The 288,358-nt window shown below is 45.9% G+C and overlaps 1 protein-coding gene across 3 annotated transcripts; it reads right to left on the reverse strand.

Moving 5' to 3' along the window:
- Window positions 1-35,282: 35,282 nt before the first annotated feature.
- On the reverse strand, window positions 35,283-221,480 carry DCX (doublecortin). 3 transcript variants are annotated; one of them, XM_073641135.1, is made up of 7 exons: window positions 221,316-221,480; window positions 211,797-212,180; window positions 151,602-151,942; window positions 90,417-90,519; window positions 88,491-88,610; window positions 50,914-51,011; window positions 35,283-48,690 (listed from the first exon to the last, which is right to left on the reverse strand). In XM_073641135.1, exons 2-7 carry the CDS (start codon window positions 212,158-212,160, stop codon window positions 48,634-48,636), a joined length of 1,083 nt encoding a protein of 360 aa, XP_073497236.1. In that variant the 5' UTR covers window positions 212,161-212,180; window positions 221,316-221,480; the 3' UTR covers window positions 35,283-48,633. The 3 variants fall into 3 exon arrangements, with proteins under 3 accessions (XP_073497236.1, XP_073497238.1, XP_073497237.1); XM_073641137.1 differs by having other exon boundaries at window positions 50,917-51,011; window positions 221,316-221,479; XM_073641136.1 differs by lacking the exon at window positions 221,316-221,480 and adding an exon at window positions 220,988-221,116.
- Between the last annotated feature and the right edge of the window lie 66,878 nt (window positions 221,481-288,358).

The following is a 288,358-nucleotide window of genomic DNA, read 5'->3' on the forward strand; positions in this document are numbered from 1 at the left end:
TCCTGCCTTGTTTGCCGCTCTGCGGTTTCCGCTCTGCTGCGGCCTTCTTAGCCGCTCTGCGGTTTCCGCTCTGCTCCTGCCTTGTTTACCGCTCTTGCGGTTTCCACTCTGCTCTTGCCTTGCTTGCCGCTCCTGCGGTTTCTGCTCTGCATCTGCTCGCTGCTCCGGCAGTCCTGTCCTGCTCTGCTTCTGCTCGCTGCTCCGGCAGCCCCGTCCTGCTCTGCATCTGCTCGCTGCTCCGGCAGTCCTGTCCTGCTCTGCTTGTGCTCGCTGCTCCGGCAGTCCCGTCCTGCTCTGCTCTTGCCCACCGCTTCGGGCGTTCCCTCTCTGCTGTGTTTGGCTACCGCATCTGCGGTTCTGTTTCTGTGACCCAGTCTGTACTGGGTCTTGTCCTCTCTGTGCTCCAGCCCGTCCTTTCGGCCAGTACCTCCCTGCCTGCATATTCGCCTGTATCCACCCGTCTGCATACCTGCCGTGTTCGCTTATATCCACCAGTCTGTGCCAGCCTAACCTGCCTGTTCCAGTAATCCCTGTGTGGGTCAACCCCCGTGTCCGGAGTTTGACCTGGAGTAGCACCTGGTCCCTCTGCCCGGTTTCTCCCTGGTGCACTGGCGTCGTATGCCGTCGTGCCATCTTGGTCGGATCGGCCAGATACTTAGTCACGCCCCTCCAGGCACTCTCCGGTTCATGGTCCAGTGGAACCACTTCTCCCGCACACACCAGTCAGTCCGGGCGTGTGCATAACAGTGATTACACACAGCCCAGCCTCATCTCATCCCAAAGTGGATTGGGTAACAATGAGGAAGAGGAGGAGGAGGAAGAAGAACAGGAGCTAGTTTCTTGTGCTATAGACGGTACTACCTGCACAACTGTCATACCGTCTGCTCAGTGTGGATGGCCTGAGGACAGGAGGAGGAGGAGGAGAGCATGGTCAGTCATCCTCTTGGTGAGGACACGGAAGTCTTGCCTGTTAGCAGTCTAGCACGCATGGCTGAGTTTATGTTACGCTGCCTTTCCTGTGACCCTCACATTCTCAAAATTTTGGGTGATAGTCATTACTGGTTGCTGACACTTCTAGACCGACGCTATAAGGAGAACTTTATATCTCTTATTCCTGAGGCGGACAGGTCTACAAAAATGGGGCAGTACCAGAAGGCCCTTGTTACAGAACTATTAAAAAATTCCCATTTGAAAACGCTGGCGGCAGAGGTCATAGTTCATTGGACAACCAAGGAGTACAGCCGAGAGAGACACAACTCCAATCCAGCACATGCAGGGAAACACTGTCAAAATTCTGGGAGAGTTGCGGGGTACTCTCACAAGGAGTGCAAAGTTTGGGAAGATGCTGAGAGAGTACCTTGCCGACTGTAGCAACATCTTCCGTGATTCCTCTGTGCCTTATAATTATTGGGTATCCAAGCTGGACACGTGGAATGAACTGGCTCACTATGTCTTGGAGGTCCTGACCTGCCCTGTCGCTAGCGTTTTGTCAGAGCAGGTTTTTAGTGCTGCTGGTGGAATTATAACTGATAAGAGTGACTCGCCCCCTGGGCCATGGGGCACTCGGAACCGGGCAATAGGGAGACGATGGGGGTAGTAGTGGCGACCCGGTCCCGTGGCTCAGGGTGGTCTGACCAGTGGCAGTCTTTTAGATGTTTTAGATAATGTCCGACTACGCCACCCGTGGATTGCGGTTATTAGGAACCGCCGCTGTAGGGCAGACCGCTGGGGCCGATGATGTATGCAGCTGGGATGGTGTGACTCCCCACGGGAAGAGTGCGGCCCCAGGGCAGTGTAGTGGATGGTGGGAGTGATGGTGGTGAGAGCCCCCGTGCCGTTAGTGCTGGAGGAGCGAAAGAGCACACAGACAACGTACTGCAGTCCAATGTCTTTTACTCACAGTTCTGGTGCTCCGGGTCACTTCTGCGCAAGCAGTGACCACCCAAGCCGTGCAGTGTCCACCAGGTGAGGGGCTCGGTCAACCCCCAGGCAATTCATGAGCATGGCACAGGACCCCATTCAATCCTTTCTCTGGCCTGCCTCACCAGTGACCCACTTTTGTCCAGCTGCCGCGGACTAGTGCGGGTAAACATGGGCCCTGTTCTCCGCTGTCCTATATGGTGCCTTCCTAGCAGGTTTGATGAGGTGCTGCACCAATAAATGGTCACAGCCTCTGGTCTTTGGCTGAGGGTTGTTTCTCCTCCACCAACTTGGGATCCGGTACCCTTAATCTGCCTGACCCTGCACCCTGGATTCTCGTGGGTTCTTAGGGTCCCTTCCACCTTCTTGTTCCTGAGCCCTTCTGTTTCTCTGTCTCTTCTTCTCCTTTTCTGTTCTGTCTTCTCCTCCTTCCCTTGGCCTCTTCTCCAGGCCCACTTCTCCTTCTCCTCTCGGGCTCCGGCCATTTCTCTAGGCCTGCCTCTGAGCAGAGCTCCTACAGAGCCTCTGCTCCCTGTCTTCTCTGACTGGACTTCTCTTCTTCTACTGCCAGAACTAAGATGGTGCCCACCATTTATACCTCCCTCTGACCATGAGCCCAGGTGACCAGCAACCAATGGGCTCCTACCTACGCTCAGGAACCAACCCCTATCTGCCCCTACAGCACTGGGTGTTCCACCCCCCTCCCCACTCCAGTCAGAGACATAGTCGGTCGTGCCTGCACTTCTGTCTAGTGGGAGCACCGTTGAGCTGTCCCTCGGAAATGGGGTGTGTGTGCTGTATGCAGCTAACTGAGCCCTGGTCCATACTCCATCCTTACCCGGGAGTGGAATACCACACCTCTGGCAGAGGTGCAATACCCCTGTAGCGGCCAAGCCCTCGGGGCGCTACATTCCCCCCCTGGTAAACCACAGCACGTCCTCGGGCTGGAAAAGAGCAAAACAGTTGACTACAGGACATGCAAAACTTTTTCAGGAAACTGGCAATACGGTTCAATTCCCTTTATGGGAAAAGCTTTTCTTTTCTTGTCACACTATTATAAAACACATACTAATACTTCTGGAACTCTTTTGACATATAAACATTATAGAAACCATTCACAATACTATTTAGCAGCATATAAAACTTATTCATATAAAACATTTGCAAGAAAACATTTTCAAAAACACATTCTTGGATCCTGGCGGCGGTGCAACTTGCGACCAGGTGTGCATTCTTCTTTTAAGTGCAGGAACTTTGGCAAACTTGTAAACATGAGGGAGTTGCTGTCCCGAGGTAGACGTGGTAGTCTTTTTATTAAACCAGTAGGGGGCGCCTTAGGAAGCGCAACTATTTACAGGGGATTGGCCGCTCTCAGTCCTCAGCCAGTTTTGGGGAGGGGAATGGCTGCTCACAGTCCTCAGCCAGGTAGGGGATGAGGGGCACACTGGTAACAGTCTCTTAACAGTAAACAGTTCTCTGTACCCTGATGGGTAACTATGTACACAGGTACGTGGCTACTTACTAGTAGCGGTGTCCTCCATATGCTCCTTCTTCCTCATACTGTTCTTCAGACCCGTCCGGGTCCTCTTGGCTCTCCTCATAGCCGTGGTGTTGTAGTTCTTCCTCAGTGAGCCGATGAACATGGAGGGCGTACGGCCCCTTTGCGCCTACGTGGCGGGTGAAGGTGACCATATCACCAGGGTATAGGTCACGGCCACGGTGTCCCTCAGTTAGATGACTCTCAACGTCCCTGCGGGTCACAAAGACGTCGCCTGCAGTTTCTGGGCCCCTGATAAAGTCCCAGCCATTCTCCAGATGAAACTTGATTATGGTTCCGGTGATGCGGGGACTGCGGGCAGTTCGGGGGTCTTGGCGGGCCTTACGTTTTTGCTCAGCACTTCGGGCCTGGAGCCGCTCCTCCCTGACGCGCCTCTCCTGTCGTTCCCGTTCGAAGGTCGCCAGTTGCTGCTGACAAGCCTCCAGACGACGGACCGCGTCTGCCCGGGTCTCTTGAGTGAACCCCATCAAGTTCTCGCCGGCGGGGTCCCACTCAAATTGGACGTCCTTCAGTGGGGGTAGGGTGACCTCTACGGGCTCTGGAGCCGGTATCAGAGGCTCGCGCGGGGGCTGGGCCTTCCATGGCTGACTGCTGGTCACTTCAGCCGGCCACTCCAGCGGCAGTCCATCCGGACCGGTATGATGTGCAAATAGATCCACGCCCAGCGATGGTATAGTGGGGGGACATGGTCTGGGAGCAGCGCCCGGGGGCACTCGGCCTTGCGACCAGGCCGGGGGTCTTCTGGTCACGCCTGGTGGCAGTCCCGTCCGGGACAGGGGCGCAGGCTTAGCAATGGCGCCCGGGTCATCCACGCCTTGTGACCGGGCCGATGATGCTTCTCGCTTTACGGCGCCCGGGGTCAAGGGGTGTGGCGCCGGGAGGGGCGTGGCCACGGCGCTTGCCGCTTGAGGCCTAGCAGGGAGCAGTGGCGGCGCGGCAACCGGTGTGGTAAGTGGGGCCTCAGGTTCTGCTACGGGAGGCTGGGGCAGGCTTGCAGCTGCTGGGCCTGGGGTGGTGACGTCCCCTGTACCTGCCTCGGTCCTCATAACTTCCTCCGCGCCCCCACCTCTGGCCTTCACTTCTCCTGCTCTGTCCTCAGAGGCAGGTGGACTCCAGGGTGCGGGCGGTACTTGCCGCTGGCGGGTTTCAGCCTGCCGGGCCAGTTCCTCTCTCCATTCGGTGAGCGCACCCCGCTGTGCCCGGACCATCCTCCGCTCCAGGTCCTCCAGTGCAGCTTGCGCACGCTCCGGGCCTCTAGGGAGCTGTGCTAAGACCTCTGCTAGGCTGCAGGGCGGTTCAGCCCGCAGCAGGCTTCGGGCCAGGAGGCTGGTGCTGCTGAAGGCATCCATCCCCGTGTGCGGTCTGTCTGGACTGATCCAGACCGCGTCCTGCCCCACAGTTTTCTTCTCTTCCCACCCCATTGGGGGTGGTCCCGGGGCAACTTGGTGACAATCACTTTCAGGGGCAGCCCCCCCACTTTGATGGACATCTCCACAGCCGCGCTCATGGCTGTTGGGGGCGGGCTCCTTCTTTGGCGCCATTCTGGGACCTGGCCCACGATGGGAGGCGGCCTCCTGTGGTCTTTTGGTGCGCACATTATGGCGCTCGTTCTTCTAGGGCAGGCGCCATTTTTCAACACAGTCAATTTGAATAAAACAGTCTCTTTCTCTTCAGGCGCGCAGTACCCGTTGTTAGCGGGCAGGAGATCCTGCCGACTACGCCAAAGCTGACTCGCCCCCTGGGCCGTGGGGCACTCGGAACCGGGCAATAGGGAGACGATGGGGGTAGTAGTGGCGACCCGGTCCCGTGGCTCAGGGTGGTCTGACCAGTGGCAGTCTTTTAGATGTTTTAGATAATGTCCGACTACGCCACCCGTGGATTGCGGTTATTAGGAACCGCCGCTGCAGGGCAGACCGCTGGGGCCGATGATGTATGCAGCTGGGATGGTGTGACTTCCCACGGGAAGAGTGCGGCCCCAGGGCAGTGTAGTGGATGGTGGGAGTGATGGTGGTGAGAGTCCCCGTGCCGTTAGTGCTGGAAGAGCGAAAGAGCACACAGACAACGTACTGCAGTCCAATGTCTTTTACTCACAGTTCAGGTGCTCCGGGTCACATCTGCGCAAGCAGTGACCACCCAAGCCGTGCAGTGTCCACCAGGTGAGGGGCTCGGTCAACCCCCAGGCAGTTCATGAGCATGGCACAGGACCCCATTCAATCCTTTCTCTGGCCTGCCTCACCAGTGACCCACTTTTGTCCAGCTGCCGCGGACTTGTGCGGGTAAACGTGGGCCCCGTTCTCCGCTGTCCTATATGGTGCCTTCCTAGCAGGTTTGATGAGGTGCTGCACCAATAAATGGTCACAGCCTCTGGTCTTTGGCTGAGGGTTGTTTCTCCTCCACCAACTTGGGATCCGGTACCCTTAATCTGCCTGACCCTGCACCCTGGATTCTCGTGGGTTCTTAGGGTCCCTTCCACCTTCTTGTTCCTGAGCCCTTCTGTTTCTCTGTCTCTTCTTCTCCTTTTCTGTTCTGTCTTCTCCTCCTTCCCTTGGCCTCTTCTCCAGGCCCACTTCTCCTTCTCCTCTCAGGCTCCGGCCTTTTCTCTAGGCCTGCCTCTGAGCAGAGCTCCTACAGAGCCTCTGCTCCCTGTCTTCTCTGACTGGACTTCTCTTCTTCTACTCCCAGAACTAAGATGGTGCCCACCATTTATACCTCCCTCTGACCATGAGCCCAGGTGACCAGCAACCAATGGGCTCCTACCTACGCTCAGGAACCAACCCCTATCTGCCCCTACAGCACTGGGTGTTCCACCCCCCTCCCCATTCCAGTCAGAGACATAGTCGGTCGTGCCTGCACTTCTGTCTAGTGGGAGCACCGTTGAGCTGTCCCTCGGAAATGGGGTGTGTGTGCTGTATGCAGCTAACTGAGCCCTGGTCCATACTCCATCCTTACCCGGGAGTGGAATACCACACCTCTGGCAGAGGTGCAATACCCCTGTAGCGGCCGAGCCCTCGGGGCGCTACAAGAGCATCCGCCCATCAACTGAAAATGCTGACAGGCTGACTCCTATAAAAATGAACAAGGGTTGGATTGGGCCAGACTTCTCAACACCACAGAATGATAGCAGCGTAACAAACTCAAATCCAGTGTCTTTTTTTGGGAGGTGTATTCCCATGCACCTTTTCACACCCACACATGGGTATACCCTTCCTGATTTTGGCTATTTGCTCTTCTCCTCCTCCTTCTCCTCATCCTCATCCTCCACTACCATATCACCAGGGTGGCTGTGGTCCATGATGCAACACCCACATCATTTTTTTAAAGGGTGTTTTTTATACAGACAATTTTTTTATACAGTATGTTCATGTATACCCCCCAGGGGTAAATGTTTGTCAATGTTTGTCATACACATGCAAATGTTTGTCAAATGTTTGTCATGCACTTAGTGCATGGGCATTACAAGTATAGGAGATCCGCTCCTTTCTAATGGGAACATTTTTTTTATGAGGCCCTCCTCCACGTCTTTTCCAAGGTGCATTGGAGTGCCTCCCAATTTTTGGCAGCCCTTGCATTCACTGCATAGGCCAAGACTATGGGAGACCCACTTCCTAATAATGGGAACATTTTTTCTTGAGACCCTCTATGTCTCTTCAAAGGGGCAATAGAGTGTCTCCCAATTTTTGGCAGCCCTTGCATTCACTGCATAGGCCAACACTATGGGAGACCCACTTCTTAATAATGGGAACATTGTTTTCAGAAGGCCCTCTGACCTCCACGTCTCTTCCAAGGGGCATTGGAGTGCCTCCAAATTTTTGGCAACCCTTGCATTCACTGCATAGGCAAACACAATGGGAGACCCACTTGCTAATAATGGGAACATCTTTTTTCAGGAGGCCCTCCTCTAAGTCTCTTCAAAGGAGTATTGGGGTGCATCCAAAGTTTGGGCAGCTCTGCCACTCACTGCATACTCAATAACAGTATAGGAGACCCACTCTTTAGTAATGGGAACAACAAAGCATAGCTGGCTGATGGCTCTCTAAGAACAGTGAGGGCCGACTACTGGCCCTTTAACAATAGTAAAGGCCGCCTGATGGCCCTATAAAAATAGGCTTTGTGACTTTCAGAGTCCCTCCTTCATAAATGAAACAGGATGTGTCTGATCATGTCTCACACACCACATGGCCAGATAAGGTTGTAAAATGTTAAAATGACATCTCCCGGTGAATGCATTTGTCACAGTTGAAAGCAATGCAAAAGTGCAAAAACGCATCAAAAACACTACGTGTGAACATAGCCCAATGTATGGAGGAGTATTCTTGGTTTTGGTTATTTATTTTGCCTTATATACAAGTCATTACCCTGGAAAGGATGTTCCTTAACATATTTCCCAGGAAAATCCATTTTGGTTTTGTTTTTGTATGTTTTATTGTGAGTCCGTAAAAGTGGCGTAATACCTCTGACAACGTTGTTGAAAGCAGTGACCTGGGAGTCAGAAATGCTTCCAGGAGTCTTCGCCATGCTGTTCCCATGTCATTTGAGCACTGTTGCCATTGATTTGGGCAATTTTTAGACCCTCTGCAGACTGCCAGGGGGCCGCCGGAAAAATGCTCACGTTTCCCATAGACTTACATTGGGCTCATTGCTTGGGTCGAGCACCCGAGTATTCCAATGTGCTCGACCCAAGCAACGAGTACCCGAGCATTAAGCACCCGAGCATTTTAGTGCTCGTCCATCACTATTTGTGGGAGCAGCATACTGTGTGTGTGTGTGACTTAGATTTCATCATATTGTGGGGACATTATACTGTGTTGCATCATACCTTGTGGAGGAGGCTGTGCTTCAGGTTAGGGAAGTTGCATAGCATAAAATAAATATCGCCGTTGCAATGTGTCCCTCATTCCTGTCTTTCAAAGTTGGGTGATATGTCTTAAAATGTAGAAATGACTTTTAAATATTTTAAAGCTTCTAGGGAGCAAATTCAGATGCTGGGAGAGCCTCTTCACCATGGTCACCCCAAGATATGATGAACACCGTATCATCTTGTATGGTGATGCGTCTGCATGAATTGACCCAAGTAGCAGCCCATGTCAGCCTCGCAGGTCACTCCTGCTCCACGGTGCCCTTGACAAATGAACCAGCTGCATATTAAGTATGTCCACCCCCTGCATATACTACTATCCTAGTTATATACTGCAGATATAATCCTCCACTATGCGGTGTCTATGTAGCAGTGACCATACAGTGTCCTAACAGCTCATAACACAAAGTATTCTGATAATGGTGCTATACAGTGCCCATGTAATACGGCTAGACAACTAATATCAAGATTCACGGTGGTCACAATCCTTAGGTGACAGGAGATCATTGATGCCCCTTTAAGTACAGACAGATGATGCACTCTGTGTGACCATGTATCATTAATAGGTAAGTTATTCCTTACTGAAAATTGGAATGATTAAATAACTGCATATCATAAACACAGCCAGAATATAAGCGTGCAGATGAATTTTCTGAGAACTATTGTGAGGATTGTGATAATTATAACGATCAGATCTAAGTCGGCAATTTTTTTTTTCAAGGTAATTGTGTAACTTTACATTTAGCCAGTAGATGGCGGCATTGTCCATTTTTCTGTAAACTGCATTGTACAGAGATTTTACACCTATCTGTATAAAAAAAGAATTATATTATCTAAAAAGAGCCAACAAAATGCGTAGTGACTTAAATTTCTGGTATCAAACAAGTAAAATGGCATGTAATCAAATGATGAAGAAGCCGTGAGACAAAAGTAGAGAAGTCCCAAACTATAAGAGCTCACACCATACAGCCTTATTCAGACGTCAGTGATTTTTCACATAAAAAAAGTACATATGTTTTTCACCAGTGTGTGATCAGTTAGTGTTTACCACCAGCGTTTCAACAGTGATATTCACTGATAAAATAAATAAATTGCTAGGATTCTCCTATACATCATTGCAATTTCAATCACAGATTGTAAACTGATGGCATCCGTGTGTTATCCATGATTTTTATAAACCCTTAGGACTTGCTCACAATTGCGAATTTATTGAACGAATGCAACCCGATAAAAAATTGGATTGCATTTGGTCCAATGTTAACCTATGATGGTGCACTCATATGCGTTTTTTTTTCAACTCCGATCGAATCGAGATTGGACTACAAAAAAAAGCAGCATGCAGTGATTGCATGCGAAATTCTGATCGCACACACCCATATAAGTCTATGTGTGCATGTGAAACATCGCACTGCACTCGGATATCGCCCGAGTGCAGGCGATTCCAGCAGACTGCTGCAATGGAGGAGATGGAGAAATTGCTTTCTCTGTCTCCTCTGCAGCTGTGCTGTGTTTCTCTCTGTGCCGGAGGATCGGAGCACAGAGCACTGACACTCGGCTCCCGCTCGCAGCAGAGCAGGATCCGAGTGTCATTAGCATATCGCATCTGATGCTATACGCTTGTGTGACTCCGGCCTCAGACTTATATGGGTGACTTTCATCGCCAATAAAAATGGTCTTGTCTCAGCAATTTTTTGCGCACACAGTCCCATAGACTAAAGTGGGTACATATGTGGAAAATGGACGTCTGAATGAGGCCTAAATAGTATAATTTATTCATTTAATTGAGCATTTTTTTTTATTTTTACAAATGATGAAAAAAACCCTGAGATTCTGTTCATTCCTTATGGGGCTGACGTGTGCTGTGCTGGACTTTTCCGGCAGCTTTATAGAGGGCATCTATTAGATGTGTGGCGCCCCTGCTGCAAAAGGGGTACCGGCCCCCGATATCTGACTTTGTTACCATATGTCGCAGTCGGAGAAGCCCGGAGGCTCAATGGATCCCACCGGGTAACGGAGTGGAGTCGCCACCCGTACCCTTGTTCTGTGCATAGTCCAGAGGGAGACCCAGCCTATCTACACACACGGATAGGTGAGGACTTAGTTTGAAGTCTAGGAACAGTGTGGTGCAGGGTCCTGGCTAAAGCACCTGAATTACTCGGAGGTTGTCGGACCCCCGGTCCTGGTGGCCACAGAGCCCCATGAGGAGCAGGGAGAAGCCTTGCAGCTCCATGTGACGCGCCCCCTGGGCAGTGTGTGCACGTGTGTGGGATACCCAGAGCCGGGTCTCTGGGGGTTCTAGTCTCCGTGGCGGCGACCCGGTCCCGTGGCTCAGGGTGGTCAAACCAGTGGCAGTCCTTATAGGGTTTTTGTGGTTTAATGTCCGACTACGCCACCCGTGGATTGCGGTCAGGGTGTACCGCCGCTGCGAGGCAGTCCGCTGAGGCTGGTGTGGTGTGCGCAGCTAAAGATGGGATAACTCCCCACGGGAAGAGTATGGCCTCAGGGCAGGGAATGTGGATGATGGGAGTGATGGTGCGCGGGCGTCCCAGTACTAGTAGTGCTGTATGCGGTGAGAAAGCAGGAACGACTCAGAGTCTTTGCAGTGCAGTTCAGGGTCTTTACTGATGATATTAAGGCAGACCCTCCCGGGAGTACTGGCTAACATAAGGGGCCTGGTCAGTCTACGAGCAAGCAGGAGTTCCCCTGGCCAGGTAAAGTTGTAGGCCTCCCCGTCTATCTGCACTCTTCCTGGCTACCTTGCTGTAAGCGAGTGGAAGTAGCCCACGTCCCTGAGTATACCGTGTGGTGCTCACCCGTATGGCTGGTGACTTGGGGCCTTCTGATAGCCTCCGCTCCTCGATGGCGGTGCTGGTCCCTTCCTTGTGACTGAGCCTCCGGGCTTCTATGGCCAGAGGACCTGGAATCCCCTGCCGGCTGGGTTCTGCTGCTGGACTTAGAGGTTCTCACAGCCTCGGACTCCGTTGTCCGGTAGTAGTCTCTTCACCCAGGACGAGCAATATATCTGCTTCCAGTCCCTGGCACTCAGCTCCTGCTCCTACAGAGCTCCTAGCTGTTTCTCGCCCTGTGTCTGGAACTTCACTCCAGGCTCTGACTGACTAATCCCGCCCCAGACCCAGTTTATAAGGGCAGATTCCTCCCCTCCCAGGTCTGGGCAGGAGGTGTTGCATGCTTATGGGCTCCTGACCAGGAAACCTCCCACTTGCTCTCAGACATAATATTTCTATTACTGTGGTAACCAGACCCCCTGGGGTGCCACATTCCCCCCTAGTAAATTTTAGTACTCCGGGACTAAACACATTTTTAAGAAAACACAAGTACAGGGTATAAACAATAATACAACAACATATGTACAAGAAGCTTTAGTCTTTAGAGGTCATGGCGTGTCAGTAACCGGGTGTCCATGTCACCGAACAAGGTGAAGTCTTGGAACAGAGTAGGGGACCTGTCCAAAGCAAAGCTCAAACGTTGGCCCTGGGCGTGGCTTCAAGGCTGAGGCTAGCTACTTTGGGCCACAAGGAGGCCACGCCAGACAGGTTTTTCTCTTCCGTGGCCATCTTCGCAAGAGGCACCAAGGTGCAACTATCTACAATTTAGTTCGGTTACTCAGCGTCCATAACCTGTCAGTCCAAATAAACCTGCAGGGTAACTAGAGAAACATAATCAATGAACAGGCAACAAAAACATAAACCTTTTTCAGCATTTACGTATGTACAGGTAAATATATACTTGGCATTAGACTCTCCAGGGAGCGGGCATCTGTCCTCTAGTGCTCCTGGTGGACCTACGTAACCCACTATCTGGTTCTGCACTACAGGGTGTAGAAGGTGTTACGGGGAGGCCTGGCAGCTTTCTGCGCACTCTTTGGCTTACTAGGGGCACAGCAGGCTCACTACTAGCAGTGGGTTGATTCTCCTGGGCTGCTGGTATGGATTCTTCTGCCTCTTGGGCCGGCTGCTCTTCTGACACTACCTGTTCTTCTGTAGGCCCTAGAGGGGCTGGCTGGAGAAAGGTGAGGACGGATACCACGACTGCGTTGTTGATTTGAGTCCAGGACCGGGGAAAGTCTCCGAGCACGGTACTGATCATTTCTTCACTTTCCTCTGCGGGTTGAGGGTTCTCTTGATCTTCATCAGGGCTTTGCAGCTGCTCGGGACACTTTTTCAGGTGGTCTCTGGAGACAATGGCTGTGGTCTCTCCTCCATCCTTACTGATTACACAGACTTTTGGGTTATCATGACTTGAAGGCAGTACTGTGTACGGGTCCTTCTCCCACTGGTCGTCCAACTTGTGGAGCCGCCTTTTTCTCTTCAAGACCTGCTCTCCAGGTACCAGGGGAACAGCGGGAGCATGCTGGTTATAAGTCTTCTCTTGCCTTTCTCTTGCTTGAGACAGACTTCGCTCAACGCTCTCCTGTACTTTCCGATACTGCTGCTGCCATTCTGTATCCCAGTCTGCCTCTGGCGAGGTGTCCTCAGGTGTCAGGACTCCCATATCCAAGTCAATAGGCAGTTTACCAGGTCTTGTTTCATTAGGTAAGCCGGGGTACAGTTGGTGGAACCTACGGGGATGTGATTATATAAGTCCACCAGATCAGGCAGTTTTTCAGGCCAGAGACTGCGTTCTTCCAGGGGCAATGTTTTGAGCAAGTCTATCACCACCTGGTTCATTTTCTCACATAGTCCGTTGGTCTGAGGGTGATAGGGCGTTGTTCTTATCATCCTGCAGCCATACAGATTGCAGAACTCTTGGAAGACCTCCGCTTCGAAGGCTGGCCCTTGGTCCGTCAGCACTTGCTCCGGATACCCGTGTGGATGGCAGAAGTGCTGCTGGAAGGTTCTAGCTGCTGTTTGAGCCGTTAAGTCCTTGACAGGGACCACCACCAGGAACCGGGAGTAGTGATCTACGATTGTGAGGGCGTAGACGTACCCAGATTTGCTTGGAGCCAGTTTCACATGGTCCAGAGCTACCAGCTCCAGTAGCTGCCTGGTGATGATGGGCTGCAGAGGAGTCTTCTGGCTGGCACGGTCCTTCCTTCTTAGGTTGCACGGGCCACAGTCTCTGCACCACCTCTCGATGGCTCCTCTCATGCCTACCCAGTAGAACCGTCCACGCAACAGGAACTCCAGCTTCTTCCATCCGAAGTGTCCTGCTCCGTCGTGGTATGCCTCCAGAACCCTAGCCGCATCTCGTCTTGGGACCACTACCTGCCAGGTCAGCTCATGTGTTCTAGAGTTGACCAGTCTCCGGCACAGCTTCTCCTTGTAAAGAAACAGCTTACTTTTCTCTTTCCACAGTTGCTTGGTCTCCTCCGGAGCGTCTGGGTCAAGATGGGCATCAGCCTGTGTCAGCATTTCCTTCACCAGAAGGACTGCGGGATCACTGTCTTGTGTCTCCGCCCAGCTGTAGTAGGGTAAGGGATTGAACGTAGCAGAGTGCCTGTCCCTTACACTGTGGGAATACAGGGTAATCCCATGACGGTGGAACGCAGGGAGCTCGACTTCTTCCAGTTCTTCTGGATCTTCCCCTACGTCCGGTAAGTTTGGCATTCTGGACAGGGCATTCGCATTGGCATTTGAGCGTCCCGCCCGGTATTTGATGGTGAATTCGTAGTTGGACAGGCGGGCCATCCATCTCTGCTCCAGGGCACCAAGTCTTGCAGTGTCCAGGTGTGTCAACGGATTGTTATCCGTGTACACGGTGAACTTGGAAGAGGCAAGGTAATGCTTGAAACGTTCGGTCACTGCCCACACCACTGCCAGGAACTCTAGCTTGAATGAGCTATAATTCTCAGGGTTTCTCTCTGTGGGCCGTAGTTTTCGGCTGGCGTAAGCGATTACCCATTCTTTCCCCTGCTGGATTTGGGACAGTACGGCTCCTAGCCCGATGTTGCTCGCGTCCGTGTGGAGGATAAAGGGCTGGCTGTAGTCAGGGTACGCCAGGATTTCATCCCCCGTGAGGGCCATCTTCAGCTGGCGGAAGGACTCCTCTTCCAGCTTTTCCCACCTGAAGGGCGGCTTCTGGTTTTTGGCCTTCCTGGATTGACCTATCAGGAGGTCCTGCATAGGAGCTGCCATTTTGGTGAAACCGGGAATGAATCTTCTGTAGTAGCCTACCAACCCGAGGAACTGCCGCACTTCCTTTATGCTGGAGGGTCTTGGCCAGTCTTTAATCACGGTGATCTTATCGGGGTCGGGAGCCACTCCGTCAGCACTCACCATGTGTCCCAGGTACTGTACCTTTGGTTTCAGCAAGTGACACTTGGAGGGTTTCACCTTTAGGCCGTAGCTTGCCAGGGCGTCAAACACTTCTGCCAGGTGTTTCAGATGGTCCTCGTAGGTTTTGGAATAAACGATGACATTGTCCAGGTATAACAGGACCATCTAGAAATTCCGGTGTCCCAGACAGCATTCCATCAACCGCTGGAAGGCATACAGTTGAATTCGCTGAGACCCATCGGGGTGGTGAATGCAGTCTTCTCCTTGTCTGCCTCTGCTACAGGAACCTGCCAGTACCCGCTAGTAAGATCCAAAGTGGAGAAGAAGTTAGCAGATTTTAATGCAGCTAAAGATTCTTCTATTCTAGGTAACGGGTACGCATCTTTGTGTGTGATACGGTTGACCTTTCTGTAGTCCACACACATTCTCATTGTGTTTTCCTTCTTTTTCACTAGAACTAGGGGAGCTGCCCAGGGGCTACAGCTATCCCTGATTACCCCAGCCTCCTTCATGTCCCGCAACATCCCCTTTGCATGCTGATAGTGTGCAGGGGGTACAGGTCGGTATCTTTCCTTTATGGGTGGATGGTCTCCTGTGGGGATGTGATGTTCTACCCCCTTTACTCGCCCGAAGTCTAGCGGGTGTTTACTAAAGACTCTTTCGTACTCCTGAACCACCCGGTAGACTCCCTGTTTTTGATGTGAGGGAGTGGAGTCAGTACCCAAATGCAGTTGCTGACACCAGTCCTCCATTTGTTTCTTAGAGCCGTTACCTTCCTCTGGTTGAGATGGAGGCAAGGGTTCTACGGCCTTTACAGAATTTTGGTTTATGGTGAACAATTTGGCTGGCGTGGCATACCGGGGCAGGTGTACTTCTCTCTCCCCGATATTTACGATGCGGACAGGTACCCTCCCATGACGTACATCGACCACTCCCCGTGCTGTCAAAATGGTGGGCCTACTGTCTGAGTAGATGGGCTCTACCATTGCTTGGTAGTCTCTACCTCTTAGACCAATAGCTGCCCGGCACCATATCATCATCTCACTTTTCGGGGGCATGGCAATAGGGAACGGGTCACACATTCTCACACTACCAATCTCAACACCAGATAATTCCACCTGTTGCCGTTTCATCAGTGCCCGGATCTCTTTTTGGAGGACACGCTGCTGGCTGGAACTGGCGTTCTTGGCAACCTGCTGTAAAATGAGAATCACCTCTGCAAGACAATTTTCAATCACGTTAGTTCCCAAGGTTATTCTAGGGTGACTCTCACGACGGTCAATGTCCACAATAATCAGTCCTTGTGCCGCCAGTTCGACCTTACCAACCTTAATGGTCACCTCTTTGAACCCCACCTGCGGCACGGGCTGACCATTGCTGGCGATGATACTCAGGTCGTCATCTGGGTAGCGGGTTATGTCCGAGTCATTCCAGTACCGCTTAAAGAGCACGTACGGGATGGTAGTCACCTGTGACCCAGTGTCTAGTATGGTGCTCATAGGAATGCCATCCAGTACCACAGGCAAGACCGGACGCCCCCCTACGTATTTATCACGCCAGTTCGATGGGCCTGATGATCTTATGCCTGGGGGTTGGCCCTCTGCCCCAGGTTGTGCCCGTTTAAATGACAGTACCTTGCCATATGTCCAGGTTGATTGCAGCGGCGGGAGATGGGTTGTCCGTCCTCGTTGTATCTGTCGCTGGGTCTTCCTCTGGATGATGGACTGTCTTGGGCCCGCTGCTTGCACCAATAAAATCTCATTTTGATCTCGGCTGAGGTGCGGGTATCAAAAGTGTCCTTCACACGGGTCAAGATCTCCTTTACGGTCTCCTTGTCCCGGACTGACCAGGACTTTACTTCACGCTGGGCTGCGCCGGTTAGCTGGCCTATCAATATGCTTACTTTCTGGCCCTCTGTCAGGGGGTATACTTTAAATAGGCTGTACAGTCTCTCTTTAAAGTCGCTTAGGGTATGCGACTCCCCTGAGTATTGGGGCAGCCAAGCCGCTCCGGGGATGTAAGGCATTGTAAATGGCATTACTGCGGCAGTGGCCGCGCTGGTGGTAGAGGGTCCCTCCGTGTCCGTCATCTTCCTCCCCCCTAGTTAAGTGTGGCCTACCTTCCGACGATCCTCTTCTGTAGGCCGCGGCTCCGCTGGTGCTACTCCGGACGAGGACCTTGCGTCGCGTCCTGGTGACGTCAGTGTCGCTCTCTCTCCCTTCCAGGACCTTGCGCAGCGTCGGTGAGTGGGGCGGAGCTTCAGGTCTCGCGCGCTTTCGGCATCCACGCCGCTCTTCTTCCCGCGTGGCGTCCCGAAGATGGCGTCCGATGGCGGGAAAACGACTGCGGATGGCGGGAAACTTCTGAAGATGGCGGGAGTCGACTGAAGATGGCGGGAAACGGCTCCGGATGGCGGGAAAACTCTTTTTCAGTTAAGTGCAAAGTCTCTTTCAGTCACGCAATACCAGTTTGTGGCGGGTTGGTTTGAATCCTGCCGACTACGCCAAAAGTTGACGCGCCCCCTGGGCCGTGTGTGCACGTGTGTGGGATACCCGGAGCCAGGTCTCTGGGGGTTGTAGTCTCCGTGGCGGCGACCCGGTCCCGTGGCTCAGGGTGGTCAAACCAGTGGCAGTCCTTATAGGGTTTTTGTGGTTTAATGTCCGACTACGCCACCCGTGGATTGCGGTCAGGGTGTACCGCCGCTGCGAGGCAGTCCGCTGAGGCTGGTGTGGTGTGCGCAGCTAAAGATGGGATAACTCCCCACGGGAAGAGTATGGCCTCAGGGCAGGGAATGTGGATGATGGGAGTGATGGTGCGCGGGTGTCCCAGTACTAGTAGTGCTGTATGCGGTGAGAAAGCAGGAACGACTCAGAGTCTTTGCAGTGCAGTTCAGGGTCTTTACTGATGATATTAAGGCAGACCCTCCCGGGTCTATAATAGCGATCATGCTATTATAGAATTTTGGATAACTAGAGGAGGAAGACATGTGAAGACTCAAACTTCAAGGTTAGATTTTAGAAAGGCAGATTTTAAGAGACTCAGAAAGAGAATAGGAGGGATCCAATGGCTGGATGTCCTTAAGGACAAAAATGTCCAGGAAGGATGGGAAATTTTTAAAAATGAGATTCTCAAAGCACAATCGTTAACAATCCCGAAAAGTAGGAAGAATGGGAAGCATTTAAGGAAACCAGGATGGATGAACACAGAACTTAAACACATGCTAAAAAGAAAGAAAGAAATGTTTATTAAATGGAAAGAGGGAGGCATATCTAAAGAAGATTATAATGCAGTCTGCAGATCCTGCAGGGCACGTATCAGGTTAGCTAAAGCTAACAATGAATTAAGGCTTGCAAGAGATGTCAAAAGCAATAAAAAAGGATTTTGGGGGAATGTCAAAAGTAAAAGAAAAGTCAAAGATGCTATAGGATTTTTACAGGATGAAAATGGAGAAATGGTAAGAGAGGATGTTGAGAAGGCCGAACTTTTTAATTCCTATTTTGCATCTGTTTTCTCTCAGAAAGAAAATGTAACATCAACTGATCTTCACTGTCCTTTTAAAGGAATAGAGGAATCCAAGTTATCTGTAAACAGAAAGATTGTGAGGGAATATTTAGCTAACATAAATGAGTTCAAGTCTCCAGGTCCAGATGAATTACACCCCAGAGTACTGAAGGAGATCGTAGAAGAAATTTTAGAACCACTCTCCATAATCTTTGAAAATTCTTGGAGAACAGGAGAAGTCCCAGAAGACTGGAGAAGAGCAAATGTTGTTCCTATCTTCAAAAAGGGGAAGAAGGTGGACCCAGGGAACTATAGGCCGGTGAGTCTGACTTCTATACCAGGAAAGATCTTTGAACAAATTATTAAACAACATATATGTAAGTACATGGATAAGAATGAAGTGATTAACCAGAGTCAGCATGGGTTTGTAACTAACAAGTCATGTCAGACTAACTTAATTTCCTTCTATGACAGAATCACTGACTGGGTGGATCAGGGAAATGCTGTAGATATAGTATATCTTGACTTCAGCAAAGCATTTGACAAAGTATCTCACACCATCCTTATTGAAAAAATGACCAAGTATGCAATGGACCAGGCAACTGTTAGGTGGATTCATAACTGGCTTAGTGATCGGACTCAAAGGGTGGTTGTAAATGGCTTCACATCCAGCTGGATGAATGTCTCAAGTGGGGTACCACAGGGCTCCGTCCTGGGACCTGTATTGTTCAACATCTTTATCAATGATTTAGATGAAGGAATTGAGGGTAAACTGATTAAATTTGCTGATGACACAAAGCTAGGAGGGATAGCTAATACTAGAGAAGAGAGAGAGAGGATTCAAAAAGACCTAAATAAACTGGAGCAGTGGGCAGCAACCAACAGAATGGTTTTTAACAGGGAAAAATGCAAAGTACTACATCTGGGCAATAAAAATAAAAAAAGCATATACAGAATGGGAGGAATAGAGCTAAGCAACAGTACATGTGAAAAAGACTTAGGTATACTAATAGATCATAGACTGAACATGAGTCAACAGTGTGATGCAGCAGCAAAAAAGGCAAATACAATTCTGGGATGTATTAACAGAAGCATACAGTCTAGATCACGTGAAGTCATTATCGGTCTTTACTTCTCTTTGGTCAGACCTCATCTGGAATACTGTGTACAGTTTTGGGCACCACATTTTAAAAAAGACATAGACAAACTGGAGCAAGTTCAGAGAAGAGCGACCAGAATGGTGACTGGTCTGCAAACCATGTCCTATGAGGAACGGTTGCAGGATTTGGGAATGTTTAGCTTGCAAAAAAGAAGACTGAGAGGAGACTTAATAGCTGTCTACAAATATGTCAAGGGCTGTCACATTGTAGAAGGATCATCTTTATTCTCATTTGCACAAGGAAAGACTAGAAGCAATGGGATGAAACTAAATGGGAGGAGACACAGATTAGATATTAGAAAAAACTTTTTGACAGTTAGGGTGATTAATGAGTGGAACAGGCTGCCACGAGAGGTGGTTAGTTCCCCTTCAATGGACGTCTTCAAACAGAGGCTGGACAGACTGTCTGAGATGATCTAGTGAATCCTGCTTTGAGCAGGGGGTTGGAGCAGATGACCCAGGAGGTCCCTTCCAACTCTACCATTCTATGATTCTATGATTCTATGAGTACTGGCTAGCATAAGGGGCCTGGTCAGTCTGCGAGCAAGCAGGAGTTCCCCTGGCCAGGTAGAGTTGTAGGCCTCCCCGTCTATCTGCACTCTTCCTGGCTACCTTGCTGTAAGCGAGTGGAAGTAGCCCACGTCCCTGAGTATACCGTGTGGTGCTCACCCGTATGGCTGGTGACTTGGGGCCTTCTGATAGCCTCTGCTCCTCGATGGCGGTGCTGGTCCCTTCCTTGTGACTGAGCCTCCAGGCTTCTATGGCCAGAGGACCTGGAATCCCCTGCCGGCTGGGTTCTGCTGCTGGACTTAGAGGTTCCCACAGCCTCGGACTCCGTTGTCCGGTAGTAGTCTCTTCAGCCAGGATGAGCAATATATCTGCTTCCAGTCCCTGGCACTCAGCTCCTGCTCCTACAGAGCTCCTAGCTGTTTTTCGCCCTGTGTCTGGAACTTCACTCCAGGCTCTGACTTGCATGCGTAAGGGCTCCTGACCAGGAAACCTCCCACTTGCTCTCAGACGTAATATTTCTATTACTGAGGTAACCAGACCCCTGGGGTGCCACACATGCTCTACTGTGAGTAAAAACCCTGAAAGTCTACCCATATGGCCTCCGGTCTCCTTATTTCTGCACCGCACAGCACAGCACCAGAATTCCTCCACTACAACTCCCTCCATCCGCATCTCTGCCCTGAGGCCCTGCTCCGCCTGTGGGGAGTAGCACCATCTCCTGCTGCCACTACATCCCGCCTCAGAGGACTGCCGCAACGCTGGTGGCGATCACCAGACACCACAGGTGGCGTAGTCGATAATAACCACTCAACCCTGTTAGCCCATTACTTTTATGTGACGGCCCTGGGCACGGAACGGGTCCAGGCCACGACTGCTTCCCCAACATCTGACCCGGCTCCGAGTACCCCATCTCCCAGGGAGGTCTGTGAGCGTCACAGATGAGCCATTTCAGGCACTTTGCCTTACTCTTCCTGATTGCGCCCTGATGCGGTGGCAATCTAGGTAATAGTTTATGGGGTTGATGTCAGCTTTGTATTGTCAGCTGACATCAAGCCCAGGGGTTAGTAATGGAGAGGAGTCTATCAGACACCCCCATTACTAAACCAGTAATCAAAAAAGGAAACACACACACAGTAAAAAAAAGTTTATTTAAAAAAATACTCCCCCACACTTCGTTAACCAATTTATTAAAAAGCAAAAAATAAAAACCATGAAGATCTGACATAATCCACCAAATCTAAACTATTACACCGATTGCCACCGCACCAGAGCTGGGCAAAATGTCCCGGTTGGCGCATCTAATGGATGCGCCAATTCGAAGGCAGCTGCTGGCTGATATTTTTAGGCTGGCAAGGGGCAAATATCCATGGATCTTCCCAGCCTGATAATATAAGCCCATATTTGTCTGCTTTTCCTGGGCTGGTTATCAAAAAATAGGGGGGGCCCCACATCATTTTTTAAACTTATTTATTTATTAGGTTAATACAAGTACACAAGGCACTAATTAATCTCACAAATATCTATCTAGAGTATCTCATATCAATCTATACTTTACAAAACGCATGCATTAAAAACACAATCGCATTTGCTGCATGAAAAAATGCAATTTAGCGCAGGTGTGGAATTCATACGGAAATTCATCTGCATCAAAGCCTGAAAAAAACTGATCGTGTGTACATACCCTAACCATTTTAATCAAAAATTGGACAAAGTATGTACGATAATATCTGTTAATCATAGATATTCAGATTCAAAGGAGACTTGTCTCTATAGTCCGATACTTACAAAGAAATTTTTGATTAAAAGGAGGTGAATTAAAAGATGTAACAAAAGAATTCCATTAATAGCACCCACTTGAGGACTCACACTTCTCTTTTTAGTTTGGGTATTGCTATAGGTAAATGTTATGTATTTTTTATGTGAGATATGCAATTTTTAAATGTTCTAGTTATTGCTGAACAAAAAGAGAAAGAGTATTGTAAAATGCCATACAGGGGGGGAGATTTATCAAGCTACATGTGCCAGAATTTGGGTGCAAATTTGTGCCAAATAACGGACTTTTATATTGTGCGCCATATGTGTTGTAATCTGCACCTTGTCCGACACCAACAGCATGGACTGATGTGTGACACCACAAAATTATGACACACGTTTCTAGCACTAAGGCCCCAAATCATTACAGTGTCTACATCAGAAAACTGGTGAAAATCACTTTGTAGAGTCACAAAGTTTTTATGAACTGTGAAGTTGCAAAGAGATTTAGCGATTTTTGGAGTTTGTTAACTAAATTTTGGCCGCTCCATGAAAGTAGTCAGAGCTGGGAAAGGTCATGACTACTCCCGCCTGTCAAATTAATCAATAGTGGTGCCATTTTTTATGCCAGAAATGTGTGCACAAATAAAGGGTGATAAACTGAAAAAAAGCATTATCAACATGGCAGGACACAATGTAGCATAACAACATGCTAATGGGGACAGAACGGGCCTGTGACAGTCTGTTTCAGCCTTCCTACATGTTGATTATGAAAAAATGGCTGTAGTCTATATGTGATTGCAGACTGTGGAATCTTGACAGTGTGCACTGCGCACACTGACACAATTTCCCTGTATTCTCTGTTGTGGGTGGGTGGTCATGGGATTACTGTGCAAACCAAGCATAGGCGCCGGTGCACCCTTGGTGTGGCAAAACATTTAAGAGCACCTTCCCATCTACTTGTTTCCTTCTATCTCCATCCTTCTCTGGCTCTATAAAGACAGAGCTGTCAATCAAAGAAAGAGGGAGTGGAGATAGAGGGGAAGGTGTAGTTAAATGTTTGTCCAAGTCAAGGGTGCACCAGGCACCTATGCTTGGTCTGAACAGTCATTCTGTGCCAACAGACTCCCCTTTAGCCCACCCTAGAAGATTGTGCCTCTCTCCCAATCTGCCTGACAAATGAGATGGTTATAATGGGATAAATAACTAAATGTACTGCAACGTGATGCCAATGTAATAGGTGTGACACATAAAATCAGGGTTACCTTCTGCAGTAAAATCAATGCTGTCTAGAGCTGTGCCTATCAGAGCATACTAACAGACTGTGTAGCAGGAAAGAAGTGGGGATTTTATAGATTAGTTTTGCACCATTTCAAGCATTTCGCCATGTTGGCAATAAGTAGCTGGAGAATCCATTCGTGATGACTTTTGATGACTGTTCCTCGCACAGGAGGGTTGTCAGAATCATCACCGTCTTGTTCTGCTGTAGCTTTATAATAAATATCCCGCTCAATATGTTATTCCTTGTGAATGGCTGACCTTAACATGATGAATTAAGTGGAAGGCAATGTGTCATGTGCCCTCACCCTGCTCCAGATCATCGGACGCCCGCAGTACAGAAAAAAGGATGAAAATGCTGTTAGCTGAGATAATTGTTATATTGATTCTCATCAGTTCAGCCTGATATCAGTATTAAGGCACAAGAACCCCCACTGCTAGTGACCAATCCAAAACTCCAGAGTGCAGGACCAGTGTTGGTACCATTCAGTATAAAGCAATACTTCTGTTTGGCTCAATATTTTATAGAAAAATAAAGAAATATTGTGTGGAAATAAAAAAAAAAAGAAAAATAGACTATAGTGCCACAACGTCATCCTCTGCAGGGGCTACAAGGAGAGAGACACTAGCGGGGGTGTAGCGCCCCGAGGGCTCGGCCGCTACAGGGGTATTGCACCTCTGCCAAAGGTGTGGTATTCCACTCCCGGGTAAGGATGGAGCATGGACCAGGGCTCAGTTAGCTGCATGCAGCACACACACCCCATTTCCCAGGGACAGCTCAACGGTGCTCCCACTAGACAGAAGTGCAGGCACGACCGACCATGTCCCTGCTGGAGTGGGGAGGGAGGGGTGGAACACCCAGTGCTGTAGGGGCAGATAGGGGGCGGTTTCTGAGCGTAGGTAGGAGCCCATTGGTTGCTGGTCACCTGGGCTCATGGTCAGAGGGAGGTATAAAAGGTGGGCACCATCTTAGTTCTGAGTCAGTTCAGCCAGAGGAGAAGACAGGGAGTAGAGGCTCTGTAGGAGCTCTACTCCAGAAGGGCCTAGTGAGAGGCCGAGGAGGAGGTGAAGGGGAGCTGAGATTCTGGCTCATCTCAGCTCCAAGAGAAAGGAACAGAAAGGAACAGAACAGGAACTGCAAAGAAGGAGAGACAGAGAAACAGAAGGGCTCAGGAACAAGAAGGTGGAAGGGACCCTAAGAACCCACGAGAATCCAGGGTGCAGGGTCAGGCAGATTAAGGGTACCGGATCCCAAGTTGGTGGAGGAGAAACAACCCTCAGCCAAAGACCGGTCGTCGTGATCATCTATTGGTGCGACACCTCATCAAACCTGCTAGGAAGGCACCATATAGGACAGCGGAGGACGGGGCCCACGTTTAACCACACAAGTCCGCGGCAGCTGGACAAAAGTGGGTCACTGGTGAGGCAGGCCAGAGAAAGGATTAAAGGGGGTCCTGTGCCATGCTCCTGAGCTGCCTGGGAGTTGACCGAGCCCCTCACCTGGTGGACGCAGCACGGCTCGGGCGGTCACTGCTGACAGAAGTGACCCGGAACAAACGAACTGTGAGTAAAGACCCTGGACTGTAACTTGTTGTCTGTGTGCTCCTTCGGGCCTCCAGCACTATCAGCACCGGGACTCGCACTACCATCACTCCCACCATCCACTACACTGCCCTGGGGCCGCACTCTTCCCGTGGGGAGTCACACCATCCCAGCTGCACACGTCATCGGCCCCAGCGGACTGCCTTGCAGCGGCGGTTCCTAATAACCGCAATCCACGGGTGGCGTAGTCGGACATTATCTAAAGCACGTAGCAGACTACCATTGGCCTGACCACCCTGAGCCGCGGGACCGGGCCGCCACCACTACTACCCCCAACGTTTCCCTATCGCCCGGTTCCGCCTGCCCCACGGCCCAGGGGGCGAGTCAGCTTTGGCGTAGTCGGCAGGATTTCGTGCCCGCTAACCACGGGTACTGCGCGCCTGAAAAGAGACTGTTTCACGGTACTAAAGATGGCGCCCGCCCCAGAAGAACGAGCGCCATAATGTGCACGCCAAAAGACCACAGGAGGCCGCCTCCCATCGTGGGCCGGGTCCCAGAATGGCGCCAAAGAGGAAGCCCGCCCCCAACAACGATGAGCACTGCTGTGGAAATGTCCGTCAACGTGGGGGGGCTGCCCCTGAGAGTGATTGTCAGCAGAATGCCCCAGGACCACCCCCCATGGGGGCGGATAGGAAAGAAAACTGCGGGGCAGGGGGTGGTCTGGATCAGTCCAGACAGACCGCACCCGGAAATGGACACCCTGAGCAGCACCAGCCTCCTGGCCCGAAGCCTGCTGCAGGCCGAACCGCTCTGCAGCCTAGCAGAAGTCCTAGCGCAGCTCCCCAGAGATCCGGAGCATGCACAAGCTGCACTGGAGGACCTGGAGCGGAGGATGGTCCGGGCGCAGCGGAGTGCACTCACTGAGTGGAGAGAGGAACTGGCCCGGCAGGCTGAGACCCACCAGCGACAGGCTTCAGCCGCACCCCGCGGTTTGCCTGCCTCGGAGGACGGCGCAGGAGGAGAGAGGACCGGAGGCGACGCCGCAGAGGGAGCCACGAGGACTGAGGCAAGTGAAGGGGACGTCACCACCCCAAGCCCAGCACCCGCAAGCCTGCCCCAGCCTCCCGTCGCAGCACCAGAAGCCCCACTCACCGCACCTGTTGCCGCGCCGCCACTGCTCCCGGCTAGGCCTCAAGCGGCGAGCGCCGCGGCCACGCCCCGCCCAGCGCCACGCCCCTTGACCCCGGGTGCCGTAAAGCAGGAAGCATCATCGGCCCGGTCGCAAGGCCTGGATGACCCGGGCGCCATCGCCAAGCCTGCGCCCCTGTCCCGGATGGGACTGCCACCTAGCGCAGCCACAAGACCCCCGGCCTGGTCGCAAGGCCGAGTGCCCCCGGGCGCTGCTCCCAGATCAGGTCCCCCCACTATACCATCGCTGGGCGTGGACCTGTTTGCCCATCACACCGGTCCGGATGGACTGCCGCTGGAGTGGCCGGCTGAAATGACCGGCAATCAGCCATGGAAGGCCCAGCCCCCGCGCGAGCCTCTGATACCGGCTCCTGAACCCGTCGAGGTCACCCTACCCCCACTAGAAGATGTCCAATTTGCGTGGGACTCCACCGGCGAGAACTTGATGGGGTTCTCTCAAGAGACCCGGGCAGACGCGGTCCGTCGTCTGGAGGCCTGTCACCAGCAACTGGCGACCTTTGAGCGGGAGCGACGAGAGAGGCGCGTCAGGGAGGAACGGCTCCAAGCCCAGAGTGCTGAACAAAAGCACAAGGCCCGCCAAGACCTCCAAGCAGCCCGTGGTCCCCGAATCACCGGGACCGTAGTCAAGTTCCACATGGAGAACGGCTGGGGCTTCATCAGGGGCCCAGAAACCGCAGGCGACATCTTTGTGACCCGCAGGGACGTGGAGAGTCATCTACCTGAGGGGCATCGTGGCCGTGACCTGTACCCTGGTGATGTGGTCGCCTTTACCCGCCACGTAGGTGCAAAAGGACCATACGCCCTACACGTCCATCGGCTCACCGAGGAGGAGCTACAATACCGCGGCTATGAGGAGAGCCAAGAGGACCCGGACGGGTCTGAAGAACCATATGAGGAGGAAGAAGGAGCATATGGAGGACACCGCTACTAGTAAGTAGCAAAGTACCCGTGTACATAGTTACCCGTCAGGGTATCAGAACTGTTTTTGGGACTGTTCCCGTCTTGAAAGTGTGGTCCCCGTTGGGACAAATATTGAACTGTTACCTGTGTGCAAGTTAACCCCCTACATCCCCTAATCAGGCTGAGGACTGTGAGCAGCCATTCCCTTCCCAAAACTGGCCGAGGACTGAGAGCGGTCAACCCCTTGTATATAGTTGCGCTTCCTAAAGTGCCCCCTACTGGTTTTATACAAAAACCGCAACGTCTACCTCAAGATTTACTGGACTGTTGCACCTTTACCTGGTTGCAAGTTGCACCGCAGCCAAGAATCCAAGAATGTGCTTTACTTAAAAATGTGTTACATGAGAAAGTTTTATATGCTGCTAGAAAATGTTTTACATAATTTTGAGACCGTTTTATATGATAAGTGACAAAAGAGTTCCAGAGGCATTAGCAAAGTGTTTTGCGGTAGTGGCAAGAGAAGAGGAATGTTTCCCATAAAGGGAATTGAACCATGTTACCTGTTTTCTGATGTGAAAAGTTATTGAAAAAGTTTTTGCATGTCCTGTAATTATCTGTTTTTGCTCTTTTCCAGCCCGAACACGTGCTGTGGTTTACCAGGGGGGAATGTAGCGCCCCGAGGGCTCGGCCGCTACAGGGGTATTGCACCTCTGCCAAAGGTGTGGTATTCCACTCCCGGGTAAGGATGGAGTATGGACCAGGGCTCAGTTAGCTGCATGCAGCACACACACCCCATTTCCCAGGGACAGCTCAACGGTGCTCCCACTAGACAGAAGTGCAGGCACGACCGACCATGTCCCTGCTGGAGTGGGGAGGGAGGGGTGGAACACCCAGTGCTGTAGGGGCAGATAGGGGGCGGTTTCTGAGCGTAGGTAGGAGCCCATTGGTTGCTGGTCACCTGGGCTCATGGTCAGAGGGAGGTATAAAAGGTGGGCACCATCTTAGTTCTGAGTCAGTTCAGCCAGAGGAGAAGACAGGGAGTAGAGGCTCTGTAGGAGCTCTACTCCAGAAGGGCCTAGTGAGAGGCCGAGGAGGAGGTGAAGGGGAGCTGAGATTCTGGCTCATCTCAGCTCCAAGAGAAAGGAACAGAAAGGAACAGAACAGGAACTGCAAAGAAGGAGAGACAGAGAAACAGAAGGGCTCAGGAACAAGAAGGTGGAAGGGACCCTAAGAACCCACGAGAATCCAGGGTGCAGGGTCAGGCAGATTAAGGGTACCGGATCCCAAGTTGGTGGAGGAGAAACAACCCTCAGCCAAAGACCGGTCGTCGTGATCATCTATTGGTGTGACACCTCATCAAACCTGCTAGGAAGGCACCATATAGGACAGCGGAGGACGGGGCCCACGTTTAACCGCACAAGTCCGCGGCAGCTGGACAAAAGTGGGTCACTGGTGAGGCAGGCCAGAGAAAGGATTAAAGGGGGTCCTGTGCCATGCTCCTGAGCTGCCTGGGAGTTGACCGAGCCCCTCACCTGGTGGACGCAGCACGGCTCGGGCGGTCACTGCTGACAGAAGTGACCCGGAACAAACGAACTGTGAGTAAAGACCCTGGACTGTAACTTGTTGTCTGTGTGCTCCTTCGCGCCTCCAGCACTATCAGCACCGGGAATCGCACTACCATCACTCCCACCATCCACTACACTGCCCTGGGGCCGCACTCTTCCCATGGGGAGTCACACCATCCCAGCTGCACACGTCATCGGCCCCAGCGGACTGCCTTGCAGCGGCGGTTCCTAATAACCGCAATCCACGGGTGGCGTAGTCGGACATTATCTAAAGCACGTAGCAGACTACCATTGGCCTGACCACCCTGAGCCACGGGACCGGGCCGCCACCACTACTACCCCCAACGTCTCCCTATCGCCCGGTTCCGCGTGCCCCACGGCCCAGGGGGCGAGTCAGGGGCATACATTGAAGTTTTTGGATCTCAATGCAAAATCTGTGACGGTGTCCAGACCTCGCCTACTAAGTGGGGACCACAGCCAGAACTGTGATACTTCACACAGTCCCACATATACGTCCAAAACTCTGCCCTGTATCTGGCAACAACCTCTCTTTCTCTCTCCCCCAGACTGTGCATTTAAGGATTGATTATCTGTCCCAGACCAGACTGCGAGAGTCCTGTGCACTTCATTGTTCTCTGATATACTGTCCATTAGCCGTCTCACTGTGGAACAATAAGGCCAGTACTCCAGATAGTCCGCTCGTGTTCAGTACCGCACCAGCAAGAAACAACCAGAGCTTGCAGGGAAGCCAGTCCTTTCTCTAGCTATATAATGGCCCTTAAGAAATAGGGGTCAGCCTAAGTCGTCCAACAAGCCCTACACACAGCCTGCCCAGGGTTAAGCACATCACTCTTACCCACCCATTGCTTATCTAACCAAGCCTAAAGCGATTGTCCCCTTTCAGAACATCTTGGCCCCCAGGTGCAATCTTTCGGTCCAATGTTGAGTTTCGGCTACTCCCGGTGTCTGATATTGGCTGCAGCGCTGATGTCATGTTGACAGTGGGGTAGCCAATCAGTGAGTTCAGTGGATCTGTGTGGGGCATTCGTTTTACACAAGCCGGGCTGCTGAGCATACTGACTGGCTGTCGACGTGATGTCAGCTCCGTAGCCAATACTGGACTCCAGAAGCAGCAGCAGAGACCCAGTGCTGGACCTTGGGACAGAAAGTAAAGCCTGGTTTGCTTGTTTTTATAATGAGCTGCCCCCCGGGAACAAGATCTTCTCATAGGGGACAAGCCTTTAAATATTAACACAGCCCAACAGATAGCAGAGCTAACCGCTTCTGGATGACATACACTCAGTTGACTCTTTTTGTATTGGCAGCCCACTCAAAACAGCTATTTATACTTAGACTTTTTGAGCCCCCAGATTGATAGCAGTCACTCGGAGACACAGGCACGGAGGTCCCACTAGGCAAAGTAGTCTATCCAATTCCTTTCTAAAAAGCTCGTTCCCACTCTGTAGGAAACCCTCCTGTGTAGGTGTCGCCAGTCCTTGGTATGCGCTGTCCTCTTAATGGGCCTAGCCAATATTCTATGTGTCTTCTGTGATTGTCACCTGATAGACTCTCACTGCTTGTCCAACCACAACACCAAAGATGTTATGAGGCTGCCGTACACTGTGGCGCTGGCTGATCTGTAACATGAGGCAAAATATACACAGTTTTATACAGTATTCCATATATACAGTGCAACTAACAAAACTATGCAGTCTCTCAATGAGTTCAATCCAGCAATAGGCACCATGCTGTTTACACACTGCAAAGGGCTACCCCCCCCCCACCACCACAACTGAGCCCCCTATTCTCTATACAACTATATCACATTTTTTGTTTTCATTTTTTTTGTTTGTCACTACAGGTAACAAATGCTGGTCAACATCACTGAATAGTCCTCATCACAATATCAAATATACTGGGTTTACGTGCTGCTTTTCACACTTCTACTCGTATTCTGTTCAGTTACGGAATTCCATCCACTCACTGCTTTGCCTATGCAAATGTTATTACTGCAGTTCTATTATTATCAGCTTCCTTACATGTCCTTACATAAAAAGAGAAAAGACAGCACATATTATATTATATTCTGTTGTTTTTTTTTTCAATGTAGAAGGGGATCTGTCACCAGGTTTTCGCTACCTAATCTGAGAGCAGCATAATGGAGGAAAGGAGACCCTGATTCCAGTGATGTTTCACTTAGTTTACTGGGTGATGTATGTAGCATGTAGCAGAGCTCAGAAAGCTGCCCCCGCCCACACAACTGATGAGCATCTTTCTGTGTACACTGTATATTGACAGAAAGCTATTAATCAGTGGTGGGGGCAGAGTTAGACCAGGTTTCACATGGGCACCTAGTCCGGCAGTAGTAATCTCCTGCTGATAAAACACTCATTGTATTGAAACAGCACAAAGCCTAATAAGTGACACATTGCTGAAATCGGTGTCTTAGTCCCTACGTCATGCTCCCCTCAGATTAAATAGCAAAAACCTGCTGACAGATTCCCTTTAAAAATCTACTTATCAGGAAAGATGTACAGGGGATTTCCCATAATCGCAGCTTATCCAGCTTATCATATGTGCACAGGATATGTGATTAGTGCTTCATCTATAGGGTTTAACGGCTGGGACTCCCACAAATCCAAATTTGTGAATGGAGCAGCAGTGCATATTCATGACCATCACTCTATTCACAACCTTTAGACGAGAAGGATACAGCCAAATGGTGCACTTGGCGTTCCCATAGATAGTGACTAGGGTGGTGGTCTCACAGTGGACTCATGGGCATTCTCATGATTGGTGGGCATTTAGACTTGCTTAGAATAAGCATTTCCTTTTTTTCTTTTTTTATGTTTTGATAGATAAATAAGGGCAGATTAGATTGACCTTGTGATCTTTCTCAGTCTTTTATGTTTCTGTTTTCTGTGTATCATGTTCCTTCTCGCTCACCATTTGAAGGCATGACAAGCCTCATGGGAAATTGGTGATAATATTAAATCACAGATAGCGGAGAGACTGTTCCTTCCTGACCCCCAATGAATAATTGAATCATTTTACAGTTTTCATTTTGGATTTGGACATGCCTGAATGATAAATGAACGAATAACCCAAGTGTGCATGTTTATAAGGTACCAGGAGGGATAGTCTGTGAGTCACTGCAACTTCCCTGCTTTCTATGGTACAGCCATAGAGTCATAGGAACACTGTGCAAAACTGATACACTGGGATATGTCACATCAAAAAGATGTGCATGACAGAAAGAGGATCCCGGTGTCACACCTCACCCCATCACGGATTGCACAGGACTAGGAATGGGGTATGATGTCATCTAACACAATTTTCATTCAAAAACAGAAGCAATTGTCATGTCGGCAGTGTCCTCTCATTTATTTTAAGAGATTCTACATTTGTTTCTGAGCATTTGCTAATAACAGAACAGCTGCATTAGTTTATTTATATCACTGTCTTCCAGCAACTGTGTCTGTCTACAGAGTTCCTGTCATAATGCAAGTGTTTGACATATGGGCTACGAAGTTTCATGAATATTTACTAGAACACTTGCCCTAAGGGTCACCTAAAAATGATGGCAGGAATCCTGACATCTCCAATTGTCTTGAAAGCTTGAAATGTTAGTAATCTTGATGTGGTCTGAGCATGCCATTCCTAGATGGATTCTTTAATGATCCCTACGTAATTGAAGAAACACTGTTACAGTTTATACAACATGATCCAAATATATGCTAGTTAACTGCTTTACAGATTTGTTATCAAGAAAAAGGGGCCATCTAAAAAAAAATGGAGATTTCATTAATAAATTACAGATTCCAATGCTTCACATAGTCTCCACGCTTGATTGCTCACTATACTTTTTCCAGTGATGTTGCAGCCCAGGTCTGCAGCACTAAAGGTCCCCATACACATTCGATGGTTGTTGGTCAATGGTTCAGCCGGCAGCCCACTCAACCGACTCTCCCATATACTGCAGTGTTGATCTGCCGAGTGCTCCTGTGTTCTCTATGAGAAAGCCGCTGACTTAAACAAGGCAGGCAACTTCTCTATGGGAGAATAATATGATCGGCAGTCCGATATTAAACCTGCTTGATTAACATCTTTCCCGATGATCAGTTGACTGATGCTCCGATACAGATTACAGTGTAAGCCAAACCCAGCGATATCGGCGTGTTTGGCCATCATTAGTGTATGTGTATGGGGGCCTTTATTTGTTATGTGCTTGTGAGCCTATTCTTTAAGGGTTGATGCCATCATATGATGTAGTGGACATCCTAGCAATTGGAGCTTGTCAGCCACTTGACCTAGGAAGCTGTGAGCACCAGCAGCTAAGGACCCACCTCAGGTCTAGTTACTTACTTACAGATAATAAATTTGTATTATTATTATGCTTGTAAATGGTATGAAATTTGTTTGTAACATAAACGCTTTTAACTATCAACTGACCGCAACCTCTCCTGACATACAGTACATGGGTTCTCTGTGGGGAGCACAGCGAAGGCCACAAACTCACACCTCTAGCAGAGGCTTATCTGGTGTGGGAACAAAGGATCAGGCTTTTAAATTCAAACTGCTTAACCCTTCTCTCCCCCAACATCATCCATCACGGGAGGCCTCCTCGCACATCAGACAAAATCGGTGAATTTGAAGTACTTTATTTCTTTTTCTATATTAATGTGAATTAGTCCAAAAAGTTACCACTAATCATGAGTGGTTGGATTTGAATTATGTCAAGTGGTCTGTTTGATTGTCTGTGGATTTAGTTTGGATGTACAGTGGCATGTAAAAGTTTGGGCACCCCTGGTCAGAATTACTGTTATTGTGAACAGTTAAAGGAGTTGTCCAGTCCTTTTTTCAATTTCCTCAATGCATTTAGCATGTGCCCATAAGTGTTTTTATAATTACCTTTAATTGCATGGCATCACGTGACCCCCGGCTGCATCTGGCTCTGACATTCGCTGATGTCGCATCAAGTTTCGGCTGCAGCCGAGCATGACCCAGTGCTGCGCTCCACAGTGAGTGATGGGCTGTGGGTGGGGTTACCCTGCGCGTCACACCCGGCATCCACCATGTGCGTTCCCTCTCCTCATTCATTGGGAAAGCGTGCGGTGGGTGCTGGGTGTAACGCGCGGGGTAACCCCGAACACAGCCCAGCATCAACCGCGGGGACCGCATCACGTGACATCAGCAGAAGAAAAAGACGGCTGTAGCCGGAGGTCAGGTGTTGTTTGTGAGTGACCAGCGATAGCGCCGCTCACAGGCAATACATACAACTAAAGATAATTACAAAAACACTTATGGGCACATGCTATATACATTGGGGCAATTCAAAAAAGTACTGGACAACTTCTTTAAGGAAATTGAAGATGAAATGATCTCTAAAAGATGACACATTTACTTTGTATTTTAGGCAAAAAAAATAATTTATATTTATTGTCATTTTTTTACATTTTAAAAATTACAAAAAGGAAAATGGGCAGATGGAAAAAGTTTGGGCACCCTGCATGGCTAGTACCTAGTATCACCCACTTTTAAAAGTATCACAGCTTGTAAACTCTTTTTGTAGCCTGACAAGAGTCTTTCAATTCTTGTCTCATGGATCTTCATTGTTCGTTGGAGATTCTTCCAGTTCTGTGAGATTCCTGGGGCGTCTTGTATGGACTGCTATTTTGAGGTCTAGACAACATATTTTTTTTGTGTGCCTAAAATACAAAGGAAATGTATCATCTTTAACTTTAGGCCTTTTAGAGATCATTTTATCTTCAACTTACTTAACTGCTCACAATACAAGTAATTTTGACCAGGGGGTGCCCAAACTTTTACATGCCCCTGTATGGACTCTGAAAGGAACTGGTGAGTTTTGTCTACTGGTTTATGTTTGTAGAATTAAAGCAGATGTGTTGCTAGATTCCACAATACAAACTCCATACATTTATTAAACAGGCCTCTTGGACCTGATGAGGCTGGTGTGTTTACTTTGAAAATTCATGTCAGAATGAATAAATCTTGAAATTACTTTTGAAATAAAAATTAACATTTTATGAGTCCAGCAGCACCTGGACTCATAACAGGTTTATTTTAGTATTAGAAGGGAAAACTTTCAAAAATAATTATATAGCCATTCTGACAAGTATTTTAAATCATGTCTAAGGGCTCTGTGTATTGATGTATGCACTCTGTATTGTGAAATCTGGAAGTAGATCCACTTTAAACATGATTTCGGTGAGGCAAGGTATCTTTGCTTGCTTTTATTTGACTGATTCTCTGGTGCAGCACCCAGGGTCCTTGTTGTTTGGTGGACTTTGACTTTTGTGATTGACAGGGTATTAAGGTGAACATATGGTGCCGGACACTCTCACCTAAACTACTTAGAAAAAAGTAAGTATAGTCTTAGTAGTTGAGTATTAGCAGAACTTTCAGGCTCTTGGTTTGGCTCAGGATGATTATAAGGATTTTTTATCTGTATGTAACATCTATAAGATTTGTATTGTTCAGTTGCTTTTTTCATTCCATGAAAGTTCTGCTAATACCCAACTACTAAGACTATGCTTACTTTTTTATAAGTAGTTTAGGTGACAGTGTCCGGCACCATATGTTCACCTTAATACCCTGTCAATCACAAAATTCAAAGTCCACCAAACAACAAGGACCCTGGGTGCTGCACCAGAGAATCAGTCAAATAAAAGCAAGCAAAGATACCTTGCCTCACCGAAATCATGTTTAAAGTGGATCTACTTCCAGATTTCACAATACAGAGTGCATACATCAATACACAGAGCCCTTAGACATGATTTAAAATACTTGTCAGAATGGCTATATAATTATTTTTGAAAGTTTTCCCTTCTAATACTAAAATAAACCTGTTATGAGTCCAGGTGCTGCTGGACTCATAAAATGTTAATTTTTATTTCAAAAGTAATTTCAAGATTTATTCATTCTGAGTCCAAACTTTTGGTCTGTACTGTATATAGTCTGAGTCTCAGATAACTTATCTGAGTCACAGACACTCATCAATAACCTCACTACTTGCGGCTGCCGTAACACTCCTCAGGAATCAGCATGTTGCTAAATGTAGCATTTAAGGAATAGTTTCTAAATATATTCACAAATGGGAATACTGTAGCATGGCAATTAGAAAAAAACACTTTTCCTAAGATTTGAAAACATAAAAACATTCTGATAAATTGGGCTCAGTGGGAGTTGTGATATGTTTGAGATAAATAATAGTTTAATGAATTAATCATCATAACATCGCTGCTGAATATTAATGAAAGAGTCACCCAGGCACATCTTAAACCAATTTTTATTTATTTTTTTTGTAAATGAGTTTACACACATATTCCAAATTTACATGGCAATGAGAAAAAAAGACAAATACCAATAAAAAAAACTATAAAAAGGAGAAAATGTCCTCATCGATAGCATTGTACAATAAGAAATATTGCGTTAGGTAGAGGAGAGGGCTAGGACATTACAAAGGTGTTTTAAGATAGGGGCTGAACAGTGCTGTTAGTAAGGTCTGTTTAGACACAGGTGATCGTGTTCAATAGAGCTGGGTAGAGAGGTGATGACAGTGTAATATTACAAGTTTAGAATCACAAAACTTCACACTATTTACCAATGGAAGATACCACTTATTTTATATAGAATGATGTAATAAGCAATGGTTGATGTGACCTATAAGACTCTTGGTGCTATTTGTATTTCTTAAACTGAATCTTCACCATCTGCTTTTTTGGTCCAAAATGTCTGCCCTGATTTTTTTTCTAATATATAGAGCTCCATGTCCCATTCATACACATAGATTTCAAATATAAAACTCCAGCTGCCTTCAGCTACCACTAGAGGGAGCTTTATGTGTTGTCAAAAGTTGTCAGCCTTTGGAGACATTGTTATTTTCCTTAAAGGGGTTGTCTAGTACTTTTATATTGATGGTCTATCCTTTGGCTGTGTCATCAATATCAGATCAGTGGCACCACCGCCGATCAGCTGTTCCCGACGCCGGCGCCGGCCGGATGTGATCAGTTGCAAAGTGGAACAGAACAGCTCCGTCAACTGTATAGTGGCCACAACCGGGTACTGCAGATCCTGTACTATTCATTTGAATAGGTGCAGATGGGTTGTACAGTTGATGGAGCTGTGCTGTGTAGCTCCACAACTGATCACATCTGGCCGCCGCCAGCATAGGAAACAGCTGACAGGTGGGAATGTCGGATGTTTCACCCCTACCAATCTGATATTATAAAAGTACTGACCAATCCCTTTAAATCTATGTATTTTTGGCTAAAATAATTTTTGTAATTTGGTTTCATTAAAATCTTTGCACTCTTTGTCTTCTATAGCCTCTGTCTATTTCTGGCTTCAGACTGGGTTAACTGAGAATCCATCAGTGAGCTCCATTGGGAGAGTTTGTAACTCTTCTATCTGTCTTTTTTGGGGCTTCTCTCATTTGATTTATGACCACATTGAATGTTGAATTTGCAAGAAAACAAAGCCTGTAAATGCAAAACCGTGCAAATTATTTAATGAAAGTGAATTACAAAATAGATTTTTAACCATAAATACATGCATTTAAGTGGTTAAAAAAAATTCTGAAGTGGACAACCCTTATTAATCAGCAATCAGCAGGTTTCTAAGCTCCCCCTACTGGCGGCTTCAGACAACCCACTATGTTATTTTTTAAATTGCTGTCTAAGGAAAGGATTTTGCGCCAATAAATGTTAGACCTAAAAATGCTGTGTCATTAAAAGCTGTACATCCACTTTAAGGTTTGATTGTAGTATACCTGGTATGGTCTGTTTGGCAGTACACCAGGTTTCTTGGTCCTAACAATGGTTATAAGCAATCATTACCTCTTATGAAGACGTTAGGAGACATTTAAATTCATAGTAAATCAATGGACTGCTATAAAGAAATAGGTATATCCCACTGGTGATAAGATTATTAGCGGTCTTCTGTAATAAGAACCTTCATTCACACACCTCCATCAGTAACTTTTATGTAAGATCATGCAATGGATAACTACTGTGTCCATTCTTCTCAGGAATAGATAGTACAGCACACTACATTCTGGTGACCTAAGAACAGATAAAGCTTCTAAATGAATTTACTGCTGAAGCAAAACTTACACCCATTATCGGATCAGTCCCCGTAGCCTATTAAGTCACCAGTGTAATACCTGCCCTTCAAGCTGACTTCTTGTAGTCTGTAAATATGCACTTGTGTTCTATGTTTTATGGATTAAGAAATACTTACTATCATGTTACATCTACAAGCCATACAATGCTGCTGTACTACAGGTTAAGTGCACTCAAGAATGATAAAATGCCATGTTATTATAGTACCGACATCACTCCTAATTCCTGCTACTTTCTAGCTGTGACAGACATGCCGTATAACACTCATCGGAGCCATATATATGTAATTACAGAACAGTCCACACTTATTTCTGTGGTTACAATTGTTTTGGATGGATTTAATTTTTTTTTCAAATGTGTCTGCCAAACTCCAGCAATGGGCAAGTCAAATGTATTACACAGACCTGGCGAATTTTTCTTAATACATTTCAATATTTTATGATCAGACCATGATCTTTAAGAAAGTGGCACATAAACAAAGTGATTTCCCCTAAGGATACAGTTTGATAGATTTTCTTTAGACAATCAAACACATCCTAAGCATTTGTAATCTATTGTCTTTGGTGTAGACTTCTGTGGGCCTGATTTATACCATATTTTTTTTACAATGATAGACAATGGATAATTGACCTGTATGCAACTGCGTAGCATATGGTGGTGTATTTCCAGGCCTAAACACCGCACGTAAACCACATGTGTGGTGTGAATAGAATCTTAATGATCAGTAATACCAGTACAGTAGATGATCTAATTTCAACTTGATTGTGTTTGATCTTTTTGGCAACATGTACACCACATTCAACACTGTCTCATTGCTAGTTGTATCATATGAGAAATCATTCTGTCTATAGCCTTCTTAAGGGGAATCTGTCAGCAGGATTTTGCTATGTAATCTGAGGACTGCATGAGATAAAGGTTAAAACACTGAATTCAACGATATGTTACTTATTAGTCTGTGTGCTGTTGCTTAATTACAATGAATGTTTTATCACTAGGAGATTATCATTGCTTTGACTAGCTTCCTCAAACCAAGTCATCCGACCACGCCCCCTCCTGTGATAAGCAGCTCACAGTCAATAGACAATATACATAGAGAGCCTGGTGGGGGCGGGGCTAGCTTTCTCACCTCTGCTGCATTCTAAAGCTAGGAACTCTGATTGTGTCCCAACTGCTGTACCCAGTAAACTAAGTGATACATTGCTGGCATCAGGGTCTCTTTTCCTACATGTTGCTACTCTCAGATAAGGTAGCAAAAACCTGGTGACAGATTCGCTTTAAAGAGAGATCAGCCTGATCAGTTAGGATCTGTTAGCTAATATAATATATTTGGATGGGCATTATTAACTTGAAAAACTATGGGATATTGCTAGAATGCCCCTTTAGGTCAATAATGGTTATTACAGTGAGAATGAGGTTTTATTTTATATTTTTGAGTGCTGTTAACCATCAATAAGAGAATTATGGTTATTAATTCTCATTATTCGCCTTGTATCAGCATTATCATCCAATAGGAGATAGCCAGTCTGATAGTCTGTAATTAGCAATATAACCTTTTCGCCACACATTTGCCTATTAGCCTGATGTCGACCTCAGCCAGAGGTGTAACTTGAAGATCCTGGGCCCTAATGCACAATCTGCAATACAGTGTGCCATCTATTATATTGGCCTTTGGCCACTTCAGAAACTAGGGCTTAAGTGCTACTGCTACCCATACACCCCATATGGCTTTGCCTTGACTGCATCATATTTTTCAGTAGATTGACAGTTCTTTTGACTCTTTGCCTTTCCCCCATGACAAGAGTCTATGATAAATGAGCAACCCTTAGTACCATTTCCCAACTTTTTTTTTTTTTTTAAAGACAATCATGACTTGATCAAGAGAGAACCCCGTCTGTTGCCAGTCATTAAAATATGAAGAAATGCACTGCACATTTTCATGCATGCACCCCAAAAGTCTTGTTAACATTCAAGCTAAAACTTCTAAAAAATTACATCCACTAATCCACTAAATACTTGAATCCTAACTACAGCGATACCTAACTACAGCGATACCTATCATTGTTCTTTTTTTAAACATCAATAAAAAGCTTTTCTGTACATCGTAGATGTAAAACAAATGGTAGCTAAGCCCCATACTTCCATATGGAACCCACAGACCATTGCTCTGCAATGAACGGTGGATTCCATGTAGCAGCTTAAGGGGTTAATATATGCTAGAAAACGCACCACAAATGAGGAATAATTATCAAAGGTCATGCATTTGCTGTATACATTAAGCAAGAAATCATTGGCTTCAAGCTGCGCTATATTACAACATGATACATTGAAACAGTTTGGATCAACCCTTCTGGAATTCACCAGCAATTTAAATATTAGAATCAGTGCCTTTCAATTATGGAATACCTAAGTGGCCAGTACAAAATATATCAACGGGCATTATAGGGAATGTATCAGCAGGTCTTGCTATGTAGTCTGACAGCAGCATGAGATAGGGACAGAGACCCTGATTCCAGCGATGCATCACTTAGTTTACTGGGTGCAGCAGTTATGATAGAATCACAGTTTTCTCTGCTGCAGATCTAGCAGAGCTCAGTTGTTGAGCTGTGTATAACCTGCCCACACCCCTGATTGGCAGCTTTCCATTGTGTAGAGACAGACAGCTACTAATCAGTGGTGGGGGTGTGGATGGATTAGGAGGCATGAGGCCAGTTGTCCTGTCGTGATAATTTCCTGCTGATAAAACACTGATTATATTGAAACAACAAAACATAACCCACTAAGTGACACTGTAATTGGGGTCTCTGCTTTTACGTCATGCTGCTGTCGGATTACATAGCGAAAACCTAGTGACAGATTCCCTTTAAAAAGGAAAGCCAAAAATAATGATCTAGCAAAATTATAATCTAGCCAATATTTAGGAAAGTTAATAAAGATTGCTGCAGGTAGAAATAGTTTGGATTCATGTGGTCACCTGACTAAAAGGGGGTCTTTGCAAAATATGGCACATACAAATGACTTACACCTTACATGGCCTTTTCTATTGCATGCATTATTGTCAATACTATATTTGTATAGCCAATGTCATCAGAATGGACTATAAAATAGGCTATACAAGCAGGAATAATAATAAATAAGTAGATGAGGGTCAATGGAATACAATATTATTCTTGGTATTCATAGTTCTCGAAACCCCTTTCTTTTACAGCCAATGTCCTCAAAACTCCCAGCTGTCATATACTGACCCCTTTAAATACATCCTTGCACATCAAACCTCCAATAAGTGTTAAAGAGCCAAGTCCATCTAAGCATCATTTTATCAAAAGTACAAATCAAAAAGAATCCAAGTATAAAAATGTTCCTGCTAAAAGTCTTTATACATAGGTTAAAAAACAAGAAAGACACAGTCTGGCTCCCTATTCAGGATTTAGAGCGATGTCTAGCTTTCTGTGGCAAGCATTTATTTCAGCCAAGGCTTGTAGAAATTTAATTTCATTTTTTCATCTACTTTCAGTGGGAAATAAAAATGATGCAGAACAGGTCTTAAAGGGGAAGTGCCAGTCGCTTCATGCTACACAAAACTACAGGCAGCAGGAATCAGAGGTGGGCTGCGCAGTTGTTCCTCTCTGAAATGCTTCGGCGTTTCAGAGAAAACATAGTTTGAATCCGGTGGCCTATAGGAATCTACTAGACTAATCTTGTGCCGGACTCGCATTGCTCTAGTTAATTGATGAGTCTCTCTCTATGTTTAAACATATGAGAAACTTTTCAATCACTTGGAGCAAGGAAAATCCGGCCAGGGACGTCATCAGACTAGTCTCGTCTCTACCTACGGTCCCCGGCTGGCTCTTCAAACTATGTTCTCTTTGAAACACCATATCATTTCAGAGAAAAACACACCTAGGTGCAATTGTGCAGCCAACCTCTGATTCCTGCTGACCGGGGTTTGAGCAGCATGAATCAGCTGACAGGTTCCCTTTAAATGTTGTAATTCTGTAGCTCTAAAGCCTTTACATTTTTTTTTTTAGAAATTACCTGTGTGTTAAATATATCAACACCTAAAATTACCTGGCTTTTATTGAGAAACACAATTCTACCTGGGTCCCCATGACAAACACTTGCTACCCCTATAGATCTGACAGCTCAGTGTTGTCATAGGGGTACCAGTCCCCCCCCCCCCTGGAAATAATAGCTAATTGGTTACTTGCATTTTTTTTAAAATACACAGCGTCAAACACCCACCAAAAACTCATTGTGGGAACTTAGCCTTACATGGACCCCCTGGAAATACTTCTTTGAGTACTGCATATAAACAATCCTTTTATAAGGACTGCACATAAACGATCCTTATATACTGCATCTAAATGATCCTTTTTTAACCTTCATATACATTTTTTTGCCTGGACAGTCTTGCAAACCAGCTTGCAAAAGGGTCAAGGCTGCTTTACAAGATCATACCCAAAAGGATCATTTCAGATATTGGCGTGTATACCTTCAAGAACTACTGCTACTTAGAGGGGTATTCCCATCTCCAAGATCCCATCCCAATATGTAGTAGGTGTAGTAATAATAATAAAAATATTAATAGCAAATACCTTCAATAAGAAATGTAGTATAGTTCTTCTGATTCACTATGTCTCTTTGCTCATGTGCAGCCATTGCAGGACCTTAGGTATCCATGGTTACAACAACTAGCTAACTAACTCACTATATCAGTGGTTGTAACCATGGATACCTAAGGTCCTGCAATGCCTGCGCATGAGGAAAGACATAGTGAATCAGAAGAACTATACTGCATGTGTAATCTGAGGTATTTGCTAATAATATTATTATACCTACTACATATTGGGATAGGATCTTGGAGATGTGAATACCACTTTAAGTAAAAGATGTGAACAATGCTTATAAAGCCATGTGTCAATCATTTCACATTTGTTCATATGACAGTACCCAATTATAGCAAATGTGTTTAATATGTGGCAAATAATTACTTGTCACAATGTGGTCACTAAATAGGTTCAAATATTTAAATCCAATTCTCCTGAAATACTCAGACAACAGTAACATTTATTTCCTTAGCATCCTCTAAGGCATTTGTAAACAACCCCCAGCCTAATAAAACGTTATGCTGGGAGTTGTAGTTCATCCACAGGTTGCCTAAACCTGCACCCATGGACTTAATATTGACCCCGCCATACTCCCCATTAAGTCTGTGCAGGTTTCTAGTGCTTACATTCAATTCCCTGTGTCACTTATCTAATGAATGACACCAAATAACTAACAGTGCAATATATCCCCTAAACATTCTTGTAGAGAAGAGACGCAGGACACAACACAAAGTACAATAGCCATGGCACGGTCAAAGCTGAGAATACTCCGGGACAGGATGGGGAATCTCCACTGATTGCTCACTGAACATCTACTAGGACATGACATTAGCCGCTCCTAGCATGCCAAGCATCATCATTTATGAGTCGTCACATTGTATGGATTGGGACAATTTGTATTTATAGGTCATTTTAGCTAGAAGACAACGCATTCGATTAATGTATCAGAGAATATGTGAGTGGTTCTGTGCTTTTCAGGAAAAGAGAATCCTATCATTGGGATGTGTTTTATATTATAATACAGTTTGTGTAAGTCCAGGTTAGAAAGTATCTAGGAACTTTGTGCAGAAAATTGGCATAGTCACATGTAATAACTTTTTATCACTGACACTTGTAATAACTTGTTTTTTCCATCACGTGCCATGTATATAAAGATACATTTTCTGAAAAAAAGGATTGAAGGTCATATTTTAAAGAGGACCTGCTACTGACACAAGCCCCTCTATGTTCACATTGAACTAGAGTGCTAAATTTTGCCTACAGCCTTGTCTTCCAGGATGCCCACTACGTGGCTGGAAAAAAGCAATTGTCATATACAGTGCACCCCTACCCTCCATGATCACTCCCAATTAGTGTTGAACGAGCGTGCTTGGTTAACCCTTTCACCGAGCATGCTTGGGTGCTACTCGAGAATTTTCGGCGTGCTCGACAACTATGTCTGAGCCACCACGGTTGCATGTGTCGCGGCTGTTAGATAGCTGCGACACATGCAGGGATTGCCTAACAAACAGCACCAGAGCGCGCTCGGTGAAAGGGTTAAGCGAGCACGCTCACTCAACAATACTCACAATCATTCAGCAGATCCCTAATGGATGATATTACACCCTTCCCACAGATCTGGCTCAGTAGAAATAATCATGTTTCTTGACATTCAAGATGATCAGAATGACCCTTTAACTAAATAAAACTGCATAGTGTTTATAAAAAAAAAACAAGCAACTTTGCAATTTCCTTATTAATTAGAAACCCTCCATTTTCAAGAATAGAGAGATTTTTATTTCTATTGTTTATTGCTCGTTGCCAAGGTTACCAGAAACTGCTGCAGTATATTAGTGGTGGTTAAACATGCTCTTTACAGTAGTGCTTGTAAATGCTATCCTGAAGCTGGTCAAAATCATTGGAGTGCGCTCTTAGTTTCCGATGTGGACAGCTTCAGTGTCACCACACTCCGCGGCTCACAACATCAGAGTCACTACGCTCCTCTGCTTTCAGCATCAGAGTCACTACGCTCCTCTGCTTTCAGCATCAGAGTCACTATGCTCCTCTGATCACAGCATCAGAGTCACTACACTCTTCTGATCACAGCATCAGAGAGGGGACGATTCAGGCCAGCAATGAAATGATGCCACTGGCCAAACTGTCAATCAAGCAGGAGTGCATCACCCAATGCAAGCAGGAAGCCAAGAGGCTGGGGGGCTGTGTGCTTCTGAAGATAAACAGTGAGACAACCCCTTTAAAGGTCAAGCGCTGTGACTACTTTTGGACCCAAGTTATGACTTTGCCCCCTTTAGGATTTAGTGTGATTCACCTGCAACTAAACTAGCACAATGGCATATCACATATCACAAATGTTTTTGGTTGCGTGAATCATCTGAGTTTAGCTGTTGCATGACCACAGTCGCTGTGTACGGCTAGTCTTAGGCAGCCATTTAATTACAGATTTTTATAGATTTCATAATCTATTCCAGTGACTATAGCCACCTAAACTATATTGATGCTTCCTTTTCTAGAAATACAAAACTGATTACTTCAACTATTTATCTGTAGGTTATTTTACATGGTACATGCCTCATACTAATAACATGCTTATTCATGAGATAAATGACAGGTAGAAATGTGTGTCACTACAGGTCTAGGTCTATTGGCCTTAGCGCTGGATGGAATTTCGGTGGCATGTGGCCAGCCGCACAATCTGGTCCTACCCTGATGGATAAAATTAAAACAGAACTGCTTATGACTTATCATTGATGCTGAAGTGATGGAATAAATAATACTGAAAAGTCAGTGGTTAAAACCATTCCACCAGATAATTAGATCACTATTTAAGACATTCATTAATCAATTCTCCATTGGGACCCTATGAAGACAAGCAATCTAATTACTCAGTAACCTCTTCCATACTGAAATAGTTCCACTAGTAAAAGTACTGGTAGACCAGAGCCGTGGCTGGGACATGTCAGATAATGTTTTTACCATACAGTATGAATAGCGCTGCATGAGTCTATGTGGTACAAGTGTGGCCATGTGCATGAGGCCTTACTGGGTACGCTGACACTGTGGGTCTCTTCTCAAGATGGGTATGGATAGACCCTTCAGCATTGTGCAACTTCTTTCTGCTTTAGAACATCATCCCCAGGTTATTTCCATCCATTGGAATCAGTTGACTTTATTTGGTTTCATCAAATAAACCTATTTGTTAATAGGCCAATTAAAAGCACCATGTACCATTATATAAAATGAAAATAAACCATGAATAGCAGTATAAAATATAACAAGGTTTCAAAAATTGAAAGGAGTTTATCATAAGGTACTATTCGTAAAAGATGTACTGATGCACAGAATGAGCATTGATATTTCTTACAAAGCAAATATCAAAATACTTTAAAATGACCTTTGCAGTTTCACAAATAACGATAAAAGTTTGATAAATTACTGAGTAATAATTAATTTCTCCCCCCCCCCCCCAAGAGAGTCTGCAATAATGAAATACGAGTTTATAAAATGTGTTCCAGATAATCATAAGTCTAATAGGAAATGTTATAAAAAGGTTACAAAAACATTCTGATAGATGAAAAGAGAAAAAAAATCACAGTGTTTTCAGGAGTGACCATGACAAACAGGCAGGTACGATCCATTAGGGATTGTAATACTGCTGATATTAGGTGTATGGTAGGCAAGGACTTGCTCACAGATATTGGTAATGGGATTGTATGACTACAAATACTAAGAAATGCTATTGAAGGTACTGTAGGTCTGGGCTATAAGGCTTGATTTACACATCGCTTACTTGTGGAATTAGTTCAAGAAATCTCATTCACTTGCAACGTAAAAAAAATCCATATTGGATTGTACTCAAGTTGCAGATTTACAAATTCTTTATATGTTCAGAAATGTTGTGGATCACCATAGCAGATTACATTCCTTGTAGTACACCGAATGGCTAAATTCTGCACCAAAATCAACAATGAATGATACATGTGTTACTTTTGCGGATTTTGGTATAGATTTTAAGGCTTTTACTATTGCGTAATTTTTACATGATGTGTAGACCTAGCCTTAGATGACTTCTGCTGTTCTAAAAATATGCCATATTTTGATCAATGCAGCCTATTGTTAGTTTCACATATCCAACATTTATAGCTCGAGTTCGGACCACAATGTCCAAACTGGCTGCTGGTCTCCTGACCCAAACTCAACAGCCTCATACTCCCACCGTGATTGTCTGACATGTGAAACCAGCTGAACACCGAGGTATGCAAGCAAGCACCTCAGGGTGGGTGCAAGGCAAGTTTCAGTAGTTCCTTAACATGATAATAATATCATTAGGTCAACCAAAATGAAGAGGGAGACCTGCCTAGACCTGCAGTTGGTTCTCCTCCTGATTCCGGGGCAGTACTCATCCTATCTCCTGTCTACCAGGCAGCGGCAGGTCGCAGTGTAGCATGGACCTTATTGATGTATACCCTGCATTGATTCTTATGGCAATAAGGCACTTGTAGCAACTTCCACTAAACATAGGAGGTTTAGCACAGGCTACTACTAACCAAATGGCAGGTTTGTTAAAAAGCACCAGGTATACAATATAAATGGAGGTTGTATTTGTTCCAGTGTTATGTATACTATTTTAGTTCCATGGTAAACTAGTGTCCTATAGCCAAAGAAACTTATATGCAGAACACAGATTGTATTACACCTTCAAATTATGGCCATAGGTGGCTTTAAAGTCTATAATATAGATGCAACACATGGTTACATGTCCCCTTTCATGTGATAAGCCAATCTGAAATCTCCAGGTTATACTCAACTATGGTCAACGGACAAACAAGAAGCCAGGATCCTAATGGAGATGTTGGTATATAGTGTTATGTGCATCCAGTCCATAAAATGGGAAATTGCCATCAGCTACTATGTTCATGGCAACATGGGAATTCTATGTATTTCTGTGGCACAGAGCTCCTTTTTGTGTTCCTTGGGATTCCAGTAACATATGTAATGGAGTAAAGCAGTACCTGAGTGCAGGTGGCTATAATATAGTACCTTGCCCTTACTACAGAACTGTTTGGAGTTATCCCATCTCAGCCATTCATAGCCCAGAAGGGAATCGCTGTATAAACTTTGTGCCCACAGGTGGCCAAGATTGTGGAGACTTGCTGAGCGGGCTGAGTAAGGCCTCATTCACACTTCAGGGATTTTCTCGTATGAGACTTCATCTCTTCATCAGTTTTTCATTGATGGGAAAAAGAAATACATTTCTTCTCCTTCTCCAATCCATCAGTCTGTGAAAAACGGGCTGCACATAGATGACATTGCTCGATATTTTTCATGAGCCCATAGACTTTCATTGCAGATTTTGATCTGACACTCAGATCAATATTGGACATGTGTTCACGATTTTGCTACTTAGTCCACAAAAAATCACTGACATGTGAACAGCCCCATAGACTATCACAGGTACTACTGCTATCCGTGATAAACATAGATAGCACTCATACGTGAAAGTATACGAGAGATATACTGCAGAAATTCGGCAGCCACTAAGTGATGTACTGGGGTGTGGTGTCCTCTTCATACATTGCTGACATCTGGCCGCTGATACAACTGATTTCAACGGATCCATCCAATATTAATGACTTCCATAAAGTCCCAGGCAACCCCTCTAAATTACAACCCCTTTTATTTTAAACTAAACAAATATTCTCCGTTTTGGAGTACCTTTTATACAAAATCTGCAGATTTCTGCAGTTTGATGTAGACTGTAGTGCTGTACTGTATATAACTTCTGACTATAGACTTGGATTACCATGAAACATTACTATTGCATAGGGTTTGGTTGTGTTTAGTCTGCTGGAATTGTAAGTTGATTGATCAATATCCCCATAATAACCACTATAAAACTAAAAATGTACAAATGCTTATTAACCAAACTTAAGTGCCCATGTATAAAATCGGTGATTAATAACCCTCAGGTTGGTGTTCTATTATGCTGAGATTTTTGCCATCTGCTGTTGAAAAGGGTTAGTGATCGGTGCTAGACAAGAATGGAGATTGTAATATTATGTGACAAAGGCAAAACCATTGTAAGGAAAAGGCCGGGAATTGCGCTGAGGAAGTAAGGAGGCCATCTGGTGCCTGAGTCAGTCACTCCCTGAAATGAATTAAGAAATATTTTCCGCTTATTAATTTGACTTCCCAAATCTGACATCCGCCAAATATTAAAATGGTAATTGTTCATTATATTCAGTTCATAGACAGGTGAATCTGAAGGAGGGGTCGGCAGTTTTAATCTTTTTTTTTTTTTTTTACTGAAAATTGATTGGAATGCTGATACAAAACAATGACCCAAAATTGGCTACAAATTCCTTGTAATTAAATTGTCTAATTCTTGGTGCTCGGGGTGAATCTTAATATTTAAGAACTAGTCTGGATAAGTAAAAACCCATAAGCTATTGAGTAATCTAATATGAATTCTCATTACAGAATGTAAAAGGGGAATCTTAGTTATTAATATAAAACATACAAAATGATCCACAACACACTCTTGACATTTCCTAGTAAACCGTACAAGTGCCGGGATCGTTACGTCGTCATAGAATGACACCATTAATAAAAGCTGGTGACAGCAGTCGTCTTTTACAGCCCATGTTTAGTACTAGGGTCAACTGAAGAATGACACACATGCATACAGTACATAATTTTGAAGCCTGCTTCATCACTATAAAACAGTTGGTTATCCCTGTCAGGTTGGGTCACATGTAATTCATGATACAAACTATAAATCACATAAAAATAAAAATAACAGTGAAAGCTGTAATTGGATCCTTTAAAAAGCACCATAGTGCCGATCTGATGTGTTCTGCTGTATGATCCTCCTCGTGAGGGGGATGCAATACACTGTTACTCTTTACATGGAGTCTCCAAGAGAATCCGAGTCATCCAGGGACAGGGGAAGGTACAGGTCCTGTAAGGAGAAACAAGAGCGGCATTTGTTAGCTTCAAAGAAAATAAATTAGTAAAATGAGAAGTGACATGTTATCTTCCCACTGATGTCAACTATTATAAACTGCAGAATATAGTTTTCCATCAACATTCCCTCAGTAGGGTATTTGGACTCCAAAGAAAGTTTCATCCCTGCCCTTTTCACCTTGGTTAGAAAGTGGAGTGAACGGGGTTGAGATCACTTTTCCCTCTACAAGTGACTAAAATGAATGTATACCTATTGCTTCCAAGGTAAAGATCCCCACACTAGCTAGAAAAAAAGTTGTCTGACCCTGACGATCTTGACAGAACAAGTTGACCATCTAATGTGGATGAGGAACTTCAATTCTCTCCTGACATGATTTTGGAAATAGAATGGGGTAAGTAGAATTTCAAAACTGATCCTTTTGCTTCCCCATTGAGATAATCAATAGCCTGAGGTATCTGGCAGTGGCTTACTCCCTCCGATATGTCAACACATGTACAGTCCATATGAACGGATCAAGATAGAGCTGTCAGCCGAACGAGCATTCAACCATCTAAGATAGATAGAAGATGGGCCCACTGCTCATGTGGCCTAGCCCAACAGCTAATATTCCACCAAGTCACGTACAGACTCACATACAGTACCAATAAGGTATATGCCCATATAATAATGCCCATATAATAGTTAAACAGTGCCAATATAAAAATATCAAAAATGCCAACAGCCATACAAGAGTATTATAAAACCATAAAGCCATACATTGCCAAGAAGTAGTCCTATACGTTACTAATACAGTAATGTGTACCACATGCCGTAATTCCAATTTAAACGTGGTCCATGTTTTTTGTTATATACAGATTAGGAAAGGTTTTCTCCCCATCCAGATATCCGCTAGTATTGTGTGTGTGAGTTCTATATAATTACACTTAATTGGTTCTAAGTGTAATATCCAATGTGACTAAGTGATTGTTCTCTAAATATAATTTTAGTGATTCATTTTCTAAAAGAAAAAATTTGCATCACTGTTGAGGAACGTTAAATAAAAAATTTTTCTGTAGGTAAATTTTCAGCCTCCTAATTGTTAACAATTCTGTGTATGAAGGCAGGTAGAAGAATTTTTTTTTTATCGTTCTACAGAAAAAAATCACAATGTGCATTTCCCCCTGGTAATCCTGAAGTTGCTATCTTCCTAAATAGTAAATAATAATATTTCTCCTTGATCAGATATATATTCCTGACAAATATTCTCTTTAAAAAGGTATTCAGGTTGGAAGATGTTATCTGAGAATACCAGCATCCAGCTGTCTCCATTAGCTTGGCTGGTTGTCAAAAAAAGGGGGGGACCCCATGCCGTTTTTTAAATTATTTATTTGAATAATTAAAAAAAATGTCGTGGGACCCCTCTATTTTTGATAACCAACCAAAATAACTTGGGGCTGCAGTTCAGGCCCCCCCATTAATTTGAATGGGGTTCGAGTTCGGGTATCATTTTGGTACCCGAACCAAACATTTTTTTAATGTTCAGCCGAACCCGACGGACCCACGGGTCCGCCCATCACTAGTTATCACCTATCCATGTCTACAGGTTAGGTGATGACTTCTAGATTGTCGGGGGTCCAACCACTGGGATCCCTACTGATTGCCAGAACGGCGCACATTTATCCCTGTTAAAATGAAGCAACAATTCTCATGCTTGACTACAGCTCCATTCATTCTTTATAGGGCTTCTGAAGTTGTGTTCTGGCAATTATAGGGGTATGGAGGAGGATTTCAGCGACGGATCCCCATCGATCAGTTGAAAAAAATGTAAACCGAACTTATAGGGAATATGGCACAAGATTTCATAGTACAACTGACATACATTATTAGATAGATCTATTGCAGCTGATGATGCTGATGTACTTACGCCAGTCTCCATCCACCTAGCTTGACAATTGCAGATTGTTCTGGGCAATGTGAGATTTTAGCAGCAGTGAGGAGGTACACTGTAGTGCAGTCAGTCATGCTAGATGGGTAGAGATCGAGTGCAAATTCTGAAAAAGGATTATACAGCCATTCTGATTTCAATTATAAAAGTAAGTGCACCAGCGTCATCAGGTCTAAGAGATTGGTTTAATAATGTATGAGTTCGTATTGGGATATTTAATGACCGATTCACTTTAATGATGTAAACAAGAAATCATTTGCCTTATTAGGGATACAATCGGAGAAGAAACATAATACCTTGTGCTTGCGAAGACTTCCAGGACTGGTTGGGGTAGAGATTGGAGATTGCTTTGATTTAGGTGTGGATAATTGACTGCTTGAAGTTCCATTAGCTGTTAAAAAAGAAACACAAATTTATATTCTGAGTAGGCCCTGGTTATGGCCATGCCATAGAAACTCAGTAGCAGCCCACAATTGTGTTATGGTGGAGGAGGCGATGGATAATATCCCCCTTGGACCAACCACTTATATACCTTGGTTGCTACAGACTGATGTATCTAAAGGGTTAAATTGCTTGATTAAAGTAATTTCCAGTCCCTGTTTCTGCGGCAGTGTAATGTAGCCCCTGTCCTGCTGCTGATCTCACAGGTTCACGGACAGCAACTGCGAGATCATCACAGCAAAGCTGTCCATCCTGGAACAGAAGCAGACAGCTCCCCATGGTGCAAATTTTGGCCTTTAGTGGGCCTGAACATGGTGCTGACCTAAGAGTTCAGTAACACTGACTGGCGGAGTTGCGGCCAGGTTCTGGTGGAGTTGCGGCCAGGTTCTGGCAGAGTTGCGGCCAGGTTCTGGCAGAGTTGCGGCCAGGTTCTGGTGGAGTGGCGGCTGCAATGGGTTGTTCCACAGAGCCCTAACACCACAACATGTCATACAATCACATTACAAATCCGTAGAATAATGCAATGGGGCACACAGTTGCATCTTAATTAAAGGGAAATCTAAAACATGGGGCCTCAAATGATAAACGGTCTTAAAGGAGAACACACAACGAAATGTATTCAAGAATATTCTTTCTCTATGGCACTAGCAGACTTTACTGCTATATGTAATATAGAAATCATTTTATCACTCTGTACCTGTCAAGTCTTTTGTAATCAGCGCACAGAAGCCACAAAAATTTGTCAGGATTTAGGAAGGGCTAACATTTTACTGCAAAGTTTGTGAAGCCTGAGTAAACTCTACTTTCAGAACAAGTCTTACTTTAAGGATCTTTTGCCCTCTGGCATTTGTCACAGGAAATATTTCAAATGTTGATATTCACCATCTATATATTCTCTAGTGCTTTATATTTCACGGTATGTCAAATCTTACAGCAAAACTAAACATATAACGTACCTTGGTATTTACAGAATTGGCTTACTTTGCCCAGGCCTGCTGGAGGCCAGATCTTAGCAACATCACCATACCCTTGACAAGTACAGAACGAGACAGGATGAAAGATACACAGAGGGCAGAAGGAATATGTTTTTTCTACCTTTCTGCTAAATGCAGTATATCTCCAAGATTAACTAGACAGCTGCTGACATTTAAATAAAAGGTAAAAAAATCCAACTCAATAAAAACGTGGTTGAATTGTCCAAAATACAGAAGGTAAATATATAGTTAGGTCTAGAAATATTGGGACTGTTTACCAAAACATATTTAAGATACACTTATATAATCAATATGGGCTTAAAGTGCAGATTCTCAGCTTTAATTAGAGGGTATTCACATCCTAATTGGAGTAATGGTTTAGGAATTACACCTCTTTAATATGTAGCTGCCTATTTTTCAAGAGACCAAAGGTAATTGGACTATTATCTCAAAGACTCTTTAATGGGTTGCATGGTCTTTCCTATCGTTAATCCATCATCAATTAAGCAGGTAAAAGGTCTGGAACTCATTGCAGGTGTGCCATTTGCTTTTGAAAGCTGTTGCTGTGAACCCACAATATGCTGTCAAAGGAGCTCTCAGTGGAAGTGAAACATACCATCATTAGGCTGAAAGAAAAAGAAGAAATCCATCAGAGAGCAGAAATGTTAGGAGTGGCCAAATCAACAGTTTGGTACATTCTGCAAAAAAGAGCGCACTGGTGAGCTTGGGAACACAAAAATGCCTGGATGTCCAAAGAAGACAATAGTAGATCATCGCAGAATCCTTTCCATTGTAAAGAAAAACCCCTTCACAACATCCACCCAAGTGAAGAACACTCTCCAGGAAGTAGGTGTTTTAGTATCTAAGTACACCATAAAGAGAAGAATTAATGACAGAAAATACAGAGGGTTCACCAAAAGGTGCATACCATTAATCAAGCTTAAAAATAGAAAGGGCCAGATTAATCTTTGCCAAACAACATCTAAAGAAGCCAGCCTAGTTTTGGAAAAGTATTCTTTAAACAGAGTAAACTAATATCAACCTGTACCAGAATAATGGGGAGAAGAAAGTATGGGGAAGACTTGGAACGGCTCATGATCCAAAGCACACCACATCCTCTGTAAAACATGGTGGAGGCAGTGTGATGCCATGGGCATGCATGGCTTCCAGTGGCATTGATCAATAGTGTTTAGTGATGTTGTGAAGACAGAAGCAGTCGGATGAGTTCTGAAGTGTACAGGTTGATACTTTCTGCTTAGATTCAACCAAATACAGCAAGGTTGATTGGACAGCGCTTCACAGTACAGATGGACAATGACCCAAAACATACTGTCTCCCAACTTTTGGTTGGCCCACAGATTTCGCATCTCCAGCCAGTATAGTCTGTAGTCACAGTCCACACTCCTCCATACGACAGATAAAACGATAGAAGCACCGGTATCCAGTAGCAATAGTCCTTAAGAAAATTTAAATTCAAACGACAGATCCCACAACTGTAGCACATTTATCCAGCCCAGCCGGTAACTGATCTCCAAAACTCCATAGGCCATTAATCCATTCATGGTTCCAGGATCTCAGCCTAGATCCTATCCCTTCGATGCCAGTCCACCAATTCCTGACTAAATATGTGGCTTCTTTTCTCCCTGAGTGGGCAGAAGTGTTCACATTCCCCACCTTAAATATTTGCTTTTAGCTGAAAGAATGAAGGGTATTCCAGCAGCCCATCACTGGCTTGAGGCTCATGAGATACTAAGAAGATTAAAGCAGTGATGGCTTTCCTTAATTACCAATCTTGGGTCTGGTCTTATGTATGCAAGATCCAGCTTGCATGTCTTCCTCTGCTTACTGTAGCTGAATGGAAGCATGATTCCTGAGGCTGAACTGACAAGCTAACAAATCACTAATAAAACATAACAAGTAAATCACTAATAAAACACAATAATAAGATCGACGGAACCGAGCTTGTTCTGGAAAAAGTCTGCATCCCTTAGAGCCGTGGACTTTGCTCTATGTGCATTGGTTCAATAGTCAAACAAGGCCAGCTCATCATATTATGCAAATGAGCTGTTAAGATCTATGGGCGGGACATAGATCTCCCTGAGAATCTGCCTCCTGGGCTTATTTTAAATGAAAGGGGACGTTGCCAGTGTGAGACATGTAGATCAGAAGAGCAGACTGTCAGTCATTACATGTCTCACAGTGGTAATACCCTCTTTCATTTAATATAGCCACTGGAGACAGATTCTCAGGGAGATCTATGTACGACCCATAGATCTTAACAGCTCATTAAGATATTAAAAAAAATGTAGATTTCTCTGGAATAAGACATCAGATCGCAGATATGAAGGTATCTGATGTATACTGAACTTCAAAATGCAATTTTGATCTGCTTGAGTATAACTTTGGTTTCACAGTGAGATTAACTATCTTTTAAGGGGTTATGTAGTCATATAAATGGTTTGGTTGGGTAGAAGTTTCTGACAAGTTCCCTATAAGTTTAAATATTTCTGAATAATTTTCTGTATTCAATTCTAACTGGCCCTGAGCTATAGAGGGAGTCTGTCAGCCCAAACTAACGGTATAAACTAAGCACATAGCTTTGTAGGGGATATAGCTATTATAAAAATCACATCTTTAGGGTAGGGATAATGTGTCGCACAAGACTGAAATCGCAATATCGCATTGAGACATCGTTCCTAGTAACTAGCTATGGTGTTACATTGCGACTTGTGACCTACCATGATTGCAATATGTGTTATCCGAGCAGGCTCGGCTGTTATCTGAGTACTTTAGGCGTGCCCGGATAATATGTTTGAGTCCTTGCGCCTGCATGTTTTGCGGCTGTTAAACTCTGAACAAACTTTGATCATAGTCTGATCAGAATAATGATTCCGATTTTCTTGTACACAAAAAAACTGATGTCTGAATAAGGCCTAAAGGAAATTACGCATGATTTTCTAATTATTTTAAAAATATAAATCTGAAAATTGAAACATGCATTTGTATTGAGGGCCCTGTAGTCCGATACCCCTAAAGAAAATCCTGATTGACCAATTGCCTCCTGAAGTCAAATAATTTGCAAATTGAGTCCACTGGTGTGTAATTTATTCTTAGTATAACTACAGCTGTTCTGTGAAGGCCTTAGAGGTTTGTTTGAGAACATTGTGGATCAAACAGCATCATAAAACCCAAGGAACACACCAGACAGGTCAAGGATAAAGTTTTGGAGAAGACAAAAGCAGGGTTAGGCTATAAAAAAAAAAAAACACACGCTCTGAACATCTCATGGAGCACTGTTCAATTCATCATCCAAAAATGGAAAGAGTAAGGCACAGCTGCAAACCTACCAATACATGGCCGTCCACCTAAATTGACATCTCAGGTAAGGAAAGCACTAATTAGAGAGGCAGCCAAAAAAAACATGGCTCCCTGGAGGAGCTGCAGAGATCCACTGCTCAGGTGGGAGAATCTGTCCACAGGACAACTGACGCGCCCCCTGGGCCATATTCTTTAGGGGAATATCCGGAGCCGGATCAGATGGGAGTTGTAGTCTTCCGAGTGGCTGTGACCCGGTCCGTGCCCAGGGTGTCAAGCTCAGAGTATGTGGCAGTCCTACAGATGTTATGAAGTTCTTAATGTCGACTACGCCACCCGTTGTATTGCGGTCACTATGGCCGCCGCTGCAGCAGGGTCCGCTGAGGCTGATGGTGTTGGTGCAGCTTTTGGTAGTATAACCCCCAACGGGTGGGGTATAGCCTCAGGGGGTCAGGTGCAGAGGATGGGGGTTGTGGTGGTGCAGCATAGATGTTAAATGAAGACAGAGTCGGGTTGTGCAGTTTAGGGTATTTACTCACTGCTGATGTTCCGGTCACTCTAGCTTCAAGTGACCACCCGAGCCGTGCTGCGTCCACCAGGTCCTGGATTCAGCCAACCCCCAAGCAAGTCCGGAGCGTGACCCTGAGCTCTCCTTCTGTCCTTTCCTCTGGCCGTCCCCACTAGTGATCCACCTAGGTCCAGCTCCCTCGGGCCTTCTGTTGGGAGACCCTTGGCCTTGGGTTCCCTGACCCTCCACGTGGTTTGCCTTCGGGGTGGATGTGGTGGGTGGCCGTGACAGACGCTGCCCACGGCCTCCGGTCTCTGGCTAGGGTGTGCTTTTGCCCCCACCAGTTTGGGATCCGGTACCCTATTGCCGACTCTTCACCCGGGGATTGAATTTGGGTTCTCAGAGTCCTTTCTTTGTCCCCTCTAGGTCTTTCCTTCTCTGCTCCACTCTCTCTCTCTGCAGGCTCATCTGGACCTCTGCTTCCTACTGACTCTGACAGACTGACCCTGTTCTAAGATGGTGCCCACCTTATATACACCCTCTATGTGTGAGCTCAGGTGACCAGCACCCAATGAGCTCCTATCTTTACCCAGGCTGCTCCCCCTATCTGCCCCTACACTACTTGGGATGTACCACCCCCCTCCCACTCCAGCCAGGAACAGACTCGGTCGTACCTGCACATTTCTAAGTGGGAGTACCGTTGGTCTGCTCCTCGGAAATGGGATGTGTGTAGTGCATGCAGCCTACCGAGCTCAGTTCCACACTCCATCCTTACCCGGGAGTGGAATATCACACCTCTGGGTTGAGGTGCAATACCCCTGTAGCAGCCGAATCCTCAGGGTGCTACACAACTATTGTCATATACTCCCCAAATCTGGACTTTATGGAGAAGTGACAAGAAGAAAGACATTTTTGAAAGCAAGCCATAAGAAGTCCCGTTTGCAATTTTCAAAAAGCCATTTAGGGGACACAGAATGTGGAAGAAGGTGCTCTGGTCAGATGAGACCAAAGTAGAACTTTTAGGGCTAAATGCAAAACACTATGTGCGACAAAAAACTAACACTGCACATCACCCTGAAAACACCATCCCACCATCAATCATGGTGGTGGTTGCAGCATCATGCTGTGGGGAGGCTTTTCTTCAGCAGGGACAAGGAAGCAGGTCAGAGTTGATGGGAAGATGGATGGAGGGAAATACAGGGCAATCCTGGAGGAAAACCAGAAATCACATACAATTCCAATAAATTTGTAACGGGTCCTTGTAAGGAAGCGGGTGGCTCCCAGGGAAGATGGGCAAGTAGTCACGGCAAGTGACAGGGACAGACTCTGGGTAGAAGGGCAGGCAGTCACGGCAAGTGACAGGGACAGTCTCTGGGTAGAAGGGCAGGTAGTCACGGTAAGTGACAGGGACAGTCTCTGGGTAGAAGGGCAGGTAGTCACGGCAAGTGACAGGGACAGTCTCTGGGTAGAGGGAAAGCAGGCAGGTGGCTGGTGAGCGCTCCCAGGTGAGCGGGCGAGAGTCTCTGGACAGGCAGGTGGTCACGGCAAGTGACGGCAGAACCTCCAGGTAGACTAGCAGACAGGTAGCAGGTGGACGCTCCCAGGTGAGCGGGCAAGAGTCTCTGGACAGGCAGGTGGTCACGGCAAGTGACGGCAGAGCCTCCAGGTAGGCTAGCAGGCAGGTAGCAGGTGAGCGCTCCCAGGTGAGCGGGCAAGAGTCTCTGGACAGGCAGGTGGTCACGGCAAGTGACGGCAGAGCCTCCAGGTAGGCTAGCAGGCAGGTAGCAGGTGAGCGCTCCCAGGTGAGCGAGCAGGCTGGTCCATAGACAGACTGACAGATGTCGGAAGGCAGACCGTCGGACCGCAGGCATGCAAGCAGGTAAGCGGATATCAGGCAGGTATCAAGCAGGAATCTGGCAGGTGTCTGGCAGGTAACAGGCAGGAATCTGGCAGTTGACTGACAGGTAACAAGCAGGATTCTGGCAGGTGACTGGCAGGTAACTGGTAACGGGACCTGAGGGCTGAAGCAGAGTGAAGGCTTTGCAACAACATTGCTCGGGCACCTCCATTTTGGAGGAGGTGCCTTATATATGGAGAGGTTCTCCGGCCATTGGCCGGGGACTCCTTAGGACGGCGCGCGCGGCCCCTTTAAGAGAGGCCGGGAAGCAGCGCGCGCTGCCAGCAGAGCGGGAGGAAGCCGCCGGGCACGGAGCGGAGAGGTGAGGGGTACGGCGTCCCTGCCTAGCAGGGGGCAGGGACGCCGACGCTACTGTACCCCCCCCTTTAGGCCCCCCTTTTTTAGGCCAGAGAGAAATTTAGCTAGGATGAGAGGGGCATGGATGTTCTCCCGGGGCTCCCATGTTCTCTCCTTAGGACCAAACCCCTTCCAATCTACCAAAAAAAGGTCTTTCCTCTTACCCTCTTAGTGGCCAGAATACTCTCTACCTCAAAGACGTCTTCAGCGGAAACCGGAGCAGGAGGAGTACCTGGATTGTTGGAAAAAGAGTTAAAGACAACGGGTTTGAGGAGAGATATGTGGAAGGAGTTGGGAATCCGTAAGGTGGCCGGGAGTTTTAATTTGTAGACCACTGGATTAATTTGCCTGAGGATTTCGAAAGGACCGATGAAGCGAGGACCTAACTTGTAGGAGGGTATCTTGAGCCGTACATGTTTGGAAGAGAGCCAAACCTTGTCTCCCAGATGGAATTGAGGCGGATCCAGACGTCTCTTATCAGCATATCGCTTCATCCGCTCGGAGGACTGAAGAAGTGCAGACCTAGTACTCTCCCAAATGGTAGAAAACTCGCTGACAAGAGACTGCGCGGCAGGGTTGTCCACAGAGGCGGAGACGGGAAACGGAATCCGGGGGTGCTGGCCATAGACAATAAAGAACGGGGACTTGGAAGAGGATTCGCTCTCGTGGTTATTATAAGAGAACTCGGCCCAAGGAAGGAGGTCCACCCAATCAGAATGGTGAGCATTAACAAAGTGCCGGAGATAGCTGGTAAGGATCTGATTGATCCGCTCCACTTGACCATTGGACTGAGGGTGGTAAGCGGAGGAGAAGTCCAGGGTGACGTCCAGCAGTTTACATGTGGCTCTCCAGAAGCGTGAGGTAAACTGAACCCCTCGATCCGACACGATGTGGAGGGGTAGGCCATGGAGACGGAAGATATGGCGAATAAAGTCCTTAGCCAGCTCAGGTGCAGACGGAAGACCAGGCAGGGGAATGAAGTGGGCCATTTTAGAGAAGCGGTCCGCGACCACCCAAATGACAGTACACCCGGCAGAGACAGGAAGATCGGTAATGAAGTCCATAGCGATGTGTTGCCACGGGGCAACAGGTATGGGAAGCGGCAGGAGATGACCAGCTGGTAAGTGTCTGGGAACTTTGTTGCAGCCACAAGATGAACAGGCAGAGACGAAGTCTACCACATCCTTACGCAGGGTAGACCACCAGTAATGCCGGGAAATGAGTAGGAAGGTCTTCTTTTGGCCGGCATGGCCAGCTAGTTTAGAAGAATGACCCCAGTGAAGAACCCTCTCACGGTCTGGAGGCGCCACGAACGTCTTGCCGGGTGGAAGACGAGTCAAATCCAAGGGGGCCACATTCATCACCTTGGAGGGGTCGACAAGGTGCATAGGCTCCTCCTCTTGATCGGAGGACAGGAAGGATCGGGACAAGGCATCAGCTTTGACATTTTTGTCCGCCGGGCGGAAATGAAGGATGAAATCGAAGCGGGCAAAAAACAAAGACCACCGGGCCTGACGTGGATTAAGTCTCTGGGCATTTTGGAGATATGCCAGGTTCTTGTGATCCGTGTAGATGATCACCGGGTATAGAGCCCCTTCAAGCAGGTAATGCCATTCCTCCAGCGCCAATCTAACGGCAAGCAGTTCTCGGTCTCCTATGGAGTAATTGCGCTCAGAGGAGGAGAAGATTTTAGAGAAAAAGCCGCAGGTTACCATTCTCCCGGAGGAAGACTTTTGGGTGAGCACCGCTCCGGCTCCAGAGGAGGAGGCATCAACCTCCAGGTAGAACTGTTTGTTGCAGTCCGGACGGTGCAACACAGGGTCAGAGGAGAAGGCTTGTTTCAGGGAAAGGAAGGCCTCCTCAGCTTCAGATGACCATACCTTGGGATTTGCTCCCTTACGGGTGAGCGCAGATATGGGAGCAGTCCGTGACGAGAAGTGAGGAATGAAGAGACGATCGTAATTAGCGAAGCCCAGGAATCGCTGTATCGCCTTCAAGCCCTCCGGACGGGGCCACTTTAGGACAGCAGAGAGCTTCTTGGGATCCATTCGCAAGCCTGTCTGGGAGATAACATAGCCCAGGAAAGGAAGAGAGGTCTGCTCAAAAAGGCACTTCACGTATTTAGCATAGAGGTGGTTCTGCCTGAGCCTAAGCAGGACCTGACGAACATCCCTCCGGTGTGTGGGAAGATCCGGAGAGAAGACCAAGATGTCGTCCAGGTATACCACCACGCAGGAGTAAAGAAGGTCACGGAAGATGTCGTTGACCAGTTCTTGGAAGATGGCGGGAGCATTGCAGAGACCAAAGGGCATCACACGGTACTCATAGTGTCCGTCCTGGGTATTAAATGCTGTTTTCCACTCGTCTCCCTGACGGATACGGACCAGGTTATATGCTCCGCGTAGATCCAGCTTGGAGAAGATCCTGGCACCTTTAAGACGATCAAATAACTCAGAGATGAGCGGAAGGGGGTATTTATTTTTAACCGTGATCTGATTGAGTCCTCTATAGTCAATACAGGGGCGAAGCGAGCCATCTTTTTTTTTGACAAAGAAGAATCCGGCTCCAGCCGGGGAAGTAGACTTCCGGATGAATCCCCTGGCCAGATTCTCCTCTATGTACTCAGACATGGCCCGGGTTTCTGCCGCAGACAACGGATAAATACGCCTACGGGGTGGAGTGGCACCGGGTACCAGGTCGATCGGGCAGTCATATGGCCTATGAGGAGGCAATGTCTCATCTTCCTTCTTACCGAAGACGTCAGCATAGGGCCAGTAAGGAGCCGGAAGACCGGGTAAATTAGCTGGGATAGGTGGAGGACGAACTGGACGAACCGGAACCAGGCAGGTCTTATGGCAGGCCGGCCCCCACCGGAGTACTTCACCGGAATGCCAGTTCAACAAGGGTTCATGTGTCTGGAGCCAAGGTAGACCTAGCAATAGGGAGTGGGAGAGTCCGGACAACACATGGAAGGTGATTACCTCAGAGTGCAGCATTCCCACCTGCAGGGTTATGGGTTCCGTGACGAGCAGGATGGTCACCGGAAGGAGTCTTCCATCCACGGAGGCGACTGACAAAGGTTCAGCCAGAGACTTGGTGGGAATACGGTATTTCTGAACCAGGGACTGAGAGATGAGGTTTCCAGTGGATCCAGAGTCCAGGTGGGCGAGTTCAAAGTGACGGTTCTCTCCCCAGGAGATAGATACAGACAAAGTCAGGGCTGGAGAGGACTTATTTTTGTCTAGGGCGACCTCTCCGAGCGGTCCTAGACACTGGAGTTTCCCGGCCTCTCCAGGCAGGAACGAATCAGGTGCTCCTTACTGCCACAATAGAAGCAGCTCCCCTCGGCTCGGCGTGACTCTTGGCGAGATTTGACCAACTTGGTCTGGTCGATCTGCATGGACTCGGGTGAGTGCGCCCGGGGAGTGACAGAAGAGGAGACAGGTTTCTGGAAAGTAGGAGCTAGGCGGGGAAACCTTCTCTCACGGGTGGTCTCTTTAGTACGTTCTTGAAACCGGATGTCAATCCGGGTAGCCAGAGACACCAGGTCATTCAGGGTGGTAGGAATGTCCCGACCGGCGAGCTCATCTTTAATCCGACCGGAAAGACCCTCCCAGAAGACGGACACCAGGGCCTCATTATCCCAGGCAAGCTCAGAAGCAATGGTGCGGAACCGTATGGCATATTGGCCCACGGTGAGACTCCCTTGGCGGAGACGTAGCAAAGAGGAGGCAGATAAGGTCTTTCGTCCCGGTTCATCGAAGACCCGTCGGAAAGCAGTGAGGAAAGAAGACAGGTCGGACACCAGGGGATCCCCTCTCTCCCACAGAGGGTTAAGCCATGCCAGTGCCTCCCCAGTGAGATGGGACATGATGAATGCCACTTTGGCTCGGTCGGAGATAAACTGGTGGGCCAGGAGTTCAAAGTGCAGGGTGCACTGGTTTATGAAGCCCCGAGCTTGAGCGGGGTCGCCTCCGAAGCGAGGAGGTGCAGAAAGCCGGGGACCGGGGCAGGATGCCATGGTATTGGTGGGCAGCGGCGCTGCCGGGTTGCGAGTCATGACACTAGCGGTGGTTGCTGGTGGAGCAGTCACAGTGTCCAGGCGAGAGTTGACATTCCGCAGGTGACTCAGGATGGACTCCTGTTGGGACCTCTGACGGGACAGTTCATGGCATAGGTCCGAGAGCGAGGGAGTTTGGGTGCCACCGGGTTCCATGGCCCGAGCAAACTGTAACGGGTCTGGGAGGTGGAACCTCTGAGCAACTATACAAGGGGGCGGTCCTTGTAAGGAAGCGGGTGGCTCCCAGGGAAGATGGGCAGGTAGTCACGGCAAGTGACAGGGACAGACTCTGGGTAGAAGGGCAGGCAGTCACGGCAAGTGACAGGGACAGTCTCTGGGTAGAAGGGCAGGTAGTCACGGCAAGTGACAGGGACAGTCTCTGGGTAGAAGGGCAGGTAGTCACGGCAAGTGACAGGGACAGTCTCTGGGTAGAGGGACAGCAGGCAGGTGGCTGGTGAGCGCTCCCAGGTGAGCGGGCGAGAGTCTCTGGACAGGCAGGTGATCACGGCAAGTGACGGCAGAACCTCCAGGTAGACTAGCAGACAGGTAGCAGGTGGACGCTCCCAGGTGAGCGGGCAAGAGTCTCTGGACAGGCAGGTGGTCACGGCAAGTGACGGCAGAACCTCCAGGTAGACTAGCAGACAGGTAGCAGGTGGACGCTCCCAGGTGAGCGGGCAAGAGTCTCTGGACAGGCAGGTGGTCACGGCAAGTGACGGCAGAGCCTCCAGGTAGGCTAGCAGGCAGGTAGCAGGTGAGCGCTCCCAGGTGAGCGGGCAAGAGTCTCTGGACAGGCAGGTGGTCACGGCAAGTGACGGCAGAGCCTCCATGTAGGCTAGCAGGCAGGTAGCAGGTGAGCGCTCCCAGGAGAGTGGGCAAGAGTCTCTGGACAGGCAGATGGTCACGGCAAGTGACGGCAGAGCCTCCAGGTAGGCTAGCAGGCAGGTAGCAGGTGAGCGCTCCCAGGTGAGCGAGCAGGCTGGTCCATAGACAGACTGACAGATGTCGGAAGGCAGACCGTCGGACCGCAGGCATGCAAGCAGGTAAGCGGATATCAGGCAGGTATCAAGCAGGAATCTGGCAGGTGTCTGGCAGGTAACAGGCAGGAATCTGGCAGGTGACTGACAGGTAACAAGCAGGATTCTGGCAGGTGACTGGCAGGTAACGGGACCTGAGGGCTGAAGCAGAGTGAAGGCTTTGCAACAACATTGCTCGGGCACCTCCATTTTGGAGGAGGTGCCTTATATATGGAGAGGTCCTCCGGCCATTGGCCAGGGACTCCTTAGGACGGCGCGCGCGGCCCCGTTAAGAGAGGGGGAGCGCGCGCGCCCTAAGCACAGAGGCCGGGAAGCAGCGCGCGCTGCCAGCAGAGCGGGAGGAAGCCGCCGGGCACGGAGCGGAGAGGTGAGGGGAACGGCGTCCCTGCCTAGCAGGGGGCAGGGACGCCGACGCTACAAAAATACATTTAAGTTTATGGATGCAATGTGAAAAAAATGTGGAAAAGTTCACATGGTATGAATACTTTTTCACTGTATTAGCAAAAATATGTTAGCAATATGCTCGGCCTCTGTATATAAAAATTTATGAACTATTAAATACTCATGTGACTCTATTTAAAAAAATGATGAACTTTTCCAATTACATGATTTTCCATTTTGTATTATGTACAGACTGTTACTACTTTTACTAGTCTTCGATATCAAGCGTTCATCCATATAATGTTTTGTAGATTAAAGGAGTTTAATTACATATCATTTCTGACAAAAAAATATTGATTTGTCATGAATGTCTGATTCATGAGATCCAACCACAGGCTGATTTAGCTGTTTCTGTCTTTCACAAAATAAAGCCTCAATTTCTACCAGGAATTGGCAGCCTGACACCTAATTTCTTGGGATATATGGGGTCACAGCTGGAAAATCTTACTCCCTTGTTTTAGAATGTCCAGTCCGCCTAACATGTTCAGTTCTGGTGAGAAGCTGCTTCTTGTGCATTATTTCAGTTCTTCAATGCAAAAAGTGAAACTCATATATTATATAGAGTAATTACAAGCAGAGTGATCTATTTTAAGTGTTTATTTCTGTTAATGTTGATGATTATGGCTTACAGTCAATGAAAACACAAAAGTCATTATCTCAGTAAATTAGAATAATTAACAAAAACACCTGCAAAGGCTTCTTACGCATTTAAAAGGGTCCCTTTTCAGTAGGCTCCACAATCATGGGGAAGAAGGCTAACTTAACAGATGTCCAGAATGCAGTCATTGACACACTCCACAAGGAGGGTAAGCCACAAAAGAAGCTGGTTGTTCAGAGTTCTGTATCAAAGCATGTTAATGGAAATTTGAGTGGAAGGAAAAAGTGTGATAGAAAAAGGTGCACAAGCAACTGGGATAACCGCAGCCTTGAAAGGATTGTTAAGAAAAGTCCATTCAAAAATTTGGGGGAGATTCCCAAGGAGTGGACTACTGCTGGAGTCATTGCTTCAAGAGCCACCACACAAAGACGTATCCAGGACATGGTCTACAAGTGTCGCATTCCTTGTGTCAAGCCACTCATGATCAATAGACGACGCCAGAAGCGTCTTACCTGGGCCACGGAGAAAAAACCTGGACTGTTGCTTAGTGGTCTATGGGGTATTGTCAAGAAAAAGATGAGAGACAACAGACCAAACAATGCAGACGAGCTGAAGGCTGCTATCAAAGCAACCTGGGCTTCCATAACACCTCAGCAGTGCCACAGGCTGATCGCCTCCATGCCATGCCGCATTGATGCAGTAATTGATGCAAAAGGAGTCCTGACTAAGTATTGAGGGCATTTACTGAACATACATTTCAGTAGGCCAACATTTCAGATTTTGAAATCATTTTTCAAGCTGTTGTTATAAAGTATTCTAATTTACTGAAATAATGAATTTGTGTTTTCATTGGCTGTAAGCCATAATCATCAACATTAACAGAAATAAACAATTGAAATAGATCACTCTGTTTGTAATGACTTTAATATATGAGTTTCACTTTTTGTATTGAAGAACTGAAATAAATAAACTTTTTTATGATATTCTAATTTTATGAGAAGCACTTGTACTTAAGTGGCACAACCGCAATGAAAAACTTTGGGGCACTAGAACAAGTTCTCAACAACAACATCTAGACACAGGACCATTTTCTTAATCTAGCAAATACAGTTATATGAAAAAGTTTGGGCACCCCTATTAATCTTAAGCTTAATGTTTTATAAAAATTGGTGTTTTTGCAACCGCTATTTCAGTTTGATATATGTAATAACTGTTGGACACAGTAATGTTTCTGCCTTGAAATGAGGTTTATTGTACTAACAGAAAATGTGCAATCTGCATTCAAACAAAATTTGACAGGTGCATAAGTATGGGCACCTCACCAGAAAAGTGACATTAATATTTAGTAGATCCTCCTTTTGCAAAAATAACAGCCTCTAGTCGCTTCCTGTAGCTTTTAATGAGTTCCTGGATCCTGGATGAAGGTATTTTTGACCATTCCTCTTTACCAAACAATTCCAGTTCAGTAAAGTTTGATGGTCGCCGAGCATGGACAGCCCTCTTCAAATGATCCCACAGATGTTCAATGATATTCAGGTCTGGAGACTGGGATGGCCATTCCAGAACATTGTAATTGTTCCTCTGCATGAATGCCTGAGTAGATTTGGAGCGGTGTTTTGGATCATTGTCTTGCTGAAAGATCCATCCCCTGCGTAACATCAACTTTATCACTGATTCTTGAATATTATTGTCAAGAATCTGCTGATACTGAGTGGAATCCATGCGTCCCTCAACTTTAACAAAATTCCTGGTGCCGGCATTGGCCACACAGCCCCAAAGCATGATGGAACCTCCACCAAATTTTACTGTGGGTAGCAAGTGTTTTTCTTGGAATGCTGTGTTTTTTTGCCGCCATGCATAACGCCTTTTTGTATGACCAAACATCTCAATCTTGGTTTCATCAGTCCACAGGACCTTCTTCCAAAATGAAATTGGCATCTCCAAATGGGCTTTTGCATATCTCAGCCGACTCTGTTTGTGGCGTGCGTGCAGAAACGGCTTCTTTCGCATCACTCTTCCATACAGCTTCTAATTGTGCAAAGTGCGTTGTATAGTTGACCGATGCACAGTGACACCATCTGCAGCAAGTTGATGCTGCAGCTCTCTGGAGGTGGTCTGAGGATTGTCCTTGACTGATCTCACCATTCTTCTTCTCTGCCTTTCTGATGTTTTTCTTGGCCTGCCACTTCTGGCCTTAACAAGAACTGTCCCTGTGTTCTTCCATTTCATTACTATGTTCCTCACAGTGGAAACTGACAGGTTAAATCTCTGAGACAGCTTTTTGTATCATTCCCCTGAACAACTGTGTTGAATAATCTTTGTTTTCAGATCATTTGACAGTTGTTTTGAGGAGCCCATGATGCCACTCTTCAGAGGAGATTCAAACAGGAGAACAACTTGCAAGGGGCCACTTTAAGTAGCTTTTCTCATGATTGCATACACCTGGCTATGAAGTTCAAAGCTCAATGAAGTTACAAAACCAAAAAAAGTGCTTTAGTAAGTCAGTAAAAAGTAGGTAGGAGTATTTAAAACAAGAAAATGATAAGGGTGCCCATACTTATGCACCTGACAAATTTTGTTTGAATGCAGATTGCACATTTTCTGTTAGTACAATAAACCTCATTTCAAGGCAGAAACATTACTGTGTCCAACAGTTATTACGTATATCAAACTGAAATAGCTGTTGCAAAAACACCAATTTTTATAAAACATTAAGCTTAAAATTAATAGGGGTGCCCAAACTTTTTCATATAACTGTAAATGTAATATTTTAGCATGGGACAAAACCTCTTAACAAAGTTCAGGTAATCACCATGAAATGTGGATTTCTTTTCCTGCCTACAGTGTTACTGAAGTGGCTTGAATAAGATCAACGTATCGACAATTTATCAAGTGATTTAAATGCAGATCAAACTTTTAATCCAAATGTAACAGGAATTGTTGCTACTTCCCTTTATCTGTAATTTTGTTTGATCCTCGGCAGTGAGATCATAAGACCTTTTCTCAAAATAATCCGTGGCATTTGCATTATGGACCTATTTGAATGGTTAAGAAAAGGCTTTTCTTTTTGCAACTTTCATGCAACACCTGGGTTCAGCACATGACAAAGTAATATAAGTACAGGGGGACAGATGGACTCCCTTGTATGTCTTAATGATTTGTAAATTGTGATGGCACTTAATAGATCCATCTAGCTATCACCAGATAAGCTTTGTTGTACCTTGCATTGTACATGGTGTCAATGTGGCTGACAATGTAGGTGTTGCTGTTGCTAAAAGTAGAAGGGGCAGATCACTAGGGGATATAGGACAATTCTGACTCCATAACGCGGCTGCAAGTATAGGGCGCTTGAGACAGCATTTCTATGGCTGTCTCTATGTACCAGTACTCACATGAAGAGATATAGTCAGATAGCTTGAACTCGACTGCAGGAGGCACTTATGAAGATTCCAGAAGAAGGTTTATTTTCAAGCTGAATTCTTGTAGTGATGCACAATTACAGTAACAGTAGCTGTAACGGCTGCAGTAGGTAAAAAAGGCTATTCTGAACCAGAGCTGCAGGATATGTTGCTACAAAAGATGGCTGCCAAACTCACAATGAGGATGAAGAAGGGGGGCTGCTGACATCCGAGCTAGGGAGGCAGACAGTGAGAGAGGGAGGATAAACTTCTAAAATGCAAACTTTATTGCATAGCAGCACAACAGCAAAAATACAATACAATACTATAGGATTCCCAAATTGTGGGACATGACAAGGACTCTTTTGCCCAAAACTTAGAACTGGCCCTGCTTCATGCATGAGATATTACTCAACTAGGTTTCCTAGTTATAGTGGTCAAATTCTGGTTGGCACCCGCAGCTCTCAAAATGCTCATTGGTAGGTAGTTGACCCTCAAGACAAAGGCAGCAGAACCATGGCACTCATTAAAGTTTGCAGTTTAAATGTGTTTATTGACTAGTCAGCATAAGACTAAAGCAAGGACAGACAACGTTTTAGGCTATCTACGACCTTGGTTACAGCCTGTGTCTAAATGTTATGCATCTCAGTCTATGCACTAGCTGTTAGATTCTAGACCAACATGCATAATACACACGTGGTCAAAATTGTTGGTACCCCTCGTTTAATGAAAGAAAAACCCACAATGGTCACAGAAATAACTTGAATCTGACAAAAGTAATGATAAATGAAAAATCTATGAAAATGAACAAATGAATGTCAGACATTGCTTTTCATCCCTGCTTCCACAGAATTAAAAAAAAAAAATTAAACTCATGAAATCGGCCTGGACAGAAATGATGGTACTCTTAACTTAATATTTTGTTGAACAACCTTTTGAGGCAATCACTGCAATCAAACGATTCCTGTAACTGTCAATGAGACTTCTGCACCTCTCGACAGGTATTTTGGCCCACTCCTCATGAGCAAACTGCTCCAGTTGTCTCGTGTTTGAAGGTTGCCTTTTCCAGACGGCATGTTTCACCTCTTTCCAAAGATGCTCATTAGGATTTAGGTCAGGGCTCATAGAAGGCCACTTCAGAATAGTCCAATGTTTTCCTCTTAGCCATTCTTGGGTGTTTTTAGCTGTGTGTTTGGGGTCATTATCCTGTTGCAAGACCCATGACCTGCAACTAAGACTAAGCTTTCTGACACTGGGCACCACATTTCTCTCTTGAATCCCTTGACAGTCTTGAGATTTCATTGTACCATGCAGAGATTCAAGACACCCTGTCCCAGATGCAGTAAAGCAGCCACAGAACACAAAAGAGCCTCTTCCATGTTTTACAGTAGGGACAGTGTTCTTTTCTTGATATGTTTCATTTTTCCATCTGTGAACATAGAGCTGATATGCCTTGCCAAAAACTTCCATTTTTGCCTCATCTGTCCATATGACATTCTCCCAGAAGTTTTGTGGCTTGTCAACATGTAGTTTGGCAAATTCCATTCTGGCTTTTTTATGATTTTTTTTCAACAATGGTGTTCTCCTTGGTCGTCTCCGATGAAGTCCACTTTGAATCAAACAACGACGAATGATGCAATCTGACACTGATGTTACTTGAGCTTGAAGTTCACCTCTAATCTGGGCTCTTTTGTTATCATTCGTTTTATCCGTCTCTTTGATTTGTCATTAATTTTGCCACGTCTAGGGAGGTTGGCTACAGTCCCATGGATCTTAAATTTCTGAATAATATGTGCAACTGTAGTCACAGGAACATCAAGCTGCTTGGAGATGGTCTTATTACATTTACCTTTAACATGCTTGTCTATAATTTTCTTTCTAACCTCCTGAGACAACTCTTTCTTTTGCTTCCTCTGGTCCACGTTGAGTGTGGTACACACCATGTCACCAAACAGCACAGTGAGTATCTGTAGCCCTATATACAGGCCCGCTGACTGATTACAAGATTGTGGACACCTGTGATGCTAATTAGTGGACACAACTTGATTTAACATGTCCTTTTTGTCACATTAATTTCAGGGGTACCATCATATCGGTCCAGGCCTATTTCACGAGTTTAATTTTTTTTTTTAATTCTGTGGAAGCCGGGTTGAAAAGCAATGACTGACTTTCATTTGTTCATTTCCATAGATTTTTAATTTTTATTACTTTTGTCAGATTCAAGTTATTTCTGTGACCATTGTGGGTTTTTCTTTCATTAAACGAGGGGTACCAACAATTTTTACCACATGTGTATATGGACACAGGCCATGATGACCAAAGTCTGAAATAGACCCAAATGTTGTTAGTCTTTGCTTTATTCCTATGCTGACTTGTCAATAGACATTAAAGTTTACAGTTCAAGTGTGAGTGTTGTGGTTATTTTCTCTAGTTATGTTGCTCATATTAATCTTTGGGGGTTTGGACCCACATTGGTCACAAAAACAGGTATCCAGTATCCTCCAATTGAATATAGGGATAGTGTAGGTGTGTGCCTATCACTCCATTCACTCTCTATGTAAGGTGTGATCATGCTTGTGTGCTATGCTCCCTTATACGTTAATGGAGCAGTGGTCAATGTACACAACTAATAGACAGAGTGAAGGAACTGTACACCTAAAGGCACTTAGATGCTTCAAATAGGATTTATTGTCAGTATTTAAAATCCATTGGTTACATTGCAGTAAGCACAGTATTAAGTTAACGTTTCGGGTGAAGACCCTTCATCAGATGTATAGGCTATGTTCAATGCATATAGGTCAAAGGGGTCCAGGCTGCGGGGTGGGATTTCCTTAAACAGGGATAACCCGGATCTAGCTGTATAAAGGCCTGCTGTGAACACTGTGCAAAGCTGTCAATGTGCACAAAGGTTCCATTTTCACGGTGGACACGGACCTCCCATTCTCGTAATGAGGCCACTGCCCCACTATCAGTATTTGGTCAGTATTCAGTCAGTATTTTTTCTCAGGAGTGGGAGCCAAAAGCAGGTGAAGAACAATCAGAGAAAAGGTATAATAGAAACAAGTCACCAATTTTGCATTTATCACCCACTCCTGATTTTGGCTCCCACTCCTCAGAAAAAATACTGACCAAATACTGATAGTGGAGCCGTGGCTGTGGTCAGTGTGAATCTGACAGAAAGCAAACCTACAGTTATCCCCTATCCGGAAGAAAAGTGATACATGTTGTCCTTCGGTTAATCTCTTTAATAGACAGCACACATAGAGTGACATAAAATAGCCATTGGCTGCTCCCAAATTTGTAAGAAAGTTGATTTGCAGAAGTTGATTTTTTTTCACGCAATACTGCAAATTATTATAAGAGCATTCCAGCTATATCTACAAAAGTAATATTTGATTAAGGATTTTTTTATTTGTGCAATTACTTAATAGCGTGAAAAACTTGAGACCATTTAGGAGGTGGAGTGATAACATAATATATTCTGACTAAGTTCCAGAGACATCTGTACGGTCTCTCTTTAATAAAACATCTAGTGATTTCTCTTTCTAGCTGTCAGTCTAAATAGTGTGGACATTTATATCTGAGCTTTTTGCGTTTTATACCACAAATGCTGTGTAATTTTATTAGGTTTTGTAACATCCATTTACTGTTAAGCTCCATCACCTAAGAGAATGACATCTGCCGTCACCGTGCTGCTGCCATCTTTAAAAGCCCCAGGGAGCAGAATGTGAAGTCAGGACCTGATTGACACGCTGTATCTCTAGTGCATAATTGCTGCAGCCTTGTGGAAATGCTTTTGTCTCCTCTCCCCAACCCCTCTATTAAGGAAGCATGAAATTAAAGCCCGGAAAACATCCCTTGCTGATTAGATTGTCTTGTTTCAGGGATTAATTTGTAACTATTACAATACCAGGCACCCTGAATTGCTTACTAAGGCAATAATGTAGTGTCTTTACTGTACTTTATTGTGCATTAATTACAGAATAGCTAGACTTAAATGATCATAGAATAAAATCAAAGCGAAAGGCATGAGAGTGCACTGTCTCTAGTGTCTTCTCTGGGAACAATAGATTTGAATAAAAAAAACTGTTGGCACATCAGAATGAAGGCTTATACGGCACCCTCAACCTCGCTCTCGCTAAAAGGGGGTTTCGCCACAACATAAATAGTTAAAATTGCAATGTGCTTATAAAAATAAGCAACTTTGCATTTTATTTATTACTAAAAATAATTGTCTTTCTCAAGAAAGCGTTGGATGGTCTCCTAGGGGGCAGCACAGTGTTTAAAAGCCTTATGCTATAGAGCTTGTAAGCGCTGCTCTAAAGGTGACCGGATCACTCGATCTGTTCAGCTTCATTGCCCCTGCACTCCAGTGATGCAGCAGAGGCAAAGCTTTCTTTGCTTGCAGCAATAGGGGGCATACGTTTGGGCCAGTGGGGCAACCATGTTGGTTGTCTGAACTGTCAATTAATCAGAAGAGAACCACAGATTCACTCCTGTTCAACAACATAAGACAACCCCTTTAAATACCATACATCTACTGGTTGGATGATTTTAATTGTGCTAAAGGGAACCAGTCATGTAAAATAACGCTATTAACCTGCAGATATGGGGTTAATCCTGACATGGTGCAGAGCAGGCACTGAGAGCCCCGTGCCAGAAGGAAATTGACTTTATTCCCCCTGGCAGCGTTAGGCTTCCAGTCATGGGTGCGGCGCTGGCACGGGTTCAGTCACTGCTCTGTGTATGGAGAGCGGCGGCTGTAAACGCACCCCCGGCACTGACTTACAGACGGCCCTAATGCTGAGCTGCTATCAGTCAGGGTCAGGGGTGTAGTTACACCTGCCACTTTCTATACACAGGGCAGTGACTGAAACCGTGCCAGCGCCACCCCTATGACAGAAAACTGAACGCTGCTGGGGGGAATACAGCTCATTTCCTCCTGGCAGCGGGGCTCTCAGTGCTGGCACCGCACGGTATCAGAATGCTATTAACTTGCAGATTAACCCCATATCTGCAGGTTAATAGCGTTATTCTACATGACAGGTTCCCTTTAAGATGGTTATCATGGCCATATTTATCAGCCTCCTGTATTCACTCCTACAATGATGTATCGCCATTTAATTCAGCAACCCATGATATTGCAGAAAGACAAGGAAAAAATATATACAATAAATGACTATGCCAGGCAGGATGGGTAGTTGTAGAGTTACATATTTTATTAGCAGACATATGACAATAACAAACATATGCCAGTATAGCAGGTAGTTTTAATGAATGTGCCTTCATCTCAGGAAGACATTTAGGTGGATATTGACTTTATTGCCCATAGCAACCAATCAGTGCTCAGCTTTCATTTCTAAAACTGCTCTTGTGAAATGAAAGCGGCCCTGTGATTGGTTGCTATGGGCAACAGATATTTTTTCTTTAAGACAGTTTTATTAACTGAAGCCCATTGTCATTTACAATTCAGATTTGAGTAATCCTGTATACGATAGTACTGTGACTGGAAACTTGGTTGTCGAAGTTGTGATATAAATTGCAAAATATACAATAAGACGTTGTTAATTTTAGGAACTCCTTTCATTTTATATAGAAGAATTAGGCTAAGTTCACATGATGAGTATTTCAGGAGTTTTTGATGCTTTGTATTCTTTTGTGTAAAAAAAATGCAGCCTCTTACAGTTCCAGCAAAGTGGATGGGATTTATAGAAATCTCCTGCCCACTGAGTTTTTATTTTCTTATGCTGCAGAAAGTGACATGTGATACAATTTTTGAAATCCGCGATCTCAATTTTTCTTGAGGTAAATATGCTTTTTATTTGAAGATTTTCACCTTGGCCTTGATGGAAATGAGGTAAATCCGCAGATAAAAAAAATGCGTATGCGTTTCTATTCCATTGCCGGAGCAGAAACACAATAAAAATACATATAATTCACACATGACTTTATCAATCAAAGCTACAGTGATGGCCGAAAGTGTTGGCACCCTTGAAATTGTTCCAGAAAAGAAGTATTTCTCCCAGAAAATTTATTTTTAATTACAGATGTTTTGTTACATACATATTTACTTCCTTTGTGTATTGGAACACAAAAAAAGAGAGAAAAAAAGGCAAATTGGACATAATTTCACACAAAACCCCAAAAATGGACCGGACAAAATTGCTCAGCGTGGCACACACAGACACACAATGCAAAGATTGAGTCAACCTCTCCTCTTATCTGGTTTCAGGTGTGATTTCATATTGCCCACATCTGTCACTTGCCACAGGTGAGTTTGAAAGAGCATCACGTGCTTGAAACAAAGTTGTTTCCAACAATTTTGAAAAAGTGCCAACAATTTTGTCTGGACCATTTTTGGCAAACAAATTTGCCATTTGTTCTGTTTTTTTGTGTTGCTCCAATACACACAAAGGAAATATACATGTTTATAACAAAACATGTGTAAGTGCAATAATTTCTGGGTGAAATACTTCATTTTCAGGAACAATTTCAAGGGTGCAAACAATTTTGGCCATGACTAAGTAACAGGAAGCATCTAAAAGAAAGCAGTTCTATTTAAAGCATGACATACCAAAAGACAAAAACAGCAGCTTAAAAAACACGATAAAAGTCAGGTAAAAAAAAACACACTAAAAAGCCTAAAGAACCTAATGTAGCTAATTTTTGCAACTTTGCTTCAGATAATCTGCAATATTAAAAACACACCAAATACTCATCATGGGAACTTAGCCTCATGGTGGTAGTAGAAGATGTCTACGCAAAGCCGCCACCCCAATGTGGTGTTGCTACAGAGGATTGGTTTTACACATATACACATTGTTGCTGCGAGGAATTAATACTTAGCTGCTGCTTCCTCTAATACCAGCTTTTCGCAGGAGATCACTTTGTTAAGTCAGGGTCACACGAGCGCATGTTCTCTCAGTCGAGAGAATCGGCTCGATTATGTTAATGACTCTCGACTCAAACTCTGCTTCGAGTTTGAGCAAAATATCAACTTAGTGTGATCTGATTTTCTCGCATGAAAAAATCGGATCACAGGTGCGGAGAAGCCGGAGAACTTAATTTCTTCATAGTTTCCGTTGTCTGAGTCCGCGGATGCAGTCCGATCTTTCACATGCACCCTTAGACTTGAATGGGTGCACATGATCCGAATTGTGGAGCAACTCGGTCTGTTAAAAAGCACGCAGATCTGCACTTCCCAATAGTATAACATTGGTCTGAGCGCTCTCCGATAAAATATTGGATAGCACTGGTTCGAATTATATGTTCTTGTGAGTGAGCACTTAGGGTCTCACTCAGACTTTTTTTTTCTCATACATGAAAAGTCTTTTTTTTCTGTGTGATGGATCCATTTTTGGTTCGTGTTTCAGTATTTGACCACAAGTGTTTTGTTTTTCATATGAAAAAAAATGAGGGAAAGCTTTGAAAATCTTCTCTATCAACTGCACTTTGGTCACACATGTGTAATAGTGGGGAAGGACGCAGTCTTCCTTTGGCACTGAAGTAGTTAAAGAGGGTGTTCCTGTAGTTAGACCTCTCTGAACTGTTGGTAGGCTAAGCTAAAGGGGTTAGCTTCAGTGGTCCAGTCAGTAGAGTAAAGGGGGAACTTAGTGACCTGACTAAGCCTTGAGAGTTATAGAGCTTGTTCTTGGCATAATTCCTTGTGGGCTGAAGTACCTGGAATAAGCCACAAGATGCCACTGTTCTGGGTGCAGACGTTAGGTTGGGTCTGCTAGTAGTGTTACAGACAGTGATGGGGTTAATGCTGTGTGATGACAGTCCACAGAGGGTGGGCACAATAGGAAAATCTCTGCTTAGTTTCCAGAAGCAGGAAGTGATGAGCAGTAAGAGATAGGATAGTGAACTGTACGGGCAGCCTGACTATATGGTGGCTGCTAGGGTAGACGGAAGCTCCATACCCTCAGACAGTGGGATCACCAGTGTAAAAGTCTCCCTACGCAAGAGTCCTGTTAGCCGGCCGGAGAAACTCAACAGAGGTATTGAGGACCCGGGGCACTTCTAGTCTGCAGGAAGCAGAGGAAGATAAATAGGACTCCAGGCTAAGACGTGGGGGAGATATTGGATCCGGAACACTGTTGGTATTGCAGAAGAGTCTCTTGGGCTAGAGATAGAGTCACAGAGATGCTTCACTCAAAGAGGGAACCAGGGCTGAAGATGTTGCCAGCGCCTGTGAGGGAGATAACAACCTGTCGGGCCTTATCCATTATATCTGCCTGTAAATACTGTACATATTCCTCTTCCCCAAGTAAAGTCCAAGTTATGGTTAAGAATCTCGTGTCCTCTGAATTTATTGCTGCCCTGGTCCCAGAATAGAAATGCCTGGAGACAGCCGCGATCGGATGGTTTGAAGTAAGTGGAGAGCCCCACATACACAGCCACACATCAGAGGGAGGACACGAATTGTCTGTAGGGTGCCAGAGTGAGAGGGGGCTACAGCTCGCCCACGATTACCTCGCTGGGGCACCTTACATTTGGCGTAGTCGGCAGGATGTGAGCTCCTCGCATGAAGACAGCGGGGAAGAGCCAACGCAGAACACTGAGGAGAAAGTGTTGGAAGGCATGCGGCCCAAGATGGCGGCCCGAAGCATGGATTCCAAGATGGTGACAGTGGCGGTAAAATCTAGGAGAAGAACCGCCTATCGTGGGAGTGGACAGCGCTGGAGAGCGCGAAAAGATGTCCAGCCCCTACGAGTTCCGGCCCAAAGAAGGATGGGCCCAGCAGTGAAGATGCGTCCCAGGATGGGACGTCCAGTGAGGAAGAGGGCGCCCAGTGAGTATCAGCACGCACAGAGAAGGGGCGCGCCTGAAGGCGGAGCTGCCAAGAGTGACGAGTGACGCGGCGGTTGCGTCAGAAGGCCGGCTCGGAAACAGGAGGACTTGGACGCGCAGGACGCGCGTCACTGGTAAGCGACCAGCGCCATTTTCTGTCCAGCGCACGAGAGGAAGGAGGTGCTGTAGTGGACACTCTAAGAAGATGGCTGCCGGGGAGGATCGGATGACCTGTCCGGGATGAGCGGTGAGGAGGAAATCCTAAAGCTGATCACCCCAGGGGCCGCAATCGGAAGTCACTCACCCGCGGACGCTGCCCGTGAGTCTTTGCCTTTGCCCCCAGTGGCCGTCCAGTGGTCCACTAGGCCTGACCCGGAGATGGGTCTGCTCATCCATGAACTGCGTGTGTGGAGTTGGAGCCAGATGCCGGAAGATGCTTCCTCCTCGGCGGAGGGTGAAGGACATCCCGGTGGGGCCGAAGCAGCTGCCACAGCATGGCTTGATGAAGGTGAGCGGCCCATACCCCGGTGGCTTGTCCCGCTTGCGGAGCCGCTAATGACAACTTCTGGGGCAGCGGAGGGAGCCCCTAGGCCTGAAGGAGCTGATGCGGGGGCGAGGCCTCCTAGAAGGAAGGCCACACGGGAGAATTTCTGGCAGTTGGCATTGGAGGCCCTAAATGCCCCCTCGGCAAAGCGTTACGCTGAGCTCGGTAGTCTGAAGTGGACTACCCGCAACCCCCCGATGACACCACGAGAACAGCGGCGATGGACTGATACCTTCCTGAGAGGCTGGCTGGAGGGGTCCAACGTGGCACGGAGGGAGTCGGTGGAGGCTTCTCAGACCCGGGGGCGGGTCATAGAGTTCCGTATCCGTGAGGGGTACGGGTTTCTAGAAGAGGAGTGGACCGGGCACGAGGTGTTCGTGGCCCGTGAAGTGATTAAGCGGGACTATCTGCCCGACCGTCTCCACAACCTGCATGTGGGAGACATAGTACACTTTGTAAAGTGTGAATGCTCTAGAGGGTGGTACGCGGCTGCGCTCACCCGACCGTATAAGTGGGAAGATGTCCTTGAGAAGGACGAGGAGGTCTTTCGGTGAAGGGCCAAAAGAGAGGCCCTGCAGCGCTGGGCTAGAGAAGCCCCTAAAGGATTCTTACCCCCTCCCAAGGCCGGCGTCCTGCAGGAGGATGAATCAAGGAAACAGCAGTGGGGAGACATCGTAAGTGAAAAGGAGGAAGACTTCACGAGCTGCAGCAGAACCGACTCTCCCAGTGAGATGCCTGATGCTGATCCAGCAATTAAATACCCAGGAGGGGCTGAGGCAGTTGAGCAGGGAGCTGCCGGAAGATTTCAGGCTGGCGCCAGTAATGTGGTGCAAAATTTTACAGTTACCAGCTATGGCCCTACTCAGGTTGGTTGCGGCAGTGCCACGTCCTCGGATGAGGACCCTGGGCCCAGTAGGTACCCTGATCAGCCCTGGAAGTGGAAAAATCCACCTTCGTCTACTGCATGGGCCGCCTTTATGAAGAAGCGGAAGGAGGCCCGTAAGAAGTGAGCTAGTTGGCTAAAAGGTCCGTTGACCTTCTACTTCTTCCTCTACTAGGATCCACCAGCTGTGGTCCTGTGTCTGGGACTGTTTCCCAATGGCGGCGGAGTGCATCATGTTGAGTTAAGTCAAGAAAAAAATGGAGGACTGTTTCCCTACCTCCCAGGCCAGGAAGGCCCTAAGCAGCACTGAGTTGTGTGCCCAAGAGAGCTGCTCTTTTTGTTTTTACTTTTATTTTTATTCTTGTTGCACATGTTGCGCCTTTTTCTGCTGGAATTTGAAACACTGAGGCACACTGTGAGGAATGACTGTCCTCTAAATCTAAGAGACTTGCGGCCTAGCGGGAAGAACCGGTGATCCCCGCTAGGGCCAAGAAGAAAGTGACTCACGGGATGTTCCCTGTGACCATGTGCCTCAGAATGCAGCCTTCAAAGGAGATTGAGGGCTATTGGTGTGTGACCTGTCTTAAAAATATGGACATGGACACTGTGTTTCCAGGGTCCTTACCAAGAAGGACCGGTACTTTTGAGAAGTTTGAAAGTTGATAATCGACTGTCCTGAATTGCAGTTCCGGGGCCCTTAACTGAGAAGGGCCGGTCTCCCACCCAAGAAGAAGACTTCAGGACCAGTCTTTTACTAAAATGTTTTAGTAAATGTAGTAATGTGATATGATGTTGGAAATGCTGATATGTATTGATTGTTTAGTGTGTTCGGGGACGACCAACATTAAAGTGTGGGGGAATGTAATAGTGGGGAAGGACGCAGCCTTCCTTTGGCACTGAAGTAGTTAAAGAGGGTGTTCCTGTAGTTAGACCTCTCTGAACTGTTGGTAGGCTAAGCTAAAGGGGTTAGCTTCAGTGGTCCAGTCAGTAGAGTAAAGGGGGAACTTAGTGACCTGACCAAGCCTTGAGAGTTATAGAGCTTGTTCTTGGCATAATTCCTTGTGGGCTGCAGTACCTGTAATAAGCCACAAGATGCCACTGTTCTGGGTGCAGACGTTAGGTTGGGTCTGCTAGTAGTGTTACAGACAGTGATGGGGTTAATGCTGTGTAATGACAGTCCACAGAGGGTGGGCACAATAGGAAAATCTCTGCTTAGCTTCCAGAAGCAGGAAGTGATGAGCAGTAAGAGATAGGACAGTGAACTGTACGGGCAGCCTGACTATATGGTGGCTGCTAGGGTAGACGGAAGCTCCATACCCTCAGACAGTGGGATCACCAGTGTAAAAGTCTCCCTACGCAAGAGTCCTGTTAGCCGGCCGGAGAAACTCAACAGAGGTATTGAGGACCCGGGGCACTTCTAGTCTGCAGGAAGCAGAGGAAGATAAATAGGACTCCAGGCTAAGACGTGGGGGAGATATTGGATCCGGAACACTGTTGGTATTGCAGAAGAGTCTCTTGGGCTAGAGATAGAGTCACAGAGATGCTTCACTCAAAGAGGGAACCAGGGCTGAAGATGTTGCCAGCGCCTGTGAGGGAGATAACAACCTGTCGGGCCTTATCCATTATATCTGCCTGTAAATACTGTACATATTCCTCTTCCCCAAGTAAAGTCCAAGTTATGGTTAAGAATCTCGTGTCCTCTGAATTTATTGCTGCCCTGGTCCCAGAAGAGAAATGCCTGGAGACAGCCACGATCGGATGGTTTGAAGTAAGTGGAGAGCCCCACATACACAGCCACACATCAGAGGGAGGACACAAATTGTCTGTAGGGTGCCAGAGTGAGAGGGGGCTACAGCTCGCCCACGATTACCTCGCTGGGGCACCTTACATTTGGCGTAGTCGGCAGGATGCGAGCTCCTCGCATGAAGACAGCGGGGAAGAGCCGACGCAGAACACTGAGGAGAAAGTGTTGGAAGGCATGCGGCCCAAGATGGCGGCCCGAAGCATGGATTCCAAGATGGTGACAGTGGCGGTAAAATCTAGGAGAAGAACCGCCTATCGTGGGAGTGGACAGCGCTGGAGAGCGCGAAAAGATGTCCAGCCCCTACGAGTTCCGGCCCAAAGAAGGATGGGCCCAGCAGTGAAGATGCGTCCCAGGATGGGACGTCCAGTGAGGAAGAGGGCGCCCAGTGAGTATCAGCACGCACAGAGAAGGGGCGCGCCTGAAGGCGGAGCTGCCAAGAGTGACGAGTGACGCGGCGGTTGCGTCAGAAGGCCGGCTCGGAAACAGGAGGACTTGGACGCGCAGGACGCGCGTCACTGGTAAGCGACCAGCGCCATTTTCTGTCCAGCGCACGAGAGGAAGGAGGTGCTGTAGTGGACACTCTAAGAAGATGGCTGCCGGGGAGGATCGGATGACCTGTCCGGGATGAGCGGTGAGGAGGAAATCCTAAAGCTGATCACCCCAGGGGCCGCAATCGGAAGTCACTCACCCGCGGACGCTGCCCGTGAGTCTTTGCCTTTGCCCCCAGTGGCCGTCCAGTGGTCCACTAGGCCTGACCCGGAGATGGGTCTGCTCATCCATGAACTGCGTGTGTGGAGTTGGAGCCAGATGCCGGAAGATGCTTCCTCCTCGGCGGAGGGTGAAGGACATCCCGGTGGGGCCGAAGCAGCTGCCACAGCATGGCTTGATGAAGGTGAGCGGCCCATACCCCGGTGGCTTGTCCCGCTTGCGGAGCCGCTAATGACAACTTCTGGGGCAGCGGAGGGAGCCCCTAGGCCTGAAGGAGCTGATGCGGGGGCGAGGCCTCCTAGAAGGAAGGCCACACGGGAGAATTTCTGGCAGTTGGCATTGGAGGCCCTAAATGCCCCCTCGGCAAAGCGTTACGCTGAGCTCGGTAGTCTGAAGTGGACTACCCGCAACCCCCCGATGACACCACGAGAACAGCGGCGATGGACTGATACCTTCCTGAGAGGCTGGCTGGAGGGGTCCAACGTGGCACGGAGGGAGTCGGTGGAGGCTTCTCAGACCCGGGGGCGGGTCATAGAGTTCCGTATCCGTGAGGGGTACGGGTTTCTAGAAGAGGAGTGGACCGGGCACGAGGTGTTCGTGGCCCGTGAAGTGATTAAGCGGGACTATCTGCCCGACCGTCTCCACAACCTGCATGTGGGAGACATAGTACACTTTGTAAAGTGTGAATGCTCTAGAGGGTGGTACGCGGCTGCGCTCACCCGACCGTATAAGTGGGAAGATGTCCTTGAGAAGGACGAGGAGGTCTTTCGGTGAAGGGCCAAGAGAGAGGCCCTGCAGCGCTGGGCTAGAGAAGCCCCTAAAGGATTCTTACCCCCTCCCAAGGCCGGCGTCCTGCAGGAGGATGAATCAAGGAAACAGCAGTGGGGAGACATCGTAAGTGAAAAGGAGGAAGACTTCACGAGCTGCAGCAGAACCGACTCTCCCAGTGAGATGCCTGATGCTGATCCAGCAATTAAATACCCAGGAGGGGCTGAGGCAGTTGAGCAGGGAGCTGCCGGAAGATTTCAGGCTGGCGCCAGTAATGTGGTGCAAAATTTTACAGTTACCAGCTATGGCCCTACTCAGGTTGGTTGCGGCAGTGCCACGTCCTCGGATGAGGACCCTGGGCCCAGTAGGTACCCTGATCAGCCCTGGAAGTGGAAAAATCCACCTTCGTCTACTGCATGGGCCGCCTTTATGAAGAAGCGGAAGGAGGCCCGTAAGAAGTGAGCTAGTTGGCTAAAAGGTCCGTTGACCTTCTACTTCTTCCTCTACTAGGATCCACCAGCTGTGGTCCTGTGTCTGGGACTGTTTCCCAATGGCGGCGGAGTGCATCATGTTGAGTTAAGTCAAGAAAAAAATGGAGGACTGTTTCCCTACCTCCCAGGCCAGGAAGGCCCTAAGCAGCACTGAGTTGTGTGCCCAAGAGAGCTGCTCTTTTTGTTTTTACTTTTATTTTTATTCTTGTTGCACATGTTGCGCCTTTTTCTGCTGGAATTTGAAACACTGAGGCACACTGTGAGGAATGACTGTCCTCTAAATCTAAGAGACTTGCGGCCTAGCGGGAAGAACCGGTGATCCCCGCTAGGGCCAAGAAGAAAGTGACTCACGGGGTGTTCCCTGTGACCATGTGCCTCAGAATGCAGCCTTCAAAGGAGATTGAGGGCTATTGGTGTGTGACCTGTCTTAAAAATATGGACATGGACACTGTGTTTCCAGGGTCCTTACCAAGAAGGACCGGTACTTTTGAGAAGTTTGAAAGTTGATAATCGACTGTCCTGAATTGCAGTTCCGGGGCCCTTAACTGAGAAGGGCCGGTCTCCCACCCAAGAAGAAGACTTCAGGACCAGTCTTTTACTAAAATGTTTTAGTAAATGTAGTAATGTGATATGATGTTGGAAATGCTGATATGTATTGATTGTTTAGTGTGTTCGGGGACGACCAACATTAAAGTGTGGGGGAATGTAATAGTGGGGAAGGACGCAGCCTTCCTTTGGCACTGAAGTAGTTAAAGAGGGTGTTCCTGTAGTTAGACCTCTCTGAACTGTTGGTAGGCTAAGCTAAAGGGGTTAGCTTCAGTGGTCCAGTCAGTAGAGTAAAGGGGGAACTTAGTGACCTGACCAAGCCTTGAGAGTTATAGAGCTTGTTCTTGGCATAATTCCTTGTGGGCTGCAGTACCTGTAATAAGCCACAAGATGCCACTGTTCTGGGTGCAGACGTTAGGTTGGGTCTGCTAGTAGTGTTACAGACAGTGATGGGGTTAATGCTGTGTAATGACAGTCCACAGAGGGTGGGCACAATAGGAAAATCTCTGCTTAGCTTCCAGAAGCAGGAAGTGATGAGCAGTAAGAGATAGGACAGTGAACTGTACGGGCAGCCTGACTATATGGTGGCTGCTAGGGTAGACGGAAGCTCCATACCCTCAGACAGTGGGATCACCAGTGTAAAAGTCTCCCTACGCAAGAGTCCTGTTAGCCGGCCGGAGAAACTCAACAGAGGTATTGAGGACCCGGGGCACTTCTAGTCTGCAGGAAGCAGAGGAAGATAAATAGGACTCCAGGCTAAGACGTGGGGGAGATATTGGATCCGGAACACTGTTGGTATTGCAGAAGAGTCTCTTGGGCTAGAGATAGAGTCACAGAGATGCTTCACTCAAAGAGGGAACCAGGGCTGAAGATGTTGCCAGCGCCTGTGAGGGAGATAACAACCTGTCGGGCCTTATCCATTATATCTGCCTGTAAATACTGTACATATTCCTCTTCCCCAAGTAAAGTCCAAGTTATGGTTAAGAATCTCGTGTCCTCTGAATTTATTGCTGCCCTGGTCCCAGAAGAGAAATGCCTGGAGACAGCCACGATCGGATGGTTTGAAGTAAGTGGAGAGCCCCACATACACAGCCACACATCAGAGGGAGGACACAAATTGTCTGTAGGGTGCCAGAGTGAGAGGGGGCTACAGCTCGCCCACGATTACCTCGCTGGGGCACCTTACATTTGGCGTAGTCGGCAGGATGCGAGCTCCTCGCATGAAGACAGCGGGGAAGAGCCGACGCAGAACACTGAGGAGAAAGTGTTGGAAGGCATGCGGCCCAAGATGGCGGCCCGAAGCATGGATTCCAAGATGGTGACAGTGGCGGTAAAATCTAGGAGAAGAACCGCCTATCGTGGGAGTGGACAGCGCTGGAGAGCGCGAAAAGATGTCCAGCCCCTACGAGTTCCGGCCCAAAGAAGGATGGGCCCAGCAGTGAAGATGCGTCCCAGGATGGGACGTCCAGTGAGGAAGAGGGCGCCCAGTGAGTATCAGCACGCACAGAGAAGGGGCGCGCCTGAAGGCGGAGCTGCCAAGAGTGACGAGTGACGCGGCGGTTGCGTCAGAAGGCCGGCTCGGAAACAGGAGGACTTGGACGCGCAGGACGCGCGTCACTGGTAAGCGACCAGCGCCATTTTCTGTCCAGCGCACGAGAGGAAGGAGGTGCTGTAGTGGACACTCTAAGAAGATGGCTGCCGGGGAGGATCGGATGACCTGTCCGGGATGAGCGGTGAGGAGGAAATCCTAAAGCTGATCACCCCAGGGGCCGCAATCGGAAGTCACTCACCCGCGGACGCTGCCCGTGAGTCTTTGCCTTTGCCCCCAGTGGCCGTCCAGTGGTCCACTAGGCCTGACCCGGAGATGGGTCTGCTCATCCATGAACTGCGTGTGTGGAGTTGGAGCCAGATGCCGGAAGATGCTTCCTCCTCGGCGGAGGGTGAAGGACATCCCGGTGGGGCCGAAGCAGCTGCCACAGCATGGCTTGATGAAGGTGAGCGGCCCATACCCCGGTGGCTTGTCCCGCTTGCGGAGCCGCTAATGACAACTTCTGGGGCAGCGGAGGGAGCCCCTAGGCCTGAAGGAGCTGATGCGGGGGCGAGGCCTCCTAGAAGGAAGGCCACACGGGAGAATTTCTGGCAGTTGGCATTGGAGGCCCTAAATGCCCCCTCGGCAAAGCGTTACGCTGAGCTCGGTAGTCTGAAGTGGACTACCCGCAACCCCCCGATGACACCACGAGAACAGCGGCGATGGACTGATACCTTCCTGAGAGGCTGGCTGGAGGGGTCCAACGTGGCACGGAGGGAGTCGGTGGAGGCTTCTCAGACCCGGGGGCGGGTCATAGAGTTCCGTATCCGTGAGGGGTACGGGTTTCTAGAAGAGGAGTGGACCGGGCACGAGGTGTTCGTGGCCCGTGAAGTGATTAAGCGGGACTATCTGCCCGACCGTCTCCACAACCTGCATGTGGGAGACATAGTACACTTTGTAAAGTGTGAATGCTCTAGAGGGTGGTACGCGGCTGCGCTCACCCGACCGTATAAGTGGGAAGATGTCCTTGAGAAGGACGAGGAGGTCTTTCGGTGAAGGGCCAAGAGAGAGGCCCTGCAGCGCTGGGCTAGAGAAGCCCCTAAAGGATTCTTACCCCCTCCCAAGGCCGGCGTCCTGCAGGAGGATGAATCAAGGAAACAGCAGTGGGGAGACATCGTAAGTGAAAAGGAGGAAGACTTCACGAGCTGCAGCAGAACCGACTCTCCCAGTGAGATGCCTGATGCTGATCCAGCAATTAAATACCCAGGAGGGGCTGAGGCAGTTGAGCAGGGAGCTGCCGGAAGATTTCAGGCTGGCGCCAGTAATGTGGTGCAAAATTTTACAGTTACCAGCTATGGCCCTACTCAGGTTGGTTGCGGCAGTGCCACGTCCTCGGATGAGGACCCTGGGCCCAGTAGGTACCCTGATCAGCCCTGGAAGTGGAAAAATCCACCTTCGTCTACTGCATGGGCCGCCTTTATGAAGAAGCGGAAGGAGGCCCGTAAGAAGTGAGCTAGTTGGCTAAAAGGTCCGTTGACCTTCTACTTCTTCCTCTACTAGGATCCACCAGCTGTGGTCCTGTGTCTGGGACTGTTTCCCAATGGCGGCGGAGTGCATCATGTTGAGTTAAGTCAAGAAAAAAATGGAGGACTGTTTCCCTACCTCCCAGGCCAGGAAGGCCCTAAGCAGCACTGAGTTGTGTGCCCAAGAGAGCTGCTCTTTTTGTTTTTACTTTTATTTTTATTCTTGTTGCACATGTTGCGCCTTTTTCTGCTGGAATTTGAAACACTGAGGCACACTGTGAGGAATGACTGTCCTCTAAATCTAAGAGACTTGCGGCCTAGCGGGAAGAACCGGTGATCCCCGCTAGGGCCAAGAAGAAAGTGACTCACGGGGTGTTCCCTGTGACCATGTGCCTCAGAATGCAGCCTTCAAAGGAGATTGAGGGCTATTGGTGTGTGACCTGTCTTAAAAATATGGACATGGACACTGTGTTTCCAGGGTCCTTACCAAGAAGGACCGGTACTTTTGAGAAGTTTGAAAGTTGATAATCGACTGTCCTGAATTGCAGTTCCGGGGCCCTTAACCGAGAAGGGCCGGTCTCCCACCCAAGAAGAAGACTTCAGGACCAGTCTTTTACTAAAATGTTTTAGTAAATGTAGTAATGTGATATGATGTTGGAAATGCTGATATGTATTGATTGTTTAGTGTGGTCGGGGACGACCAACATTAAAGTGTGGGGGAATGTAATAGTGGGGAAGGACGCAGCCTTCCTTTGGCACTGAAGTAGTTAAAGAGGGTGTTCCTGTAGTTAGACCTCTCTGAACTGTTGGTAGGCTAAGCTAAAGGGGTTAGCTTCAGTGGTCCAGTCAGTAGAGTAAAGGGGGAACTTAGTGACCTGACCAAGCCTTGAGAGTTATAGAGCTTGTTCTTGGCATAATTCCTTGTGGGCTGCAGTACCTGTAATAAGCCACAAGATGCCACTGTTCTGGGTGCAGACGTTAGGTTGGGTCTGCTAGTAGTGTTACAGACAGTGATGGGGTTAATGCTGTGTAATGACAGTCCACAGAGGGTGGGCACAATAGGAAAATCTCTGCTTAGCTTCCAGAAGCAGGAAGTGATGAGCAGTAAGAGATAGGACAGTGAACTGTACGGGCAGCCTGACTATATGGTGGCTGCTAGGGTAGACGGAAGCTCCATACCCTCAGACAGTGGGATCACCAGTGTAAAAGTCTCCCTACGCAAGAGTCCTGTTAGCCGGCCGGAGAAACTCAACAGAGGTATTGAGGACCCGGGGCACTTCTAGTCTGCAGGAAGCAGAGGAAGATAAATAGGACTCCAGACTAAGACGTCGGGTAGAATTTGGAACTGGAACACTGTTGGTATTGCAGAAGAGTCTCTTGGGCTAGAGATAGAGTCACAGAGATGCTTCACTCAAAGAGGGAACCAGGGCTGAAGATGTTGCCAGCGCCTGTGAGGGAGATAACAACCTGTCGGGCCTTATCCATTATATCTGCCTGTAAATACTGTACATATTCCTCTTCCCCAAGTAAAGTCCAAGTTATGGTTAAGAATCTCGTGTCCTCTGAATTTATTGCTGCCCTGGTCCCAGAAGAGAAATGCCTGGAGACAGCCGCGATCGGATGGTTTGAAGTAAGTGGAGAGCCCCACATACACAGCCACACATCAGAGGGAGGACACGAATTGTCTGTAGGGTGCCAGAGTGAGAGGGGGCTACAGCTCACCCACGACTACCTCGCTGGGGCACCTTACACATGGATGGCATCCGATTGCTATCTATTTTTTTCACAGATCCATTCAGTTGATTGAGTAAATTTGATCCGCAAATCAGATCAAAAACTGATGTCTTCCCAAATGGTTAAATAAATAGCAGATACGTGAACATGCCCATAGACTATAATGGGTGCATGTTCTATCAGTGAAAAACGTGGATGGAAAATGCACAAAGATAATTGATATCTGAATGAGATCTTAGTGAAAACAAATCTAGAATCAGGGTTATTTAAAGTGATTAATCCTTTTTAAATTCCTTCTATTACTACTCCTCTGATCACATTAAAGATGAATACCTCCTAGTGATCAATCAGTTTGTGAGAAGGAGATAGAACAGTCAATGACCAGGTGAGCAATCCACATGGACAGATACTTACAGCACATAAGGCCACACAAATTAATCTAAAGTTGATCAAAACAGACATTTTGGAAATAAGTCGTCCATGTTTTACATTTTTGACTGATAATCATTATTAGTCCAATAATGCAATAATTCCAGATAATATCCCCAAAGATTGTTTTTCCCCCACTCTGCATCATTCATTAAACATGTATGGAAAATCGAAATACTACTGATGTGGCCACAGGTGAGATAGCACTGCAGGGAGGCAAGTATATTTGACTTTCTTTTGTCATTAATAGTAATTTGTGTCTTTATATGAAATTGGCTAAAACTAAATTCTACAAAGAAAAACAACCGCACATGCAACATTTCTTAGTGATGATACATTGAATTCTAGAATGACGAAATGTAATGCAGCTTTTTTCCCATTCAGTTCAAACAATGCAAACTGGTCGCACAAGTGTCTGCTTTTGTTGTTTGCAGAAATCTCTGCACATTCTACACAAAAAAAAACTAATTTCGATAAGTGTAAAAAAAGGAAATAGTTGCAGAAATTTCTTTAAAAAAATGTGTGTATACGCCCAGTAACCCTTTCAGCCAGGGGATTTATTATAGCTATGCAGAATAATGGAAAATGTATATGCCAATAAAGGTAAGTAGGAAATTGGGTGCTTCATAATCCTTCTAAGCTTTGCAATGGTGGCCATAAGAGATGAATGGATCGCTTTGAGCAACCCCGGTCCATGGTCTAGGTCAGTGCTCTCTGGCCAAGGACAGGAGCCGTGTGAATTTCCTGACCTTCTGGGTTCCTCTGTGCTGAGTTTGATTTAACGGCCCGGTGTGACGTTATCTGTGCGCACAGGTGACAATGAGACATGGATCCCGGAAGGTCAGAAAATTTGAGCAGATACTGTCCTCGGTGAGAGCGCATTGATTTGGACGATGGACCAGGTTGAACAAAGCCATCTGCTCATCTCTATTGGCCATTATTGGTTAAGCCATCAATTGTCTAAGATAACTTTTGAAAAGCAGTATTACGAGTTCTATATTATGTATTAAGACTTCACATAAATGAGAATCTTTTTTTTTCTTTTTAATTTATAGGAAAATATGTTTGATATCTTGCCATCAGAACTGTTCCCCACCTGAGTCAGCAGGAGATTTGCTGCGACGTGTTGGTGCCGGGCTCTTGGCAGAACTTTTAGCACTAGAACCAGATTTTGGTGCAGTTTGTGGTGGTGGGGTTCCTTTCATTACACGACACTCTGAAAGGTGAAAATGGAGAATATGACTGGAATATTATGCAAAAGGCTGTTAATCCAAGTACGGCATACACAGTAGAAATTACAGTAGCACAGTAGTAGTTTACAGTAAAAAATTATTGAAACTACAGGAAAAAACAGGAAAAAAATTGCCCTAGGAACAATTATACAGTGTCGTACTAACACATCATTTATTTTAAGAATGAAAATAAATACATTCCAATGTATTCCCCCTCTGGCCCTGGATGTGCCAGACAACAAAATCAGCTAGCTCCTCGATTTCCAGCCGTGGGGTTTGTTGTGAGGTCAGGCGGAATTTATAAAAATCCACACAATGCCAGGTTTTCACACAAGTGTAGAAATGAGATAATACAACGGCAAAGAAATCCGCAACATGTCAGCACGCTCCCCCAAAGCCATGATATGCCTTGCTGCACATTTGTCAAAGAAAACATAGCAAAGTAACACAGTTCTTGTAAGATTTGCTGGAAGGAGAGAAAACTGTCAAATTAGGTTCTCTACAAAATAACTGCTGACTAAGGAGGTCGACAAACCTGCCACTGCCTGTCCAGCTGAGCTTAGGATAGTCCTTCCGAAATGGTGGACCAAAAATAAATAATCACAAGAAATGTAATCTATGTATAATGTGTTACTAATGTGCATTATAACAGAAGCAAAGCTTATATTTCTTTTAATTATTTATTTATAAATCATGTCTTCTGGTATTCTGTAGAACGAGGTTAGCGGTACCTAGAAGACTGCAGCAGAAATCAGGTCATGTTATCTAGTAGGTATGGCAACTGAATAAAGCAGTCAATATATATTATCCCATTGACAGCATGGAATCTGCACATAAAATATAGAATATTTTGCAAATAGTGGTACCCATGAAGAAGAGGGGCTCCTTCTTAGTAAGATGTTTGTGAGGAGCAAACCGTGAAGACAGGTCAAAAGATAATATCAGTGGTGGTCCAAGAGCCTGGTCTTCTGTGTATGCTGGAACCATTAATGTGCCAATACACTGAACACTTCTATCCAAAATCTAAGACACGTCTGTAGCAAAGATGTTTGAGCCCACCTATGGGCATTGTGGCCTCATCATTCAAAGCATTAGTAGATGCGCCATGTCAAGGTTCCCCTGTAGTTCTTGGTGAAAATATACATTTCTTTACAAGGGTTGTTTAGTTTAGGCAACCCCTTCTTAGATTGAAGCTGTCTTAGTGATTAAGTAATTGGTGAGGGTTTGGCTTCTCTAAGGCTAGGTTCACACCTATGTTTTTCCTTCCATTCATCTGCTCAGTTATTGAAGCAGAACAATAAAATTAACGGCAGTACTGGATTAACCAAACCAGTTGCACCAGAGAGAACCTATTCACTATAATGTTGTCCATTCGACTTTACGGTAGGGTGTCTATAATTTTACTGGACAAAATAATACAACATGCTGCGCTACATTGTGCTATACTTTCACTGGAATCTGTGACAGAATCTTTGAATGGAGCCTTTAACGAAGATGTGAACAGGAGCCTAAATAACTGTAAATGACTGAAGCTTAATGAAGACGACCCATAGCTGGGCAGAACACAAGCAGATTTACATTCAAATAAATGGGTAACCAAGCAATAGATGGAGAGAAGGAGTCCACTAAAGGGAGAGTCAACCTTTGACAGCTTTCCACTTAAATGCAGAGGGGGCCAAGTAGTGAACTTCCATCTAAGATGTTCATATACCATAAGAGGGGTTTTCCAAGATTAGATAAGTTAACATCCTCCTTAACCATATTGTTCTTTATATGGTATCTGGACTTACCATTTTCATCCAGGGAGAAGTCATCCTGAGCATATCTAAATTTTTCTGGGCCACAGGCAATAAATACATCATCTTCACCAAAGAAATCATGCAGACAGGTCACCTAGAAAAAGAAGAAATGCTAGTGAGCATGCAGAACATTGTGGACACTGCTTGTTTGGGAATTCTGAAAGATACTACTGTAATAATAAAAATATCAGAAAGGTCATTTCCTTTCCATTTACTGCTGTCCAGTTGTAGATGGTCTGAAGGATCTTTAGAGACAAGGAGCTGTCCAACAATTGGTCTTAGCTGCTAAGGTAGGAGAATAGATAAAAAACACAACTCCCATCCAACACATTAGTGCAGGTGACAATGCTGCACTGCTATGTAAATTGTATCCGCATTCTAATAACCGCACACAGACATTTGTAGTATTGGAATTTATTTCCTAATACATCCACCTGCACTTTTGAAAAAATCGCTGTTTCATCTTCTGCAGATCTACTAGTTCTCAGAATGCTGAGCTCGGTATAACCGCGCCCACACCACTGATTGGCAGCTTTCTGTGTACACTGTGCATAGGCAGAAAGCTGCCAATCTGTCGTAAGGGCGTGGCAGCTTTCTGTGTACACTGTGCATAGGCAGAAAACTGCCAATCTGTCGTAAGGGCGGGGTTATGCAGAGCTCTTGAATATGCAGGACTACATGGCAGCAGGTTTACTAGTCATCTAGTGATAAGTTGTTACTCATTAAAACAGTGTTTTTATCACCACTAGCGCAAGCAGCCCAGCACGTGACACATCACTGGAATCAGGGTCTCTGTCTATACATCATACTACTCTCTGATAAGTTGGCAAAAACCTAGTGACAGACTCCCATCAATGACATTGTAAACTACTATAATTATCGCTATAAGAAATAAGTTATTGTGAATTAATCCAAAAAGGACATGTAAACCCTTCATGCCTCGTCGCTGAGTGTGCTAGTCTGACATTACAGTCTTTTGACCTGCGGTGATGTCAACAGAATATCTAGGGAATTCCTTTCACCTGTCAGCTATGCCATGTATGACTGTTCTTGCATAGCCAATAGTAGTCAGAATCAATTATTTTTATTATTGCATTATTATTAACATTTATTTAGTTTTAAAAAAAAAGTCATCCTACCCTACAGAAAAGGTTTCTGTGCAAGAACCACATGTGGGAACTCTGCTGTCCAATAACAAATTTGTGAAAAGAAAACAATATGCTATTTTCCCTTATGTATCAAGACCTGCCAGTAATTGTAGGTCAATGAAATCATTAACAGTTCCTTACCTACCATCTAGGAGAATGATCATGAATCTATAGGCTCCCTATGCAGCTTCACAATATGCCCTTATTACACTGTTACACTGCATTTGCTGCCATAGCTGGTGTGTTTTACCTGATCTATGATATTACTTTTTTTCTACTAAGTAAAATAGTGCAACATGCTATTCTGCACCTCACATTGCAACGGAGGTGTGAACAAAGCCTAATTTGTATAGGACTTGTTGACCTGAGTAATGTAAGAAACTGTTTGATAGGGTAGCACTGTCTATAGCATACATGTCAAACTCTGGCCTGTGGGCCAAATCTGGCTCGCAGAGTGGTTTTATTTGGCCCGCGACACCAGAACCACCACTTCCCCTACGTGGGGCCCATTATTCTGTATGGGGGACTATGTGGGGCCCATTATACTGTATGGAGGATTATGTGAGGCCCATAATACTGTATGGAGGACTATGTGGGGCCATTATACTGTATGGGGGACTATGTGGGGCCCATTATACTGTATGGGGGATTATGTGAGGTCCATAATACTGTATGGAGGACTATGTGGGGTCCATTATTCTGTATGGAGGACTATGTGGGGCCCATTATACTGTATGGAGGATTATGTGAGGCCCATAATACTGTATGGAGGACTATGTGGGGCCATTATACTGTATGGGGGACTATGTGGGGCCCATTATACTGTATGGGGGATTATGTGAGGCCCATAATACTGTATGGAGGACTATGTGGGGTCCATTATTCTGTATGGAGGACTATGTGGGGCCCATTATTCTGTATGGAGGACTATGTGGTGCCCATAATACTGTATGGAGAATTATGTGAGGCACATAATACTGTATGGAGGACTTTGTGGGGCCCATTATTCTGTATGGAGGACTATGTGGGGCCATTATACTAAATGGAGGACTATGTGGGGTCCATTATTCTGTATGGAGGACTGTGTGGGGCCACTATTCTGTATGGGGGACTATATGGGGCCCATTATTCTGTACGGAGGACTGTGTGGAGCCCATTATTCTGTATGGGGGACTATGTGGTACCCATAATACTGTATGGAGGACTATGTGGGGCCACTATTCTGTATGGGGACTATATAAGGCCCATAATACTGTATGGAGGGCTATGTTGGGCCCATTATTCTGTATGGAGGACTATGTGGGGCCATTATACTGTATGGAGGACAATGTGGGGCCATTATTTTGTATGGGGGACTATATTGTGCCCATAATACTGTATGGAGGACTATGCGGGGCCCATTATTCTGTATGGAGGACTTTGTGGGGCCCATTATTCTGTATGGAGGACTTTCTGGGGCCCATTATTCTGTATGGAGGACTATGTGGGGCCATTATACTGTATAGAGGACTATGTGGGGCCATTATTTTGTATGGGGGACTATATGGTGCCCACAATACTGTATGGAGAACTGTGTGGGGCCCATTATTCTGTATACTAGTTGACCCGTGACTTTGTTCAAGTTTTTCATTTTGGCCCTCTATGTGTTTGAGTTTCACATCCCTGGTCTATAGCAACCAGATTTCATGGTTAGGTAGTGTATCCAAAGCTACCAATGTATTGCAAATGAGTCGGCAGTTCAGTCCACAGCAGGGCTGACTGTGGGCTAAAATAAGGGATGAGAAAAGCAAATTGTCATGAGCAAAACTACACTATTCTCCATCACAATATCCATAGTTAATCAGACTGTTGGAAAGGAAAAAATCTACATATGGATGGAGGACCTGATTACATTAGCATTTGTGTAACTTCATTTTTTAATGAATTTCTGTTGTTGTTTTTTTCAACGTGACACTGCTTGTAGAACAAAATTAGGATGTCAATGAAGTTCTCATGCACAGAGGTCTGCAATTCACCCCAAGTTCCCCCTGTAGTAATCGAGGAGTTAATCATCTTAAATGCTGCCTTGAGCTGCCAGCTCAAAATGTCTTATGGCGCTGGGATGTGATCTGATAACAGATTATTGCTGGTGGAAGCAAGCTACTAATTTGATTCAAATTTCTCCGGCTCATTATACTGTGTATTTATAGCCACGTTTTCCAGAAGCCTAGAGGCAAAGAAGATCTGAAATTGCACATTTTGTCTGAGTTAGGAAAACAAAGAGAGGCTGGATGAGGGACCTCCCATCACAGCGAGGCTGTCACAAACAATGGCAGCTCAGTCATTAATAGCGGCGCTACACCTCCCACATTGTAGTGTTCCCATCTTTGCCCTTCACATCGGTTGGAGTGATGCCAATGATCACCATAATCATGTTTGCAGAATCACAGCCAGACGAGTATACGCAACCCATTCCCTGACCCATGATGTAGACAACGAGGAGTATAATAATTTGATTATTAGTAATTATTAAAAATGTTTATTAATCTCATTTATTCTTGGTCCCATGCTTATCTTAAAGGTACTACTGTATTGTATCTCCTCTATTAGACCAAGTTCAAACAAACCCATCAAAAAATCACCCGATTTTTATCTAGAAAAAAACGACAATTTTCTGTTTGCACTCAGATTTTTTTTTTCACACGGACCGAATGTCATCTGAACAGCCCTATTGAATAACATTAGTCCGATTTTAATACAGACAGATGGCGTACGTATAACACGCTAAAAAAACTTTACAATTCTGACACAAATGCTTTGACTCACTAAGTAGAGTTGTAGCATTTATGACTAATTGATGCTTCATGGGAATCACATCTTATTTTAGCTATTTCAATCTCCGACGTGTACCATATGTAAAGCTACCTTCTATAGAGATGGTCATAAATTGCTAGATGTCTTACCATGATGAATAATCACAAAGACATCAGTCTGTCCCATGGACCTCTGCCATGTCAGCAACACAGCACAACAAGGCAGCAGCACAGCAACATTTTTCTTACCCTGGGGCAAAAAGTAACAAAATACTCTGACATTTTGGCACCCTTTGTCAGGCATCCAGCACATACTCTGCCAAGCCACTTCTACTTTTAGTACCCCTGCAGCAATAGTCATGATTTTCTGATCACTCACGCTTGAGCACTATCATGCACGTGTGATTATACAAATCACCATTTGTGACTAGCTTCAGGCTAAATTCATAGACAGAAAACAAGTGATGACCCCAATTAATGTGCCATCAGAGACGTGTTACAGAAAAATATACCCTCATATTATAATTATTTTCTAATACACTGTCATCATAATCTGTCAATTACATGGTTAAAGAGCTTATCCGGGTTTACAATTCTTGACTTTATGTTAGGATGGGTCATCAAAATTGGATCAGTGGGGTCCGACTCTTGGTAACCCCATCTGATCAGCTGATTGAAGTATTGAAGGCTGTGGTCTCTTCATTCTTTACATTACCCTATACTGTACAATACAGTAGCTTTGTAGAGCCTGTAGTTAGTGTTGCTGTCTTGTCTTAATCAATAAAATGACAAAAGGATTAAAGGGGTTTTCGCACTAAGAAAGTTAATTTTAAAGTTGATTTTAATCAATAGCTTTTGGAATAATAAGTTCCACAATTGGATGTGTTTAAATAAAATGTTCCCCTGCTGTGTTCTGTGTACTGGCTGTGTCTGACCGTGCAGGAACATGGTCTGATTGTACCACATCTCCTGGACAGAGGAGGAAGCAAAAGAGTATACAGACAGGACAGCATGAGATCACAAATGATTCTTTTTGTGAGATAAAGCATTTCTCTTTTTGTTTTTAAACAATGGTATTCCTCAAAGAAATCCTGCGCTGTAATATCTGTATACTCTTTTGCTTCCTCCCCTGCCCTGGAGCTGTGGTATGATCAGACCATGTCCCTGTACGGTCAGACACAGACATTACACAGTATACCAAATCAAAAAATGACATCCCAAAACCAGAATGCAAGGTGGGCTAAAACCATGATCACTACAATTGTTATTAAAATTAATGTTTATTATACAACAAAATTAACAATGTTAAAATACAAAAAGAAAGGTACCTCAGTTATGAGGGACAACAAATAGCTATGCCCTATTAACAATTATAACTCCAGAGATCAAGATACAGCTAAATACATCTAATTGGAAGAGTTCATAAGTTTACTAAATAATAGCTCAAGTGGCATGAATCAACAAAAGACCAATCCAATAATTGACATATATAGATCACTCACATAATCATTTAATACATATGGTAATAACTACTATGAGATCCACGCACTGAATGGAATAAAGTGCAAGGTGCAAACAGTACCAGTATAGGATTGAAAAATTCTCAAAACCAAAAGCAAATGGTACAGCCAAGAAATTTGGACTTTAGTAAAATAGAATGCAGCACTCAGTTCTCTATGGATACCAAGAAATAGCCATAAATTACCTGTAATGTCAGAAGAGCTCTGGATAGGGCATGCATGCGTCCCTCAACCCCGACGTGCGTTTTGTGAACACTTCCTCAGGGGGTGTTCACAAAATGCGCATCAGGGTTGAGGGACGCGTGCATGCCCTGTCTAGAGCTCTTAATAGTTAATAGGGCATAGTTATTTGTTGTCCCTCATAACTGGGGTACCTTGCTTTTTGTATTTTAACATTGCTAATTTTGTTGTATAATAAACATTAATTTTAATAATAATTGTAGTGGTCATGGTTTGATTACCCCACCTTGCATTCTGGTTTTGGGGTGTCATTTTTTGATTTGATATACTGGTTATGACTATATTCATTTTGGACCCATTGATTTACATTACACAGTACACAGCAGGGGCACATTTATAAGATTATCTCAGCACAGGAACATTTTTTTTAAACATTCAATTGTGGAAATTATTATTATTCCAAGACCTATTGATTAAAATGAACTTTGTTTGTGGGAAAACCCTTTTAACTAACAGCAAGCACAGCCAGTACTGTATGTACATCATTGTAAAGTAGCACATTTCTCACTTAAGCATCGAGGCTCCATCAAGTATCTGATTGGCGGGAGAGCAGAGAGTCAAGCCACTGCAAATTTTATAGTGGGAGACTGTCTTAAGAACAGGGGATATGATAAGAAAACTCTGAATAACACCTAAAATACCATAAAAAGCTTATATCTATAAATACCATAGATAGAGCTGTGGGCAAAACAAATAAATAAATAAATAAAAAATATATATATATACTTCTTATATTGAAGTTTCAATGAAGTTTAATAAAGAAGCACAGCAAAGGCACCATGTACCATAAGTATAATGTCTGAACACCACTTTTTTCCTCTTCTACACTTTGCCCACAAATTCTGCTTGTGTGCATGATTAAAAATGACTCAGTGTAACACTTTGTCTCAGTTTTGGCAACATTTTCTCATTTAAATAAACTTATAGCCAACTATTACCAGTTTTGGGCTCTCCTGTATTATTATACTATTTCAACATCTAAATGTCCAACTGGCAATGTACAAGGTTATCTCACATTTTATGTACCAGAATCTGGCTGATATATTTCTATATACCTAGATTCTTTTCCAGGAACATTTATTTTGTTGTTATTTTTTATTGTTATGCTTATGCCAGTATAACACCAATTATTTTATTTGTGGGTATATATTAATATATAGTATGTATGACCCACAAAAAATACAGTCATATGCCCTATTCTTGTGCCCTCGGAAATGTGTGGCAAAGGAACACATTATAAATGTGCCATAAAATGTAATCAGAATCCCTTTTGTAATGAATTGACCTTCAGTTACATGCATTTCCTTTAGATCATTACAATGTGAGGACATATACATGTATGGCTGCACAGACATGGAGAAATTCAAGCAGATGAAATAAACAGCTGTTTTCACAGTACAGGAGGTGTTGCATCTCACCATGTCAGCGCCCTGAGCACAGCCATGCTGCTGAAGGAGTTACCCACCATACACATACTTATCCGCAGCAGAATTAATAATTATACTCAATGCTGTCTGCCCTGCTGTCAGTAATTACTCACTGCCAGAAGGAAAAGCTACAGAAACTGATGTCATAGTTGGCGCAGGGCCGGGTTTTTAAATCCCTTACAAAAAAAATGATTTAGAAAATTCACAATGAATTTCAGAGATTAAAATACTTCCACATCAGCAATTCTGGATATATAGTTGGCGATAAATGGTATAAAAGCACAATCTGCCTGCCTCTTCAGACAATACTTAATTAAAGGGTGTATCTGGGAATAACTTTCCCTCCCATCACCTTACCCAGGTCTAGCATAACACCTCTGCCACCATCTTCTTTTTTTTTAAACAGGCTGTAGTGGTGACATCTCTACTACAGCAAAAATAACCACTGCAGCCAATAACCCTACACCTGCATCACTGCTAAGCCTGGTGGCTGGCTGCATCGGTCATGTGCACTTTAGTAGTGACATCACCAATGCAGACTTTTAGCAAAGACCAGGTGAGGGCAGAGGTGCAACTCTGGACCTGGGGAGGGTTAACTAAGACCTTAGTTTATTATTTTAAGCTAGGAGTAGCTGATGGAGAGGGAAAAGTTGTTTCCAAAAACCACATTTAAACAGGTTATTCAGAACCATTTAATTTTTTTTTACTGCGCCCTAAAGACTATCAGGCAGGTAGTATGTGCCCAGTGCCGATTTCTACTGACACAAAGTGATCACAGACTACTCCTGCTGGCGACTCAGTGGATTCTGGCTTACATCACAACAACAGAGCAGCAACTTCTCTTCCACTCTGCTCTGTTCACATGGTGTGACTGCCAACATCATGCTGATTGACAGCCGGCTCTCCGCTCCCTACCTGCGGGGAGTCAACTGTCAATTAACATGTGATCAGCAGTCACGCCTTGTAGATGTGATGTGTGGCAGCTGAATCGCTGGCAGGAGCGGTTGGTGCTTAGTAGAACAGGCAGGTAGTTGCCATTTTTAGCAACTACCTGCCTGTTAAGTTTTTTAGGCCGATAGTAAAAAATAAAATAGTCCTGGACAACCCCTTTAAGTTACTGTAACACTACAATTTGTTGCATAGGTGATGGAAAGTAGCTGTTTAAAAACCTTCTTTTCTAAGAAAGTATCTCTGTATGTGTAAGGGTGTGACAGAGACTGCCGTATACCTGCCCCTGAAGACAACAATTGTAGTGTGAATATTGACTTGGGTTTTAGGCTATGTGCCCACGATGCAGAAATGCTCCGGATTTTTCCTGAGCGTTTCTGCATCTCCCTGGCAGAAAAAACACATGCGGATTGTACATGGGGATTGTACATGCGTTTTTCCTGCCAGGGACATGCGGAAGTGAAGCATTCTTCACATGCATTTCCACATGCGGATTGTACATGCGGATTGTACATGCGGATTGTACATGGGGATTGTACATGCGTTTTTCCTGCCAGGGACATGCGGAAGTGAAGCGTTCTTCACATGCATTTCCACATGCGGATTGTACATGCGGATTGTACATGCGGATTGTACATGCGGATTGTACATGTGTTTTTCCTGCCAGAGACATGCTGATGTGAAGCTTCTTTCACATGCATTTCCGCATGCGGGTTGTCAAGCGCTTTCCAAGCGATTTTAGCATCACTTGGAAAGTGCTTGTCAACTTGGTCACACTATATAAATCCATGCAACCGGCATGCATTTATATAGTGTGACCGTAAAAGAATGGTAAAAAATAAAAAATAAATATTATACTTACCTTCTGATGGCCCCCGGTGTCCTTATCCGATCCGTCCGGTGTCCCCGGTGTCTAGCGGTGGTCTAAAAGGACCTGCCATGACGTAATTTAGTCATGTGACTGGTCACGCGACCGCCGACATCAGGGGTCGTGTGACCCGTCACATGACTAAATGACGTTATGGCAGGTCCTTTTAGACCATTGCGAGCTGCCGGAGAGCCAGGATGGACCGGGGGCCATCAGAAGGTAAGTATAATGTATATTTTTTAATTTATTGTTTTTTTTTTTTACAGGTACCCGGGTCTGGAGGAGAGTCTCCTCTTCTCCAAACCCGGGTACCATAAGCACATTGAACCGCAAGATATCCGCATGTGCACATGTAGTGATGCGGATATTATGCGATTCAATGCAAGTCAATGGTGGCGAAAACACCGCGATTCCGCAAAATAATTGGTAGTGCTGCGGATTTTTCCGCAATGATAATCCACAGCGGAAATTTCCGCAGCATGTGCACAGCATATGCGGATTATCATTGGGGAACATGGCAGAGCTTCTACCAAGCGTTTTTTAAGCGTTTCTGTAATGGAATTGCCGCTGCGGAAACGCTTAAAAAACGCATAGTGGGCACACAGCCTTAGTGCGTTTTATTGTATGATGTAAAATGTGTAAAATGCATAGAGTTTTATAGGTATTGATGCTACTGGGTGGTTATTATAATGATAATCCCTAAGGAAACCTAGTACATTCAGCTCAGAGGTAGGGAAAGTATAGAACAGTTTAGTGCTTAGTTAGTGATAGAGAGGAACATTATTATAGATAATGCAGTGATGGGCCTTATTAGTGTTCAGTAATAGGAATAGTATAAGATACAGTTAAATGTTTGGGATGAGCCCAGCATGTGAGGAGAAAGACTTCCTGGTTTTAGTTAGTTAGAATGAGTTAGAGAAAATGTGAGGTTCTTGACAAGTGGAAATTCAAGGTGCAGTGGGCTGCAGCCACGTGGAGTACATATCGTTCTGGAAGCATGAGGTCATACCAAGTTTCCTGCGAACCTTCCTGTAATGTCCGAACTAGACACAGCGGAGTGTGCCTTAATGCCTTCGATACAAAGGAATCCAGATGTGGAACCGCCACAGGGAAACATAACGGATCACGGGAGTGCTGTGTGCATCAAGCGTAGGGACAGTCCAAGCTGAACATAAGCAGATGCTTGAAATGTACTGTGTTGATGGACCTGGAACTGGAGGGTAATGTGCCCGATATTGCGTGTTAAAGACTGATGTAACTGAATTGTCCACTAAAGTTGAACTTGTTAGAGCAAACCGGGGGTCCCCTGATATGTGTGTGTGCGGCTGATCCTGGAACCAAGGACACTGATGCAGCAGAGGCCTCCAACCTACAAGTGAGTGCAAAGCAAACTTCACAGCACAACACATATAGACTGGGACAAGGTTTGTTTGTTGGGTGCCAGTGTGTGGAGAAGCAGCAGCTCATCCATGGCTACCACCCTGGGCATCTTACATATGCTTCAGAATTTCTATGCTTTGTGTTTTCATGGATGGTCAATAAAAATAGGCATCTTTGGAAATTGGCAATAAAGTATATTACAGTTAGTATATCCAAATAAATATCAAAGGTCTATTAAAGGGTTATTCCGAATAGGTAGGGTTATCAACTATTCACAAGATATGTGATAACTTGCTGATCAGTGAGGGTCCTACCACTGGGACCCTACCTATTCTAAGAACAGGGTACAAAAATGCCCTATTGGAATGGAGCTGCAACCATGCATGCACAGGACTGGTCCATTCTTTCTCTATGAGATTTCAAAATATGACAGAGTAAAGTTCTCAGCTCTGTCAGATAGTTCACACTAGGATGTCTAAGTATACAATATACAAGTTCAATATTGGCACATTAAATACTTATTTCAACAACTATGCAGCGGACCGCGGGACATCATTTATAGAAAGAGAAGAGGTCCCATCAGCAGTAATGATAGGGTTCATTATATGAGTAGTTGAACAGGAAGATTATCATGGTAAAACAATGTTTAATTAAAAAAAGTTTGAATATTTCTTTTTTTCTCTAGTGATATTCTTAAATATTTTTGCTTTTCCAATTCAAAGTAATGGGAAAGTGCCACTTTTGCTGTAATGGCCTGGATTTGCGCTTGTAGGAAGGTTATTTGCATTTGATGGCTGTTTCAGCATTCATTGAAAATATGATTTAGTTCACATTTTACCACTTGCTGGGTTCCCAGTCACTAACATTGGTCATCTCTAATCCACACTACTGCTGTGATTAGTCCAGACCTCCTTTCAATGCAATTATTTAAGACATGTTTTACTTTGTCCATATATATGGTAACACTTAGCAATATTTTGGTTTATTTATTTTACAAGGTTGCACGAAGGCATCAGTCTTTTTTTTTTTGGACAGATGAACATAATGACCTACATACATTTGGTGGGAAATCCTTTTATGTTTTCTATTAAAGAATTTGTGTAATTGGATTACTAACTCCAGATCGGCTAAACTGGGTGCTTTGTGAATATCCTCTAGTTGGCTAGCAAATAAATACTGTAAAGCTGGGTAGTTGTGGGAAATTCACTTTCGTGCTGCTTCTCTGCAAACCAGCAGCCATAGGCTAGTTTACTACAGGTTCTGGCATTGGATGTACATTCAGGAAAGGGAGCATCATACCAACAACTGAAATTTAGTCCCACTAACTTATTACACTGTTGCTGTCAGAGGTATTCTGTATAAGGCTCTAATCACATAACGTTACTATTATTAATATGAGCTTTGATATGTGTTCTGAATTTATTATAACCAACCTTTTAAAAATACAGAACTCCTTCCCGGAGACTTGTGGAAGAAAGGGAGGCCTCCTGGACTCCAAAAACAAGTGTCCAACCTCCTGCGTGCCATAAGGGAGTGCTGAAGAAACCTGTTTTCTTGCCATAGAGGTGTTCATACTCTGTTATCAGTCTGAGCACTGGTGCAAGAACTTATTGTGGGCAGTACCATGCTAGGATACACATTCTAATATGGAGATGAAATATATTTACTGTACTACACACTGGTTTTGCTAGTCTGAGGTCTGATGATGAAAACCTGTCTGATGGAGATTGGTCTTGGATCTGTATAGATGGGGAGTCTGGGATCTTTAGAGTTGGGCTTGTTCAAGGGTCATGTCATGGGTGTGTTAGGTTTGACAGACAGTCATACGGGGTCCAGCTGCAGAAGGTCGCTGCGTTTGGCCTTGCAAACATCTTCATGATCCCTTTCCCTTTAGGACCCAGCGGTGATCCTCACCTTGCTTGGGGATTCTACCTTTAGGATCCAGCGGTGACCCTCACCTTTTGCTGCTAATTAGCATGTCCTTGCTGAATCCATAAATACACTCAGTTTCTCCAGAGAGTTGCTTGTGATAGAGTGATTCTTATCTATTCAGGCCTGGAATTCTAGAAGTCTGCTAGAATTTTCTTGGAGTTCCTTCATGGATTGTTGCCGTGTGCTCTCAGGTGTCATCTTGAAGCTAGGTGTTTTCCCTTGTCAGTTTCCCTTGTGTGTACTTTAGTTTGCGGGGGGCTGACTAGTGTTCACCCCTCCCTACCTTGGGCCTAGCTTTAGGGTTAGCTAGGGCCAGGTTTCCTGCTCGGCGATAGGTGCAGAACCTATATAGGGTCCATAGGAGAGACAGGACTTGTCGTTTGAGCTATTTAGGGGTCAACACTCGCCCTTTCCCTACTTGTAGGACACCCTTCCCTTTTCATGCCGGTATATGCTGGGTTCTTCCCATACCCCGCATAACAGGTCAGTATAGATAGAAGGCCTGGTCTGGGATCTGTATACATGGTGGACTGGTCTGGGGTCTGTATAGATAGGAGATCTGATTTAGGGTCCATATTTGTTCTTGCGGTCTGGTCTATAGTCTATATTTGCCTAATGATCTATCTACAGCATATTCATTTTGGGGTTTCATATATACTACCTGTTATTTAATGGCCATAGCTTGAGGATATGTCCACATTAAATGGACAGGAAATAAATGTGCTCCAATTTTCAGAAACTCCCTATTGGCCCCCTTCAAAAGTTGGCAAGTATGATTATCATCCATTATGTCATGGATTTTAATGGATTCTGATGGAACCCACCGGTTTACCATTTAAATTTTTGTGGTATCTTAGCAGACAAAGAGCAACAGAAAACTAATTAAAAAATAAGTACGAACATAATTATATATAATACACTGTGATCTTCTGTAGGTTCAGTGAGGATGATGTTTATTAGCAACAATATAGCATGGTTTATTCTCTCTTGCAATGGGCTGCTTCTCAGAAAAAAGGGTGATACCATAGAATATTCACTTGACAATTCATTAAATAACCATCTATTCCCAGTGTGTATAGACAATTCCATCACAATAAATTGTAATATTTTATATTAGTGCAAAAAAAATGTAGTGGAAAATGTTCCTTCTTTTTCTATGTGTACAGTATGTCTATGTCTAATTGTATTCCTTCGTAGTTCTCCAGTATATTCCAAGGCATGCCCGTGCCATTTGTATTCATTGTCAGTAAGCAGTGCCTGTAGTCGAGTGCAATGTGTAATGTTAAAAACAGCAAACTGTATAATTGACTGCAGTGAATTAAAGCTCTTACAGAAAAAAACCTGCTTGACAGTTTTCTCACGTTAGCTGCTGGTTATTCAGCAGGCAGATCTTTCTTGGATAGCATCCAATTCAGCTCCAAGGATTCGGAAGACAGTCATCTCATCTACTATACCTTGTACAAGATGGGAAATACAGGAATGCATGCTAGGAGATTCCTTTGGCATATTGAATCTGCTGTGTGATTCATTACGGTCAACTAAAATACAACTGGATTAAAAGGGGTTAAATCTGAGATGCTATGATGTATCAGGACTGTTTATTATTGGTCGTAATCGCGTTTCATGGTCCACCCCCTATGTAGTACAAGAAGAATCTATTCTATTAACAAAGCTTCTCACCAAAGGCTAAGTATGCCTTGTTTTGTATCTAAATGCCCTCACATAGGCAATGCTGTACATCATGTTAGCCATCCCCTGCCTGCAACCCATTAAAAGTAGCTTCACTGAAAATGGACGTTACATAACCAGTGTACAATCATCCAGACCACCATATGGTTGTTAAAGGGAAGCGGTCATTAGGTTCAACCCTCATAAGCCATCTATCTATATGGACATGAAGGTCATTGGAAGTTGAATAAAATGATACCTTGATATTTGTGATCTGATTTCTTATTCCAGAGAAATCCATGTTCTCATTAATATATAAATGAGCTATTAAGATTTATGGGCCGGGCACAGATCTCCCTGAGAATCTGCCTCCAGAGATTATTGTAAATGAAAGGCATTTTTTTCCAGTGTGAGATGTGTAGATCAGGAGAGCAGACTCTCAGTCATTACATGTCTCACATTGTAATGGCCTCTTTGGTATAATATTTCAAATATTTTTTAAAAAGTCAACAAGTAAAAAATGAGAAGTAACTTATGCTTTCCCCATTAAGCCCTCCATCCATTCACATAAAGAGCACATCATTACTGAAGGACGTAAGCGAAGACCACAGGAGACCACTGAACTGACAGCACTGGAGTATTAAGAGGTGGGTAAAACGTTATTTATTTTATACCATTTATACAAATTTTCCTAAATGAATGGAAAACCTCTTTGTTTGTACTTTATGGCATTTGTGTTTAGTCCATTGCTCCCACATCTAATTGTTACATTTCACTGTCATTCTTTACAGGAGGAAAGCGATGTTACAGTTAAAGGGGTATTCCCATCTCCAAGATCCTATCCCAATATGTAGTAGGTGTAATAATAATAATATTAGCAAATATCTCCAATTAGAAATGTAGTATAGTATTTATGATTCGCTATGACACTTACCTCATGTGCAGGCAATACAGGACCTTAGGTATCCACGGTTACGACCACTAGCAGCTAGCTAACTGTCACTTTATCAGTGGACGTAACCATGGATACCTAAGGTCCTGCGATGCCTGCACATGAGGAAAGAGACATAGCGAATCAAAAATACTATACTACATTTCTAATTGGAGGTATTTGCTAATATTATTATTATTATTATTATTACACCTACTACATATTGGGATAGGATCTTGGAGATGGGAATACCCCTTTAAGCCAATATTATCTGGAATGTAGATGAGCAGTGACCTCATCAACCGTCTCCTGATAAATCTGCATCTTCTGTTTTAGCTGTCTAAATTGTAGAAGATATAAAAGACCTCTGCCATTATTGCCCTACTTATATTGATGGTGAAGTGATAACAGTGTACTTCATTGCCAGCTGTAATATGAGATTCTTGGAATCTGCAGTGCGGCTTGTTCGGCCACCAGATGTCATCACACGAAAAATTGCAATATTTTAGAATTTTCTTTTGCACCACACAAAAAATTAATTAAAAGATCACAAAATATTTTAAAAAGTGTTACTCTGATGACAATGCATATAACCATCAAGAATTCCAAAAGTATTACTTGTATATGTGTCACCCTACCTGGATGCCACAAGTGTAATAAAGCTGTGTCTGAGAGCAAGGGGGAGGTTCTCTGGTCAGGGGAACATTAGCATGCAATGCCTCCTGTCTCAGGCCAGTAGGGGGAGCAGGTTGCCCCTATAAAAGCTGGTACTGGGGACAGGGTTAGAGAGAACTGGATTGCCTGTCTCAGCTTTGAGACGTGTCCCAGAGTGGAGCAGGGACAGAAAGTTGATTGCACCTAAGAGGAAGTGTGGCAGTAGGAGAGAGCCACAAGCCAGAGACAAGAGGCGAAGAGAGCCTGTCTTGGCAGAGAAAGACTTAGCTTTACCAGACTTTGGTGTCTGAGGCTGGAAGGATTCCACATCCCCCAGCAGACAACCAGTCCGCAAGGGACTGTACATTCCTTGGCCTAAGAAGCCTGGAGGCCCTGCCACAACCGAAGGGACCAGTAAAGCCGTACAAGGCTGGGAGCAGAAAGGAACCCACGTCGCAGGCCATACAGGCGAGAAAGCACGGAAAGCTCGGAAACGTGGGCTGTTACCCTATCAGGAGGAGATAGCCAGAAGGAGCGCAGAAAGCACGGTAGGCCTACACCCTCACCCTGACCAGGGCCAATTTTCCCGTTGCTCTCAGACATCCAGGTCCCCTCCTAGCTGGGACTGTTTATGGGTCAGTTTACCTGTTTCAGTAAAGACCCTGGACTGCAACCTGTTGTCTGTGTGCTCCTTGCTCCTCCAGCACTATCAGCACTGGGACTCTCACTACCATCACTCCCACCATCCACTACACTGCCCTGGGGCCGCACTCTTCCCGTGGGGAGTCACACTACCCTAGCTGCACACCTCATCAGCCCCAGCGGTCTGCATGCAGCAGCGGTTCCTAATAGCCGCAATCCACGGGTGGCGTAGTCGGACATTATCAATAACACATAACGGACTACCACTGGCCTGACCACCCTGAGCCACGGAACCGGGTTGCCACTACTACTCCCATCGTTCCCTCTATTGCCCGGATCCGAGTGCCCCACGGCCCAGGGGGCGAGTCATATATATGCGAGCATTATTATTAATATATGTATAACTCGAGGGCATGTTAATTTATTAGCTTCCTAAAATAACTTCCAAACTGGTAATCTCTGTGACAGATGCACATATATATATCTTGTATTTAAAATATGCAGGTCTGCCTTCACACCAAGATATATTGCGGAGCCCTATTCCAATGTACATGTCAACCAAATGGTAATTACAGTCATCCATCAAAAGCAGACACTCAGCTGTTTTCCACACATCTTCTCCTCCTTAATGCAACTGGCAGGGGAAACAAGAAGTCAAAGGGTTCAGTCTTAAAGAATGACAATGGAAAAAATAAATTTGCAAATCAAAACCAGACATTAGCCCATTATACAACAGCCCAAAACGCATCAGGTCTCGTCACTTTAGTATCTCAATAACATCCTTACGTCTTGTTTTGTTTGACAGATGTTTTGACAAGTAAAACAGTGGCTTGGAAATTTCACACTATAAAGCGATGGTGAAGGCTTTACCTCCTCGATAAAAAACAAGCATGTTTAAAAAAGTTTCCTAGAATCTTAAACTTTATGATATTTCAAGTTTTTCACAAGCACATTTATTAAAGAGGAAAAACTTGTAAGTGCTGTCGGCTCCAAGGAACTTAAAAATACAGCAAAAATGTATGTACAATGCTCTAGTGTAGACAAATGACACTGTGTTCAGAAATGGGGTATCATACAGTATTGGGTTACTCTTCAAGACAATTTTTTTCCTCATGATAATATATTTTTGTACTATTTCAATCATTTTTTTGCAAAATATTATCATTTCTTAGCTTAAATATTTTTGTTTGTGCTCTTAGTGATCAACCAGCTTCATGCAGTACAACTGTGAATTCTTTACAGAAACTGCACAAACAGCAAACATTTCTGTTGTGTTTTTGTGTAGATTGGAGTCCCAACATTGATCACCAGACTTTTGCCTCCTGTTCTCTCCACATCGCAGGACTATGACCCACAAGAGTTAAATGGAGTGGCAAAATCCGTCCTACCGCTCGATTCAAGTCTACGGCATTTACAACCAAGGCAAAATGTGCAGTGCGCAGGGAACAAATCTGTCCTACCGCTCGATTCAAGTCTACGGCATTTACAACCAAGGCACAATGTGCAGTGCGCAGCGAACAAATCCATCCTACGGCTCCATTCAAGTCTACGGCATCTACAATCAAGGCAAAATGTGCAGTGCGCAGGGAACAAATCTGTCCTACCGCTCAATTCAAGTCTACAGCATTTACAACCAAGGCAAAATGTGCAGTGCGCAGGGAACAAATCTGTCCTACCGCTCAATTCAAGTCTACAGCATTTACAACCAAGGCAAAATGTGCAGTGCGCAGGGAACAAATCTGTCCTACCGCTCAATTCAAGTCTACAGCATTTACAACCAAGGCAAAATGTGCAGTGCGCAGGGAACAAATCTGTCCTACCGCTCAATTCAAGTCTACAGCATTTACAACCAAGGCAAAATGTGCAGTGCGCAGGGAACAAATCTGTCCTACCGCTCGATTCAAGTCTACGGCATTTACAACCAAGGCAAAATGTGCAGTGCGCAGGGAACAAATCTGTCCTACCGCTCAATTCAAGTCTACAGCATTTACAACCAAGGCAAAATGTGCAGTGCGCAGGGAACAAATCTGTCCTACCGCTCAATTCAAGTCTACAGCATTTACAACCAAGGCAAAATGTGCAGTGCGCAGGGAACAAATCTGTCCTACCGCTCGATTCAAGTCTACGGCATTTACAACCAAGGCACAATGTGCAGTGCGCAGGGAACAAATCTGTCCTACCGCTCAATTCAAGTCTACGGCATTTACAACCAAGGCACAATGTGCAGTGCGCAGGGAACAAATCTGTCCTACCGCTCAATTCAAGTCTACAGCATTTACAACCAAGGCAAAATGTGCAGTGCGCAGGGAACAAATCTGTCCTACCGCTCGATTCAAGTCTACGGCATTTACAACCAAGGCACAATGTGCAGTGCGCAGCGAACAAATCCATCCTACGGCTCCATTCAAGTCTACGGCATCTACAATCAAGGCAAAATGTGCAGTGCGCAGGGAACAAATCTGTCCTACCGCTCAATTCAAGTCTACAGCATTTACAACCAAGGCAAAATGTGCAGTGCGCAGGGAACAAATCTGTCCTACCGCTCGATTCAAGTCTACGGCATTTACAACCAAGGCACAATGTGCAGTGCGCAGGGAACAAATCTGTCCTACCGCTCAATTCAAGTTTACAGCATTTACAACCAAGGCAAAATGTGCAGTGCGCAGGGAACAAATCTGTCCTACCGCTCAATTCAAGTCTACAGCATTTACAACCAAGGCAAAATGTGCAGTGCGCAGGGAACAAATCTGTCCTACCGCTCGATTCAAGTCTACGGCATTTACAACCAAGGCACAATGTGCAGTGCGCAGGGAACAAATCTGTCCTACCGCTCAATTCAAGTCTACGGCATTTACAACCAAGGCACAATGTGCAGTGCGCAGGGAACAAATCTGTCCTACCGCTCAATTCAAGTCTACAGCATTTACGACCAAGGCAAAATGTGCAGTGCGCAGGGAACAAATCCGTCCTACGCTTGATTCAAGTCTATGGCATTTACATCCAAGGCAGAATGTGCAGTGCGCAGGGAACTCAGTACATTGGGCATGGGTCGGATCCCCAATGTCATCGGTGGTGGCCGTGCCCATTGCCTGGTGCACTGATGCAGTGGTGGGCACAAGGTTGTGAATGTACAGGGTGACACTGACAATTACTGTTCCATCATGGCTGGATGGTCAGTGGCGTACCCCGTGATGGTGATTGTAGGGATAAATCAGGAGGATACAGCAGGCATGGTGTTGAAGTAAACTGTACTTAGCAAGTTGATAACAGCAGAATTGTGGAACAAAGGCTTGATGGTTACACATTTTATCATCACACAAACACATTGCTCAGGTTCAAGTGACAGAAGTTGACAGCAGCAGAAACAGGAAAACTGGGAATAAATGTGAATGCAGTAGAGTATGTTCCAGAATAGTCCATAGGAGCTGCTGGTTAACCTGGAAGAGTAAACTAAACACTTATATGCCCTGAATATCTTCCACTCTATATGGGGTTACTACATCCTAGTGAGTCTCCAGATCCCAGTACCTTCTTTTCGTAATTATTACATGTAGGTTCTTGATCAGTTTAATCATCTGCTTCTTGGCCATCCTTGGCCTCTCTGAGTCCAGCACAGTTGGGTGCATCTGTGGACCAGGAGATTCCTCCTATTAATGGGTTAAACAGGAATACTCCACTACATTTCCTTCAGAGAGATCTGCTGTGTTGGCCTACTGGAGAGAGCTCCTCTCCTACATCCTTGCTGTGGCTGCCTCACTGCTACTACTCTATCTAGCAACCATCGTTGTTGCTTTTTTATATTCACTAAACTCCACCCACATAGCTATTTCCTGTCTCTAAGCTAGGTGGTGGGTTAACCTTTTAGAGTGTGCTGAATACTACACATTAAAACAATACATCAATTCAACTATTTAAAAACATATTTCAAGTACAATTCACATTGTAAAAATAGTAATGCCAATCCACAACTTTGGGGCGTTATAAATAAAGAACACAAGTCCACCATTCTGACTATTGGTGGGGATCTACACTAATCTAACAGTTATCACCTATCCAGTGGATTTTGTTATCCTGGAATGTGTTAGTAGTTTCTATACGCTCTGTAGATCCATCATTGACCTAACAGATTGACCCTGGGCCATTGTGATCTGAACTTTCACTGAATACCATGGTAACAAGGGACTAGGAATATGTTTAATTCATCTTTTAGATGTGAGAAGAATCTCAAAATCTGCAGGTAATGTAGTTTTTTAATATCTGAACACGGGTGCATTTTACAAACTGAAATTATTAGGTAGACAACTGTGCCCTTTTGGGTTACGATAAACACCCACTGACATGTCTGAGTATATACTGTATATTGTATTTGTGAGCTCAGTATACAGGGTCCCCAGTGCAGTAAGGAAATGGGGAAAAAATAAAAATGTGGGCACTAGAGCGTCTTAGGAAGTGTAAAAATATTTATTCATACTCTAAAATAACGCATTTCGAGGGATGGCTCCTCTTCAGATCAAGTATAACAATAGCAGACACTTATAGAGTAAAAACAGAACAGGGCAGGAAGGTGTTGGTAGTTCTAAATAAGCAATTTATAATATACATTAATATTCACCATTACAATGTTACAATGTTTCAATCTTTTGTTAATGTTCATGCTATTTAATAACTATAAAATAATGTGAAATCAATGGTATTCTGTATTGTGATCTATGAGAAATATTTTTTTAAGTTGTTCTGTGACCCAAATCTCGCTGTATGACAAATCTGACATTCATGGGAACTAGTATTGAGCTATGCTACTTCCATGGGACACTGTTTTTCACTGTTTTTCATAGTAATGACAGGAATGTTTTGCAGTACCCCCCCTTATCCATGCATTATCTACAGAGTTGCAATGATTTGATTTGAGACAATATTATGAAGTAAAAGCCATATATTTGTAGCTATTTAGTGCATATAGAAAATTACACAACATGGTGAGTGTTAACTATCCCCCCAATATTGCACTGTGGACTTGGGCCACTCATCACTTCCAGAACAAAGTGTCTTGGAATGCGCACTAATATCATTGTCATTGTTCAGAGTTTATAGTGACTGAAAATATCAGAACCATTCTCAGCAAATCATCATTGAAATTTTCTCCAGCTATTAAATTCTTTGAGTGATACCAAACAAGTTTAGATCTTCAATAGTTTTTGAGATCGTCTAAAGTCTGAACCTATGACATCAGTGGGATTTGCTCACATGTATTTATGATTTACTTGAAAATGTATATTGTGTGTAATAAAAGCTACTCCGAACCTTCAAATATATCATAGATACTGTGAGGTGAAGCCTGATCTCAAACACCACTGAATAACGATTTACTGACTCATCTGTAGTGGTGCCCGGTATTCTGATACTAGCTACCACTCCACTGCTGTATTGTGACTCTCTGGCCGCAGGTTGATTGCCTTGTATACTTGACTTTGTTTTCTGTTTGCTGCCCATCCTGACCTCTGGTTAGCGACTGCTTCTATCCACAGATTGTCTGACTATAATTCCTACGTTGGTACACCAGAATCATGTTCTCATTGCTCCTAATCGCCAGCCATTGCTTGATGGAGACTACTGTTGGGGCAATTATTATTAAATTTACACATTGTGCACACTAGCCATTGAATTGAACACTCCTCTTGTGGGTTCATATCCAACAGCTCCTACTGTGACCACCTTGTGAACTGTGGCATCTCAAGTGTCAGCACGTTCTGTTATGCAGCAGCATTAAGACCTAAATACCTCCATATAACCCTCTACAATGCTGAGTACAGCTTCTACAAAAGGCAGGTGTGAACTTGATCAAACAAGATGAAGTCCTGAGGATTCATGGACCGTAAGGATGTCCCAGTGCCTTTTGGAGATTCTAGTGGTTCCTTAAGTTAAGCAGTTTCCCAGGTTGACATTTTTACTGCACTGTGGTAATGGTAAACCTGCTGTGGTTCAGGAGACCAGTGCAATGGAATTGCTTATAGTATCTGAAATTATGCAAAGTCAGTCTTCTTCACTATGATCTCAGAGTTTTGAGGTTTTCTAAAATTAAATAAATGTGTAGTCTCTACTTGAATTTCCTTGAAAACTTTGTCAGTCAGCATGATTATTGAAGGACAAATCCTGCCTGCTTTTTATTAAGAAAAATAAGGTCACTTATATACTCATCCCAATACAAATCCAAAAGACTGAGTTTATTTTACTGGCAGTCCCTAGTTTGTGGGAGTGAAGTAACATCAACTGTGAGCTAGGAAACAGAACTATGGGCGCAATGTTTAGTCTCAGGTTAGGTTCCCATGAATGTTGCCATTCTCTGACTAGTTAGGTCCATAAATTGCAGATATGTCTATGCCTGTGTTCACTCGAACTTGGCCCACAGGAGAATCTCCCATACAGGAATGGGCTCTCCACCTATATGAGAAGTAGTCGGCACAATACATTTGTTTCACTCTGTACAGAAAAAGGGCATCATATGATCATTCATTTAACAAACGACCCCATTTATTATATACAGTACAGACCAAAAGTTTGGACACACCTTCTCATTTAAAGATTTTTCTGTATTTTCATGACTTTGAAAATTGTACATTCACACTGAAGGCATCAAAACTATGAATTAACACATGTGGAATTATATACTTAACAAAAAAGTGTGAAACAACTGAAAATATGTCTTATATTTTAGGTTCTTCAAAGTAGCCACCTTTTCCTTTGATGACTGCTTTGCACACTCTTGGCATTTTCTTGATGAGCTTCAAGAGGTAGTCACCGGAAATGGTCTTCCAACAATCTTGAAGGGGTTCCTAGAGATGTTTTGCACTTGTTGGCCCTTTTGCCTTCACTCTGCGGTCCAGCTCACCCCAAACCATCTCGATTGGGTTCAGGTCTGGTGACTGTGGAGGCCAGGTCATCTGGCGTAGCACCCCATCACTCTCCTTCTTGGTCAAATAGCCCATACACAGCCTGGAGGTGTGTTTGGGGTCATTGTCCTGTTGAAAAATAAATGATGGTCCAACTAAACGCAAACCGGATGGAATAGCATGCCGCTGCAAGATGCTGTGGTAGCCATGCTGGTTCAGTATGCCTTCAATTTTGAATAAATCCCCAACAGTGTCACTTCCTCCTCCATGCTTCACGGTGGGAACCAGGCATGTAGAGTCCATCCGTTCACCTTTTCTGCGTCGCACAAAGACACGGTGGTTTCACCAAAGATCTCAAATTTGGATTCATCAGACCAAAGCACAGATTTCCACTGGTCTAATGTCGATTCCTTGTGTTCTTTAGCCCAAACATGTCTCTTCTGCTTGTTGCCTGTCCTTAGCAGTGGTTTCCTAGCAGCTATTTTACCATGAAGGCCTGTTGCACAAAGTCTCCTCTTAACAGTTGATGTAGAGATGTGTCTGCTGCTAGAACTCTGTGTGGCATTGACCTGGTCTCTAATCTGAGCTGCTGTTAACCTGCGATTTCTGAGGCTGGTGACTCGGATAAACTTATCCTCAGAAGCAGAGGTGACTCTTGGTCTTCCTTTCCTGGGGCTGTCCTCATGTGAGCCAGATTCTTTGTAGCGCCTGATGGTTTTTGCAACTGCACTTGGGGACACTTTCAAAGTTTGCCCAATTTTTCGGACTGACTGACCTTCATTTTTTAAAGTAATGATGGCCACTTGTTTTTCTTTACTTAGCTGCTTTTTTCTTGCCATAATACAAATTCTAACAGTCTATTCAGTAGGACTATCAGCTGTGTATCCACCAGACTTCTGCACAACACAACTGATGGTCCCAACCCCATTTATAAGGCAAGAAATCTCATTTATTAAACCTCACAGGGCACACCTGTGAAGTGAAAACCATTTCCGGTGACTACCTCTTGAAGCTCATCAAGAGAATGCCAAGAGTGTGCAAATCAGTCATCAAAGCAAAAGGTGGCTCCTTTGAAGAACCTAGAATATAAGACATTTTTTCAGTTGTCTCACATTTTTTTGTTAAGTATATAATTCCACATGTGTTAATTCATAGTTTTGATACCTTCAGTGTGAATGTACAATTTTCAAAGTCATGAAAATACAGAAAAATATTTAAATGAGAAGGTGTGTCCAAACTTTTGGTCTGTACTGTATATGTATATATATATATATATATATATATATATATGTATATATACATATAAACCTAGGCAAATATGTGAATGAGAGTAATGTGATATTTGCATGTATATAGCTGAACAGTGGGCCACCAGAGTCAACGTTACTGTCCGGTACTGCCTGTGTGCCTTGCCATGCACTTGTCCATTGGTGCTGCAGGAGCTGCCTGGCATTAAATCAAGCTCTGCCTAGTTTACTTTTTGATTTCTGGGATTTATTTGTTCTACCCAGACCTTAGATATGTATAGTGTATGTACGTACAGTATATACCGTATGTGTAGCACCCTGAGGATTCGGCTGCTACAGGGGTATTGCACCTCAACCCAGAGGTGTGATATTCCACTCCCGGGTAAGGATGGAGTGTGGACCTGAGCTCGGTAGGCTGCATGCACTACACACATCCCATTTCCGGGGAACAGACCAACGGTACTCCCACTTAGAAATGTGCAGGTACGACCGAGTCTGTTCCTGGCTGGAGTGGGAGGGGGGTGGTACATCCCAAGTAGTGTAGGGGCAGATAGGGGGAGCAGCCTGGGTAAAGTTAGGAGCTCATTGGGTGCTGGTCACCTGAGCTCACACATAGAGGGAGTATTTAAGGTGGGCACCATCTAAGAACAGGGTCAGTCTGTGAGAGGTCAGTCTGTGAGAAGTCAGAGGAGAAGAGCAGAGAAGCCTGAGCCAGAGTGAGAGAGGAGAAAAGAGAGAAAGACCCAGAGGGGGAAAAAGAAAAGGACTCTGAGAACCCAAATTCAATCACCGGGTGAAGAGTCGGCAATAGGGTACCGGATCCCAAACTGGTGGAGGCAAAAGCACACCCTAGCCAGAGACCGGAGGCCGTGGGCAGCGTCTGCCACGGCCACCCACCACATCCACCCCGAAGGCAAACCACGTGGAGGGTCAGGGAACCCAAGGCCAAGGGTCTCCCAACAGAAGGCCCGAGGGAGCTGGACCCACCTTAAATACTCCCTCTATGTGTGAGCTCAGGTGACCAGCACCCAATGAGCTCCTAACTTTACCCAGGCTGCTCCCCCTATCTGCCCCTACACTACTTGGGATGTACCACCCCCCTCCCACTCCAGCCAGGAACAGACTCGGTCGTACCTGCACATTTCTAAGTGGGAGTACCGTTGGTCTGTTCCCCGGAAATGGGATGTGTGTAGTGCATGCAGCCTACCGAGCTCAGGTCCACACTCCATCCTTACCCGGGAGTGGAATATCACACCTCTGGGTTGAGGTGCAATACCCCTGTAGCAGCCGAATCCTCAGGGTGCTACACATACGGTATATACTGTACGTACATACACTATACATATCTAAGGTCTGGGTAGAACAAATAAATCCCAGAAATCAAAAAGTAAACTAGGCAGAGCTTGATTTAATGCCAGGCAGCTCCTGCAGCACCAATGGACAAGTGCATGGCAAGGCACACAGGCAGTACCGGACAGTAACGTTGACTCTGGTGGCCCACTGTTCAGCTATATACATGCAAATATCACATTACTCTCATTCACATATTTGCCTAGGTTTATATGTATATATACATATATATATATATATATATATATATATATATATATATATATACATATACAGTACAGACCAAAAGTTTGGACACACCTTCTCATTTAAATATTTTTCTGTATTTTCATGACTTTGAAAATTGTACATTCACACTGAAGGTATCAAAACTATGAATTGGCCTTAGGTGGACCCTTGGCCTTAGGTGGATCACTAGTGGGGACGGCCAGAGGAAAGGACAGAAGGAGAGCTCAGGGTCACGCTCCGGACTTGTTTGGGGGTTTGCTGAATCCAGGACCTGGTGGACGCAGCACGGCTCGGGTGGTCACTTGAAGCTGGAGTGACCAGAACATCAGCAGTGAGTAAATACCCTAAACTGCACAACCCGACTCTGTCTTCACTTAACATCTACGCTGCACCACCACAACCCCCATCCTCTGCACCTGACCCCCTGAGGCTATACCCCACCCGTTGGGGGTTATACTACCAAAAGCTGCACCAACACCATCAGCCTCAGCGGACCCTGCTGCAGCGGCGGCCATAGTGACCGCAATACAACGGGTGGCGTAGTCGACAATAAAGAACTTAATAACATCTGTAGGACTGCCACATACTCTGAGCTTGACACCCTGGGCACGGACCGGGTCACAGCCACTCGGAAGACTACAACCCCCATCTGATCCGGCTCCGGGTATTCCCCTAAAGAATATGGCCCAGGGGGTGCGTCAACTTTGGCGTAGTCGGCAGGATTACGTGCCCGCAACACCCGGGTACTGCGTGCCTGAAGAAAAGTACATCGATACCTTAAAAAGAAGTCTCCTGCCGGTTCCGGAGGGTCCCCGCCATCGGGCCCCATCACAGGTCGTTTCCCGCCGGTTGTCCGCCATTTGCAGCTTTTTCCCGCCATCCATGGAGTTTCCCGCCACTGGGAGACGATTCCCGCCATTTCCGAAGATTTCCCGCCTTGGAAGAGCGGACGCCATTATGGGCGTGCCAGAGGGTGGCAAAAGGCCACCTCCCATCGTGGGCCAGGTCGAAGAATGGCGCCAAAAGCGGAAACCGCGCCCACCAACAGAGACTGTGATGCTGGAAGTGTCCATCAGCGTAAGAGAACTGCCCCTGGAACTGACAATCACTAAGTTGCCCCGGGACCGCCCTCAAAGTGGGAGGACTGAGAAGGAGAGAACAAAGATGGGTGTCGCTTGGAGCAGTCTGGAGAGAGCGCACCCGGAGGCAAGAAGCCTGGAGAAGAGTATCGGAGGAGCTTACCCGGAGATGGCGAGAAAGCAGAGCAGCACCGGCCCGTTGGCCAGGAGCCTGCTAGAAACAGAGGAGGGAGAGCAGAGCAGCACCGGCCCGCTGGCCAGGAGCCTGCTGGAAACAGTGGAAGGAGAGCAGAGCAGCACCGACCCGTTGGTCAGGAGCCTGCTGGAAGCAACGACCCCACTAGGCCTAGTGGAGGTCCTAGCACAGCTCCCCCGAGACCGGGAGTGTGCACAGACCGCTCTGGAGGGCCTCGCAAGGAGGATGGCCCGGGTGCAGCGAGAGACGTTGGCGGAGTGGAGCCGTGAGATGGCCCAGCAGACCGAGACCTGTCAGCGGAGCACGCCACCCAAGACAAGGAGACAGACCGCCTCTGAGGATGGCGCGGGAGGACTGAAGGCCGGAGACGGCGTCGAGAAGGGAGCCGAACGAGTGGAGGCAGGTAAAGGGGACGTCTCTACCCCAAACCGGGAAACCGCGCACCTGCCCCAGCTCCCCGTCGCAGAGCCCGAAGTACCCCCTGCCGTGCCCGTAGCCGCAACGTCACCGCCACAGACTAGGCCTCAACCGGAAGCCGCAGCCGCGACCCCTGTGACGTCACACGCCTCGACCCCGAGCGTGACCAAGCAGGAAGTACCACCAGCCTGGTCGCAAAGCCTAGTACCCCCGGGCGCCGCAATACCAACAGCGCCCCCTACCTCCGCGGAGCCCCCGGCCTGGTCGCAGGGCCAAGTAGCCCAGGGTGCCGCCGTCCTTACGGTGCCCTTCACCTTCCAGATACCCCAGGCCTGGCTGCAAGGCCCGGGCAACCCGGGCGCTAACACCACCGCGCCCATAAGACCAAGAGTGCCGCATCTGGGAGAGGACCTGTTTACCCAACACACGTGCCCGGATGGGCAGCCTTTCATCTGGCCCCAGGAATATCATGAACTGGAACGGCAGAGGAGGGCTGGGGCCATGTGTGCACCCCTGATCCTGGCTCCAAAGCCCGTAAAGAGGATCTCGCCCCCGCTAGAAGAGGCCCAATTTGAGTGGGACCCCACCGGAGAAGATCTCATGGGGTTCACTCAGGAGACTCGGGCAGCTGCAGCGGAGCGTGCAGAGTGCTGCCGCCAACAACTCGAGGTCTTCGAGAGGGAGCGGAGAGAAAGGCGGGTCCGGGAACAGCAAGCTCAAGTAAGGAGCGCGGAGCAGAAGAGCCGGGCCAGGAGAGACCCCCGTGCAGCGCATAGTCCCCGCACCACCGGGACTGTGATCAAGTTTAACATGCAGCATGGGTGGGGCTTCATCCGAGACCACCGCACCCCAGGCGACGTCTTCGTGACCAGGAGAGACGTTGAGTCCCACCTACCGGAGGGACACAGAGGACGTGACCTGTATATAGGGGACGAGGTCACCTTCACCCGGCACAAGTGTGCCAAAGGACCCTACGCCCTCCATGTGCATCGCCTGACGGAGGAAGAGCTGCGGTGTGAGGAGGAAGAACAAGAGGACCCGGACGGGTCTGAAGTTAAAGGTAACCACAAAGAAAGAGCAGGAGGACGTCGTCGTTAAGTACAGCGGAGCAGAAGCTGTATATAGTTGCCCGTCGGGGCACAGTGAACTGTTACTGCTGCTATCATAGTCCCCGTTGGGACCAGCAAGTGTGAACTGTTTACCCGTTTATCCCTTAAATTCCTCCCTAATACCTGGCCGAGGACTGAGAGCGGCCATATCCCTTGTAAATAGTTGCGCTTCCTAAAGCGCCCCCTACCGGTTTTATAGGAAAGCCACGAGTTCCAAAGACTGTCGCACTTTACCCGGTCACACGTTGCACAGTGACCGGAGGAGGAGCTAGAAGCGAGGAAAAGTCTACAAGAATGTTTTATATGAAAAGTTTTATTGATATATATATATATATAATGTTTTGTATGATGTTTTATATGTTTATGCAAAAATTTGTATGTTTTGTGGTGTTTTGTTCTTACAGCCCGAGGGCGTGCTGTGATTTACCAGGGGGGAATGTAGCACCCTGAGGATTCGGCTGCTACAGGGGTATTGCACCTCAACCCAGAGGTGTGATATTCCACTCCCGGGTAAGGATGGAGTGTGGACCTGAGCTCGGTAGGCTGCATGCACTACACACATCCCATTTCCGGGGAACAGACCAACGGTACTCCCACTTAGAAATGTGCAGGTACGACCGAGTCTGTTCCTGGCTGGAGTGGGAGGGGGGTGGTACATCCCAAGTAGTGTAGGGGCAGATAGGGGGAGCAGCCTGGGTAAAGTTAGGAGCTCATTGGGTGCTGGTCACCTGAGCTCACACATAGAGGGAGTATTTAAGGTGGGCACCATCTAAGAACAGGGTCAGTCTGTGAGAGGTCAGTCTGTGAGAAGTCAGAGGAGAAGAGCAGAGAAGCCTGAGCCAGAGTGAGAGAGGAGAAAAGAGAGAAAGACCCAGAGGGGGAAAAAGAAAAGGACTCTGAGAACCCAAATTCAATCACCGGGTGAAGAGTCGGCAATAGGGTACCGGATCCCAAACTGGTGGAGGCAAAAGCACACCCTAGCCAGAGACCGGAGGCCGTGGGCAGCGTCTGCCACGGCCACCCACCACATCCACCCCGAAGGCAAACCACGTGGAGGGTCAGGGAACCCAAGGCCAAGGGTCTCCCAACAGAAGGCCCGAGGGAGCTGGACCTAGGTGGATCACTAGTGGGGACGGCCAGAGGAAAGGACAGAAGGAGAGCTCAGGGTCACGCTCCGGACTTGTTTGGGGGTTTGCTGAATCCAGGACCTGGTGGACGCAGCACGGCTCGGGTGGTCACTTGAAGCTGGAGTGACCGGAACATCAGCAGTGAGTAAATACCCTAAACTGCACAACCCGACTCTGTCTTCACTTAACATCTACGCTGCACCACCACAACCCCCATCCTCTGCACCTGACCCCCTGAGGCTATACCCCACCCGTTGGGGGTTATACTACCAAAAGCTGCACCAACACTATCAGCCTCAGCGGACCCTGCTGCAGCGGCGGCCATAGTGACCGCAATACAACGGGTGGCGTAGTCGACAATAAAGAACTTAATAACATCTGTAGGACTGCCACATACTCTGAGCTTGACACCCTGGGCACGGACCGGGTCACAGCCACTCGGAAGACTACAACCCCCATCTGATCCGGCTCCGGGTATTCCCCTAAAGAATATGGCCCAGGGGGTGCGTCATATGTATTTATAGCAAAATAAACCTTGCTGTTTCAGACTGCCATCTTTTCTACACGGACCTCAAATATATATACTTATTTGTACACACGTGCATACATGCACAGGTCCTGTGTGGAGTTTGTAACTATTATTAATTTGTATGGGAGTAACGGAAAACACATAGCTCAGCTGCTCTCAGTTTCTATATCTCTACCTCTGCGGATCAGAGCCTGGAAGGATGTGGTCCTATTTCAATCAAGAAAGATTGGGATGGGAATAACCCCATTCAGCACTTGCTGGGGTGCATTTGGCAGGATGTGTGCCAGCAGTCAATGACATTTTTATCCTTCCTCTACCATATGTTAGTCACTGTACAAAGTACAGCTTCAGTAGCTACATAATTGCTAATTTTATAAGAAACCATAGAACTCAGATCTAGATGAACATAACCGACCATGAAACACAGTACATGGACCACACAGTAGCCAAAGGCGGCAGAAATTGTAATTAAGAGTTTAATTCCAGCTAATCTTTCTGAACAATAGCGTCTTTGCAATCACACAATGTGATTTCCACACTTTCTATTCAACTGTATTTTCTACAGAGACATGGGATTGGTATGGTTTTCCAGCTAATCATTGTGGCTGTGGAAGGTAAGTGTAATTGTACATAACAGTAACAGTACAAGTAATGATAACTCTTATTGTAGGACGTGTCCTTAAACACATACATAGGGTAGGAAGAAGGCTTTACATATCTTGGATCATGGAAAGTGTGTTTAATAATATAAAACATAAAGGCTTTTGAAGAAAGTTCCTGCATCTTGTAAGATGTTCACAGTTCAGTGAACGGGAAGGAAAGCGTATCCATTAATAATGAATGACTACAGTCCTATAACATATGTCTTCTCCATACTCCATGCTTGATCAAAACTGGACATTTTTTTTCCTTTTAAATCACCAACTTGTTTACATTTGTCTGGAACAGATGAAATACTGAGATTACAGGGAACCAATATTCACAGCAAGTACAACTAAATTATTTTACACATTTTCTTTGACCTTATTTACATCACCTATACTTTTTTATCATGACTTTACAACCACCTAATAGTACCGAGATGTAGGTGGTTAGCTACTCGTGTTTCTCTCTTGTTCACAATATCCCCTATATATTCACCCACCCTTTTGCAAAACTCCCTCCTGGTCTTCCCAATGTATTCAGCGCCACACTCTCATGTAGCCTTATATACCACGCCTTTGGACCAACAATTAATGAAGTGTCTGATGGAATAAACATTCCCTGTGACATTGCTTCTGAATACTTTACAAGGTATAATTGCTTTGTATGCCTTACATCCGTTGCATATGAAACAGCCTTTCATTCCAACGTCAAGCCAAGTTTGGTGCCCTTGTGAATTTTGGGCAAACAATAGAACGTAGCCATTACCGGGTGTTGTGCAACCAAGAAATCCCTCTCATTTTTATCAGTCACCTTTTGCTCGGAGCCCTCATTTACTAGAGATTTTAATTCCTGTAAGAATTGGTTGAGGGGATTATGGGAAAGTTTGATACTCCATATCTTCACTCAACAGGGACTGACGCATGGCCCAATATTTCAAGTTTACCATCAAGTCTATATTGCTGCCTTTATCCGATGGCTTTATAGTGATACTATGGTCCTTTTCCAGTTTACATAGACTTTCCATTTCAACCCTAGAGAGATTGTGGCAACTTTTCTGTTTATTTTCAGCCAGACTTATGAGATCTTTTGAAACTACGTTCAAGAAGACATCAATTGAACAAAGGTCATTTAAGTACAGAGATGTATAGCACCACCCATAAAATTCTACAGGTCCTACTGTTCTATTATATGTTTGCTAGATTATGGGAAATCTCTTCCTTCAAACCAATACTGATTTTAAAAATCTTTGCATAATGTTGTGGCATGGAGGGACACCATGTGGCGGTCTATATCTGTATGAGCTCCATGCATGAGGCCTAAGGATGTACAACATTTGGGTTTTATTGTGCTGCAGTGCTAAGCTTGAATGCCAACAATACCAGATATTTCATATAGAGATCATTTGAATACTGAACACCTCCATAAATTATACAGTTATACAGCTTTAAAAGGAACCTGTCATGAAAAATGAAAAGGCTTTACATGCACACAAAGTGCTAATCTGAAGGTAACTGCTGTTTCACACATATGCAGCAGTCTAGCATGATATTTAGCTGCAGGGAGAAAATGAAATTATATTCACCCTGCAGCTGCTGGGCTTCCAGTCAATTGGGAGGCCCCGGAAGAAGTAAGCAGTCATTGCTCTACAAAGTGACAGAACTGTAATAGTGCCAACTGATCCTTCAGTGACATGCTGTCTAGAGCAGGGGTGGGGAAGCTCAGGCTCCAGGGCTATTTACAGCCCTTGATAACCATTTCTCTGGCCCCCGGGCAGATTCCCAGGGACCGAAGTGCTTGGACCAGCAGCCGTGTTTGACAGTCACTAGCCCTTTAATTTCTTCTTGGTCATGTTAGCACGCGCACACAGCTTTCACTACTGAATGCTGAGCCGCATGCAGTGAAAGATTATGTCCTGACACCAGTGCCAGCGTCAGGCTGTACTTTGTGGGTGGAGTTAGCACGGCATTTGTACGGCCCCCGAAGGATGGTATAAATATCCAAATGGCCCTTAGCAAAAAAAAAACGTTTCCCATCCCTAGTCGAGAGCATTCATATACTGCAGAACAGAAGTCGTAGAATCAGTGGGAACGATTACAGGGTTCTAGTAGTACGATGTTGTCGTACGATGACTGCTTATTGCCGCCAGCATTGTCTAGTTGACTGGAACCAAACGGCTGCATGGGGAAAATACCCTAATTTTTTCCCTATAATTAAACATCATGCTAGACTGTTGCACGTGTGTCGATCAGTATTTACTGATATGCTGCACTGGTGTCTGCTGTGTGAACTTGTGGTTCTTTTTATGAAGAAGTGAGAACACTTCGAAACGTGTTTAGAAAAAAAATGCATAATTTACTCCACAGTCTCCAGTGTTTTCTGACATCTTTATCTGTAGAAACACCAGCAGTGCAGCATATATGCTTCTCCACATCTCTTAATTTCTAAGTTGGATCTACCAACCGGCAGAGCAGTAGCAGCCGGTACTCTTTATTTCTGAGCCCTTCCAAGTGTTGTACTTTCTAGCAAGCTGCAGACAAGTTGTGCAACTTTTCAAATAATTGCCTTAGGCCTCGGCCCCACTATCAGTATTCGGTCAGTATTTTTTCTCAGGAGTGGGAACCAGAACCAGGTGAGGAACAATCAGAGAAAAGGTAGAATAGAAACAAGTCTCCAATTCTGCATTTATCACCCACTCCTGGTTTTGGCTCCCACTCCTGAGAAAAAATAATGACTGAATACTGATAGTGGGGCCCTGGCCTTAATTTTACGATCATCATGGTCATATTGCACACAACCAAAATAGGAAATAAATTTCACTCAAGCATATGAGCACAAATCCTGAAAAGTTGCTAAACTCGATGAAATTATTAAGCTATGCTAATATGGAGGTTTTTTTTAAGGGGGAAAATCATTTTAATTTTTCAAGCGGAATCCCTTTTAGAAAATGCTCTTTTATTCTTTCATTTCTGGAGGTGTTTTTTTCTGGGTAGGATTTGAAGCATGTTTTTTCTACACAGTGTGTTGCAGACTTCTGATTTGACAGTGTCAAGTTTAAAGTGAATTCCATGAGAAATCCACCTTAAAGAAGTTGTGCACTACTTTAGGTTAATGACCCAATATATCCCCCCGACACCTCTAAGCCTTTTTGTAAATAACTTCCCTTGCAGATAATGCCTGTGAGCGGTGCTATCGGTGGCCGCACACAGGCATCATGTGACCCCGCGCTGACGTCACGACAAGTGAGGCGGTCCACCGCGCACTTTCCCAATGAATGGTGAGAGGCAGAGCGCGCGGTAGATGCCGGGTGTGACGCGAGGGGGTAACACCGCCCACAGCCTAGCATCCACCGTGGAACCAGGAAGAAAAGACCCCCGGCTGCTGCCAGCACTTGTCGTGACATCAGCGTATGTCAGAGCTGGCTGCAGCCGGGGGTCACATGATGCCTGTGAGTGGCCAGTGATAGCGCCGCTCACAGGCATTATCTGCAATGGAAGGTATTTACAAAAAGGCTTAGAGGCCCCGGGGGGGATACATTGGGAGTAATCTAAAGTAGTGGACAACCACTTTAAGGAAGTGACATATCACTTCTTTTTTATCTGCTAGGTGTTTTTCAAAACCTCGTCAGAAAAAAGCCTTAAAAAAACTCATATGAACAGATAACTGGATTAAAATAAGTTGGAAGAGTATTTAAAATGTATTCAAAGCGTATTTAATCTTTTATTAAGGAGGATTTTGCAGAGAATCTGCTTTAAAATCTCCCTTCAAAAAACTCTTTGTGAATTGATGCTTTGCCAGGTGTTTGAAACCTCTTTTATATGGAGAGTCACAATACTATTGTAACCGATCGTAAACCTTTTACAACTGTGCCTAATAAAAGGGTAGCTATGAACTCACACTGTCTCTGATTTTAAAGATCCTATACTGATTCATTCACAATTTATTCAGTATCTAATTGTGAAAAATGTATTCTCTCTGATCAAGCATCTGGGGAAGTGACTGCTTCCCTGTTTTCAATGCACATATTGTATATTGTAAAGATATACAGTATAGCGCTTTTAATTTGCACAGGGAATGTAACACTTTCTCAGATATCTTTGTTCTGCCATTGCTAGAAATAATCCCACTGCTCTGAGCAAATCACCCAGAGGTTGGCATGATACGTTTTACTCTCTTCTTGTAGAACTGCAAATCTTCAGATTTAAAGCTCGTGTGTGAGATTATACACTGAGAAAACCCCAGAAGTTTAAAACGCTCTTTTGTCACAGAGTGTCAGAAAACATCAGTTGTCAGAACCTCTCTGGAGCATTTATGTTCTCAGTTAATATTTACACTAGAAAACTGTGTATCCTTCTTTGCACATCTCGCTCAATTCCATGAGAGAAACCAGTCAGTGCTCAAAGGGTTTTACTCACAGACTTACATGAAGATGTCATATTTGGAGCGATAGGACTGGTACCAAACCTTCTCTGAGTAGTATTGCTTCTTAGGGTAGTTTATGTAACACGTTGAGACATGGCACAGACCAGGGGCGTAAGGATCACGGTCGCAGAGGTTGCAACCGTGCTTCCGGGTGTGGGGCCCGCCGACACCAGTGCAATACTCAACTGGGTGTGCGTCCTCGGACGTACATTCAGCTGAAGTGTATTGCGGAGCAGAGACCCGCCAAGTCTGTGCCCTGCAAAACACGCTGCTGGCCAATCAGAGGCCAGCAACTGATGTTGGCGTGCACATGACTGGTGGTGCATGGCAGTGACATCATGCGCTCCAGTCGCTTGCACACTGAAGTCAGCTGCAAGGTTCAGAAGAGGACACCATCTGGCGGAGGAGCAGAGGGAAAGTGAGTAGAGGACAGCGGCAGAATAGGGGATATACATACCAGGATGGGGAACATACACACCAGGAAAAGGGACATATATACCAAGATGGAGGATATATACAGTGGGGGAAATAAATATTTGATCCCATGCTGTTTTTGTAAGTTTGCCCACTGACAAAGACATGAACAGTCTATAATTTTAAGGGTAGGTTAATTTTAACATTGGGAGATAGAATATCCCCCCCAAAAAATCAAGAAAATCACATTGTATAAATTAGATACATTTTTTTGTATTTTGCAGTGAGAAATAAGTATTTACCAGGATGGGGCCCAGTATAAGGGACCTATATACCAGGATTGGGGATGCATATACCAGGATGGGGACTAGGATCTGGGCCACATATACCAGGATAAGGGACATATATACCAAGATGGGGGATATATACAGTTGTGCTCAAAAGTTTACATACCCCGGCAGAATTTTTCCTTTCTTGGCCTTGGTTCAGAGAATATGAATAATAACAAAAATACTTTTTCTCCACTCATGGTTATTGGTTGGGTGAAGCCATTTATTGTCAAACTACTGTGTTTTCTCTTTTTAAATCTTAATGACAATCAAAAACATCCAAGTGACCCTGATAAAAAGTTCACATACCCCAGTTCTTAATACCGTGTATTGCCCCCTCTAACATCAATGACAGCTTGAAGTCTTTTGTGGTAGTTGTGGATGAGGTTCTTTATTTTCTCAGATGGTAAAGCTGCCCATTCTTCTTGGAAAAAAGCCTCCAGTTCCTGCAAATTCCTGGGCGGTCTAGCATGAACTGCATGCTTGAGATCTCCCCAGAATGGCTCAATGATATTCAGGTCAGGAGACTGAGATGCCCACTCCAGAACCTTCACTTTGTTCTACTGTAGCCAATGACAGGTCGACTTGGCCTTGTGTTTTGCATTGCTGTCATGTTGGAATGTCCAAGTACGTCCCATGCGCAGCTCCCGGGCTGATGAGTGCAAATTTGCCTCCAGTATTTGCTGATAACATTGTGCATTCATCTTTCCTTCAACTTTTACCAAGTTTTCTGTGCCTTTGTAGCTCAGATATCCCCAAAACATCAGCGATCCACCTTCGCGCTTTACTGTAGGAATGGTGTTCCTTTCATCATAGGCCTTGTTGACCTCTCTCCAAATGTAACTTTTATGGTTGTGACCAAAAAGTTCAGTTTTGGTCTCATCACTCCAAATTACCTTGTATCAGAAGTTTTGAGGCTTGTCTCTGTTCTGTTTGGCGTATTGTAGGCGTGATACTTTGCGGCATTTGGGCAGTAATGCCTTTCTTCTGGCGACTCGACCATGCAGCCCATTTTTCTTCAAATGCCTCCTTATTGTGCATCTTGAAACAGCCACACCGCTAGTTTTCAGAGAGTCCTAAACTTCAGCTGATGTTATTTGTGGGTTTTTCTTTGCATCCTGAACAATTTTCCTGGCAGTTGTGGCTGAAATTTTTGTTGGTCTACCTGACCATGGTTTGGTTTTTACAGAGCCCCTGATTTTCCATTTGTTAATCACAGTTTGAATGCTGCTGATTGACATTATCAATTCCTAGAATATTTTTTTGTATCCCTTTCCTGTGTTATACAGTTCAACTACCTTTTCCCATAGATCCGTTGACAATTCTTTTGCTTTCCCCATGACTCACAATCCAGAAACGTCAGTGGCTGGATGAAAGATGCAAGAGTCTGTCTGGATCCCAGAAACTCACTCAGCTTTCATGCACACACACTGATTACAAGCAAACAGGTCACAGGTGAGGATGTTGCCTTTAGTAGCCATTCAAATCCATTTGTGACAAATTCTGTACATGTTATCAGGCCAAAATCACCAGTTTATGTGAACTTTTGATCAGGGTCATTTGGATGTTTTTAGTAGTCATTAAGATTTAAAAAGAGATAACACAGTAGTTTGACAAGAAATGGCTTCACCCAACTAATAACCATGAGTGGAGAAAAAGTTTTTTTGTTATCACATTCTCTGAAACAAGGACAAGAAAGGAAAAAATCTGCCAGGGTATGTAAACTTTTGAGCACAACTGTATACACCATGATGGGGCCCAGTATGGGGGATATATATATATAGCAGAATGGAGACCAGAATGGGGGATATATTTACCAGGATGGGGCCCAGGATAAGGGACCTATATATGAGGAAGAGGTTTAGGATATGGGACATATATCCCAGGATGGGGGATATATACCAGGATGGGACAGAGAATCAGGGCCATGTACAGTTGAAACCAGAAGTTTACATACACTATATAAAAAGACACATATGCATGTTTTTCTCAATATCTGACATGAAATCAGAAAAAACTTTTCCCGTTTTAGGTCAATTAGGATTACCATAATTTTTAATATTTGCCAAATTCCAGAATAATGAGAGAGAGAGAGTGTTTTAAGGTATTTTTTTATTACTTACTGCAAAATGAAAAGTTTACATACATTTCATTAGTATTTGGTACCATTGCCCTTAAACTGAATGACTTAGGTCAAACGTTTGGGGTATCCTTCCACAAGCTTCTCACAATAGTTGGTCGTAATTTGGGCCCATTCCTCCTGACAAAACTGGTGTAACTGATCCAGGTTTGTAGGTCACCTTGCTCGCATAAATTTTCAATAGGATTGAGACCAGGGCTTTGTGATGGTCACTCCAAAACACTAAGGCTATGTGCCCACGATGCAGAATTGATGCTGATTTTTCCTGAGCATTTCTGCCTCTCCCTGGCAGAAAAAACGCATGCGGATTTTACAAGCGTATTTTCTGCCAGGGAGAAGCGTTTTTTAAGCGTTTTTGCATGCATTTGCACATGCGTTTTTTCAAGCGCTTTGCCAAGCGATTTTGAGCATCACTTGGAAAAGTGCTCGACAAGTTGGTCACACAATATAAATTCATGCAACTAGCATGGGTTTATATTGTGTGACCAACTTATGCTGCTTTAAATGCAGCATAAATAGAAAAAAAAAAAAGAATTAAAACGTAAAAAATAAAAAGGACCTGCGTTGACGTCATTTAGTCAGCTGACTATCACATGACTAAGTGACGTCACCGCAGGTCCTTAAGGAACACCGAGGACAGAGGACGCCACCGGAGAGGAGACCGGGGGGCCACCGGAGAGGTAAGTATAATGTTTTTTTTTTATTTTTTATGTTTTAATTATTTTTTTACTAATGGTACCCAGGTCGGAGGAGAGTCTCCTCTTCTCCAGACTCGGGTACCATCCACGCATTGAACCCCATAACATCCGCATGCTCACATGTATACAGTGCCTACAAGTAGTATTCAACCCCCTGCAGATTTAGCTGGTTGACACATGCGGAATTAACTTGGCATTGTGACATTTGTACTGTAGATCAGCCTTGAAGTGGGAAATGCACTGCAGCAAATTTTTTTTTTTTTTTTTTTTTTTTTTTAAAACGTTAAAAGTTAATTCAGAGTGTCATTTATTATTCAACCCCTCAAACCACAAGAATTCTGTTTGGTCCCCCTAAAGTATTAAGAAGTAGTTCAGGCACCAAGAATAATGAGCTTCACATGTGTGGATTAAAGATCTCTTTTGCCAGCCTTTTCTGACTATTTAAGACCCTCCCCAAACTTGTGAACAGCACTCAGACATGGTCAACATGGGAAAGACAAAGGAGCATTCCAAGGCCATCAGAGACAAGATCGTGGAGGGTCACAAGGCTGGCAAGGGGTACAAAACCCTTTCCAAGGAGTTGGGCCTACCTGTCTCCACTGTTGGGAGCATCATCCGTAAGTGGAAGGCTTATGGAACTACTGTTAGCCTTCCACGGCCTGGACAGCCTTTGAAAGTGTCCTCCCGTGCCGAGGCCAGGCTTGTCCGAAGAGTCAAGGCTAACCCAAGGACAACAAGGAAGGAGCTCCGGGAAGATCTCATGGCAGTGGGGACATTGGTTTCAGTCAATACCATAAGTAACGTACTCCACCGCAATGGTCTCCGTTCCAGACGAGCCCGTAAGATACCTTTACTTTCAAAGCGTCATGTCAAGGCTCGTCTACAGTTCGCTCATGATCACTTGGAGGACTCTGAGACAGACTGGTTCAAGATTCTATGGTCTGATGAGACCAAGATCGAGATCTTTGGTGCCAACCACACACGTGACGTTTGGAGACTGGATGGCACTGCATACGACCCCAAGAATACCATCCCTACAGGCAAGCATGGTGGTGGCAGCATCATGCTGTGGGGCTGTTTCGCAGCCAAGGGGCCTGGCCATCTGGTCCGCATCCATGGGAAGATGGATAGCACGGCCTACCTGGAGATTTTGGCCAAGAACCTCCGCTCCTCCATCAAGGATCTTAAGATGGGTCGTAATTTCATCTTCCAACAAGACAACGACACACAGCCAAGAAAACCAAGGCCTGGTTCAATAGGGAAAAAGTCAAGGTGTTGGAGTGGCCTAGTCAGTCTCCTGACCTTAACCCAATTGAAAACTTGTGGAAGGAGCTCAAGAATAAAGTCCACATGAGACACCCAAAGAACCTAGATAACTTGGAGAAGATCTGCATGGAGGAGTGGGCCAAGATAACTCCACAGACCTGTGCCGGCCTGATCAGGTCTTATAAAAGACGATTATTAGCTGTAATTGCAAACAAGGGTTATTCCACAAAATATTAAACATAGGGGTTGTATAATAATTGACCCACACTTTTATGTTTAAAATTTAATAAAATTCAACTGAGCAACATAACTTTTTGGTTTGTAAGATTTGTGCTTCTGTTCATAAAACCTACTCTCGTTTGCAGTTTGAAGGCTCTAACTTATTCGCATCTTATCAAACCAGCTAAATCTGCAGGGGGTTGAATACTACTTGTAGGCACTGTATATGCGGATGTTATGCGGTTCAATGCAAGTCAATGGCGGCGATTTCGACGCGATTACGCACAAGAAATGGTTTTGATGCAGATTTTTCCTCAATGATAACCCGCAGCGGAAATCTCCACAGCATGTGCACAGCACATGCGGATTATCATTGGGAAACATGGCAGACAACTTAACAAGCGTTTTTAATGCGTTCTCGCAGCGGAAATGCAGCCGCGGAAACGCATTAAATCCGCATCGTGAGCACACAGCCTACCTTTGTTATCCTTAAGCAACTTTGTTACCATTTTGGCAGAATGCTTTGGGACGTCCATTTGGAAGACCCATTTCTGCCCAAGCTTTAACTTCATGGCTGATGTCTTCAGATGTTGCTTCAGTATTGCCACATAATCTTCTTTTCTTATGATGCCATCTATTTTGTGAAGTGCACCAGTCCCTTCTGCAACAAAATAACCCCACAAAAGGATGCTGCCACCCCCATGATTCACAGTTGGGATGATGTTTTTAGGCTTCCAAGCTTCTCCCTTTTTTCCTATAACACGACATGTCTCCAAGAATTAAAGGGGTTGTTCACTACATTTTATTACCCCCCCACATATATTCCCTGAGGACCCCTAAGTGGTTTTGTAATTACCAGTTACTGCCTGTGAGCAGCGCTATCACTGGCCGCTCACAGGTATCACGTGACTCCCGGCTGCAGCTGGCTCTGACATCCCCTGATGTCACGTCATGATTCCGGATACAGCCGGGGGTCTCTCTTCTGCAGTCCACTGGTGGATTCTGGGTTGTTGGCGGGGTTATCCCGCACGTCACACCCAGCATCCACCGGGCGCTCTCCCCATTCATTTGGAAAGCGCGCGGTGGATTCTGGGTGTGATGCGGGGAGTAACCCCGCCCACAACCCAGCATCTATCGCAGGGACTGCATCACTGATGTCACGCCTCACTTGACGTGACATCAGTGGCGGGTCACGTGATGCCTGTGAGTGGCCTGTGGTAGCGCCACTCACAGGCAGTATCTGCAACACAAGGTAATTACAAAATCCCTCTGGGGCCCCGGGGGAATACATTGGGAGGGGTAATAAAAAGTTGTGAACAAATTCTTTAAGGTCTTTGTTCCTGTGTGCATTTACAAACATTAATCTGGCTTTTTTATGTTTCTTTTGGAGTAGTGGCTTCTTCCTGGAAGAGTGGCCTTTCAGCCCATGTTGATACGGTACTCATTTCACTATGGATATTGACACAATCTTACCAGCTTCCGCCGCCATCTTCACAAGGTCTTTTGCTTTTGTCCTTGGGTTGATATGCACATGTCAGACCAAAGCACGTTCATCTCTGGGATACAGAACCCGTCTTTTTCCTGAGTGGTATGATGGCTGGACATTTCCATCTTGTTTGTACTTGCGTATAATTGTTTGTATAGATGAACGAGGCACCTTCAGGTATCTTGAAATTGTACCCAAGGATGAGCCAGACTTGTGCAAGTCTCAATTCTCTTCCTGATATCTTGGCTGATTTCTTTAGACTTTCCCATGATGCTACACAAAGAAGCAGTATGTTTCAGGTGTGCATTAAAATACATCCACAGGTGTGTCCCTAATTAACTCAGATGTTCCAAACACATGACATCATCATATGGGCAGTCCAGAATTGTTTAAAGGCATAGTAATCTTGTAAACTTTTGACTTTGCAGTAAGTAATAAAAATATCTTAAAACATTATCGCTCTCTCATTATTCTGGCATTTGGCAAATATTAAAAATTATGGTAATCCTAATTGACCGAAAACCGGAAAGGTTTATTCTGATTTCATGTCAGATATTGAGAAAAACATGCATATGTGTCTGTTCATATAGTGTATGTAAACTTCGGGTTTCAACTGAATAGAAGGATGGGGCCCAGGAACAGGGCCATATATACCGGGATGGCGCCCAGGATAAGGGACATATATACCAAGATGAGGCCCAGGATAAGGGACATATATATGGGGATGAGGGATTTATATACCAGGATGGGGAACATATATACCAAGTATATTTTATTACATTTTGCAATCCTCTTATGGGACTAGAAAATGCCATCAGCTGACTGCTTGTACTATACACAATACCACAGTATTGATATTTATGGTAAAAATCATGCTCTCCTAAGAATGCCAGCTGTGAAGCATTGTCATGACATGCACAGGGGTCTTCAGAATGGTTGATATTCATAGAAGTATTGTCATGACATGCATGGGGGTCTGCAGCAGACACTTCTGTTCTTGAGATCATTCTTACTTTTCAGCATTTTTACTACACCTGCCTAAAGCTTTAGCACAACACACATGTGACCATTGATAACAATCCCAGGCCACAATGGGGAGCAACACCTAAATATTGCAGTAAGTGATTGGCTGCAGCATTCATGTGTCTATTTGGACTGAGGAAAAATCGTGCACAATGGCAGGGGACCTGGGAAGCTCTGGAATGGGAGCGGCAGTGGATTGCTAATGCAATTATTACTTATTTTATTATGTTAAGGCATTATGAGAGTCTTTTTAATAAGTTGTTGTACAACTCCTTTAATGAGGAGTAACTTACTTTGTAAATTGCCCCACATCGTAAATCTGCCATTTATATTACTGGCATTTTCTTCTGTGATAGAGGGGACCCTGGATGCCGACCTCTAAATTTGACAGTAACACTGCAAGTAATCTCTGTCCTATGTAGATTATAGCTAGGAACATCAGACTAGGTCTAAAGGGGTCAGTCGTCCTCCCCATGTAGGCACTCAGTGCTTCACGGCGGGGCCAATCATTTACGAAGCCAGAACTGTCAATCAAAGAAAACGTGGAAGGAGATAGATGGAAAATAAGCAGGTGGGAAGGTGTATATAAATGAATACCCCTGCCATGAAGCACCAAACGGCGTAACTTAGTCATTCTGTGCCGACAGAGTCCCTATAAAGCCATACTGTCTAAACTGAAGCACACAAAGATCAGCTTTCATCTTACTGTGAAGGGCATATAATACGGGAGTTTATTCTGATTTCTTTGGTGTCTTATGGGCATCTTAAAAGCTACTGTGGTCAGTGGAAATCCACATTCAGGACCAGGGCCAGCTCCAGGCAGGACCCCACATTTGTTGGCCTGTGAAGATGTGCAGCTGCTTCATCTTCTTTGAAGCCCTGAAACAAAAGCTCATATTGGCGAAGCGTAAGAACATTTACTAAGATAAATCAAGCAAAGAATATTAAATGGGAAAGCAGAAACTGAGCTTGAAAACTTGACCTTTGTTATTGTGTAATTCGGCATGACATCTGTGCTGATTTTTTTTTCTTTAATTGCTTGGTTGTGATGGTAGCAATAGCAAAGACACCTAATGGCCTCATTATTAGTCATATAGTGAAAAGCATTTTGGTCTAAAAAGTTAGTATCCCACAACAGGATGCTATGGATATCGGAATAACCTTTTCTGTTCTATTACGTGGTTCTTGTGAGAATGGAGAAAAACTCCATTTTGAGAGCTTCTTAAAGAAAATGGTAATCAACTGCATTTGTGGGAATTTCCCAATATATTGTTATTTATGCTATTTTAACCCAATAATTATGCAAATTATCAAAATACAGGGTGCCAAAAGCAACTCTATATTCTGCCAATAAATCTGCTGTAAAAAATGGGAAAATAACTTAATTCCAAACCTGAAACCTATAAATGAAAGGTTACCGAGCCTGCAATTGAAATATATACGCACAAAGGGATAAATGTATTTTCTCATGAAGACCACCACTGTGAATACACCCAATTAAGACATCATAGATGGGGGAATTCTTGCTTGACCATTTAGCCATATTAGAGAGAAACTAAAAGCCCCCATACACATTAGACTCTCCAACTCTCCAACGACAAATGATGTCGGGCAGGTAAAAATCTGGCATGTCCAATTTTGGATTGCCAAGCCTTTTGGTCTTTAAAAAAGCACTTCTACAATCAACGTTTTTATCCTCTTAATATATTGCAGTCATCATATTATATAGAACTCTGTAATTCCAATTGCTCATTTTGCCTTTCTACCCAGCTAATTCTTCTTTTCCATTAGGTCTATGACATCACGTGATTAAAAACAGACTATCTGAATCCTTCTAAGCTCTATGTAGGAACAGGAAGTCTATTTTCCCTGCATGAGTCATCATTAGAACTACAATTCTACATCACTGCAAAGTCTCTGGCAGGGGGGAGGAATGCAGCAGCTGGGTCAGAAGTTGAATAGGGGGTGGAGCTTAGGACTTTGCAGTGATGTAGAATTGTAGTTCTAATGATGACTCATACAGGCAAAAGAGACTTCCTGTTTCTACATAGAGCTCAGAAGCATTCAGCTAGTTTGTACATAGTGCTATATAATATTATGATTGCAATATAGTAAGATAAAAACTTTAATGGGAGTGCTTTTCAATAGATTAGCCACCACCACCAGAGATGTCTGACAGCAACTCTCACATTGAGACAACAGGTGTCAGGGTAAGTGCCCACGATGCAGATTTGATGCAGAGCGTTTTTGCCTCTCTCTGGCAGAAAAAAACGCATGCAGATTTACATGCGTTTTTTCTGCCAGGGAGAAGCGTTTTTTCAGCGTTTTTACATGCATTTTCGCATCTATTTTTTCAAGCACTTTTCCAAGCGATTTTGAGCATCACTTGGAAAAGTGCTTGACAAGTTGGTTACACAATATAAATCCATGCAACTGGCATGGATTTATATTGTGTGACCAACTTAGATGCTTTAAATGCTGCATCTATAGTAAAAAAAAAAAAGAGTTAAAAATAAAAAAAACCTGTATACTCACCTCTCCGGTCTCCTCCCGGCCACGTCCTCTCTCTTCGGCGTCCCGCGGTATACTGGCAGGACCTGCGGTGATGTCATTTAGTCAGCTGATGGTCACGTGACCATCACCAGACCGCTGACGTCAGCGGTCGCGTGACCATCAGCTGATTGTGAGTATACAGGTTTTTTATATTTTTAACTTTATTTATTTTTTTCACCGCGTGGTAGCCGGGATGAAGGAGTTGTAGTCTCCTCTTCATCCTGGGTACCACACGCACCGCGATTACGCCGCAAATTCGTGGCCATTGAATTTAATTGAAATGCAGCAAATCCACATATACCTGCTTGTTTGCTGCGTTTCAATGTTCCTCAATGGCCGCAAATTTGAGGCGTAATCGCAGTAGAAATGGTCATGCTGCATTTTGCAACGCAATGCGAATTCAGCGTGCTAATTAGCGCATCATGTGCACAGCACATCCGAATTCACATTGTTTTGCATGGCAGACGGTTTTACAAGCGTTTTCACAGCGTTTTCGCAGCTGTAAAAATGCCGCAAAAACGCTACAAGAATGCTATGTGGGCACATAGCCTTAGAGTGTGTCAGGGACAAACATGCGTTTTTTCCTCTCTAATAAAACGGGTGCGCTTTTGTGTATTAAAAATGTATTTCAAGTGCATAAAATATTACGGGGCACTAATATAAAAAGTTTATGTATGATAATGTACATAGTTAATGTATTGCTATAATATGTGAATGACTCATTGCGTTCTGATAAATGTATAATATTCTGATGTATTAGATATAGAGAAAGGATAAGACATAGGATATAGGTTTTATCTTTAGAAGTAAGGTAGGACTGGGAAAAGTGCAGTGGTGGGCACTGTATATTCAGGAAGTACATAAGGATAAATTAGGACACAGTTAAAGGTTCGGGAACATCCCCATTCATAGGAGAGGCAGAGCTAGTTAAAAAGGGGAACCCTATAGCCCCCGTCACACTAAGCGAGATCGCTAGAGAGATCGCTGCTGAGTCACAAGTTTTGTGACGCAACAGCGACCTCAGCAGCAATCTCGCTACGCTTGACACGTAGCAGCGACCAGGCCCCTGCTGTGAGATCGCTGGTCGTGTCGAAATGGCCTGGACTATTTTTTGATCGTTGAGGCCCCGCTGGGTAGCATGCATCGGTGTGTTTGACACCTTACCAACGACCTCGTTGGCAACTCAGAACTGAGACACATAGGCGTGAATTTGCTTTGCATCGTTATACAGGTCGCTAAGGGTCGCCGTATCGTTGCTGCATCGTTGGGAAGATCTGACTGTTTGACATCTCACCAGCGACCACACAGCGACGCAGCAACGATCCCTGCCAGGTCATATCGTTGTCGAGATCGCTGTAGCGTCGCTAAGTGTGACGATACCTTTACTGATTTAGATCAGCTAAGGAGATTAGATAGAAGTGTGTAGAGCAGAAGATCACAGCCAGGGGGCTGGACAGAGCACGGAAGAATACGGACGGTGTAGGCAGCATGAGAACGGCCGTGACAAAGTTTAGTGGACCTTCCTTGGATGTCTGGGGCCTATGGCCCAAACTAGGCATGGAGGAGCCTGCCTTATTCTCTTCCCACAAGGAGAAGCTGGACGAGAAACCACATACAGAAGTCAGGACTGGATCCATGAGAGCTGCGGAGTTGGGTGGAATATCCCAGGGGTCAGAGATGCCAGCGAGGAGAGGCATAACTCAGGCTGAAAGTACTGTAACAACAACTACGTATTGTGCTGTAACAATGTTTGAACTGCACTGCTCAGTAAAGTTAAACTGTTTGAAAAGGACAAAGTGTCTCCTGTTGACTGTGCGACTTTTCCAGGAACCGGGATTGTGGAGACAGCGGAGGCCACTGGCCAAAATGTGAGTGTTATCCAATTCACACAAAGCACAAGGAAAACAGGATACTATTTGCTAGAGGGGTGCCAGGGCGTGGGAACACAGCAGTCCCTCGCCCATGACTACCAGCCTGCGCACCTTCCACCTTCCTGTGTATGGGACAGTTAGGTGAGATAGGGCCAGCTGAATGATCTGTCTATAGTGTGTGAGGCTTTACAGAGTGTATCTGTACCAGTGGCAGGCCTAGCCTGTCCAATTATTACATAGGCTGCCAACTATTTGGCCAGCATATAATACAATACTTTTCTTCTACAAGGAAAACATGTACCAGCCGCAGCTTTCTCTTGCAATAACAGCAGATCACTGGGGGTCTCAATTTCTCAAAGTTAACTAGTAAAAAAAATGAAATGTTAATTTTGCACATTTTAGCAACTTACCAAGAAGTGACTTTTTTGGCAACAGGGTAGAAGAGAGTTTGAATAGGTTCATCGCTTGGTGTCTGCATTTAGTCCAAAAATATTCACAACTGAAATAGTACAATATATTACCACTTCTGCAAAAGTGTCATTATCATTATGTGACCCCCAAGTATGCAACTAATAGTAAATTGACATACAATGCGTCGGCTAAGTGCAGAATTGAAAAGAATGAAATAAAATGCTACCCAGCTGTTTGGAGGATGACAGATAAGACCCATCCAGCTGAGAGGCCTTTGTGTTGCTGAGGCGGTTTCTTAGCAACCTGAATTTGCAGCTGCCAGACGAGGAGCCAGACTCCAGTAATACATGCACATGTAAGGAGGGGAAGGTGTGACTGCAGCCAGCCCTACCTTATATGCATTGCATAGTGACAGAAGCATCCAGAATGAAGAATCCACACGCCGTGTCATACATTTACTGCATTGCAATAGATAAGAACATTACAATAAAACAGATCGTCAGCTTCCATCATTCAGCCCCTGGGACTGTGGATGTATGGAGGGTTATTTACACATACATGTCATTACAGCAGAATCAATCCATGTGCCGAGTACATCGAAACCTCGGATCCATATTCAACAATAATGACGCTTTTTGCACCACTGTAAGTGGAGTGAAAAGTTACACTGATTTGCAACTAATTTAATCCCAAAAGTCTCCACTTCTTCATAAAACCAGTGCATATGGACCTGTCTGCCTGTCTTCGACTGAATTCCTTTTGCACATTTGCACCAAAAATTTGCAATTGATTAAATCAGGCTAAGGCTAAGTTTAAACAAACATATAAAAAAAAAATCATCTGATTTTCATTCATAAAAAACTGATGATTTTTCATCCGTGTTTATACATCAGCAGTGAATAAAATGTACAAGACTAAATAAAGTTTCCTATGTTAAGATTGGAATGTATATAAAATTTGGATGCCATCCGGATGATCTGTATGGGAGGATCCGATATTTTTTTGCATACTTGCAGACTCGATAGGGCGAGTCTCATCCAAAGTATGGAAAAGGATGTGAAATAACTTATCTGAACAGCCCAATTTAATAACCATGGTCCTAGCGCTGTCCGTGTGAGGTCAGTATTTGTAATGGACAGCACTCGGACCTAAAATATGGTCTCGTGGATGTCGCCTAACAGTGAGTTTACAGTCAATAGATGAGTCCCGTGCACCACTCTGTTATTCGTGCACACTTGGTGTAATCCTCCACAAGGTTGTAGCAATACTAAGAAATCCAGGAACCAGGGCACCAGACTTCCTCCTTTTGGTAAATTTATTAGTACAGAAAAATCACAACGTTTCGGCCGCACAAGGCCTTTATTAAGCCATAAAAAAGAGAGGAATGCCTATCTCTTTTATGGCTTGATAAAGGCCCTGCACGATGGAAACGTTGCGATTTTTCTGTACTTATAAAGTTAACAAAAGGTGCAAGTCTGGTGCCCTGGTTCCTTGATTTCTGAGTGAGTTTACAGTCACTATACTTTCCGGTTTTCTCATTTGCAGCAAAAACACAAATCTCACACATTTCTTTACAATTTTGCTGAACGTCTTAGATGCAGTTTTTACCTTGTGCAATTACAGCCTAAAAATGTAGCATTTTTTAAAACCTTAAAAACATAACACTTTAACTATATCTTGTTACAGAAAAATATCTTAATGCAAAAAGCTGTAACTGGACACAAGGGAAAGTGACCTCTAAACCATTTTTTTAATAATTAAAACTGTTACATTTTTTTTTCAATTTTGATTTATTTTCTGATTGTACGTGTTTTATTCTATTTGCTGTAGATGATTATGACGGCAGCTATCTTACATAAGCTTCTGTTAGAGATATACAGTACAGAACAAAAGTTTGGACACACCTTCTCATTAACAGATTTTTCTGTATTTTCATGACTTTGAAAATTGTTCATTCACACTGAAGGCATCAAAACTATGAATTAACACATGAATTAACAAAAAAGTGTGAAACAGCTGAAAATATGTCTTATATTCTAGGTTCTTCAAAGTAGCCACCTTTTGCATTGATGACTGCTTTGCACACTCTTGGCATTCTCTTGATGAGCTTCAAGAGGTAGTCATCGGAAATGGTCTTCCAAAAATCTTGAAGGAGTTCCCAGAGATGCTTAGCACTTGTTGGCCCTTTTGCCTTCACTCTGCGGTCCAGCTCACCCCAAACCATCTCGATTGGGTTCAGGTCTAGTGACTGTGGAGGCCAGGTCATCTGAGGTAGCACCCCATCACTCTCCTTCTTGGTAAAATAGCCCTTACACAGCCTGGAGGTGTGTTTGGGGTCATTGTCCTGTTGAAAAATGAATGATGGTCCAACTAAATGCAAACCGGATGGAATAGCATGCTGCTGCAAGATGCTGTGGTAGCCATGCTGGTTCAGTATGCCTTCAATTTTGAATAAATCCCCAACAGTGTCACCAGCAAAGCACCCCCACACCATCACACCTCCTCCTCCATGCTTCACGGTGGGAACCAGGCATGTAGAGTCAATCCGTTCACCTTTTCTGCGTCACACAAAGACACAGTGGTTGGAACCAAAGATCTCAAATTTGGACTCATTAGACCAAAGCACAGATTTCCACTGGTCTAATGTCCATTCATTGTGTTCTTTAGCCCAAACAAGTCTCTTCTGCTTGTTGTCTGTCCTTAGCAGTGGTTTCCTAGCAGCTATTTTACCATGAAGGCCTGCTGCACAAAGTCTCCTCTTAACAGTTGTTGTAGAGATGTGTCTGCTGCTAGAACTCTGTGTGGCATTGACCTGGTCTCTAATCTGAGCTGCTGTTAACATGCGATTTCTGAGGCTGGTGACTCGGATAAACTTATCCTCAGAAGCAGAGCTGACTCTTGGTCTTCCTTTCCTGGGGCGGTCCTCATGTGAGCCAGTTTCTTTGTAGCGCTTGATGGTTTTTGCAACTGCACTTGGGGAAACTTTCAAAGTTTGCCCAATTTTTCAGACTGACTGACCTTCATTTCTTAAAGTAATGATGGCCACTCGTTTTTCTTTACTTAACTGCTTTTTTTCTTGCCATAATACAAATTCTAACAGTCTATTCAGTAGGACTATCAGCTGTGTATCCACCAGACTTCTGCACAACACAACTGATGGTCCCAACCCCATTTATAAGGCAAGAAATCCCACTTATTAAACCTGACAGGGCACACCTGTGAAGTGAAAACCATTTCTGGTGACTACCTCTTGAAGCTCATCAAGAGAATGCCAAGAGTGTGCAAAGCAGTCATCAAAGCAAAAGGTGGCTACTTTGAAGAACCTAGAATATAAGACATATTTTCAGTTGCTTCACACTTTTTTGTTAAGTATATAATTCCACATGTGTTAATTCATAGTTTTGATGCCTTCAGTGTGAATGTACAATTTTCATAGTCATGAAAATACAGAAAAATCTTTAAATGAGAAGGTGTGTCCAAACTTTTGGTCTGTACTGTACGTTACAGCAGCTATGTGGACATAGAAAGTAATAGACAAGTTGACTCATTGACTGCTATAGGAATACTTTCTAGACGTGCTCTTATCTAGGCATCATTGTGAAGGGAGGAGAGGGGTGAACAGTGACATCACCTATTGTGATTGGTGGATCTGTGTAATAACTGTATAAGAGGTGTCACCTCTCATTTTAAACCTGCCTGTAATGATAACGAGACTGTTGAAAAGTGTCTGTATAGAACAGGCAGTGTGAGTCTAGTATTGGTCCAAGTAGACAATATGAAAATTTTAATTTTTTTTATGTTGAGATGGCCATGTGGAAAATAAAAAAAAAACACTATCAAAAATTGAAAAGGATAATATGTTTCACAAAAAAACTGATTTAAAAAATGGGTTCATGTTCTGATGACATATTCCTTTTAACACAGCACAAGCTATTGAATATGTCAAGTTCGTATCTTGCTATATTGTGGTGGGAAATTTAGGAAATGCCATGTTAGGAAATTCTACATATGTAAGTTAGATATAAATGAAATAATAAATACAGTATATGCTCCATATACTGGGTGGTATGGGTGTTTGTGAATAAACTTGTGAAATGGGATTGTGGAGGTCGAAGTGCTTATAATTTTAATGTTCCGATAATTTAATTCTAATTGTAAAAATAGAAATGTTAAAGGGTGACTTCACACACAGACCACACCATGGCTACATCGTGGGCACTACACTAAAGTCCATGAAGTAGTCATTTAGCATAGTAAAATATATATAAGTGGAGACAGATGAACCGTCTGGTACAAGGCTGTAATTAGGAGCTTCTATGTTGTGCTATGTGTTCACTATATAATGGTATCTAATTTAGTAATAAGTGTCTATGAGAACCCTGTAAATAACACTGTTGACCCCATAACCTGTGCTTTTTCGTGTCTGGATCAATATGTGAGTTAAGTAACCCATTATTATTGACCTATATTAAGCACATGGCCATACAACCAATGCCAAAGCTGGAAATAATGGAAACCGTAGACATTGTACAGAACTTGTCTTCCCGCACTGCATCAATTTCCATAGATACCTCTGTTGCGCCCCGAGGGTTCGGCCGCTACAGGGGTATTGCACGTCTGCCAGAGGTGTGATATTCCACTTCCGGGTAAGGATGGAGTGTGGACCAGGGCTCAGGTAGCTGCACACATTTCACTCCTCATTCAGGGGGGGGGATAGCTCGATGGTGCTCCCGTTAATATAAATGCAGGCACGAGTGACCTTGTTCCCTGCCTGGAGTGGGGAGGGGGGGAACCTAGTGATGTGGGAGCCGATAGGGGCTGGTTTCTGGGCATAGGAAGGACCCCATTGGTTGCAGGTCACCTGGGCTCATACACAGAGAGGGAGGTATAAAAGGTGGGCACCATCTTAGATCAGGGTTGTTGTTGTTGTTGTTATTGAGAGAAGAAGTGCAGTCTGTTAGGAGAGGTGACAGGGGGCAGAGGCTCTGCAGGAGCTCTGCTCCAGGGCCAGGCCTAGAGTAGAGGCCGGGGCCTGAGAGAAGAAAAGAGAACAGAAAGGAAAGTAAGAAGGAACAGAACACCAGGAGAGGCCCAGAGACACGAAGGCAGAAGGAACCCTAAGGACCCAGGAGATTGCGGGTGACGAGTTGGCAGAACAGGGTACCGGATCCCAAGTTGGTGGAGGTGACTAATCCTTAGCCAAGAACCGGTGGTCGTGATCATTTACTGGTGCGACCCCTCACTACACCTACTAGGAAGGCACACCACATAGGGTCAGGGAAGTGGGCACCTAGCCCTCCCAGGAGAAGACCCGAGGCAGCTGGACAGAAGTAGTGTCACTGGTGGGGCACGGCTGATGAAAGGATAGAAGGGAATCCTGTGCCACACTCCAGAATTGCCTGGGGGTTGATCGAGCCCCCTGCCTGGTGGAAGCAGCACGGCTCAGGCGGTCCTACCTGTGCACAAGTGACCTGGATGAGAACTGTGAGTAAAGAACCTGAACTGCAACACCTTGTCTCTGTGCTTTCTCACCGTGTACAGCACTACTAGTACTGGGATGCCCCGCACCACAACCACCGTCATCGCTCTACATTGCCCTGAGGCTAAACTCTTCCCATGGGGAGTTATACTACACTCTGCTGCCCTCACAACATCAGCCTCAGAGGTCGGCTCAGCAGCGGCGGTTCTTATTCACCGCAATCCACGGGTGGCGTAGTCGGACATTACCTAAAACATATAAAAGACTGCCACTGGTCTGACCACCCTGAGCCACGGGACCGGGTCGCCACTATTACTCCCAGCATTGCCCTGAAGTCCAGTCCCGAGTGCCCCACGGCCCAGGGGGCGAGTTACCTCCATTATACACAGACAGAAACATCCCATATCCTACTATCTGCCAGCTTAAAAACAAGTAAATTACTAATTCACATATAATTTAAGGGCGAGTGTTATATATATGGTAAAGTAAGTTCAAAGACATATTGACTGGTGGACCCAGACAGAAGAGGCCCCTGTGCAAGAACAATATATGGGCCCTTTGCAGCTCAATAGCTCATCAATTCCACCTGCTTTGGAGGTAGAAATGGGGTTCCTTACTTCTTGGGCTGCACAGGTTGCACCAATGATATATCCATGCCTCCCAAAGTTGTAGCAAGAACCTGTTTAGCCTGTCTGATGGACCACTGTCTGATTTCTTTGCATGGTCCCTTATGTGACACAATCAGTGAGATATCAACTAAGCTAAAGAAGCTGGTTCTTGGTGGGAAAGCAAGGGCAATGGCTTGTTAGGTGCTCTGGCTCACTGAGAGCACCTAACACTTTATTTACATATAAGTTAAAATGCAAATTTCTTGGTAATGCAGCAACAGATAGAAGACATAAAGGTGTCGATGAACTTACATTTCAAAGACCTGCAGGGTCATTTATGCGATTATGTTGATCTTACTAACAGATTTCTTTAAAAGGACCCATTTCAGACATTTAGGGCATATCCACAAATCCTTAAATGACTGATAGGGGCTGGACGTCTGCTACTGGTACTTAGGTTAAGAATGAATGGATGTCTCACGTTAGGTATGATTTAATAACATGTAACATCGCTTTAGTCTATTTTCTCATGGATGTTTTGGCAGGAATCCACATAATTTGCTAAAATGATGGTCAAGGAACCTCACTGCTTGACATAGGTGTGGAAGTCTATGCAGAAATAAAAATGCCACGCTGTATTAAATGCCATATTATTGAACAATTCTGCCCCCAAAGCATTGCCTTACGTTACATTTTCAGACGTAGGTTGCATTTCTACCCGTTGGCGGTGGGATCCCGTGCACTTTGTATGCTGCAGAGTTAATCTTCCTTCCTCGAGCACCTACAGATGAGCAGTTGAGTGCTATTAGAATTAATGTGCTTGTCTGGCCTCAGCCTGTCTCTGCAGCTTTGGGCCCTGGGGACTCTTATTGAAAACAATGAATATCCATTGATTTCTGTGGGTGTTTTCTAATGCATCATTTATAAAAACACTGACACAGCGGTTTTCAATTCAATAACAGCTGATGGGGCCTGTACGAAGCAGACAATCCCTTTATATGCTAAATAAAAATATGAGTTCATTTAAAATAAAAATTTACCTTTTAAATAGGTTTGAAGGTTTGGTGAGCCTACGATCTGTTTTATATAAGTATTTCGGGCAAGGAACTAATTAATGTCTGTCTGTGTCTAATTTACATTGTAATCCGAGAGTCTGCAGCACTTGATAAAGTTTCAGATATGGCAAGAAGGCTTAATATAAAGATTATTCTTGGCGTTTCGTCTATTCAGCTATTTTAGAAAGGCTCGTTATATTAATCTTTTCAAATGACTTCACGGATTTCAACGCTCAGGCCCTATATGTCAGTATTCTCTATTTTCTCAGCTGTCAGAGACTCCAATACTTAGAGGTGTCCTAGTAATTTCTTAGGTTAGGATTTAGGCCAGTTTCATAGATCCGCAAAAAAGGACCATGCACAGATCGCAATACCCAGGTTTCCCGGCCTGGGGTACTTGCCTCAGAGACAAATATAAGACAGTTAATTTGGGTCAGAAGACACGGTAGTTGGCTCGAAAACTGCGATCTGAGCACAGTCCTCGTTTCACTGGCGTGTAAGACTGGCATTAGAGAGAGAAAAGATTCCGTAACCATTACTTAATATTTTATCAACATTGACAATAAAAGGCTATACACTTAATCTAACCTAAAAAGAGAATTTGTCATCTTATTTTTTTTTCTTATTAAAACTATATATTAAAATATACTTGATTTAAATTATTATTGGGACAATGTGGAGATTTGCTTTCTAGTACGTCGCAAGAAAGCATGGATATGCTACAGTATGACATGAGGAGGGCGGAGGGAAAGAAGGTGACTTGTCATCATCACCTATCATCCATTATGTGATCCGATGTTATCTGCCTTCAACTTCATAATAGCATACCTGTAATCTATCTGTGATAATAATGAGCTGACGGCTAAGAACTGGTTTCTACAGAACAAGAATCATCAGCCTAATGTAAGACTCAGGATCTTGTGTGAAAAACTGCAAAATGTTAGGAATTTATAAAAAATGTACTATATATTTTTCTTATGTAAAAGGGATTTTCTTCCTTCTGGAGGAGACAGAGTATGCAAGTCGTTTCAACAAATGTGAATCAACACATTAAATAAGGAATGAGTATTTGCATTGGCTTTCATCCCAGAACTTCAGTGTACATTTTATGTTCTAGGAAGAGTGAAAAAGAGCAAAAATTCCTTTTTGATAAAATATTAAAAACATTTGTGATTACCCATTTTGGACAACAAAATTTGCAGCAACAGCCAACACAGCAAACTATTCCACCAGTGAACTCTTAGTATTTGGCTAAACGCCTCCATACACATTACACTACTGTCGACCGATGGTCTAATGTGTATGGGGGTGCTGGCCAACTGATAGTCGGAGAGATGTCGATCAGGCATGTACGATTTCAGACTGCTGGTCACATTGTGCTTCTTGACATAAACTGCCAACTGACATGTCTGTTGGCGGCTTTCTCATAGAGAATACAGGAGTGCTCAGCCAAGCAAGCGGTTCTGTGTATGGGAGAATCGGCTGATGGCTATTAGCCAAACGATCATCTGAAACATAGTTTGGCTGACAGAAATCTAATGTTTGTGGCCAGCCTTAGTATTATTGCCTCATTGCAGCTCCCATCCCTAATGTGAGAACCATAAAGAAGGTTAAAGTGCCTGATCAGCGCCACTTCATTCTTCTCTGCACTAATACATTTGATAGGACATGTCTTCTGTTGCTCTACAGGCCCTTATACACATTAGACAAAGATAGGCCGAATCCGCTGATATCGACAGGTTCAGATGACATTCTAATATGTAAGGTGGCCCCAGACAGATGATTGTTGGGAGAGATTTTGTTCTCTTATAGTTAAGCCGCCACCAGAGATGTCTGGCAGAAGCTCCTTCATAGAGAATGAAGAAACACTTGGCAGAGCGAGAGCTCCAATGTATGGAGGAGCTAGGAGAGATAGCTGCCGGCCAAACGATTGGTTGTATCACCAATTGACCGACAGCTATCTAACGTGTATGGGATGGGTGGAGGTGGCTTTAAAAATTATTTCCCATGATTTTGCATCTCAGTTGCATTATACAGCCCATTCCTTCTCCAATTCACCTGTAATCCCAGTTTCCTGCCAACTTTGCTCTATGTAAGCTATTTTTATGTAGCCTACGTTTCACTATCCTTGTACACTGTGTGCACAATTATTAGACATTTTGTATTTTTTATGATTCATTTTCTTATTGAATAGCTACAGTGCTGTCAGTTAATCCAAAAGATTAATAAAATGTAATATTTAAGAAAGTAAAAGTTAGGTTATGTCTTTTTTAGGAGAATATCTATCTCTGTACAATATTAGGCAACTAAATGAAAAATGTAAATTTTCCCTTTCAATTGTTTATTTTCATCTGTTACAGTGAGAATAATAACCAAAAGAACTCAAAATATACAAAAATATATTTCTGACAATTGAAAAAAATATATCAGAGACCAATATAGCTTGTCCTTCTTTTCCATAAAAGTCATCAGCCTTCCATCCTTGGTGTCTGTCAGTTTCTTAATCTGTTGACGATTAACTTTTTGGGCAACACCAACCACAGCCTCCCAGACACTGTTCAGAGAATTGACTGTTTTCTCTCACCGTAAATCTCCTGTTTAATAAGGGCCCAGAAGTTCTCAATAGGGTTTAGGAAAGGTGAGGATAGGATCCATGTCATTATTCTTTCATCTTTAAGGCCTTAAATTACATACAGAGCTGGTGTGAAGTATGAAAGAATACAATGTATATGTTTCTCATCCCAAAGGCCAACTCTACATAAATCTGCATTTCTTTCTATTCTACCTGCACACCACCTGTCAATGAATATGTTTACACGTTATACCAATCTTAGCAAGCTATCACCTATCCATCCCTGGACCCCCTACTAATTCCAACAATGAAATGGCCTATTGGATTGAAGCAGTCTGGGTGTTCCATTAATTGTCTATGGAACTGACAGAGATAGCCAGGTATGACGTTTGGCTATCTCCTGCAGTCCATAAACAATGGATAGACCTCTCCATTACAATAGGACATTTCAGATTCCTTTTCTTTGGAACTGTGGAGGTCACAGCAGTGAGGCCCTTAGGGATCAGAAAGACATCACCTATTATGTGGATAAGTAATAACTTGTTAAGATGGGAATGACTCTTTAGTTAATCAACATCAATGGGTTGTTCTCATCTGTTGCTTTTCAGAGGTACACTTGCAATGAGCTTTAGAGCAGTGGTTGCAAGCTCTATAACAAAGAACTTGCAAGCGAGCGCTTCTTGCCTAGTTAGACTGCAGAGGTAGCTGTTAACCCAAGCATTGAGCAGTACACAAGAAAACTAAATATTCCTCAATTTTGAAGAACAGAAAAGAAGAGGATTTTTAATAAGAAGTAAATTGCAAAATCATTTGCTTTTCTTATTTTTTCCAAGCACTCCGCCATTTTGAGTATTTTTTTTAAGTATATTTTACATTTTTTCCACGTCTTTACAAAAAAAAATGCAGAACCTGGACAACTCCTAGGGACAGCGGAAGCAGCTGTGCTGTTGCAGCAAGGTCCTTAATGGGAAACCAACAGCTGATACGTGCTGCGTCATCTACAGGCAGCCTGTATAAGACATTGGCTGCATAACTTCAGCCAGGTATGTTTCAAACAAAATTTAAAATCTACTGTGCCACACATTAGACCAGTCGAATAAGTGGGTCTTTAGCGGCTTCTCCCCATATGCTCCCCTGGAGTGACAGGTCTCTCCCTTCATGCATGTATAGGGAAAGACCTGTCAATCACTGGCAGTGGCCGAGGAAAAGCCACTGGGACCTGCCTGTCTGACTAGTCTTCTGTGCGGCTTGGTCCACAGGGGCTTTTAAAGTATGTTTTTCTCTGAAATGCCGCGGAGTTTCAGAGTCAAACATACATGGATAGTTTAGCAGCCACGATCTGATACATGCTGCCTGTGACTCGAGCAGCATGTGTCAGTTGTCAGGTTCACTTTAAGGTGTACTTGTTCATGTCTGGGCTGATATCCTTATTGCTTGATTGCTCATAAACTACTACCATACTTATGCCAGAACTCTGGGTTTAAGGGATGTTCTTAGACTTGTACCGACACCCATACGTGCTCGATGATACTTCCTTTGAAGTTTAAGGTTTTCTGCTGGCAGAAGAACTACATCTCTTTCTGCTTATAGGAACTACAGTACGTACAGTATAACCCCATGTAGCTCCACACAAAAAAATGATCTGCATTTAAAAATCTTTTTCTACATTGTCTGGTTTAGTAATAGTCTTTTAATGCTTTCAAGATGCTTTACATTCATTCTTAGGCTCAAGAGAACACAGAGATTCCAAAAGCGCAATTCATAATTGTCTTAGCAGGAGAGGCAAATGTGGTATTTTTTAGAAAAGTACAGTTCTGTCAATGGCTGGGATAGAAAATCCAAATGTAGTTTGAATGTTCTAATTAATATGTGCTCTGGATTCCTCCTACGAATGTATATTAGGGGATCTGTACCTTTTGTTCTGAAAGCCGCTTACACTAAATCTTTATTGTAATGGCTGACTACACTTTATTAGGACCTGCTGGTGCATGAGGATATAAAGATGAAATGAGAGTAAGTTTACCCTGATTTATGAGGTTACACTGGTGACCTCGGTAAAAAACATTACACAAAACCTCCTTGTCTGCTCTCCTATTACAATATATCTGCCAGAATATATATAACTCATAACATTACTTGAAGTAAGCTACTATTACCTCTGTTGCAGCCAAAGTAATTGTCTGATCCTTGTCCTAGTTATTTTTATATCATAGTAGTATTAAGTAAAGATTATATACTGGTTTGTTACAAGCATAATAGTCCTTGTATGAGAAATACCACAATATAGCACAAGTTGCTTCCCATTCCAAATTCTTCATTTCTGTAAAAGTCTAATAAATTCAATGAAAACCTGTTGGGTAAATTCAAAAATCCCCAGGATATGATCTAGATGTTCTAAGTTGAGTAATTGTATATTTGATTTTATCCATAATTTATACACATGTTGGGGTAAATTCTACATGATAGTTGGTTTGATCATGTCTTCCGTAAACATTGATATTGGGAACTACCTAAAAAATAAGTAATTGAACTTCTTTAGGTGGCGAAGCAATCTAAACAATATAAATAGTTTTGTTTATACTTAAAATTGAAGTAATTATCACTTCCATTCTTCTTTGCCTTCCTAAAGAGCAACCAAAAATGAGGCAGAAAATGACTTCAGTTGTTACAAGGTTCATAGTGATCTCAGTTGAGATGTGAAGACTCTGCCTGAGAGTCTGAAGCCAGAGTCCACCTGCCATTATAGCACTGTGCCACATCCTGGATGTTTCATCATTGGGTCTCTTATTTCAGAGCGAAGATTTACCCAAACCTACAATGTAACTGAAAGCATGAGAGGGGGCGCAGCCAGTGGACGTGAAATATGGATTGAGCATGGGAGGGAGTGTTGGAGACAGCTGAAGAGTTGAAAAGGATTGGTCCATCCACCGAGCTTACTTACATGGACAAGACCTATCCACTGTTTTGATATAACATACAGTGGCATATATCATCCATACCCTCATGAGGAAACTAATTATTTTTCTTGTTATACATTTTTTTCAGTGGCCAGCTATGTTGGAAAGTGCAGCAAGCTTTTGTTTTTTGATATACAAGAAAAACAATTAAAGTTCCAATATAAGTAAAAGTCCCTAAAGGTCCTATTCCGATATGATAAAAGGGTCTGTTGGTGTTCTGCTTTCCTAAAGAGTTAAAAAGAAAAGCTACACCAATATTTACGAGCATGGCACATGACAAAAGGACACTTATTTGGCAAGTGTCGCTTCCATAGTGGTCAATTGATCTATGCATTGGGAGACTGACCTTACATATAACCATGTCCAATAACATGGTGTAAGTTCTGTAACTATAGTAATCATCATCCCAATGGATGCCTTTCCATAATATGACATGACATGTTGGCTAAATGACATGAATGGAAGAAAGCAGTCAACACAACGCTCAAAATTTGTACATCATAGTCAGAACTATATGGAACTGGAGATCAATGTTAAGCAATTTTTTCTTGTAGTTGAACTATAAGTGAGGTACTGGTGATATACTGTTTGTGTACAGGTAACGTTCATCATGGCTGCCGTACTTTAAAAGAAAGACAGTTGGCTATAGTATTTTCTATAAACTAAAAAGTAATCCAAAAGTATGTCAATACATGGCCAAATCTCCCCCTACCTGTTTTCCATCCAAGGTGTACAGCTTCTTGACCACTCCAGTCTCCAGTTTAATGGCATCAGTGATATCGGTGAGGACTTGTTCAAAGGAATGGGCTGTCTTCTTGTTGAGAAGTACACGTACAGCCTTACGAGGCTTTACTCCACTTCGAATTATGGTTACCAACTTGGGACGGACAAAGTCCTTACTCTCCTTGGACTGAGCATTGTTGCAGGTACCCAGTGACTGTGGGCTCTTTTGAGCAGCAGAAGTCTTCACATTTACTGACCAGTTGGGGTTGACATTCTTTGTATATTCCAGTTTCTTGAAGAAGTTGTCAGATGAACAAACATAGCTTTCTCCTAAAATATGATACAAAGGTAGAAATTTACCAATTTATATAACACAATTTATTTTCAGTGATAAATATAAATGTAGATATTCTATAGTTCTAAAATATAAATTGCAGTTTGAGATCACTTTTGCAAAATATGTTTGGAGCTTACATCATGAACAGTTCCAAAAACACAAAGTATACAAGAACTCTAGGGTAACATAAAATGGCCTTATACCCCTTCCTAAAAAATGTCCTGCCTAACAATCTAATATCCGGTGCTGTGGATCATTTGCCACATTTCTATTTTGGCCACTTGTGGGTCAGATTGTTATTGACACATATCGATACACCACCACATATTACACTCAGTGATACCAGTAAACTTCAGATCAGCAGTTTTAAGGGCTAAGGTTCTTTGCAGACAATTAAAAGGTAGTTAAATTGGGCCCCAAGACGTCAACATGTGCCAGTAACTAAGTTTATATACAGGAAGTTGTAAGACTATTACTTAGATTATTGACATTTGTGCTGGTTTACTTATTAAACCTAGAGAAAGAGTTTTGGTGCACAGTATACATGCTTTATTACGGAACTGTCTGATAGTTCTGATATCTGTATCAAATCCATATCAAAATACGGTAAGCACAGCAGGTTCATGAAGTGGAGTCATGCCTCTAGTTTAAGCATCCAATAGAAGAAAACATTCTATATGTTTATATTGAAATAAGGTTCTTTGAGCACTGTGAGTGGGGCCACGTGATCTGGGCCATCTTTCCTCTGGCCAACTGTGGGAGGGAGGGCCGCTCTAGACTGTGCAGTCCCGCTCACAGTCCTCTAAGCACCTTATTTGCATATAAACATCAAATGGTATCTGGCTAATTTAAAAGGTGTTTTTAGACTGGCTCACTGAGGTCCCATTTGTTGGCCTGTTTACACAGGCTGATGAGTACTGGTGGGAACAGAAAAATCATCAATGTAATTGGTCTATCTCCATACAGACTCACATTGTTGGTAGCACATCTCTTGTTTACAAGGGGTGATGAGCTTCCGATAGCAATGATTTCCATACCGGCATAAACAATACAATCACCCAGCGAACTATTGTTTTGCTAGTTCGCTGGGTAATCATCGCCGTGTTTACATGGACCGATAATAGGGAACGAGCACGCTAGTTCTCAGCCTGTCTGAATGGACCCAATTCATCATTGCCTCTGCACCTGTTATTTGTTTAGTTTTGCGTGTTAAGTGCCTTTTTTTTATCTGTACCCAATTCATTATTTTATGTACTCCTTTTTTGAAGTCTATTTTATATGCCCTCCCCTGTTTGTTTGTTTTTCCACTTTGTGGGTCGACTCTAGCAATTCTAGATGTTTTAGTTTGATTCAGCAGTTGCAAATTTTTAAAACGTCGCAAAATTTGGCGCATCTTCACTCTAGTCCCTCCCTGGTGTATTTTTGAACATGCCCAAATTTTGGCGCAGATTTTGCATCTGTTTTATGCCAAGGTGCGACGTTTAGCACAAAGAGTTGCAAAAACAGTTTAAGACAGGAAGAAAGACTATTTTTGACTTTGGGCCAAATTCATGAATCGCAACCTCATTTTGATGAATTAGTTGCTAAAAATTGCAACTAATACCACAAGACAAAAAAGAAAAGTCACTTTAAAAAATACCATAGTCATGTTGCCAGGCTTATTTGGATATTTGACTTAGAAGAAAACTGCTTCCACTAAGTGGCACTAAATAGTCTTTAGTCTTTTTTCTTTGAAACCTTGCATCCCACTATTTTTCTTTAAATGGATTCCATAGATAAGAGTGCACATAGACAGAAGAGGGCACCTCTGCTAGAACAGTGTATGGGCCCTGCGCAGTCCAATAATGTGTCATTGATAGATGTTTGCTGCTTTGAAGGTAGAAGTGCAGCCCCTAATCTCTTTGGCCCCTGTGTGGCTGCACAGGTAGCAGCAATAGCATGTCTGCCCTTGCCCATAGCTCTACAGTGTAGCATGGGCATCTCTGCCCCCTGCTAGGCAGAGACGCCGCCCCCCCTACCGCTGCCGTCCTGCTCCGGCGTCTTCAGGCCTCCCTGCTGCTGCTGCTGGTGCACGCATCTTCCCTGGCACTGTGCTTAGGGCGCAAGCGTGCGTGCTCCCTCCCTCTTAAAGGGGCCGGGCGCGCCGTCCTAAAAAGTCCCCGACCAATGGCTGGAGGACTTTCTCTATAAAAGGCACCTCCTCCAATATGGAGGTGCCCGTGCAAGGTTGTTGCTCTGCTATACTTACTTTGCTTCAGCCCTCAGGTCCTTTGCAAGTCAGTCCTGTCCTCCAGTCTGTTCTTCAGTCCAGTCCGCCAGTGTGATGAACCTGTAGCCGCCATCTTGGTAATGATAAATCATATCCAGGGATGGCCACACTTCAGCAGCCCCCACCCTTGGGACCTTCTGTTAAAACGTCAACTAGATAGTTTCCCCCCATCCAGGCTCCTGTAAGATAAGAAGCCTACTTAACACTTGAATGCTAGGAGCTTCAAAGACTTCGAGAGGAAACACAGCCAGCAGGGGGGGGTGCTTCGTCTATCTGTACCTGACCATTTGTCCCATAGGACTAGTTTCTTTGTCTGTCACAAGCATGGAGGCATAAGATATAGAAACATGAATAGTACACGCATGTTGCGTGGGATGGGCCAATAAAAAAATATCACGGCGTCCCGGAGCCATTGCGCACACAAGCCTCCGCGGTAGACGTTTGTACGTGCTCTGGAAGCCAAGATATAGCGCGGAGCCATTCCTGAGGACCGTATGGTATCATAATTGATATCAAAAGGTCGGTTACGGCGGCCCGAATCCATGGGAACCCCTGGGGGTATCATGAGACCATCCCAGAAGAAGTTATTGGGTTCCATAGAATTTGGGCTTCTGATCGAAGTTAGACCTGAGGGTGGAGACTGAGCCAGCTGACCTCACCAGCAGTGGGCGGGACGGGGCAGGTAAGATAGCAGGACAGACAAGAGACAAGTCAGTTTTTGACCCAAGAGTGGTGTGCTGAACATCTGAGCACCAGCTGAGGCCACCAAGGGGAGGAGCAGTTTGACCATGCGGTGGTAGGCCTCAGCCTGTAACAAAGAACCGTGCCTGCGACCGCAGAATCCTCTCCCTGCGTCACAAGAAAATCAAGAAACCGGTAACTGATATGCTGTGGTGATTCTGTGTGTTGTATTCCATTGTTGTATAGTTTAGCCTGACCTTATACCTGTGTATATTTAGTTGTATATCGTGTATCTAGTGTATTATTATAATCAATTACCTCAAGTAATTGTGGGCCTGCCTTTTATTCTGCATAACGAACGCACGTCCGTGTGAGCTCGGCTCAAGCCAAAAACGCTACCCAGGGTTGGTTCCTGACCCGATATAGGCCCATTCACGGACTGGGCGTATATCTAAAATAGGGACTGGTGGCAGCATACCAACTGGGGATTGGGGAAGGCTGGTAGTGACGGTCGGAGGTTCAGATATATATATTCCTGGCGCGGCCAAGGAAGATATATATACCGCCCTCACTACAGAGGGCCCCGATACCCAGTAGGTTACAGGACAGTCTCCCTGGCGACCGCTTATCCTAGGTGCAGTTCCTTGACTGACCTGAGGCTAAGAGGGCGCTAGCGAGTTGTGCTGTGTAGTGACGTTACGGTTTAGTGACGTTGAAGGGATAACACACTACCGTGTTCCCTGCGCTGGTTGCAGCTTCCTGGCACTACTTTCTCTAGGTGCAGTACCTTGACTGACCTGAGAGGTAAGGGGGCGCCAGAGAGCTGCACCCACCGGCCGGCTTTCATCACATTGGTGGCAGAGCGGTGGGATTGCAGAATAATAGTGTTGTGGGACCCCTACTCCCAGGCACTAAAGACTGCCAGTGGTAACTTCCACTGCTGGAGTCTTAAGGTCAGCCCAACATTAGACGGTCAGGCTAAAAGTATAACAAGGTGTGTGCAAACTCAGGGTTGCAGCGGTGTCGGTTACCAAGATGGCAGACGGCACCAGGAGCAAGACCCTGCAGGAGGCTAATGCTACGGTCCGTGTGGCAGGAGGGGAGGACATTGTTACTCATGGCGAGGAGGAGTCCAGCCCGGGCACCTCAGGGAGCCAGTCCCCAGTATACGGTCCCGCAGTGGGCTGCCCACCACCTACCCAGCCCAGCCTGTCCAGATCACAAGCCCTTTTACAAGCGGCTATGGCAAGTCTCCAGTCTCATGGCGATGCCGTCTACAAAACCCTCCTGGCAGCATCAGAGAAGGCAGCGGAGGAGGAGCGCGAAGCTGCAGAGCGCCGGGAGGCTGCGGAGCGTGAAGCTGCAGAGCGCCGGGAGGCTGCGGAGCGTGCAGAGCGAGCTGCGGAGCGCCAGCACCAACTGGACCTGGCCCAGCGGGGGCTTCCGCTAGAGCAACCAACCCATCAGGAGACCAAGTCGTCCAAAGTCCGAGCTGAGGACTTCCCTCTACTGGAGAAGGATGGGGACCTGGACTCCTTTCTGGTGGCATTTGAACGGACCTGTCTTCAGCACCATCTGGCCCGGGATCAGTGGGCCAGATACCTGACCCCCCGTTTGAGGGGTAAGTCCCTGGATGCCTTGGGGGACTTACCTGCCGGGGAGGTACAGAACTACGACTGCATCAAGCGGGCCCTGATCCGGCAGTACAACCTCACTCCCGAGTCGTACCGCCAGAAGTTCCGGAGCCTGCTGCGTGGCCCCAAGGACACCTGGACCGATCATATGCGGGCGCTGTTGAGAGCCGCAGAGCACTGGACCTCGGGTCTAGCGCTTACTACCCGCCAGGAGGTCCAGGAACTGTTCGTCACGGAGCAGTTCTTGTGGAACTGCCCAGAGGACCTCCGACAGTTCCTCCGTGACCGAAAACCAACAGGGGCTTCTGCTACAGCCGCCCTGGCAGACGAGTATGCCAATAACAGGGCGCCTGAGCTGAAGAAGTCTGCCAGCAGCACCTGGAGAGGGGGTAAGCCCAGTCATGCCCCTGTTTCCCCGGCCCCTAGAACACAAGGGGTGTATCCCCCTGTTGCCCTCTCCAGGCAAGGACCAGACGTAAGACGTTGTCATCTATGCAACAAACCAGGACACTTTAGGGCTGAGTGTCCCCAGCGCCAAAAGACCCCATCCCAGTCCCAGAGAGCGCCCAATGTTTTGTGTGTGGGAGGGGGTGGTGGTAGGTCCCTGGACAACATCCAACCCGTCACCATAGGCCGTTCTGCGGTCATGGGACTGCGGGACACTGGCGCTGAACGAACACTGGTACGGCCTGAGGTGGTGTCCCCCCAGGACTTGGTACCAGGAAAGACTCTTTCCGTCTCCGGGGTTGGAGGCGTGGAGCCGGCACTTCCCGTTGCCATGGTGTATTTGGACTGGGGTGCCGGAAGGGGGATGCGGGAGGTGGGAGTAACGCCAAATATTCCCGCAAATGTTTTATTAGGGACCGACTTGGGGCGTCTAGTATCGCAGTATGTACCCTCTGAACCCCCAAGTTCGGCCCCCCAAGAGTGTATTGATTTGTCTGCTGCTAATGCCAACCATGTTGTATGTAGTGTGTGTCCTGCTGAGGAGGAGGGAGTGAAACCTGAGGGTAACACCTGCACAGACACAACACAAACAGGGTTAGTGAAAGCAGGTGGGGAGTGTGGGGATGCCCGCAGAGGTGCTCAGCCGGCGTGCCGTGACCTCTTGTCCTCCGGTGAGGGAGGGGGCGGGCAGGATTCTGTAGAGGGAAGCTCAGGGATGGAGAGGGGGGCAGCTACCGGCAGTGTAGGGCTCCCAGGGGTATCCAGGCTGCTGAGTATAGGCCCACTGCAGGGGGAGGAACAGGCCATGGGAGGTGGGGGTGTCCCAAGAGAGGAGCCGCCAGGTAAGACCCCAGGGCAGGAGTTCCCCACATCCGAGATGTCCAAAGGCCTAGGAAGCCTGCCTGATCGGGCGGCTTGGTCAGAAACAGAGGGGAAGCAGGCACTACCCACGGTCACAGCGGTCATAGCCGCTGTCACCAGGAGTGGGAGCGCCGGAGCCCAAGGAGCCTTGCAGAGGTCCGACGGCTTCCCCACTTCTGACCAAGTGTCTGCCGGGTCAGACAGCGGCCAGGTGACATGCCCGGAGGGGCTGACGGAGGATGTGGCAGTTTCGTCGATTCTGGCCACATCAAGTCAGGAATTTCAGGCTGCGTTGGAAGCAGACGACAGCCTGAAAGCTCTCAAGGAACAGGCGGCACAGCCTCCCATGGAGTCAGACTGCGAGCGTGTGGTCTGGGACCAGGGACGGCTGTACCGGGTAACGGTCCAGCAGGGTTCACCGGAGGCGTGGCCCAGGGACCGACAGTTAGTGGTACCCTATCCGTTCAGGGCGGAATTGTTGCGGATCGCACACGAGATTCCGATGGCCGGACACCTAGGGATCGCTAAAACCAAGGCCAGGATAGCTCAGCATTTCTACTGGCCTGGGATGGGAGCCGCGGTGGGTGCCTACTGCCGTTCGTGTGACACCTGTCAGAGGGTGGGGAAGGCGGGGCCGCGCCCCAAAGCCCCACTGGTAACTCTGCCAATCATCGAAGAGCCTTTCTCGAGGGTCGCTGTGGATCTTATTGGACCTCTGTCCACTCCCAGCCACTCCGGGAAATGCTTCATACTCACGGTAGTGGACTATGCCACCCGGTACCCGGAAGCGGTAGCTTTGTCGTCCATTCGGGCCGACAAGGTGGCTACCGCCTTACTGGAGATCTTCTCCAGAGTGGGTTTCCCCCAAGAAATGCTCACCGACCGAGGGACCCAGTTCATGTCGCGGCTGATGGAGTCCCTCTGTAAGCAAATGCAGGTGCAACATCTGGTGGCCAGCCCGTATCACCCACAGACTAATGGCCTGTGTGAGCGGTTCAATGGCACCTTAAAGCAGATGCTTAAGATGTTGGTCGACTCCCACGGGAGAGACTGGGAGCGTTACCTCCCACACCTCCTATTTGCTTACCGGGAGGTTCCGCAGGCCTCAACGGGGTTCTCCCCCTTTGAGCTCCTGTACGGGCGACGGGTACGGGGCCCCCTGGCTCTGGTGAAGGAAGCATGGGAAGGGGATTTGGCCACCCCCGAGGTGTCGGTCATCGAGTATGTCGTGCGCCACCGGGACAGGATGATGGCCTTGGCAAAGCTGGTGCAGGACAATATGGCCCAGGCCCAGGCCGACCAGAAGCGGTGGTACGACCAGAATGCTTGTGAGAGGACCTACCAGGTGGGTCAAAAGGTGTGGGTACTGGTCCCCGTACCACAGAACAAGCTTCAGGCAGCCTGGGAAGGTCCCTACTTCGTGCACCAGAAACTCAATGCCGTCACCTATCTGGTCACCCTGGATCACGCCCGTGGAAGGAGGAAGGCCTTCCACGTGAACATGATGAAGGCTCATCATGAGCGGGAAGCGACTGCCCACCCAGTGTGCAACCTTCCTGAGGAAGGAGAGGTAGAAACCCTCCTGGATCTGCTCACCCAAGCCAAGGCGGGTGGGTCCATCGAGGATGTGGGGGTTGGCCACCAGCTCACGGAGGACCAACGGTCCCAGCTGGGGACCACCCTGCACCCCTTCCGGGGGCTGTTCAGCAGCCTGCCCGGAAGGACTGAGATGGCTGTCCACGACGTGGACACTGGCGATCACCCGCCGATCCGGCGTTCAGCATATCGGGTCTCTTTCGAGGTGCAGGGAAACATGCGCCAAGAGATAGACGAGATGCTGAAGCTGGGGGTGATCCAGGCATCCAGCAGCGCGTGGGCCTCGCCTGTAGTCCTCGTACCAAAGAAGGACCGAACTACACGGTTCTGCGTGGACTACCGGGGGCTCAACGCTGTAACGGCCACCGATGCGTTCCCCATACCACGCATCGATGACCTGCTTGATCGGATGGCCGGGGCTAAGTACCTGACCATCATGGATCTGAGCCGGGGGTACTGGCAGATTCCTCTGACCCCCGCGGCAAGGGAACGCTCTGCCTTTATCACCCCTTTTGGACTGTACGAGTCCACAGTGATGCCATTCGGCATGAAGAATGCCCCTGCCACTTTTCAGCGGATGGTCAATACGCTGCTTGAGGGACTTGAAGGGTACGCGGCTGCGTACTTGGACGATATTGCAGTCTTCAGTCCCACTTGGGAGGATCACCTAGAGCACCTGCGGCAGGTGCTCGGTCGGATCCACCGGGCAGGCTTGACCATCAAGCCGGAAAAGTGCCAGCTGGGCATGAGTGAGGTCCTCTACCTGGGTCACCGGGTAGGCGGGGGGGTTCTGAAGCCAGAACCGGGGAAAGTGGATGCCATCGCATCCTGGCCCACTCCTAGGACCAAAAAGCAGGTGATGTCCTTCTTGGGGACCGCCGGGTACTATAGGAGGTTCGTCCCACACTATAGCACCCTGGCCAAGCCCCTGACGGACCTCACCAAGAAGAAGCTGCCCGTCGCAGTCGACTGGACAGTCGCCTGCGAGACAGCTTTCGGGGCACTCAAGGCCGCCCTAAGTAGCTCCCCTGTACTGCAAGCTGCCGACTTCGACCGGCCGTTTGTGGTACAGACCGACGCCAGTGACTTTGGCCTCGGTGCTGTGCTAAGTCAGGTCAACACGACAGGCCAGGAACATCCTGTCTTGTACCTGAGCAGGAAGCTACTGCCCCGGGAGGTGGCTTACTCCACAGTGGAAAAAGAATGCCTGGCAATTGTATGGGCCCTGCAGCGTCTGCAGCCCTACTTGTACGGGAGCCATTTCACCGTGGAGACGGACCACAACCCCCTCAGCTGGTTACACACGGTCTCTGGGTCGAATGGCAGGTTGCTACGCTGGAGCCTCGCTCTCCAGCAGTACCACTTCTCCATTCGCCACAGAAGAGGCCGTGACCACGGTAACGCTGACGGGTTATCCCAGCAAGGGGAGGGTGCAGAAGGACGCACGGGGGAACACAGGAATGTGCTACCCCCTCGCGCCCTCGTATAGGGGGAGGTGTGATGAACCTGTAGCCGCCATCTTGGTAATGATAAATCATATCCAGGGATGGCCACACTTCAGCAGCCCCCACCCTTGGGACCTTCTGTTAAAACGTCAACTAGATAGTTTCCCCCCATCCAGGCTCCTGTAAGATAAGAAGCCTACTTAACACTTGAATGCTAGGAGCTTCAAAGACTTCGAGAGGAAACACAGCCAGCAGGGGGGGGTGCTTCGTCTATCTGTACCTGACCATTTGTCCCATAGGACTAGTTTCTTTGTCTGTCACAAGCATGGAGGCATAAGATATAGAAACATGAATAGTACACGCATGTTGCGTGGGATGGGCCAATAAAAAAATATCACGGCGTCCCGGAGCCATTGCGCACACAAGCCTCCGCGGTAGACGTTTGTACGTGCTCTGGAAGCCAAGATATAGCGCGGAGCCATTCCTGAGGACCGTATGGTATCATAATTGATATCAAAAGGTCGGTTACGGCGGCCCGAATCCATGGGAACCCCTGGGGGTATCATGAGACCATCCCAGAAGAAGTTATTGGGTTCCATAGAATTTGGGCTTCTGATCGAAGTTAGACCTGAGGGTGGAGACTGAGCCAGCTGACCTCACCAGCAGTGGGCGGGACGGGGCAGGTAAGATAGCAGGACAGACAAGAGACAAGTCAGTTTTTGACCCAAGAGTGGTGTGCTGAACATCTGAGCACCAGCTGAGGCCACCAAGGGGAGGAGCAGTTTGACCATGCGGTGGTAGGCCTCAGCCTGTAACAAAGAACCGTGCCTGCGACCGCAGAATCCTCTCCCTGCGTCACAAGAAAATCAAGAAACCGGTAACTGATATGCTGTGGTGATTCTGTGTGTTGTATTCCATTGTTGTATAGTTTAGCCTGACCTTATACCTGTGTATATTTAGTTGTATATCGTGTATCTAGTGTATTATTATAATCAATTACCTCAAGTAATTGTGGGCCTGCCTTTTATTCTGCATAACGAACGCACGTCCGTGTGAGCTCGGCTCAAGCCAAAAACGCTACCCAGGGTTGGTTCCTGACCCGATATAGGCCCATTCACGGACTGGGCGTATATCTAAAATAGGGACTGGTGGCAGCATACCAACTGGGGATTGGGGAAGGCTGGTAGTGACGGTCGGAGGTTCAGATATATATATTCCTGGCGCGGCCAAGGAAGATATATATACCGCCCTCACTACAGAGGGCCCCGATACCCAGTAGGTTACAGGACAGTCTCCCTGGCGACCGCTTATCCTAGGTGCAGTTCCTTGACTGACCTGAGGCTAAGAGGGCGCTAGCGAGTTGTGCTGTGTAGTGACGTTACGGTTTAGTGACGTTGAAGGGATAACACACTACCGTGTTCCCTGCGCTGGTTGCAGCTTCCTGGCACTACTTTCTCTAGGTGCAGTACCTTGACTGACCTGAGAGGTAAGGGGGCGCCAGAGAGCTGCACCCACCGGCCGGCTTTCATCACAGCCAGTCTGACTACTTTCCAGCCCGACAGTCTGCCTACAATCCAGTCCGCCAGTCTGTCTATGGGCTCTGCCCGCCTGCTTACCTGGAAGCACCTGCCTGTTACCTGCCGTGCCCGCCAGCCTGCTTACCTGGAAGCACCTGCCTGTCACCTGCCGTGCCCGCCTGCCAGCTTACCTGGAAGCACCTGCCTCTTACCTGCCATGCCCGCTTGCCTGCTTACCTGGAAGCACCTGCCTTTACCTGCCGTGCCCGCTTGTCTGCTTACCTGGAAGTACCGCCTGTTACCTGTTGTGCCCGCCAGCTTGCCTACCCGGAGCACCTGTCTGGCTATCAGCCGAATCAGCCTGCCTGTCTATCCGGACCACCCGTCAGCCTGCCTGCTGTGCTCTTCCGCTGTACCGGTTAGTTCCTGCCTTCTGACCCGTGGGAGTCACCTGCTCTCATACAAGGTCGGTCCCAGAGTGGCACCTGGTCCCTCTGCTCGGTCCCTCCCTGGTTCACGGAGTCGACTGAGCCGCCTTGCGATCTTGGTCAGGCCGAGTAGATACTTAGTCACACTCCTCTGGTCCCTCCTTGCACCGCAGCACAGAGGTTCCACCACCCAGATCCGTAACAGTTTGCACGGGCCATGGAACCCGGTGGCTTCCAGGCTCCTTCACTTTCTGACCTGTACCAGGAGGTTTCTCGTCAGAGATCCCAACAGGAAACTATCCTGACCTACCTGCGGTCTGTCAACTCCCGCTTGGGCACGCTGTCCATCCCACCTGTGTCCGTCTCGAGCCGAGCGGCACGCGCTCCGGCGGCGCCTCAGCCTACTAGTGTCATGGCATCCGGCCCTGGTCCCCGGCTCTCTGCGCCTCCATGTTTTGGTGGTGACTCCGTCTTATGTCGGGGTTTTCTAAACCAGAGCACGCTGCACTTTGAACTCCTGGCACATCATTTTCCCTCCGACCGGGCCAAGGTGGCGTTCATCATGTCTCACCTCACCGGGGAAGCATTGGCATGGCTAAACCCTCTATGGGAGAGAGGGAATCCCCTGGTGTTCGATCTTCCGGCTTTCCTCACTGCCTTCCAGAAGGTCTTCGATGAGCACGGACGAAAGACTTCTACTGCCTCCTCTCTTCTCTGTCTCCGCCAAGGGAGTCTCACCGTGGGCCAGTATGCCATACAGTTCCGTACCCTTGCATCTGAGCTTGCCTGGAACAACGAGGCCCTGGTGTCCACCTTCTGGGAGGGACTTTCCGGATGGATCAAGGATGAGCTAGCCGGTCGTGACATCCCTTCCACCCTGGACGACTTGGTGTCACTAGCTACCCGGATTGACATTCGTTTCTTGGAACGAGTTAAGGAGACTACCCGGGAGAGAAGATTTCCTCATCTCACTCCTGTATTCCAGAAACCTACCTCCCAACCAGCAATTCCCCAGGCACGTTCGCCCGAACCCATGCAAATTGACCAGACCAAGATGGTCAAGTCTCGCCAAGAGACGCGTCAAGCCGAGGGGAGCTGCTTCTACTGTGGCAGTAAGGAGCATCTGATCTGTTCCTGTCCGGTGAAGAAGGGAAACTCCAGTGTCTAGGACCGCTCGGAGAGGTCATCCTAGGCAAGAGTAAATCCTCTCCGTCCTTGACTCTATCCGTCTCTATTTCCAGTGGTGAGACCCGCTTCTTTGAGACCACCCACCTGGATTCCGGAGCCGCTGGGAATCTCATTTCTCAGGCCCTTGTGGAGCGGTATCAGATTCCTACCAAACGTCTGGCCGAACCATTGGCAGTCAGTTCCGTGGATGGGAGACTCCTTCCGGAGACCATCTTGCTCGTCACAGAACCAGTAACCCTTCAGGTGGGAATGCTGCACTCGGAGAGGATCTCCTTTAATGTGCTATGCAGACTCTCTCACTCCCTATTGCTAGGTCTACCCTGGCTACAGAGACATGAACCCATCCTGAATTGGCGATCTGTTGAGGTGCTTCGTTGGGGGCAGGATTGCTATGAGACCTGCCTGGATCCGGTATGTCCGGCTCGACCTCCGTCTTCTCCGGCTAATCTACCTGGTCTGCCGGCACCCTACTGGTCCTATGCGGATATCTTCGACAAGAAGGAAGCTGAGACTCTACCACCTCATAGGCTGTATGACTGCCCAATCGACCTGGTACCCGGTGCTTCTCCTCCCCGCGGGCGTATCTACCCCTTGTCGCTGGCTGAGACCTGGGCCATGTCTGAGTACATTGAGGAGAATCTTGATAGGGGATTCATTCAGAAATCTACTTCCCTGGCTGGAGCAGGATTCTTCTTCCTTAAAAAGAAAGACGGCTCACTACGGCCGTGTATCGACTACAGGGGCCTTAACCAGATTACCATCAAGAATAAGAACCCCCTGCCTCTCATCTCGGAGCTGTCCGACCGCCTTAAAGGCGCGAGGATCTTCACCAAGCTCGATCTTCGTGGGGCATACAATTTGGTCCGGATCCGCCAGGGAGACGAGTGGAAGACGGCATTCAACACCCGGGATGGTCACTATGAATACCGCATGATGCCCTTTGGTCTCTGTAATGCTCCAGCCATCTTCCAGGAGGTGGTTAACAACATCTTCCGAGATCTCTTGTATTCTTGCGTAGTGGTGTACCTGGACGATATCTTGGTCTTCTCTCCGGATCTGCCCACACACCGGAGGAATGTTCGTCAGGTTTTGCTAAGGCTCCAGCAGAATCGTCTCTAAGCAAAATTTGAGAAATGTCTCTTCGAGCAGACTTCCCTTCCGTTCCTGGGATATATTATCTCCGAGACTTGTCTTTGGATGGACCCCGAAAAGGTTTCTGCCTTCTTAAAATGGCCTCGACCGGAGGGGTTGAAGGCGATTCAGCAATTCCTGGGCTTCGCAAATTATTACCGCCCCTTCATCCCTCATTTCTCCTCCCGGACCTCTCCCATCTCCGTGCTCACCCGTAAGGGAGCAAATCCCAAGGAATGGAATTCCGAAGCGGAGGAGGCCTTCGTCTCCCTAAAACATGCCCTCTATTCCGCCCCTGTGCTGCACCGTCCGGATTGCAACAAGCAGTTCTTCCTGGAGGTTGATGCTTCCTCCTCCGGAGCCGGAGCGGTGCTCACCCAGAAATATCCTTCTGGAAGAATGGTAACCTGTGGCTTCTTCTCCAAGCTCTTCTCCTCATCCGAGCGCAACTACTCCATAGGAGATTGTAAGCTGCTTGCCATCAAATTGGCACTGGGGGAGTGGCGCTACCTGCTGGAAGGGGCTCTGCACCCGGTAATCATCTACACAGACCACAAAGACCTGGCCTATTTACAAAACGCCCAGAGGCTCAATCCACGTCAGGACCAGTGGTCTCTGTTCTTTGCCCCATTCTGCTTTACTTTACATTACCGCCATGCGGACAAGAACATTAAAGCCGACGCTCTATCCCGCTTATTCCTGTCCTCCGACCAAGAGGAGGAGCCTCTGCATATCATCGACCCCTCCAGAGTAATGACTGTGGCCCCGTTTGACCTGTCTCGTCTTCCACCCGGTAAGACTTTGTAGCAGTTCCGGATTGTAAGAAGGTTCTTCTCTGGGGTCATTCGTCCAAACTAGCCGGCCATGCAGGCCAGAGGAAGACCTTCCTGCTCATCGCCCGGCATTACTGGTGGCCCTCTCTACGCAAGGATGTTGTGGATTTCGTCACGGCTTGTTCCTCCTGTGCCTGTAACAAAGTTCCCAGGCATCTTCCTGCCGGCCGTCTCCTGCCTCTACCCGTACCTTTCACCCCATGGAAACACATAGCTATGGACTTTATTACGGATCTCCCTGTTTCTGCCGGTTGTACTGTCATTTGGGTGGTCGCTGACCGCTTTTCTGAAATGGCCCACTTCATCCCTCTGCCTGGTCTCCTGTCCACATCTGTGCTGGCAAAGGACTTCATCCATCACATCTTTCGTCTCCACGGCCTTCCCCTCCACATTGTGTCTGATCGCGGGGTTCAGTTCACTTTGCGCTTCTGGAGAGCTACGTGTAAGCTGCTGGATGTCACCCTGGATTTCTCCTCTGCTTATCATCCCCAGTCCAATGGTCAAGTGGAACCTATCAACCAGGTCCTTACCAGCTTTCTCCGGCATTTCGTCAATGCTCACCATAACGATTGGGTTGAGCTCCTGCCCTGGGCGGAGTTCTCCTATAACAACCATGAGAATGATTCTTCTTCCAAATTCCCGTTCTTTGTGGTCTAGGGTCAACACCCCCGGATTCCATTTCCTGTCTCCGCTTCTGTGGACAATCCTGCCGTGGAGTCTCTGGTCAGCAAATTTTCTACTATTTGGGAAAACACTAGATCCACACTTCTTCTGTCCTCTGAGCGGATGAAGAGACATGCCGATAAGAGACGTCTGGATCCGCATCAATTCCGTCCAGGAGACAGGGTCTGGCTCGCCTCCAAACATGTTCGGCTCAAAATACCATCGTATAAGTTGGGTCCGCGGTTTATCGGCTCGTTTGAGGTTCTCAAGCAAATCAATCCCGTGGCTTACAAGCTAAAACTCCCGGCCACCTTACGGATTCCCAACTCCTTCCACATATCTCTCCTCAAACCAGTTGTTCTTAATTCTTTTTCTGATGATCCAGGTACCACTGTAGCTCCAGTCTCTGCTGAGGACGTCTATGAGGTAGAGAACATTTTGGCCACCAAAAGGGTAAAAGGAAAAACCTTTTTTCTGGTGGATTGGAAGGGGTTTGGCCCGGAGGAGAGGTCTTGGCAACCCTGGGAGAACATCCATGCCCCTCTTCTTCTTAAAGAATTTCTTGCTGTCCTAAAAAAGAGGGGGCGTAAAGAGGGGGGGTACTGTAGCATCGGCGTCTCTGCCCCTTGCCAGGCAGAGACGCCGTCCCCCCTACCGCCGAGGTCCTGCTCCGGCGTCTTCCGGCCTCCCTGCTAGTGCACGCAGCTTCCCTGCCACTGTGCTTAGGGCGAACGCGCTCCCTCCCTCTTAAAGGGGCCGCGCGCGCCATCCTAAAAAGTCCCCGACCAATGGCCGGAGGACTTTCTCTATAAAAGGCACCTCCTCCAATATGGAGGTGCCCGTGTAAGGTTGTTGCTCTGTTATACGTACTTTGCTTCAGCCCTCAGGTCCTCTGCAAGTCAGTCCTGTCCGCCAGTCTGTTCTTCAGTCCAGTCCGCCAGTCTGACTACTTTCCAGCCCGACAGTCTGCCTACAGTCCAGTCCGCCAGTCTGTCTATGGGCTCTGCCCACCTGCTTACCTGGAAGCACCAGCCTGTTACCTGCCGTGCCCGCCAGCCTGCTTACCTGGAAGCACCTGCTTGTCACCTGCCGTGCCTGCCCACCTGCTTACCTGGAAGCACCTGCCTGTTACCTGCCGTGCCCGCTTGCCTGCTTACCTGGAAGCACCTGCCTGTTAACTGTTGTGCCCGCCAGCTTGCCTACCCGGAGCACCTGTCTGGCTATCAGCCGAATCAGCCTGCCTGTTTACCTGGACCACTCGTCAGCCTGCCTGCCGTGCTCTTCCACCGTACCGGTCAGTTCCTGCCTTCTGACCCGTGGGAGTCACCTGCTCTCATACAAGGTCGGTCCCAGAGTGGCACCTGGTCCCTCTGCTCGGTCCCTCCCTGGTTCCCGGAGTCGACTGAGCTGCCGTGCGACCTTGGTCAGGCCGAGTAGATACTTAGTCACGCTCCTCTGCTCTCTCCTTGCACCGCAGCACAGAGGTTCCACCACCCGGATCCGTAACATACAGTATATGCTGTACTGCTTTCATGCCTCCTATTGAGGAATCTCGCATCTTAAAGAGGTTGTCCAGGACTTCGTTTTTAGGCCCATGGTACGAAAAAACAAAAACAGGCAGGTAGTTGATAACTAACTGTCTGTTCTACCTGGTGCCGGCTCTGAGTGGTCATAGACCGCTCCTGCTGGCGACTCAGCTGCTCCATGTCAACAAAGCAGCTCTTCTTCCGGGCTGCTCTATTGACTTGCCATGACTGCCGACGTCATGCTGATTGACAACTGGCTTCCTGCAGTTAGGCATGACGTTGGCAGTCACAACCCATCAACAGAACAGAGCGGAAGAGAAGTTGCTGCTCTGTAGATGTGACGTCAGTGGAAGCCGCTGAATTTCTGGCAGGAGCTGTCAATGACCACACTGTGCCGGCAGAGATCGGTGCCAGGCACAAAAGGCAGATAATTAGCAACTACCTGCCTGTTAGTCCTTAGGCGCATTGTAAAAAAAAAAATAGTCCCTGATAACCCCTGTAAGAGCTTGAATGATTTAAGTGACAGATCTTTCCATGCTATATTTTGTCAGTATAATATAGTTTCCAAACAGTGCCACTTCATGGTATACTCATACACATATTGTAATGTAGTGAGTGGCAATTATAGACCATATAATGGCAAAATCGCAAAATAGATATTCACAACCAAAACAACCACGATCAAATAGCCAATTAAAACTGATTTATTATTCCTTTTCATTAAAAATTGTTATCGTATACAGATAATTGGTACAAAAAATAATGCAAGACAACACATAGTGTGCAAAAAATTCCACCGCAATATGGGACACACAGGACCCCTGATTCTTTATAGCCATGTGCTGTGAAACATCCAATGTGGGTAAGAAATGATTTTAAGCCCTGTATGCCACCGTATATATGTTTATATATATTTTTATATTTATGTAGAATGAAAAATATGGCCAAGGATAAAATATAAAATATATGTGCGGATAATGTGTAATGTACCTCTCTGTGCCACATATGACAATCACTACTAATAGGACCTGAACGCATGCGCTGTACGGTTCCAATACACGATCTCTGGCTCTCTGCGTCTTTCTGCAAGGACCTGTGTGGTCACATGGGCCCATGTGACCATCACGTGATCCTTGCTTGACGCCGACGTCACTGATCGTCATGGTAACCGCGACGCGACATGCGTCGATTGGTCCTCCTCTGTACAGTGATTGGCTAGAACCATGCTTAAAGATACACACCTCCAGGCTTGGTCCACGCCCCCTGAGGAAGGCAGCGCCGAAACGCGCGTCGGGGTGGGAGCAGGACCCACGTTGGAAGCCCAACAAAGTAGCGGTTTGGTATCTAGGTACTTATTGTGATACATGTCTCTATAGATATACCAAGTGATATTGTCATCATATACAGAACCATGATGTATAGTACCAGTGTATTGTAGGTCCATATACTGTTATTATATATATATTGTTACTACATGCATAGAGATACACACATGGTGGTTGGATAGAGGTATAACATGACCCTGTGACGTGTACTAACACTATTTAGTTTTCAGGGACCTTACAATGTTTTAGGATATGAGCCCTCTTTTTTAATAATATAACCACTTAGTACATGAGCTGTCTTTATTAGTCAGATTATATTAGCTCAGGTATATACGCCATGCTGCTTTGATGATTATCTAATACTATTGGGCAGTACAACCGGGGTCCTGTGTGTCCCATATTGCGGTGGAATTTTTTGCACACTATGTGTTGTCTTGCATTATTTTTTGTACCAATTATCTGTATACGATAACAATTTTTAATGAAAAGGAATAATAAATCAGTTTTAATTGGCTATTTGATCGTGGTTGTTTTGGTTGTGAATATATTTTGTCAGTGCACTATTTCTGAAGAGGGTTACCGAAGATCCCATTTATATTAATGACACAAAATCATCCCCATTTTTAAATAACCACTGACCTTATAATATTACACTCCATGTAAAACTTTAGCCATTTACCTATTTCAGATCTCTAATGACTGAATACATCTCTGTTAATGGAAAGACAAGGTATCCGGCAGCGGGCGACTATTGTATCACGGCTGTGAAAGGTAAACCTGAATCTGTTGCCATAGAAACAATGCGAGTGCTAAACAGCGTTCTACAATAGGCTCCCTCTAAACATGTCTGCAGCGACAAGACGGTGTGAAAGACCTACAGTTCTATTAATGGCATTTATTTATGCTACAGAAAAAAAAGTCTTGGAAAAAAAATCAAGATTTATGCAACTCATAACAGGGCCTATTTCCTAACATTTCTGGAAGCAGAGGACAATCTGAGGCTTCTTATAGGATTAGCATTGCTTGCCAGTCCCCCTAAACACATATCATACACATCCGTTTTAATTTCTTTCAGCTTCTCGGCCTCAATGGGATTTGCAAATTAATTGGAGCGGTTTTAGCTCTGCAGAAAAAGAGCACATGCTTATCTAAACAGCCCCTTCATTGCAGAAGCCTGTATCCTATTCATGAAATCTCTACTGCGTGACTGTCAAAAAATTCTGCCATATCCCTCCCGCTCTAATTTATAAATATATATGCTAAAAAATTCTGTTTTATACCTCCCGGCCCGCAGCACTTACCACTTAAAGTTATTCCCTTTTATAGACCAATAACGAAGCAGTACAGAATGGGAACTTGGATTTATTTGTAATTATAAATGGAAATCATTAATAGCCCACGCTGCTAATTACCCAGTAAATATTCTTTCTATCGATGTCTATTTCAGTGTGTCGTCTTACATTTTCCCTTTATAAATGCCTGCCATGTTTCCTATAAGCAGATGATGCAGCGAGGTGTTTACAGAAGTGGGGGGGCTTTTTCTGGTTACAATTAGCCTTCTCTAGTCCTCAATAACACATTAAAAATATAGGTCAGCCTCATTTAAGAAAGGGTTCAATGACTTGACTGCATTTGGCATTGACTGCTGAAAATAAGTGACTCACACTTCCATTACAAGCTGTCAAAGTAGATGAAGCTTACATGGTGGACAATTTGGCTCAGTGATTTGAATTACTATTTTAAGAATATGTAAGGAAAGTTATGCACCTTTGGGAATAATACATGCAGAAGGAAGCAGTCATCACCAGCCAAAGAAGGAACAGGACCATATTTCACTAGGACTACCATCAGCAGTACACATTTATCATATTAAAGGCTTATAATTATTTGCCCCCTATCCTTGCCATAGGCTTATTTTAATTTTTCTTCTTTTCTTTGTCTTCCTACAATTTACATATTGTAACAATGTCACTGGCATAGTGTCGGAAGGGAGATATGTTTCACTGAGGCTGTTAGCCTCAGTGATGTGAAACATGAAAGTTTCTCGTGCACATTAGGTGTAGAGAGGATTAAATGCCCAGGTTTACAAGGGCGTGTTTTGAGTGGATGGCAAGTGCAGGGCGGGACTCCATCCACCATATCTTCAATCCACGGAGTGGTCTGGGTTTTAAAAAAACAGCCTTTCAGTGTGTTCAGTGTCTGGAGAAACCTTCTCCAAAGAGGAGCTTGCATGTCCTGTGCTGAACCGTGTGTGCCTAACTCTGAGTGGCCGGACCCCGGCCGATTTATGCACTGTGCTACATCTTTGTATTTTGTTTTGCCGTTATGCCAAATGGGCCGTGTTTACTTTATGGATTCCAGGGTGATTTATGACGTTTAATAAATGTACCCAAAATTTAAAGAGACGGTGTACCTTGTCTACCTTCGCTTTACCACAATATATACTTTTGTAGCACCCTGAGGATTCGGCTGCTACAGGGGTATTGCACCTCAACCCAGAGGTGTGATATTCCACTCCCGGGTAAGGATGGAGTGTGGGACTGAGCCCAGAAAGCTGCATGCACTACACACATCCCATTTCCGAGGAGCAGACCAACGGTACTCCCACTTAGAAATGTGCAGGTACGACCGAGTCTGTTCCTGGCTGGAGTGGGAGGGGGGTGGAACATCCCAAGTAGTGTAGGGGCAGATAGGGGGAGCAGCCTGGGTAAAGATAGGAGCTCATTGGGTGCTGGTCACCTGAGCTCACACATAGAGGGAGTATTTAAGGTGGGCACCATCAAAGAACAGGGTCAGTCTTTGCAGAGGAGTCAGTCAGTCAGTCAGTCTTTGCAGAGGAGTCTTTGCAGAGGAGCAGAGCAGCCCCAGAGAGAGAGAGAGGAGAAAGGAAGAAAGACCCAGAGGGGGTGAAAGAAAAGGACTCTGAGAACCCAAAGTCCATCATCGGGTGAAGAGTTGGCAAAAGGGTACTGGATCCCAAACTGGTGGGGGCTCAAGCACACCTCAGCCAGAGACCGGAGGCCGTGGGCAGGATCTGCCATGGCCACCCACCACATCCACCCCGAAGGCAAACCACATGTAGGGTCAGGGAACCCAAGGCCAAGGGTTTCCCAACAGAAGGCCCGAGGGAGCTGGACCTAGGTGGATCCCTGGTGGGGACGGCCAGAAGACAGGACAGGAAGGAGGGCTCAGGGTCACGCTCCGGACTTGCTTGGGGGTTGGCTGAATCCAGAACCTGGTGGACGCAGCACGGCTCGGGTGGTCACTTGAAGCTGGAGTGACCGGAACATCAGCAGTAAGTAAATACCCTAAACTGCACAACCCGACTCCGTCTTTAATTACCATCTATGCTGCACCACCACAACCCCCATCCTCTGCACCTGACCCCCTGAGGCTATACCCCACCCGTTGGGGGTTATACTATCAATAGCTGCACCAACACCATCAGCCTCAGCGGACCCTGCTGCAGCGGCGGCCGTAGTGACCGCAATACAACGGGTGGCGTAGTCGACATTAAGAACTTTATAACATCTGTAGGACTGCCACATACTCTGAGCTTGACACCCTGGGCACGGACCGGGTCACAGCCACTCGGAAGACTACAACCCCCATCTGATCCGGCTCCGGGTATTCCCCTAAAGAATATGGCCCAGGGGGCGCGTCAACTTTGGCGTAGTCGGCAGGATTACGTGCCCGCAACACCCGGGTACTGCGTGCCTGAAGAAAAGAACAAGTTTACCTCAAAAAGAAGTCTCCTGCCGGTTCCGGAGGGTCCCCGCCATCGGACTCCATCACAGATCGATTCCCGCCGGTTGTCCGCCATTAACAGCTTTTTCCCGCCATCTGCAGAGTTTCCCGCCACTGGGAAGCGATTCCCGCCATTTCCAAAGGTTTCCCGCCTTGGAAGAGCGGACGCCATTATGGGCGTGCCAGAGGGTGGTGAGAGGCCGCCTCCCATCGTGGGCCAGGACCGAAAATGGCGCCAAAAGTGGAAACCGCCCCCACCAACAGAGACTGTGATGCTAGAGGTGTCTGTCAGCGTGAAAGAACTGCCCCTGGAGCTGACAATCACCAAGTGGCCCCGGGACCGCCCTCGAAGTGGGAGGACTGAGAAGAAGAGAGCAAAGATGGGTGTCGCCTGGAGCAGTCTGGAGAGAGCGCACCCGGAGACAAGAAGCCTAGAGCTGAGTCCAGGAGAAGCTTACCCGGAGATGGGAGAAGAGCAGAGCAGCACCGGCCCGCTGGCCAGGAGCCTGCCAGGAACAGCAGAAGGAGAGCAGAGCAGCACCGACCCGTTGGTCAGGAGCCTGCTAGAAGCAACGACCCCACTAGGCCTAGTGGAGGTCCTAGCACAGCTCCCCCGAGACCGGGAGTGTGCGCAGACCGCTCTGGAGGGCCTCGCAAGGAGGATGGCCCGGGTGCAACGAGAGACGTTGGCGCAGTGGAGCCGAGAGATGGCCCAGCAGACCGAGACTCGTCAGCGGAGCACGCCACCCGAGATGAGGAGACAGACCGCCTCTGAGGATGGCGCAGGAGGACTGAAGGCCGGAGACGGCGCCGAGAAGGGAGCCGAACGAAAGGAGGCAGGTAAAGGGGACGTCTCTACCCCAAACCGGGAAACCGCGCACCTGCCCCAGCTCCCCGTCGCAGAGCCCGAAGTACCCCCTGCCGTGCCCGTAACCGCAACGTCACCGCCACAGACTAGGCCTCAACCGGAAGCCGCAGCCGCGACCCCTGTGACGTCATACGCCTCGACCCCGAGCGTGACCAAGCAGGAAGTACCACCAGCCTGGTCGCAGGGCCTAGTACCCCCGGGCGCCGCAATACCAACAGCGCCCCCTACCTCCGCGGAGCCACCGGCCTGGTCGCAGGGCCAAGTAGCCCAGGGCGCCGCCGTCCTTACGGTGCCCTTCACTTTCCAGGTGCCCCAGGCCTGGCCGCAAGGCCTGGGCAACCCGGGCGCTACCACCACCGCGCCCATAAAACCAAGAGTGCCGCATCTGGGAGAAGATCTGTTTGCCCAACATACGTGCCCGGATGGGCAGCCCTTTATTTGGCCACCGGAGTTTCACCATCCCCGACACCGGAAAGAGAGACCCCTAGATGAACCCCTGATCCCGGCTCCAAAGCCCGTAAAGAGGATCTCGCCCCCGCTAGCAGAAGCGCAGTTTGAGTGGGACCCCACCGGAGAAGATCTCATGGGGTTCACTCAAGAGACTCGGGCAGCCGCAGCGGAGCGTGCAGAGTGCTGCCGCCAGCAGCTCGAGGTCTTTGAGAGGGAGCGGAGAGAGAGGCGGGTCCGGGAACAACAAGCCCAGATAAGGAGCGCGGAGCAGAAGAGCCGGGCCAGGAGGAGTCCCTGTGCAGCTCATGGTCCCCCTTCCACCGGGACTGTGATCAAGTTTAACATGCAGCATGGGTGGGGCTTCATCCGAGACCACCGCACCCCAGGCGACGTCTTCGTGACCAGGAGAGACGTTGAGTCCCACCTACCGGAGGGACACAGAGGTCGTGACCTTTACATCGGGGACGAGGTCACCTTCACCCGGCACAAGTGTGCCAAAGGACCCTACGCCCTCCATGTGCATCGCCTGACGGAGGAAGAGCTGCGGTGTGAGGAGGAAGAACAAGAGGACCCGGACGGGTCTGAAGCTAAAGGTAACCACAAAGAAAGAGCAGGAGGACGTCGTCGTTAAGTACAGCAGAGTACAAGCTGTATATAGTTGCCCGTCGGGGCACAGTGAACTGCTGCTATTATAGTCCCCGTTGGGACCAGCAAGTGTGAACTGTTTACCCGTTTATCCCTTAAATCCCACTGACCGAGGACTGAGAGCGGTCATTCCTCCCTAATACCTGGCCGAGGACTGAGAGCGGCCATATCCCTTGTATATAGTTGCGCGTCCTAAAGCGCCCCCTGCTGGTTTTATAGGAAAGCCACGAGTTCCAAAGACTGTCGCACTTTACCCGGTCACACGTTGCACAGTGACCGGAGGAGGAGCCAGAGGCGACGAGAATGTTATTTATATGAAAAGTTTTATGATGCTGCTAATATATGTTGTTTTATATGTATTAATATGTTGTTTATGAAAAAAAAAAAAAAAATGTATGTTTGTGGATGTTTATCTCTTGCAGCCCGAGGGCGTGCTGTGATTTACCAGGGGGGAATGTAGCACCCTGAGGATTCGGCTGCTACAGGGGTATTGCACCTCAACCCAGAGGTGTGATATTCCACTCCCGGGTAAGGATGGAGTGTGGGACTGAGCCCAGAAAGCTGCATGCACTACACACATCCCATTTCCGAGGAGCAGACCAACGGTACTCCCACTTAGAAATGTGCAGGTACGACCGAGTCTGTTCCTGGCTGGAGTGGGAGGGGGGTGGAACATCCCAAGTAGTGTAGGGGCAGATAGGGGGAGCAGCCTGGGTAAAGATAGGAGCTCATTGGGTGCTGGTCACCTGAGCTCACACATAGAGGGAGTATTTAAGGTGGGCACCATCAAAGAACAGGGTCAGTCTTTGCAGAGGAGTCAGTCAGTCAGTCAGTCTTTGCAGAGGAGTCTTTGCAGAGGAGCAGAGCAGCCCCAGAGAGAGAGAGAGGAGAAAGGAAGAAAGACCCAGAGGGGGTGAAAGAAAAGGACTCTGAGAACCCAAAGTCCATCATCGGGTGAAGAGTTGGCAAAAGGGTACCGGATCCCAAACTGGTGGGGGCTCAAGCACACCTCAGCCAGAGACCGGAGGCCGTGGGCAGGATCTGCCACGGCCACCCACCACATCCACCCCGAAGGCAAACCACATGTAGGGTCAGGGAACCCAAGGCCAAGGGTTTCCCAACAGAAGGCCCGAGGGAGCTGGACCTAGGTGGATCCCTGGTGGGGACGGCCAGAAGACAGGACAGGAAGGAGGGCTCAGGGTCACGCTCCGGACTTGCTTGGGGGTTGGCTGAATCCAGAACCTGGTGGACGCAGCACGGCTCGGGTGGTCACTTGAAGCTGGAGTGACCGGAACATCAGCAGTAAGTAAATACCCTAAACTGCACAACCCGACTCCGTCTTTAATTACCATCTATGCTGCACCACCACAACCCCCATCCTCTGCACCTGACCCCCTGAGGCTATACCCCACCCGTTGGGGGTTATACTATCAATAGCTGCACCAACACCATCAGCCTCAGCGGACCCTGCTGCAGCGGCGGCCGTAGTGACCGCAATACAACGGGTGGCGTAGTCGACATTAAGAACTTTATAACATCTGTAGGACTGCCACATACTCTGAGCTTGACACCCTGGGCACGGACCGGGTCACAGCCACTCGGAAGACTACAACCCCCATCTGATCCGGCTCCGGGTATTCCCCTAAAGAATATGGCCCAGGGGGCGCGTCACTTTCACTACTTTCATTCTCTTCTCTATCATCTGAGAGGTGGGACTATGCCAACTATCCTGGTAGTTACACCTATGAAGGAAAGACTTAAAGAGAATCTGCCATCCAAAACTGACAGTATACACTAAACATATAGAGTTATAGGGGATTCAGACACTATAAAAATTGAACCTTTAGTGTTCTAATCAGTGAAGAGACTGAAGTTTAATCACATATGTTAATTAAGGTGCTTGATGCACCCTTGGCATGGTCAAGAAGCTCAGTACACCATTCGGCCCACTGGCTTTGCATGCCCCGCCTCCCGCACTGGTGATTGACAGTATTGGCTTACCCTAGATTTCTCTTCAAACAGTGCTCAATCCCTGCAAGGCAGCTCTGTCAATCACGAGTGAGGGAGGCAAGGGCATGCAAAACCACTTGGCAGAAAGGTGCACTGATGCTCTTAGCCGCAACAACTTCAGTTTCTGAATAACAGAATCAACAATTAGAACCATAAAGGTGCGATTTTTATAGGGGCTATACCCCTGCAAGGCTACATGATTATGTGATGAGTTTATACTGTGTGTTTGGGCTGACACACTCCCCTTTAAAGGATTATTTTTATCATATTGCTCACGAATGGAGTGATTTTTAGTTATAGTTTACTGCTTATAGCTTAGTTTACCAGCCATTGATAACTGCACTTTGATAACATGTGCAGGGCTTATGACTAGCCAAGGGGAATGGGGACGACTCGGTACCCGGGCCTTTTTCCTGACCTTGGGGATGTCATGGTGGTCACCTCCTGGGCCCTTACCCTGGGGTCAGCTTTTAAAAAGGGTGGTTTGGTTTGCTAATTAAATGGAAGTTCGTGACGCCACCTGTGGTTTCTGGTGAGAATCACCAGCGCTGCGGCAGTCCGCTGAGGCCGGTGATAAGGCAGCTCGATGGTATAGCTCCCCACAGGTGGAGCTAGGCCTCAGGGCTGTGTATGGAGAGGGGGATGCAGGACAGGCGAGACCCAGCCGGGTCAGAGCAAGAACAGGGACAGACACGTCAGTCACTTCAGTACCTTTTACTGGTGGTAATTCAGGCACATCCCGGAGCACTGTAGGGTGAAGGGTGCATATCAGGATCCTCCCCAATGAGCGGGTGTAGGGCCTCCTGTTTCTTGCCTCTGCGTAGTAAGTTTCTGACCTGCCTGAAGCTAAGCCTAACTTTGTCTCTGTCCTGCACCGGCTGACGTTGTGGTAGGGCCTTCTCTTGGAGTGCACGCTCCCAGCTTACGGGGCCTATGTGTCTCCTGGCACTGTTACGTATCAGCTTTCTGGTGATCCTGGGACCTGTAGTTCTCCAGGGATTCCGGTTATGACTTACTGGGTGGTAGAGATCCCGGTAAGCTCAGACCCAGTGTCCGGTAAATGTTTCGGGGTGAGCTGGGTAAGCTCCTCTGCCCCCACTACTACTCACTCCTCTAGCCTTCGGCCTATTCGGGCCCTCACTAGGCTACTCACACTAACGGCAGCTTGCCGCTCTTCACCGCTCTTACAGGCGTCGGCACGCCTTGGGCTCACTTACTTGAGCTCCTGAGTCTAGACTGGGCTTCAGGACCGCTGGAGGCCTAGCTTGCCTCACACAGCAACCCTCTTGCTTCTCCGCACACACAGCTCTTCACTCTCTGTGCACTCTAGACTAACTGCTAGACTCTAGACTCCCGACTGACTAACTGCCTAGCTCCACCTTCCCTATTTATATCCCTAACGGGCTCCCTCTGGTGGTCTGAGGTGAAAGGTGGAGGTGTGTGAATGCTTATGGGGGCCTCTTGTGGAGGATTCCATTAATGCACCCCTCTAGGATCTGTGGTACCAAGCGCAGCTTGGGGCCACATTTACAAACACTTTCCAATAGACATTGTAAGCGCTGATCAGGAGCTTGACGGATCACTGAGGAGTCATTATGCTTCTCCTATGCTGCAGAGACAAAACTGCCTTTGCGTGCAGTATCAGAGAGCCCACAGTTTGGGCCAAAAGTGCAAGAATGCCGCTTGTCTAAACTGTCAATCAAGCAGGAGCACACCACCCACAGTAAGCAGGAAGCTCACAGGCAGAACAGTGGTGCGCTTCTACTTCACAAGATATGACAAACCTATTTAATGGGTCGACTCATGAAGACAACGCTGGCAATATAGTGTGTCATAGAGAATCTCCATTTGAGACCTCATCTATAAGCCAGATTTAGAGAGCCATTTTAGAAGAGCCTGGTATCTCAAGCCATCTATACATTATATAGTTGGCCATTTATGCAGCTGTAAGGGGATCAGCTTCCCCCAGTAGTAAAGCTGCGTGCCCTCTATGCGTTTTTAAAGCGTTTTTTAAAGCGGAATTTCCACAGCGAAAACGCTTAAAAAACGCTTGGTAAACGTGCCCCATGTTCCCCAATGATAATCCTCATGTGTTGTGCACATGCTGCGGAAATCTCCGCAGCGGATTATCATTGCGGAAACATCCGCAGCATGTCCATTATTTTTCCGGCGTAATTGCCGCCATTGACTTGCATTGAATCGCTTAATATCCGCATGACTACATGTGCACATGCGGATATTAAGCGATTCAATGTGCGGATGGTACCTGGGTCTGGAGAAGAGGAGACTCTCCTCCAGACTCGGGTACCATAGTCCCTGTTAAAAAAAAAGAATTTAAAATAAAAAATATACATTATACTCACCTTCTGATGGCCCCCAGTCTCCTGTACGGTGCGTCCCGACTCCCCGGCGGCTCGTGATGGTGTAAAAGGACCTTCCATGATGTCATTTAGTCATGTGACAGGTCCCGCTGACATCGGCGGTCGCGTGACCTGTCACATGACTAAATGACGTCATGGAAGGTCCTTTTACACCACCGCGAGCCGTACAAGAGACCGGACGCACCGGAGAGAAAATGTGGGCCATCAGAAGGTGAGTATAATGTTTTTTGTTTTTTTTTTTACCATTTTTATTATTTTTTTAACTATTAACTTGGTCACACTATATAAATCCATGCCGGTTGCATGGATTTATATAGTGTGATCAAGTTGTCAAGCACTTTTCCAAGTGATGCTAAAATCGCTTGGAAAAGTTCTTGATAACCCGCATGCAGAAATGCATGCAAAAACGCTTGACAAATGCTTCTACCTGGCGGAAAAAACGCATGTAAAATCCACATGCATTTTTTCTGCCAGGAAGATGCAGAAAAAATCTGAAGCATTTATGTATAGTGGGCACGTAGCCTAACAGTTGATTGCTGAGGGTCAAATAAATAAATGTTTAAAAATGTGCCTATAGTCAGAGGATAAAATCTAAAGGGGATGTCACCTGTAATTAATATCTATTGGGGACTCCTTGAATACTTATCAGTCATCAAATTATCCATCTTTCCAGGGCAATTATCACTGCAGAGCAAATTTAAAACTATTATCTATGTTTCCAAAACTTAATATTGTTTTATACTGTACATAGGATCTGTTCTCTCAGGTAACTATGGGAAAATTATATCCTGGAAAATTGCCATACATCTCACTTTTATGGTAGTCCATAGGCATATACAAATATGGGCGATGAAGCTAATCCCTCCCTCTTCTTGATTATTTCTCCTTATAGCAGTTAAAGGACACATTGCACCTCTGACAAATGCTGGCTATAAAGGTTGTCTCATGAAGATAACCCTTGTTCATGTGCCTTGTCAGGTACTTATGAAGGTCACATGGCTGGCAGTTCTGAGAAGGCTTGTTGCTGGCATGTACCACTTTGATAAATTTAGTGAATTTTAAGATGGTCTAGTCTAAGTTTGCACTGTCCAAGAATTGTTTAGTTTTAATAACTGTGCCCCATAGTGAATATCCTTGGAAAGTCCTGCAAGTTAAAGGGGTTGTCCGGCCTTAGACTACAAGTCTGCAGTCATTCTATGTGACTGCAGACTTGTGAATCTTATTACACGCACTGCGTGCTTTGGGAATTCTCCGCTGCCATCGCTGGCAGCGGCGGGCACGTGACTGCAAGTATGTGATTTGCATACATGAGGTCAATTGCCAACTAGATGGGAGCGGCCTGTCTCAATGTAAGTGTATTGAGCAAGGCAATTCGAGTGGGATTGTAGCCAGAAGTATGCAAATTGCAAAAATGTGGTCACATGACCTCCCCCTCCTGCACCAGTACCGGAGAATCCTTACAGTGCACAGTGAGCACGATGTGAAGATTCACAAGTCTGCAGTCACACAGAGTTACTGCAGACTTGTAGTCTAAGACCAGACAACTCCTTTAACCTACAATATTCACAAGATGTGATACATGTGAAGAATTCTAGCTTTATAGCTCTCTCATTAGGGATCCTGTCTATCAGACCACCACTGTTCAGGAAATTATATTTGCAGTGCGCCATCACTTTTGGATGGAAAAAGTCCTTTATTATCACAAGCAACTTTGTTTCTGAACAAAAATCGCAGAACACCATGGCATTTGTTAAAGTGAATATTGCAAGCAATAATAAATATAACATTTGTGTAACTTTAGAAACTAAGCCAGTATATAATCAGATCCAGTGTGTATTATATCATGTTTTCCTTAACATTGTTGCAAGGTTAAACAGATTGTCCAGTTCCTGCCTACTAATATAAACTCTGATCCATGAAATGGCATAGGGAAGACATTGTCATGGAAAAGATCGGCCACCTGCCATTACAATGCAAAATCTGCCTTTTTTGTTTGGCAAGGCAGCCTTCTAGGCAGAGGGATGCTGATCTGCCAAGTCAGCAGAGAAAAGGACAGATGGCCCAATAGTAATGACAGAACAGAAGATGCAGTGAAACTAATGACTGATTATATGCTTTTTTCTTATATGGACATCAAAGAAACTTTCATATGTTACACTGCTAATTCACTGCACAGATACAGCCATAAAACAAACTTGAAAATTCCGTTACTGACTTAATACCTTAATGGGTTATTATTATGTGTCACTTGCACTACTTTAAGTGTCTTGATTTTAAAAATTGCAAATAGTGTAAATTGTGAAAGGTTTTTGTGTTAACTTTACCAGTACTTGTGTCCATCAAGATTTTGGCTAAAAGTGAAAATACATTGCCAGGCAGCTCTGTATTTAAATCCCACAAACACTTGAAAGGGTAGATTCTTCTAATTAACATTATTTTTGCTATCCCATCTTTATTATCTGATATATCTCATATTATTACTAAGTGTTACCAATGTGATGCTTTTCTGGTGATGTTTATTGCATTCTATTAAATTACTTTTTCCATCAAATACATTTTTAGTGTATTAATTATTTTTGTAAATTTATCATAGTTATCAAAGCATGAGGAAGTGCTCTTTAATGGAAACATCATACACCAGGTATACTGAATAAGGCTGCAAAATTTGACAGTATGTTAAATTCTATGTCACTAGCATTACAAATGTATCCACATTAGGGTGCCTTAAAAGGAATCTGTCAGCAGGTTTTTGTACCCCCCAACTCATATCATCTATATTAAGTCACTTTAATGCTGAATAAATCCATACCTTTGTTTTATCAATCCATGTTTCCATCTCACATAAATTCCTTGGCCCTGAACCTACAGTACTTCGTCCTCTCTCTCTAAGCCTGCCGTCAGCCTCCCGTCACTGATTGACAGGTCACTCTTCTCTCAGTAATCTGCTCCTTCACCTGAAAATTTGCGCAAACTCCATCATTCCCGAGTTGGCCCATGCGCAGTAAGGTCCTGAGGATGTTATGAGTGCTGGTCTATTGACCTGTGCATGTGCCCCACCTGGTAATGATGGTGCTTGCGCAAGATCTCGGGCAGGGGAGCAGCCCCCTGGATTTGCAGACCATTAGCATAAAAATTGAACAAGGAATTTCTCCAGGTATATTTTTCTCTGAAAATCTCCGGCGTTTCAGATAAAATATAGTTTGAATAGCCTGCCGGGGACCATAGGGAGAGAGGTGACTAATCTGGCGCAGCCATCAGCTGCCTTTTCCCTGCCCTGCTCCATCTGATTGAAGGTCTCTCCCATATGTGCATATAGGGAAACACCTTTCAATTGAGCAGCCAAGCTCCGATTGATGATGTCCGTGGTTCAACCAGCATGAATCTAGTGAGAAGTTCCTTTAAATTGGGTTTGAAATCAGAGCTCAGTGCATGCCTGTCACGCAAGGTGTGATATAGACTAAGTGCAACACGAAGGGAAGAGGGAAAGGAAGCCCAGACACTAGGGAAAGGGGAAGTGGAGACCTCCTAGGCTGATCTGATATCACCCTATCTCCCCTATCGTCCCTATATTGGTTCCTCACAAATCGCCGCACAGGAACCTAAACCCTGTATTTCCCTAGCGCTTGGCCTTGGATAGGGAAAGGGGGGTGAGCACTTGTCAGTCCCCACTAGCAACTAAAGACAACAAGGGAGACAAACACGGGGGAAAGTAACTTAGCTTGAGCCGACTTCAGAGAGATTATACCAAACGCCCTCCTAGCACCAGAGAGGAAGCAAGCAGACTGCAATAGCTCCAAGCCTTCACAAGGGAACATGTGAATATAACCAGCACCTTCCTGTAGCAAACAGAAACTATTTAAACACCCAGGCCTGGGTGTCAATTAGCAGGAGAGAGGTAGCTGCTGGGTCCAAAAGTGAGACAGATTCAAGAAGGTGTCTGTAATGCCAAACAAAGAGATCTTCTGCAACCAACTGCAGGGCGACTGTCTGTCACATCTGACACACCTGTGACAATGCCCGTCAAGTTCTTCCATACTAATATGGTACTGCAAATAGAAACTCCACTCTTCTTTACAACATTATTACATGCAGTAATACTGCCCCTTTCCGGTTCAAAAGAGCCAAGCTGATGCTACAAAAGCACCACACTATTACTCTTCTTCCATAAAACTTTACAGTGGTCACTATCAGCACTATGCCTTTTACCAACAAATGTTCTTCTGGCCTCTGCCAATTCAAGATTTGTGTATCAGAATGCCAGGAGGGGAAATGTGATTCGTCACTCCAGATAACGCATTTCTACTGCCCTACAGACCTTCTAAAAGATAGTCTCAAACTGAAGTGCTGAGTCATAGTAAGCCAATGGATGAAGGACCACTCTTTCTCTGTAACCAGAATAACTGATTACATACATACTACCACAGTGTTTCTCCTGAGGACACACATTTTTACAGGTTTCCTGTGAATACTGGCATGTCTTCAAAGGGGTCAAACTGCTTTAAGAAATAAAAAAATCAATACTCAACCTGACCAGTCCTGTTGGTCTTATTCTGATGCCTATAAATAGGTTCTCCAATCTATTGGACCTTTAATGCATATCATATTGATTATTCCAGACATCTTTAATGTCTCTCTACTTCCTAGACCAGCCTGGGGAACCCCCGGCCCACTTATGGTCCACTGAGTTATTTACTCCAGCTCTCAGAAAGCTTTCCGATACTCCGCAGTGCTTGGACTACCAGCCCTTTCATTTTTTCCTAGCGAACGGGCATGCACACACAACATTAACTACTGAACGCCACGGTGCACGCAATGCTGGATCACGTCCTGATGCTGGCTAGTTCCAGAGCCAGGAGGTTCTATGTAGGCACTACACTCTACATTCCATCCTGCTCCTGTGGAAAGTATGCACACTAGCTCAGGTGTCTCCTATATGATGTATGTATACCAGCCTCAGTGTTTCCTATGTGATGTATATATATCAGCTTCAGGGTCTCCTTTGTGATATACAGCACTGGCAAAAATTAAGAGACCACTGCAAAATGTTCATTTTCTCTGATTTTTCTCTTTATAGGTATATTTTTGCGTAAAATGTAGATTGTTGTTTTATTCTATAAACTACTGACAACATCTCCGAAAATCAAAGCTAAAAATTTTGTATTTATTTGCAGCAAATGAGAAATAGTCAAAATAATAAAAAAGAAACAGTGCTTTCAGACCTCAAATAATGCAAAGAAAACAAGTTCTTCAAGTTCTTATTCATTTAGAAACAACAATACTCGTGTTTAACTCAGGAAGAGTTCAGAAATCAATATTTGGTGGAATAACCATGATTTTTAATCACAGCTTTTATGCGTCTTGGCATGCTTTCCGCCAGTCTTTCACACTGCTTTTGAGTGACCTTATGCCACTCCTGGCACAAAAATTTAAGCAGTTCTTCTTTGTTTGATGGCTTGTGACTATCCATCTTCCTCTTGATTACATTCCAGAGGTTTTCCATGGGGTTCAGGTCTGGAGATTGGGCTGGCCATGACAGGGTCTTGATGTGGTGCTCCTTCATCCACACATTGATTGACCTAGCTGTGTGGCATGGGGCATTGTCCTGCTGGAAAAAACAGTCCTCAGAGTTGGGAAACATTGCCTGAGCAGAAGGAAGCAAGTGTTTTTCAAGGATAACCTTGTATGCGGCTTTATTCATACGTCCTTCGCAAAGATTAACCTGCCCAATTCCAGCCTTGCTGAAGCTTCCCCAGATTATCACTGATCCTCCACCAAATTTCACAGTGGGTGCAAGACACTGCGACTTGCACGCCTCTCCAGGTCTCCTCTAACCATAGGCGACCAGGTGTTGGGTAAAGCTGAAAATTAGACTCATCAGAGAAGATTACCTTACTCCAGTCCTCTATGGTCCAATCCTTATGGTCTTTGGCAAACTTCAGCGCGGCTCTCCTTTGCTTCTCATTGATGAAACGCTTTTTTCTAGCTTTACATGACTTGAGGCCTGCCTCTAGGAGCCTGTTATGAACTGTTCTTGCCGTGCACTTCACCCCAGCTGCCATTTGCCATTCTTTTTGTAGGTCACTTGATGTCATCCTGCGGTTGCTGAGTGAATAAGATGATGGTCATCCCGGTCAGTGGAGAGTCGCTTTCGCCCTCTGCAGAGTCTCACTGCTTCCTATGTAATGTACAGGGTGGGCCCTGATACACCTAAATAAAATGGGAATGGCTGGTGATATCAACTTCCTGTTTGTGGCACATTAGTATATGGGAGGGGGAAAACTTTTCCAGATGGGCGGTGACCATGGTGGCCATTTTGAAGTCGGCCATTTTGGATTAAGCTTTATTTTTTTCAATGGGAAGAGGGTCATGTGACACATCAAACCTATTGAGAATTTCATAAGAAAAACAATGGTGTGCTTGGTTTTAACGTAACTTTATTCTTTCATGAGTTATTTACAAGTTTCTCTCTGTTTACAGCCATTGACATGTTGCAGAGGTTAACACGTGAGGAGCGGATAGAAATTGTGTTGATGTCTGGTGAACGCAGTACCCGGGTCATTGCAGCAGATTTCAGTGCAAGACACCCTACGAGACCACCCATCTCCCATGCTACAGTTAGCAAACTGCTTGCCAAATTTTGTGAAACAGGTTCAATGTTGGATTTGCCAAAATGTAGACGCAAGAAAACTGTCACTAATGAAGAAACATCAGTGGCTGTCCTAGCTTCATTCAGCAAGAGCCCACAATGTAGCACTCGCCCCATGTCACTGGAGAGTGGCATCAGTCGAACATCCCTTCGGTGGATATTAGCTACTCACAAATGGCACCCTTACAAAATCTGGCTGCTGCAGCATCTCAACGAGGATGACCCAGATCGGTGCACTGAATTTGCAGAATGGGCAAAACAAAAATTGGAACAGGACCCTCAGTTTACACAGAACATTATGTTCAGTGATGAGGCAAACTTTTTTGTGAATGGTGAAGTTAACAAACAAAACCACCACTATTGGTTTGACACTAGCCCACAGTGGATAGATCCCTACAAGACTGTTGGAACACAAAAATTGATGGTATGATGTGGTATATGGGGTACAAAGATAGTGGGGCCATTCTTTATCAATGGAAACCTCAATGCCACTGGATATCTGAAATTGCTACATAATGATGTGTTGCCCTCTTTATATACTGAAGATGGCACGTTCCCTGAGTTTTTCCAACAAGATGGTGCACCACCACATTATGGGTGTCAGGTCTGAGCATTCCTACATGAACAGTTTCCTGGAAAGTGGATTGGTCATCGTGGGCCAGTTGAATGGCCACCGAGGTCTCCCGATCTGACCCCCTTAGACTTTTATCTTTGGGGTCATCTGAAGGCAATTGTTTATGCTGTGAAGATACGAGATGTGCAGCATCTGAAACACCAGATACTGGAAGCCTGTGCTAGCATTTCTTCTGCGGTGTTGCTATCAGTGTGTCAAGAGTGGGAGAAGAGGGTTGCATTGACAATCCAACACAATGGGCAACACTTTGAACACATTTTATAAGTGGCCATAAACTTGTATAAACCTCATGAAAGAATAAAGTTACATTAAAACCAAGCACACCATTGTTTTTCTTATGAAATTGTCAATAAGTTTGACGTGTCACATGATCCTCTTCCCACTGAAAAAAATAAAGTTGGATCCAAAATGGCTGACTTCAAAATGGCCAAAATGGTAACCACCCATCTGGAAAAGTTTTCCCCCTCCCATATACTAATGTTCCACAAACAGGAAGTTGATATCACCAACCATTCACATTTTATTTAGGTGTATCCATATAAATGGCCCACCCTGTATATACAACAGTCTCATTGTATCCTATATGATGTATACTGCAGACCTCCCACTACTTAAGTTCTATAAATAAATGTGTTGAATTTCCCACTTTGAGGAGACATGCAGTGAAATATACATCTGTGTTCAGAACAACTTACTGCTATTGAGCCAATCTTTACAAAACTTATCATAAAGAGTTGACTGCGCTCCAGACCGGCGCAAACCTGGAAAAGCAGTTGCGAATAGCAACATCATCAATACCACTTAACATTACATCAACAAAAAGAAGCTGTTCCAACATTAGGGGTGACTTAATTAACGTCTGACCAGGATAATATTTTACGTTGATAATTTTGTATCGTCAGCGACTGATGTTATAAGTATTCAAATGGCACTTGGCAGAAAAAAGGTTCCCCACGCGTGTCCTACACTCATGTTCACAAACTGAAAACGGCATGAAATATTTGCTTAGTTGATCACTAGTTGAGGCAATCCATTGGAAAATAATTATTTGTGACCTTGTTTGAATGCCACATTCATACATTTCTACACTTCACAATACTAGAACAAGCAGATGACCAGGGCAACTCTAGCAGGGCATAATCGTAACCTGTTGGAAAAGTGGCATCCTATGACGATGACATGTAGGAAGCCCATGATTGCTTTTATACAATCAATTCTACTGCTCATATCTGCATTAATAATTGTCATATTTGTATGCTTTATGTTATGCACCTTGCAACAATGACTGTGGTTGAAATGCAAACCCCACTCTTTGCAAATGGTGTTCATATAGTTTTGGGCATGGGTCAATAGTATATTTTGTCCAATACATCCAGCTCTTTCATGTAGATGTTTATGGAAAAAGACATATTGTGTAGTTTCCTGCCAGTGAGTTGAGCAGATTAGGGAGTTTCCAATGAATAAATGAACCTGATAAGACAGATAGTTATGTGAAATGGAACATACAATTTCCTGTGGGACTTTCTATATTTATATTATTTTCTGAGGAAGTCACAGCATTTCATTTTATCATTTTGATGATGATAATGAATGACGACCATTGATATTTCATGGTCCACTTGCATTGTTCAACTTCCAGTAGATGAAATGCAGTGAAAAGCACCCAACACCAATGAAAAACTGCATTGAAGCAAGTTTCATATCTGTAATATAAACTAGTACAGTGCTATGTAACTCAATAATCTGATTAAAACCACATAGATGATATTAAAGTGATTTTCACATTTGAAGAATTTACTCAAATATTGTAGAATTGAATAAACATTTTTTAAAATGTTCACATTTATTGAACTCATTACACGTTGGGGCACCAAACCATTTACCCTAGTATATTTAGGCACCATATCATATGACATCAAGATATAGGCTACAGAAAGGATAGTTATGACAGCAGAGTCAGTATAAAGAGTTTACTTGAGTGCCGACTGACGATATAACAAATTGATCTCCACATATTTAAAGGGGTTGTGGGGGACTTTAACATTTGATAGCCTATCTATATGATAGGTCATCAATGACTGTTCGGTGGGGTGTGACACTCGGCATCCCCACCGATCAGCTATTTCCAGTGTCGGTGGCGACTGGAACTGCTCAGTTACAGAAGCTGCACAGCCCAGCTCCGTCGACTATATAGTGGCCGCGGCCGGGTACTGCACATCTGCCCTCTATTCAAATCAAAAGGGGGAGGATGTGCAGTACCTGGCCACAGCCACTATTCCGTCGATGGAACTGTGCTGTGCGGGTCCGTAGCTGAGCAATTCCAGACACCGCCGACACCGGGAACAGCAAATTGGAGGAGGTGCCGGATGTCGCATCCCCACTGATCAGACATTGATGACCCATTCTAAGGATAGGCCATCAATGTTAAAGTACCGAACAACCCCTTTAAGCTCTTATTTCATGGCTTGATGCAAACTGTATGGCGACAAATGATCTTTAATACAATCGTTCTATCCCCATACAGTTAGTCACATGGTTGGTGGCACATTCCCTGTTTACAATCGGAAATGTGCTGCCAGCAATGATGATTATAAGACATAATTCAACTTTTTCTTATTCATTGGCTGATCGGTGGCATTTTTCATTGGTCGATAAAAGTTATTGGTCCAGGGGCTAATAGTCATGTGGCGAAGTTAGCAATTATGGGGATATCCTACAAGAAATGATGGTGTTATAAACTACTGCAGTCAGGCTCCTCTAACTTATATAACATTGTAGGGTTGCATTATATTTTTCTATGAAACAGATTATCTTTATTCTTAGACTATGTTCACATTTGAATCAGAGACTCTATTGCAGGAGTTGTCAAAGTTGGCAGGATCCATAGCTATGCATGCAGAGCTATTAGTTTCAGTCAAAAAGATGGACACCATGATGGAACCCATGATAAATCATTGTGACCCGCCAGGTACGGGGGTGTCTGTCAAGCAATGTGCCGTGGCTTAAAGGGAAACTGTCAGTAGTTTTGTCATATGTCAACTAAAACTGTCACTCTATTCAACGCCTGTGCTGCATTCAATGCTTTAACCCCTCACTCCCTTTATATTCCCCAAAAACCTTTTTAAGTTCTCCCGCGCTGCGTGGTAATGCAGTCGGGTCCGGTCCGATGGACATGGTTTTGGGCCTCTCCATCCCTCCCCCCGGCTGCTGCTCGCCGTACTCCTTCTTTAATTGACGTGGAGGACGTCTCGTGTCATCCACATTGCCGGACAAAATCTTGTGCCTGCGCACAGAAATCATGACTTGCGCCTGCACACTATGGTTTGCCCTACTGCGGGCACATGCAGTAGGGCAAAGCATAGTGCGCAGGCGCAAGTCATGATTTCTGTGCGCAGGTGCAAGACTTCGCCCGTTAATGTTGATGATGCAAGGCATCATCCACATCAATTAAAGAAGGAGGACGGCGAGCAGCAGCAGGGGTAAGGGATGGAGAGGCGCATTGGATCGGACCGACCTGATTACCATACAGAATGGGACAACTTAAAAAGGTTTTTGGAGGTATACAGGGGGAGTCAGGGGGTTATATAAGCATTTATGGAATGCAGCACAGGCGCTGAATAAGGAGATGGTTTTAGCTGATGATATCTGCCAAAACTGGGGACAGGTCCTTGTTAACTATGAGGCAGATGTGAACTAAACCTTCTCAATGACAGAGGGTAACCCCGTGTTGCTTTTTTTCCTTATCACACAAGAATACAATTTAGGTCCAGTGACGTCCAGTGTCTCTACAAGTTACTATGACCCTACTTTAAACATTAAATTCGGCGTTAATTCGAGGCAGCAATGAGATTCTTTAATAGACAAATGAGTAAAATCTACTTAATAAAATCCACTCTCTGCTATTCAGCAAACTATAAATTCCTTCGCATATGCAGGGTCTTTGATCTTTGTCAGATAAAAGTACTTAATTTTGCAAAGTGACTAATCCTATATTAAGACACCATCAAAAAGCAATTACAAGAGATGAAGTAGGAATAACTCTGCATTGGTATTAGATGTGATGTAAAGAAAACTTCAAGACTGCAACATGACACATTTATGTGCTTCAACTTAAAAAAAAATGTGTCAAATGACAAAGGTACAGAAGGCACACTGCTAAGTCACATTTAACTGTTTGCAAATAATTGCATTTCCCAGCAGTCCTAAAATCTATAATTGGTGTCAAACGACAATTAAAATATACAGGTGCATCTCATTAAATTAGAATATCATCAAAAAGTTAATTTATTTCAGATCTTCAATATAAAAAGTGAAACCCATATATTATATAGAGTCATTACAAACATCTGTTAATGTTGATGATTATGGCTTACAGCCAAACACAAAAGTCATTATCTCAGTAAATTAGAATAATTAACAAAAAACACCTGCAAAGGCTCCCTTAAGTGTTTAAAAAGGTGCCTTAGTCTGTTTCAGTAGGCTCCATAACCATGGGAAAGACTGCTGACGATTCAAAGTGCAGTGAAATTGCAAAAAAAGTGCAATTCCACAATTGTTTTTTTTTTTAATATGTTCACTAAATGCTAAACCTGACCTGCCACTATGATTCTCCTGGTCATTATGAGTTTGTAGATACCAAACATGTATAGGTTCTTTTTTATTTATGTGGTGAAAACAAATCCAAAGTTTGCAAAAAAAAGTTGCCATTTTCCGAGATCAATAGCGTCTCCATTTTTTGGGGTCTGGAGCTGAGTGAGGGCTTATTTTTTGCACACCGAGCTGATGTTTTTATTGATATCATTTTGGGGTAGATACAATCTTTTTATCGCCCATTATTGAATTTTATTGCATTGTTCTGGCGACCAAAAAAACTTAATTCTGGTGTTTTGATTTTTTTTCTCGTTACGCTGTTTATCGATCGGATAGTTCTTTTTATATATTGATAGATTGGGCGATTCTGAATGTGGTGATACCAAATGTTAGTATATTTGATTTTTTTATTGTTTTATTTTATAATGGGGCAAAAGGGGGGTGATTTAAACTTTTACATTTTTTTAATTTTTTAAATATTTTTTAAAACTTTTTTTTTTACTTTTCACTTGCTTCAATAGTCTCTAACATCTGACCGCCTGTGCTACACACAGCAGGGCTTCAGCCCTGCTGTTTGTAGCAAAAATGCTCACTTGCTATGAGTGCTGACTGCTTGGTGGTGCTCATAGCATCCCGGCAATGACAACTGCAAGGGTCTTTTGCAGACTCTGGGTTGTCATACCAACCCATCGGCAACCCGTGGTCATGTGACACAGGCGCCGATGGGCAGGATTAGTGACGTGCTCCCGGCCTTTTGACAGTGGCGTTTAACATGTTAACAGCGGCTATTAGGGGCACATGTCAGCTGTACAGATCAGCTGTCATGTGCCCGAAAACATGCGAGCTCAGAGCCAAAGCCCGCATAGAGTGCAGGGATACGATCTTGGATGTACTCGTTCGTCCAAGGTCGTAAAGGGGTTAAAGCTGCAGGTGGAACCATACACCTCGGTTGATTGTGTATACAAAAGACTATAGGTATGCAAAACTAGACGAAAAAACACTGCGCTAAAAGGATTATAACTGATAACCCCAGGGACTGCTCAAACGATACTGAAAGAAACAAGCAACCTATATCTAAAAATTGAGGAAAGAAAAGTGATGTAGTATTAATCGGATAATCGAATTTGAATTTCAGAACATTCACTCATCTGTACTAATATAAGTCTATAATTTATCAGACTGTAAAGCAACTATTACATGAATGTTCTACATGGGTAATGGCATTAATATGACCGTATCCTAGAGGTGATTCACATCCTACATTAGGCCTTAAAAAACGAGCTGGGTAGCAAAGCATACCAGAGAGGTCTATAATAGATGATCCAGCTTTATCCTTTGCCTTTGGCACTAGGTTTGGTGTTAATTTTACAAAACTGATCTTTTATATGTGGATCCGACCCACGCAGATAGGAAATAGATATCTTGCCCGCAGATGTTATGTCATTGGCACTCCAGCTTTTGAGGTTCTTTTTTCCCTAAAACAGCGATGTGTGTCTAAAGCATGCCATAAATGATTTTTAAGTAATGTGTATTCTCCATCAATTACAGAGGCGTGTGGACCTCCTGGAGAGACTAGGCATTATATGCCAAGCCCTAAGTGGTTTTTCCAACATCTAAAGCAAGCATTTACTGCTGTCTAAGGAAAAGTTATCCAAGTCTATGGCAGCAAATAATCCAGCCCAGAGGCTTCTATTCTCCAAGGTTAAAAGCAAAATGTTTTGTTCAAAGAACAATGTAATATGTGACAATTTATGTATACAGGACCAATGCAGAGAATATAGCGTTAGTTTATAAATGGAAAACAATTTAGAGACATCAGAAGAATAGTAAAGACTCGCATGACCGAGATATATTCTCAGCCAATATTACATTCTTCAATTTTCCACAATACATTCAGCATTGCGGAAATGTTGGTAAATTTGTAATAGAATTTCATTTTACTTTGCTAAAATAAAATATAGGTTGGTCCAAAAGTAGGTGGACAGAAAGTGTAATAAGGTTATGAAGGGGGAGATGTATCAAACATGGTGTAAAGTGAAACTGGCTCAGTTGCCCTTAGCAACCAATCAAATTCCACTTTTCATTCCTCACAAGTCCACCAGAAGAGCCTCTTTGGAATTGGGAATTTCATGAGCTTCTATCATGCGAATCCTGAAATCTATTGGGTGGAAAGCTTATCGTCCACGTCTAATTCATGGTTTATTGGAGGATGATCCAGACAGACGGCTGCAATTTAGTGAGATTATGCTTAACGAAATTGAAGAAAATCCATTAATTTTAGATAACATTATCTGGAGTGATGAAGCTTCTTTCAAATTATCCGGCCATATTAACAGACATAATTGTATTTACTGGTATAATGAGAACATGCATTTAACATTAGAGCAACAACTAAATGAGCCTGGTGTCTATGTTTTGGGTGGCAATTCAAGTTTTGGTGTTTTAGGACCAATATTTTTTGATGGAACAGTCACAGGAGATAAGTATCTCGAAATTCTAATGAATCAAGTTGTTCCCCAGTTACAGCAACAGCCTAATTCAAATGATCTTTATTTCCAACAAGATGGGGCCCCTCCACATTATTCAAGAGTAGTCCGCGAGTATCTTGATGAAACATCTACTATATAATCGGCTTATCCCGTCTGTCTGTCCGTCCAGGAAATCCCGCGTCGCTGATTGGTCTGGCCGCGGCCAATCAGCGACGCGGGATTTCAGAACAAGATGGCGGCCGTTAGCGGCTCATCTGCAGCACGGAGGTCAGCGGCGATGCAGCCGGGAGATGACCGGCGGCCTAGGTGGCGCCGCTCCCTGGTCCTCCCTTCACACTTGCCGTCGGGAGATCAGCGGCCCTAGCCGCTGATCTCCTGACGGTAGCCGCATGGAGGTCAGCGGCGATGCAGCCGGGAGATGACCGGCACTAGCCGGTCATCTCCCGGCTGCTCGCAGCGGAAGTACCCGCACAGGCAGCGCCGCTCCCCGGTCCTCACTAACACGGTTCGCTGATTTGTCGAGGCCGCCGGCCGCAACCAATCAGCGATATTGGGACGAAATTTAAATACCGCTCTGCTGATTGGTCGCGGCCGCCCAGCCGCGACCAAGCAGCGATATTGGTGCAATATTTAAAACACAGCTTCGCTGATTGGTCGCGGCCAGCTGGCTGCGACCAATCAGCGACTGGCACAGCCCAGCCGCAAATTGGCACCGGATTTGAAACACGCAGGCCACCGTCGGGAGATCAGCGGCGACGCAGCCGGGAGATGACTGGTGCTAGCCGGTCATCTCCCAGCTGCTCGCAGCAGAAGTACCCCGACCGGCGGCCTCGCTCCCCGGTCCTCCCTTCACACTTGCCGCCGGGAGATCAGCGGCCCTAGCCGCTGATCTCCCGACGGTAGCCGCATGGAGGTCAGCGGCGACGCAGCAGAAGTACCCGCCGCACGGCCGCGACCAATCAGCGATATTGGCGCCAAATTTAAACACGCTCTCCGGCCAATTGACGCCAGATTTAAAATAAGTATGCCACCGTTGGGAGATAGCAGGGCTGACTCCGCCCATGTGGTCATGTGACTCACCAACTGCCCATGACGTATTGAACATGTTTTGTTTGTGCGACATAGTTCAGTCACGTTTACTAAACACAGTCGGTCAGAGTGTGATGTACTTCTGTCACGTTTAATGAACACGTTCTGCCAGTCACAGCGCGCTGAACAGCATGTGACCCCCAGCTGCAAGTGGCTCTTGCTTCCACTTATGTCATGACTATTTGTGGCTGCAGCCAAGGGGTCTCCTGTTTCGCGTTCTACGGTGAGTGATGGGCTGTGGGCGGGGTTATACCGCATCCCGTCACACCCGGCATTCACAGCACGCGCATTCATTGACATAGCGAGCGGTGGATGGTGGGTGTGACACGATGGGGGATAAGCCCGCCCACAGCCCATCATTCACCGTGGTACGCGGAACAGGAGACCCCTGGCTGCAGCCGCAATTAGTCGTGATGTAAGCGGAAGCAAGAGCCGGCTGCAGCCGGGGTAATTACGTGCTGGCTGTGCGTGGTCAGCGATGTTGTCACAAGCAGTATTGACAACATGACGTAATTACAAAATTCATTAGGGGCCCCGGGGGGATACATTGGGGGGTTAATTTAAAGTAGTGCACAACCCATTTAAACACTGCTTCGCTGATTAGTCGCGCCCGGTCGGCCGCATACATATTCTAGAATACCCGATGCGTTAGAATCGGGCCACCATCTAGTTTCCTAATAAATGGACTGGTCGAAGAGGCCCACTTGATTGGCCGGCACGTTCATCAGACTTGACCCCAATTCTTTTGGGGAGTACTCAAGGACAAAGTTTATAGTCGAAAACCAAAAAGTGTCAGTGATTTGAAAAATTACATAAGAGATGCATTTCAAGAAATTAATATCCAAAGAGACTTGTGCAAAAAAGTTTGTCGAAGCGTAAGAGGCAGACTTCAAAGCTGTGCAAATTGTAATGGAAAACAGTTTGAGCACTTGCGTTGATAAAATTTAATGGCTTTTGTATTATTGTTCAGAATAAAATTTAATTGTCAATGTTATGCTTGTGTTAGTAAATATAATTTCATAAATAAATCAAAATAAATGTTATTATTTTCTGGCCACCTACTTTTGGACCACCCTGTATACTATATTGACCAGTACGGTTGTCTCGAAAAGACAACTTATGTCTATTTCCCCAACTGGACTTCCACAGCCACAATCCATGTAAAAGGCTTTCCTGAATTATTAGTAAGAGCCCCAAAAGAAGAAAAATGCAAGCCGAAAAATACTAAAAAAGTAATTTGCATTCAATAAAGCAGAAAAAAATACACACATAGACATCACAGACAACGTAAGGTAGTAAGGTACAAAACAGAAGGGAGACACCTGGTATATGTATGACAATTCACAGTAAATGCTTCCCTTGGACAAAGCATTTCGGGAGCGGTGGGTCCCTGGTCTCTTAGGCTATGTTCACATGTCCAGTTAGAATGGATCCAACAGCAATCCTTTGGTAAAACGTTGTGCAGACACAACTTCTTAGTCCGTTTTTAAATAACTGATCTCTGCTGGATAAGTTTTTTAAATATTGAAGTCTATATAAAACGGATCCGTTAATTAGCCATCCATTTTTCTTTAATTTGTAATAGATCCGTTTTTGCTTACTGGATTCAGTCAGCACAACTTTTTTTGGCAACAGATCGATGCTGGATCTGTTTTAACTGATCACTACTGGACATGTGAACATAGCCTTAGCCACCTCCTGATTGACACTTTCTAACAGGTATTGTATATGCTGCTTTACTATCTTCCTGCTCGAAATGTTTTCTCCTCTGTGTACCTACTTCCGAATGTTTTGCTGGGAAATATATATTTATAATATTTATATATATATATATATATATATATATATATATATATATATATATATATTGTGACAGGGTCACTGGCGATGTACGTGAGGGGAGATGTTTCACTGTGGCTGTTAGCTTCAGTGAACTGAACCTAGAAGTTTTCTTCAGCATGTTAGGTGCTGAAGAGGTTAATCAGCCATTTTTGGTCAGGTTCTTTGTGAGTAGGTGTGAGATGGGCGGGACACCCACTCACCATATGTCCACCTCAACAGTGTGGCTGGAGAAGCTAAATCTCCAAGCATTGAGTTTTCTTTCTCTGTGTTGTGTGTTTGGAGAAGGAAGTCTCCAGACAGTGTGGAACTTCAGCTCAGGAGGAGCTGAAGTGTGCTGCAACCTAAGCTGGTGAATCCTGCATGCTATGGACTGTGCTATCGTTTATCTTTTGTTTAACCATTATGCCAGCAAAGCCATGTTTATTTTGTTGAACCTGCAGTGCTTTATCCTGTTTTAAATAAATCTGCAGATGAAAATATTCCTGTGTCTACTTCTGGAAGCAGCCAAGTAAGTCAATCTACCACAATTGGTGTGTCGAATGCGTGCAAGATTCCAGGAACACGTGTAGCTGTCACAGAAAACGTTTTGGGTAAAGGCCGTCAGCCAGCAAGAGATGCCCAACAGCATGGAGGAGCTCATCAAGCACCTGATCCAAAGCCAGCAGCAATAGTACCAACAGCACCTGCAGTAGCTACAGCAGCACTGAGAGCAGCTGCAGTAGAACCAGCAGCACCTGCAACAGTGCCGAGAGCAGCAGTAGGTACAGCAGGAGACAAATAAACTCCTGATGCAGCAGATCCAACAGCCAGCAGCGGCAGATGGAACTTTTAGCAGGTGAGGTTCGCAGCAGACACACCACCCCTCCCTGAACTCCAGGTGATGTCTCATACATCTGGAAGGCGGTAAGGTTAGCTATGCAAAAGATGACCCCAGCTGTTGATGTTCAGGCATTTTTGGGCTGTGTTCAAAAGGATAGCAAAGCGGGAAAAGCTGCCGTCGGAAAAGTGGGCGGAGGTGCTGGCCCCCTATTTAATGGGTGAACCCCAAAAGGCTTAGTATGACCTGGCCCTACAGGATGTGCAGGAATATGCCAAATTAAAGACTGAGATATTGGCATGCTCAGGAGTGATTATGTCTGTTAGAGCTCAAAGGGTCCACCACTAAGCAAATGCTGGCGACAAAACCTCTCTCTTACAGATGTTTGACTGTTAAGATAAGATAAGATAAGATATACTTTATTTATCCCGGAGGAAATTGCGGTATCACAGCAGCAGAACACAGATCTTGAACATGACACATATGATAACATAACATTTGGAATGCTTTAGACATTGCTTTTCAGACATTTGTTAAACACCCCCATAGCTGTTGGAACAAACGATCTCCTGTATTTTTCCTTTTTACACCTTAGTTGTATTAGGCGATTGCTGAATGTGCTCTTCTGTTTCGCAAACAGTTCATAAAGCGGGTGTGTGTTGTTGCCCATTATAGCTCTGCACTTCTTCTTAATCCTATCCTCTACCACCTCTTCAAAAGTCCCAAGCTGTAGGCCCACCGTCGCGCTAGCCTTCTTTATAAGTTTGTTGAGCTTGTTGGCGTCAGCAACACGCACACTGTTACCCCAGCAAATTATTGCCGCAAAGGTGGCACTAGCCACAATGGATTGGTAGAACACCTCAAGCATTTTGCCACACACATTAAAAGACCTTAACTTCCTTAGGAAGTACAATCTACTCATCCCCTTCTTGTAGACCTTCTCCATGTGGCACTTCCAGTCTAGCTTGCTATCCAGGTAAACCCCCAAATATTTGAAACTGTCCACCATCTCCACATCCTGACCGTCAATGGTAACAGGTAGGCATACCTTCTTGCACCTTCCATAGCTCATCACCAACTCCCTGGTTTTCTTAACATTTAGTTCTAGATGGTTAGCCTGGCACTATACTACAAAGTCCGCAACCACCCTTCTATATTCCTCTTCATCCTGGCCCTTCCCAATACCGCCAACTATCACAGAGTCATCCGAGTACTTCTGGAGGTGACAACGGTCTGATTTATACTGAAAGTCAGCTGTGTACAATGTAAAGAGGAATGGCGACAGCACTGTTCCCTGCGGGGCTCCGACACTGCTCAGTACACTAGCCGTCCCCCACCTAACAAACTGTGGCCTATCCGACAGGTAGTCAATTATCCAATTCACAAGTCCCTCATCCACCGCCATTTTAATCAACTTTCCACGCAGTAAGAGTGGCTGTAATGTGTTGAACGCACTAGAGAAATCAAAGAACAAAGCACGCACTGTGGTTCCTTCATTGTCCAAAAAGGAATGTACTGTTTGTAGCAGAGACGCTACAGCATCGTCCACCCCCAGTCCCTGCCGGTACGCAAACTGAAGAGCATCAGTATGCGCCATCACCCTCGGACACAAGTGAGCAAGTACTATTCTCTCCAAGGACTTACATCTAGTCCAAAAGTGGTTGCAGCCAGAATCTTTCACTCCTGCCCAGATGGTCGAGCGTGTGGTGATGGACAGATTCATCCACTCCCTTCCCAGGTCAGTGAAGACCTGGGTTGCCCAGGGCGATCCTCAGAATGCGGACAACCTTGTTGGCCTAGTAGAGAGGTACAAGGTTGTTGAGAAATCCCACGGGAAACTGGACATCGTCACTTCCCTGTACTGGAATACCCAGAGGAGGGCGGGCTCACCATGGAAGTGGTCTAGAGCCACAAACCGGGAGCGTCCCAATCCCGCTGAGAGTCCACCAAAGGCTGTCATAAGGACGTGGTCAGTTTGCAATGTCACAATCCTGGACACATAGCCACCTGATGTCATATGTCCCCTGAACCAATGGAATGCAGCCTAAGCCGACGTTGTTACTATTATGCCTATCCGGCCTGTAGTGTAGACTGTCAACCCAGCGAGGGGCCGCAGGCATGTGTCATGTCCATTAATGGGGTGAGGGTGCTTGGACTGTTGGACTCTGGGAGTCTGGTGACCCTAATCAGGGCTAACCTTCCTCACCAGTTGATCCCTGCCAAATTCGTGTGTGATTGCTGTATACACGGAGACACCAAGGACTACCCTGTGGCCAGAGTAACTGTGGGAACAGACTGCGGTGCCCAGTCCCATGAGGTCGACGTAGTCAAGGACTTGATACATCCGGTCATATTGGGACGAGATTTTTCCTTGTTTTGGGATTTGTGGCAAAAGGGGGTCATACCGAGTGTCTCAGACAAAAGTCAGATCCCTCGGAAAGAAACTCCATCGGAAACAAAGATGGAGGAGTTTGCCCTGTGTGTCCTAGTCAGTGAAGAGAATGAGACGGTGACCGAGTAGGCCAACCTCCCTGAGTTAGAGGTGTCCAGAGAGAACTTTGGGACTGCACAAATTCGGGACCTGACCTTAAACGGGATGTTCAACAATTTTACTATCAGCAATGGAATTGCTCAAGAGCTGGGGCAAACACTAGATTCCCACACTTAGCAGTAAATGGGGAGTTATTGTATCGGGTGACCAAACTAAGGGGTGGTGAGACAGTGGAGTAGCTGTTAGTTTCAGGGCCCTACCGGAGGAGGATGCTAGACATGGCCTATTCGCATGTGCTGGGGGGATATCTGGGGGTCGAGAAAACTCAGGAGAGGATAATGAGGAGGTTCTATTGGCCCGGATGTTACCAGGAGATCCTAGAGTATTGTAGATCCTGACCCACCTACCAGATAACTGCTCCCTCCTCTCACTTTCGCAGTCCCCTAGTACCGTTACCTGTGATACAGGTCCCATTTGAGCAGATTGCCATGGACCTAGTGGGTCCCTTAGTTAAATCAGCATGAGGGCACCAATACATCCTGGTGGTCATGGACTACGTGACCCGGTACCCAGAAGCGGTACCACTAAGGAACTCGTTGAGCAAAAGTATAGCTCGGGAACTTTTCCATATTTTGCCAGGACCGACCTGCCAAAGGAGATATTGACAGAGCAGCGAAGGTGCTACATGAGCAAAGTGATGAAGGAGCTGTGTAAGGTCCTCCAGATTGCCCACCTGCGAACCTCAGTTTACCATCCGCAGAGTGACGGCTTATTGGAGCACTTTAATAAGACCTTAAAGGCGATGCTTAAGAAGGTCATTGAGAAAGATGGTCGACTGGGACCTGCTTCCATTCCTGCTCTTCTCTGTCAGGGAAGTTCCGCAGGCCTTTACTGGCTTCTCCCCATTCGAGCTACTGTATGGTCGACATCTGAGAGGGCACCTGGATATTGCCAAGGAAACCTGGGAACCTGAGGTCATGCCCCCTCCGAGCATCATAGAGCATGTCATCCAGATGCAGGAGAGAATGGCGAAAGTAATGCCTATCTTGAAAGCGCATCTCCTCCAGGCACAGGAGGCACAGGTAAGGATGTACAACCGATAAGCAAGGCAGAGGCAGTTCCAGCCTGGGGACCGTATTCTGGTGCTTATCCCCACAGTCGAGAGCAAGTTCCTGGCCAAGTGGCAAGGTCCGTATGAGGTGGTGGAGAAACTCAGCAAAGTGAATTACAAAGTCCACCAGCCAGGCCGAAGAAAGCCGCATCAGGTATATCATGTGAACTTGCTCAAGCCATGGCGAGATCGGAAAACCGTGGGAGCTCCTTGCCTGGGAGCTAGTCCTGAAGCCAAAGTGGAGGATGTCACGATAGCGGAGACTCTATCGCCGGCCCAGAAGCAACATTGTCGAGAACTGCTGCAGCGGAACTGTAACCTGTTCTCGGAGTTGCCGGGGCATACACAGGTGGAGGAACATGACATACTGACAGAGCCGCATATAAGAGTGAACCTTAAGCTCTATAGGATTCCTGAAGCACGCCGAGAGGTGATCTCAACCGAGGTTAAGACCTCAGCGTGATCAAAGAGTCAAAGAACGGATGGTCGGGTCCCATAGTTCTTGTACCATAGCCCAATGGGGAGTGAAGATTTTGCAAGGACTACCGCAGGCTGAAAGAAGTATCCAAGTGTGACTTGTACTCGATGCCTCGTGTTAATGAATTCATTGAGAGGCTTGGACCTGTGAGGGACATTACCATCCCGTAACCTGACGAAGGGCTACAGGCAGAGCCCCATGACCCAGAGTGCCAAGGAGAAGATTGCCTTCTCAACACCTGATGGGTGCTTTAAATACACCAGAATGCCATTCGGACTGCAAGGAGCCCCAGAGGACCATGGATCGGATCCTAGCTTCACATAAGAAATATGCCGCAGCCTACCTCAATGACATTGCGGTCTTCAGCCCAGACTGGGGTAGTCATCTACCAAAGGTACAGGCGATTTTGGATGCTCTGAGAAAGGCGGGATTTACTATAAATCTGAAAAAAATGTGCCATTGGGAAGGAAGATGCCAAGTACTTAGGCTATATCGTCGGGAGAGGCGAAATCAAGCCCCAGGTAATTATGGTTGAGGCAATCCAGATGTGGCTGCAACCGCTCTCCAAGAAGCAGGTGAGGGCATTTCTTGGAATTTTGGGATATTACTGGCGGTTTATCCCAAATTTTGCATTGATGGCCTCACCATTTATGGATCTTCTTAAAGGCACCAAATCAACGATGGCCAAATGGATGGCTGAAACGGAGACAGCATTCCAAGAGTCCTGGTCGCAGAAGTTTAAACTAGTTTCAGATCTTGCCCTTCTGAGATGGTTAAGGGAAAAGAAGGGCAAGAATGCCCGGTGGCTAGGTGGTTCTTAGGTCTCCAGGATTTAAGTTTTCACATGGAACGTAGACCCGGGAAGTTATACGGTAACGCGGATGCCCTCTCTAGAATTCCCTGTTTGGTGTCTGAAGGTGCTCAAACCCCCGGATTTGGACAGAGGGGGGCAATATGTCACACGGTCACTGGCAAAGTATGTGAGGGGAGATATGTTTCACTGCGGCTGTTAGCTTCAGTGAACTGACCCTAGAAGCTTTATTCAGCATGTTAGGTGCTGAAGAGGTTAATCAGCCATTTTTGGTTGGTTCTTTGTGAGTAGGTGTGAGATGGGCGGGACGCCTATTCACCATATCTCCACCTCAAGGGTGTGGCTGGAGAAGTTAAATCTCCAAGTTGAATCCCGCATGCTTTGGACTGTGCTATTGTTTATGTTTTGTTTCGCCGTTATGCCTTTTGAACCTGCAGTGCTTTATATCATTTTAAATAAACCTGTAGATGAAAACGTTCCTGTGTCTACTTCTGGAAGCAGCCAAGTGAGTCAATCTAACACAATACATATATATATTGTAATGTAGCGGCTTGCTGCATTGCCAAAATGTCTGAGGGGGTGTGTTCTGGCTCACCACGTACCTCCCCATGAATGTGTTACATCTCATATAGGTTCACCCCTTTCCTTCAGGTGGGTGATCACATGACTATGACATCATCACAGGTCCTGTGCGCACAAAGTAGATATATATCCGGGTGGTTTTGAAACACAGGGAGGCAAGAGACCTGATCTCTGTGCCTGGGAAACCATTAGCCCTGGAAGGCATGAGGCCTGGAGACCACGTCTGGTGAGCCTTAAACCACAGCTTTGGCAGAACGAAGCTGATAGAAGCAGCTAGACCCGGCAAAGGTAAAAGACGGTGCTTGATATGGACATTAATGTTGTTACCTTGCTGAGGACTGTATCTGAAGCCAAGCGGGCATAGCTGCCACTGAAAGGCTCTAGGATATTACGTGTGTAACATTCCTGGGAGCCACTGAGATGGACTATGTTATGAGCAGTTTATGATGTGTAATAAACTGCTGGACTTTAGTTTACTGGAAAACGTTGCATGTATGCTTTAATTGACCCATTGAAGTGAGTCCCCCCTCATATATATGGTACTCTTTTTGGGTGGCATATATATGTCTAGTTTTAATACTTAAAATAACACACTTTTTGATATACTCAGGTTATTCACTTTTCTATTTATCTAACGGAGGAGCTGGGCTCTTACTGTGTACCGTCATACATATACCAGGTGTCCCCCTTCTTTTTTGTACCTTACATTGTCTGTGATTTCTCTATATTATTTTCTGTGTATTTTTTGTGTTTTCTGTTTTATTGAATAAAAATAACTTTCTTAGTTTTTTAAGGCTTGTATTTTTCTTCTTTTGAGGTTATCCATATCCCCATCCCCAATTGAGCCATATGGACGTCATACAGGAGAATTCGCCTCTTGGATCTCTATGAGATTACATAACTACTTTTTAATAATGGCTTCCGGTCTGGCAGACATGACCGGTTTTTGCTATACCAATGTACCTGATCTTAATCTAAGGCCACGGCAACACTAACAGTATTTGGTCAGTATTTTTCCTAAGGAGTGGGAACCAAACCAGGAGTGGATCATAAGTGCAGAATTGGTGACTTGTTTCTATTATACCTTTTCTCTGATTGTTCTTCGCCTGGTTTTGGCTCCCACTCCTGAGAAAAAATACTGACCAAATACTGATAGTGGGGCCGTGACCTTACACAGAGGAAAATGTCATCACAGAGAAAATTAACTGTTAACAGAACAAAAGTCATTGAATTTGTATTGCTAAGTGTGTAGTTGCACTCTTCTGTGTCAGGATATCTTTCTGCATCATATAATTTGTCATTTTAGAACTGGATACTTCTGTACATTGGACACTTCAAAGTAAATATCTAGCAAAATGTGTCTCTTCTTGGTAATGTCAGCTGGTCAACGGGGGGGGGGGGGTGTTAAAGGAAATGTATCATCAGAAAGTTACCTATTGTTTAAATCAGGTTTTAGTGTTAAATGTATTTTTTTTTAAATGTTGGGATTTTTTTCATATCCTCTGTATTGTATTAAAAAAAATCTTGCTATTTCCACATTGGCCACTGGCGCTGTTTTAGACTCAATTGCTGTCCTTTCAGGTAGAATTTTCAGAAGTCTAATTATTATAACTGGCAGGATTACAATAACATGTAACACGTCTATACACAGCTAATAACTAGTGATGAGCAAACTCGAACTGTAAAATTCGGAGTTTGTACTGAATACCTAGTGTCCAGTACTGAACTCCGAACACAGACTTTTTACCGGAAGTCTAGTTTACTGTTCAGGTCTGGTGCCGAATAAAGTTTGTTGAAAGGCTGCAGTGCAGCCAATCAACAAGCTTTTAATCAATGGGCACTTTCAGAGCCATCACAGCCATGTCAGGTATTAGCCTGGCTGTGATTGGCTGGTGCACCCCGTGACCCGGCCTGTATAAGAGCCGGATGAGAGATGCCGCCACCATTCTGCTTTAATTAGCGTCGGAACAGACGCAGCTGGAGTGAGGGACAGTGTTAGGTTATGTGTGTGCGAGCTCTGCAAAAAAAGCCTGTGTGTGTGTTTACTGGGAGTACTGTGCCTTTAAGCCACTTTTTTACTCTGCACACATGTGTGTGGGAGGACTATGTGTAAAAAAAAAAATAATTCTACTCTGCACCCGTGTCTGTGGGAGTACTGTGCCTAAAAAACACTTAAAAAAATGAGGGGAGCATCAAATATGGGACGTGGTTGTGGCCATGGTGCTGCTGCTGGTGGTAGTGCTGCAGGGAGAGGATGTTGTCGTTCTGTGCCTGTTACATGCCCAAATAAAACACCTTTCTCTGGTGCACGCATGTGGCAGGACGTTCTGCGTCACTTCGTAGGGCCGAGTACCACTACACGAATGGTGAGGATAGAACATGCTGAGGCGGTGTTAGATTGGATGGCTGAGAGTGCCTCCAGTTTCTTCGCATTATCTTCTACCAGGTCCCCTGCAGAAAGCGCAGAGTTGGCACCTGAGGACCATGGCCATCTGGCTTCCACCTCTCCCCCTTGCAAATCAGACAAGCAGCCTGAGCCCCAAGTCATGCAGCAGTCTCTTCTGCTTTTTGATGACTCCGCTGGCTGGGGTTCCATGCCTTATCCACCTGGCCCTGCCCCAGAAGTGGAAGAGACTGAATGCACTGATACCCAACCACTTGTTATGTTGGAGGGTGATTACGTTGGAGGGCTAGTGCACACGGTCAGTGGACCACCACAGCACATCTCAGAGGATGATGAAATACAGTTGTCAACTGCAGCGTCTTTCTGTAGTGTACAGACTGGCAAGGAGCGAAGGGTGAGGAGTGGGTGGAAGATGATGCAGGGGATGATGAGGTCCTAAATCCCACATGGAGCGAATGCCATCCTAGTGACGTGCGCAGTTCGGAGGAAGAGGAGGTGGTCACTCTGCCCCAGCAGCACAGCAAAAGAGGGAGAAGGGTGCAAAAGCACAGCTGGTGGCCCCTAGCCAGTACGTCGGCTGCTACTGCCCACGGTACTGAGGAAATGAGCAAACCAAAGCCAGCTTAAAGGAGCACTCTGGCGTGGCATTTTTTCAGGGACTGTGCTGACGACAAGGCACAGGTGGATTGTACGCTGTGCTGTCAGAGCCTGTAGCAACGTATAAATTTAACTTCTGGGTCACCCAATTGGACACATGGCCTGAGCTTGCCCTTTATGCCTTGGAGGAGCTGGCCTGCCCTGCGGCAAATGTACTGTTGGAAAGTGTCTTTAGCACGGCGGGGGGTGAGATCACAGACAGGTGCATTCGTCTATCCGCAGCCTACGTGAGGAAGCTAACATTCATTAAAATGAACCAGGTGTCGATCCAACAGGACTTGTCTGTACTTTTGACTGACTAGACAAGTATACCAGCCGCACCCAGCCATTGTTAAACTCTATTTACCATTCATTTAATTTTGGGGCCCCCAAATAAAAAAAAAAAAAAAAAAAAAACAAAAGCAAAAGAAAAACAAAACAAAATCTAAAATAGAAAAACACAAAAACAGTGTTAGCTACCTCCTCCTCCGCCTCTTCCACGTACACCGCCACGTCCACCTCCACCACTCCACCTCCTCCTCCACTTGGACCTTCACCTCCTGGATCTAATTGTTATATTTTGTTTTTATTAAAGTCAGTTCCCTAAAAAAAAATGCAAAAACAGTGCAGCCATGTCCAACTCCACCACCTCCTCCTTCACTTGGACCTCCGCCTCCTGGTTCCCTAACCCCCCCCAAAAAAAACACAGCTACGTCCACCTCCACCTATCACACCTCCTCCACTTGGACCTCTGCCTCCTGGTTCTAGATTGTTATTTTTTATTTTTTTAATCCTATGTTCTATAAAAAATGTTAAACATTAATACAAAAGTAAAAAACACAAAAACAGTGTTGGATACCTCCTCCCCTGCCTCTTCCACCTACATCGCCACATCCACCTCTTCCTCCACTTGGAGCTCTGCCTCATGGTTGAAGAATATTATTATAATTTTTTCATGTTAAGTCATTTTCCTATCCACATTTGTTTGCAGGGCAATTGTCCTACTCTTACCCCCATTTTCTTCCTTTTGCATCCCACTAGCCCTTACTATGACCATTTTACAGCCATTTTAAAGCATCGAAGCGTCCCCATTGACTTTTATTGGGTTCAGGTTCGAGGGTTAAGTTCGCATGCTGAACTTTGAAACTTTGAACTACAGCTTGGCAGAACCCGGCAAACATTTTTGGGTCCGCTCAACCAATTAATAACACAGGATCCAACATTCACACTTGGTGATGTCACAGATCCTCCTGCTCCCCATCCTTTCATGACAACAATAGCACACGCTCATTAGATGCTTTAATACAAAATAAAGGGTCTATCTATTGCTGCTAATATACATTTGGATTTATTAAAAAAAACGGGAAGTATAATTCTAGAATAGCCTCAATAGCCAGCGTGAAAATTGCAACGATTCTCATTTTTATTTTTCAATGCAGACTGTGAAATGGAGGAAAAGAATAAAAATAAATAAATACTTGTAACAAAAAAAAAACTAACTTAAACACTAGGTTATTTCCTGATTTAATCTCAAAGGCCCCTCATGAGAACCTCCATTCCATTCATTCCTAACGGGAATGCTGGAGACTAGCTGGTCTTGGTTAACTCTGGCGCTCTCATTAAGGCCATGTTCACACATTCACATGGTCAGTATTTTACATCAGTATTTGTAAGCCAAAACCAGGAGAAGAACAATCAGAGGAAAAGTACTGCATAATGGAAACACGTCACCACTTCTGTATTTATCACCCACTCCTGGTTTTGGCTTACAAATACTGATGTAAAATACTGACCAAATACTGAAGGTCTGAATGTGGCCTTCGAATGAGTTTATCACAGGGTGTCTAGAGAACAAAGCTCTGCAGAACCCTGTCTGAAGGGAGCAGAGATTGAGCATGTGCAGCTCTGCTCCTTCATTTTTCTTTTGTAATGCTGGATAGCTGAGCGCTGTATTCTGCAGCAGTCCCATAAAGAATGACTAGAACAGAGGTGCACCTAAAGGGAATCTAGTAAATAGAAAATTAGCGTGCACACTGTCAAATAGAGTTGAGGTGCAGATGCAATGGATTGGAAATGTCCTCAAATCACGTAAAAATTAATTCATCGCACACTCATAGGAAGTTTTGCTTTTTAGTGCCAATTTATTTATACACATGAAATGTAGGAAAAATAACAGTGGTGAAGGCGACAATAGGTAGATGTTTCGGCCACACTGGCCTTATTCATTAAGTCGCTATTGTATCAAGTTTGTTTTACTAGGAAGGCACCATAGGATGTAGAGAGAAGTTCCAGTATGAAGCTTAACAAAAGACAGGGGTTCATCAGCCTGTGGAGAGCTGCAGTTCCTGTATCAGGGGTGTCTCTAGATGGGGAGTCCCATAAATGGTAGAAGTGTAGGGTACAGGCAGCGTTCCCAGGTTAGGCTGTTATTTTTCCTACATTTCATGTGTATAAATAAATTGGTACTGAAAAGCAAAACTTCCTATGAGTGTGCGATGAATTAATTTTTACCTAAAGGGAATCTGTCAGCGGGTTTTTGCTATAGAATTTGAGAGCTGCATGATGTAGGAGCAGAGAGCCTGATTCCAGTGATGTATCAATTGCTGAACTGTTTGGTGCAGTTTTATTAGAATCCCTGTTTTCTCTGCTGTAGATGTAGCAGAGGTCAGAACGCTGAGCTCTTTATAATATCGCCTCCACCACTGATTGACAGCTTCATGTGTACACTGTGCATGGTCAGCAATCTTCATTGACAAATTTTAACAGCATGCGGTGCACATACTCTCACGATTACCCGGCATTCCCGGGGTGAGCGGGTGGTCATGTGTCCCCATGGATACGATTCCCATACTTGCGGCCACATGAAGACTAGACTTATCTGGCTCCTCTCAATTCACTTCTATTGAGAGAATCTGAACGACTCTAGTTGGTACGGGACCACAAGTATGGAAATTGCACATCTGCTTGCATCGGTAATACTGGGTAATCATGGTAGCAAGTGCATTCACGTTGTCACAATTCGGAGGTCTGCCGTCACATATAGTGTCCTGGGAACCACCTTTAACAATAAGAAATGAAATACCGTATACTAATGTCCCCCATGAATTACTTGAATAGACAACATGTGTTTTCTGTACAGATGGCTGTACACATTATATAGTTGCTGGCCAACTTCTCTATTAATATCCTCAACCATCTTTGCTGAATATGCAAGATGTTTTATCAGAAAATGAGTGTCTGCCAGGCAATTCTGACTAGTGACACTTATCTCTAGAAGAACAATCAAATTAGCAAGGAAAATCCAACCTCTTAGACCACAGTTTACATTGGCTGTCAGAGGACAGTATAGCAGCCTCATATACAGTGCCTACAAGTAGTATTCAACCCCCTGCAGATTTAGCTGGTTGACACATGCGGAATTAACTTGGCATTGTGACATTTGTACTGTAGATCAGCCTGGAAGTGGGAAATGCACTGCAGCAAATTTTGTTTTTGTATTTTTTTTTTTTTTAAACGTAAAAAGTTAATTCAGAGTGTCATTTATTATTCAACCCCTCAAACCACAAGAATTCTGTTTGGTCCCCCTAAAGTATTAAGAAGTAGTTCAGGCACCAAGAATAATGAGCTTCACATGTGTGGATTAAAGATCTCTTTTTCCAGCCTTTTCTGACTATTTAAGACCCTCCCCAAACTTGTGAACAGCACTCAGACATGGTCAACATGGGAAAGACAAAGGAGTATTCCAAGGCCATCAGAGACAAGATCGTGGAGGGTCACAAGGCTGGCAAGGGGTACAAAACCCTTTCCAAGGAGTTGGGCCTACCTGTCTCCACTGTTGGGAGCATCATCCGTAAGTGGAAGGCTTATGGAACTACTGTTAGCCTTCCACGGCCAGGACAGCCTTTGAAAGTGTCCTCCCGTGCCGAGGCCAGGCTTGTCCGAAGAGTCAAGGCTAACCCAAGGACAACAAGGAAGGAGCTCCGGGAAGATCTCATGGCAGTGGGGACATTGGTTTCAGTCAATACCATAAGTAACGTACTCCACCGCAATGGTCTCCGTTCCAGACGAGCCCGTAAGGTACCTTTACTTTCAAAGCGTCATGTCAAGGCTCGTCTACAGTTTGCTCATGATCACTTGGAGGACTCTGAGACAGACTGGTTCAAGGTTCTATGGTCTGATGAGACCAAGATCGAGATCTTTGGTGCCAACCACACGCGTGACGTTTGGAGACTGGATGACACTGCATACGACCCCAAGAATACCATCCCTACAGTCAAGCATGGTGGTGGCAGCATCATGCTGTGGGGCTGTTTCTCTGCCAAGGGGCCTGGCCATCTGGTCCGCATCCATGGGAAGATGGATAGCACGGCCTACCTGGAGATTTTGGCCAAGAACCTCCGCTCCTCCATCAAGGATCTTAAGATGGGTCGTAATTTCATCTTCCAACAAGGCAACGACCCAAAGCACACAGCCAAGAAAACCAAGGCCTGGTTCAAGAGGGAAAAAGTCAAGGTGTTGGAGTGGCCTAGTCAGTCTCCTGACCTTAACCCAATTGAAAACTTGTGGAAGGAGCTCAAGAATAAAGTCCACATGAGACACCCAAAGAACCTAGATAACTTGGAGAAGATCTGCATGGAGGAGTGGGCCAAGATAACTCCACAGACCTGTGCCGGCCTGATCAGGTCTTATAAAAGATGATTATTAGCTGTAATTGCAAACAAGGGTTATTCCACAAAATATTAAACATAGGGGTTGTATAATAATTGACCCACACTTTTATGTTTAAAATTTAATAAAATTCAACTGAGCAACATAACTTTTTGGTTTGTAAGATTTGTGCTTCTGTTCATAAAACCTACTCTCGTTTGCAGTTTGAAGGCTCTAACTTATTTGCATCTTATCAAACCAGCTAAATCTACAGGGGGTTGAATACTACTTGTAGGCACTGTACATTGGATTAACATGCAAGTCTTGATCAAGGTGAGCTTTATCAATATGAGATGCTAGATAGATGATGGATAGCTTAGGGTATGTTCGCAAGATGCAATCATAATGTGCTTAATTTGATAACATTTTCTAAAATCACTGCAAAATTGCAATGTTTTGGACACAATTTTAGAAAATGACAACAAAAACTCTGCATTTTTGCAGCGATTTTGGAAAATTGTGGCAGAATATGCAGCAAATTTATCGTGATTTAGGAATAGAAAATCGTGGAAAAAATGCAAGAAATGATTTACGATGCATTGCAGACTCTTCAGGACTAGACGGCACAGCGCCTATGTGCTGCTAGGCAACAGGAGAGATTGATTCAGCAGATCTGACGGGGGAGGTGTGAGCACAGAATATGGCACCTCAGGAGAGGAGGAGGTTTCTCTCTGGTTGTGGGGCTGAATTACTTCTGCTATAATAAAAACACATTTTGGTATATAAAAGGATGAATTTAGTATTTCTCTACTTTATTTAGAATTTTTATAGTATTTTGTGGTATGATATGATACAATGTGATACATATGGAGAAGTAAAATATATTTCAGCCAAATTACACATGTCATATAAAGGTAAAAAAAATCTAAACCCACCTTCCTCCAGTTCATCCATGCTGGAAATTTTGTTGATTCCATCGATGGTGTAAATGTAGCGAACGCCCTGGGGCAAATTAATATTATCAGAGAGTGACCTGGTGAGATCAGCCAGCAGGGCATCAAAACTTCGGAATCGGTCAGGAGACACGGCATACACTATTCCCTTGAAATATCGATCTCCATTACGGTAGAACCGGACCTTTTTAGCTTTCTTTTCGTTGCTGAGAGCTTGCAAAGTGCGGGTTCTGTAAAAACTGCAGTGGGCACTGTGTGTAGGACTGGGCAATCCATTCATTCGAGATGTTCGGGCATTCCTGGAAGTCTTATCCCTTTCATCAAAGTGACCAAATTCGAGCTCCATGTCTGAGCGCCTCTGGAGACCTAAAAGAGTCATTCATGCAGAGATGAGAATGTTTCTCCCATGTCTCGCCCAGAGATACTACAAAACAGGGCAATCCCCTTGTAACATTAATAATTCCTTTTACTTGTTACTGGCACACATTCTCATGTTACTCAAAGTTTGTAAATAATTTATACCAAAAGTGACTCAACTGAGGCATGGTGGAAAGCAGGGATTGCTAATTGAGACAAACAGCAGCCATAACACCTGAGCCCATGCAAATCAAGGGCATTGTCTGGTCCTCAAAGATTAATGAGCTTAGTTTATTGCTGCAAAGGTGACACTTTGAGGATTTTTGTCGTAAATAGAATTTTAATCGGATTAATTAAAATAACAACAAGAAAAACAGAAAGGCGCCGATTCTTGGGATATTTAAATTATAGATACAGTTACAGTAAATATTTTTCTAGGGGGGGTCTACTACAGTATTAAAAGGGGACCTTTCACTGGATATTTAATTTAAACTGAGTATCTTCTCCGATTGGTGATGTTTCTCTGACTTTGGAACAGTTTTTCTTCTTCTGTGCTTCTTTCCTCCAAAGTTATGCCCCCTGGTAATAATGGTACAAATTTTCCCCTTTAACCAACTGGGCGTGTATTACAGAACTTCTCTGTGGGCATTTGCTTTTTATCTTCTGGTTCTGCCCAATCAAAATACAACCGCACCTATTGAGAAGTTCTGTTGTTTACACCCAGTTGGTTAAAGGGAAAATTTGCACTATTATAACCAGGGGGAATAAGTTTGGAATAAAGAAGAAAAAGAAAAACTGTTCGAGAATCATCAGGGCAGCACCAATTGAACAAGATACTCAGTTTAAGTAAAAATAATAATCCATTGAAAGTTTCTCGGTTTTGTGTCTAGTACACAGATTTCTGCATATTTCACCCTATATTACAGTACATACCCTTCATCAGGGGCAGACAGATCATTGGTGCAACCTGTGCAGCCGCACAGGGGCCCAAGAGGTAAGGGGGCAACTTCTACCTCCAAAAGCAGGTGGATTTCTGCATTATGATGAGCTATTGTGCTGTTCTTGCACAGGGTCCTCTACTGTCTGTGTTCACCAGTGCCCTACATAATCTAATTCAAACACATTTTCATATACATCCCCTTTTAGAAAAACCAATCAGCACTGGTGTCACTGTCTCCTCCTTCGGACAAATCGAACATGAAGAGGAACTCCGAGCTACAGCTGATCTCTGACTTCTTCTTCATGTTCAATTTGACAGGAGGCGGGGAAGTGACGCCAGCGCTGATTGGGTACCTGGGCATCATGTGTCATTCCACCACATCACAGCCACGGGACTGCGAGTGCTGACACAACTTGAACGGCGACAGCACCAGAGGGAAGTATAGTTTTTTTATTTTACCGGGTGCAAACATTTAGTTCAAGAAAAAGTTGTCCAAGTGGTGGACAACCCCTTTAAAAGAAGACTTTATAGAAGTCTCATTATCATCACGGGCAGGATTAAACTGACAGCTAATACCTCTATACACAGCGGATAACACATTATACACCACTCCCAATGGGCAACAGGATCTGAGTCAATCTATTAATAGTGTACATGTGGATTTCCTAAAAGAACAGCAAGTATAAGTATAGAAAAGCACACTGGCCAGGGCAAAAGCTGCAAGATTTCTCTTTTCTCTCTCTTTTTTTTTAAATACAGATCATGATATGAAAAATAACAAAAAACATTGCCAAAAATGTTTCTAAAAATATATTAAACATAAAAACTTAAATCGTTGGTCATTGAAGGATGACATATTCTCTAATTCTTTAATATGAATACTCCCAAGCCATTTCTATTCCAACATCTACCTTAAAATGTATCTGCTGCATTTTTTCATGAATTGCCCATTCAGTTTGCTATTCACACTCAGAATGATCCCATAAAAGAGCAGAGAAACTGTCAAATCTAGTATTTGGAGTCAACAGGAAATTGCATTCTGTTAACAGATTGAGGATATTATGGGAATTTGGATTATGGACCAGTCATGCCTTATGGACCAGTGCCTTATTATTGTGGGATTGCTAGCTCTTGTAATAATAGAAATATAATATATAGTACATACGTGGAGGGAAACACTAAAGCAATCACTTTTTGAAAGGTACAATCGTATAAACTCATAAATGAGATTCATCTGAAGGTATACAATCCCTTTAAATCCATTGCGGCAGGCAGTATTTGAGCACTTGGCAGAATGTTATGAATGTGTGTAAGACCCGCCTGCTTTTCCACCATGACACAGACAGCTGACAGCTTGTGTTAACTGCCAGGAACTTAATAGCCATACCAAATGTTTATCATTACATTAAACAGATTCAATATGATATAAAAGCAGAAAATAAAAAATATAAAAAAGATCAGAAAACAGTGATGTTTCCAATAATGCTGGATATAAGTATAGGAATTGGAATTCTTACCTGTTTTGTGCCTTAGGGAACCTGACAGTATGAATCAGAAACTTGCTGCATTATTGCAGCTATGTAAGTTTAACTCTTAAAGGGATTGTCTGGCCTTAGGCTACAAGTCTGCAGTGACTTCATGTGACTGTAGACTTGTGAATCTTTCCATCGTGTGCACAGTGAGGATTCTCCAGTGCCACGGTGGGTGTGTGACTGCAAGTATGTGATTTGCATACATGTGGTCATGTACCGACTAGATGGGGGCAGGCTTGCTTAATGCAAGTTTATTGTGTGAGGCCGGACACAGTCTAGTCGAAATGTGGCCAGAAGTATGCAAATTACATACTTGGGGTCACAGGACCACCCTCTCCCAGAGATGGAAAATCCTCACAGCGCATAGTGTGTGCGATGTGAGGATTCACAAGTCTTCAGTGACTGCAGACTTGTATCCCTTTAATTGCTGTGATGCAAACATACATTTACAGGTCGACCAGCAGCCATGTTTTTTGAATGACTAGTCCAAGTGGTCAGACCACGGTTACTTCTCTGCTGCTCTGCTCTTCAAGACTGATACTTATTTCTCAATGTGTAAGGAGAGGAAGAGATCTGTCAGTCTAGGGTAGTAAGCTTTGAGAAGCTGCCGGGATTGGCCTCTTGGACTAATGATCTTAGACGCATGGTCCTCGACCAGCTTTTACTTGTATGTTTTCTCTGAAATGTGCAGTAAAACATACATGGCTGTATAATGCAGCCTATGGTTTGGCTAACGTGAATCTGCTGTCAGGTTTTTAAGGTTATGGTCCAAAATTCTGGGTATCATTTTGCCTGCATCATCATATAGTATATGTAGGGCCACGGCCCCACTATCAGTATTTGATCAGTATTCAGTCAGTATTTTTTCTCAGGAGTGGGAGACAAAACCAGGAGTGGGTGATAAATTCAGGATTGGTGACTTGTTTCTATTATACCTGTTCTCTGATTGTCCCTCATCGAGTTTTGGCTCCCACTCCTGAGAAAAAATACTGACCAAATACTGATAGTGGGGCCGTGGCCTAAAGAGTAGAGTTGGTGTGAATTTATTTGCATGTCCCATTCCATCGGCCACGACAGTGGTCTATAGCCGCTGGATGGGAGAGAGAGAAAACAGCCTTTTACCTGCTGATATCATGCCGCAACAAAGACGTTGCACCAGACCAGCTAATCAAAAGAAGAACCACAAACATCAGCCACAGACCACTATTGTGGGCAATGCAATAGAATGGGAAGTGCTAATCGATTGGCACCAACTCTAGAAGGACAGCACTCCTGGTTCAAATTGCGTGTTCAAGTAGGGATCCACTGCATATAAAAAAGCCAGAATTTGGCACTCCTTTTTAAGATGCAATAAGCATTTCTCCAGTAAGTTATCGCCACAACGACAGCTCTGCTCCCCCATTGTTACCTGCTTCTCTCTGACTTTCATCTCACAATCCATACCTAATGAAGCTCTTATTATGCAAAGAGGAAATGTCATATGGATGATTTTGGATTGCTAATTGCAAATAAAATACTTAAAGCAGTGCCAAGTTCTTCTGACTAGATCATCAAATAATATACAAGCGGATCCTGCAAGCAGCTGACATGATCACCGTATCCTTTTATCAGTTGTGACAGAAGTGTGATCACCATTAAATTCTCTTCTCTGTATTTTTTATTCCCAAGCCTTGACTTCTATGCAGCATTGTTTGAAAGTTTGCCTATAAAAATGCTTTTATCAAGTGCAGTTTATAGCATCTCTCATGAGTCATCTTCATGAATCAGTTTCATTCTATCACAAGCCACCACATTTCCTAAATATAAAAGACATTCCTAGCACATGTGGCATGATGTCATCTATTTGATTCTGCCGCAGCCTTAGTCGACACAAAAGAATCAGTTGCCATGGCTGAGAGATGCAACAAGAAAGCCAATTATCACATGGCATGTCCTGCAAGTCGTATGACCAAAGGCAAAGCTGCCAGCCAAGGCATCGTGTAAGAGAAGACATTCGGATAGGATTAGAGGACCTGTCTAAATCTAACATGATACTGTACGAATCCGGATTACACGACTCATTTCTGAAGGAAAAGACTAAATTCCCTAAGCAATGAGCATTATTTATTGCAGAAATGCTCATTTTTATGTATTTATAGCCTAAGATATCACTATTTTTAAACAAAAATTAAACTAAAAATAGTTTTTTTCTAACAAATAAACAAAGTAAAATAAACTGTCCCATAAACTAAGAATGTATAACATTGATCATCAATATGACCAAATTCATATCTTTTTCACTAATCATGACGAGTCATCATATTGCCAGGTATATGTCACCATCAAAGCATTAAAAAAATATGAATATGTCTGATTTATTTCTCAAAAGATTTGACCAAACTCCATAGTTTTTGTACCATAGTCAGCACTATTGTTCTTCCAATGACTCAATACTGGGTGAATCGTGTAATTGTGGCCTCTTCTACAATCAACCATCCCATGGTCCATCCCATAAGACGTCCTGTGTGGACAGTTTTGATTTACTTTTAATCAGACTGAAACTACCTTAAAGGTCTGACATGGCAGTCAATCGAAACGTCATGGAACAAGTTCAATCAGCCATGAGGTCCATATAGTTAACATTCATGGCTAAGTTTACGAGTCAACTCTATGGCCACACACAGGTCATAAGGTTTGATAGTGGGTGTGTGTGTTATTTTAATGTGCATTACTTAAAACTGAGCAATCAGCCTCTCCTGACATGTCTGTTTTTTTATTCACCCTAGCAGCATTTTTTTTAGCATTCTACATATGATATTTCTGTTATTCCTCATAGAAATTTATGAATAAATTAAAGGGGTATTCCCATCTCCAAGATCAAATTCCAATATGTAGTAAGTGTAATAATAATATTAGCAAATACCTCCAATTAGAAATTTAGTATAGTTCTTCTGATTTGCTATGTTGCTTACCCCATGTGCAGGGCAGTGCAGTAGCTTAGGTATCCATGCTTACGACCACTAACAACTAACTGTCACTATATGAGTGGTTATAACCATGGATACCTAAGTTACTGCAATACCCTGTACATGATGTAAGTAACATAGCGAATCAGAAGAACTATACTACATTTCTATTTGGAGGTATATGCTAATATTATTATTATTACACCTACTACATATTGGGAAAAGATCTTGGTGCTCGGTATAATCCTTTAAGTTACCATTTTTCTTTTCAAATGGCTACATAGTCATCAGTGATTGGAGACTGTCAGACTGTGTAGGGGCTCAAACTACCAGATGTTAATTTATTCATACATTTCTAGGAGGAATAACAGAGGAACAGTACAACACTGTATTCTAAGAAAAGATAGAAAAGATAAGCAAGAATTATTATATTATAGCGAATACATTATTTTGCTAAAAGAGACATGTCAGAGGAGCTGACGTGTATAATGCAGCCCATAAATATTTAATAACTAATCTGGCCAACTTTAGCCATTAACCCAAATTCCCCCAACAACAGCCTCATGTGAATGTTAGCTCGATAGAGTAAGAGAAGATGAGCAGCTGCCAAATCTATCTGATGCAGGTCATCCCCAGGGAAATATTTTCTTCCATGACAGGCCTCAGACAGACCCTATAGACATTAGAATTCAGACAGAACCTTCCACTAAAGTCTAATAGTTTCTGAGCAGTTTATGGACCAGCTTCACACCATACTTGTAGACCTTGGACTTGGAACGTTTATTACCAAAATGCTATCACACTCTGTAAATTGCCAATTAGAATGTGGTCTTTATTCTGCAATTTCAAAAGTACAAATAAAGTGTTGAAAAAAGTAGGAAACATGTTGATGGTAATCTGACCACTGGTGATAAAAATCTAATATTTACATAATAACATCTTTAAAGGAGAACTCTGGCAAAATTGGAGTATTTATTCAGAAGATTTTCACACTCCTTAATAAAGTTTCTGACTGAAGGTATTTTCAGGTCATGTCTGGCCTCTTTTGTGATAGAGATTAAAATGTGTAGATCCAGAGTGGTCAATGACATACAGAACAAGAGTTGTGAGAGTACACACAGTACTTTCAGGAGGAGAAAGGTGTCTGGCCGAACCCAGCTCTGGATAGTGTGCCAGATTAAAAACCACCTGACTAAGAAGCCCAACCTTTTATTGAAAGAGGTTTTCCCTTCTTACAAAGTAATGTAATATTGCGAGGAGATGCCACCACTTTCTGATAGGCGGAGTTCCAAGTTATAAGAATGAAGGGTGTCTAGAGAAGATCTAGCCCTGGATCTCCTTTCCTGCACAGTGGTACTCCTGGCTTCCAACTCTGCAGAAAACTACAGCTGTCTCCATTCACTCAAATGGGACTGTACCACAGTTCCCTACACCGCCAATTAATCAGGTGCCACTGTACAGCAGAAGTGAAGAATATATAATATTACACCAGCACTGAGTCCCCTTCCTCTCCAGGATCAGTAGGGTCCCAGAGGTTGGATGCCCCCCAATCATAAAGTGATGGCATATCCTAATAATATGCCAAGGCTTTATACCATTGGAAAATCCCTTTAAATTAGATTTTCTATGACAGGTTTCACCATGCTCTATGCTTCCTTCTCATCTTCTTTGAAAGGACACCCTCTAGAAAAAAATTTCTATGCATCATCTTGCAGGGTCCTCTCCAAGAGGTTTAACTGTACAGTCAGGATGGCTTTTTAAGAAAATGTTCACTGCCCCATATGCTGGTATGTTACCATGCTAATTTTTGCATTAGAACTTATGGGCAGCACGGTGGCTCAGTGGTTAGCAATGTTACTTTGCAGAACTGGGGTTCAAATCCCACCAAGGACAACATCTGCAAGGAGTTTGTATGTTCTTCTCTCCATGGATTTGGGTACTCCTGTTTCCTCCCACCCTCCAAAGACATACTGATAGGAAATTTAGATTGTGACTTGTGAGCACCAATGGGGACAGTGATGATGATGATATCTATAAAGTGCTGTGGAATTAATGGCGCTATATAAGTGAGTAAAATAAATAAATAAGAGTTGGTGGTGGGTTAAAGGGACACTCAGCACAACATCTTACTCTTCTACATTTGCTATAGAGTTTAATGCAAATGATGTCAGCCATGTCAGGGTTAGAAGAAGCATCCTACAGTGTTGAAGGCTTTTACTGACAGGTAGTGAAGGAAAATGTATGCCTCCATGATCACTAATGCATGTCACATATGTGCAGTGTAGAGACCCTACGGTGGTCCACTGATTGTCTGTGAAGGTCAGCAGTACAGAATAAGCATGGTGTCTCAGTAATACAGTAGCTGCCTTTGTAGATGGAGGATGGGTGTGTTTCTAAGATGAATTGTGAAGGCCACCTTTCCTGAATGATGCAAATCCAGACACATGCACCTGACACTATTGTTCCTGAGATGCATACCAATAAAGCATGGGTTCACAGAGGCCATCTCCTAATAACAAAGGATTATTGATCAATAGCTGACACAGCTTACCCTCACCCATATTAGCTATCTCACGCCTGTACTAGCCAAAAAAAAAAATACACATACGATTTGCTAATCAAATTTAAAGACATGATTTCTTTGTGCCAGGTAAGCCCTATACAGTCATTATGAAAATGCACAGTCCGAAATTAGAGCCCGTATTTGATATGTAAAAGATAACAGTTCCTGAATCCGCTCTTTGTATTGTTAAAGGGCTGAATATGTGACAAATGTACATGTGGATTTATACAGACACATCCATTACATCCCCGTTAAGTACCATGCTGCAGAGAATGGGTGGAACAAGGCAACTGTTAACACATCCCATCTGCAGCATTAAATATAAGAATGCCCAGAAAGGGGTTAATCTCATATGACAATTGGCCTCTCCCATATTAGCTACTTATTTCACAAAAATATCACCAACCTTCACCTACCACTAATGTGCTGTGGGCTATAATACTATAGTACTATATGGCAGCATTAACAATGGACATCCACACCTTTGCATGCATTCATTGTCTCAATACTCTTTAATCACTAGGAAAATATTATTCCCTTTAAAGCCATTGATCTACAATCACATGGAGACGATTGTACACCAAGATTTATTTTTTTTATCATTTTGGTAAATATTTATTTTTTCACTCTTGTATGTGTTAAATATTTGGTATAAAATGTGTCATTTTATTACACGGTGTGCATTCTATCAGATTTTGTATGAACCCTTTTTTACACCGTCATACACGTGCACGGCATATGCTGAAATCGTTCGGCATTAATCCTTATTTCGCGACTCGTCTGTTAAATGTGCCGTTTCCCTAACAACCACCCTTTACGATTGCCGCCACACGTACCTGATCACTGTCTGTCACCTATGTGACACAGGGGATGACAGCCCTCGCTAGATCTCCCCTATGCAGTCCCATGCTTCTTATTAAATTATGCTCAGCACGGTACTAAAATGTGCGCAATATACGTGCTCCGAATACCAAGAGGCGCAACTAATAATGAATCACTGATAGTGACTGATGGTTCAGATAAAGGACAGTGATCAGGATGCATGCAGCAAATGATAAGATGTTTCAATAGGCACAGGTTCTGTTCTAGACATTTCCCACCCTGGTACACTGTCCCCTTAAAATGCACATGCAGGGATGTTACTGGAAAGCAGCTCCTACTCACCCGCTAGCACTGGTACAAGCTGAGGATGCTGTTGGAATGAAGGCTATTTCCAATCTGCCTTTGTTATCCGAGCTTCAAGCCAAAGGATTTCTGCCAGGGTGGGTGAGTCTGCTCCCCGGTCCTAGTGCCTAAAATGAGCCTGACTCCTCCTGCTTTGATTTAACAGCTTGTCTGCTGCTAAATTAACTCCTAACCTGCCTCCAGAATTCCCTGGCCCATCCCAATTTTTATCAAGCATCTACCATACCATACAATCACTTTATCCCTTGTGAGATCTGAGACGTCTGGAAAGCTTGATAATTGTTATGACATATTCTTTATGTTTATCAGTAAGTATCGTTATAGATGTAAATTCATTCTTTTGGATTGCTTAAAATAATGCTGGTTTAATACAACCGGATTACAGCTCTATATAATATAATGACAATACCTGAAACTTTGATGATCTACAGTAAGTTTAGTTCATTCAACTGTTTTCCAGCCGTCTGAAAAAGGCATAACTCCCCAAATTAAGATTATGTAAGATTACTCATTCTCCTATAAAACAAAACAACAGTACGGGTTCATCAAAACTATGGCTATTAAACCACCTTTAGTGTGCTACAAAAGTTATTTTCTACATGTCTTCATTTTCAAATCACTTCTTACATAAAGAAGAAGAAATGGAAAGTATCAGGGTACGTTTCTCAGCAGAACTGCTAAAATAGTGCACTAAACTACATTTTTTTCTGAAAGTTCCCTTTAAGGCTATGTTCCCAAAATGAGTTTTGGGTGAGTGTTTTACTTGGTGTATTTTAGAAAAAATGCGAGTAACCTATTTTATTTAATGGGTGCAGAAATGGTGCAGAAAATCTGCAACATCAAAAATTCACCAAAAAGCTCATCATGGGAACGGAGATTAAAAGTATTGTTTCACAGCAAGAATGTACTTTTATGTGCAGAATTGAGAACCACTCCTTTGGTGGCACCTCAGCATGTCTGGGTATTATGTGGGCAGTGAGTCAGTGCTACATTACACCTGCATTGGGGAAATACTGTATGTGCCTACATGCCCCTTCCCCCCAAAGATAATAGCTGATCACTGCACAGGCTTATTTTCATGCATTATATGACATATGACACTCATACTGTCCAGCTTTGTCCTACAAAGAAATATACTATATAAACATTAGGGCAGCACGGTGGCTCAATGGTTGCTTTGCAGTGCTGGGGTCCTTGGTTCAAATCCCACCAAGGAGTTTATATGTTCTCCCCGTGTTTGTGTGGCTTTCCTCCCACACTCCAAAAAACTATACTGATAGGGAATGTAGATTGTGAGCCCCAATGGGGACAATGCCGATAATATCTGTAAAGCGCTAAGGAATTAATGGAACTATAAAAGTGAGTAAAATAAAATAAATAATTATTAACCATTTTATGATGATTACAGTATCTATTACAGAGTGTAAAGTAATCACTCACATATGTAATGAAAGGTACTGGTTTGAAAGTAAAAATGTAATTTAAATGCACAATCACAATACAGTAGCATATGATACCCGCGCTATTATTCAACTTTTTGATTCTCCTAGTTGATCTTATGCCTCCCCAGCTGCCAGACCCCCTTAGAAAACGTCTTTAATTTCTGAGAAAAGCAAGGGGGGTGTACTGTGGTGACTGAGCTTGCCAGCAGTATACTGTTCTGACTTACTTTTCCTTATTTCTTACAAGACATTGCATTATATTAATATAACTCAAAATTATGGGAAAGCTGGGTTACAGTGGTTGTGTGACACCCCAGGGGTCTGGTTGTCACAGTGATAGAGATATTACGTCTGAGAGCAGGTGGGAGGTCCTTTGGTCAGGGATCCTGTGCATGCCACACCTCCTGCCCAGCCTTGGGAGGGGAAGAACTTCCCCTGTATAAACCCGGGGCTGAGGCAGAGTGATGGAGTCCAGGAAGAGCAGAGACAAGAGCAGCATAGGAAGCAGCAGAGTCACAAGGAGTCAGGGGCTGGCAGCTAAAGAGCTCGCCCTGACTAAGAAGATTCTTTACCGGACCCGGAGTCCGAGGCTGTGGGGACTAACTTCTACCCAGCAGCAGAATCCGTCAGGCAGGGGATTTCAGGTCCCCTGGCCCAGAAGCCCGAAGGCCCCGAGTCACCGGCCATACGGGTGAGCACCACACGGTACACTCAGGGACGTGGGCTACTTACATCAGCTTCTAGCAAGGTAGCCAGAAGAGTACAGTCAGCTTGGGAGGCCTACAACTACGCCTGGCCAGGGGAGATCCCATCTGCTCAAGGACTGACCAGGCCCCGTTCGCTAGCAAGTACTCCGGGAGGGTCTATCGTTGTTATCAGTAAAGACCCTGAACGCTACCATACCGTCTCTGAGTGGTTCCTGCTACCCCCATCATCCACGTCGGCTGCCCTGAGGCCATACCCCTCCCGTTGGGGGTTATACTATCACGCTGCACCATCCTTCCACCGGCCTCAGCGGTCTGCCCTGCAGCAGCAGCCCCCTGGCTGCATTCAACGGGTGGCGTAGTCATCAACCGTTTGCTACCGCTAACAGACTGCCGTCCAGTTTGACTCCCTGGGCACGGACCGGGTCACCGCCACGAGACTACAACCCTAAACAGATCCGGCTCCGGGTAAGCTCCCGCGTGCGCAACGCAGCGCGACACAGGCCCAGGGGCGCGTCAACTTTGGCGTAGTCGGCAGGATCACGTGCCCGCAACCACCGGGTACTGCGTGCCTGAAAAGCAAAGACTGTTCAAACTTACCAGTGGTGAAGATTCCCGCCATCGGTGAAGATTCCCGCCATCCGGCGCCATCTTCAGCCTTCTTCCCGCCATCGGTGAAGTTTCCCGCCATCCGGCGCCATCTTCAGCCTTCTTCCCGCCATCCGTGGAGTTTTCCCGCCATTGGACGCCATCTTGAGGACGCCGCGCGGGAAGAAGAGGGGCGTGGACTCCGAAAGCGCGCGAGAACTGAAGCCCCGCCTCACGTCCGGACGTTGCGTAAGGTCCTGGAAGGAGCCCAGCAGACGCCGACGTCACAGGAGCGCGACGGAAGGTCCTCAACCCTGACGATCCACTGCGGAGCCGCGGCCTACGGAAGAGGATCATCGCAAGGTAGGCCACGGTCCACTAGGGGGGAGGAAGATGTCGGATACGGAGGAGAGCTTCACTACCTCGACCCCCGCCAGCGCCACCGCTGCTGCAGTTATGCCCTTCACCATGCCATATATCCCGGGAGCAGCTTGGCTACCCCAGTACTCAGGGGAGTCACATACCCTGCATGACTTTAGAGAAAAGCTGGATAGCCTCTTCCAGGTGTACCCCCTCACAGAAGAGCAAAAAGTGAGCATCCTGGTGGCCCAACTAATCGGGGCAGCCAAAAGAGAAGTAAAATCTTGGCCACCTGGGAGGAGGACTGTCGCAGAGATACTAACCCGGCTGAGGGACACCTTCGATACCCGCACCTCAGCCGAGATCAAGCTTAGATTCTACGGGTGCAAGCAGCGAGCGCATGAGAGTATAAGGGACTATGCACTAAACCTACAAGAGGCCCTGAGGGCCATAAAGCAGACCGACCCTGATGGGGTGGGAAACGAGGACAGGCTGTTGACTGAACAATTTATAGAGGGTTTATATTGCAATGCCCACCGAACCCAGTTGCGGGCAATGGCCTTACAGGATCCCCATCTGGACTTTGCACAGTTCAAGGATAGAGCTATCCGGGTGCTCCGAGAACCAGCACCGGGTGGCGTTGTGACCCACAGGCGCCCAGCTATTACTTACCACCAGGAGGCGGCGCCCTTGTCGGCAGGGCCTGTGGGAGCTGATGCGCAGGCTTTGGACAATGACCCGGCTCCAGACCTACACCATCAGGTCCAAGAGCTAGTTAAGAGCGTTGCTGCGCTAACCCGAACTGTGCAGTCTTTACAGGTTTCCACTCCAGGGAAGATCCAGCTGGCATCCGGACCGGAGGACATCCCGTGGCGTCGACCAAGGAGGACCCCACCGGCCAGAGGAAGACCCAGTGACCGATACAGCGAGGACGGACGACCCATCTGCCGCCGCTGCAATCAACCCGGACATATGGAAAGGTACTGTTCTTTAAACGGGCACAACCTGGGGTAGAGGGCCAACCCCCAGGAAAAAGATCACCAGGCCCATCGAACTGGCGCGACAGATATGTGGGAGGACGTCCAGTCTTGCCTGTGGTACTGGATGGCATTCCCATGAGTGCCCTACTGGACACCGGGTCACAGGTCACCACCATCCCGTACGTGCTCTTCAAGCAGTACTGGAATGACTCGGATATTACCCGCTACCCTGACGACGACTTGAGTATCATCGCCAGCAATGGTCAGCCCGTGCCACAGATCGGATTTAAAGAGGTGACCATCAAAATTGGTAGAGTCGAACTGGCCGCACAGGGACTGATCATTGTAGACATTGACAAACATGAGAGTCACCCAAAGATAACTCTAGGAACTAATGTAATTGAAAATTGTCTTGCAGAGGTGATTTTCCTTTTACAGCAGGTTGCCAAGAATGCCAGCTCCGGCGAGCAGCGGGTGCTCCAGAAAGAGATCCGGGCACTGATGCAACGGCAACAAGTGGAACTCTCCGGCGGTGAGATTGGTAGCGTAAGAATGTGTGACCCTTTTCCTATTGCCATGCCCCCAAAAAGTGAAATGATGATTTGGTGCCGGGCAGCTATTGGTCTGAGAGGTAGAGATTACCAGGCAATGGTAGAACCAGTTTACTCAGATAGTAGGCCCACCATTTTGACAGCACGGGGGGTGGTCAATGTACGCCATGGGAGGGTGCCCGTTCGCATAATAAATATCGGGGAGAGGGAAGTGTACCTGCCCCGGTATGCCACGCTAGCCAAATTATATACCACTAATCAAAATTCTATACAATTTGTGGAACCCTTGCCTCCATCTCACCCGGAGGAAGGTAACGGCTCTAAGAAAGACATGGAGGACTGGTGTCAGCAACTACATCTGGGTACTGACTCCACTCCCTCACACCAGAAACAAGGAGTCTATCGGGTGGTTCAAGAGTATGAGAGAGTGTTTAGTAAACACCCGTTAGACTTCGGGCGAGTCAAGGGGGTAGAACACCGCATCCCCACGGGAGATCATCCTCCCATAAAAGAGAGGTATCGACCCGTACCCCCTGCACATTACCAACACGCCAAGGGGATGCTTAGAGACATGAAGGAGGCTGGGGTAATCCGGGATAGCTGTAGCCCCTGGGCAGCCCCACTAGTTTTAGTCAAAAAGAAAGACAACACCATGAGGATGTGTGTAGATTACCGGAAAATCAACCGTATCACACACAAGGATGCGTACCCCTTACCAAGGATAGAGGAGTCATTGGCTGCTTTAAGATCTGCTAACTTCTTCTCTACCTTGGATCTCACTAGCGGGTACTGGCAGGTTCCTGTAGCAGAGGCAGACCGGGAGAAGACTGCATTCACCACCCCGATGGGACTTAGTGAGTTCACCTGCATGCCGTTCGGACTCTGCAACGCCCCAGGAACCTTCCAACGATTAATGGAGTGCTGTCTGGGCCACAGAAACTTCGAGACGGTCCTGTTGTACCTGGACGATGTCATCGTATACTCCAAAACTTACGAGGACCACCTGAAACACCTGGCGGAGGTGTTCGAAGCTCTGGCGAGTTATGGCCTAAAGGTGAAACCCTCCAAGTGTCACCTCCTGAAACCAAAGGTGCAATACCTGGGACACGTGGTGAGCGCTGACGGAGTGGCTCCCGACCCCGATAAGATCACCGCAATTAAGGGATGGCCAAGCCCCTCCAGCGTAAAAGAAGTGCGGCAGTTCCTAGGGTTGGTAGGCTACTACCGAAGGTTTATTCCCGGTTTCACCAAAAAGGCAGCGCCTATGCAGGACCTCCTGATAGGCCAGTCCCGGAAGGCCAAGAACCAGAAGCCGCCCTTCAAATGGGAAGAGCTAGAAGAAGAGTCCTTCCGCCAGCTGAAGATGGCCCTCACGGGGGATGAAATCTTGGCGTACCCAGACTATAGCCAGCCCTTCATCCTCTACACCGACGCCAGTAACATCGGGCTAGGAGCCGTACTATCCCAGATTCAGCAGGGGAGAGAACGAGTGATCTCCTATGCCAGCCGAAAACTGCGACCCACCGAAAGGAACCCCGAGAATTACAGCTCATTTAAGCTGGAGTTCCTGGCCGTGGTATGGGCAGTCACCGAGCGCTTTAGGCATTACCTCGCTTCTTCCCGGTTCACCGTATACACGGATAACAACCCGTTGATACACCTGGACACGGCAAGACTCGGTGCCCTGGAGCAGAGGTGGATGGCCCGTCTGTCCAACTACGAGTTTACAATTAAATACCGGGCAGGGCGCTCCAATACCAACGCGGACGCCCTGTCCAGGATGCCCAACCTGCCGGACGGAGGAGAAGATCCGGAGGGACTGGAAGAAGTTGAACTCCCTGCGTTCCACCGTCATGGGACTATCCAGTATTCCCACCGGTAAGGAGTAAGCAGGCTGCTACGTTGAACCCCTTACCTCACTACAACTGGGCGGAAACGCAAGACAGCGACCCTGCCGTCCGACTGGTGAAGGAGATGCTGACTCGCCCGGAGGCTAGCCTGGAATCAGACGCTCCAGAGGAAGCCAAACAACTATGGGCAGAGAAGAGTCGACTGTTCCTTTACAAGGGGAAGTTGTGCCGCAGAATGGTTAACTCCAGGACGCATGAACTACTCTGGCAAGTAGTGGTGCCACGAAGAGACGCAGCCATGGTGATGGAGGCATACCACGACGGAGCTGGACACTTCGGGTGGAAAAAGCTGGAGTTCCTGCTGCGCGAGCGGTTCCACTGGGTAGGCATGAGGGGAACCATCGAGAAGTGGTGCAGAGACTGTGGCCCGTGCAATCTGAGAAGGAAGGACCGGGCCAGCCAGAAGACTCCCCTGCAGTCCATCGTCACCCGGCAACCGTTGGAACTGGTGGCCTTGGATCATGTAAAACTGACCCCCAGCAGAAGTGGCTACGTCTACGCGTTAACCATCGTGGATCATTACTCCCGGTTTCTGGTTGTCGTCCCCGTCAAGGACTTAACGGCTCGAACAGCAGCTAGAGCCTTCCAGCAGCACTTTTGCCGCCCACACGGGTACCCGGACCAAGTGCTGACGGACCAGGGACCTGCCTTTGAAGCGGAGGTCTTCCAGGAATTCTGTAATCTGTATGGCTGCCGGAAGATAAGGACGACACCCTACCATCCGCAAACTAATGGACTTTGTGAAAAAATGAACCAGGTGGTAATGGATCTTCTAAAAACGTTGCCCCTGGAAGAACGCAGTCTGTGGCCTGAGAAGTTGCCCGATCTGGTGGACCTATACAACCACATCCCGGTAGGTTCCACCAACTGTACCCCGGCTTACCTAATGAGGGCAAGACCTGGTAAGTTACCTGTTGACCTGGAAATGGGAGTCCTGACGCCCGAGGACACTTCACCAGAAACAGACTGGGACACAGAGAGGCAGCAGCAGTACCGGAAAGTACAGGAGAGCGTGGAGCGAAGTCTTTGTCAGGCTAGGGAAAGACAAGAGAAGACTTACAACCAGTATGCTCCCGCTGTTCCCCTGGTACCCGGAGAGCAGGTCTTGAAGAGGAAGAGACGGCTCCACAAGTTGGACGACCAGTGGGAGAAGGACCCGTACACCGTACTGCCCTCAAGCCACGAGAACCCGAAGGTCTGTACCATCAGTAAAGACGGAGGGGAAACCACAGCCATTGTATCCCGGGACCACCTGAAGAAGTGCCCCGAACAACTGAGGAACCCTGAGGAGGAACAGGAAGACCATCGACCCGTGGAAGAAAGGGAAGATATGGTTAGTACCGTGCTCGGGGACTTCCCTCGGTCTTGGACTCAAGTCAATGGTGCAGTTGTGGTACCCGTACTCACCTTCCTCCAACCATCATCCCAAGAACCTACGGAGCAACGGGTAGAGCTGGAAGAGCAGCCGGTCCAGGAGGCAGAAGACTCCACCCAAGCGGAACGGGAGAATCCACCCTCTGCTTATAGTGAGCCTGCCGTACCCCTAGTGAGACAAAGAGCCGGTAGACAGCTGCCCAGTTTACCCTTGACAGCTCCTACACCCTGTAGTTCAGGGCCAGACAGTCAGCTCCGTAGGTCCACTAGGGCCACTAGAGGCCAGTTACCCGCACGTTGGAGGATCTAAATGTTTAAGTTGTTTTACAATGTTTACCTGTTTATTGTTGCTTGTGTGTAATTTTGTGTTTCTAGTTGTTTTTAGGAGTCTTCGGTGGATTTACCGGGAATCCTTTGTATATAGTTGGAGCGTAACCCAGGATGGACTAGAGACTGTTAAGGACTCGGGGTAGGACAGACCCCTACCTGGTTACGTCTCCCTGTGTTGGTGAAATGGACACCTTTGCTTTTCTTCAAAGACTGCACCCGGTTGCGGACATCCGTGACCATCTTATTGTGTTTCCTTATTGTATTTTATTGTTCTTTGATATACCTTGTTATATTTTTCTAAAAAATGTTTAGTCCCGGAGTACTAAATTTCACTAGGGGGGAGTGTGACACCCCAGGGGTCTGGTTGTCACAGTGATAGAGATATTACGTCTGAGAGCAGGTGGGAGGTCCTTTGGTCAGGGATCCTGTGCATGCCACACCTCCTGCCCAGCCTTGGGAGGGGAAGAACTTCCCCTGTATAAACCCGGGGCTGAGGCAGAGTGATGGAGTCCAGGAAGAGCAGAGACAAGAGCAGCATAGGAAGCAGCAGAGTCACAAGGAGTCAGGGGCTGGCAGCTAAAGAGCTCGCCCTGACTAAGAAGATTCTTTACCGGACCCGGAGTCCGAGGCTGTGGGGACTAACTTCTACCCAGCAGCAGAATCCGTCAGGCAGGGGATTTCAGGTCCCCTGGCCCAGAAGCCCGAAGGCCCCGAGTCACCGGCCATACGGGTGAGCACCACACGGTACACTCAGGGACGTGGGCTACTTACATCAGCTTCTAGCAAGGTAGCCAGAAGAGTACAGTCAGCTTGGGAGGCCTACAACTACGCCTGGCCAGGGGAGATCCCATCTGCTCAAGGACTGACCAGGCCCCGTTCGCTAGCAAGTACTCCGGGAGGGTCTATCGTTGTTATCAGTAAAGACCCTGAACGCTACCATACCGTCTCTGAGTGGTTCCTGCTACCCCCATCATCCACGTCGGCTGCCCTGAGGCCATACCCCTCCCGTTGGGGGTTATACTATCACGCTGCACCATCCTTCCACCGGCCTCAGCGGTCTGCCCTGCAGCAGCAGCCCCCTGGCTGCATTCAACGGGTGGCGTAGTCATCAACCGTTTGCTACCGCTAACAGACTGCCGTCCAGTTTGACTCCCTGGGCACGGACCGGGTCACCGCCACGAGACTACAACCCTAAACAGATCCGGCTCCGGGTAAGCTCCCGCGTGCGCAACGCAGCGTGACACAGGCCCAGGGGCGCGTCAGTTGTTTCACAGCAAGCCAAGCAATAATCCAGCTTTCCCACTGCATAAAACACAAAGGGAGGTGAAAAGGGGAAAATTTCACTACTGAGCTGCAAAAAAAAGGAGACATGTTGAATAAAGGTGAAAAGGGACATAGAGGTCTTGAGAAACAACCTTAAAGGCAACCTGTCACCTTGGAAAATGCTATTTACCTGCAGATATAGGGTTAATCTGCAGGTAAATAGCATTCAAATTCTGTCCAGCCGCCTTGCTAAAAGAGATGTGAGATGTGGCATGTGAGATGTGTGTCGGCTCCCCAGGGTGGTATAAATGTGTATACCTGTGTCCGCATCAGTATAATACTGTACCTGTTGTAAATAGGTTTGATCATCTACAGTAATGTTGTTATTTGATCACAAGATGTCGCTGTTGCCTAAGCATTGCTGAAAGACTGAGATGCATGCAAGATGTCAGAGACGCAAAAGGCCAGGTCCTAGTGTGAGAGGTGTTAGACGCCGCTGAGGAGTCAATCCACAGTCATCAACAATACTGTTTACCTGCTGGAGGGGCCCTGCATCTGTTCGTGTACACCGATTGTTTGTCCGGAGCAGACCCGGGTTGGTAAGAAAATGAAGGCTCACTGCTCCGCCGCAGTGGATAACTGTGCACGCACCTCAGTACATTCTGGCGCCAAAATGTTCAAGGCTAAGATAGAGTCTGTAGTTAGATAGATAGGCATATTGACTATTTCAGGCCACATTTATTGCCAAAATCAGTATAAGGAACTTCTGGATTTGCTTCAATGTTTCCAGTTTGTTCTGTAATTAACAATCCTAATTCACACCTGGTTGCCGACACGGCATGCAATGAAGTTCAGACCAAACTTGAACTTCCTTTTGTTTCAGGAGAGAGTTTTTGTGGAACTTTATAGTACATGACAATTGTTCAACTTCGATAGACTTTGTTCACGGCTAAATAGCCGTTACAGTTGGTTAACCTTCAGGGTATTTTCGATATAGTTCAGGATGGACTATTCCTCTGAGTTCATTGAAGTCACATCGGGACGGGAGAGGGATATTTGGTTGTGGGATAGAAGTAATTGATTGTAAGATTGTAAACTTCTGTGCTGTACCGCAGGCGAGCCTGTACGTTACACTCTTATAATTGTCCCAATTTCCCAGGGTGTAAACAGGTAGCAGGCGGCCGCTTTAGACAAGCACGCCAGTAGGTAGATTTATAGAAAGTATAGTAGGTACAGATAATATGGGTGCCACGCTATACAGCACAAGGGTCTCAGCCTCCTGGCTGAATGTCTATATAATGTTTTGAATGTTCACATAACTAAGTAAAATAATTACTGTGAGTGAACTGTGTAGCAGTTGATTTTCTCACCCGTGTCTTCACTGTATCCTGAAGAACACACCCCGATACATGACTTACAACTTGGCGTAGTCGGCTATACTGCGATCATTATGGATGGGAAAGTGGCGAGAAGCAATTCCCCAGCGCTGGCTCAGGACCCTGTTCAATTGACCCAGCCCAGCAAGGCCAGCTTGACCCAGCGAAGCCTAAGAAAGCGCTTGCCTAAGGCAAAAATAGAGTTATTAGGGTATAGTGGAAAAACGGACAAAGAAAAACCCCAGAATAAAATGTAACTTTTAATAGATATTTTAAAAGACCGACTAATTGGTCACAAAATGGACAAACACCATAAAAATGTCCGTGCAAAAAAGGATAATGATCAGGGGTAAGATGCGATAATATCATTCAGGCTGGCCCTAGATGTCCCTAAATGAACTAGGACCCTGCCTGACAGCGGACGTTTATCACCCTAGCGAGACGGTTTGGTGTCCCCGCTCCACGTCGGCTGTCCCTTGATTGCCTTATTAGGCCCTTGCACCATACATACATTAACTAGGAATTATTAAGCAAAATTCTTTATCCTATGCAGTGGTACCACCCAGGTAACAGCCAGATATCTATAAACATATGATAGGTGCTGAATACAGTTTAATCTCCATCAAAAGATATAGACAGAGAGAATCAATGATCTCAGAAAAGCAAATAGACAATATATACCATAAGAAAAAAAATAAACTTATCTGAGATAGGTAGTAGACCGGAAAATTCAATTCAGTCTGAATCCTGTAGGTTGCACCAATGCATAGGAAAAGGTCCCAAAATCATGGCACAGTAGATGCCAGCAACTATCCCAACGCGTTTCACCCTCTCCTAATTCAGGGTTCATCAAGGGACAGATTAGGAGAAATACCATAATAGGAGCATCGGCAGTATCAGTGTATCTGCCATGGACCATCAGAGTAAATGCCTGATTCAACATTATAGCAGACATCCCCATTCATATAGCCGTAATCACGCGCCAAAAATCCACCCACCAATTGGAATCAGGAGTCTAGAGGTCATATCCGGCAAGAGCAATGATGCTCTTGTGTCCATTGGAACACCTGATGTGCTATCGATCGCTGCGTACTGGTGGAGCGCAGCTGCGTTCCAATGACGCGATGTCCAGTCACGTGTACCGGTGACGCAACCTCCAAGCATGCCCCCAGCCCACGCGAACCAATGCGCTGCTCACCATCCAAAATGGAGCGCAAATGCGCTCCAACAATATAACTACTGTTGGTGGATAGGAAATTTATCCCCAGACTGACGTCACTCCCTACAATGGAGTCCCACTAACAAGAAGCATCTATAGTGGAGAGCAAGTGCGCATAATCCGGTGACAGATCCTATAAGGTGGTCTATGGAGACATAAAGTATACTATATAGAGAATTCAGCAGCAGATTATTGGGGACAGTTAAACAAAACCTGATGACAGATCCTATAAGGTGGTCTATAAGGACCTAAAGTATACTAAATAGGAAATTCAGCAGCAGATTATTGGGGACAGTAAATAAAGACTTGGACTAGACTCGGTGAGGGAAAAGGGGAGAAACAGACACGTACAAAAAGGCCCATATATAGTATCTAGTTAATAATTATATAATGTCCATGTGCAGACACGTCTGATATGATATCTCAGACGATTAGGAGAAAAATAAAAAGGGACAAGCATAACCTGCATAAAGGCTTAAAAGGATTAATGTCATATGGATAACTAACTATTAAGCTCAATGAAACTAGAGAAGTTCAGTTGTTTGTTTAGACCTAGAGGGGTCAGTGATTCCATCCAGAATATCCACCTGCACTCACGCTGTAGGATTTTCCTATCCCAGTCTCCCTGGCGGATGGAGACAGGGAGAGTTTCAATAGTCCGAAAAGAGAGGGATTTCAAATCACCGTGATGGACTTCATTAATATGTTTAGCAAGGGGAGTATCCCTACTATTCCTGATATCCCCAATGTGTTCCCCAATACGGACTCGTAGTTGCCTTTTTGTTTTCCCAATGTAATCCTTGGGACATGTACACGTGCACATGTATATAACCCCAACGGTCTTACAATTGGCAAATTACATATTCTTATAAGTCCTCTTAGTGGTAGCACTGGAAAACTTATCAGAAGTTGCAACATATTGGCAATAGCTACAATGTCCACATCTAAACGTACCTAGGGACCTCCTTTCAAGCCACGTCCCTTCCCGGATGGGCTTAGTGTAGTGACTATGCACTAAATGATCTTTTATTTATTTCCCTCGTCTACAGGTAATCGATAGATATGGAGAAATCCATTTGGCAACATCTGAGTCGGTTCTTAAGATGCCCAGTATTTCCTGAGAATCCCCATAACCTTAGCCTCTGGTTATCAAAAGTCCCTATAAGTCTCGTAACTTGGCTACTGTCCTCTTTGTGCTTTGGTATCAAACGCTTGATTGATTACTTTTGTGGGATATCCACGGTCATGGAATCTCCTTTTTAAATCACTGGCTTTTATTCTGAAATCAAGGGAAGAGGAACAATTTCTCCTTAATCTCAGAAATTGTTCCTTCAGAATACCTCGTTTCAAAGTGGCGGGATGATGGCTTTCCCATCTTAGTAGGCTATTCGTTGCAGTAGGTTTCCTATAAATTGATGTTTTCAAGAAGCCATTTTTATCATTACTGATCATAACATCCAAAAAGGCTATGCTGTCGCCCTCTATTTCATACGTGAATTTCAGACCAAGATTGTTGACATTAAGATGGTCAATAAATGTCAAAAAAGAAGTAGAGTCACCAGACCAGAAGACGAGTATGTCGTCGATGTATCGTCCCCAGAATTGAATATGGGGAACACCGACGACATCCCCGTCCCCAAACACTATCCTGTCCTCCCACCAGCCCAGGAGCAAATTAGTATAAGTGGGGGCACAGGGGCTCCCCATTGCTGTGCCCCTGAGCTGGTGGTAAAACCTCCTGTTGAGCAGGAAATAGTTATGTTGTAGGATATAGCCGAGCAGTTGTAAGATAAACTTATTGTGGGGGATAAGATGTACTCCCCTAGAGCTCAGGAAAAAACCAACTGCTGCCAAGCCTGCCTCATGATGTATACTAGAGTACAGTGCCTCGGCATCTATAGATACTAGAATAGTACCTGGATCCACCATAATACCATCCAGTTTGGTTATAAGGTCCGTGGTATCTCTAAGATACGAAGGTAAAGCGGTAACAAAAGGTCTCAGTATTTGATCAAGATACACACTGGAATTCTGACTTAAGGCCCCGTCACACTTAGCGACGCTGCAACGATCCCGACAACGATACGACCTGTCAGGGATCGTTGCTGCGTCGCTATGTGGTCGCTGGTGAGCTGTCAAACAGGCAGCCTCACCAACGATCAGGGGAGCAGTGACATCGTGGAAAGAATCTTTCCACGATGTCCTGCTCCTGGTTACGAGCCTGCTGAAGCAGGAGCAGGCTGGTAACTATGGTAAACATCGGGTTACTAGGGGTACACGCGCACCTAGTAACCCGTTGTTTATCATGGTTACCACTCTGCTACAGTGAGCGGGAGGTTACCGCTCACTTTAGCAGGCTCGTAACCATGATAAACAACGGGTTACTAGGTGCCCGTGTGCCCCTAGTAACCCGCTGTTTATCATGGTTACCAGCCTGATCGCTGCTCCCGCTGGTCACACACAGCGATGTGTGCTGACCAGCGGGAGAGCAGCGACCAAAAAATGGTCCAGGACACTTTGCAGCGATCAGCGACCTCACAGTAGGGGCCTGATCGTTGCAAAGTGTCACACATAGCGACATCGCTGGTGAGGTCGCTGTTGCGTCACCAAAACCGTGACACAGCAGCGATCTCGCTAGCGATCTCGCTATGTGAGACGGGGGCTTTAAGGCATCAACCCCCGACACAATCGGCCTACCTTTTAGGGGAGAATACCCCTTATGTACTTTAGGGAGAGCATAGAAGGTGGAGACAACAGGACATTTAGGTAACAAGTAATTATACTCATTTGTGGAAATCAATCCAGTTGTTTTTGCCTGTCGTAAGATATTAGAGAGGGTTTTCATATATGCAGCAGTGGGGTCTGACCTAAGCATTTCGTAGGTAGAAGTGTCCGATAAGATGGTACGACACATCTCAACGTACTGTTCCCTATCAAGAAGTACTGTGTTCCCCCCCTTGTCTGATAGTTTAATAACAAGAGAAGTATCCTGACTTAGATTATTTAAGGCCATGCGTTCTTCAAAGGAGAGGTTCGGTGATATAACATTAGTTTTGGAATTAATTTTCTTAATCTCCTCGCTCACAAGTTTTGAAAAAATATCTACGCTGTTGATCTCTCCAACTGGTGGCATCTTTAAACTCTTGAGTTTTAGGTTAGAGAAGGGACCCTCCCCTGGTTCTCTTGCCCGTTCTTCAGAAAGACCTGCCAGCAACTGGACATCCGGAAGATCGTCCTGATTGATACCCAGTTGCTGGCATTTTGTCCTGTCGTTGTGAGCAAAGAATTTCCTCCATCGCAATTTTCTAAGAAATAGATTAATGTCCTTAATCCAGACAAAAGGATCAAAGCGGGTGACGGGTACAAAGGAAAGACCATAACCAAGAACTCTACCTTCAATGTTTGTAAGAACATGTGAAGACAGATTAATAATATGATTAGTCTACCAGTAGGTAGATTTATAGAAAGTATAGTAGGTACAGATAATATGGGTGCCACGCTATACTGCACAAGGGTCTCAGCCTCCTGGCTGAATGTCTGTATAATGTTTTGAATGTTCACATAACTAAGTAAAATAATTACTGTGAGTGAACTGTGTAGCAGTTGATTTTCTCGCCCGTGTCTTCACTGTATCCTGAAGAACACACCCCGATACATGACTTACAACTTGGCGTAGTCTGTTATACAGCGATCATTATGGATGGGAAAGTGACGAGAAGCAATTCCCCAGTGCTGGCTCAAGACCCTGTTCAATTGACGCAGCCCAGCAAGGCCAGCTTGACCCAGCAAAGCTTAGCCAACCAGTCCGATTGTCACCAGTAAGGCCTGCCCTTGTGGTGTCAGCCCAGGTAGGGTACATTCCAGCAGGGATCCTACTTCATCACATGGTCAATTTCGACGGTAGCAACATGGGCCTTCAGGATTGGATGGAGAGGGTTCGGAGTGCAATCAAGGTGTGTAACCTGACCCCAGATTTACAAGCAGAGGAGCTCTGAATGCCCTAGAGGGTGATGCCAGGCAGACATTGATGGTGTGCTCTGAATCCGAGAGGAACACCATAGAAAATATATTTGCTCTGCTGGAAAGGGTCCATGGGCCCCTTGTGCAGGTGACGCAGCTGAGAAGCGAATTCTTTAACTGGCTGCAGCATGCGGGGGAAACATTCATGCGGTACGCGAACGCCCACCTGGAGGCGATAAAGGAGATCCAGAGACGCAACCCAGCAGGCATGGGCGCCTTTCAAGAGCTGGATCGGCTCCTGAGAGACCAGTTCATTGCTGAGATAGCTAGTAAGTCCTTAGAGGACAAGCTCGCTAGATGACGAGAGGCAATCCAGCTCTGACGTTTGATGAGGGGGTGCAGCTGGCTGCCAGAAAGGTGGACGCCGTCCAGAAGTGGCCTCGGTCGAATATCCTCTGGGAGATGCATGCTTTTTTAGGTCTGGCTGGAAACTATCGAAGGTTTATACCCAAGTTTACTCATTTGGGTGGCCTAATAAATTAGCTACTGAGGAACACGACAGGGGGGCCCAAGATTCGACGCATCGAGTGGGGACCATGGCAGCAAGAAGCCTTTAATGCATTAAAGAAGGCTCTTACCAGTGCTCTGGTTCTGGTGTATGCACGTTTCGATGTCCCATTCTTGTTGTACACTGATGGGAGTTTACATGGTCTGGGGGCTGTGCTATCTCAAGTTCAAGACGGACGCGAGAGAGTGATTGCTTACAGCAGCAGCTGATCTCTGAGGGAGTCGGAGCGCAACCCCTTAACTATAGCTCCTTTAAGTTGGAACTTTTAGCACTGGTATGGGCCATGACAGAAAAGTTCAAGGAGTACCTGACAGGTGCCGAAGTGACTGTAATGATGGACAATAGCCCATTAGCGCACCTGAAGAAGGCCAAACTAGGAGCTCTTGAACAGTGGTGGATGGCTCACCTTTCCAAGTACCAATATCGCATCCGGTTATAATCGGGAAGAGAGAACGGCAATGCTGATGAACTCTCCCTGAGTTCCCATAGTATCGCCAATTCAGGGTGATAATAAGGAGCTGGAGGACGCTGAAACCCCGAATCTTAGCCGACTACCTGCATTCTGGAACTTGGCACATTCAAGTGGACTGGGTTCCGAGATGCTGATGGTGTTAGGGAAGACCTTGGCTGATTGGGGAAAAGTTCAGGATGACTGTCTGGACCTACGGAGAGTGAAAGAGTGGGCACTGCTGGAAGAACAGGCCTGTCTGACCACAAAAGGCCAGAAGCTGCTGAGGTAGTGGGATAAGTTGTTACCCAGGGGCTTCTGTGTCAAACTGTCTACTTACAGTCAGAGTTGCAGTACCGAGTCAGACACCAGATAGTCATTAACTTGTCAGTGGAGCCGGAGGCGGCCCGGGAAGCCCATGAGAGGGGAGCCCAGTTTGGAAGCGATAAGACATACAGGTGGCTCCAGTGTCTGGTATATTGCCCTGACTTGAGAGACATGGTAACTGAGGCATGTCTCAGGCGCCGGCCTTGCGGGCTGAGTAAGAGCCCTGAGCAGCACGCCCCTGTCCAGACCATTCGAACTTCTGCACCCTTAGAGATCCTGATTATTGACCAAAGGGAATGGGGCGTACAAGTGGTTTAACCACAGTCTGCTCAAGATGCCAAAGACTCAGTTAATGTGGGCCTATAACAACAGGATACACAACACCACCGACTACTCACCGTATATGCTCATGTTCGGGAGAGCCGGCAAGGAGATTGAGGATTTCCACATGCCCAATACAATGAGCGCACCGCCAAGAAATACCACTGCGTGGGCGCAAGAGCATCCCTGGCAGCTGAGGGCGGTTCACAAGGTTGTGGGGGAGCATCTGAGACAAGTGGTGCACCCCAACTCGATGACCATGCAGAAAGACGAGTATGTTCCGGGCGATCGGATGATGGTCAGAGTCAAGTGGCCATCTGGAAAGTTGGATGGGCGGTGGGAGGTAGTCCTATATGCGGTGAAAAGGAGGGTAGACCTGACCATCCCGGTCTATGAGGTAGAGCCAGAAGGGACTGGGGGACCCTCGCGGATTCTTCACCATAACATGTTGAAACGCTGCACCTTTGAAGAGCCTAAGGCTGTGGGGGAGGTACTACTCCTACCTTGAGAGCAGCGGAACCTCCTTTGGATCAGGAATGGTGGGTGGTCCCGGCATCAGCAGAGACTCCAGCTGTTGCTGGATGACCACACAGGGAGGAAATTGTGCACCCGGCAGCTCTTATGTGCCAACCATGCCCGATCCTATGACTCTGCATAGGAAGACCAGATCTAATGCTGGTGTACCTCCACAGCGCTATGCACCGGACGAATTTATATGGGTAGGGTTGCCGAGAATATCAACCTCTAGTGGGGTGGCATGTGAGATGTGTCAGCTCACCAGGGTGATATAAATGTGTATACCTGTGTCCGCATCAGTATAATACTGTACCTGTTGTAAATAGATTTGCTCATCTGCAGTTATGTTATTATTTGGTCACAAGATGTCGTTGTTATCTATGCATTGCTGAAAGACTGTGAGATGCATGTAAAGTGTCACAGGTGGGGCTACACTCTGAGTGATGTGAAACACAGGAAGAGGAAGTGTGGCCATCTTAAGGGCAGTGTTCAGTTATTCACAACAGGGAGAGGATGTACCAGAGGGGAATCCAATGACATCCTGTCGTGGAACCACCCCACCGAGACCAGAGCAGTGGCAGATTGGAGCTGATGGTGTCCGTGACCAGAACCAGTCCAGATGTGAGGAGATTTCTGCCAGGAATACTGCTAAGAGACAGAAAACGCCAGGACTAGTGATGAGGGAGCACTAAAATGCTTGGGTACTCGTTGCTCGATGGGAATGGTGCTCAAATGACATGGGAACAGCATGGGGAAGACTCCTGGAAGCATCTCTGACTCCTAGGGCACTGCCTAAAACTGACGTGATCCTATATTACTGTGGTAATAATACAGACATTTTTGGCAACGTGACAAATCTTAAACTCTATTTCAAATGGGCAAGGTGTGTGTCAAGGGAGGGGGGAGTGGACGTTATGGTTATGGTGATAGTGCACGCAGAGGCCGTGGGCAAGATGAAACTGTGACTGCTGAGGGAGCACAACAAACACCGACGTCATGTCAAACTACCTTCCTGTCCCAATTTCTAGGGTACCACGGAACACCACTATTAAAGCCAGAGAAGTGTGAAAAGGTTATTAGATAGCAGATAAAACTTCTAGTCAGTTTGCCACCACCACCACCCTGTGTTCCATATGGTCCAGTCTCAGTAGATGTGAGTCTGGACCACATTATTATTATTACTTTATCGCCATTCATTCCATGGAGCTTTACATGTGAAAAAGGGGTATACATCGCAAAAACAATTACAATAACCTTAAACAAAAATGTGACAGTGACTGGTACAGGAGAGGAGAGGACCCTGCCCGCGAGGGCTCACAGCCTACAAGGGATGTGTGAGGATACAGTAGGTGAGGATAGAGCTGGTTGTGCAGCAGTATGGTGGAGCGAGGGTTACTGCAGGTTGTACGCATGTCACAAGAGGTGGGTCTTCAGGTGCTTTTTGAAGGTTTAAACAGTAGGTGAGAGTCAGAAATGGTGGGGTAGAGAGTTCCAGAGAAGGGGGGATGCAAGGGAGAAACTTATATGGGATTGTGAGAGGAGGAGATAAGAGGGGAGTAGAGGAGATCTTGTGAGGATCGAAGGTTGCGTGCAGGTAAGGAGAGACTAGGTCACAGATGTATGGAGGACATAGGTTGTGGATGGCTTTGCATGCCAATGTTAGGGTTTTGAACTGGTGTCTCTGGGCAATGGGGAGCCAGTGAAGAGATTGACAGAGATGAGAGGCCAGGAAATAGCGAGGGGACAGGTGGATTAGTCAGGCAAAAGAGTTTAGGATAGATTGGAGGAACGCGAGAATGTTAGGAGGGAGGCCACAGAAGAGGAGGTTGCAGTTGTCGAGAAGAGAGATGATGAGGGTGTGCACTAGTGTTTTTGTAGATTCATTGTTGAGGAATGTGCGGATCCGGGAGTTTTTTTTACTTGGATTTAGCATCTTCCTCACCCTGATCCTCCTTCCTTCCACCATTCCGAGTGCCCTGAGACAACTGATCCCACACTTGGATACTCCATAGAGCTGTTTTGTTGATGTTTCCATTTATAGATTGTGGCCTTTCGCTCGGTCCGATCGGACGTGAAGGAGCTTGGATATATGGTTTGAAGGAGAGATTAGAGTCCAGAGTTACCCCAAGAGCTGTTCACTTTTCCATCGATTGATTCGGGCCTCTCAACCGGCCAGCTTCGAGTAGGGCAACAGAAGATCGCAATTTGAGCAGCCATGGTCACCCGAAGGTGACGGTGGGAAAGTGCAATTACTGTCACAAGAGGTGGATAATGATGAGACACAATGGACAGAAAGTCAGGCGGAGGTCCGGGGTGCGGAAGTGAAAGACAAAGCAGTGGACGATGAAGTCACTGACCCAACCTGGCAAGGGGACATGTAGAGCGAGGGCAGCAGCACACAGGGAGAGGGAGGCGTAGCACCACAACATGCAGGAACAAGCAGACACAAGGCAGGCAACTGCTCCCCGGAACACCAACAAGACGGAAGTTGCCAGTACAACTGTTAGGTCTTCCCAAGTCTGGTTCCTTTTTAAAGACTGCTCAGATAACCCCAAAAAGGCCATTTGCAACATCTGGCAGGCCAGCATCAGCAAGAGCACCAAAACTACCAGCCTGACAGCTGGGCCGAACAACAAGGTCCAGAAACAGTGTCTGCGGGTGACACCACTGCCTCTTCCGCTGTTGTGCGTGGACACCATTCCCCTGTCCATGGCACATGCGAAGATGCCTCCCGCCCTGCTCCTGTCATTGCAGACTTGCAACTATCACCGTCCATGTCCTTGTCCCTCCGCAGCATTCAGTTGTCCCTACCACAGTCCTTGGAATGCAAACACAAGTATGCAGCCAACCACCCACCCACAGGCCGCAATACTAAACTGCCACATTTCTGTACTGCTTGCACTTGAAATGTTGCCTTCTAAGCTCATGGAGGCGGAAGCTTTCCACAACCTCATGGTGGCGACATACTCGGTTCCCAGCCGCCACTATTTCTCCTGGTATCGTCTCCGCCTTCCACACGTGCGAGTCCCAGAACATTAACCGCGCCCTTCCCAGTGCACTTAAGTGGGAAGGACCGTCTAAGCACAAACACGTGGACAAGTGAATGTGGCCAGGGACGGTACGGAGCCAGTCCACAGTTAAAAAAACAGCCAAAGAGTGTCCGGGAACCTTCCCACACACTTTCCTTAGCCACGGCTGCTTCTCAGCAGGGTTGGACGGGCCCACCAGAGAACCGGAGACTCATCCGGTGGGCACTGGCTTCTCCTTCAGGAGAGTTAATTGTGCCGAGGTGAGGTCGTGATGATGATAGAGGCCACCATCTCCTTAACTTGCTGCAGGTACTTTAGTACTTTTCTATGGGAATCAGCTTGGCTCCAACCAGTCTGGAATATTTCCAGTGAACTATGGCACGACGCCATGGTATTAGCAGTGCCCCCAGTACCAGTAGCGAAACCATCCACAATTTTCTTTTTTTCCTGCCCAAATACATTAGTTTCTCACACAGGAGCTGAAGATACTGAGTGGCAGTAGGTGCAAGTTTCTGCAGCATCAGAGGGAGAACAGAGAGGGCAGCACAGTGGCTCAGTGCTTATCACTGAAGCCATGCCGCCCTGAGGTCCTGGGTTCAAGTCCCAACAAGGACAACATCTGTAAGGATTTTGTATGCTCTCCCCATGTTTGCGTGGGTTTCCCCCTCACTAAAAAAGCAGCCATAGAGTGTCTGTAAACCTTCCCATAGACTTTTCTTAGCCAGGGCTGCTTCTTGGCAAGGTTGGACGAGCCCACCAGAGAATCCTCGGGTGGGCCCTGGCTTCTCCATCAGGAGAGTTCATGATAGCGCAAACTTTGCAGCTGCTATGGGGCTCTTGAGTGGGGGAGAAAGGTGAGTCCTCTCGTGGGCCCAATGTTTTTCAGTCTGACACTGCTTCTCGGTGAGAGTTGTATTTCACCACAGCCATATTCTTTAGCTCAGTGAAAGGACTGGCATAGAGGGAAACCGTATCTACTCCGGCTGTCATTTTTCCGCCACCAGGTTCCGCCCATTGTCACACATGACCATGCCTGGCTGTATGTTCAGCGGTGAGAGCCATAGATCAGGCTGCTGTGTTACAGCTTTCAACAACTCTTCAAATCTTTTGCTGTATCACGCACTGCCGTCTGCCACATACATTGCCTGCCTGCCTAACTCCTGCTATCATGACTGAATATATGCAGCTGGATTAGTCCTCAGAAGGACTTTTAGTTCAGATGGATATACAGTACAGACCAAAAGTTTGGACACACCTTCTCATTTAAAGATTTTTCTGTATTTTCAAGACTATGAAAATTGTACGTTCACACTGAAGGCATCAAAACTATGAATTAACACATATGGAATTATATACTTAACAAAAAAGTGTGAAACAACTGAAAATATGTCTTATATTCTAGGTTCTTCAAAGTAGCCACCTTTTGCTTTGATAACTGCTTTGCACACTCTTGGCATTCCCTTGATGAGCTTCAAGTGGTAGTCACCGGAAATGGTCTTCCAACAAACTTGAAGGAGTTCCCAGAGATGCTTAGCACTTGTTGGCCCTTTTGCCTTCACCTTTTGCATTCAGCTCACCTCAAACCATCTTGATTGGGTTCAGGTCTAGTGACTGTGGAGGCCAGGTCATCTGGCGTAGTACCCCATCACTCTCCCTCTTGGTCAAATAGCCCTTACACAGCCTGGAGGTGTGTTTGGGGTCATTGTCCTGTTGAAAAATAAATGATGGTCCAACTAAACGCAAACCAGATGGAATAGCATGCTGCTGCAAGATGCTGTGGTAGCCATGCTGGTTCAGTATGCCTTCAATTTTGAATAAATCCCCAACAGTGTCACCAGCAACGCACCCCCACACCATCACACCTCCTCCTCCATGCTTCACGGTGGGAACCAGGCATGTAGAGTCTATCCGTTCACCTTTTCTGCATCGCACAAAGACACGGTGGTTGGAACCAAAGATCTCAAATTTGGACTCATCAGACCAAAGCACAGATTTCCACTGGTCTAATGTCCATTCCTTGTGTTCTTTAGCCCAAACAAGTCTCTTCTGCTTGTTACCTGTCCTTAGCAGTGGTTTCCTAGCAGCTATTTTACCATGAAGGCCTTCTGCACAAAGTCTCCTCTTAACAGTTGTTGAAGAGATGTGTCTGCTGCTAGAACTCTGTGTTGCATTGACCTGGTCTCTAATCTGAGCTGCTGTTAACCTGCGATTGCTGAGGCTGGTGACTCGGATAAACTTATCCTCAGAAGCAGAGGTGACTCTTGGTCTTCCTTTCCTGGGGCGGTACTCATGTGAGCCAGTTTCTTTGTAGCGCTTGATGGTTTTTGCAACTGCACTTGGGGACACTTTCAAAGTTTTCACAATTTTTCGAACTGACTGACCTTCATTTCTTAAAGTAATGATGGCACTCGTTTTTCTTTACTTAGCTGCTTTTTTCTTGCCATACTACAAATTCTAACAGTCTATACAGAAAAATCTTTAAATGAGAAGGTGTGTCCAAACTTTTGGTCTGTACTGTATATATATATGTATATATATATGAGTGTATATATATATATATATATATATATATATATATATATATATATATATACAGTATATACAGTGCTGTGCAAATTAATTGGGATAAAGCATTTTTTAAGTAAAATCGTAAGTTGGTTACCAGTCAGTGATTCAAACCAGTTTTAACTGCTTTGAACAGGTGTGAGTGTACAACCTTGAGTAGCAAAATGTGGTTTGACTGGTTTTAGTCAGAAAATAACAGCAAGCTGCCCAATCAGCTTCATTTGAGAGCTTGTTTCTGTGAGGAGTGGTTTAGTGTACTTTTTCTCTCAGTGTGATTCGTGCCTGTAAAAATGGATGTTACTCCACGGAAGAGGTCTAGAATTATTACTCTTAATGAACATACAAGTCTAACTGTAAGAGAAATCGCTTCCACCATTGGTATTGGAAAATATACCGTTTCAAGAATAATTCGCAGACACAATGAAACTGGATCGTTTTCTCCAAAATGAAAAGGGAAATGTGGAAGAAAAAGGAAAACGACACTAAGAGCTGATTAAACACTTAGCAGAAATAGTAAAATTAATGCAAGAAAAACAAGTAAAGACCTCCAAAGAGACTTGTTCGCTGCAGGTATTGATATTAGCGATTTGACTGTATGGCGCAGGCTTCTGGAAGTTGGTCGGAGGGCAACAAAGCCAGTAAAGAAACAACTTCTGACATCTGCAATGAAAGCAAAACGACTCGCATGGGCAAAAAAATAAAAATCTTGGACAACTAGCCAGTGGAAAAAGGTAATTTTCAGTGATGAAACCCATCTTTTTGTTCAAGGGTACAGAGCAAGTGTTGTTAGAAGAAGCAAAAATGAACCATTGCGAGCTGATCATCTTCAACAAACTGTAAAACACCCACAAAAACTGATGTTTTGGGGCTTTTTTACAGCTGATGGTACAGGGAGCTTATATCCTGTTGATGGTATGATGAATTCATCGAAATACATAGTCGTTTTAAAACGTTTTATTGTGCCATTCATGCGTAAATTTGAAGGGACATTCCAACAAGATTTGACTCCATGCCACAATTCCAAGTGTGTGAAGAAATTCCTGGAAGAAAATAAAGTAAAAGTGCTGGACTGGCCTGGCAATTCACCAGACTTAAATCCTATAGAAAATTTGTGGGTCATTGTGAAGAGACGTCTTGGCAAAATGGACTGTACAACCAAAGAACGCATGATAAACAGTGCCATACAAGTGTGGTTCCATGATGAAGAATTGAAGAATTTATGCAAAAACTGGGTAGAATCAATGCCAAAACGCATTGAAAATCTCATATCTGATAAAGGACATATTTCTTACTAAAATTATTATGCAACAGTGCATTATAACATTTTATTATTAAATATTCAAAAATATGTGTATTTTTGCTTTGTCCCAATTAATTTGCACAGCACTGTATATATACACTGCTCAAAAAAAAAGGGAACACTTAAACAAGAGAATATAACTCCAAGTAAATCAAACTTCTGTGAAATCAAACTGTCCACTTAGGAAGCAACACTGATTGACAATCAATTTCACATGCTGTTGTGCAAATGGAATAGACAATAGATGGAAATTATTGGCAATTATCAAGACACCCTCAATAATGGACTGGTTCTGCAGGTGGGGACCACAGACCACATCTCAGTACCAATGCTTTCTGGCTGATGTTTTGGTCACTTTTGAATGTTGGTTGTGCTTTCACACTCGTGGTAGCATGAGACGGACTCTACAACCCACAGAAGTTGCTCAGGTAGTGCAGCTCATCCAGGATGGCACATCAATGCGAGCTGTGGCAAGAAGGTTTGCTGCGTCTGTCAGCATAGTGTCCAGAGGCTGGAGGCGCTACCAAGAGACATGCCAGTACACCAGGAGACGTGGAGGGGGCCGGAGGAGGGCAACAACCCAGCAGCAGGACCGCTACCTCCACCTTTGTGCAAGGAGGAACAGGAGAAGCACTGCCAGAGCCCTGCAAAATGACCTTCAGCAGGGCACAAATGTGCATGTGTCTGCACAAACGGTTAGAAACTGACTCCATGAGGGTGGTATGAGGGCCCGACATCCACAGATGGGGGTTGTGCTCACAGCCCAACACTGTGCAGGACGCTTGGCATTTGCCACAGAACACCAGGATTGGCAAAGTCGCCACTGGCGCCCTGCGCTCTTCACAGATGAAAGCAGGTTCACACTGAGCACATGTGACAGACGTGACAGAGTCTGGAGATGCCATGGAGAGCGATCTGCTGCCTGCAACATCCTTCAGCATGACCGGTTTGGCAGTGGGTCAGTAATGGTGTGGGGTGGCATTTCTTTGAAGGGCCGCAGAGCCCTCCATGTGCTCGCCAGAGGTAGCCTGGCTGCCATTAGGTACCGAGGTGAGATCTTCAGACCCCTTGTGAGACCATATGCTGGTTCGGTTGGCCCTGGGTTCCTCCTAATGCAGGACAATGCCAGACCTCATGTGGCTGGTGTGTGTCAGCAGTTCCTGCAAGATGAAGGCACTGAAGCTATGGACTGGCCCACCCATTCCGCAGACCTGAATCCGATTGAGCACATCTGGGACATCATGTCTCACTCCATCCACCAATGTCACGTTACACCACAGATTGTCCGGGAGTTGGCAGATGCTTTAGTCCAGGTCTGGGAGGAGATCCCACAGGAGACCATCCACAACCTCATCAGGAGCATGCCCAGGCATTGTAGGGAGGTCATACAGTCACGTGGAGGCCACACACAATACTGAGCCTCATTTTGACTTGTTTTAAGGACATGACATGAAAGTTAGATCAGCCTGTAGTGTGTTTTTCCACTTTAATTTTGGGGGTGACTCAAAATCCAGGCCTCCATTGGTTAATAAACTTGATTTCCATCGATAATTTTTGTGTGATTTTGCTGTCAGCACATTCAACTTTGTATAGAACAAAGTATTCAATGAGAATATTTCATTCATTCAGATCTAGGATGTGTTATTTGAGTGTTCCCTTTATTTTATTTTTTTGAGCAGTGTGTATATATGTGTATATATATATATATATATATATATATATATATATATATATATATATATAGTGCCTACAAGTAGTATTCAACCCCCTGCAGATTTAGCTGGTTGACACATGCGGAATTAACTTGGCATTGTGACATTTGTACTGTAGATCAGCCTGGAAGTGGGAAATGCACTGCAGCAAATTTTTTTTTTTTTTTTTTTTTTTATAAAAACGTTAAAAGTTAATTCAGAGTGTCATTTATTATTCAACCCCTCAAACCACAAGAATTCTGTTTGGTCCCCCTAAAGTATTAAGAAGTAGTTCAGGCACCAAGAATAATGAGCTTCACATGTGTGGATTAAAGATCTCTTTTTCCAGCCTTTTCTGACTATTTAAGACCCTCCCCAAACTTGTGAACAGCACTCAGACATGGTCAACATGGGAAAGACAAAGGAGCATTCCAAGGCCATCAGAGACAAGATCGTGGAGGGTCAGAAGGCTGGCAAGGGGTACAAAACCCTTTCCAAGGAGTTGGGCCTACCTGTCTCCACTGTTGGGAGCATCATCCGTAAGTGGAAGGCTTATGGAACTACTGTTAGCCTTCCACGGCCTGGACAGCCTTTGAAAGTGTCCTCCCGTGCCGAGGCCAGGCTTGTCCGAAGAGTCAAGGTTAACCCAAGGACAACAAGGAAGGAGCTCCGGGAAGATCTCATGGCAGTGGGGACATTGGTTTCAGTCAATACCATAAGTAACGTACTCCACCGCAATGGTCTCCGTTCCAGACGAGCCTGTATGGTACCTTTACTTTCAAAGCGTCATGTCAAGGCTCGTCTACAGTTTGCTCATGATCACTTGGAGGACTCTGAGACAGACTGGTTCAAGGTTCTATGGTCTGATGAGACCAAGATCGAGATCTTTGGTGCCAACCACACACGTGACGTTTGGAGACTGGGTGGCACTGCATACGACCCCAAGAATACCATCCCTACAGTCAAGCATGGTGGTGGCAGCATCATGCTGTGGGGCTGTTTCTCAGCCAAGGGGCCTGGCCATCTGGTCCGCATCCATGGGAAGATGGATAGCACGGCCTACCTGGAGATTTTGGCCAAGAACCTCCGCTCCTCCATCAAGGATCTTAAGATGGGTCGTAATTTCATCTTCCAACAAGACAACGACCCAAAGCACACAGCCAAGAAAACCAAGGCCTGGTTCAAGAGGGAAAAAGTCAAGGTGTTGGAGTGGCCTAGTCAGTCTCCTGACCTTAACCCAATTGAAAACTTGTGGAAGGAACTCAAGAATAAAGTCCACATGAGACACCCAAAGAACCTAGATAACTTGGAGAAGATCTGCATGGAGGAGTGGGCCAAGATAACTCCACAGACCTGTGCCGGCCTGATCAGGTCTTATAAAAGACGATTATTAGCTGTAATTGCAAACAAGGGTTATTCCACAAAATATTAAACATAGGGGTTGTATAATAATTGAACCACACTTTTATGTTTAAAATTTAATAAAATTCAACTGAGCAACATAACTTTTTGGTTTGTAAGATTTATGCTTCTGTTCATAAAACCTACTCTCGTTTGCAGTTTGAAGGCTCTAACTTATTTGCATCTTATCAAACCAGCTAAATCTGCAGGGGGTTGAATACTACTTGTAGGCACTGTATATGACGCACCCCCTGGGCCATGTGCAAGGGATACCCGGAGCCGGATCTGGATAGGGGTAGTAGTCCTTGTGGCGGTGACCCGGTCCGTGCCCAGGGTGTCAAACTAAGTGGCAGTCTATGGCAGTAGATGTTAACTTGATTGTCGACTACGCCACCCGTTGAGTGCGGCTTTGACGCCGCCGCTGCAGAGCAGTCCGCTGAGGCCGGTGGTATATGTGCAGCAGTGATGGTATAACCCCCAACGGGAGGGGTATGGCCTCAGGGCAGCAGGTGTGGATGATGGGGGTTGTGATGATGCAGAAAGAAGACTCAGAGTCAGGAGATGCAGTTCAGGGTTTTTACTTACTGGTGTTCTTTTGGTCACTCTGGCCTTGAGTGACCACCCGAGCCGTGCTGCGTCCACCAGGTCCTGGACTCGGCTAACCCCCAGGCGATTCCGGAGCGTGGTCCTGAGCTCCCTTCTGACTCTCTCTCTCTCTCTGGCCGTTCCCACCAGGGATCCACCTGTGTCCGGCTCCCTCGGGTCTCTTGTTGGTTGAACCTTCCCTGGCTTCCCTGACCCTATGCTCGGTGTGCCATTCTGATGGATTTGGTGAGGGTCGTGGCAGATCCTGCCCACGACCTCCGGTTCCTGGCTAAGGTTTGTTTTGGCCTCTGCCAGCTTGGGATCCGGTACCCGTGTCCGCCAACCCTTCACCCTTTTGTCTTTATTCTGGGGTCTTGGGGTTCCCTTCTTGTCTTTCTCTCTGGGTCCTTCTTTTCTCCTCTCTCCCTCTGCAGGCTTGGCTCTGGAGCTGGGCCCAGCCGGAGCCACAGCTCCCTGTCAGCCCTCCTGGCTGAGCTCCTCTGCTCTGCTCCTCAGGCTAAAAAGACCCTGTCCTAAGATGGTGCCCACCATATATACTCCCTCTATGTGTGAGCCCAGGTGATAGCACCCAATGAGCTCCTAGCTTTACCCAGACTACTCCGCCTATCTGCCCCTACACTACTGGGATGTTCCACCCCCCTCCCACTCCAGCCAGGGACAGACGCTTTCGTACCTGCACATATACTGGTGGGAGTACCATTGTTCTGTCCCCCGGAAATGGGATGTATGTAGTGCATGCAGCCTACTAAGCTCAGTTCCACACTCCATCCTTACCCGGGAGTGGAATACCACACCTCTGGAGTGAGGTGCAATACCCCTGTAGCAGCCGAATCCTCAGGGTGCTACATTCCCCCCTGGTAAATCACAGCACGTCCTCGGGCTGTAAAAGAGCAAAATATCCAAAAACATACAAAATTTTTGCAAAAACATCATAAACATATAAAACACTATATATATATCAGTACCATAATACTCTTCATATAAAACTTTTCATAAAAAACATTTTTGACCTCTGGCCACTTGTGCAAATTGTGACCAGGTAAGTGCCACAGTCTCTGGTAGAAAAAACAGTTTCCTATAAAACCGGTAGGGGGCACTTTAGGAAGCGCAACTATTTACAAGGGATATGGCCGCTCTCAGTCCTCGGCCAGTGGGGAAAAGGGGATGGCTGCTCACAGTCCTCAGCCTGTGGGGAGATGGGACACACTGGAACACTGGTCCCAACGGGGACTATAATGGTAACAGTTCCTGTACCCTAACGGGTAACTATTTTACAGTTCCATTTACCGTACATTAGTAGCGGCGTCCTCCTGATGCTTCCTCCCTGTACCCTTTAGACCCGTCCGGGTCCTCTTGCTCCTCCTGACACCTCAGCTCTTTCTCTGTCAGTCGGTGCACATGAAGGGCATAGGGTCCTTTGGCACATTGGTGCCGGGTGAAGGTGACCTCATCACCCAGGTAAAGATCACGACCTCTGTGTCCCTCCGGTAGGTGGGACTCGACATCTCTTCTGGTCACGAAGACGTCGCCGGGGGTGTGATGATCTCTGATGAAGCCCCAACCGTGCTGCAGTTGGAATTTGATTACAGTCCCGGTGGCACGGGGACCGTGGGCTGCACGGGGGTTCCTTTGGGTCCGGCTCTTTTTTTCTGCACTCTTTACTTGCAGCCGCTCCTCGCGGACCCGTCTCTCTCTCCGTTCTCGCTCAAAGACTTTCAACTGCTGGCGGCAGCACTCTGCACGCTCCGCTGCAGCCGCCCGGGTCTCTTGAGTGAACCCGATGAGGTCTCCTCCTGCGGGGTCCCACGCAAACTGCGCTTCCTCCAGCGAGAGCGGGGTCATCTTGACGGGCGCCGGAACCGGGATTAGGGGCTCATCCAGGGGTCTTTCTTTCCGGAGTCGGGGATGGTGGTACTCCGGCGGCCACACAAAGGGCTGCCCATCCGGGCAAGTGTGCTGGGCAAACAAGTCCTCACCCAGGTGCGGCACAGTGGAAGTTGAGGGCGCGGTGGTGGCAGCGGCGCCCGGGATCACTAGGCCTTGCGACCAGGCTTGGGGTACCCTGAAGGTAAAGGGCACCGTGAAGACGGCGGCGCCCGGGGGCACTCGGCCTTGCGACCAGGCCGGTGGCGTCTCCTGCTTGGCCGCGCTCAGGGTTGAGGCGCGTGACGTCACAGGGGGCGTGGTCGCGGCTCCTGCTTGGGGCCTAGTCTGGAGCGGTAGCGGTGCGGCAACGGGCACGTTCAGTGGGACCTCGGGCTCTGCGACGGGGAGCGGGGGTAGGCTTACGGCGGCTGGGCTTGGGGTAGTGACGTCTCCTTTACTTGCCTCCGTCTCTTCAGCTCCCTCTACGGCGTCGTCTCCGGCCTCCGTCCCTTCTGCATCCTCTTCAGGGGCAGGCGTGCTCCTCGTTGCAGGTGGTGTGCTCCGCTGGCGGGTTCCAGCCTGCTGGGCCATCTCCCTGCTCCATTCCGTCAGCGTTTCTCGCTGCACCTGGGCCATCCTCCGTGCGAGGCCCTCCAGCGCGGTCTGTGCACGCTCCCGGTCTGGGGGAGCTGTTCCAGGATCTCCACCAGGTCTTGTGGGGTGGTTGCTTGCATCAGGCTCCTGACCACAGGGTCGGTGCTGCCTGCCTCTCCCTCCATCTCCGGGTACTGCTCCTCTAGACTCCTCCAAGCTGCTCCCATCTTCTCTCTTTTGTTCTGTCTCCGCCCCCATTGAGGGCGGTCCTCGGGCAACTTGATGATCGTCAGTTCCAGGGGCAGACCCCCCACGCTGATGGACATCTCAATCATTGCAGTCTCTGCTGGTGGGGGCGGTCTTCGTTTTTGGCGCCATTCTTGGTCCTGGCCCACGATGGGAGGTGGCCTCTTGCCACCCTCTGGCACGCCCATAATGGCGTCCGCTCTGCCAGAGCGGGAAATCTTCTGAAATGGCGGGAATCTTCACCGATGGCGGGAAGAAGGCTGAAGATGGCGCCGGATGGCGGGAAAACTTCACGGATGGTAAGTTTTAAAAGTCTCTTTTTCAGGCACGCAGTACCCGGTGGTTGCGGGCACGTGATCCTGCCGACTACGCCAAAAGTTGACGCACCCCCTGGGCCATGTGCAAGGGATACCCGGAGCCGGATCTGGATAGGGGTAGTAGTCCTTGTGGCGGTGACCCGGTCCATGCCCAGGGTGTCAAACTAAGTGGCAGTCTATGGCAGTAGATGTTAACTTGATTGTCGACTACGCCACCCGTTGAGTGCGGCTTTGACGCCGCCGCTGCAGAGCAGTCCGCTGAGGCCGGTGGTATATGTGCAGCAGTGATGGTATAACCCCCAACGGGAGGGGTATGGCCTCAGGGCAGCAGGTGTGGATGATGGAGGTTGTGATGATGCAGAAAGAAGACTCAGAGTCAGGAGATGCAGTTCAGGGTTTTTACTTACTGGTGTTCTTTTGGTCACTCTGGCCTTGAGTGACCACCCGAGCCGTGCTGCGTCCACCAGGTCCTGGACTCGGCTAACCCCCAGGCGATTCCGGAGCGTGGTCCTGAGCTCCCTTCTGACTCTCTCTCTCTGGCCGTTCCCACCAGGGATCCACCTGTGTCCGGCTCCCTCGGGTCTCTTGTTGGTTGAACCTTCCCTGGCTTCCCTGACCCTATGCTCGGTGTGCCATTCTGGTGGATTTGGTGAGGGTCGTGGCAGATCCTGCCCACGACCTCCGGTTCCTGGCTAAGGTTTGTTTTGGCCTCTGCCAGCTTGGGATCCGGTACCCGTGTCCGCCAACCCTTCACCCTTTTGTCTTTATTCTGGGGTCTTGGGGTTCCCTTCTTGTCTTTCTCTCTGGGTCCTTCTTTTCTCCTCTCTCCCTCTGCAGGCTTGGCTCTGGAGCTGGGCCCAGCCGGAGCCACAGCTCCCTGTCAGCCCTCCTGGCTGAGCTCCTCTGCTCTGCTCCTCAGGCTAAAAAGATCCTGTCCTAAGATGGTGCCCACCATATATACTCCCTCTATGTGTGAGCCCAGGTGACTAGCACCCAATGAGCTCCTAGCTTTACCCAGACTACTCCCCCTATCTGCCCCTACACTACTGGGATGTTCCACCCCCCTCCCACTCCAGCCAGGGAGTGGAATACCACACCTCTGGAGTGAGGTGCAATACCCCTGTAGCAGCCGAATCCTCAGGGTGCTACATATACATATATATATATATATATATATATATATACACAGCGCTGGCAAAAATTAAGAGACCACTGAACAGTTTTCTATTTGAAAGCATGGAAAGACTGGCGGAAAGCATGCCAAGACACATGAAAGCTGTGATTAAAAATCATGGTTAGTTCACCAAATTTTGATTTCTGAACTGTTCCTGAGTTAAAACATGAGTAATTTGAGGTCTGAAAGCACTGTTTCTTTTTTAGCATTTTGACGCTTTATCATTTGCTGCAAATAAATACAAAATTTTTAGCTTTGAATTTCGGAGACATGTTGTCAGTAGTTTATAGACTAAAACAACAATGTACGTTTTACTCAAAAATATACCTATAAAGAGAAAAATCAGAGAAACTGAAAATTTTGCAGTGGTCTCTTAACTTTTGCCAGATTTGTATATATGTATATATATATACATATATATATATTATATATATATATATATATATATATATATATATATATATATATATATATATATATATATACTGTGTGCAGAATTATTAGGCAAGTTGTATTTTAGAGGATTATTTTTATTATTGATCATCAACTACAGTATGTTCTCAATCAACCCAAAAGACTCATAAATATCCAAGCTTAATATTTTTGGAAGTTGGAGTGTTTTTTTTTTAGATTTTTCTATCTTAGGAGATCTGTTTGTGCAGGTAACTATTACTGTGCAGAATTATTAGGCAACTTAATAAAAACCAAATATAATCCCATCTCACTTGCTTATTTTCACCAGGTAAACCAATATCAGTGCACAAAATTTAGAAATAAACATTTCTGACATGCAAAAACAAAAACAAAAAAAATTAGTGATCAATATAGCCACCTTTCTTTATGATGACACTCAACAGCCTTCCATCCATAGCCTCCCAGACACTGTTCCGAGAGGTGTACTGTTTTCCCTCCCTGTAGATCTCACATTTTATGATGGACCACAGGTTCTCTATGGGGTTCAGATCAGGTGAACAAGGGGGCCATGCCATTATTCTTTCTTCTTGTAGACCTTTACTGGCCAGCCACGCTGTGAGTAGTTAGATGAATGTGATGGAGCATTGTCTTCCATGAAAATCATGTTTTTCTTGAACGATACTGACTTCTTCCTGTACCACTGCTTGAAGAAGTTGTCTTCCAGAAACTGGCAGTAGGTCTGGGAGTTGAGCTTCACTCCATCCTCAACCTGAAAAGGTCCCACAAGTTCATCTTTGATGATACCAGCCCATACCAGTACCCCACCTCCACCTTGCTGGCATCTGAGTCTGAGTGGATCTATCTGCCCTTTACTGATCCAGCCTCTGGCCCATACATCTGATCTATCAAGAGTTACTCTTATTTCATCAGTCCATAAAACCTTTGAAAAATCAGTCTTAAGGTATTTCTTGACCCATTCTTGACATTTTATCTTATGTTTCTTGTTCAAAGGTGGTCATTTTTCAGCCTTCCTTACCATGGCCATATCCCTGAGTATCGCACACCTTGTGCTTTTTGATACTCCAGTAACGTTGCAGCTCTGAAATATGGCAAAACTGGTGGCGAATGGCATCTTGGCAGCTTCACGCTTGATTTTCCTCAATTCATGGGCAGTTATTTTGCGTCTTTTTTGGCCAACACGCTTCTTGCGACCCTGTTGGCTATTTGCCATAAAACGCTTGATTGTTCAGTGATCACGCTTCAACAGTTTGGAAATTTCAAGACTTCTGCATCCGTCTGCAAGACATCTCACAATTTTGGACTTTTCAGAGCCCGTCAAATCTCTCTTCTGACCCATTTTGCCAAAGGAAAGGAAGTTACCTAATAATTAAGCACACCTTAAATAGGGTGTTGATGTCATTAGTCAACACCCCTCCTCATTACAGAGATGCACATCACCAGATTTACTTAATTGGTAGTTGGCTTTCAAGCCTGTGCAGCTTGGAGTAGGACATGTATAAAAATTATCATGTGATCAAAATACTCATTTGCCTAATAATTCTGCACACAGTGTATTGTGGAATATCTATACTAACTATAAACAAGCAAATCTCTCCCTGACTCTGTCTAGTTCCAGGGTAGACTGTGACGAGCATAGTGGCGCCAGGTCTTATATAGACCTGATGACGCTGTGCAGCCAGCCAATCACTGTAATACCCACAATCAACATGACTACGGCAACCCAAAATAGTCGCCGAGCTTCTCAAGCACCGTGATGCTTAGGCGAGTATCGAACAGTGGCGAGCACATTCGCTCATCACTAGCCAGGACCTAGTGTGAGAGGTGTTGGACTCTGCTAAGAAGTTAAGCCACAGTCATCAACGATACCGTTTACCTGCTGGAGGGGCACTGAATTCGTCCGTATACACCGATTGTTTGTCCGGAGAAGACCCGGGACAGTAAGAAAACTAAGGCCCAATGCACTGCCGCAGTGGGTAACAGTGCACGCACCTCAGTACATTTTGACGCCAAAAACTCAAGGCTAAGATAGAGCCTGTAGTTAGATAGATAGGCATATTGACTGTTTCAGGCCTCGTTTATTGCCAAAATCAGCGTCCTGAACCCTCAGATTTGTTGCCACGTTAACTGTTTGTTCTGTAATTAAGAATCCTAAACCACACATAGGTGCTGACACGGCACGCAATGGACTTCAGACCAAACTTGAACTTCCTTTTGTTTCAGGAGAGAGATTCTGTGGAACTTTATAGTACGGGACAATTGTTCAATTTCAAACGACTTTGTTCATGGCTAAATAACCGTTGTAGTTGGTTATTTTAGGGTATTTTCGATATAGTTGAGGATGAACTATTCCTCTGAAGTCACATCAGAACGTTAGAGGGATATTTGGTTGGCGGATAGAGGTAATTGATTGTAAGATTGTAAACTTCTGTGCTGTACTGCAGGCGAGCCTGTACGTTACACTCTTATAATTGTCCCAGTTTCCCAGGGTGTAAACAGGTAACAATGCAGCCTGTTTAGACAGGCACGCCAGTAGGTAGATTTATAGAAAGTATAGTAGGTACAGATTAGCCTCCTGGCTGAATATCTGTATAATGTTTTGAATGTTTTCTATTTTCTGGTTGAGTCATCCATATAACTAAGTAAAATAATTACTGTGAGTGAACTGTGTAGGAGTCGGTTTTCTCGCTCGCGACTTCGCTGTATCCTGAAGAACACACCCCAGTACACAACTTACTGGTACAGGAATAGTCTGTATCTTTCAAGAAAACCGTGACTTTTTTTGCACGACAATGCTCCATCACAGCATCAAAGACTCCACTGCTTGGCTAAAGGTCTGAAAGATGAAAGATGACACGGCTCCATCCTCACCTGACATAAACCATATTGAGAACATGGGAAATTTAATGGTGAATCAAAACAGTACACATCTCTGAACAGTGTCTGCTGTGGTTAGCGCTGTGGTTGGTGCTGCCCAAAAAGTTGATCGTCAACTTTTTGATCGTGAAAATTAGGGCAGCCTAAACATTTATATGGGCGACCTAGCCACTATTTATATCATACTATGCCTGTATAGTTTAACTCAATACTTTATTGAAAATCAAGTTTTATTTGATATTTAAATGAGGGCACTTCAGTGCACCCTTGGTGTGGCCTATGCCTTGATGCACCCGTCAATCACTCCTATTTGCTTAATAAAGCAGGTAACTTATAGTGATTGACATGTCTCTGAAGCTGAGAGCAAACAATGTGTCATATCATTTCATGTGTCTGCACACTGACACTGGATGAGCTGAGATGACAAGCTCCTGCATGTCTGCAGCCACCACTCCCTGAACCCGGAATTGGAGGGATCAATCGGCTTCAGTAAGGAGGAGAAGTTGTTCCGACTCGTGGCTGCTGTCTGCTCACATCAACCGTCAGAGTGTGCTCACACTGACACTGTTAGCCCACCGCAGCACTCATCCAGTGTCAGTGCACAGGTGCAGACACCATAAAATGATATGACAGCGTTCTCTCTCAGCATCAGACATGTCACCCACTATAAGGAACTGGCTTTATTATGTAAATAGAAGGGCATGGCAATGCACCAAGGCATAGCCCATGCCAAGAGTGCACTGAAGTGCACTCATTTGTATAATAAATAAAAGTTGAATTTTTATAAAATATTAAGCTAAGCTATACATGCCTAGTATGATTTAAATAGGGGCTATGTCTCACATAAAAATACTTTGGTTTAATTTGGGGGAGACAGACTACTTTAATTAGCTAACTGGTACAGAAATGCTGCAGAAAATCTGGCACATCAAAAAAGCCCCAAATACTCATTGTGAGAACTTAGCCTTAAAGACACATCAGAACAGTCAGGTCCATCTGGGTAAATATAAAGCACCATGCCTGTGTCTGTAATAGAGTAGTAAAATCTTATATACAGTAGCACTATGTCATGCTCGGTCTTTATAATAAAACAGAAAAGTATATATAGCACTGTAGCAAGCAATATGTCTGCAATTACCCTAAATAGTATAAATAAATATATATTTATACCACTGTGTGAGACTCTTGCAGCTGCTTTCCTACTATGCTACCGGCCTAACTTAAATTGGAAACTTCGTTGCTGCTATTGAATAATTGTCTAGTGTTAAATGTGTCAATTCATTGTACCTTCTAGTGTTCAAAAGCAGAATTTTCACAAGATTTCACAACAGAAACTTCATACATACAGTATATTAGACTTAATGAGGCTGGTGTACTTACTTTAATGATCCCTGTCAGAATGGCTGTATAAACTTTAACATGCTACAGTACATTTCCCATATTTATTCTTTTGTATTTAAGTACAATATTTAGTTACTTTTTCAAGCAGAGCAATAACCAGACACACACTGTATATTAAGTTTCCAATTTCTTATTACCACTTATTACCTAATATCCATCATTATACTGTAAGGTGAGAGAACTGACTTGGTTGATTCAGATCTGTTTTAACAAAGTGTTTGCCACCAAGCTAACAACCTTTTGCATCCAATATTGCTCATAGAAAATACTTTAGGCTCCTGACTCAACTCAAATGTTTAGAGAGTGACAGTGGCATTTAAGTGCTTAAACAATGGTGATCAGAGCTAGTTCTGTAACTATTGTTAGAGGCAGACTCCGACTGTATAACACAACTGGCATCTGCAGATGTGGAGTGGATTCAGCGCCTGTGCCTTCACTACACCTGTGGCCACAACCTATGTGTGACATAGATGCACTGGCTGACACAGACAGAACAGGGCCCCTGTGCAAGAACTGCATACGGGCTCTTTGCAGTCCAATAGCTCATTATGATGCACAAATCCACCTGCTTTAGGGGTGGAAATGGGCCCCCTTACCACTTGGGCCCCTGTGCGGCTGCACAGGTTGCACCAATGATATGTCTGCCCCTGCATAGACGTACATCAAGCTTAGGAAGGAGTTAATAACATGATTCCAAAAATGTCCTGTAAAACCTCGCCTGGAGGTGATGAACAGCAAGAGCATACAGCGCAGACACAAATAATAGGCCTATCCTTCTACAAAGAACCACTGCTAAAGGGAATGTGTCATCAGAAAATGAATTCATTTTCGTAATCATGATTTAGATACACATGTGGTGTCTGAGGATTCAGTCAGTGATGTGTTCAGTGCTGTATGTTTTGGAGCTTGCCACTATCCAGTTTCTTCAGCTACAATCATCTCTGTATACTCCCATGGGTTCTACAACCTGCATCTACTGCTCCTCAGATGTGCTGATTAATCCATTTTCTGCTGTAGGTGTGACAAACTGTTATTTAGAGACAGTTCACATTAAATTGCAATCATATGTTCAAACTCCTGTGGTTTATGCAACCTGCATCTACGGCTCCACTGACCTGCTGATTAACGCAGAGTCTGCTGTAAGCATTACAAACTGCTATCTAGAGACTTTGTATGATTTATACTCACTCTGTTGCGTTTTCAGGTAGGCACAGAAAGCGGTTTCTTTAGAAGGTCCAGGCTGGATTACTAAAACTTCATAAACCACTCAGCATAAGAAATACAGTCTTTTCAAGCACAAAGTGAAAGCTAAGTAAATAGTCCATGCAGTAGTATGGGTTCACCCACTCAGGTTAGTGTCCAGCACTTTAGTCTTTAGAAAAGACAAACAACACTGGAGGTCTGCACACCTCCACATACAGACACTGAATGAGACTACTGGTCCCACCCATCTCTCGGACTGCTCATAAACCCAACCCTGACACGCCCTATTAACTCTCTCAGCACTATACGTGCTGGAACCTGCTTTTAACTCTCTCAGCACTATACGTGCTGGAGCCTGTTTTCCCGGGCTTACATCACCAAGGCTACCAACCTCAATGATACAGTGGCATGTAAAAGTTTAGGCACCCCTTGTCAGAATTACTGTTATTGTGAACAGTTAAGCAAGTTGAAGATGAATTGATTTCTAAAAGGCCTAAAGTTAAAGATGACACATTTCCTTTGTATTTTAGGCAAATACATATATATATATATTTTTTTTTTGATCTGTTACATTTTAAAAATTACAAAAAGGAAAATGGGCTGATGCAAAAGTTTGGGCACACTGCATGGATAGTACCTAGTAGAACTTCCTTTTTGAAAGTATCACAGCTTGTAAATGCTTTTTTGTAGCCAGACAAGAGGCTTTCAATTCTTGTTTGAGGGATTTTAACCCCTTTACCCCCCGAGGGTGGTTTGCATGTTAATGACCAGGCCAATTTTTACAATTCTGACCACTGTCACTTTATGAGGTAATACCTCTGGAACGCTTCAACGGATCCCCCTGATTCTGAGATTGTTTTTTGTGACATATTGTACTTCATGATAGTGGTAAAATTTCTTTGATATCATTTGCGTTTATTTGTGAAAAAAACAGAAATTTTGTGAAAATTTTTAAAATTTTGCAATTTTCTAAATTTGAATTTTCATGCCCTTAAAGTTGAGAGATATGTCACACAAAATAGTTAATAAATAACATTTCCCACATGACTACTTTACATCAGTACAATTTTGAAACCAATTTTTTTTTTATTAGGGAGCTATAAGGGTTAAAAGTTGACCAGCGATTTCTCATTTTTCCAACAAAATATGCAAACCCATTTTTTTAGGAACCACATCACATTTGAAGTGACTTTGAGGGGCCTTTATGACAGAAAATACACAAAAGTGACACCATTCTAAAAACTGCACCCTTCAAGGTGCTCAAAACCACATTCAAGAAGTTTATTAACCCTTCAGGTGCTTCACAGAAATTTTTGGAATGTGGAAGAAAAAAATGTACAGTACAGGCCAAAAGTTTGGACACACCTTCTCATTTAAAGATTTTTCTGTATTTTCATAACTATGAAAATTGTACATTCACACTGAAGGCATCAAAATTATGAATTAACACATGTGGAATTATATACTTAACAAAAAAGTGTGAAACAACTGAAAATATGTCTTATATTCTAGGTTCTTCAAAATAGCCACCTTTTGCTTTAATGACTGCTTTGCACACTCTTGGCATTCTCTTGATGAGCTTCAAGAGGTAGTCACCGGAAATGGTCTTCCAACAATTTTGAAGGAGTTCCCAGAGATGCTTAGTAGTGTTGAGCGAGCACTAAAATGCTCGGGTGCTCGAAGCTCGGGCCGAGCTCACCGTGATACTCGGGTGCTCGACCCGAGCAACGAGCCCAATGTTAGTCTATGGGAGACCCGAGCATTTTTGCGGCGGCACCCCCGGCAGTCTGTAGAAAGCCTAAAAAGTGCCCAAAACGATAGTGACAGTGCTCAAAAGACATGGGGACAGCACGTGGATCGCCCCAGAAAGCATTTCTGATCCCCAGGTCACTGCTGTCAACAAGGTCCTCAGAGGTATTAAGCCACTTTTACGGGCTCACAATAAAACGTTCAAAAACGAAACTGAAACGGTTTTCCTGTGAAATATGTTAAGGAATTTCCTTTCCAGGGTAAAGACTTGTGTATAAGGTAAAATAAATAACGAAAAACAAAAATACTCCTCCACACCTTGGGCTATGTTCACAAGTAGCATTTTTTATGCATTTTTGCACTTTTGTATTGCTTTCAACCGTGACAAATGCATTCATCGGGAAATGTAATTTTAACATTTTACAACCTTATCTGGCCATGTGCTGTGTGACACATGCATACAGTGCTGAAAAGACATGGGAACAGCATGGGGAAGACCCCTGGAAGCATCTCTGACTCCCAGGTCACTGCCTAAAAGTGTGCCCATCAGAAGTGATCCTTGCCGCATTAGAAGATGCAGACTTGCAACTATCCCCGTGCAAGTCCTTGTCCCAGGGCAGTGTTCAATTGTACCTCCCCCATTCCTTGCAATGCAAGCGCAAATATGCAGCCAACCACCCACCCACCCGCAGGCTGCAATACCATACTGCTAGCTTGCACTTGAAATGGGGCCTTTTAGTTTGGAGGAGGCCGAAGCTGGCCCCTACCTCATGGCTGCTTCGGCAGCGAGGTATCCATACTCAGTCCCCAGCCGCCCGGTGGCCGGGTGTCCACGCTCGGTCCCCAGCCGCCAGGGGGCGGCCGGGTGTCCGTACTTGGTCCCCAGCCGCCCCGCGGCCGGGTGTCCACAAACGGTCCCCAGCCGCCTGGGGGCGGCCGGGTGTTCATGAACGGTCCCCAGCCGCCCCTATTTCTCATGGGAACTTCCCCCACACTTTTCTTAGCCTGGCCTGCTTTAGGGCAGCATTGGACAAGCCCACCAGAGAACCAGACTCCTCCGGTGGGCCCTGGCTTGTCCATCAGGGGAGTTGAGAGTGCCAAGGTGAGGAGCATGATGATGATGATAGAAGTTAGCAACTGCTTTGTTTTCCCGGAATGCAAGCGTAAGTGTGCAACCTGCCACCCACCCACCCCCAGGCTGCAGTACCATACTGCTAGCTTGCACTTGAAATGGGGCCTTTTAGTTTGGAGGAGGCTGAAGCTGGCCACTACCTCATGGCTGCTTCGGCAGCGAGGTATCCATACTCAGTCCCCAGCCGCCCGGCGGCCGGGTGTCCATGCTCGGTCCCCAGCCACCCCGCGGCCGGGTGTCCATAAACGGTCCGCAGCCGCCCCTATTTCTCCTGTGACCTTCCCCCACACTTTTCTTAGCCTGGCCTGCTTTAGGGCAGCATTGGACGAGCCCACCAGAGAACAAGACTCCTCCGGAGGGCCCTGGCTTCTCCATCAGGGGAGTTGAGAGTGCCAAGGTGAGGAGCATGATGAGGATGATAGAAGTTAGCATCTGCTTTGTTTTCTTGGAATGCAAGCGCATGTATGTAGTAGTGGCTAGGCCTGTGGTGATCAGCGTTTTGGCGCATATCCTACCTCCTCCGAGGATTGCTGGATGTTTTCCTGCTACTATCCCAGTTCTATGACTCCCGTTAAAACAAAGCTTCAGGTGATAAATGATGGATGAGGTGGTGGCAAAGGAGAAAGAGCAGGAGGAACACGGACCATTCACATCAATATCAGGCCAGTCAACCACACATGTCTTGTAGGATATGTTTCTGTACCAAAAGGAGCGGTTCGGCTACACAGTTATAGGGCATACAGTGAGTGCAATGCCTACCAAAAATTTCGAGGCACTCCAATGCCCCTTGGAAGTGACATGGAGGTCAGAGGGCCTTAACTAAACCGTTTTTTGCATTTACAGCAACTGGGTCTCCTGTACACTGTTGGCCTAAGCAGTGAATGGAAGGCTTTCCAAAAATTATGAGGAACTGCAATGCCCCTTGAAACAGACGTGGATTACAGCGTACTAAAAACCTTCTACCCATTATTGGGGAGTGGGTCTCCCTTAGTTTTCGCCTTTGCATTGAAAAGCAAAAGCTGACTAAAATTAGGAGGAAATGCAATGCCCGTTGGAAAAGTCGTGGAGGTTAGAGGTAATTAAAAACAACATTTCAATGCCCCTTGGAAGAGCTGTGGAGTTCAGAGTGGTTTAACAAGACGCTTTTAATGCCCCTTTGAAGAGACGTGGAGGTCACAGTAGCTTAACAAGATGGTTTTAATGCCCCTTGGAAAAGTGGTGGAGGTCGCAGTAGCTTAACAAGACGCTTTTAATGCCCCTTGGTAAAGTGGTGGAGGTCACAGTAGCTTAACAAGACGGTTTTAATGCCCCTTACAAGAGCCATACAGTACAGCATCTTAAAAACATTATTCCCATTATTGGGGAGTGGGTCTCCCATAGTCTTTGCTTATGCCTTCCTAGCAAAAGCTGCCAAAAATTAAGACGGAGGAACTTGCAATGCCCCTTACAAGAGCCATGCAGTACAGCATATTACAAACATTATTCCCATTATTGGGGAGTGGGTCTCCCATAGCCTTTGCTTATGCCTTCCAAGCAAAAGCTGGCAAAAATTAGGACGGAGGAACTTGCAATGCCCATTACAAGGGCCATGCAGTACAGCATATTACAAACATTATTCCCATTATTGGGGAGTGGGTCTCCCATAGTCTTTGCCTATGCCTTCCAAGCAAAAGCTGCCAAAAATTAGGACGGAGGAACTTGCAATGCCCCTTACAAGAGCCATGCAGTACAGCATATTACAAACATTATTCCCATTATTGGGGAGTGGGTCTCCCATAGTCTTTGCTTATGCCTTCCAAGCAAAAGCTGCCAAAAATTAGGACGGAGGAACTTGCAATGCCCCTTACAAGAGCCATGCAGTACAGCATATTACAAACATTATTCCCATTATTGGGGAGTGGGTCTCCCATAGCCTTTGCTTATGCCTTCCAAGCAAAAGCTGGCAAAAATTAGGACGGAGGAACTTGCAATGCCCATTACAAGGGCCATGCAGTACAGCATATTACAAACATTATTCCCATTATTGGGGAGTGGGTCTCCCATAGTCTTTGCCTATGCCTTCCAAGCAAAAGCTGCCAAAAATTAGGACGGAGGAACTTGCAATGCCCCTTACAAGAGCCATGCAGTACAGCATATTACAAACATTATTCCCATTATTGGGGAGTGGGTCTCCCATAGTCTTTGCTTATGCCTTCCAAGCAAAAGCTGCCAAAAATTAGGACGGAGGAACTTGCAATGCCCCTTACAAGAGCCATGCAGTACAGCATATTACAAACATTATTCCCATTATTGGGGAGTGGGTCTCCCATAGTCTTTGCTTATGCATTCCAAGCAAAAGCTGCCTAAAATTAGGAGGAAATGTAATGCCCGTTGGAAGAGTCGTGGAGTTCAGAGTGGTTTAACAAGACACTTTTAATGCCTCTTGGAAGAGACGTGGAGGTCGCAGTAGCTTAACAAGATGGTTTTAATGCCCCTTGGAAGAGACGTGGAGGTCGCAGTAGCTTAACAAGATGGTTTTAATGCCCCTTGGAAGAGACGTGGAGGTCGCAGTAGCTTAACAAGATGGTTTTAATGCCCCTTGGAAGAGACGTGGAGGTCACAGTAGCTTAACAAGACGGTTTTAATGTCCCTTGGAAGAGACGTGGAGGTCACAGTAGCTTAACAAGACGGTTTTAAAGCCCCTTGGAAGAGACGTGGAGGTCGCAGTAGCTTAACAAGACGGATTTAATGCCCTTTGGAAGAGACGTGGAGGTCGCAATAGTTTAACAAGATGGTTTTAATGCCCCTTGGAAAAGTGGTGGAGGTGACAGTAGCTTAACAAGACGTTTTTAATGCCCCTTGAAAAAGTGGTGGAGGGCACAGTAGCTTAACAAGAAGGTTTTAATGCCCCTTGGAAAAGTGGTGGAGGTCACAGTAGCTTAACAAGACGGTTTTAATGCCCCTTGGAAGAGACGTGGAGGTCGCAGTAGCTTAACAAGATGGTTTAATGCCCCTTGGAAGAGACGTGGAGGTCGCAGTAGCTTAACAAGACAGTTATAATGCCCCTTGGAAGAGACGTGGAGGTCGTAGTAGCTTAACAAGACGGTTTTAATGCCCCTTGGAAGAGATGTGGAGGTCGTAGTAGCTTAACAAGACGGTTTTAATGCCTCCTGGAAGAGACATGGAGGTCGCACTAGCTTAACAAGATGGTTTTAATGCCCCTTGGAAGAGACATGGAGGTCACAGTAGCTAAACAAGATGGTTTTAATGCCCCTTGGAAAAGTGGTGGAGGTCACAGTAGCTTAACAAGACGGTTTTAATGCCCCTTGGAAGGGACGTGGAGGTCGCAGTAGCTTAACAAGACGGTTTTAATGCCCCTTGGAAGAGACGTGGAGGTTGCAGTAGCTTAACAAGACGGTTTTAATGCCCCTTGGAAGAAACGTAGAGGTCTCAGTAGCTTAATAAGACAGTTTTAATGCCCCTTGGAAGAGACGTGGAGGTCGCAGTAGCTTAACAAGACGGTTTTAATGCCCCTTGGAAGAGACATGGAGGTGACAGTAGCTTAACAAGACAGTTTTAATGCGCCTTGGAAAAGTGTTGGAGGTCATAGTGGCTTAACAAGACGGTTTTAATGCCCCTTGGAAAAGTGGTAGAAGTCATGGTAGCTTAACAAGACTGTTTTAATGCCCCAGGGAAAAGTGGTGGAGGTCACAGTAGCTTAACAAGATGGTTTTAATGCCCCTTGGAAAAGTGCTGGAGGTCACAGTAGCTTAACAGGATGGTTTTAATGCCCCTTGGAAGAGACGTGAAGGTCGCAGTAGCTTAACAAGATGGTTTAATGCCCCTTGGAAGAGACGTGGAGGTCACAGTAGCTTAACAAGACAGTTTTAATGCCCCTTGGAAGAGACGTGGAGGTCGTAGTAGCTTATCAAGACGGTTTTAATGCCCCTTGGAAGAGACATGGAGGTTGCAGTAGCTTAACAAGATGGTTTTAATGCCCCATGGAAAAGACATGGAGGTCACAGTAGCTTAACAAGACGGTTTTAATGCCCCTTGGAAAAGTGGTGGAGGTCACAGTAGCTTAACAAGATGGTTTTAATGCCCCTTGGAAGAGACGTGGAGGTCGCAATAGCTTGACAAGATGGTTTTAATGCCCCCTGGAAGAGACGTGGAGGTTGCAGTAGCTTAACAAGACGGTTTTAATGCCCCTTGGAAGACACGTGGAGGTTGCAGTAGCTTAATAAGATGGTTTTAATGCCCCTTGGAAGAGGCGTGGAGGTCGCAGTAGCTTAACAAGACGGTTTTAATGCCCCTTGGAAGAGACATGGAGGTGACAGTAGCTTAACAAGACGGTTTTAATGCCCCTTGGAAAAGTGGTGGAGGTCACAGTAGCTTAACAAGACGGTTTTAATGCCCCTTGGAAAAGTGGTGGAGGTCACGGTAGCTTAACAAGACTGTTTTAGTGCCCCTGGGAAAAGTGGTGGAGGTCACAGTAGCTTAACAAGACGGTTTTAATGCCCCTTGGAAAAGATGTGGAGGTCGCAGTAGCTTATCAAGACGGTTTTAATGCCCCTTGGAAGAGACGTGGAGGTCGCAGTAGCTTAACAAGATGGTTTTAATGCCCCTTGCAAGAGACGTGGAGGTCGCTGTAGCTTAACAAGACGGTTTTAATGCCCCTTGGAAGAGACGTGGAGGTCGCAGTAGCTTAAAAAGACGGTTTTAATGCCCCTTGGAAGAGACGTGGAGGTCGCAGTAGCTTAACAAGACGGTTTTAATGCCCCTTGGAAGAGACATGGAGGTCGCAGTATCTTAACAAGATGGTTTTAATGCCCCCTGGAAGAGACGTGGAGGTTGCAGTAGCTTAACAAGACGGTTTTAATGCCCCTTGGAAGAGACATGGAGGTGACAGTAGCTTAACAAGACGGTTTTAATGCCCCTTGGAAAAGTGGTGGAGGTCACAGTAGCTGAACAAGACGGTTTTAATGCCCCTTGGAAGAGAAGTGTAGGTCGCAGTAGCTGAACAAGACGGTTTTAATGCCCCTTGGAAGAGACATGGAGGTCGCAGTAGCTTAACAAGACGGTTTTAATGCCCCTTGGAAGAGACATGGAGGTTGCAGTAGCTTAACAAGATGGTTTTCATGCCCCTTGGAAGAGACATGGAGGTCTCAGTAGCTAAACAAGACGGTTTTAATGCCCCTTGGAAAAGTGGTGGAGGTCACAGTAGCTTAACAAGACGGTTTTAATGCCCCTTGGAAGAGTGGTGGAGGTCACAGTAGCTTAACAAGACGGTTTTAATGCCCCTTGGAAAAGTAGTGGAGGTCACAGTAGCTTAACAAGATGGTTTTAATGCCGCTTGGAAGAGACATGGAGGTCACAGTAGCTTAGCAAGACGGTTTTAAAGCCCCTTGGAAAAGTGGTGGAGGTCACAGTAGCTTAACAAGATGGTTTTAATGCCCCTTGGAAGGGACGTGGAGGTCACAGTAGCCTAACAAGACGGTTTTAATGCCCCTTGGAAAAGTGGTGGAGGTCACAGTAGCTTAACAAGACGGTTTTAATGCCCCTTGGAAAAGTGGTGGAGGTCACAGTAGCTTAACAAGTCTGTTTTAATGCCCCTTGGAAAAGTGGTGGAGGTCACAGTAGCTTAACAAGACATTTTTAATGCCCCTTGGAAGAGATATGGAGGTCGCAGTAGCTTAACAATACGGTTTTAATGCCCCTTGGAAAAGTGGTGGAGGTCACAGTAGCTTAACAAGACGGTTTTAATGACCCCTACAAGAGCCATACAGTACAGCATCTTAAAACATTATTCCCATTATTGGGGAGTGGGTCTCCAATAGTCTTTGCTTATGCCTTCCAAGCAAAAGCTGCCAAAAATAAGGACGGATGAGCTTGCAATAATGGCAACATGGACCACGTACACCCTGGTCGTATAGTGGTGGTGGAGGCTGAGGATAAGGAGAAGAGCATAAAACAGCCGAAATGAGGAAGCGTATACCCATGTTCCCGAAATAACACAGTGGATTTGACTTTATGTTACTCTGCTGTCGTTTGGTGGTGATGAGAAGTCTGGCCCAATCCAGCCCTTGTTCATTTTGATAAGGGTCATCTTGTCAGCATTTTCAGTTGACAGGCGAGTGCACTTATCAGTTATAATTCCTCCAGCGGCACTAAAAACACGCTCCGATAACACGCTAGCGGCAGGGCAGGCCAGGACCTCCAAGGCGTACAGAGCGAGTTCATTCCAAGTGTCCAGCTTGGATACCCAAAAATTAAAAGGCACAGAGGAATCACGGAGGATGCTGGTACGGTCAGCAAGGTATTCCCTCACCATCTTTTGAAACTTTTCACTCCTTGTGAGAGTACCCCGCGCCTCAGGGCCTGTAAGCTGGGCGGGTCTCAGAAAACTGTCCCAGAACATTGACAGTGTTCCCCTGCCTCTGTTGGGCAACGAACTGTGACCTCTGCCGCTAGCGTGTTCAGATGGGAATTTTTTTAACAGTTCTGCAGCAAGGGCCTTCTGGTACTGCCCCAGTTTTGTAGACCTCTCCACCTCAGGAATAAGAGAGTGAAAGTTCTCCTTGTAGCGGGGGTCTAAAAGTGTCACCAACCAGTAATGACTGTCACCCAACATTTTGACAACGCGAGGGTCACGGTTAAAGCAGCGTAACATAAAGTCAGCCATGCGTGCCAGACTGGTAACGGGCAAGACTTCCGTGTCCTCACCAAGATGACGACTGACCATGCTCTCCTCCTCCTCCTCCTCCCCCCTGTCCTCAGGCCATCCACACTGAACCAACGGTATGACAGTTGTACAGGTACTACCGTCTACAGCGCATGATACCAGCTCCTGTTCTTCCTCCTCCTCCTCTCCCTCATTGTCCCCCAATGCACGTTGGTATGAGATGAGGCTGGGCTGTGTGTAATCGACCGCTACACCTTCTTGATCCATCTCATCATACTCAGGCTGCAATGCCTCCTCTTTAATTCTCTGCAGAGAGCGTTGCAAAAGACAGACAAGTGGAATGCTGATGCTAATGATGGCATCATCGCCACTCACCATCTTGGTGGACTCCTCAAAGTTTGTCAAGATGGTACATATGTCAGACATCCAGGTCCACTCCTGAGGTCTTATGTGTGGAGTCTGACCTGAATATCGACGGCCTTGTTGCAGCTGGTACTCCACAACTGCTCTCTTCTGCTCACAAATCCTTTGCAACATGTGGAGGGTAGAGTTACAACGTGTGGGTACATCACACACCAGTCGGTGTGACGGAAGCTGCAAACGCTGCTGCAACACAGCAAGGGCGGCGGAAGCTGTAGCCGACTTGCGAAAATGAGCTGACAGGCGGCGTACTTTGACAAGCAGATCTGGCAACTCGGGGTACGATTTAAGAAACCGCTGAACCACGAGGTTAAGCACATGAGCCAGGCATGGTACGTCTGTGATCTCGCCTTGCCTCAGAGCCGCCACCAGGTTACGGCCATTGTCACACACGACCATGCCTGGATGTAGGTTCAGCGGTCTCAGCCACAGATCTGCCTGCTCTTCCACAGCTGTCCACAACTCACAAGCAGTGTGAGGTTTATCACCTAAGCTTATGAGTTTCAGCACAGCCTGTTGATGCTTGGCGGAGGCAGTACTGCAGTGCTTCCAGTTTGTAACTGATGTGGTGATATCTGAGATGGAGGCTGAACATGAGGAGGAGGAGGATGATGCGCAGGAGCTGTACACTGTGGGGGCAACTCTGACTGACATAGGGCCCGCAATCCTCGGTGTCGGGAGGATGTGTTCCTTCCCAAGGTCTGACTGGGTTCCGACTTCCACTATGTTTACCCAGTGCGCCGTCAGGGAGATGTACCGTCCTTGGCCACAAGCACTTGTCCACGTGTCCGTTGTCAGGTGGACTCTCCCAGTAACTGCGTTGTTGAGGGCACGGCAGATTTTTTGGGACACGTGCTTGTGTAGTGCGGGGATGGCACACCAGGCAAAATAGTGTCGGCTGGGGACCGAGTACCGAGGGAAGGCAACCGCCATAAGGTTGCGGAAGGATTCCATCTCCACCAGCCTAAAAGGCAGCATTTCCAACGCAAGCAGTCGTGAAATGTGCGAATTTAGGACTGTGGCCTGTGGGGCGTTGGCTGTGAATTTCCGCTTTCGTTCAAAGGTCTGGGATATGGACAATTGAACGCTGCGGTCGGACATGGACGTGGACGTTGATACTGTTTCTTGAGAAACTGCCATAACAAGTGAAGACTGAGAGGAGGGAGCACCTTTGCATGCAGTATGGACAGGGGATTGCCTTGCACACACAATAGTGGGTTCTATTGCACGCACAACAGCGGAAGAAGCAGTGGTGACACCCGCTGACACTGGTCGTGGACCCTGGGGTTCACCCCACAAAGTCGGGTGCTTTGCTGCCATGTGCCTGATCATGCTGGTGGTGGTCAGGCTAGTAGTTTTGTCACCCCTGCTGATGCTGGCATGGCAGGTGGTACAAATGGCCTTTTTGGGGTTATCAGCAGAGTCTTTAAAAAAAATCCAGACTCTGGAAGACCTACAGGTTGTACTGGTAACGTCCCTCGTGTTGGTGATACGGGGAACTGTTGCCTGCCTTCTGTGTGCGGCCACCACACTGCTTCTTCCTGCCTGTTGGGGTACTCTGCCTCCCTCACCCTGTATGCTGCAGGCCTCGCTCTGCATGTCCTCCTGCCACGTTGGGTCAGTTACTAGATCATCCACCACCACAATGAAACTGGATCGTTTTCTCCAAAATGAAAAGGGAAATGTGGAAGAAAAAGGAAAACGACACTAAGAGCTGATTAAACACTTAGCAGAAATAGTAAAATTAATGCAAGAAAAACAAGTAAAGACCTCCAAAGAGACTTGTTCGCTGCAGGTATTGATATTAGCGATTTGACTGTATGGCGCAGGCTTCTGGAAGTTGGTCGGAGGGCAACAAAGCCAGTAAAGAAACAACTTCTGACATCTGCAATGAAAGCAAAACGACTCGCATGGGCAAAAAAATAAAAATCTTGGACAACTAGCCAGTGGAAAAAGGTAATTTTCAGTGATGAAACCCATCTTTTTGTTCAAGGGTACAGAGCAAGTGTTGTTAGAAGAAGCAAAAATGAACCATTGCGAGCTGATCATCTTCAACAAACTGTAAAACACCCACAAAAACTGATGTTTTGGGGCTTTTTTACAGCTGATGGTACAGGGAGCTTATATCCTGTTGATGGTATGATGAATTCATCGAAATACATAGTCGTTTTAAAACGTTTTATTGTGCCATTCATGCGTAAATTTGAAGGGACATTCCAACAAGATTTGACTCCATGCCACAATTCCAAGTGTGTGAAGAAATTCCTGGAAGAAAATAAAGTAAAAGTGCTGGACTGGCCTGGCAATTCACCAGACTTAAATCCTATAGAAAATTTGTGGGTCATTGTGAAGAGACGTCTTGGCAAAATGGACTGTACAACCAAAGAACGCATGATAAACAGTGCCATACAAGTGTGGTTCCATGATGAAGAATTGAAGAATTTATGCAAAAACTGGGTAGAATCAATGCCAAAACGCATTGAAAATCTCATATCTGATAAAGGACATATTTCTTACTAAAATTATTATGCAACAGTGCATTATAACATTTTATTATTAAATATTCAAAAATATATGTATTTTTGCTTTGTCCCAATTAATTTGCACAGCACTGTATATATACACTGCTCAAAAAAAAGGGAACACTTAAACAAGAGAATATAACTCCAAGTAAATCAAACTTCTGTGAAATCAAACTGTCCACTTAGGAAGCAACACTGATTGACAATCAATTTCACATGCTGTTGTGCAAATGGAATAGACAATAGATGGAAATTATTGGCAATTATCAAGACACCCTCAATAATGGACTGGTTCTGCAGGTGGGGACCACAGACCACATCTCAGTACCAATGCTTTCTGGCTGATGTTTTGGTCACTTTTGAATGTTGGTTGTGCTTTCACACTCGTGGTAGCATGAGACGGACTCTACAACCCACAGAAGTTGCTCAGGTAGTGCAGCTCATCCAGGATGGCACATCAATGCGAGCTGTGGCAAGAAGGTTTGCTGCGTCTGTCAGCATAGTGTCCAGAGGCTGGAGGCGCTACCAAGAGACATGCCAGTACACCAGGAGACGTGGAGGGGGCCGGAGGAGGGCAACAACCCAGCAGCAGGACCGCTACCTCCACCTTTGTGCAAGGAGGAACAGGAGAAGCACTGCCAGAGCCCTGCAAAATGACCTTCAGCAGGGCACAAATGTGCATGTGTCTGCACAAACGGTTAGAAACTGACTCCATGAGGGTGGTATGAGGGCCCGACATCCACAGATGGGGGTTGTGCTCACAGCCCAACACTGTGCAGGACGCTTGGCATTTGCCACAGAACACCAGGATTGGCAAAGTCGCCACTGGCGCCCTGCGCTCTTCACAGATGAAAGCAGGTTCACACTGAGCACATGTGACAGACGTGACAGAGTCTGGAGATGCCATGGAGAGCGATCTGCTGCCTGCAACATCCTTCAGCATGACCGGTTTGGCAGTGGGTCAGTAATGGTGTGGGGTGGCATTTCTTTGAAGGGCCGCAGAGCCCTCCATGTGCTCGCCAGAGGTAGCCTGGCTGCCATTAGGTACCGAGGTGAGATCTTCAGACCCCTTGTGAGACCATATGCTGGTTCGGTTGGCCCTGGGTTCCTCCTAATGCAGGACAATGCCAGACCTCATGTGGCTGGTGTGTGTCAGCAGTTCCTGCAAGATGAAGGCACTGAAGCTATGGACTGGCCCACCCATTCCGCAGACCTGAATCCGATTGAGCACATCTGGGACATCATGTCTCACTCCATCCACCAATGTCACGTTACACCACAGATTGTCCGGGAGTTGGCAGATGCTTTAGTCCAGGTCTGGGAGGAGATCCCACAGGAGACCATCCACAACCTCATCAGGAGCATGCCCAGGCGTTGTAGGGAGGTCATACAGTCACGTGGAGGCCACACACAATACTGAGCCTCATTTTGACTTGTTTTAAGGACATGACATGAAAGTTAGATCAGCCTGTAGTGTGTTTTTCCACTTTAATTTTGGGGGTGACTCAAAATCCAGGCCTCCATTGGTTAATAAACTTGATTTCCATCGATAATTTTTGTGTGATTTTGCTGTCAGCACATTCAACTTTGTATAGAACAAAGTATTCAATGAGAATATTTCATTCATTCAGATCTAGGATGTGTTATTTGAGTGTTCCCTTTATTTTATTTTTTTGAGCAGTGTGTATATATGTGTATATATATATATATATATATATATATATATATATATATATATATATATAGTGCCTACAAGTAGTATTCAACCCCCTGCAGATTTAGCTGGTTGACACATGCGGAATTAACTTGGCATTGTGACATTTGTACTGTAGATCAGCCTGGAAGTGGGAAATGCACTGCAGCAATTTTTTTTTTTTTTTTTTTTTTTATAAAAACGTTAAAAGTTAATTCAGAGTGTCATTTATTATTCAACCCCTCAAACCACAAGAATTCTGTTTGGTCCCCCTAAAGTATTAAGAAGTAGTTCAGGCACCAAGAATAATGAGCTTCACATGTGTGGATTAAAGATCTCTTTTTCCAGCCTTTTCTGACTATTTAAGACCCTCCCCAAACTTGTGAACAGCACTCAGACATGGTCAACATGGGAAAGACAAAGGAGCATTCCAAGGCCATCAGAGACAAGATCGTGGAGGGTCAGAAGGCTGGCAAGGGGTACAAAACCCTTTCCAAGGAGTTGGGCCTACCTGTCTCCACTGTTGGGAGCATCATCCGTAAGTGGAAGGCTTATGGAACTACTGTTAGCCTTCCACGGCCTGGACAGCCTTTGAAAGTGTCCTCCCGTGCCGAGGCCAGGCTTGTCCGAAGAGTCAAGGCTAACCCAAGGACAACAAGGAAGGAGCTCCGGGAAGATCTCATGGCAGTGGGGACATTGGTTTCAGTCAATACCATAAGTAACGTACTCCACCGCAATGGTCTCCGTTCCAGACGAGCCTGTATGGTACCTTTACTTTCAAAGCGTCATGTCAAGGCTCGTCTACAGTTTGCTCATGATCACTTGGAGGACTCTGAGACAGACTGGTTCAAGGTTCTATGGTCTGATGAGACCAAGATCGAGATCTTTGGTGCCAACCACACACGTGACGTTTGGAGACTGGGTGGCACTGCATACGACCCCAAGAATACCATCCCTACAGTCAAGCATGGTGGTGGCAGCATCATGCTGTGGGGCTGTTTCTCAGCCAAGGGGCCTGGCCATCTGGTCCGCATCCATGGGAAGATGGATAGCACGGCCTACCTGGAGATTTTGGCCAAGAACCTCCGCTCCTCCATCAAGGATCTTAAGATGGGTCGTAATTTCATCTTCCAACAAGACAACGACCCAAAGCACACAGCCAAGAAAACCAAGGCCTGGTTCAAGAGGGAAAAAGTCAAGGTGTTGGAGTGGCCTAGTCAGTCTCCTGACCTTAACCCAATTGAAAACTTGTGGAAGGAACTCAAGAATAAAGTCCACATGAGACACCCAAAGAACCTAGATAACTTGGAGAAGATCTGCATGGAGGAGTGGGCCAAGATAACTCCACAGACCTGTGCCGGCCTGATCAGGTCTTATAAAAGACGATTATTAGCTGTAATTGCAAACAAGGGTTATTCCACAAAATATTAAACATAGGGGTTGTATAATAATTGAACCACACTTTTATGTTTAAAATTTAATAAAATTCAACTGAGCAACATAACTTTTTGGTTTGTAAGATTTATGCTTCTGTTCATAAAACCTACTCTCGTTTGCAGTTTGAAGGCTCTAACTTATTTGCATCTTATCAAACCAGCTAAATCTGCAGGGGGTTGAATACTACTTGTAGGCACTGTATATGACGCACCCCCTGGGCCATGTGCAAGGGATACCCGGAGCCGGATCTGGATAGGGGTAGTAGTCCTTGTGGCGGTGACCCGGTCCGTGCCCAGGGTGTCAAACTAAGTGGCAGTCTATGGCAGTAGATGTTAACTTGATTGTCGACTACGCCACCCGTTGAGTGCGGCTTTGACGCCGCCGCTGCAGAGCAGTCCGCTGAGGCCGGTGGTATATGTGCAGCAGTGATGGTATAACCCCCAACGGGAGGGGTATGGCCTCAGGGCAGCAGGTGTGGATGATGGGGGTTGTGATGATGCAGAAAGAAGACTCAGAGTCAGGAGATGCAGTTCAGGGTTTTTACTTACTGGTGTTCTTTTGGTCACTCTGGCCTTGAGTGACCACCCGAGCCGTGCTGCGTCCACCAGGTCCTGGACTCGGCTAACCCCCAGGCGATTCCGGAGCGTGGTCCTGAGCTCCCTTCTGACTCTCTCTCTCTCTCTGGCCGTTCCCACCAGGGATCCACCTGTGTCCGGCTCCCTCGGGTCTCTTGTTGGTTGAACCTTCCCTGGCTTCCCTGACCCTATGCTCGGTGTGCCATTCTGGTGGATTTGGTGAGGGTCGTGGCAGATCCTGCCCACGACCTCCGGTTCCTGGCTAAGGTTTGTTTTGGCCTCTGCCAGCTTGGGATCCGGTACCCGTGTCCGCCAACCCTTCACCCTTTTGTCTTTATTCTGGGGTCTTGGGGTTCCCTTCTTGTCTTTCTCTCTGGGTCCTTCTTTTCTCCTCTCTCCCTCTGCAGGCTTGGCTCTGGAGCTGGGCCCAGCCGGAGCCACAGCTCCCTGTCAGCCCTCCTGGCTGAGCTCCTCTGCTCTGCTCCTCAGGCTAAAAAGACCCTGTCCTAAGATGGTGCCCACCATATATACTCCCTCTATGTGTGAGCCCAGGTGATAGCACCCAATGAGCTCCTAGCTTTACCCAGACTACTCCCCCTATCTGCCCCTACACTACTGGGATGTTCCACCCCCCTCCCACTCCAGCCAGGGACAGACGCTTTCGTACCTGCACATATACTGGTGGGAGTACCATTGTTCTGTCCCCCGGAAATTGGATGTATGTAGTGCATGCAGCCTACTAAGCTCAGTTCCACACTCCATCCTTACCCGGGAGTGGAATACCACACCTCTGGAGTGAGGTGCAATACCCCTGTAGCAGCCGAATCCTCAGGGTGCTACATTCCCCCCTGGTAAATCACAGCACGTCCTCGGGCTGTAAAAGAGCAAAATATCCAAAAACATACAAAATTTTTGCAAAAACATCATAAACATATAAAACACTATATATATATCAGTAGCATAATACTCTTCATATAAAACTTTTCATAAAAAACATTTTTGACCTCTGGCCACTTGTGCAAATTGTGACCAGGTAAGTGCCACAGTCTCTGGTAGAAAAAACAGTTTCCTATAAAACCGGTAGGGGGCACTTTAGGAAGCGCAACTATTTACAAGGGATATGGCCGCTCTCAGTCCTCGGCCAGTGGGGAAAAGGGGATGGCTGCTCACAGTCCTCAGCCTGTGGGGAGATGGGACACACTGGAACACTGGTCCCAACGGGGACTATAATGGTAACAGTTCCTGTACCCTAACGGGTAACTATTTTACAGTTCCATTTACCGTACATTAGTAGCGGCGTCCTCCTGATGCTTCCTCCCTGTACCCTTTAGACCCGTCCGGGTCCTCTTGCTCCTCCTGACACCTCAGCTCTTTCTCTGTCAGTCGGTGCACATGAAGGGCATAGGGTCCTTTGGCACATTGGTGCCGGGTGAAGGTGACCTCATCACCCAGGTAAAGATCACGACCTCTGTGTCCCTCCGGTAGGTGGGACTCGACATCTCTTCTGGTCACGAAGACGTCGCCGGGGGTGTGATGATCTCTGATGAAGCCCCAACCGTGCTGCAGTTGGAATTTGATTACAGTCCCGGTGGCACGGGGACCGTGGGCTGCACGGGGGTTCCTTTGGGTCCGGCTCTTTTTTTCTGCACTCTTTACTTGCAGCCGCTCCTCGCGGACCCGTCTCTCTCTCCGTTCTCGCTCAAAGACTTTCAACTGCTGGCGGCAGCACTCTGCACGCTCCGCTGCAGCCGCCCGGGTCTCTTGAGTGAACCCGATGAGGTCTCCTCCTGCGGGGTCCCACGCAAACTGCGCTTCCTCCAGCGAGAGCGGGGTCATCTTGACGGGCGCCGGAACCGGGATTAGGGGCTCATCCAGGGGTCTTTCTTTCCGGAGTCGGGGATGGTGGTACTCCGGCGGCCACACAAAGGGCTGCCCATCCGGGCAAGTGTGCTGGGCAAACAAGTCCTCACCCAGGTGCGGCACAGTGGAAGTTGAGGGCGCGGTGGTGGCAGCGGCGCCCGGGATCACTAGGCCTTGCGACCAGGCTTGGGGTACCCTGAAGGTAAAGGGCACCGTGAAGACGGCGGCGCCCGGGGGCACTCGGCCTTGCGACCAGGCCGGTGGCGTCTCCTGCTTGGCCGCGCTCAGGGTTGAGGCGCGTGACGTCACAGGGGGCGTGGTCGCGGCTCCTGCTTGGGGCCTAGTCTGGAGCGGTAGCGGTGCGGCAACGGGCACGTTCAGTGGGACCTCGGGCTCTGCGACGGGGAGCGGGGGTAGGCTTACGGCGGCTGGGCTTGGGGTAGTGACGTCTCCTTTACTTGCCTCCGTCTCTTCAGCTCCCTCTGCGGCGTCGTCTCCGGCCTCCGTCCCTTCTGCATCCTCTTCAGGGGCAGGCGTGCTCCTCGTTGCAGGTGGTGTGCTCCGCTGGCGGGTTCCAGCCTGCTGGGCCATCTCCCTGCTCCATTCCGTCAGCGTTTCTCGCTGCACCTGGGCCATCCTCCGTGCGAGGCCCTCCAGCGCGGTCTGTGCACGCTCCCGGTCTGGGGGAGCTGTTCCAGGATCTCCACCAGGTCTTGTGGGGTGGTTGCTTGCATCAGGCTCCTGACCACAGGGTCGGTGCTGCCTGCCTCTCCCTCCATCTCCGGGTACTGCTCCTCTAGACTCCTCCAAGCTGCTCCCATCTTCTCTCTTTTGTTCTGTCTCCGCCCCCATTGAGGGCGGTCCTCGGGCAACTTGATGATCGTCAGTTCCAGGGGCAGACCCCCCACGCTGATGGACATCTCAATCATTGCAGTCTCTGCTGGTGGGGGCGGTCTTCGTTTTTGGCGCCATTCTTGGTCCTGGCCCACGATGGGAGGTGGCCTCTTGCCACCCTCTGGCACGCCCATAATGGCGTCCGCTCTGCCAGAGCGGGAAATCTTCTGAAATGGCGGGAATCTTCACCGATGGCGGGAAGAAGGCTGAAGATGGCGCCGGATGGCGGGAAAACTTCACGGATGGTAAGTTTTAAAAGTCTCTTTTTCAGGCACGCAGTACCCGGTGGTTGCGGGCACGTGATCCTGCCGACTACGCCAAAAGTTGACGCACCCCCTGGGCCATGTGCAAGGGATACCCGGAGCCGGATCTGGATAGGGGTAGTAGTCCTTGTGGCGGTGACCCGGTCCATGCCCAGGGTGTCAAACTAAGTGGCAGTCTATGGCAGTAGATGTTAACTTGATTGTCGACTACGCCACCCGTTGAGTGCGGCTTTGACGCCGCCGCTGCAGAGCAGTCCGCTGAGGCCGGTGGTATATGTGCAGCAGTGATGGTATAACCCCCAACGGGAGGGGTATGGCCTCAGGGCAGCAGGTGTGGATGATGGAGGTTGTGATGATGCAGAAAGAAGACTCAGAGTCAGGAAATGCAGTTCAGGGTTTTTACTTACTGGTGTTCTTTTGGTCACTCTGGCCTTGAGTGACCACCCGAGCCGTGCTGCGTCCACCAGGTCCTGGACTCGGCTAACCCCCAGGCGATTCCGGAGCGTGGTCCTGAGCTCCCTTCTGACTCTCTCTCTCTGGCCGTTCCCACCAGGGATCCACCTGTGTCCGGCTCCCTCGGGTCTCTTGTTGGTTGAACCTTCCCTGGCTTCCCTGACCCTATGCTCGGTGTGCCATTCTGGTGGATTTGGTGAGGGTCGTGGCAGATCCTGCCCACGACCTCCGGTTCCTGGCTAAGGTTTGTTTTGGCCTCTGCCAGCTTGGGATCCGGTACCCGTGTCCGCCAACCCTTCACCCTTTTGTCTTTATTCTGGGGTCTTGGGGTTCCCTTCTTGTCTTTCTCTCTGGGTCCTTCTTTTCTCCTCTCTCCCTCTGCAGGCTTGGCTCTGGAGCTGGGCCCAGCCGGAGCCACAGCTCCCTGTCAGCCCTCCTGGCTGAGCTCCTCTGCTCTGCTCCTCAGGCTAAAAAGACCCTGTCCTAAGATGGTGCCCACCATATATACTCCCTCTATGTGTGAGCCCAGGTGACTAGCACCCAATGAGCTCCTAGCTTTACCCAGACTACTCCCCCTATCTGCCCCTACACTACTGGGATGTTCCACCCCCCTCCCACTCCAGCCAGGGAGTGGAATACCACACCTCTGGAGTGAGGTGCAATACCCCTGTAGCAGCCGAATCCTCAGGGTGCTACATATACATATATATATATATATATATATATACACAGCGCTGGCAAAAATTAAGAGACCACTGAACAGTTTTCTATTTGAAAGCATGGAAAGACTGGCGGAAAGCATGCCAAGACACATGAAAGCTGTGATTAAAAATCATGGTTAGTTCACCAAATTTTGATTTCTGAACTGTTCCTGAGTTAAAACATGAGTAATTTGAGGTCTGAAAGCACTGTTTCTTTTTTAGCATTTTGACGCTTTATCATTTGCTGCAAATAAATACAAAATTTTTAGCTTTGAATTTCGGAGACATGTTGTCAGTAGTTTATAGACTAAAACAACAATGTACGTTTTACTCAAAAATATACCTATAAAGAGAAAAATCAGAGAAACTGAAAATTTTGCAGTGGTCTCTTAACTTTTGCCAGATTTGTATATATGTATATATATATACATATATATATATTTATATATATATATATATATATATATATATATATATATATATATACTGTGTGCAGAATTATTAGGCAAGTTGTATTTTAGAGGATTATTTTTATTATTGATCATCAACTACAGTATGTTCTCAATCAACCCAAAAGACTCATAAATATCCAAGCTTAATATTTTTGGAAGTTGGAGTGTTTTTTTTTTAGATTTTTCTATCTTAGGAGATCTGTTTGTGCAGGTAACTATTACTGTGCAGAATTATTAGGCAACTTAATAAAAACCAAATATAATCCCATCTCACTTGCTTATTTTCACCAGGTAAACCAATATCAGTGCACAAAATTTAGAAATAAACATTTCTGACATGCAAAAACAAAAACAAAAAAAATTAGTGATCAATATAGCCACCTTTCTTTATGATGACACTCAACAGCCTTCCATCCATAGCCTCCCAGACACTGTTCCGAGAGGTGTACTGTTTTCCCTCCCTGTAGATCTCACATTTTATGATGGACCACAGGTTCTCTATGGGGTTCAGATCAGGTGAACAAGGGGGCCATACCATTATTCTTTCTTCTTGTAGACCTTTACTGGCCAGCCACGCTGTGAGTAGTTAGATGAATGTGATGGAGCATTGTCTTCCATGAAAATCATGTTTTTCTTGAACGATACTGACTTCTTCCTGTACCACTGCTTGAAGAAGTTGTCTTCCAGAAACTGGCAGTAGGTCTGGGAGTTGAGCTTCACTCCATCCTCAACCTGAAAAGGTCCCACAAGTTCATCTTTGATGATACCAGCCCATACCAGTACCCCACCTCCACCTTGCTGGCATCTGAGTCTGAGTGGATCTATCTGCCCTTTACTGATCCAGCCTCTGGCCCGTACATCTGATCTATCAAGAGTTACTCTTATTTCATCAGTCCATAAAACCTTTGAAAAATCAGTCTTAAGGTATTTCTTGACCCATTCTTGACATTTTATCTTATGTTTCTTGTTCAAAGGTGGTCATTTTTCAGCCTTCCTTACCATGGCCATATCCCTGAGTATCGCACACCTTGTGCTTTTTGATACTCCAGTAACGTTGCAGCTCTGAAATATGGCAAAACTGGTGGCGAATGGCATCTTGGCAGCTTCACGCTTGATTTTCCTCAATTCATGGGCAGTTATTTTGCGTCTTTTTTGGCCAACACGCTTCTTGCGACCCTGTTGGCTATTTGCCATAAAACGCTTGATTGTTCAGTGATCACGCTTCAACAGTTTGGAAATTTCAAGACTTCTGCATCCGTCTGCAAGACATCTCACAATTTTGGACTTTTCAGAGCCCGTCAAATCTCTCTTCTGACCCATTTTGCCAAAGGAAAGGAAGTTACCTAATAATTAAGCACACCTTAAATAGGGTGTTGATGTCATTAGTCAACACCCCTCCTCATTACAGAGATGCACATCACCAGATTTACTTAATTGGTAGTTGGCTTTCAAGCCTGTGCAGCTTGGAGTAGGACATGTATAAAAATTATCATGTGATCAAAATACTCATTTGCCTAATAATTCTGCACACAGTGTATTGTGGAATATCTATACTAACTATAAACAAGCAAATCTCTCCCTGACTCTGTCTAGTTCCAGGGTAGACTGTGACGAGCATAGTGGCGCCAGGTCTTATATAGACCTGATGACGCTGTGCAGCCAGCCAATCACTGTAATACCCACAATCAACATGACTACGGCAACCCAAAATAGTCGCCGAGCTTCTCAAGCACCGTGATGCTTAGGCGAGTATCGAACAGTGGCGAGCACATTCGCTCATCACTAGCCAGGACCTAGTGTGAGAGGTGTTGGACTCCGCTAAGAAGTTAAGCCACAGTCATCAACGATACCGTTTACCTGCTGGAGGGGCCCTGAATTCGTCCGTATACACCGATTGTTTGTCCGGAGAAGACCCGGGACAGTAAGAAAACTAAGGCCCAATGCACTGCCGCAGTGGGTAACAGTGCACGCACCTCAGTACATTTTGACGCCAAAAACTCAAGGCTAAGATAGAGCCTGTAGTTAGATAGATAGGCATATTGACTGTTTCAGGCCTCGTTTATTGCCAAAATCAGCGTCCTGAACCCTCAGATTTGTTGCCACGTTAACTGTTTGTTCTGTAATTAAGAATCCTAAACCACACATAGGTGCTGACACGGCACGCAATGGACTTCAGACCAAACTTGAACTTCCTTTTGTTTCAGGAGAGAGATTCTGTGGAACTTTATAGTACGGGACAATTGTTCAATTTCAAACGACTTTGTTCATGGCTAAATAACCGTTGTAGTTGGTTATTTTAGGGTATTTTCGATATAGTTGAGGATGAACTATTCCTCTGAAGTCACATCAGAACGTTAGAGGGATATTTGGTTGGCGGATAGAGGTAATTGATTGTAAGATTGTAAACTTCTGTGCTGTACTGCAGGCGAGCCTGTACGTTACACTCTTATAATTGTCCCAGTTTCCCAGGGTGTAAACAGGTAACAATGCAGCCTGTTTAGACAGGCACGCCAGTAGGTAGATTTATAGAAAGTATAGTAGGTACAGATTAGCCTCCTGGCTGAATATCTGTATAATGTTTTGAATGTTTTCTATTTTCTGGTTGAGTCATCCATATAACTAAGTAAAATAATTACTGTGAGTGAACTGTGTAGGAGTCGGTTTTCTCGCTCGCGACTTCGCTGTATCCTGAAGAACACACCCCAGTACACAACTTACTGGTACAGGAATAGTCTGTATCTTTCAAGAAAACCGTGACTTTTTTTGCACGACAATGCTCCATCACAGCATCAAAGACTCCACTGCTTGGCTAAAGGTCTGAAAGATGAAAGATGACACGGCTCCATCCTCACCTGACATAAACCATATTGAGAACATGGGAAATTTAATGGTGAATCAAAACAGTACACATCTCTGAACAGTGTCTGCTGTGGTTAGCGCTGTGGTTGGTGCTGCCCAAAAAGTTGATCGTCAACTTTTTGATCGTGAAAATTAGGGCAGCCTAAACATTTATATGGGCGACCTAGCCACTATTTATATCATACTATGCCTGTATAGTTTAACTCAATACTTTATTGAAAATCAAGTTTTATTTGATATTTAAATGAGGGCACTTCAGTGCACCCTTGGTGTGGCCTATGCCTTGATGCACCCGTCAATCACTCCTATTTGCTTAATAAAGCAGGTAACTTATAGTGATTGACATGTCTCTGAAGCTGAGAGCAAACAATGTGTCATATCATTTCATGTGTCTGCACACTGACACTGGATGAGCTGAGATGACAAGCTCCTGCATGTCTGCAGCCACCACTCCCTGAACCCGGAATTGGAGGGATCAATCGGCTTCAGTAAGGAGGAGAAGTTGTTCCGACTCGTGGCTGCTGTCTGCTCACATCAACCGTCAGAGTGTGCTCACACTGACACTGTTAGCCCACCGCAGCACTCATCCAGTGTCAGTGCACAGGTGCAGACACCATAAAATGATATGACAGCGTTCTCTCTCAGCATCAGACATGTCACCCACTATAAGGAACTGGCTTTATTATGTAAATAGAAGGGCATGGCAATGCACCAAGGCATAGCCCATGCCAAGAGTGCACTGAAGTGCACTCATTTGTATAATAAATAAAAGTTGAATTTTTATAAAATATTAAGCTAAGCTATACATGCCTAGTATGATTTAAATAGGGGCTATGTCTCACATAAAAATACTTTGGTTTAATTTGGGGGAGACAGACTACTTTAATTAGCTAACTGGTACAGAAATGCTGCAGAAAATCTGGCACATCAAAAAAGCCCCAAATACTCATTGTGAGAACTTAGCCTTAAAGACACATCAGAACAGTCAGGTCCATCTGGGTAAATATAAAGCACCATGCCTGTGTCTGTAATAGAGTAGTAAAATCTTATATACAGTAGCACTATGTCATGCTCGGTCTTTATAATAAAACAGAAAAGTATATATAGCACTGTAGCAAGCAATATGTCTGCAATTACCCTAAATAGTATAAATAAATATATATTTATACCACTGTGTGAGACTCTTGCAGCTGCTTTCCTACTATGCTACCGGCCTAACTTAAATTGGAAACTTCGTTGCTGCTATTGAATAATTGTCTAGTGTTAAATGTGTCAATTCATTGTACCTTCTAGTGTTCAAAAGCAGAATTTTCACAAGATTTCACAACAGAAACTTCATACATACAGTATATTAGACTTAATGAGGCTGGTGTACTTACTTTAATGATCCCTGTCAGAATGGCTGTATAAACTTTAACATGCTACAGTACATTTCCCATATTTATTCTTTTGTATTTAAGTACAATATTTAGTTACTTTTTCAAGCAGAGCAATAACCAGACACACACTGTATATTAAGTTTCCAATTTCTTATTACCACTTATTACCTAATATCCATCATTATACTGTAAGGTGAGAGAACTGACTTGGTTGATTCAGATCTGTTTTAACAAAGTGTTTGCCACCAAGCTAACAACCTTTTGCATCCAATATTGCTCATAGAAAATACTTTAGGCTCCTGACTCAACTCAAATGTTTAGAGAGTGACAGTGGCATTTAAGTGCTTAAACAATGGTGATCAGAGCTAGTTCTGTAACTATTGTTAGAGGCAGACTCCGACTGTATAACACAACTGGCATCTGCAGATGTGGAGTGGATTCAGCGCCTGTGCCTTCACTACACCTGTGGCCACAACCTATGTGTGACATAGATGCACTGGCTGACACAGACAGAACAGGGCCCCTGTGCAAGAACTGCATACGGGCTCTTTGCAGTCCAATAGCTCATTATGATGCACAAATCCACCTGCTTTAGGGGTGGAAATGGGCCCCCTTACCACTTGGGCCCCTGTGCGGCTGCACAGGTTGCACCAATGATATGTCTGCCCCTGCATAGACGTACATCAAGCTTAGGAAGGAGTTAATAACATGATTCCAAAAATGTCCTGTAAAACCTCGCCTGGAGGTGATGAACAGCAAGAGCATACAGCGCAGACACAAATAATAGGCCTATCCTTCTACAAAGAACCACTGCTAAAGGGAATGTGTCATCAGAAAATGAATTCATTTTCGTAATCATGATTTAGATACACATGTGGTGTCTGAGGATTCAGTCAGTGATGTGTTCAGTGCTGTATGTTTTGGAGCTTGCCACTATCCAGTTTCTTCAGCTACAATCATCTCTGTATACTCCCATGGGTTCTACAACCTGCATCTACTGCTCCTCAGATGTGCTGATTAATCCATTTTCTGCTGTAGGTGTGACAAACTGTTATTTAGAGACAGTTCACATTAAATTGCAATCATATGTTCAAACTCCTGTGGTTTATGCAACCTGCATCTACGGCTCCACTGACCTGCTGATTAACGCAGAGTCTGCTGTAAGCATTACAAACTGCTATCTAGAGACTTTGTATGATTTATACTCACTCTGTTGCGTTTTGAGGTAGGCACAGAAAGCGGTTTCTTTAGAAGGTCCAGGCTGGATTACTAAAACTTCATAAACCACTCAGCATAAGAAATACAGTCTTTTCAAGCACAAAGTGAAAGCTAAGTAAATAGTCCATGCAGTAGTATGGGTTCACCCACTCAGGTTAGTGTCCAGCACTTTAGTCTTTAGAAAAGACAAACAACACTGGAGGTCTGCACACCTCCACATACAGACACTGAATGAGACTACTGGTCCCACCCATCTCTCGGACTGCTCATAAACCCAACCCTGACACGCCCTATTAACTCTCTCAGCACTATACGTGCTGGAACCTGCTTTTAACTCTCTCAGCACTATACGTGCTGGAGCCTGTTTTCCCGGCTTACATCACCAAGGCTACCAACCTCAATGATACAGTGGCATGTAAAAGTTTAGGCACCCCTTGTCAGAATTACTGTTATTGTGAACAGTTAAGCAAGTTGAAGATGAATTGATTTCTAAAAGGCCTAAAGTTAAAGATGACACATTTCCTTTGTATTTTAGGCAAATACATATATATATATATTTTTTTTTTGATCTGTTACATTTTAAAAATTACAAAAAGGAAAATGGGCTGATGCAAAAGTTTGGGCACACTGCATGGATAGTACCTAGTAGAACTTCCTTTTTGAAAGTATCACAGCTTGTAAATGCTTTTTTGTAGCCAGACAAGAGGCTTTCAATTCTTGTTTGAGGGATTTTAACCCCTTTACCCCCCGAGGGTGGTTTGCATGTTAATGACCAGGCCAATTTTTACAATTCTGACCACTGTCACTTTATGAGGTAATACCTCTGGAACGCTTCAACGGATCCCCCTGATTCTGAGATTGTTTTTTGTGACATATTGTACTTCATGATAGTGGTAAAATTTCTTTGATATCATTTGCGTTTATTTGTGAAAAAAACAGAAATTTTGTGAAAATTTTTAAAATTTAGCAATTTTCTAAATTTGAATTTTCATGCCCTTAAAGCTGAGAGATATGTCACACAAAATAGTTAATAAATAACATTTCCCACATGACTACTTTACATCAGTACAATTTTGAAACCAATTTTTTTTTTATTAGGGAGCTATAAGGGTTAAAAGTTGACCAGCGATTTCTCATTTTTCCAACAAAATATGCAAACCCATTTTTTTAGGAACCACATCACATTTGAAGTGACTTTGAGGGGCCTTTATGACAGAAAATACACAAAAGTGACACCATTCTAAAAACTGCACCCTTCAAGGTGCTCAAAACCACATTCAAGAAGTTTATTAACCCTTCAGGTGCTTCACAGAAATTTTTGGAATGTGGAAGAAAAAAATGTACAGTACAGGCCAAAAGTTTGGACACACCTTCTCATTTAAAGATTTTTCTGTATTTTCATAACTATGAAAATTGTACATTCACACTGAAGGCATCAAAATTATGAATTAACACATGTGGAATTATATACTTAACAAAAAAGTGTGAAACAACTGAAAATATGTCTTATATTCTAGGTTCTTCAAAATAGCCACCTTTTGCTTTAATGACTGCTTTGCACACTCTTGGCATTCTCTTGATGAGCTTCAAGAGGTAGTCACCGGAAATGGTCTTCCAACAATTTTGAAGGAGTTCCCAGAGATGCTTAGTAGTGTTGAGCGAGCACTAAAATGCTCGGGTGCTCGAAGCTCGGGCCGAGCTCACCGTGATACTCGGGTGCTCGACCCGAGCAACGAGCCCAATGTTAGTCTATGGGAGACCCGAGCATTTTTGCGGCGGCACCCCCGGCAGTCTGTAGAAAGCCTAAAAAGTGCC

This window comes from Phyllobates terribilis, unplaced genomic scaffold (genome assembly GCF_046119375.1).
Source record: "Phyllobates terribilis strain yellow unplaced genomic scaffold, ASM4611937v1 Scaffold_7__3_contigs__length_470593459, whole genome shotgun sequence".
NCBI lineage: Eukaryota > Metazoa > Chordata > Amphibia > Anura > Dendrobatidae > Phyllobates > Phyllobates terribilis.

Excerpts from the sequence above, each read along its gene's own strand:
- DCX (XM_073641135.1), bottom strand. The coding sequence starts at position 212,160 with ATGGAGCTCGAATTTGGTCACTTTGATGAAAGGGATAAGACTTCCAGG. Across the intron at positions 90,520-151,601 it reads ACACCTTGGATGGAAAACAG|GTGACCTGTCTGCATGATTT; the intron begins GTAGGGGGAGAT and ends TTCTTTTTCTAG. Across the intron at positions 88,611-90,416 it reads CTTCTCCCTGGATGAAAATG|AGTGTCGTGTAATGAAAGGA; the intron begins GTAAGTCCAGAT and ends TTCACCTTTCAG.